The sequence below is a fragment of the Lissotriton vulgaris genome, chromosome 10 (genome assembly GCF_964263255.1).
Source record: "Lissotriton vulgaris chromosome 10, aLisVul1.2, whole genome shotgun sequence".
NCBI classification, from domain to species: domain Eukaryota; kingdom Metazoa; phylum Chordata; class Amphibia; order Caudata; family Salamandridae; genus Lissotriton; species Lissotriton vulgaris.
Genome location: NC_141698.1, coordinates 740871585 through 741159942, shown reverse-complemented (window position 1 = coordinate 741159942; position 288358 = coordinate 740871585). Strand labels below are relative to the sequence as shown.

General features: G+C 44.2%; 1 protein-coding gene and 1 long non-coding RNA gene across 3 annotated transcripts; both read left to right on the top strand.

The window, feature by feature from the left end:
* The first annotated feature begins 115016 nt into the window (after positions 1-115016).
* Positions 115017-264245, top strand: LOC147688735 (uncharacterized). Of its 2 annotated transcripts, XM_086941607.1 has the most exons (7): positions 115017-115198; positions 132734-132805; positions 135579-135732; positions 191409-191569; positions 223876-224079; positions 239121-239302; positions 253944-264245. In XM_086941607.1, the coding sequence occupies exons 2-7, from the start codon at positions 132748-132750 to the stop codon at positions 259524-259526; spliced, it is 6342 nt and encodes a 2113-aa protein (XP_086797733.1). In that variant the 5' UTR covers positions 115017-115198; positions 132734-132747; the 3' UTR covers positions 259527-264245. The 2 variants fall into 2 exon arrangements, with proteins under 2 accessions (XP_086797733.1, XP_086797734.1); XM_086941608.1 differs by lacking the exons at positions 115017-115198; positions 132734-132805; positions 135579-135732; ... (1 more) ...; positions 223876-224079; positions 239121-239302 and adding an exon at positions 246869-250306 and having other exon boundaries at positions 251264-264245.
* On the top strand, positions 177594-181286 carry LOC147688736 (uncharacterized). The gene is made up of 2 exons (XR_015300705.1): positions 177594-180199; positions 180279-181286. It is a non-coding gene; the product is annotated as an uncharacterized LOC147688736 (long non-coding RNA).
* Positions 264246-288358: the final 24113 nt, after the last annotated feature.

Below are 288358 nucleotides of genomic sequence, written 5' to 3'. Positions count from 1 at the left end.
GTAGCTGTCGCGCTTAATAAATCACAGTATTATTATTATTATTATTATTATTATTATTAAGTGCTATCACCATTAGACCAAGGTCATTATTTGCTGATCATTCTTAATCCTTATGAAAACAGTTCCACAATTTACAAATAGTAAAAGCATATTTCAAAACACATAACAGAAGAAGTGCTGGTGCACGGGAAAGGGGTGGATTTTTTCCTGTACTAATATAAGCTGATCTCTATAAGCCAAGTGCACCTATACAATCTTTATGTGTAGGAAGGTGCGATATTCATGACAGGGGTATGATATACTTGACACCCTGCCACAGACCCACTCAGAGACCCTTGCACCCACTTTCAGAATCGCTCAGACTCATGCTTCCACTTGTAGGCCCACTCAGACACTCACACACCCAGTTATAGACCCACTTAGATACTCATGCACCCACACAGATCTAGTCAGAATCATAAGTGTGAGAAGTTGGCCTGGCATATGCTGTCCAGTATTCTAGTGGGCACCTTGCACCAGTCCAAATGACCCTTATTGATGGTAGGTTAAAGACAACCTTAATAAAAAGCTATCCTAGTGGTATCTGTGGAGAGCAGCTTGTTTTACCAGTCTATGATCTCGTGAATGATCAAATGAAAGGAGAACCACACCAGGTACATATATAAAATATATGCATTTATTCTAAACACATCTCTCTAGTCCCTTTATGAGGCTAGACGCAAAAGTACATTCAGTAAACTTATTAACACAAAGTAAATTAGCAAAATATACGTTGAGCCCTAGGGGCATACCAAACCATATATTAAGAAAGTGGTATAAGAACCACAACTGGCATAGATACAAGGCCTAGAGCCTGTAGAACCTCTGGGACCACCAGGAACCACCCAAGGTAGTGACACAGGGGAACCACCGGGGACGCGTGCAGTGTGTGAACACAGCCGCGAATCACCATTAACTTCTATGGGGGAAAGTCGCGGTTGGAATTTTAAAGATAAAGAACACTTAGAAGAAGACTTGGATCAAACCCCTTTAGAACTAGGGGGTTCTGGAGCCAACACCGACGGGAGCACCAGAGTACTTGAGTTACCTCACCCAGGGAAGCCGGGTGCAAAGGTGTATTTTGGTGTCGGGTTTCATCGTTGTTTTCAATGGCGATCTGCTGCAAAGTGCCGCTGGTGTCTAAGTGGAAAGTGTTCAGAGTGATCCAAGCCTGGATCAAAGATGTGAGGAACCTGAAAGCAGAGGGAACAGAGTCTGGGTCATTTGCAAATGGCCAGGAAGACAATAGGCGGATGCCCATGATGTCGGGTGCTTTCAGGTGAAGAAGGCGGAGCTTGACTCTGCAGCCACGAGGACCAGGAGGAGTTAATGACTACCAGGTTCTGGATTTGAGCTGTCCCATAAAGGATGTCGAGTGCTGCGGTGCCAGTTTTTGGATTGGACCCAACAAGCCTTGGCAACAGCAACCCACACAGAAAGCAGAGATAGGCTTCGGTGCGGAGCAGCAAGGTCTCAGGGACTCACCACTTGGCAAGGAGTCAGGGCACGTCTTTCGCAACCAGGGAAGCCCAAGGAAAAGTAGAGTTACCTTTGTGGGGACCCACCAGTCGACAGACCAGGGATCACGAAGGGGCCTCAAACGGAAACGCAAGAAGCGGGCTCACGGAACACTGATGGAGTGTAGGCCCGCTTTCTTCTGCTCAGGGTTTGGGCTACAAGTAACCCAATGCACAACTTCAGGAACGATCTGGAAGTTGATGCACTAGCAAATTTGCACAGCTTCCAGTGGTTCCGGTTCCACGTCACTCGTGAGGGACGCAGGTCTCAGCGGACTCGTGTCGGCCTCTGAGAAGTGGGTGTATATATATATATATATATATGTGTGTATATATATATATATATATGTGTGTGTATATATATATATATATATACATATATATATATATATATATATCAACGATACTTTCCGTCCATAGCATGCAGAGACAAGAAGGCAGACCCAAGGATAGTGCAGATGACGGATTTATTCAAAGAACGCCCACACCACCGCCATAATGCGTCTCAGCCTCCTCCGAGGCCTTGATCGCGCAATATACGCAATAAATATTCATGTAATCATAAATATCTAATATGTACAAAACATTCAAAATATTTAAAATATTGAAATATTAAATTAATAAAAATATTAAAAACATTCTAAATATTGCATGTCAGCCTGACAACCCACATAACTCAATAGGTAAAAGGTATAAATAGTTATTGACAGTATGAGCAAAAAATATCTCAGTGTAAAATTGTTATAAAATTCATCATACAACAATATATACATGGTCACTTATTAACTAGTGGACAAAATATATCCTACTAGAGAATCTGTCATAAAAGCTCATAGGTGCCTTAATAGTGCACCCGGTCGTGCTGTCTCCAATACTACCTAATGAGATAGATTGTACACTGGCTAGGACCATTGTGTCTAATGGGTTCGAAAAAAGAGAATTTTGCCCAAGTGGGCCAATAATCATGTGTAACCTAAAAAAGAGCAAAGTGCTGGTGCATGATTAGAATTGCGCTCCAACCATTTTTTTATTTACAGCTAGAAATCAAAAACGTAAAATCATAAAAAAGAAGAAAAAATGTTTTCTTTTCATTTCAATTTAATGGAAGTACGGCTGATGCCAGCTAAAAGATACTGGGTGTGCAAATAGTGTAATTTAAAGACAGGTAAGGAAATCTTCACTGATATTCAGACCATAGGGTGTTTTGCTACTGAACTCTAAAATGTATTTGGTTTCCAATTTCTCTAAGGAGGTACTCCTGATTGCCACCCCTTCTGAGGGGCAAGACAGTATCCACAGCAAAATATTTCAGATTTTGTATATTGCTTTTGTGATGTTCCTGAAAGTGTCTTGCCACCGGATAGGTGGCATCTTTGTTGGTGTTTGCCCTCATGTGCTGGAGTACCCGTTTGTGGACCTGCAGCTTAGTGCTCCCCACATAGCGCAGGCCACATGGGCACTCCAGCACATATACTGCAAACTCTGTTTTGCAGTTCAAAGCCTTGGTGATTGCAACAGGTCTAGGTTTGAATGGGGTGGTGTATGTTTTTGTGTTTACTCCCTGTTTGTAGGCCTTACAAATAGCACACTTGTAAAAGCCTGGCCTGCTGCTGAGCCAATTTTTGGTCATTGTCACCTCGGGGCTACTCCTTACCAAATCATTACTCATAGAGTGCGCTTTCCTGTAGGAAATGCTTGGAGTTCCTGTTAAGCATCTACCTAATACCGGGTCATTAAGTACCAGTGGCCAATTTTTGTTAACAATTCTACCGAGGGTTTTATGTTGATGATTGAATGTGAGCACTAGTCTTGTTAGTTCTGCTGTTAGTTCAAATGTTTTTGGCAATAATGTCACTGAGCGCTGTAGTCTGTTGGCCTTCTCCATTCCTGTCTGAACTACCCCTTCCGAGTACCCCTTGCCATGAGCCTTTCCTTGCTTGCCATCTGCTATATATATATATATATTCACTTAAAAACTATAGGTTTCAGGCCTTATATAGTCAGGAATTAGCATTTAAAAAACCATTGAAATTGCTCCTATATAGTTAGTTGTACTAACTATGTAGTTAGTTGTACTAACTATATTTCGTGCACCCGCAATTCACTGCTGATTATGTCACATAGTACATCATTGTGGTGGAGTGAGCGTAGCAGGCCGGAAAAGCAGGCGAGGAGGCCGTATGTAGTGGGCAATATTGGACTTTTATTTTGTATGAACAGTAAAGATAGTTCCAACAGTCAGAAAGCGAGGCTCCAAGCGATGGACTCTGGTTCGGTTCTTCTCTGCTTCTCGGCATCCTCCGACGGTCCGGGGATGGCTCCGATGATGGGGAGGATCCAAGGAGGACTGAAAGAGAGGGAAAAAAACAAGGGACCGTTAGTCCTATCCAGCAGTCAACGAGGCACAACTGCCCACCGTCACCCGGGTAGTGCAAGAAGGGGCGGAAAGAGACAGTGCGGGAAGGAGGGTACCGGGAGTACGGAATACAGGTCGGGAAAATAGAGAGGGTGCCGAGGCGGGAAGTGAGAGTAACGGAAGGGGTCTTTGAGTGAGGTGCTATATACGTATTTTACAGTGCAGGGGCGGTGAGACTATGGAGAGAGGGATTATTTACAGGGACTTTAACACAGACTCCTAATGAGTAGGGAAAAAGAAGGCAAAAGGCACTCACGCGGTCCGCCGTAACTCTCCAGTGAGTTACGGCCGCTCTCCAGCCACCTCCTTGGGACTCCACCACTCTTCTGTCCACACGTCTTCCTCGCACGTCTGTTCTCCTTCTCCGTCTCCAGCCAGAGGGTCCTGCCACGAAACTCCGACGACGTGTTGTGCTTGATCCCCGGTTTTATCCTGTGCTGACGCTGCCTGTGGGGCGGGACTTCCGGGGTCAGCGTGATATGGTTCCTCAGGACCTGTCACTCGGGTTGGTCCCTGTGGGAGAGAGAAGGGCGGGGTTTCGTTTGTGATGGCTGGTGTTCTGCTTCCTGTCTCTGTTATGGCGTCTTGGCGGCATGGAGTCAGTCCCGGTGGTGCCGGGCAAGGTACGTGAGGGGGAGGGCGGCCTCCAGGTAGGGGTCTTCGGGACGTCGTCTCACATCCCCTTCCCCTAGCTGTCCTTCCTGTAGTGGAGGGAGAATGCGGGTACCGGGACAGGAAATCGGCATTACCCTGATCGGAGCCCTTCCGATGTTTTGTTTGGAAATGGAAGGGCTGGAGGGACAAAAACCAACGTAGGACCTGGTCGTTCTGACCTTTGTTTCGGGCCATCCACTCTAGAGGGGCGTGGTCTGTGTAGAGGACAAAGTCTCTGCCCTCTAAGTAGTACCGCAGGCTCTCCACTGCCCATTTTATGGCTAAGGCTTCTTTTTCTACGACTGCATATTGTTTTTCTCGGGGGAATAGCTTGCGACTCACATAGAGTATGGGGCGTTCATTCCCCAGGGCATCTTTCTGGGATAACACGGCCCCTAACCCATAATCGGAAGCATCCGTTTGTAGGATGAAAGGGATCGAATAGTCAGGGGGTACCAATACAGGACCTGAGGTCAAGGCGTATTTGAGGTCTGTGAATGCATGCCATGCTTCGGGTGAGGGATTTCGGAGCATCTCATCAGACCGGTTTGATTTTTTTAGCAGGTCCGTAAGGGCTGCCGCTCTCTGGGAAAAATTGGGCACAAATCGCCTATAATACCCAAGAAGTCCCAGGAAGGCGCGAAGGTCTTTCTTTGTCTGGGGAAAGGGAAGAGACCGGATGGCCGCGGTTTTGCTTTCTTGGGGTCTTATCAGGCCGTCCCCCAGAAGAAACCCCAGGTATTTTACAGTTTTCGCCGCTAAGGTGGTTTTGGCTGGATTGATGGCGAATCCGTAGGAGCCTAAGGAGGAGACGACACTGGAAAGATGCCTCAAGTGTTGGGGCCAGCTGTCACTAAAGATGACGATGTCGTCTAGATAGGCGCCTGCGTACTGGGAATGGGGCCTCAGGACGTGGTTCATAGCACGTTGGAAAGTGGCTGGGGCGCCATGAAGACCAAAGGGCATGACTAAGAATTGGTATAACCCATCAGGGGTGGAAAAGGCAGTCTTCTTTCTGTCTTGTTCCCGGAGGGGTATCTGCCAGTACCCTTTGCAGAGATCGAGGGTCGAAATGAACTTTGCCTTTCCTATTCTTTCAATCATTTCATCCACCCGGGGCAAGGGATAGGTGTCAAAGTTAGACACCTTATTGACCTCCCGGAAGTCGATGCAGAAACGGACCGAGCCGTCAGGTTTTGGTACCAGAACAATAGGGGAGTTCCACTCGCTGACTGAGGGCTCTATTATTCCCATCTGTTGCATGGCTTCTATCTCCTGACGGATAACGGTCCGGCGGGCCTCCGGTACTCTATAAGGCCTCAGGCGGACAACTTTCCCGGGTTCCGTTTCAATCGTGTGTTCAGTGACAGTGGTTCGACCGGGGGAGGAGGAGAAGACGTCTTTCAGGGGTTCCAAGGTGTGTCGTAGTTCCTGGATTTGTACGGGGTTTAGTTCCGGGTCAAGACAAGGGTCGAAAGAGAAGAGGAGGTTTGTACTGGTTCCTGACATCACCGGACGAGGTCCTTCCCATTTTTTTTAGCAAGTTGACGTGAAAGATTTGGGAGGTGCCCCGTGTGGGGTCCAATTCTACCTCGTATGTGACTGGTGTCACCTGCCGAAGGATGGGGTAGGGTCCTTGCCATTGTCCCAGTAGTTTTTGGTCTGACGAGGGCATCATGAGGAGAACTAGGTCATTAACAGAAAAGACCCGGCTGCGAGTGCCCTTGTCATATTGTCTCTTTTGGTTGTCCTGGGCGGCCTCTAGATTTCGTCTGACTATGTCACGGATCATAGACAGGTGAGTCTTCAGGTTTTCCAGATATTCGGGCAGCGGACGAGTCCGGTCCGGTTCAGCTTCCCATGCTTCCTGTGCCATGTCTAGCAGGGTACGAGGGGGACGTCCGTACAGTAATTCATAGGGGGAGTATCCGGTGCTGCTCTGCGGTTTACAACGAATCACGAATAAGGCCAGAGGAAGCATATCTTCCCACCTCCTTGCTTCTAGGCCTAAGAGTTTTTTCAGCGTCTGCTTCAATGTGGCGTTGTATCGCTCTACTAGTCCGTCCGTTTGCGGGTGATATGCAGACGTTCGGATTTGTTTGATCCCCAATTCCGAACATACCCGTTTCATAAGAGCAGAAACAAAAGGTGTGCCCTGGTCGGTAAGTATTTCCCGTGGAAAGCCAACCCGAGAAAACAAGGAAATCAGGGCCTTTGCTATGGTCTGGGTAGTAGGTTGGCGGAGGGGTATGGCCTCCGGAAAGCGGGTGGCATAATCGACTATGACCAACGCATAGCGACACCCACTACGGGAGGGCAAGAGGGGACCGATTATGTCCATCCCTATGCGGCTGAAGGGGACATCTATGATAGGGAGGGGTTGTAAAGGGACCCGGGGTGGCCTGTGTCGACTGTTCTTCTGGCATACTATGCATTCCCGACAGTAGGTCTTGATCCTTTGATACACCCCTGGCCAATAGAATTTCTCCAAGACGGCTTGGCTGGTTTTCTCGTCCCCGAAATGACCTCCCAGAAGATGACTGTGAGCCAGGAAGAGGACTTTGTCTTGGAAGGGACCGGGGATAAGCAACTGTGCATTTTGTTGGGCCCCCCCTTTTCGGTATAGCAACCCGTTTTTCTTAAAGAAGTAAGGACCTACTTGTAAGGGGTCTTCGTGATCAAGGGCTCTTCCCCAGGCTTCCTGTAGGAGTGGATCTTCCTGCTGAGCGGCCCTGAACTCTCGGTCGGTCTGCCACGGGTGCTCTTCAATGATGGCGGGATAAGCGCTGACGTGCTCTTTCTTTTCTCTTCTTTTCTGACTTCTAGGTTTGTGGGGTTTAGGAGCGGGCACTTGATCGGGTTGTTCAGGATAAGGTGCGTCTTTCCACCACTGGGCCAGGGAGTCAGAGGTCTTTTGTAAGAGCGTTGGTAGTCCCGGATAATCGCTCCCTAGAATGGCTTGTTCTGGAAGAGCGGGTACTAGACCTACAGTGAGAGAGGTGCCGGGGTCTTTGGAGTGTTGGACTCGTACCTGAGTCGTGGGGTATCGTTTGGTGTCCCCATGGACACATTGGATGGCTACCACCCCCGTAGGGTTGCTGACCGGTTGTGCAAGGTCTTGTGGTCTTAGAACACTCTGACGGCAACCGGTGTCGGCAAGGGCCCTAAGTGGTTGTCCGTTGATGGATACAGGACAGTAGAACGGCGGGGGTGTATACCCAGGAGGGGTACACAGATAGTTCCTGACAAAGCCGACCTCCATCGGCTCCTCCTTCTGCGGGCACATCCGGGCGATGTGTCCGAACCCTCCACAGGAATAGCACTGGGGTCCAGGAGTTGGGGTTCGGAACACTACCGGGGAGGGAAAAAGGGGTGTTGGTTCAGGTCGGCGGACCTGGGGAGGTCGGGTCGGGCGAGTGGACACAGCAGGCAGGGGCCTGTGGGGGTGGTCGTCCTTACCCCGTTGGAGTTCCTGTGCACGGCTATAGGCAGAAGCTATCTCAATGGCGGTCTCCAGCGTGAGTCTGGAGTGCTGCCTCACCCAGCGCTGGGTGGCCGGGTGTAAGGAGTTAAGGAATTGTTCCAGATATATTTTCTCTAGAATATTGTCCTTGGTGGAGGTCTCGGGGCGCAGTCATCGGTTTGCGAGATCCCTGATCCGGAAGGAGAGAGCTCTGGGGTTCTCTTGGGGCTTTTCCCTGGCCTGGCGTAGTTTCACCCTATAGGTATCGTCATCAATGCCAAGGCGTTCTAATATACACCTTTTAATGTCTGCATATGGTGTATTACCCTGTATGTTGGCCTGTTGATAGGCGGCTTGGAGGTCACCGGTGAGGAGTGGACCCAGATACTGGCCCCAACGGTCGACAGGCCAATTAGCGGCTTGGGCTATCCTTTCGAAGTTCGTGAAAAAGTAGTCCGGGTCTTCTCCGGGGACATACTTTTGAAGGACAACGGAGGGGAGAGAGGTCACCGGCCTTTGTTGGCCCAGGGCATCTGTTAGCTTTGTCATTGTTTGTTCATGGGTCGCCCCCTGACCTTTCAGGACATCGTGAAGCTGTCCTCTGTCATCTTCAGCGGTCTTCAGGAACTGCTCCATCAGTTTCCCGAATTGTTCTTGGGATTCTGCCATCTTCCTCACTACGGCCTCCATGCCTCCAGCAGATCCCACTTCTGACACCAGATGTGGTGGAGTGAGCGTAGCGGGCCGGAAAAGCAGGCGAGGAGGCAGTATGTAGTGGGCAATATTGGACTTTTATTTCGTATGAACAGTAAAGATAGTTCCAACAGTCAGAAAGCGAGGCTCCAAGCGATGGACTCTGGTTCGGTTCTTCTCTGCTTCTCGGCGTCCTCCGACGGTCCGGGGATGGCTCCGATGACGGGGAGGATCCAAGGAGGACCGAAAGAGAGGGAAAAAAACAAGGGACCGTTAGTCCTATCCAGCAGTCAACGAGGCACAACTGCCCACCGTCACCCGGGTAGTGCAAGAAGGGGCGGAAAGAGACAGTGCGGGAAGGAGGGTACCGGGAGTACGGAATACAGGTCGGGAAAATAGAGAGGGTGCCGAGGCGGGAAGTGAGAGTAACGGAAGGGGTCTTTGAGTGAGGTGCTATATACGTATTTTACAGTGCAGGGGCGGTGAGACTATGGAGAGAGGGATTATTTACAGGGACTTTAACACAGACTCCTAATGAGTAGGGAAAAAGAAGGCAAAAGGCACTCACGCGGTCCGCCATAACTCTCCAGTGAGTTACGGCCGCTCTCCAGCCACCTCCTTGGGACTCCACCACTCTTCTGTCCACACGTCTTCCTCGCACGTCTGTTCTCCTTCTCCGTCTCCAGCCAGAGGGTCCTGCCACGAAACTCCGACGACGTGTTGTGCTTGATCCCCGGTTTTATCCTGTGCTGGTGCTGCCTGTGGGGCGGGACTTCCGTGGTCAGCGTGATACGGTTCCTCCGGACCTGTCACTCGGGTTGGTCCCTGTGGGAGAGAGAAGGGCGGGGTTTCGTTTGTAATGGCTGGTGTTCTGCTTCCTGTCTCTGTTATGGCGTCTTGGCGGCATGGAGTCAGTCCCGGTGGTGCCGGGCAAGGTACGTGAGGGGGAGGGCGGCCTCCAGGTAGGGGTCTTCGGGAGTCGTCTCACAATCATTCATGACATGGTCAGTGACATCACTGATGACATCACTGATGACATCACTGATGACATCTCATTTGACATCACTGATGACATCATCCAGTGACTGTGTGTTTCTGTAAAGTTTAAATATGTTTTACATATTGAAGAATGAGTGGATGTATAAGTATCTGGATGAAGGATTTAGTAGATGCGTGACTGACTGTATGAGTGAGTGATTAAATGGGTCTTACTAAATGCATGGGTTAGTGACTAAACTGTCTGAATGTGTGCATCAGTATGTCTGTTGTTGTGTAAGCTGCTGCATGTGTTGATCAGTAGCTATATGAGTGGCTATATGGGTTTTGATTGGTTGCCCAAGCATTTGAATGGGAGTCTGAGTGTGTGTGTGGGTGGCTGGGAGGTGTGGTACTCTGTGCATAGATGTGTGAGCAGTTGATTCACTAGGTGTATGAGTTCAAGAGTGCATGTGGAAACAGCTATATGGGTGGTTGACTGTGTGCATGGGTGTGTTGGTGAGTGAATGGATATCTCAGTACCTACATGTCCAAGTAAGTACATATGTAAAACACAGTGCGTGCATGTGAGAGTTGGCATATATAAATGACTATACATGAGAGCCAGTGAATGTGCGAGCGGCTGTATGGATCATTGTGTACTTGTATCAGTGATTGTATAAGAGAGTAAGTATGTGTTAGTATATGTTTGAATAAGTAAGGTGTTGTGTGTATAACTGTATAGTTGAGGAAATGGAAGTGTGATTGATTATTTGCATGACTGACTAGGTGTGTGAGTAACTCCATGGATGAGTGGCAGTGTGTGAGTGTCTGTATAGGTGTATGTGTGCATATGATAGTGCTGTATTGATGAGTGACTGTATGAATGAGTGATTCTATGGGTGAATGAGTGAATGTGTGTGTAGACCTAGGAATCAGTGAGTGTGTATGTAGTAACTGGTATTGGTGTGTCAATGGTTTCAAGAATGGTAGTCTGTATTTAACACTGGGTGTATCAAAGGTTATATTACAGTGTGAGGAGGTGCATCGTATTATCACATGAATGATATCATCAGTGATGTGATCAGTGATGTCAAATGAGATGTCATCAGTGATGTCATCAGTCAAAGCGCTTTTTGGCTCGGGAGCAAAATATCTTCAGCGCAGGCTTGCTTTTTACCGACCGGCTAGATCTCTGCGTTCTGAATCTCTGGCTCTTGCGGTGGTTCCCCGAGTGAAGAGGGCACGTATTGGGGGGCATTCCTTTAGTTTGAGGGCACCACAGCTCTGGAACACTCTGCCTCTGGCCTTACGGAGTACTGCTAATCTTCTGCTGTTCATGAAGGGACTGAAAACTTGGCTTTTTACTCTTTAGTTTATGTCACTCTGCTGTTTAGGATTTTTTAGCTGTTATGTTCTTCTGTCTTATGAGCTGCCAATATAAAGCGCCGGGACACTCCAGTGGAGTAGCCTTGCGCTATAGAAATCAAATGTAACATAACATAACATAACATGTCATTTGAGATGTCATCAGTGATGTCATCAGTGATGTCACTGACCATGTCATGAATGATGTAATATGTGACATCATCAACAGTGGATTGCGGGTGCCCGAAATATAGTTAGTACAACTAACTATATAGGAGCAATGTCAATGGTTTTTAAATGCTAATTCCTAACTATATAAGGCCTGAAACCTATAGTTTTTTAAGTGAATTTGCAAGGTTTTTTAAATGCTAATTCCTAACTATATAAGGCCTGAAACCTATGGTTTTTTCCATGAATTTGCAAGGTTTTTTAAATGCTAATTCCTAACTATATCAGGCGTGAAACCTATATTTTTTTTCAATATATTTCAAAGGTTTTGTAAATGCTAATTCTATTAGCGGATAACGTTTATAAATGTTAATATGCTTCTGGGACCACCTGAGCAGCCATCTTATTTCTCAGGAGAAGTGAGGCACAAGAGAGCACAAAACAAGAGTGGAAAATGCGAAAAAGGGTCAGGGTAGAGACCCCCTGACCCCCTAGCCCTTCTCAGGGGGTCCCAGAAGGACCACCAAGTGCAAACAAAATCTTTTTATTTTTTTTTAAATCGCGGGGTACGCGCACGGTACGCGTACCGTACGCATACGGTGTGCGTACCTCTTGATTTTTTTGCCCTTGGGGATCCTTCTGGGACCCCCTGAGAAGGGCTAGAGGGTTGGGGGGTCTCTACCCTGCCCCCTTTTCGTGTTTTCCACTCTTGTCTTGTGCCTCAGTTCTCCTGAAAAACAAGATGGTGGCCAACACTTCCTGGTTTGGACAGTTTGCAATGTTGACAGTATACTGCCAGCCAATCAGAAACTCGCTCGCGCACGTAAGGGTACGCGCACGTACACGTACGGTACGCGTACCGTACACATACGGTGAGTGTACTGTGAGCACATATAGATATATAATTTGCTCAAATTCAATTTTCTCAACAACTACTGGAGGGATTTTCACCAAATATAGAAAAGGCACTACTGCATAACTGTCCCTACCATTTTGCTAAGCTTGGTGTAATTCCATTCAGCCGTTCGGGCTGTAGCCGTGTCTAAAGGTCCCATAGAAAATGCCATTTGAAAATTTTCAAATTCAATTTTCTCAAAAACTACTGGAGGGATTTACACCAAACATACAAAAGGCACTTCTGCATACCAGTCCCTACCTTTTTGTTAAATCTGGTGTAATTCCGTTCAGCCGTTCGAGCTGTAGCCTTGTCAGAATGTCCCTATGGAAATTAACATAGGGAAAACACGTTTTGGGACCCCCCTTTTCCTCGGCCCCCGCTCAACGAATCACCCCGAAACTTTCAAGGAAGGAGCGGAGCGCAGCGAGGCAACTTTAAGGAAAATTACAGGCAGATCCCTCAATCGGCCCTAAAGTTATTCCCAATAGAATGTTCGGAATTTCCTCTGGTAACTAGGTCCTAACTATATATACCTACCGGCGGCTGCCAGTAGGTAATATATATCTGGAAACACTCGAACCACTTCCTGATACTCCGCAGCAGCAGACAGGCGAGGAAAGAGACACAGACCTCCGAGGTATTTCAAGTGGGCAGTGATTTTATTTTAAGTGACCCAACACAACGCATTTCAAGCCCGTAAGCCCTTGATCACGTGTCACAGTTAGAAAACACCATCATCTACATTTAAAGTGCCAAGTGCCCCTCCCACAATTGACGTCACAAATCACATGTGCAGAGACACTGAAAACATCCTAATATGTTTCCACTGTTCGCATCCATAACGTTTAGAAAAAGGCATATTACTTATGACACTGTCAGATTTTTTCTATATACATGTTCCTTATATAATTTGAAATAACATGTAAACTGCACAAGTGCCACTGAACATAGTAAAATAATAAATACAGTTCAATTTTTAAAAAACCATCTACAAAGGATCAATCCAATTGTGTCTGCCATTTTTTTCAAAGTTGGCATTAGGAAATGTCTAACCGGTTAAATCCGTTTATAAACATCCTACACACTTAGTGATGCGATATTGATTAAAAATCTTCTAGTTACTAGTAGTTATTATTTCTTAAGCACACTATGTAGTCCAAAGGACTGGGGAGGCAAAAAAAAAGTGCAGAAAGTGCATACCAAAATATTTAAATAAAGTGCAAATGTGAATGGTGTAAATTTCTCAGATTTTCAAATGCATATTATAGGTCCAATCATCTGTACACCAGAAAATTCATTAATTCATCAGTTCATACAGATAAAACGATCCACTTGGATCCTAAAAACACTTGAATGTATACATTTTTAGAAAATACATTATGAGAAATTTGATATGAGGGAAAGGGGAATATACAGACGTTCAAAGTATATACAATATAATTTACAAGGACAGATTTGATAATATTGTTTACAGGCAATTCAACTGATGAACAGGCGTATCAAGACATTAGCAGCACATTGACTTTATAGAAAGCTGCGCATATCTTCCGTCGTGTTCAACCCGTTGGGCCACTTGCAATCTAGATCCAAGATGTATTTGGTTTCTAGCTGCCTGAGTTGGCGTTCTCTATTGCCCCCTCTCCTTTTTCTGCTCACAGCGTCAATTACATAGTAGGAAAGGCAATTGATGTTATTGGCATGCACTTTCCTAAAATGTCTGGCAACAGGATATGTTGCGTCGCTGTGCAGAATGGCCCTAATATGCTGCAATATCCTGACGTGCACCTGTAGCTTCGTACTACCCACGTAGCGCAGCCCACAGGTGCACGTCAGGCCATACACAGCATACTCGGTTTTGCAGTTGTAATTGCCGGTTATCAGACTGGGAGTAGTCCTAAACGGTGTGGAGTATGATGACATATTGCACCCAAAATTACACGCTCTACAAGTTGTACATTTGGTAAAGCCCTTCTTAGATGGTAACCAGGTAATAACTTTCTTAATTTCAGGCGACACTCTGTCTAATCTTGTGCCCATAGTACTACTTCTCCTAAACGTAATCACAGGTTTCGCTGCAATTCTACTTTGGAGGATGTTGTCTGTCAGTATAACAGGCCAATGTTTGTTAATTATAGACCTTATCTGACGTTCCTCTCTATTGTAGGTTGTAATCAGTCTAGGGGTATTGGTTGTAGTCAAAGGACTATCAGAAATAGTTATATTAGGGCTTTCCTCATCTGGAGCAAAAAGGCTTGTTCTAGATCTAGTTTTCGCCTTTTCTTCTGCTTCCTCAATCATTTTAGCAGAGTATCCCCTGTCTTTTAGTCTGGTAACCAGTTCATCTTTACATTTCTCAAATTCCTCCTCATTGCTGCAGATTCTCTTTATCCGTAGGATTTCTCCATATGGCATGCTAGCAATGAGGTGTTTGGGGTGGGAACTGGTTGCATGTAAAGTAATGTTACCTGAAGTGGCTTTTCTATGGAGGGTGCTCCCAAATTTGTTATCATGGACAAAGACCTTGACATCAAGAAATTCAATTTCCTTTTTCTCAATGTGGGAAGTGAACCTTAAGTTAAGCGCATTATTGTTGATCTTATTAACAAACAAAATTGCTTCCTCCTCACTTCCCTCCCACAGAATGAACACGTTGTCTATGTACCTCAGGTAAGACCTTATATGTGTGTTGTTGTCATGAATCACATGCATCTGGCTCCCACGAGAGCACTTTGCCCCCTCAGGAAACCCACCCCTGTCCCGTGCAACCAGCACTCCAGATATGTCAGGTGTAGTGTTTTGTAAACAGTGTTTTGTATTTTCACTTCAATGTAAATTGTATGCTGTTATTAAGGATTGTTCTGTTAGTATTGGTCAGACGCTATTCTTGTACATTAAGAGAAGACTAGAGAAAGTGTTATGCTTTATTAAATAGGCATTTGCAGACGAGAATGTTTACCAGTTGATTTACAGAGCTCTCAGGGTCTCGAGCGCATGCAGTGAAAACGCGCGCATAAGATTGGTGCGAGCGCATGCGGAGGAAGACGCACGCTGGGGAAGGTGCGCATGCAGTGAAAAACGCACGCAGAAGATTGGTGCGCGTTACGTAAATAATCCCTGGGTGTGGCACAGCTATAAAAGGCCACACCCAAAGTTGCTCGTCGCTTTGCCTTCCACCACCGCCCGGCTCTGGATCGTTCTGGAGAATCCTTGGAGCCTGCAGACGCCAGCCAACGCCCTTGGAATTTCGAAGGTCTGGAACTTGACATCGCGCACCTGAAAGAAAGATACAAAAGCTAAGTGAAAACTTTCTTTGTTGTTTGTTTAATTCATCAGGCGCCCAACGCAAGCAAGCCACAAGAGATTGGAAACTCGAACAAACTTACCTGGACTTGGTTTTTAAGAACAGTTATGTGAATTTGAAATAGAGACTTTCCAGAAAAGAACATTCTTTGGTTTTAGGAGCTTTGAGAAGAATCAAGGCTAACTTTTGAAACTCAGTCTGTTTGTATGCTTTGGTACAAGTGTTTGTTTATAATTATATTTGTCTAGGAAGAAAAGGTGAAGGAAGGCACAACTAGGAGACAGAGAGAGAGTAAGTGGGGAATAACATAGTAGGAATTGTGGTAGGAATAAACGAGCTGAAGAAAGGAAGTAACTTATTCTTAACTATTTGTTTCCCTAGTGACGAAGTGATTCTCAGACAACTCATCTCTCTACAACACAGTTCAACTCTGCTTCACCCTTCACGACGACAACACGGACGTGACGCCTAGATCTTTAAAGTCGCAGGTAGGCTAGCACATAATTACTACAAAGAATCTAAAAGAGAAGGAAACGTTCGTGCTGTATTACCGAGAATAGGTATACAATAGAGATTACAAAAAGCTTTCTTATTGCCTCGCAGGTCGACAATTAAGGAAGCAGGTAGCGTCCACGATCCGGCCTACCTCCCTGATTTCTAAATGATTACCTCAGTGTAATAAATACAATCACTAGGAATTGCCTAGAATTTGGGGAAGTTGGTCCATAACGTCTCTGCGGAATCCACCTACAAGCGGCCTACAGGTAAGGGTGCTTGTAACCTTGACAGTTGTACTCTTCTTGAAAGGCGATTTTGAGGACCTGTTCCTCCCACCAGCACACATGTAAACATGCGTAGCTGGGGGAGAAGCAGGCCCCCATCCCCACTCCTCTCAACTGCTTATATAGATCTTTATCGAACAAAAAGTAATTATTGTTCAGGCACCAACTTATAAGTTGCAATAGAATTTTGTTGTGTTCATACAATGTGCTGGACCTCTTTTCCAAAAAATACTTTACAGAAGCTAGTCCTTGTTTGTGGTCTATAGATGTATATAGTGCTTCTATATCAAGAGTGATGAGAAGCAAGTTTTCAGACCATAGGAGCTTGTTAATTTTCTGTAAGAAATCGCCAGTGTCCTTAACATAGCTGGGTAATGACATCACCAAGCTCTGAAGAAAAAAATCAATGTACTGGCCTACATGTTCCCCTAGGCTATTAATAGCCGATTCTATTGGCCTGTCTGGAATGGGAACCACATTTTTATGTATTTTAGGAATTAAGTACAGCACCGGTAACACCGGAAATTCTATCACCATAAACTTATATTCCTCTGTAGAAATGAGACCTTGTCTTTTCCATGATGCTAACAATTTATGTAAAGCTGATTTAGCTTTTTCATACTCTTTTATAGTGGATTTCGCATAACACTCTGTGTCTTGAAGTTGGCGAGATGCTTCGGCTATATAGTCTTTTCTAGGCCACAGTACCAGTTCCCACCCTTGTCAGATTTTTTGACCACCACCTCTTGATTATTTTCCAATTTCTTAACCAAATCGAAATATGCCTTCCTTCTGTAAAACAAATTTCTTTCACATCTGTTTTTGAGGACAGTATGGTTTAATTTTTTGAGATCATTGATAACAAGATCATGGAATACATCAATGCTGTCCTTAGGCATAATCGGTACAAAACTTGATTTCGGTTTGAAGGGGCTGAGCCCAGCCCCTTCTTGTTTGTGGCTGATTTTGCGAAGTCGTGCCTGGGAAGCCTGATTACTCTCGTGATCTTGTTCTCTTATACTGTCCGAATCATCTGCTAAGTCATGTACCAATAGTAGATTGGGAATATCCGATGCTGCTAAATTAACCATGGACTCATTTTCATCAGCCTCATTGTTGTCTCCAATGTCTTTTGATGTTTTAAGAGCAAAGAACTTTTTCAATTTCAGTTTCCTGATGTAGCAGTAAACATCAATGTGTGTTCTCGCATAGTTAAAGTTGTCACCAGGACAGAAATTGAGACCCAAGGCCAATAGTTGTTCCTCAGCCTTAGTTAAAGCGACATTGGATAAATTAATGACAGTGTTATCTTTTACTGTTTTTTGTTTTTTCTCCATTTCGCTTTTGTTTTCTTGTTGGTGTTTTTCTTTGCTTCTTTTACGTTGGTCACGTCTTCTTTTGGTTCGCCGACATTTACTGTTGTTTGGTTCCGTCGAGGTCTTAAGGTTTGCAGTCTTGCCTCGACTAAAAAATCCATCTCTTGTCCCACATTGAGGATAGTTTTTCTTCTCACTACCGGGATTGATTCTGTACTAGACGCACTAGTGAGTGAGATGGTGTCTAGGCTGTCCACATTCTCGTTTTCAATATTTTGATGTGTGCTGCTCATACCCCCGTTGTTAACTTTTTCATTGTACTGTTGGCGCTTTATGGGATCAAACTTTCTGGAGAAAGTAAAGATTTGACCATTTTCATAGTCTTCCAAGTCTCGATTGAACTTGGTTGCTTTTCTTACTTTAATTTTCTCCTCATGTTTTTTCAGGTGTTCTAACATGGCTTCCTCTAGTTTGGTACTCTGCTCAGTTGCTCCCAATTTGTTAATTTTCTCCAAAATGACGTCAATTTCTTTTAATATTTCATCCCGATCAATGTGAGCATATTTGATCAGGATTTTGACCAAATTCATTGAAGCAGCAGGGTTACTTTCCCCCCATTCTCGTAACATATTGGGGTTAGGTCTATCAAAGCTGGGTGCTAGTAAAATGCGTAGTCCCCTTGGCACCCTTCCCACTTCAGCATACTTTGATAATGATTGGTGTTCCCATCACTTGGTGATTTCAAGTTTACGCTTTTTCTCCAGTTCTTTGTACAAACACACCATATCACTGTCCTTGTCAATTTCCGCGCTAGCTGGCGGGACATTATCTTTAGCAGTTTTCGTTTGTTTGCAAAACATTGCTTCCGCCGCTAGCTCTCTTTCCCTCATTTCTTCTGCTGACATGTTGGGTCACTTTAGATTTTAAACGCCCAGGCGTGCGTGCAGAGAAAAAAGTTGTTCTTTTCCCCCCGCCGCGCTGCCGTGTGATACCTCTGCTCCCCTTCTACGTTTTCCCGCTTCTTGAATGTTGTAAGACTCACCGGTTCTCTGCCGCTTTCCGCAGAACAGCCATCCACGCGTACTCGTCCGGCAGTTTTCCAGTAGTTCCGTCTTTCACAAACTTTTACGGGGTAGGCGGCAGCTGATAACAATCCACCACGGATCCATGTGCTCATCGGTTAAACTTAGCCGCCGACTCGTAGGGAGGAGGTCTGGAAACGAAGGTAACCGCCCTTCCTAATTGACACCTGGAAACACTCGAACCACTTCCTGATACTCCGCAGCAGCAGACAGGCGAGGAAAGAGACACAGACCTCCGAGGTATTTCAAGTGGGCAGTGATTTTATTTTAAGTGACCCAACACAACCCGTTTCAAGCCCGTAAGCCCTTGATCACAGTTAGAAAACACCATCATCTACATTTAAAGTACCAAGTGCCCCTCCCACAGTTGACGTCACAAATCACATGTGCACAGACACTGAAAACATCCTAATATGTTTCCACTGTTCGCATCCATAACGTTTAGAAAAAGGCATATTACTTATGACACTGTCAGATTTTTTCTATATACATGTTCCTTATATAATTTGAAATAACATGTAAACTGCACAAGTGCCACTGAACATAGTAAAATAATAAATACAGTTCAATTTTTAAAAAACCATCTACAAAGGATCAATCCAATTGTGTCTGCCATTTTTTTCAAAGTTGGCATTAGGAAATGTCTAACCGGTTAAATCCATTTATAAACATCCTACACACTTAGTGATGCGATATTGATTAAAAATCTTCTAGTTACTAGTAGTTATTATTTCTTAAGCACACTATGTAGTCCAAAGGACTGGGGAGGCAAAAAAAAAAGTGCTGGAAGTGCATACCAAAATATTTAAATAAAGTGCAAATGTGAATGGTGTAAATTTCTCAGATTTTCAAATGCATATTATAGGTCTAATCATCTGTACACCAGAAAATTCATTAATTCATCAGTTCATACAGATAAAACGATCCACTTGGATCCTAAAAACACTTGAATGTATACATTTTTAGAAAATACATTTTGAGAAATTTGATATGAGGGAAAGGGGAATATACAGACGTTCAAAGTATATACAATATAATTTACAAGGACAGATTTGATAATATTGTTTACAGGCAATTCAACTGATGAACAGACGTATCAAGACATTAGCAGCCACATTGACTCTATAGAAAGCTGCGCATATCTTCCGTCGTGTTCAACCCGTTGGGCCACTTGCAATCTAGATCCAAGATGTATTTGGTTTCTAGCTGCCTGAGTTGGCGTTCTCTATTGCCCCCTCTCCTTTTTCTGCTCACAGCGTCAATTACATAGTAGGAAAGGCAATTGATGTTATTGGCATGCACTTTCCTAAAATGTCTGGCAACAGGATATGTTGCGTCGCTGTGCAGAATGGCCCTAATATGCTGCAATATCCTGACGTGCACCTGTAGCTTCGTACTACCCAAGTAGCGCAGCCCACAGGTGCACATGACAGAGAACTACCCTTTTGACTCCACATCCGAGATCCTCTGCACCTTGGATGTGGAGTCTCTTTACACCAATATCCCCCAGGTGGACTCTTTGTTGGTCATAGAAAAAATTCTGGACACACGTCCCCGTCATGTATGTCTTTTAATTTAATCTTCATATGAATGTAATTCTCATGGTTTTTTGTACCCTTCCTCCCTATTACCCACCCCGTTCTTTTCTCTCCCGACGTTATTATTGTTACTATTGTATTGTGCTTAATTGTATGGTTCACATATATGTTCGGGCTTGACTGTGGTTTCAGAAATTTAAAGGCATGAATGGTTAATGTCCTGATGATGATCCCGCTATACTTTAAGGGGATCGAAACGCCGTCGACACCTTACACTGGATGATTTGATTTTATTATTTGCTAAATCACAACAGTGTGTTTCTTTGTAAATATCTGTCTGCAAAACTAGGAATATATGCAGACTGCCTATGCTTGCCTCACTTGTCTATGTATGTCACAAATGTCTCTGTACAGTAGTAGGACACAGGCTGTGTCCCACTTTTGATATTGTACTAAATCTATTGACTATACCTACATTCTTGTTATTAAACCCTGTCCGGCTGGACAGACTACATGGATTTCAATCTTGATCTATATGAATTTTTATTATTTTGCGCCTTTTAGGGACCATTGTTCCTTGAAATAATACTAATTATACTATGACAAACATTGAAAACATTGTTAACAAGTGTGAAAATATTTTATTGTCGGCCCCCACGCCAAGTGGCATGTCGAATCCCATTCCCACAGGAGAAGATAGTCAGAAGAACAGTGATAAAGTGCTTCCAACCATTTTTGCTAAGAAAGGGAAATTAAAGCCTATAGTGGATGATACCCCTCGTGACTTCACCACCCCCACAATCCCGATTGAAGTTAATGTCTTAGAGGCCAAAAGGGGGGCAAATACAAATGCCAGTGTTCATTCGCCAATAACAACGGTGGGGGATACCGAGGGGGCCTCTAATTTGACAGCATGTGAGGCTGGCATTACCTGTTCTAATCGCTTTTCTGTATTGGAAGGGGAAACTAGAGAATTAGCTGAGGTCCTATCACAAGGCTTGGGGGAGGCTGCAGAGATTGGATAGGGTAGTCTGGGTGATAGTTGTAGATGTTCAAATTTTAATGTTTTACTTATGAAAAAGCTAGAAAGCTTGGAAAGGGACATAGCTTTTATTAAGAAAATCACAATGGACCTCCTAAATCGGGAGAAACTGCATAAAAAAAGCCCATTACAAACACAATTAGCACATACAAAAACTCTGCCTATGTTTGTGCGAACAGTCGCACCTAAACATCTAAGAGGAGAGGCCACAATCAAACATAACATACAAGCGGCTGAGGCAGCCACCAGTGATGTCCGGGCCAACTTGCGGGATGGGGGAATCTGTATCGCGTCTCTGGTTGACGTGAACAAATATCACTCCAACCTCTTCACAACAAAGAGCCAAGGCCACACAGGGGATTCCGCCTTTGTTTGTGCGAACAGTCGCACCTAAACATCTAGGAGGAGAGGCCACAAGCAAATATAACATACAATCGGCCACCTTAGGAGCCTCCAAAGCCACAGGGGAGTCAAGACTCAACACCTTGGCTAACCACACTGTAGCTAAAACACCTGATAGGCTGAGTTCATATGCTGATATGGTAAAAGGGAGTAGACCATTTCCACAGCATAGGGCCATACATGGGGTAAATGAAATAGCTAGGAGAACAAAGTGGAGTACTAATTTAACAGTCACACCACATAGACCCTTTAGTGGCACTGTTTACATGACCGGGGTCCCCAAACTTGGAGGTAACAACTTCAATGAAAATAGTGAGTCCACACATAACAAGGCCATTCATTGGCTCTGTTACGTAGGAGGGTGCAGATCAGTGATTAGAGAGGATTTGATTAATGCCAAAAGACTCTCCTTATCTAACTCAGTAACTGACTGCATTGAATTAAACTTTGCCAACTATGAAATAGCAGAAAATCTAGCAGCTCTGGAGTTCAGGACATGCCCTCTAGGCATTCTAACATTCAGATTAGACATAACCCTTTATGGACTAGATCCAGTCCCGATGAATAGTCAGGACTTAACAATATAGACTGACTGCCAGAGGATATTAATTGGGTTAATTTTTCACATACATACCCTGGACAAATATAAGCATCAATACAATCTCACCATAAGATCTCCTGATATGTCAGTTAGGGAACTTAACGATGAGCCCACTGATGAGGCTGCATCATCTGGGGAAGAAAAGAACATGGAAGTGGTTAAAGCTCCGAATTACCACTTAATAGCATAAGAAAGTATAACATCTGAAGAGGCCAACACGGAGACAGCTGTAAATATAAATACAAACACCATCAAATTATTTTACTGGAACATAGCGGGCTCCAAAAGAATATGATAAACCCTGAATGGAATGCTTTTGTAGACAGCTTTGACATCTGCATGTTCCAGGAAACCTGGAGCACATCTTCCCTGTTTAAGTGTGGCTATTCCACTCACTTTATTCCTGCTTCCAGTACAGGAAGGGGCCGCCCATCAGGAGGTCTGTTGGTATGGATTAGTGTGGCCCTGAACTGGACAGTGACTGTGCACACATTATCTTCTCAGGACATTCTTCACATTACTGTTAAGGCCCCCAATGTGGAAGCTCAATGGAGCTATTTGATGTGTATGGTAGAGGATCTCCGGGAGGCCAGACCTCACCCATTATAGCCGTATTGGATGCGGAACTAGCAGCCATTTCCCCAAAATCTGGAATAACTGTAGGGGGAGATTTTAATTGTACATTCGAACCCCTTAGCGAGGATGACTTGACAGGATCTAATGATGAGGACTCTAATCAGTCTATTCCGTCCTTATCATTACCGCCAATCAAAAAATGGACACCTAGAGTAACCCAATTAAAAGCCTTGACACTAGAACATAACTTACGTGCCCTTAATGGTAGAACAATCTCAGATCCCAATGGTGCAATGACCTATAATAAACTCAGCTGTCCATCCCGCATTGACTATATTCTGCTACACATAGGTTCATGGAGCAAACTAATTGACATGGAAGTAAGGCAGACACACGATAGCGACCACAATCCGCTCTGTATGGAACTTAGTTGGGGTAATGAAAGGACAGGGATAATAGGCCCTCTAATGACCACAAAAGAGGTGGGTTTGTCTAACTGCAAGCGTAAATGAAAATGGAATAAGGTGGCATGTCAAGAAGAGAACTTAATTTGCATTAAAGAAATAGTAGATACAGGAACCATAGAACTCATATCCTGTAACCTTCTGTATACCAATGATAAGTGTGCCAACTTCATGGACGCCTATAAATATCTAACAGAGAAAATTGGCTCCTTTTTTGTTATGGAAAACACCAAAGTAGGCAACAAGAAGAATACGTTAAAAGTAGGCACCCCTTGGTACACTCCAGGATGCAGAATAAAGAGGCAGGCTATAGCAAACACAATTAGGAATAATGATCCTATTGCTGTGCGGATGGCCAGAAGGGATTACAAAGCCTGCACCACTAACGCAAAGAAGGAATGGGAGGAAGAATATTGGCAGCAGGGGCTGAAGTAGTGACAATTTACAAAAAAGGTGACAGGGAGGACCCTGCAAACTACAGGCCAATCAGCTTAATTGATGCTGTTCAAAAAATAGTTGGCAGGGTCATTATAAATAGAGTAAATACATGGTTAGAAGGGGGGAATATTTTATCCCACTTTCAGGCAGGGTTTCGTAAGAACGTGGGCACAATGGACCAGGTATTTAGGTTTTGGGCAATATATTAGAAAACTGTAACCATCAAAAAGGGGAACCTATACCTGGCCTTTATTGTTTTAAAGAGTGCTTTCGATCTGGTCCCCAGTGATAGTCTTTGGAGGGTGCTGCTGGACATGTGGTTCCCGCGGTACCTACTGGAGTTTACAGCCAAACTCCATCAAGATAATTATACCAAGATTAGATGGAGTAGGCAGGGTCAGCTAACAGAGAAAGTGCCTGTGAATCGAGGAGTTCGCCAGGGCTGCGTGATGGGCCCGACATTGTTCTCCCTCTTTGTTAATGGGGTGGTAGACCATTTGAGGGAGGACAATGCCGATGCCCCAGTCCTGGCGGGAGAAAAAACACCCACACTCCTCTTCGCAGACGACACGCTCTTGCTTTCCAAAACTTCTTCTGGACTCCAAAAACTGCTGAATAGATTCAGTTTGTTCTGTGAGGAACGTGGGCTGACCATTAACACATTTAAACTAAGCTAATGGTCCTGCCCCCTTCAAAGAAGGCAAATAAAACCAACATCACTCTTGATGGGACCCCCCCTGGAGGTGGTGGAGAATTTTGATTACCTAGGAATCAGGTTAAACAATAAAATTAAATGGGACTCTCACATCTCCAAGATGTTGATAAACCTGAAGAGAGTGTCTGGTGCTATTCTGAGGAGCCAGCGCATGTCTGCAAGCAGGCCCATAGCCCCTGCACTTGCAGTCTACGAAGGAAAAGCACTGGCTTCTGCAGTTTATGGATCTGAACTTTGGGGCAGTGAAAATATAACAGACTTGACTAGAGCTGAAAATAAGTTTTTGAGGGACTTAGTCTCTCTTCCCTCCTCTACCCCCTTGAAGCCTCTGCTTCATGATAAGGGTAAACGCTCGATATCAGATATAGTTCGTCTTCATCCTTTGCTGTTCTGGGTGCGCCTGAGGAGGACACCAGTACTAGCAAACCACGCTCAGGTAATGGACGAACTCATCGAACTAAACGGTGCGAACAAGATTCAGTGGCTAACCAAACTCAAACAGATGGTCACCAAGCTGGGTTTGGCGGAATTTTGGACTACACAGTCCCCTCAACCAAAACAGGTAATTAAGAAAATTTACTGGGAGTGGTGCCAGACTGAGGAACTCAGGAATATAAAGTGGGGAGCTTAACTGCTCAATTCTTAGAGCATAAGCCCATCATGAGGTTTGAACGTTTTTTAGATTTTATTCAAAAACCTAAAGATAGAGTCATCTTTCTAAAAATGCGATACGGGACACTTCCACTTAATACATTTGTGGAGGGTTGGAAAGGAAGTCGGGCCCTAGACGGCTCCTGTCCATGCTGCCCATGTAAAACTGAATCCTTACCACATTTCTTGTTTGGATGTAAAGCATACAAATATGCGAGAGTAAAATGGTTGAAATCGGTATGCTTGTTGATAGGGGTAAGAGATTACAGAGTTGCTCTTCGTATCCTTTTAACTGATACAAGCTCCCTAGCTGTTGTATGCGGAGTCGCTAAATATCTATCAAGTGCTTGGTATATTCGCTCCAAGTCGCTAAACTATAAAAATGTTTAGAGCCTGCAGGAATTGAACCTTTGTTTGTGCATTACCGTTATCAATTGAGAGATTGTCTAAAAACCCTGTTTTTATCTTGTATATATGCATTTTTATTGTTTTTTAATGTGTTTCTTCGTTACATGAAATAGCTACAAATCGCTCTTCTTAAATCTCTATTTTTACCTTCTTGTCACAATGTATGTATGTTTGTACTTTAATGATATTTATATCGAATAAAGTATAATGAAAGAAAAAAAGATTGTGGGGGAGGTCCTTCAGGCTCCCCCTCATTCCCAGGGACTGCCACTTCCCCGGAGCAGAAATAATATATTCATGGGAGAGCCACATGCCTCCCCCACTGCCCCAAGGACCGCCACCTCCATGAGCCGCAAACGGATCTGTTGTGGCCCCGGGGACCACCATTTCCTCAGGGCTAAATGTGAAGCCATAGATTGCCCTGGGGACCACCACCCCACAGGGTGGGCTCCAGCAATGTCCCGGGGTGCCCCCCTCTGGGACATTGGTGTGTGCTATGGCTTGGTAGAAGCACCACTCCTGCCAAGCTATGGCAAACACTGCTCCTCTTTCAGCCAGCAGGAGCATTAAAAATGCTCTTGCTTGCTAAAAGCAGAGCCAAATTGCTTTTGGACAATGGGAGCTACATGTTCAGCAGCTCCCTCTGTCCAAAAGCAATTCTGGCTCCTACTAGATGCATGGTGGTGCCAGAGACTTGCAGGCTCCCACCATGGTCCCTAACAAAAGTAACTGGGTTCCCTGGGTAGGGCCAGGGTACCCAGTATAGAGGTCAGGCCCGGGGGATGGGGTCCCCAGGTTAAAATTGGTCCAATATGGTGGGGCTGTTTTAAAAAAAGGGCAGGCCCAGGTGATGAAAACTGCCCGGGAGGGGGGCTGCATGGTCACCTCCATTTTTTTATTGTAAAATATAAAAAAAGAAAGAAAGGCCCTGGGGAATGGGGTCTCCGGGGCTGCTAAAATCGGCCCAGGGAGAAGGGCCACATGAACCCTAACCCCATCATAAAAAGGCCTTGCCCTGGGGGATTGGGGTCCCGGGGGCCGAATTCAGCCCAGAGAAGGGATGCTACACAGTCCTCTTTCCCTAAAAATAGAAACAAATAGATAAAAAAAAGTCTTGCCCCCTCACTCCACCACTCTGCAAACATGCATCCTGCTGTGCTGCTGGTTAGGAGATGAAGTCAATGTGTGATGGTGATATTTTTTATTTTTAATGTATGCTGTGTAATGCTAAACTCTCTCTTATGAATTGGAAAGACGAGAGCACTGTGTGCTTTTTAAAATACCCCTCACACACTAAAAAAATCCTTTAGTGTCATGCTTCATCATAGGGGTCTTCCCGTCCCTCTACGGGGCGGGGCGTGCTACGACCTACGAACTACGCGGGAGCACTAGTTGTTGTGACAAAGGCTATGTGATGGTGCAGTGTGAGTGGTATCAGTGAAGTGTAGGGACCTAACTAGTGAGTGTGATAAAAAAGAAAAATTAAAAATTCCCTGGCTAGTAGAAAAAATACATTTTATTCAAAAACCTAAAGATAGAGTCATCTTTCTAAAAATGCGATACGGGACACTTCCACTTAATACATTTGTGGAGGGTTGGAAAGGAAGTCGGGCCCTAGACGGCTCCTGTCCATGCTGCCCATGTAAAACTGAATCCTTACCACATTTCTTGTTTGGATGTAAAGCATACAAATATGCGAGAGTAAAATGGTTGAAATCGGTATGCTTGTTGATAGGGGTAAGAGATTACAGAGTTGCTCTTCGTATCCTTTTAACTGATACAAGCTCCCTAGCTGTTGTATGCGGAGTCGCTAAATATCTATCAAGTGCTTGGTATATTCGCTCCAAGTCGCTAAACTATAAAAATGTTTAGAGCCTGCAGGAATTGAACCTTTGTTTGTGCATTACCGTTATCAATTGAGAGATTGTCTAAAAACCCTGTTTTTATCTTGTATATATGCATTTTTATTGTTTTTTAATGTGTTTCTTCGTTACATGAAATAGCTACAAATCGCTCTTCTTAAATCTCTATTTTTACCTTCTTGTCACAATGTATGTATGTTTGTACTTTAATGATATTTATATCGAATAAAGTATAATGAAAGAAAAAAAGATTGTGGGGGAGGTCCTTCAGGCTCCCCCTCATTCCCAGGGACTGCCACTTCCCCGGAGCAGAAATAATATATTCATGGGAGAGCCACATGCCTCCCCCACTGCCCCAAGGACCGCCACCTCCATGAGCCGCAAACGGATCTGTTGTGGCCCCGGGGACCACCATTTCCTCAGGGCTAAATGTGAAGCCATAGATTGCCCTGGGGACCACCACCCCACAGGGTGGGCTCCAGCAATGTCCCGGGGTGCCCCCCTCTGGGACATTGGTGTGTGCTATGGCTTGGTAGAAGCACCACTCCTGCCAAGCTATGGCAAACACTGCTCCTCTTTCAGCCAGCAGGAGCATTAAAAATGCTCTTGCTTGCTAAAAGCAGAGCCAAATTGCTTTTGGACAATGGGAGCTACATGTTCAGCAGCTCCCTCTGTCCAAAAGCAATTCTGGCTCCTACTAGATGCATGGTGGTGCCAGAGACTTGCAGGCTCCCACCATGGTCCCTAACAAAAGTAACTGGGTTCCCTGGGTAGGGCCAGGGTACCCAGTATAGAGGTCAGGCCCGGGGGATGGGGTCCCCAGGTTAAAATTGGTCCAATATGGTGGGGCTGTTTTAAAAAAAGGGCAGGCCCAGGTGATGAAAACTGCCCGGGAGGGGGGCTGCATGGTCACCTCCATTTTTTTATTGTAAAATATAAAAAAAGAAAGAAAGGCCCTGGGGAATGGGGTCTCCGGGGCTGCTAAAATCGGCCCAGGGAGAAGGGCCACATGAACCCTAACCCCATCATAAAAAGGCCTTGCCCTGGGGGATTGGGGTCCCGGGGGCCGAATTCAGCCCAGAGAAGGGATGCTACACAGTCCTCTTTCCCTAAAAATAGAAACAAATAGATAAAAAAAAGTCTTGCCCCCTCACTCCACCACTCTGCAAACATGCATCCTGCTGTGCTGCTGGTTAGGAGATGAAGTCAATGTGTGATGGTGATATTTTTTATTTTTAATGTATGCTGTGTAATGCTAAACTCTCTCTTATGAATTGGAAAGACGAGAGCACTGTGTGCTTTTTAAAATACCCCTCACACACTAAAAAAATCCTTTAGTGTCATGCTTCATCATAGGGGTCTTCCCGTCCCTCTACGGGGCGGGGCGTGCTACGACCTACGAACTACGCGGGAGCACTAGTTGTTGTGACAAAGGCTATGTGATGGTGCAGTGTGAGTGGTATCAGTGAAGTGTAGGGACCTAACTAGTGAGTGTGATAAAAAAGAAAAATTAAAAATTCCCTGGCTAGTAGAAAAAATACATTTTATTCACTTCTCTGGCTGGGAACATTAAGAAGGGGGGTTTGTGGTAGAGCAATTAGCTTACTACCTGGTCAACATGTTTCGTAGGAAGTCCCCTACTGCCTACTCATCAGGACCTTCTAATGGTCCCTACTGCAAAGTGCTCGGTTTGTAAAGTGGTAAGCCTACTGTCCTACAAACTGGCAGCAAAAATCGGCTGCTAGTTTGGGCTACAGGGCATGAGCTGGCCCTGCTGAAAACGTGATACAGTTTACCGAATGGAACATCCTTCGCCTGCCAGCTCATGGGGCATGCAACAATTGTAGTATGTGCTTCAATAACGTGAGAGGGCCCACAATTAGTGGGATTCTGGATATTAGAGCTGATATGTGCTTAAATGTCCAATTTTTTTTATCTCATGTGCTTTGTCTCTTTTTCCATTTTTCCTTTACAGAGACCGCAATAGGTAAATTTGTTTGACTACCCATTGAAAATCAATCACGTTTTCAGCAGGGCCAGCTCATGCCCTGTAGCCCAAACTAGCAGCCGATTTTGGCTGCCAGTTTGTAGGACAGTAGGCTTACCACTTTACAAACTGAGCACTTCGCAGTAGGGACCATTAGAAGGTCCTGATGAGTAGGCAGTAGGGGACTGCCTACGAAACATGTTGACCAGGTAGTAAGCTAATTGCTCTACCACAAAACCCCCTTCTTAATGTTCCCAGCCAGAGAAGTGAATAAAATGTATTTTTTCTACTAGCCAGGGAATTTTTAATTTTTCTTTTTTATCACACTCGCTAGTTAGGTCCCTACACTTCACTGATACCACTCACACTGCACCATCACATAGCCTTTGTCACAACAACTATCAGGCTCCGCTTTCCGTCTTCCTCGGGGCAGTGCTGAGAGTCCAATTCCCGCCCCCTCTGAACCGCCCCAGAGTCCGAATACAAGAATACAGACAACTGAGACAATGCAGACGTCGCGGGAAAGGAAGGGGACAGCGGGGAGGGAGATCTGAAATGACAAAGAACAAGGAATTAGAACACCCTACCTCCCTCAATCTACGAATGTCACCTTCCTTATGTTCTCTATAAGTTAACCCCCCCAAGGCGCTTAGGCTATACCTGTAAAGGAAAATACAACAGACCAAATCCAAACACATTCAAGGTTCTCTGCTAAGTAACCACAAGTCCAAATTCTTATATGAGAGCATATGCCACATACCATTTACTATGCAACAATTCTCTTAATATGGGTACTTTTCTGTTCCAATACTGCAATACCCCTCATGTCTCCTGAAGAAATGAAAAAAGGTAAGAATAATGAACCCTGCATAAAATACGAGTTCACAAGGAGAATACTGGCTTGTAATTTCCTTCGTGTTAAGCTTCACACAAAGGTATACTTCCCTCTATAACACATGAACACACAATAGTTCTATATGCACATATGATGAGTTTTTGAGGGACTGCGAGGCTCAGTGTTACTATCCCACATGAGAGTCCTATCCCACCACTCTTCTCCTCTGTTTCACACAGGAAATAATTGAATGGTTCTTTAGGGCAAAAAAGTAGATTTCACCGGGGGTGGCCGCAATCACAAGGGTCTCTATCCTTGTGGCCGGAAATGGCCCAACAACCCTCTGGTAAACTCAACCAGATGACTGGTGAATGTGTCCCTCTCATTCCAGAAAACCCTGATATAAACCTTCTGTAAAAGTTGGCAAACCCCAACAGGCTCTGGATATCTTTGACATTATTCGGGCGAGGCCTCCCCACAATGGCTTGCACCTTTCTCTCGGCCATCACCTGCCCGGACGGAGTAAGCATAACTCCAAGAAATTCCACCGTTGTTACATGAAACTCACATTTGGTGATTTTGCAGAATAGGTGATGCTTCTGTAACGCTTGCAATACCGTTTTCACATGCGTGATGTGTTCCTCTGTTGAATTGGAATATATAAGAATGTCGTCAATATAAACAATGACATGATGGTCCAGATATTCGCGAAGCACTTCATTCAAGAAGAATTGAAACGCGGCTGGGGCATTGCAGAGCCCAAAGGGCATTACCCGATATTCATAAAGCCCATACCACGTCTTAAAGGCAGTCTTCCACTCATCACCCCGTCTGATACGAACAAGGTGATATGCACCACGCAGGTCGAGTTTGGTGTATATGTGCGCGGCTCGAACCTGTTCCAGTAATACTGGGATCAAGGGGAGTGGATACTGGTTTTTGACGGTGATGGAATTCAACGCTCTGTAGTCGATGCAGCATCTCTTTTCACCATTGGCCTTCGGGATGAAAAACAACGGAGAGGCTGCTGGGGATCTAGAAGGCCTGATGTATCCAAGAGCCAGATACTTATCCAGATAGGCTTGCAATGTTTCATTTTCAGGTATGGTCAGAGCATATATTCTCCCATTGGGAATTACAGATCCAGGTATGAGGTCGATGCGGCAATCATACGATCGATGCGGCGGAAGAACCTCAGCTTCTTTATCACTGAATACTGCTTCATACTCAGCATAACAATGTGGAAGAGACACTTCTTTTTCTGCGGCTGTTGCTATGGTATGCAAGGAAGACAACGCTTGAGCCGAGCTCCAGACCCCTGAAAGAGAGTGTTCTAAGCAATAGGGAGAAAGAAACTGAATAGTCTTTGTGGTCCATCGTATCTCAGGATCATGTTTTTGCAACCACGGAAGCCCTAATATGATACCATATTGCGGTGCTTCGATAATGTTGAATCCCAGGTATTCGTGGTGGGTGTGATCATGAGTAACCTCATACTCCCGAGTATGGCATGTAATGGGTCCCGCTTGAAGTTCGTTCCCATCAACCGCGTAGACTGTTTCTGGGCTTTCTTTGGGGACTAGTTGCACTCCTAATCGACGGGCCTCGGGGATATCCATGAAACAACCAGTAGCCCCAGAATCAACCATTGCACGAATGTCATGTTTCATCTCCCCAATCCTAATAGTCATGTCCAGAAAGAGGTGTTTCCTCTCATAATCCGCAATTGGAGTGAATGAAGGGATAATATGTGTGCTTGAGTGCCTCCCTTCATTTGCCTTCAAGCTTTGGAGTTTTCCGTCTCCTTTTCATTGATTCCTGCAAGGTTTTGACCTCCCCGAAACCTGTTAGCTTTGGGTTTCACTGGGCATTCTCGTAAAAAGTGTCCTTTTTCCCCGCAGTATAAACATAGTCCTTGTTTACGTCTCTGTTACCTTTCACTGGCGGTTAAGGAGGCTCGCACGGCTCCTATGTCCATAGGCTCAGGGGATGTAACCGTCTTCTCCCCACTGCTCGCCTGTTCGTAGGGCATCACAGATTTTTCTTTCTTCTTATGTTCCCCTTTCCTTTCCTTCATTCTATGATCCAAACGTAGGGCAAGGTCTATCCAAGCCGAGCATGTACGGGGTTGGGGGTCTATGTGGGCCAGGACATCTTTCATCTCTTCACTAAGGCCTTGGTAAAATATGGCTGATCTCTTGGGTTCCGGCCAATCTGTTTCAGCCACCAGCCTTCTGAAATTGTTTAAATAGGTAACCAAATCCGCATCCCCCTGCTTCAGTTTTAACAACTCCCTATCTGCCGTGAAGGTTTCTACTCGCCTATCAAATGTTTTTTCAAATTCCTCCTTGAAATTATCCCAGTGATATAAGAGTGGGTCATCCCTTCTAACTATCGGAACCGCCCACTGCGCTGCTTCCCCCCAAGATATGAAATAAGGAAAGCCACCCTCGCTTGGTGTGTGGAAAACATCTTAGGTTTACACATGAAATGTAACTGGACCTGTGTCATAAAGACTTGTACCTTCTTGTTATCCCCATAGAATCGTTCAGGAGGAGCAAGAGGGATTTGTGCAGGCATCTCAACCACCACAGAGGTAGTAGGAGACAAACTGCTTGATGCCCCCTCCTGTGCTACAGTGGGAGTGGGTAATCTGTCTACCCTGGCTCGTAATTGGGCATTCTCAGCCCTTGCGGCAGCAACCTCTCTATTGGAAGCTGCCAGCTCCACCTGAACTAAGGCCAAAGCAGACAAAACATCGTCTAAAGTAGTCATGGCGGAATCACAGCACTGCCAAGAAGAGGCAAAATTCGTGGGCCGATAATTCTATCAGGCTCCGCTTTCCGTCTTCCTCGGGGCAGTGCTGAGAGTCCAATTCCCGCCCCCTCTGAACCGCCCCAGAGTCCGAATACAAGAATACAGACAACTGAGACAATGCAGACGTCGCGGGAAAGGAAGGGGACAGCGGGGAGGGAGATCTGAAATGACAAAGAACAAGGAATTAGAACACCCTACCTCCCTCAATCTACGAATGTCACCTTCCTTATGTTCTCTATAAGTTAACCCCCCAAGGCGCTTAGGCTATACCTGTAAAGGAAAATACAACAGGCCAAATCCAATGGAGACAGTTGTTTGAGGAGGTATCCGGAACTTATACCCAACTGTGAACAGAAAACAAAACACATTCAAGGTTCTCTGCTAAGTAACCACAAGTCCAAATTCTTATATGAGAGCATATGACACATACCATTTACTATGCAACAATTCTCTTAATATGGGTACTTTTCTGTTCTAATGCTGCAATACCCCTCATGTCTCCTGAAGAAATGAAATAAGGTAAGAATAATGAACCCTGCATAAAATACGAGGCCACAAGGAGAATACTGGCTTGTAATTTCCTTCGTGTTAAGCTTCACACAAAGGTATAGTTCCCTCTATAACACATGAACACACAATAGTTCTATATGCACATATGATGAGTTTTTAAGGGACTGCGAGGCTCAGTGTTACTATCCCACATGAGAGTCCTATCGCACCACTCTTCTCCTCTGTTTCACACAGGAAATAATTGAATAGTTCTTTAGGGCAAAAAAGTAGATTTCACGGGGGGTGGCCGCAATCACAAGGGTCTCTATCCTTGTGGCCGGAAATGGCCCAACAACCCTCTGGTAAACTCAACAAGATGACTGGTGAATGTGCCCCTCTCAGCCGAGAGAAACACCAAGACAGACCAGCAAGTGGGGTGCGCTGTTGGGATCGATGGTACCAACGCCTCGCACACCCAAAACAAACACTGTACTCACAAGTTCGTAGGACTTGGGAAAACAAGTCATAAATCCTACCGCGGCTTCTTTTAGACCAAAACGGAATTATCGGCGTTTCCCCGCCGCTCTCAGCATCCCTTTATTTCCCGGTATGCGCGCGCATCCCACGTCGTTACGTGACGTATGCACAGCATGCCGGGAAATGTAGTCTGTAGTACGGAATGCCCGTGTTTGCCGATGGCCCCACGCCACCGATGCTGCGGACCTTGACACAACTAGTGCTCCCGCGCAGTTCGTAGGTCGTAGCACGCCCCGCCCCGTAGAGGGACGGGAAGACCCCTATGATGAAGCATGACACTAAAGGATTTTTTTAATGGGTGAGGGGTATTTTAAAAAGCACACAGTGCTCTCGTCTTTCCAATTCATAAGAGAGAGTTTAGCATTACACAGCATACATTAAAAATAAAAAATATCACCATCACACATTGATAGAATCTTTTTGTTTGTATAAATCTGTTAGAAGGGTGATTCTTTCATTACCTCTACACTTCCTCTATTGTTTTGGAAGTAGGATATGAAGTCCCCTAGCCTCCAGAGGGTCCTTGGGGGTGAACAATCACTCCTGTTACCGCCAGTAAGTCCCACACAGCGGGATTACTAAAAGGTTGTTGAAGGCCATGCCTCCTTTCTCCACCACTCTGCAAATGCACCTCCTGGCACACTACTGGTTGGGGGATGAAGCCCACTTTACTCCTGAGGGACTTTGGGCACCACAAAGCCCTACTAGTACCTCGTGTACATATTGCACAGCAGGATTTCTAAGAGCTGGTTAGAGGCCCTGCCCCTTTCTCCACCACTCTGCAAATGCGACTACTACTTAAGAAACCTTACAAACACACAAAAAATAAAGGTTACAGGGAAGTTATAGTTAGCCTCGGGGTCACTCGTACAAAAGCAATACAATTGAGCTGTTATAGTCGCTCACCTATATATTCACTGAGATACCTAATCAATCCATTTCATAAGTCTTTATTTCGGTAAAATTAACCATAAAAGACATCACACAAAAAAAACACACAGTTTAAAATACACATACATTATTAAAATCCGCATAATACATAATTACAAGATACATGGTATTATCTATGGCTGTTCAAATAAAAAAAAAATACGGTTAACAGTAATAACAAAGAAACTTACTCACTAACTAATGGGGTGCATGAATTTCGTTCTGATTATCCAGGACCAGCCTAAATATTTGGCTACGGATATGGCCACCGGAAGAGATGTTACCGCCCCTAGCAACCATAGAGCTTCCCCGGACCTTCTCGTTTTTAGTTTTTGACAAGCAGGTTTTAGCCATTTTATCCGTGGGCTAACGTATGCAGGGCAGACAAAAAATAAATGGCTCACAGTTTCCTTTTGACTTTTGCACCATAGACAAAAATCTCCAGTGCCCCCCTTCCATTTCTGAGTAAAAGACCTCAGAGGTAACGTTCCTGCTCTAAATTGATGGAACAATTTCCTGTCTCTGCTCTTTGTTATGGCGTCCCAGTAGTTCTCCAAGCGTGTGTCCACTTTATGGCTCAAGAATCTACCAGAAAGTGTTATTGAGCTATGTTCCATGATCAGTCTACTTCTATAGGCAGCCCAAAACTGGTCTTTAAGATCCTTCTTTCCAGGAAACATACTATGACTGCGATCGATCCATAGTTGATTAAGACCCATATCTGACAAGGTGGTTCTAACCGCTTTGAACCAAGGGAGATTGCCACAACCTAAAGATCTTCTAAGGTCTTCTATACCCTCAACAAAGGAGGCCAATTCCGGGGTAACCCACATTCTCCTCCATAGTAAAATCATTCGCAATTTGGCTATTTCCTCTATTGGGTAACAGCCTAGGTCCAACATAAGAGGGAGCATGGGCGTCGATTGAGGGAAACCCACCAAGTTACGTAAAAAAACTTTTTTTGTAATAACTCAAGTTGTGACAGGTTAGCATAACCCCATAGGTCCGCACCATAGGTGATTGCTGATCTAATCTTGATGTTGTAAATTTTGAGTGCTGGACTCACTCTTTTGGTTAGCGATGATCTATGCTCTTTGGCCAGTGTCCCGCTCAGCTGTGAGAATTTTAATGACAATACGTCTAGCTGAGCAGTTCATCTTACTCTGTGGTCCAGAACCACCCCCAGGTAAGTCATCTTGTTTACCTGTTCTAGATTTACACCATTGAGGCTAACATGTCCCAATCTTGGTCTATTTTTTGTAAATACCTTAAACTTGGTTTTGCTTGTGTTTACCTGTAGGTCGTTGTTGTCACAAAATTCCATGAATTTATTAAGTGCTAATTGTAACCCCTTTTGGGTTTTGGAAAGTAGAAGCGTATCATCCGCAAAAATTAAAAGCGGGACCTTCATACCTCCCAAACTAGGTGCATCTGTAAGGGTATGCGAGAAATAGTCAACCACTCTATTGATAAAGAGAAGAAAAAGTGTGGGGGCGAGGACACATCCTTGTCGGACTCCTGGAAATTTTTTTAGTGACTTGGCCCTGCATGCCCCAGCAAACCTGCGCATAATTCCTCTCGTGGAGTCTTATGATTAAATCCAACAAACCCACAGGCAAACCCATTTGTGACAAGGCCTCCCACAATTTAGTTCTAGGTACTAAGTCAAATGCGAACTTAAGGTCCACAAAAGCCGCGTAGATCACCCCTTCATTAAGAACCACCACCTTCCAATAGATTAATAAAAATCTCAAGATCTGGTCTATTGTGCTTACGCACGGCCTGAAACCCGCTTGCAGTGGTGATAAAATACATTTTTCGGCCATCCACGCTATTATTTTGAATAGCACCATCCGAGAGATGACTTTTTGGTTGGCGTCTATAAGAGTAATTGGACGATAATTTGTGGGAAGGGAGCGATCCCCTTTTTAAAGATTGGAATAATTTCCGCCCCCTGCCAGGAATCTGGTATAGGAGCGCCATCTGCCACAGCTTTGGCAATCTTCAATATGTATGGGACCCAGGCAGCCTGATCTGATTTGAAGAGGTCCGAGGGGATACAATCTATGCCGGGGGCTTTCCCCCCTTTGGACTGGTTTAACGCCAACTCCACCTCTAAGCGGTCAAAGAGGGGGTCGTGATTCGTGATTCTTGGATAGGTCTCCTGTAAGCTCACAACAGGATCGGCTAGAGGAACAGGATTGCTGAATTGCGCCCCAAAGTGTGCAACCCATCCGTCTTCAGCAACATGGTTTAACGGAAGCTGAGGATCATAAGAGTTCCCCCATTTGAGGACGTGCCAAAACCTCGATTGGTTAGAGGATAGGCACGCCTCATAAAGGTCCTGCCAATGTTTATCATCCCAGGCTGACTTGGCCTCTTTCAGGCACCTTTTATATTCTTGCCTGAATTTTCGTATGCCAGCAGTATCTCGCGATTTTAATGCAGCAAATAAGTTGTTGTGGGCTTTACGACAGGATTGGTTGTACCATTTGCCCCCTCCCACATTAGATCGGGGTTTTTTCCCAGGGTTGGTGCTTGTTTTCGTAAAAAGCGATTTCAGAAAGAGAAAAAAGTTATCATGCAGCCCACAAATGTCTACTATCTCAGTCGTTGTGTCCATGGCATGCAGAACCTCCTCCACTTTCCGTGAAATCAAGCCCAAGGTTACAGGTTCCTCAGCAACTCTACTCCACTGTACCCTTCTGCTGTTGTTCTCCAGAAACACATCTGCTGTAGTACAGTTCTTGGGGGCTCCCAGGCGGCAATTACTATCCAAGGCTAACCTAAGTACCAGCGGATTGCGATCACTCTCTGGGCGATCCTCCACCTTCATATCAACCAGAGAGGACCAGTATTCCACCTTAATGAGAAGATAATCGATCCTACTCGTCCTACGTCCGCTATCAAAGGTGTGCTTCCCTTGTTTGTCGGACGCAGTTCGCCCATTTACGGCTCTCAATCCCCGTTCGAGGCAGAATACCAGCCAATGAAGGGCTGCTTCTGTCTCCTTCTTAATAGGAGGTAAATCCAAGGGCGGGATCTTCCATAATTTATCCTCTTCTGCCTGGAAGTCCATCTCTCTAGCAGTGAATGGCTCAAAGGTGCAATTAAGGTCACCTGCCAAAATGACAAAAGAATCCCTATCAAATTGATTAAAGATTTGCTCCAGGTCGTTAAATATACCAATTGAGCTGCGGCCACCTGGGATACCCCTTGCGTATACATTTATGATAACTACCGTCTGGGTGCCTGGATTGGTGAGCTTAAGCGCAAGTATATCAAAATTAGAAATAAATATCTCAGTGATATGATAGCCCAGAGACTGTCTTAGCCAAATACATAATCCCCCTGAAGGTCTTCCCACACCACCCCTACGGGCAGGTTTATAAAAGTTTAAAAACCCAGGTAGAAAGATAGGGTTGGTTGCCCAGGTCTCTTGAAATATCAAGATGTCCTGGTTATTTGCCAACTCTACCCACTCCTCAATGTTAAGCCTGCTTTGCAGACCAGCTATATTCCATGAGATAAGTCTCAACGAGGATGGATGGTTGACCAGACCTAATCCTACAGGGCCATTAGAACCAGATAAGGAAGGGTTTTACCCCCTTAATCTTGAGAGGGCCTGTGGAGGTTCATCATTTCTCATGGGATAGGAACAGATCTTGTCGTTATTATCCACTCCACCAACATCCAACACATCAGCTTCCCTTATACTAACTTGAATCCCTCTATATGTACTATGTACCTTCTTGCCATCCTCTATAGCCCGCACAGCCTGGCTCTCAGCCTCATCTAACATTAAACTCTTATCCCATTCCCCGCCATTAGAGTCAAGTTTCTCCTCCCCAGTATTATAAGACATTACATTTTGTTCGTCTTCGAGAAATGGTACTGAAGCTGGGGTGTCAGAAAAACCCGTACAATCTCGAGTTAGCTCCAATTCAATAGATGGCAAATGAAGTCATTCATTTAAATCTAACCCTGAGATAGGTTCATAGAAGTTATACAATGGGATATTCCAGTACTCATTAAAGTTGGTATATTTGTTGTGATTTTGCAGTTGGGAAAGGCAACTAGGAGGGTATTGGCATACTGGAAGAGGGAAGGGAAAGTTTGGATTGTTGTTATCGAAGGGGCAGGGAAAGAATGATACATTGTGAGCTAGATTTTGGGGGTTAGGATATCTGTTGGTCCTGGGAAGGATAGGGGGTCTAACCAAAGCCTCTGGGTAAAACTAACTCAGGTTTCTTGTTGATATACCACCCTCTTTTTTACCTGGGTACCAATCGCTTATATATGTAACTACTCTGTGATCCTTGAAATTAACAATCACAACATCACCTTCAATATCTTTCGGTCTAGGACCCACCCAGTTGCATCTTCTTACAGAGATTATATCTCCGTTTAGATGTGCAGGAAGAGGCCTGTTAGATCTCAACCAAAAAATGATTTTATTTTTCAAGTTATCATTGTGTTCAAAATTACCGTTGTGTAAAGGAGGGACACCGGTTAAGAGGATCGCAAAGTTTGCTGACTCTGGTGGTAAGTCAACTGTATGTCTGCGATTTAAGATGGGTCTTTTATTATTAGTTGCCCCCAAAGGCTCAGTGGGCTTAACCGTTGTAATGGGCTGTTTATTTGGAGCCAATAGTTTCTTGTCTTTAGGTGGCTTATGTACAGACTTCGGCTTGCTAGGAATATTTGGGGCAGGTGTAGTATTATCTGATGGAGTTCCTTTGGTTTTGTTGTGAATTCTTGGGATCGAAGTCGAAGAACTTTTCTGACAATTTTTACGAGTTTGATCTCTGGGTTCCACAGGATCAGAAGTTGTGCTCGTGGGGGCAGCAGCCAAAATACGAACAATTTTTTCCCCCAAAATCCTAACTCTCTCCATTAGAGGGAGCATATAAGCTTTGAGAAGCTGTTCAAATAATTCCACTGGCTCTTTCTTAGACATAGTTAGTAATTCCCTGGGGAGAGATAATAATTGATGGATAGCTGGTGATACATCACTCGCTAAGGGACTGACTATATTAGGATTGGGGCCTGATGAGGGAGGAATATTATTCTGTGGATTTTCCCCTTTTCTTTTAACTCCACCTTTTTTCCTCTTTTTCCTTTGCGGAGAATGAGGAGTCGTCCGTGGCTTCTTAGAATTGGTTTTAGCCTTATTACCAATTTGTGGTGAAACAATCTCAATGGGGGCAACAATGTCAACTGAGTGAGATGAAAGGGTTGATTGCAGTAGTAACGGCATAAATCGGGGGAACTGGGGAATTTAAATCAATTAGACTGGTATAAACAATAGGAGGGCTAATGTCGTGGCTAGTATTGTCAAACGGGGCAGGGGGAGTACTCTGTTCTTGAAAGATACTGGGTATGGGTATAGGGTCGGTACTGAGTAACTCTGCATCCGTCTCTATCCTACCAGTACTGCCCAATTCTTGAGTAATGGTTATATTTTGGGAATTAGTCAGTGATTTCTTTTTTAGCAATTCTATAGAGCGGCGACGCTCTGCACGCTTCTCCTCTAACAAAAGTTCTTTATCGATATCCTTGTTTGCCCTCGCAAAATATTTATCCAGGGGACCGAGAATGGAAACCCCAACACTGGAGGGCAAGGAACTTAACAAGTCTGACGACATTTTTGTGCACTTAACGTGTCCCAAATAACCAAATAAACAACAGACCTATAACAGAGATGTCCAGGCTATAAATGTTAGGGACCAGGCCCAGCCCAGCCTCCTTCGGCCCCTGACGGCCACAGACGGTCCCGCCCTTGTCCCAGGCTTCTCCCGGCGCACTCCCGCGCAGCGGTAATGTGACTTACTTAAATAGCGGTTGGGTCAATTAGAGGTGTGCTTTTACCGTCGTCCGGTGCTCAGGGGGCGGGGCTAGCAGGGAGAGCGGGCCAGGTGTCTTCAATTGGCCAGCAAGGACTCCTGGAACATCGAGTCCTTGCTCCTGCTCGCAGCCCTGCTCGGCCCTTCTGCACCCCAGTAGGTTTCTTAAGGTGGCGCACTGTCCTTGGCACGAAGCGGGACCCGCGAAGCGGGTTCCGCGAGTTGTTGATAGAAAAGCACGTTAAAGGTCCAAAGTCACAGCAAACAACCCAGCAGGCGCTTAACAGCTCAGAACACGAAGGATCCCACCACGCATTGGCAGAGGCGCGCTTTTTCCGTCGTCCGGTGCTCAGGGGGCGGGGCTAGCAGGGAGAGCGGGCCAGGTGTCTTCAATTGGCCAGCAAGGACTCCTGGAACATCGAGTGCTTGCTCCTGCTCGCAGCCCTGCTCGGCCCTTCTGCACCCCAGTAGGTTTCTTAAGGTGGCGCCCTGTCCTTGGCACGAAGCGGGACCCGCGAAGCGGTTTCCGCGAGTTGTTGATAGAAAAGCGGGTTAAAGGTCCAAAGTCACAGCAAACAACCCAGCAGGTGCTTAACAGATCAGAAGACGAAGGATCCCACCACGCATTGGCAGAGGTGCGCTTTTTCCGTCGTCTGGTGCTCAGGGGGCGGGGCTAGCAGGGAGAGCGGGCCAGGTGTCTTCAATTGGCCAGCAAGGACTCCTGGAACATTCAGTCCTTGCTCCTGCTCGCAGCCCTGCTCGGCCCTTCTGCACCCCAGTAGGTTTCTTAAGGTGGCGCCCTGTCCTTGGCACGAAGCGGAACCCGCGAAGCGGGTTCCGCGACTTGTTGATAGAAAAGCGGGTTAAAGGTCCAAAGTCACAGCAAACAACCCAGCAGGCGCTTAACAGCTCAGAACACGAAGGATCCCACCATGCATTGGCAGAGGTGCGCTTTTTCTGTCGTCCGGTGCTCAGGGGGCGGGGCTAGCAGGGAGAGCAGGCCAGGTGTCTTCAATTGGCCAGCAAGGACTCCTGGAACATCGAGTCCTTGGTCCTGCTCGCAGCCCTGCTCCGCCCTTCTGCACCCCAGTAGGTTTCTTAAGGTGGCGCCCTGTCTTTGGCACGAAGCGGGACCCGCGAAGCGGGTTCCGTGAGTTGTTGATAGAAAAGCGGGTTAAAGGTCCAAAGTCACAGCAAACAACCCAGCAGGCGCTTAACAGCTCAGAACACGAAGGATCCCACCACACATTGGCAGAGGTGCGCTTTTTCCGTCGTAAGGTGCTCAGGGGGCGGGGCTAGCAGGGAGAGCAGGCCAGGTGTCTTCAATTGGCCAGCAAGGACTCCTGGAACATCGAGTCCTTGCTCCTGCTCGCAGCCCTGCTCGGCCCTTCTGCACCCCAGTAGGTTTCTTAAGGTGGCGCCCTGTCCTTGGCACGAAGCGGGACCCGCGAAGCGGGTTCCGCGAGTTGTTGATAGAAAAGCGGGTTAAAGGTCCAAAGTCACAGCAAACAACCCAGCAGGCGCTTAACAGCTCAGAACACGAAGAATCCCCAATCAATCACTTATACAATCAGTCACCCACCCACTGAATCATCCACACGGGCACTCATACACCCACTGATTCACCAATATACCTTGGTATATATATTTAGCACTCATAAACTTTTTTTAAACACTCAGTCGCTAGATGGTGTCATCAGTGTAATCTGAGATGTCATCAGTGCTGTCATGAGTGATGTCACCTACCATGTCATGAGTAATATATGTGATGTCATAAGCAGTGCATTGCGGGAGTGTGACTATAACAGCTGAATTTCATTCGTTTTCAACAAGTGAAACCTAAGCCTAACTATAATGTCTCTGTGACCTTTGTTTTTCTATCTATCTATCTATCTATCTATCTATCTATCTATCTATCTATCTATCTATCTAGCTATCTGTCTGTCTATCTATCATCCATCCATCCATCCATCATCCATCCATCCATCCATCCATCCATCCATCCATCCATCCATCCATCCATCCATCCATCCATCTATCTATCTATCTATCTATCTATCTATCTATCTATCTATCTATCTATCTATCTATCTATCTATCTATCTATCTATCTATCTATCTGTCTGTCTGTCTGTCTGTCTGTCTGTCTGTCTGTCTGTCTGTCTGTCTATCTATCTATCTATCTATCTATCTATCTATCTATCTATCTATCTATCTATCTATCTATCTATCTATCTATCTATCTATCTATCTATCTATCTATCTATCTGTCTGTCTGTCTGTCTGTCTATCTATCTATCTATCTATCTATCTATCTATCTATCTATCTATCTATCTCTCTCTCTCTCTATATATATATATATATATATATTGATATATATATATATGGGAGGTCTTATCTGCGGCTGTTAGGGGCCACCTAGAGAAGCCACTGTGCCAATGTATGTGATATGTAGCACTATGAAAATGTTCAAGTTAGGCCCAAAGTGTACAGTTACTCTAATGTACTATTTATAGTAAATAGTTTATGTATATTACTTCAAAGCACTGCGATAAACATCTGTTATTATTACTCCGTTTATGGGATTTATTTTACAGACCTCAGAAGGATAGAAGGATGTGTCTGCCTTGCTGGAATGCAAACGCGTGAAATCCACATCAAGGCACTTATGAGAAGGGTCTATTAATAACCGGGTTAATGCAGCCTCTTCCTATGAAATCAACAAACAATGAAGCGAATAGAAGCGATTAGCAATCAGTTAAGCACATATGGATCATCCAGATGGTATGTTTCAAGAGAAACCTGGACGAAGCACACAATAGTTTGATCTTTTTGCAATATTTGCACTCTAAAATCCTTGTCTAAACACTAACATAAGAAGGGAGGAAGTTGGCATGCGACTTTCCGAACATACTTCCTTGTGCCGCCCAGCCTACTTTTCAACTTTAAAGTGTTTACTTAATCTAAAGAAAAAAATTGTCGGGATGAGGAAAAGATATGATTGTAATAGGATGAGCACTCTATATAAAGTGCAAGTTGTGGCTTGCTTCACCACCACATTTTGTTAACTTATTTTGAAGACGCCTATCACAAAGTAAGGAATCAAGCTATCTCCTAAATGCCAGATTCCCTATTTATTTTAGAAATGTGAGTGCCATCTTTTTAATTCCTACAGAAACATGACTTTTTTTATATTGCTCTTCATATTGCAGTGTCTAAGAATGTTACATGTTTGTTGCTCTACACATTTGAAGGGTACTGACCTTGAAAGAAATTAAAAATGATCTGACCTTGTCGGGATTTTTACATGTGAATTCAGGGCATGTCTCAGTAGCGAGGATTTACTATGCAAAGTCATCCCGCTGCCTTCAAAAAAATCTATGCGACCAGAATCGAGAGTCCATGTCAGTGATGAAATTAAGGTTTGTTCATGATGACTTCAAACCTAACAGCCTGCATCACAAATCTTTCAAATGCTTCTTTATAAAACCGTCTTCAGCCCCGTTATTGAAACAAGTAGCGACCATCTTTATGTATAAGGCTCCCTGTTCTCTGTTTTTTACTGATTTTTACAGATAAGTACAGGCAGAAAAAAATTCATTGTCTTGTCTGCATTTAATTTTAAAAGTGGATAAAAATGGAAATTGGGTTGCTTTTTTCGTAATTCTAAATACAGTCTGCCATGACTGCCAGGCCAATATATGTGTGGCTTGATAGATAAGGGGGGTTACAAAAAAGAGGAATTTTAGTGAAGAGGCTTTAACAGCAGTACATTTGCACAAGGTTTGCTACTGAAATGTTCATATTTACATATAAGTGCACTGATTTATCTTCTGCGGGTGTTCACAAACCTGGCAGATATTCATGCATGAGTGCATATTTATTGGTTGAATAAATATGGAAATATACTAATTTAAGCTTAGTTTTTTCACAAAACCCAAAATAAATATGGATAAATACAGATAAAATTAACAAAAAATAAATATGGATAAATGCAGACAGAAATGGCAAAAAAATACCTTAAAACCGGGAGTCCTATTTATTTACAAGAAAAGTCACAGAAAAAAAATTGCGACTGTGAAGAGTTAAAGTCACTGCCTGCAATATTGGAATACTGTTGCTGAATCAGCGCCACAGTTTGAGTTAATATTCTTGAGTTGAAATTATAACTATTAAAATCTGTTTGGTGATTCCCTTGTGTTTTTAGATGAATATATAGTGTAGAACAGTGATGCTCTTTTTTTTTTTTTTTTTTCCTTCCGCAGGATGCTCAAAGCATATCCCGGGGAGGCGCATGCAGGTCTCCTGACTTTTACATGTGACCCCTGGTCAACAGCAGCACTGGACGGCTGTTCACTTGCTCAGCAATAAGATTAAAAACACATTAATTAGACCGGCAAGCCTGCATTTAAATTGAAGTTAAAGCAAGGAAGTAACTAGAGTGTCCTGCACCGTAACTTTAGGAACACCTTCATTTTTAAAGACATCTTGCAGCAAAAGTGTGTAATATGATAACGTTTCCTCAGAATTGAAAAAGTGTATTTCATTAACATGCAAAATCGTTCCAACATAGTACATTAGATTTTATCAGTGCATTTAGAAGTATTTAGTTTAAGTGATAGTTTTCGAATATGAATTTTGAAACATCAATTTACGCCCCAGACAACAATGTCAATAGTGAACTAAGGCAAGTCAGTTGTTATTGTACTTATTGGGAGGCCTTAGTTCCTACTACATATGAACAACATTATAGTTCATTAAATCAATCTAATCTCCTGAAGAAGGTTTTGTACAGCACACAACCTGAAGTCATGCATTACAAGGCCCCCTTAACTGTGATAATGAAGGAAAAGGAGGGAAAGTGAAATAAAACAATTGCCTAGGATCACAACATTTTCTGATATCTGGATTGATCCCAGGTTTTCTGGTTTCAAATCATGCTGTTCAGCCACTAGATGTATATGGTTTGCTTTCCCAACACATACCTTACCACCAACTTCTGCTGGCATAAATCCGGCCCTCGGTCACATCACAGTACAGATTTTTTGCTCTCTGGGAAAATGTTTGCGAGTACCCATTGTTGTGGAACTAGATTTCTTGAAAATGCTTAGCTATACACTTCATCCTTTATCAATGTACACAATTTTTGCGAATTATTTTAGCAGTAAGTGAAAAAGCCACTTCCTAAGTTGCTAGTTTATATCATTTTGTAGACTGTACCAATTCATACAAAACGTTTATGCATTCAATAACATGTTTTCTTATAGTCATTGCATTGACATCAGAAGGATAGAAGGTGAGTTCAACCTAGTTGAACTCGAAACTAAACAAACATATTACAGAAACAGCTCATTTGTGTAACAGTTTCAGAAACTAAGATATATTTGATTATGAAATATTTCTCCCTAACTCCGAAATATATATTGGCCGAAAAAAATCGATTTTGTACAGATGTAGAAAAGTGAACTTGGCAGTAAAATATTTTTGCATTGGTTGTCGGATAGTCTGGACAGCTGTATGGGCCATATGTATCAACATTCCGTTTTGCGATTTCTAAATAGCGATTTTTAAGGAATCGCTATTTAGAAATCGCAAAATGGTATGTATGTAGAAATTCGCTTCTTTTTAGCGATTCCCTAAAATTCCTTAATTGCGATTAGCAAATTGCTAATCGCAATTAAGGAATAATTTCCCATTCATTTCTATGGGCCAGGAGGCCCATAGGAATGAAGGGGGAATTTGTGATCCGCAATTTGCTAATCGCAAATTGAGAATATTTTCAAGGGTGCAGGGCTGTCCAAAGGACACCCTGTTGCACCCCCGAAATCTGCATGGGTGCACATGTGGCGCACATACATGCCCTAAGGGCATGTATGTACATCACATGGCACTTTGAAAAATGAAAAAATATGCATTTTGAAAGGAATTCGCAACTTAATACCAACTAGAAGTTGGTGGTAATTTGCGATTCCTTAATGCCAATTTGCGAATTTTTGTGGCTTCTTACATTGCATTTAAGGAATCGCAAAATTTGCGATTCCTTAAATGCAATCGCAAAATAAGGAAGCGCACATTTTACGATTCCTTATTTTTAAAGCACATTTCCTTCATACATTCCATTTGTCCAAATTGCATTCGCAAATCCTGAAATTCTGCAAATTTCAGCGTTTGCGAAGTCAATTTGACTTAATACATATGGTCCTAAATAGTGACAGTATCATGATGTCTCCTAATAGAACTCATACTTAAGATCTCACTGCATGTCGGTGGAAAACTGACCAGCAGCAGGGACAATGACATTTTTTAAACTGAGTTTTGCTAGCCAACTATCTGGGAAAAATGTGCCTAGCTCAAAAACATACAATTTACATTGTAACCTGAAATTACAGGACTCCTTGGGTCCTAGCCATAAAGCCATGCTGAGGACACCTAACCCTGTTTAGATTTAGCAGCTCCACCAGTGAGGTCCCTGTGCTTTTCTGCAGCACGGAACAGAATGAGACTACACTGACTAAAGCTTGACTTGGTCAAAATAGAAATCCTGATCATGGAAGGTATCCACAACGTTTACAACTCTTCCCTTTGGCCAGAGGCATATGCCCAGCAACAGCCAGATGAGTTACAAGTCTGGAAGTTAGAATCGGTGCACCTTTCAGATGAGAAGACTCCTCCATGTCCTGCTATTGATACAATTACTACGCCCTGGGTAGACACTCATTGGCGCCTGGCCGGAATATTGCAATCTTCTTTATTTGATTTGACAAAGATATTGTTACAGTGCAGCCAAAATCAGGCTGCATGGTTAGGAAGGACTGATAACCTAACATTACCCATGCTAAGCCCACCCTGTCTTTACATTAGTTTGCTATTTGCAAAGGCATCATCTTCAAAGTATCTTGCATTGTAGACCACTTCTCCTACATCAAGTCCCCACTTATTTTAAAGGTATATTTTTGCATTCCATAGCAAAAGAAAACAACAGTGAATAGCAAATTCAAAGGAACCCATCCCAGTAACTGTGAAATCTAGAAATCGTGAACATTTGCCAGATTTTTACATAATGTTTAAACAGTACTTTATAGGGGTGTGTGAGCCGACAAATTACAACTGAGAGCCGAGTCATGGCTCTGGCTGGGCTCTAAGAGTCCTTGTTGCACGAGCAGAGCCCCAGGCCTGTAGCCAGGATTTTTTGGTTTGACATCATCAGGAGAATGTTCTGGGAAGGTTGTATTACCTTAATTTTTAAAATTTATTTCTGCTGTACTACTGTGATTTCAAAACATTTCATTTACATTTTTTTGATTATAGCACATAATCAAAAACGTTTTCGGTGAAAATGTGAGACAAAATATGTCTATTAAAGCATGTTAAGTCTAACATTAAAATAATTATAAATGACAGTTTTATGTTGTCAGGTAGGATTGTCAGGTTTTCCACAAGGAGTTTTGGGACCAACTATGTGCAGTGGTGCACATATAGCATGTAAGGTCGGTAGCCCTGGTCAAATGTTTTACGGCAAGATTTGGGATCCCACCATAGGAGTTTTGTCTAAGGTTGTGGAAGAAGATAAATCACAATGCTTATTGGAGCATTTACAATGGGCAAAACTGACTATAATTAAAGTATGCTTTGCAGGCGATTTGGGGATTCTCCTGCAAAGCAAAATAAAAATGAATAGCAAATTGTGCCTTTTGTTGTCCTACTATCTTTGTTGTATGGGACGGTAGGGGAAAATTGTATTTGTTGCTTATGGGTCAGCATTTGTGTTCTAGGTAGTAACGATCGTGCACAGCTCTCTCTGCTATCTCTCTAACAGTTTGCCATTTGTAAGCATTTGTTAAGGCTCCTGTCTCTCACACTATTGGTTTCTCGTCCTTGATTTAAACACATCCTGCCCTATTTGCTCTTATGTTCCTCATAATGTAACCTATTTTAATCTTCTCCATTCTCTGACAAGCAAATGGCTACCACAAATTGCTCCATTTTGAGTAAGATAATGTTGTTTACAAGGCAGATCTCAGACTCCCTCTCTCTCTTATTCCCTTTCCACTCCGAAAGCTTGGAAAGGGAGAAAGAAGATGAGATGGAGAGATACATCAGGAAAGACATGGAACGGTAGAGTGACAAAAAATAAATAGAAAGAAAGTAGAGAAAGACAGCAACAGAGTGAAAGGAAGAGGCAAAGGAAGACAACTGGAACAGAGATGAGTATAGGGAGGGATGAAGAAAGAGCAAGGAATGGTGGGGGTACAGGCAGGAGAGAGAAATATAGGGACCCTAAGAATCAGAAAGGCATAGAAAGAGAGAGGGAGGGAGAGAGACACGTTTAGACATAGATGTCAAGAGAAAGAAAGACAAGAAGAGAGACAAAAGGCAAGAAGAGAAAGACCGAGAGAGGCATGGAGGGACAAGAAGAGACAGAAAAGAGAGGCACAGAAATTCAGAACGTGAGAGGGAGAGTCAGAAAGTGATAGAGACAGAAGCAGGAATATATAAACGAAGATGGTCAGAGAGTACTAACAACAGGGAGAGACTGAGGAAGGCACAGGAAGAGACATCTCATCTGTTTCTATTGTTATCTAGTTATCCATTAATAAATAATTTCTAACGTTTAATATTTTCTGTATCTCTATCTGTCTGTTTTGATATGTCTATCTATCTATCTATCTATCTATCTATCTATCTATCTATCTATCTATCTATCTATCTATCTATCTATCTATCTATCTATCTATCTATCTATCTATCTATCTATCTATCTACTTGGGTGATTGAACTGCATAAAATGAGGTTGTATAAAAACCCATATTTCACACAGGGCTCCATGAAATATGGGAAGCATTTCCGGTTCCTTGTGAAATACAGATCCAACCGTCATAATGAGAGCTCTCAAACAACGCTTCAGATATTTGCCATTGTCAGTGCGACTAGAATTCCATGGCAAAGTTATCTGAAGAATGATGCAAAAAAAGGCAAATTATGCTTCACATTTCTGGTAGCATTATTTTCTTTTTTTGAACTAGAAACACATTTTGTGAAATCTGCAAATCATGCGAATTTGTGAAGCAAATTATTTGTCAAACATGATAGATTTATAATTATGTGGTCAACACTACAGCCACCGAGTCACAAAACTCCATTGTCCTTTCCCATTGTATTATTAACACCTTTTCAGGAACCTCACACCTAAACATTTTAATTCCAACCGGTGGCCAGTGTTAGATGCACTTTAAGTCAAATAGATTTTTCAAACTAACTACCTAAAATAAACATGTAATTTAAAGAGTACATAACGGGTTTAATGAGTAAAATAAATCTGTATTGCCGCTTTGGGGTTATAGTGACATTTACAAGCCATTTGTTCAGCCATGTGATTTATAATGTCATCAAAACTCCTTAATACCAGTAATGGGCCATATTATACATTTACCAAACGTCTACAGCATTCTGCATCACTAGCTGCTACATTCTAAGATTTCTCTTTGCATACTTGACTTCTTGTCTACCTTACCCAATTTCAAGGGCGAGGACTAAAAGAAAAAATCTGTTGTGGAGCACTTGACAGCAATGCTTAAAACAGGACTGCTGCTTTTTGTCACCATTGCTGCAAAAGAAGGGGTAAAAGCTGAACATGTCAAACATTTTTGTCGTTTAATTTTTAAGTCATTGCATTGCAACAGTGGTTTTGTTTCATGGTAAACTTTCCATGTATGAGATTGCTGGTGAACATGGCAAAATGTGAGCACACAGATCCGCTACTATTCTATTCTAGGCTCAACAGATCCCCACAGCCCAGTTTCGTTTACAAACCCATATTTCTATGCTAAAATGTGAAATTTTAAAGTGGAGCCCAACATTTCCACTTCAATTCTGCTATTTGATTACCGCAAAAACAATATCAGTTGCAATGTCTCTAGAGCTATGGTATACCTTAGTTCTATGTCAGTGACTCATCTTTCCTTCCTCTCTGTGGCAACCTCTTGTGATGCTTTGTGCTCAGGAGAGAGGATTACTGCCATAGTACTGGAGTGCTGCTCATTAGCAATGGGCTGTAACTAACTGCTTCCCCTGCTAGTTCTTCCAAAGATTACTGTAAGGCCCATTTCTAGTAGAGTGTTGAAGCTCCACCACATTTTGAACACACAAAAGGCGGGGAGGGTTTGGAGAACTTTTTGGCCACCCATAATCTATACGAATCTAGCTGCTGTCCTTTAGGACCAAGACCATCAACATACAAAGGGAAAGACACAGGTTCGGTCATAGATTTTTTTAAATTTCCTCATTTATTTTGACTTTCATTTTAAGTTATAGAGTTGTAGACTCTATTTTTAGCGACCACAAGCCTGTGGTACTAGAGGTCTCACAGGATGGATTGATTGATTTTAAAGATTCTAAAGAATCTGGTGTACAAACAGTGATAAATTTAACACCTAAAGATAAGGGGAGAAGGTTGAAATGGTCTAATGTAACACCGATTAGCTTTTTAAAAGAAGTTCTAATAAAAGTCGAAAAGGAGATAGGCATTTGCCTGGACCCCCTTTCGTCGAACATTACCATCGTACAAGCCTTTAATCGACTATGTCAACAAGTCAATAATGATTTAACCCTGAAAACAAAAACAAAAATGGGGGGACATAAAGTTAGACGGTGGTTTGATTCTAATTGCTCAAGGGCTCACTCTGCCCTGTTAAAGGCACTAAAAGAGTCACCAATAAATAAATCCACCATAATACAACTGAGGAAGGAGTACAAACAGACCATCTACATTAGGAAAAAGGACATTAAGGAACAGGCATGGTTGGATCTTCAATCACCAGAAGTCCTCCGGGACAGCTCCAAATTCTGGGAAGTTATTAACCACTCTTACTTCTCAGGAGCGGATAGTCATCCCGTGGAGTGTGTCATACCTGATGACCTGTGGTTATCCCACTTTGGAAACATTTACAGACATACTTTAACTGACCAACCACAGGATAACCTAACTCATCCCAATGTTGACTTAATTGAGGCTTTCCAACAAGAGGAAATTGAAGAGGCCATAAATGAGACATCTAAAAATAAGGCCCCGGGCCCTGACGGGGTCCCGGCGCATCTGTACAAGGCGGCACCTACATTTTGGGCTAGGATCCTGACGAATGTGTTTAACTCCGCCAGGATAGGTACGATCCCACAGTCTTGGGCTACATCTATTATCGTACCAATTTTTAAAAAAGGCCTAAAGAGTGACCCTGCCTGCTACAGACCTATCTCCCTCATTGACTCTGCGGTAAAATCTTGGGCAGAGTCATTTTGGGGAGGTTAACATCTTGGCTGGAGGGCAGGGGAATTCTTTCTAACGCCCAATATGGTTTCAGGCCCAAAAGAAGTACACTGGATCAGTGCCTTAATTTGCATTTGATCATCAGCAAATATACCGTAGTTAAAAAAGGGGCCTTATATATGGCATTCATGGATCTCTCCTCAGCCTTTGACCTGGTTAACAGGTCAAGGCTGTGGGGGGTCCTTTTGGAAATAGGCATAGAAAATTCATTAGTAGGCTTCTTGGCTGATTTGCATCAAGGATTGGAGGCATCGGTCAGAGTTACCAGGGATGGCAGATGCACCAAACCCTTTAGCTCTGGGAGAGGAGTGAGGCAAGGATGTACCCTTGCTGAGGCAAGGATGTATCCTTGCCCCTCTCCTCTTCACACTGTATATAAACACACTCGAGCCGGTGCTTTCTGCCTTGGGGGCCGATGTTCCGCATGCAGGAGAGACTCATATTCCGGTCCTCCTGTATGCGGACGACGCGGTCCTCCTGGCAAGAACAGGTGTTGCCCTTAACAAGTTATTGGCCTCTTTTGGGGACTTAATGAGTTCCCTAGACTTAAAAATAAATACGCAAAAATCTCATGTTATGATCATGGGACTCAATGGTAGAAAGAAGAAGCCCATAACCCTTGTTTGCACAGGAAAGGAGGTACATAGGGTTCCTTCTTTTACCTATTTGGGTGTCCTATTCGATGATAAAGGCACTTGGGGTGCTCAACATAAGGCCAAATTTAATGCAGTGAGTAGATCTGCCGGAGCCATTTTGAATTTCGCTAGGAAATTGGGGTCAAGACCGACGAACGCCATTCTTAAAGTATATAATGCTAAAAGTATGACGATCGCCACCTATGGGGCTTCGGTCTGGGGATATACGAGTCCAGTCCTCATCCAGAGGGCAGAAAACAGGTTTCTTAGATCATTACTCACTGTCCCCACCTTTACTATCCATTCAGAACTGGGGGTTGGGTATGTCTCAGACGTTATAAAAGCCGCCCCTGTCATTTCCTGGTTAAAAACTTGGCTAAACGACGAGATTTCATTAAATCATAAAATCCTTGATGATTGCTTAAGCATGGATGGAGCCTTAAAGATCCCATGGTTGATGTATGTAAAAACAATATTAACCCAGGTGGGACGTATTGATCTTTTTAACTCCCCCGAGGGCATCCAGAAGGAAGATGTCAAAACAATTAAGGAATCACTGAAATTTTTTTTTATAGCAGAGCGGGAGGAAATTGAGCTAAAGAAAACAATGGTGAGAAGGAACTTTGCACTTAAAACTGTCCCAGGTCCAGAACCATACCTGGTATTTGTCAACAAACCATTTCACCGCTTTCTTTTAATTAGATTTCATTTGAATTTAATACATTTTCTGTTGGGCACATACTTTAGATGGGATACTCCTGATAATAATAAGCCGTGCGATTGTGATCACTTTTCACCTCAGGACACATTACATTTTATTATGTTCTGCAATCACTACGACAAAATCAGAATAAAATATCTTGTTCCCATCCTTAGAGAGGCTCGCTTCTTACAAGTTAGGCCTGCGCTCTTATTCCTGCAACTGTTGCACAATGCACGAGTCACTTTTCATGTTGCTAATTTTTTAGTAGCAGGAGTACGTATTAACAAAATGCGCAGCAAAGGTAACAATGGATTAATTATAAACGAAATATCTTAAGTGTATCCATAATAGACAATAGATATCTTGATGTTTTAAAATGTTTTAAAAGTCTTTTTAAATTCTCGGATTGTATATATTGTTTGTTTATGCACATGTCACTTTAAAAATAGTCTATTTGACGATATGATTCACGATTCATTATGTATATACATTATTTATATATTGTTTGTCATTGTCTTTTTATATTTTGTGTGTAATTCATGAACTGTATCCTGTGTCTTTTTATGATTTTCAAAAATCGAATAAAAGTGATTGACTGACTGACTGACTGACTCATCTTTTTATTCATATGCTAACGATTACAGACTGTCCTGGCTTTTGGTTTTGGAAAGCCTGGCCACCCTACAATCAGCAAAAATAAAATGTGGTCTAAGGTCCACTGAAAGAGTCTAAAACAAGATTATGACAGGCAAAATTCTGCGCACTTGTGCTACTCCTCCTTTAAGTAACACATAGCATGATCCATTGATTGCTTAATTAGCGCCAGTGGTGACAGGTGGAGCCTACCTACACCATTTTTGGTTTTTACCTCAAATAATTTTCAAAGAGAGAGAAGAAACACAAAAGAGAAAAGAAGGGTGAAGAAAAAGACTGAAAAACAAGCCTTGGTATTTGGCACCCCAATCAATTGATTGTGCCGCTATGGGCTTGTGAGCAAAACTTTGGGCTCTGGCACTTATTATTTTGCAAATTAAGCATTGGATACAGCTAATTGAACTGAATGAATGCTGTTTCTCTTGTATAGGTCTACACATAACATAATAGCTTCTGCATGGTTTAAAAATGGTGCCATTTTAAAAAACAGAAGATTAAGAAACGGTGGGAGTTGACTTAGTTAATCAACTCTGTGGCACAACATGCTGCTGCTGGTTGCAGTGGTGAAAAAGTAGATGTAGATGAGCCACTGAAAGTTCAAGCCAGAGACCTATTATGGGTCAGCTCTAGTGCCTCTTGGACCCTTGACCTTAAAACAAGGCAACTCTCAATGTGTCTCCTGTCTGCAACCTACACTCTAAGAACAGGTGCCAAGAATTAAAGTCAAAGTATTAATATTTGCTGAAAAACAGGAGCTATAAAGAAATATCCTACATGGGGGCAGATTCTGATCTTGGTTGGAAAGCACTCCGACCGAGCCAGATCCGGGGTGTTTTCCGACCGAGCCGGACTCCTGCAGTCTGACCGAGCGATTACGATGCAGCCGTATGCTGTCGGACTCGGTTCGGTCGACTCCCATGATCGTATGATGCATAGATGGGCTCCCACTGACTGAATGGGTATGTTGCGGACTAGTGCACCCCCTACAGTGGGTATGCGTTGGTGCCATCCGCACCGTATATGCCTGTGTTGGGGAGACTCATGGGTCTCCCCCTGTGTCTGAGTCATAAGGCTGCAGGTAACAGGGGGTCCGATGCGAATCCCCAAAGTCCAACTCCGGGAGCTATTGCGAGCCGGAAGCTCCGACTCAATCCGGCTGTCCGAATCGAGCATCGTACTGGCTTGGTCTGAATTTGCCTCCATTGCACGCAACGGTTAGCTTACGGCCGAGACGTACGGAGCGGTTCAGACCCGGAAACAATTCGGATGGAGATTTCACGCTTGTTCGCATCGTACTTCGACGTCCGGACCCATGTACAAACCGGACAGAAATTTAGCCTCCGAATCTGATCGCTAATGCCGAACCCGATTCGGTGCCCTTCCGACCGAGATTGGAATCGGCACCCTAGTGTCTACATTGCCGAATGTGAAACTACCAAAAAAAAATGAGATCAATTCTGGCTTTCTTCATTGACCAAATTATGTGGTCATAGAGAAAGATTTTGTTTCACTGAGCCTTTTTCTTCATATGAGAACACCTTCAAATATGTGAGCTCAGGATGTGCACTGTACAAAACCCTCTTGTGCTTGATTTAATAAGCTATAATATTGCTCTACGTACAGTAAAAATACATGGTACACATGACAATTGACTTGCCTCCTATTGCTCTTGAGATCACTTACTAAGAATAAGGTGTTGAGTCTACAGGGTGAGGAGGAGGAGCCACGAGACAAGCGGCCGTAGCTGCGAGGAGAGAGAGCAAAGTGAAGCGAGAGGCAAGAGGTGAGGACGCGAGGACGCTGGTCAGGCGATCAGGCAGCTAGGTTACCGGCTAGCAGTTACCGGTATATCTGGCCCCCTCAAGCAGCCCCTAGGCAGCAGCCGCTGCCGTGCCGGACCCGTGTCAGTCCTGCGACTTCCAAACCCCGTGACTCCGCAGGGGGGTGCCGGCCCGCTAGAACACCCTCGCCAGAGCGGGTGAGCCGTGGAAAGAGAGCTGTGGCGAGGCACCACTATCTCGGGTGCGACGCACCGGTAACTGCGAGTCCGACCCGGTTCGACCCGGCGGTGGTGGAGCAGCAAGCACAGCACAGCTGAGAGGATCGCCACGCCGAACCACGGGGCACCAGGGTACGGCCACAGTACGGCACGGGTCCCGTGTGGCTGGTTGGGGGCCGTAGAGCAGAGAAGACCAGGCGGCGCCAGGTGTGAGCGCTGAGCTCAGTTGAATTCAAAAGAATTCAGCCAGGCCAGACCTCGGATAATAGCAAAATTACATCGGGAGAAGAGGCCGCAAATAATAGGCGGGACGCCACCCCTACGGTCACGACCTCGGAGACATGCCTGGAGTCCAAGCCGAAAACAATCAGTACCACGGTCACGACCTTGGAGACATGTCCTGAATCCAAGCTAAAAAAAAACAGTACCTTCTGGATTACGAAGCTAGACAATGACCAAGGTGGGGGCTCACTTGCCTTAGGTGCAGCATCCTCAAGCCACGCCCCTGAACCACCTTCTCAGGCCAATAGGAGCCCACTGACGGTCCCAATAAGAGTGCAGTGTCAGAGTATTCCAACCTCAATTTTGTTCATCCCAGAATATATATCCAGAGGGAAGGAAGACACATTGAACAGGGGGAACATATTAAGACTCCTGCACTCTTCAACAAACCTTGCAAAAATCAGCTTGACTGACCTTCTACAAGTAGGATTTCAATCCAACACCTCGTCCCACCAGCCTGATATCACCAAAACTACTTGGATCTCGCTGGAGATTGCTAATAAAATTTTGGAAGAAGAGGCAATGTTCCAGCAATGGGGAATTGCCTTGAAACTGGAAAGGCAACCCCACTATCCACCTCCGCTTTTACCTTCCACCCAACCTCAGCCTCAAAAAAACTCTAATTCAATATTAAAGGGAGCCAGGAGCTGCTCACTGGGGCAACGTTACAGAAATACTAAAAGTCCTCAATTGGGTCAAAACCATAATCAAAATACGAACCTGTCATTATCGACTGACCCTAATTGGAGACGTATACAGCGCACCATCGTGACAACGACTGCTGATGTCTGACAGAATGGGCAAGCACCCTTCAACTCCTCGGTGAGACGCAGGGCCATAAGAATCTGTTCATGGAACATCAACGGCTTAGTTAATAAAAGGAACGACCCGGAACTCATACAATACTTAACCTAATTTGATCTCTTGCTAATACAAGAAACTTGGGAAGATAAAGTATTTGATCTCCAGGGGTTTACGTCACTCTGCATGCCGGCAAATAAAACCTCAACCTTTGGCCGCGGTTCAGGAGGACTGATGGTCTTCGCCTCTATAACGACAATAGGCGAAATTAGGGCTCTGGACTTTCACATAACCCCCCCCAAGTGTCATACAGGTGGCAAAGCTCTCACTCCCTCTAACAAAGCAACATCAGGAAGTTATTATCATAAGCACATACATACATCCCAAACGGAAACAAAAATCGGTGGAAGAGTTGGCGCACGTTTTACAAAAAATAAGGGATTTCGGGGTGTCGGACACCTTCATCCTGGCTGGTGACTTTAACATGCTTCTTATCAGCAAAGAGCAAGGCACTGACCTCATTTATGAATTAGACACAGCATGGGGCGTGCTGCCACAAGGCCAAACAAAAAACAATAACTTAACGAAATATTTAAAAAACTTTCTTTGGCAACTGAATATCCATAACTTAAGGGCCCTAAACGGACGTTATGCTGAAGACGACCCACCCGCAGCCACCTTCCACTCTAGTACACAGTCCTCGCATTTGGATTACATGTTCATGTCTTTAGACATGTTCAGCTGGATAACATCATTTAAAAACAGATGCGATCGACTTCAGCGATCATCTGCCCCTGGTGGCTGAGATAAGATCCAACTCGGCAGAGGAAAAAGAACGCCACACTGGCCCAGAGACAGAAGTCAGTGCAAACTTAAAACGGATACGGTGCAATCTTGACAACATCGACCTTATTAGTTCCACTGCGAAAACCCTCTTCCACCAAGTTCATTGCTCATCCAAACTAGCGAATGTCTGGCAAGACTTCATCAATACCATCGGGGAGCAATTGGGTAGTACCAGGTCTACCAACTCTCGCATTGTGAGGGCCCCCTCAAGCACGAGACAGATGCGGCTGGACATGAAAATACAAAAACGTTTGATTAATCAAACTCTGAGGCGGATACGAAAGGACCAGGGGTACCCTAGCCTGCAAGAAGTGCTGAGGGGAGCAAGAAAACAACTCAAACGGCTGAAATGGGAAAGTCAAAAACAAAGAAATGAAGAACTTTGGGGGAAACTTCTCCACGAAGGGAAGCAGAAAAACAGTTCCAGGTTCTGGCAAATGGTGAAAAGAATACAGAACCCTGACCATCTGGGACAAAATTCCCACATAGCAGAGGAAGTATGGACCAAATACTTACTTTCACACTTCAATAATGACAATAATATAGGAGACACAACAGCAAAGTCTCCCTGCATGGAAACTACAAAGCTTGGTCGTGATGGTAACTTCCATAATCCTAGGGGGGCAAACACGTCTGCATTGCCGGAGGGCGGGAGTATCACCCCACCGCAACCTGACTATCTAGAACGGGAAGGAAGACCCATAAAGGACACGGAGACAGTGCTCAAGGGATTTACCCCAGCAGACGTCGGACAGCGAATCACCAAGGGGTGACCGAATGGAGCTCCAGGACCGAATGGAATCCCTCCCATGTTGTATAAATCTGACATAGCCTTCTGGAGTGCATACCTGGGTCTAGTTTTTAATGAGGCCAGACTTACTTTGTCCCTTCCGGACTCCTGGCATGGGTCCGTTATAAGCCCGATTTATAAACATGGGAGCAAGAGTAATCCGAACAGCTACCGTCTCATCACTTTGCTTGACATAGAAGCAAAATACTTCGCTGGTCTCATCCTGGAGGAACTATCGGCATGGGCGTCCGAAAAAGCCATTATCCCTCCCAATCAAACGGGCTTCCGTAAAGGTCAAGGGACAACAACCAACATCATGGCCCTGTCCCTACTGATGGGTGAAGCAAAAACTACCAAGCTACCGCTATTCCTCTCATTCATCGACTACACTGCGGCCTTTGATCATGTGGACCGAAACAAACTTTGGGAAAAACTATTCAATTGGGGCATTCCGAAACATCTCCTGGATATCCTAATACTGCTTCACTCTAACACCTGGGTTAAAATCAAACTTGGGTCGGGTCAACACCTCTCAAAGCCGATTAGGACAACTAAAGGACTAAAGCAGGGGTGTCTATTAGCGCCAATTTTATTCAATCTGTTTGTTTCGGACTTACCTGAAGAACTTGACGAATGCCGCAATCATGCACCCAAGCTAGGAAAAGCCACCCTCTCTAGTCTGCTATATGCGGACGACTTAGTGCTGATAAGCCGGTCGCCAATAGGCCTTCAGCATCTTTTGATCTGCACCCAGGCCTTCTCGGTAAAGATTGCCCTACAAATAAACCTTAATAAATCTAAGGTTATGACGGTGAACTATAGGAAGAAAAGGATCCCTTGTTGGTACCTGAACGGAGAAAAGCTTGAACGGGTAGCCACATACAAGTACCTTGGCGTCGTGTTGGATTCTAACAATACGTCTAGGCCTCAGCTCCAGTCCATTCAAGGGAAGGCAACAATGACCTACCTCGCACTGAAATCACTAAAGGTTAAACTCCCTGACCTCACCCTTAAACCCTTCCTTGAAATCCTCCGAGCGAAACTTCAACCAACGCTCACCAACGGGAGTGAATCTCTGCATGGGAAGGACGCTGCATTATTGGACACAGTTATAGCCAATTGTTACAGGGCCATCTTTAATCTCCCCAAATATGTTTCCCCGGCCCAAATTCGTTTAGAGTTTGGGGTGGTCAAACAAGCACTAGAAAGACGGAGTGCATATGTAACTAATTGGGGCAAGATCCGCGATTCAGACCCTGACTCCATAAATGCCAGCGTCTGGGAAGAGCTATTCAGATGTCTCACGTCACTGCCTAGGGTCTACCTATTTGAATCTCTTGAAGTGCTAGGCTTATCTGACATTTGGGAAACAGCCATAGACCTCCAGTCCTTTAAAAAACTGGCTAAAAAATCTGCTCAGATAATCTCGGCAATAAAAGACAAGAAAGTTCTAGCCAACAGAGCGCATGGATGGATAACGGTGGGAGATTATGGCAAAATGCGGCCACAAGCCTATCTAAATATCGGGATGAAAATAAAAATTCAAGAAAAGTTTCTGAAACTGCGCCTTGGTGCTATCCCAATATCACTGCATCTGCCACCATTGGAGAGATCTCACGCCTCGGTCTTGTGTCGCCTGTGTAAATCTGGCAAGGAGGATATTGTTCATGTGATATGCATTTGTCCGAGATTAAGGGATCTGAGGCATAAGCTGCTGCTACCATTTTTTAGATCACACGCTGTTCGGACCTGTAGGCAGGCAGTTAAACTGTGTTTCACCACCAGCAACATCAAACTGAACTGCCAGGTTGTGAAGTTCTTTGATCTAATAAAGGAAAGACTCAAGCACACTTGAAAGACTCATCGGGACTGAGTAACAACCTTGAATTGACAATAGTAATTGCTCTATTTTAAATCACTTTGTACTGTCATATGGTGTTTTATACTTTTGTAAAGATTTTAATTAATCATATACAAATAAATATTTTTACTTACTTACTCCTATTGCTCTCTAACAACATTGTCACCGGGGTGTGGGAAAGGAAAGTTTTTATGCTGAGGTTTAAAAAAAATCTGTTTTAATAAATGCCTCCCAATCTCGTGACATTATCTGATATTTTAAAGGGAAACTCTTGCGCTTTTTGGAATTAAGACTTAAAGTTAAAAAAAACTACCATTGACTTGAAAACAGAGAAATTAGAGAATGAGATCCCCAAACTAAAGGCTAAATTGTCTGACCCTAAGCAAAGTTTTGCATCCCTGTGATTCCTTTTTAGGTATCGCCTGAGCCAGCGCATGCACTGCTCGGGGAGACATTTAGTCATCAGTGGCTTTTGGAAGTGCTAACAAAAGCTGTTGCCGGCCACCAGCTTGCGATTACGCGCACAAACGCACTCGCCTCGCTCCGCCTCTGCAATCGCTGCTGCGCGCACATCCCTCACGTGCTTAGCACAGAGTGCATCATCGCGATCGCAAAGACTTTCGCTTTTACGGCCGTGCAGCGTTACTTTTATGGCCAGTGCTTGTTGTTACCTGTCTTGGAAAGTTTTGAAGTCGTGTTGTGCTAAAAAAAATGTTTTATCAAGCCTGGCGTTATAATATTGCCAAATCCTTAGCAGTTGCCCAATATCTTTTTTAACTCGTTCACGCACAATGTGATTTGCATAATACCCGCAGCTGATGACCCCTGCTGATGCCAACACTCATACTTCTGTTGTAGCATAGGGGAGGGGCCCTTCCTTTTCAAGTGATTTCAGTGCTCCTGATGTCATTTCATTATACTCGAAATCTATGCACGATGCGCTGGTGTGTCTCGTGTTGAAAGAGATTTTTGTTTCAAAAGCCCTGTGATGGCAGACTGCTTGGTTTCAACTCCCGGGCACACTCTGCCCTTTTTTCAATGTGCTTAAGTGAAGTTGAATCGCACAGGCCTTGATTCCACCGGGTATCGCTGTAACATGCAGGAAACACTAGAGCTGTTGTTTCGGATATTTATGTCTGGCGTAATGTTTGCTGCTGTGTGAGTTTGGAAAGGCTGTGCCAAGTGCTTGTGAATGTAATATTTTTCTAGTGGAAAATACAACATGAGACGTCCCAGCTGAACATTGTGGGTTAACAGCCCTGTTTTTTGCTCCTGGTGCGAAAATGTAATGCCAATGCTCATAAACATAGGATATGACATACAGGAAACAATTGTGTTGTAGGTCCAGCACACACTTTCTCTTTTCCATTGATTTTTTTTTTGTTGATCACACAGGTTTGTTTTTCATAGCCTTTCTCACTCTTGAAACCAAGGTCGCTTTCATTTAAATCACAGAGGCTGTGTCTCTTCAGATTTACCATTGCTTTTATTCACCCCTCGCATCTGTCGTGGGCCTTTGTTGCACGTTCCCACTCTGCATTCCAAACCTCCGCAGCACAGGGCATATCCCAATACATACTTCACAAGTCTTGAAAATCTTACCTCCAATTGCATATATTTTTTCTGAGATCCGTGTACCCTAAATGTGCTTTCTTTCATTTGGCGCCATCAGAAAAAAATTGACTCTTGCTTGACCACACTTTTAGTTTAACAATTATGATTTGTTATGTTATTCCCCATAGGGTTGCACAACTATACCAAATGTCTATGTTGATGTTATTTGCACATATGCATACCTTACTTTACAACTTCCATTCACTGTAACAAAACTGCCTGTGAGTTCTATTGATATGCCGACAAGACAAAGTAGTGTTTGTGCTTGTCTCTTTATGGAAATTTTAAGTATTTAGTATAATAAGTAACAAGCATTTGCAAAGAAATAGGTCTCGCATTTACACAAGTTTAAGCTATTGGCATTGTAAATGACAATGCCTTTTATTTATGTTTTTTTAAAACAAAAACATAAATAAAAGACATTGTCATTTACAATGCCAATAGCTCAAACTCTCGTAAATGCGAGACCTATTGCATTGCAAATGCTTTTTTATTTTGTTTAAGCAATACATGCGGGTACCTTGTTTCCCACGTCTCCCTCGTGTACTTCTCTCCACCCGCCCTCCTGCACTTGTGTTGCTTTCTCTCTTCCATGTGCTTTTACCCACCCCTTCCATGTTGTGCTCTCCCTTGTGTGTTTCTACACCAGTGTTGCTTTCTTGTCCGTTTGTTTCTTCCCACTCCAGTTCCATGTTGCCTCCCACCCATGTGCTTCTCTTTGTTTTTCTCCTCCCTCGGTGTTGTTTCGGCACCCCATGTTTCCCTCATCAGTGCCCTCCAAGTTGCTTTAGAAAAAAATGTGCTCTATGTTTTTATTTACTGATCCAACTCCGATAGGTAAATAAAATTATAAAAGGACGTTTGTCATTTTGCTGGCATACTCCGTGTGCCTACAAAAGGACACAGCCAGCCGCGTTGTAGGCTTTCCTTTTTTCCTGCTCTTTAGACACACCACACAGCATTTTGAATGTAGAATTTTGAAAATAAGTTTTTATGTCACATCCTGTCTGTACCCCAAAGTACTGCAACAATGATATGCCATGCTGAATTGGGAATATCTTATGTCACTGACATTATTAGAATTCAGCCAGTTCTTCTTTGGCATAGGGTCTGGACAAATGAAGAATGTGTTGTTAATCGGGCCATTTTTAAGGACATCATGGTATTGGACAACATCAGGGACTACAAATGGATAGGCTATGTCAGAGACTTTCTTGAAAAAATAAGTTGCCCCCAATACTTTGAGGATCCACAATCAATGGAATGTATATCCAGAAGAGATTTGAAACATTTGTGTATGACCTACCTCAAGGAAAAGAGAAATATAGAGGAGGCAAGAAAAAAGACTGTCTCTGCCCACCAGGATATTATATGTGGAGAGAATTTGCAGCCATATCTTTCACTGTATATGTCTAATCATGAACGGTACCTTTTGACCCGATTTAGATTGAATATAGTTTTCAGGACACTATCATTCCCCGTGATGAATTGTTGGCTGAAGGACTTATGTTTCTGTCCATGCGATGATGTTTCCCAACAATCGGATATACATATTTTATTTTTTTGTAAATTTTATACCTTTCCCCGAAAGAAACTTATCATCCCTATTCTTAAAGATCTAAATGTTTACAGATGCCGCCTAGCGTTTACAGAGTGCCAGAAAATGGATACTGTTTTTATGGTCGCCTCTATTGCAGAATTTTTAAAATTGGTTTTTAAATGTCGTAAATCAATGCAAATGGATTGATCTCTTTTATTGTATACATGAACTTAATACTGTTGATATGGATTTAATTTTGTTGTTTTTCTCATTTTGTGATTTTAAAGGAAAAATACTTACTCTACTTTTTGTAAATTGCACCTTACATGCTACTTTTATGGTTATCTTGTCTTTTTAACCGAATAAAGTACTTTTGAATCTTTTGAATCTTGAATGCTGTACAGCATCGCTAAAAACTATTGCCAAAGTCATTTAGGTTAGATGAAGAGCCCCTCTGGCTTTTCCAATGCGTGTTTCTCATCAGATGTGAACATCTGCCTAAAACATAGTGCACCTCAGTGCGAGGGCTGTGGTGTCAATCTCTGATTTTTTCAATTTATATTTTCCACTTTAATTTTTTTAATTTTTCATTACCTATACTTTACAAAGAAAAAGATTCACACTTACTAAGGTCAGATCTTATAATTTTGCAAGTGCCTTTCGAAGTATTTCATTCTACGAAGACGCAGCTCTGCAGAACTGTATTGTACACTCCATTTATATTATGTGACCTGGTAAGAGATGTTTTAAATTCAGGATTACGTCGTATGTAACATGCAAAATATTGGGGATTAGGAGTGCCCTATAGAAATATCTCTTCCCTTGACGACAGAGTGATGTAGACATAAATGTACACAAGTAAAGAAACAAAATGCTTTTATTGCACAGAAAACAAGCATTGGCAAAGCCAATAGGTCGCGCATTTGGGACCTTATAAGTGTTTAGCCATGCAACAGTTAGTGTTGTTGCACCAAGGATATTCTGCTGCATAACTAAATATTTATAAGATCCCAAAAGCGAGAACTATTGTCTATGCCAATGCTTGTTCTTCATTATCGTATATGAGAACACCTTCAAATACTTGAATTAGGGATGTGCCCTGTAGAAAACCTCTTGTGTTTGATGTAATAGGCTATGATGTTGCTCCACCTATAACATGAATCTAAGGCACCTATAGGACACCCATAACAACTGACTTGCTGCTTAATGTTCACTGATAGCATTGTCATTTGGGAATGGGGAAGGAATGTCCTTAAACTGAAGTTTAAAAACTTCTCAATGTAGTGACAAGGTGTGACATTATGAGGGGAAACTCTTCTGCTTTCCAGAATTGAGGGTTAAAGTCAAATCCTCAACCATTAACTTGAAAAGACATTTTAGGGAAAGACATCCCCATCTAGCAGCTAAATTACACAATGTGAAACTGCAAAAATTGGGATTCATCCCGGGGTCCCTGCTTGACCAAATTGTGTTATCCTAAACAAATATTTATATACCTGTGCTTTCTTTTTCTTCATTATCGCACATGTACACGCCGTCAAATATGTAAGTTCAGGATGTGTTTGATTAAATAGACTATTATGCTGATCCACGTGTAATAAGAATTCAGGGCGCGTATGGCAATTGACTTGCTGCTTTGGGCTGCGGATTTCTTGTCCAGCTGAGGCACCCTCGCTGCCCGTAGCCTGGACAACACCCTACAGGTGCAGAGCAGAGTGCTGAAGGCACTACGATGCCAGCTTGTCTAGCCCTAAGGGCCTCAGTCCCCGAAATGGGCAGATCAGTAGCTCTGGCTGTGCCAGCAGAAGCGATCCTGTGACTGTGGCACATACTACAGGGATGGGAGGCTCTGCCATTGGCAGGCGGCAGGTGGCATGCTGCAAACGTGGTCCATCCAGACTCCAAGGCCATAGGTGCTTTAAAAGCAGCACCACCTTCCCGCCCTGCACTACCTGAGAGAGTAACTGACCAGTACCCCGAGCTCACAGGTGCACAAATAGACTCCAGGACACTGCACCTCAAAGTTCATGATTTCGTTTGTAGCGGAAGAGCAAAGTGAGCAGGGGTCGGGGAGGGCACGCCCCAAATCCTTTCTTCTGCTTGTGTGTGGCTGCACTGAAACCTCAGAGAAGAGTACCTTGGTCAAAACACAGAATGCAATCTGCTATTCTGCTCATTTTAGGATCAGGCCCACACAAATAAAAAAAAGAAATGTGGAAAAATACATATAACAAGAACAGTTTGTAAGCTCCCTCTCCCCCAGTAGCTAGGAATTGGCATCTAAATCGTGCAGCAGATATCATGTGAAAATATAATCTCTTTTAAAAAATGGGATTTCTTTAACATCAGACTTCTTTCTGTATAGTGCACAACCACAACTCAATAACTAGAAGGTTCTCTTATATATGGTAATGAAGAAAAAAAGAGGCTCTACAGAACAAAATATTTGCCTGAGATCACACAATTTGTTCAAGCGGGGCCGCCAGCATTGGTTGCAGGTTTTCTGTTTTCACATTATGAAATTCGTTCATTAGATGGCTACCTCTTTCTCTCCTTTTTAACACCAAAGGTTTCGGCTTTGTTTTTAATTCTTGGCACATGATGGTAAAGCGTGGGTTGCAGGCAAAACAGCCACATTAAAGCTCAGCACGGTTTCGGTTTAAATGCCTTTTGTGGCTCACCCACATCTACTATTATAGCATGTAAACATATACAGTGCATAAATAACATAATTGATATTTGATACATGCCAATATCAAGTCATCTTCCTTATATCTACACACATACCTTCCAGGACAGTTATCTTCACCATTATCATTAACCGAGAAAGTGTTCAACATCTCAACTGCATAGAGAATCACACCACAAGGTTAGTTATTACTTCTGTGCATCCAAGAAAATTGCAAAGTGATTGTCAAAAGTCTCCAAACCACATGCAGGGAGGTTGCAACTGAGGATAGAATCCACTATTCTCATTGCGGTATATCAAATCCTCGTGCCATGCTGCAGTCTGTGGCGAGTGGCCTCAATCCATTTCATAATCAACTGTCCTTTTGCCACCAATATGGATAGGGAGGTTAGCTTATGAACTACCTTGAGAAGGTCCATGACATATCCCAGGAGTGCAGTAAAAGGGTTAAGTGTAATTTGCAAATCAACCATCGCTGGCAAATCTTTAAATACCTGTACCCAATATCGCTTTGCATGAGGGCAACTCCCTGCCAAGTGAAGGAATTTGGTCTCTTATTTCCAACCAATGTATAATAATGCTTGTGTAGGCATTTATTGTAAATTGCCCTATGTAGGCCATTCAGGGAAGCCTTTTGAGTTTGTTGCAACAATATCTCTACTGTCCCTCAGTCAGTGATGTGCCTACCCAAGCTGTCCTCTCACCCCCCTTTGATCTTGGGTGGTGTTTTAGGCTTAGCCATCACTGACATGTGGTTAATTTTGGAAACTAAAGGGCCCATTAGGATCACGGGCGGACCGCCACCGCCGGCATGGTGGTGGCAATCTGCCAGTGATCCGACCCCGCCTGCCACCCATTTCCCTCCCGCCATATTACTATGGCGGGGGGGACCACGGCAGACAGAAAGATCATCCGCCCCTTTTCCGCCCGGTCAACGAGTTGACTGGGCAGAAAAGGGTTTAATATGGTGGCAGTGTCCGTAAGACACCCCCAGCCATATTACCATGGGTGCGGAGAGATGCCTTTCTGTGGCGGCAAGGCATGCGGGAATGGACTGCGGGGGCCTGTTGCAGCCCCCCAGGTACCCTGGGGGGTGGGGGGTGCACATGGAGGTACCTATTGTTCCCCCCAGCAGTTCTATGTCCAACATGGCAGGCACCACGCGGTGCCTGCCATGTTGTGCATGGAAGTGCACAACATGCCTTCCTGGCAATGTGGCGGGCGGTGCTGAGGCCACAATGACAGGAATGCAGGATGCGCCCGCCACTGTGGCGTGCGCATCCTAATTGCCCCCATGGGTCCCCCGCCCTTATGGTGGCCAGTCCTGTTTCCTGATAGGTTGGCGGGCAGATAAAGTCCGCCCGCCATCCTAATGAGACCCTAATTGTTTAATCCCAAGTGCAACAATTAGACAAGACAATTGAGGCACTTCTGGGGGGTCATGGATGAACTGTTTCAGGTGCTGCTTCATTGCCAGTTGCAATCTGTGTTAAAGAAACACGTCTGGTGGTGATACCTCACAGGGCACCATAAAGGACAGGAATTTCCCGTTGTTGAACAATTTTCTCAGTGTTGTAAAGCTCTTAGTTTTGAGTTGCTCCCCAGCCTTGTTTTCTGCTATAAGGAATAGTAGAAAGCTGTCTGTAAGGGTCAAATGGGTGGATTATGGCATCAGAACAGAAGCCAGAATATATTGCCAGATATTGCCATGCATTAACCATATAGGCAACTGAGTTGATTTCCTTGAGGAAGTGTTACAAGGGAAATGCCTGCAAGGGATTTTTTAGAAGTGCAAGTTTTTGCAGTGGGACACAGTCTCTATTATTGAGACTTGGAAGCTGAATGGATCAGATACTGCTATTGGTGTATTATTAGCTGTTTCAAAACTCTATAGAAACTACCACACTAGCCCCATAGAAGTTGAACAGTTGAGATAATTTTCAACAATCAATGTAGTATTATTCACCAAATGAATCATAAGAAAACGATGTAAAGCAACACAGACAAATATGTTTTTCATGGAAAAATTATTATTTATATTTTGCATTCAAATGTAAGGGTACATAATCAAAAGTAATTGCATGTAAATCTTAGGTACGTGGAAAAAACGAAACAATCCATGGGTACATAAGAAACAATCCAGTCTTTGAACAGATATATATAAAATTGACTTCATTTTAGAAATAAAATAGAAAGTCAAAAAATAGAATGAAGACTTGGACTGGTATGTCGACGTTTCGGTCTCACAGGTAGTATCCAAAGACCATCATCAGGACAATAAATTTTATGCAATGTGGATGTCCCCTATGAAAAAAGTGATAAAATTAACATACATTCTTAAAACGTGTTGCTAACAGCTAATCATTTAAGTACAAATATTCTGGATTTTACATTCCAAAAGTGACAGTAGCTTAACAGACTGGTCAGTGTGGTGACTAGGATGCTGGCTTACAAAGTTAAATTAGTGGCTTTCTCAAAGATATGAGATGAAGTAGAAACACACTTACTTATAGTAAAAATACGAAAAAGCTATGAATGATGATGGCTGCAGCTCAGCCTGATGGAGAGTATTCAATGTCAAATTAGTGGCTTTCTCAAGGATATGAGATGAAGTAGAAACACACTTACTTATAGTAAAAATACGAAAAAGCTATGAATGATGATGGCTGCAGCTCAGCCTGATGGAGAGTATTCAATGTCAAAGGGTCATAGCCTATGGGAGGCAGATAGCGAATTAACTTAGTTGTGAGTCGGTTGCTGGGTTTTTTAACTATAAATGCGGAGGTCGCTTGTGGGGTTAGTTATTACCTTGAGGGTCCGCCAAATCTCGCCTGTGGTTTAATTCAAACAGGTAGTATCCTTGTAGTCAGTCTCAAGGTTCAATTGCTGAAACAAATAAGGTTTATGTTATGGCCTACTGTGTAATTATTCACAGTTTATAAGTATCAAAAGACTATATCATAGTCAATGATTCTATTTAATACAATGATGGAATAGGGATCGGTAAAGCCGTGTGTTGTCACACTGAGGTGAGCCCTTTAGGTGATTGTTAATATCCAGCTGGAAAACAAGCCAAAATGGAATGAGCCTATATATTGCTCAAAATTATGGACATGAAAGCTTTGTTAATCTTTAGGGAGATGGCATTAATGATTAATCACTTTCTAATTTAGGTTCTTTCGAGTAGACTGTGTTGCTGAAGGAAACATTTAAAGAGAGCACCAGAAGCACAAAAAAAGAGGGGGGGGGGGGTTTGTATCAATATGCCCTGAGTGAAGCTAATGCAATTCACAGCGTGCAGAGCAATATCTGCAGAGTGCCACAGTCAACCATTCAATCAGACTTGACGGTGACCGGACACAGAAAGAGATTTCTAAGTTTTTAACGGAAAAAAGCGCGATAGCGGTACAGCTTGGCTAAAGGTCAGAGAGACGGCACTGTACTTACTTCAAATGAAATGAAAAGCCGGCGTAGCATACGCATGGGATCCTCAGCGTCAGAGCGAAACTGATGCGAGAGGAGAGCCAATCAGACGGAGATTTATACGGAGCTAGAGTAATGCGTCATACTCAAGTGACCGGGCTGTGGGTTGGGATGATTCTAAATTACTGCATACGGTCGCCATATTGGAACGGTCGCAGTATTGTATAGATGGTGTGGTGAGAATGTGGGAACACATGTTTAACCACGTGTTTAGAAGGACACTTTTTAAAGAAAATATTATTGAAAAGATAATGTGATCAAAACAAAAGAAGTAAAATCATAATCGCTTGTCAAACTATTTGACAAATATTGTTACTGTTTTCTGTTTACTATACAGTTAACGAAATGTGAAAATAAACAGGGTTTATATGTGGTAGTGCACAACATTGGTTATAGTAGCAAAACTGTATAGTCAAAAGTCAATGTACCTGTCGCAGTTGTAAAGCGCGCACATTCTACAGGTAAAATGCAGCTATAAAGTTATGACTTACAGAAAAAATCATTCATGTAATCATATGTAACAACTTAGTGGCAAGATGTATTATAAATCAAAGAGGAATAGAAGTTAACAGAACATCAAAGCATCTGTCGCAATAAAAATGCGCTCACAGTCTCTGAGTCATTTTTCACAGTGTAATAGAGAGTAACAGTAATGGCTGAATTGTAGAATCAGGTTATACAGGCTAATGTGTGCCATTCAGTGGATGAGTTAAGGCCATTTTTAACACTGCCAGCAAACTCAATCCATTGATTCTCCTTTAGGGTCAAAAGCCTGTCAACATTTGTTTGTCTGATGGTCGGTTTGATTACTTCTATAACCCACCATTTGATCTCCTTTTCACTATGTTTGAGTTCAAGAAAGTGCTCCACAAGTGGTGCATTTTCTGTTTTACACCTAATTCTGGACTGATATTGCAAGACTCTTTGCTTGATCATCTGTGTGGTTTTGCCTATGTATATCATGCCACGTGGGCATTGAATGCAGTAAACCACATTTTGCGTACGGCAGTTAGAGAAGGTCTTGATTTGTATAGTTTTGCCGTTCAGATTGAATGATTTAATGTTGTCTGTGGTTTCACAGGCTGCGCATTTGTTGCACTTGTAGTGCCCTGTTATAGGGGCCAGTTGTCTCATATTTTCAACAAGATTTTGATTTTCATTTACATATGCATGTACTAGTCTATCACGTAAGTTCCGTCCACGTTTGAATGAAAAGAGAGGCTTGTCTCTTAGTTCTGGTAATTCCGAGAGCAGTGGCCAGTGTTTCAATACAACCTTCTTCAATTGGTTGCTGAGAGTGCCAAAAGTGGTAACACAGACTAAGGGGTTACTAACATCACGTGTCCGCTCAGAAAGTAGTAAGTCACGGTTATTATACCACGCTCTCTTCAAAGATTGTTTGAGAAGTTTATTCGGGTAACCTCTTTCAGATAATTTGTTCTTCAAGATTTTTGCCTCTTTGAAGTAGTCTGTTTTCTTGGTACAGTTTCTCCTCAAACGGAGAAACTGACCAAAGGGTAAGCCATCCCTTAAAGCCTTTGGATGGTGGCTATTGTACTTGAGAAGGGTGTTTCTGGACGTAGGTTTAGTATAGAGGGTAGTATACAGCGTATTCCCTTCATTCACTTTGATGGTAATGTCCAGAAAATTCATCTGGAGGTTGCTGATCTCTAGGGTGAAAGACAGATTGGAGTTTCTTTCATTAAGCCACACATGGAAACAAGATAACAGGTCTTGACTCCCTTTCCAAATCATGAAGACATCGTCTATGTACCTGAGCCAACAAGATATGTTGGCCAGGTAAGGATTTAATGCATGGTAGATGTACTTTTTTTCAAATTCTGCAACATAGATATTAGCAATGTCTGGGGCAAAAATTGCCCCCATGGCCACCCCTTTGAGTTGTTGATAGTAAGTTCTTTCAAAGAGGAAGAAATTCTCACACAGAGGGATTCTGATACATTCCAAAATGAAGTCAGTTGGTACTTCATGTGGTCTATTGCGGCTATCCAATAGGTCTTTCAATATAGACAACACCTCTGGTTGAGGGATGTTCGTATAGAGGCTTTCAATATCCATGGTTACCAACAATTCTTCATTTGGATTGAAGCAGTGGTTTTCAAGTTTGTTGATGACTGATGTTGTGTCTTTAATGTAAGTATCAGATCCTATGGCAAAAGGTCGTATGAAGTAGTCAGCATACTCGGCTAGTGGTTTAAGTATCGAGTTGCACCCTGATACTATGGGCCTTCCAGGTGGTTCAGAGGTGTTCTTATGCACCTTTGGGAGCATGTACAGAGCCGGTACTGTGGGCGCTTTATTAGTGAGGAACATTGTTTCCTTATCACAGAGCCAACCTCCATCTAAACCCCTTTGGCTTAAACTCAGAATTTCTTTTTGTAGTCTTGGTGTTGGATTCACAGATAGTCGTTTGTAATTGTCCTTAACTGTCAATTGTTTAAGGACCTCTGTTCTGTATGCTGATTTGTCCCATAAGACAATTCCTCCACCTTTATCAGCTGGCTTTATCACAGTATCTGATAGTGATTCTAGAGTTTTTAAAGCTGATAGTTCCTCCTTGCTAAGATTGTTTCTAGCAAAGGGCATCTTTTTAAAGAGGTTCTCTGTTTCTATCAGTACTGCTTGTTCAAAGGTCATGATTTCTTTTGCTACCAAGTTATTGGGTGGAAAGAAAGTCGATGGTGGATGTAGACCTGTAAAATTTCTTTCCCTTTTGAATGTTTTTTCTGAAAAGTAGTTTTTGAGTCTGATGGTTCTAAAGAATTTATAGAGCTCTAACGTGGTCTGGAATTGGTTATTACGGTTGGTAGGCACAAAGGAAAGACCTGCAGATAGAACTTCAATTTCAGGTTCTGTCAATATATGATTGGAAATATTGAATATGGGTATCGAACTATTGCCATCTACCATTCGTAGTATTGGTTGCGTGTTTGGCGCTGACCCGGGGTGTACTGGTTCCGAAACCATCCCCTTCTCCCACCTCTGTTGTTCCGGGGTCGTCCTGTTCTTCTCCTGTCCTGTCCTAAAAAAACAGATTGTCGAGAGGTAGAGGGCTGTTGGTCAAAGTTAGATCTAGATTGACCTCCCTGTTCTGAATCTGTCTCTGACCCTGTTTCTGAGAAGGTTACACGTTTGTGTTGGAATTGTTGTGCACCTCTGTGGTTGTTATGAGGTTCGTAAAAGTCTTTTTGAAGATAAGGGTATGTCTTATCTTTATTATAGCTCCGTATGTCTTTCTGAAGTTTATCAGTCTTTTTTTGTGCGTTGAAGATTTCGAATTCTTTGATAGTTTGAGCAACTTTGTCTAGAAGCACCTTGGCATTCGTGATATTACTGTCAGAGTTGATCTTATTTTCAATGGTTTCAATTTCCTTCAATAGAAGGATGATTTGTTTAGATGCAGTCTCAATGCTGAGGACCATCCAGGTCCTTGAGCATTTGTTGGCCGCAAAGCTAAAGTTGGTTTTAAACTCGTTATCATCTATAAAGATGATCGAGATGTTCCTGATCTGTAGACCAGTGGGAATGAAATTGTTGTTAAGACAATCAGTGAGAAATTTGGCATGCAACTCTGTTCTCACCAACTTTTTTTTCAGTCTTTCAAGTTGAATGAGATCAGTCTCATAAGGTAACTGTGTAGCTGTATTTTTGTTACCTAATAGGGAGGGTCCTGCTGCTATTTTTTGGACATATTCCTCCGTGTATGAAAGAGTTTCTGTTTCAGACATCAAGAAAGAAGATATACAGGTGATTACCTGTTCAACCACTAAATAGTGGCCCACAGCAGAGCTTGTCTGCGCTGAGAGACTGATTATAGGGGGTGGGTAAACCAATAAACCCTTGCGGGCTTGGGCATAATTTTCATAATTTTCATGTCCATAATTTTGAGCAATATATAGGCTCATTCCATTTTGGCTTGTTTTCCAGCTGGATATTAACAATCACCTAAAGGGCTCACCTCAGTGTGACAACACACGGCTTTACCGATCCCTATTCCATCATTGTATTAAATAGAATCATTGACTATGATATAGTCTTTTGATACTTATAAACTGTGAATAATTACACAGTAGGCCATAACATAAACCTTATTTGTTTCAGCAATTGAACCTTGAGACTGACTACAAGGACACTACCTGTTTGAATTAAACCACAGGCGAGATTTGGCGGTCCCTCAAGGTAATAACTAACCCCACAAGCGACCTCTGCATTTATAGTTAAAAAACCCAACAACCGACTCACAACTAAGTTAATTCGCTATTTGTCTCCCATAGGCTATGACCCTTTGACATTGAATACTCTCCATCAGGCTGAGCTGCAGCCATCATCATTCATAGCTTTTTCGTATTTTTACTATAAGTAAGTGTGTTTCTACTTCATCTCATATCCTTGAGAAAGCCACTAATTTGACATTGAATACTCTCCATCAGGCTGAGCTGCAGCCATCATCATTCATAGCTTTTTCGTATTTTTACTATAAGTAAGTGTGTTTCTACTTCATCTCATATCTTTGAGAAAGCCACTAATTTAACTTTGTAAGCCAGCATCCTAGTCACCACACTGACCAGTTTGTTAAGCTACTGTCACTTTTGGAATGTAAAATCCAGAATATTTGTACTTAAATGATTAGCTGTTAGCAACACGTTTTAAGAATGTATGTTAATTTTATCACTTTTTTCATAGGGGACATCCACATTGCATAAAATTTATTGTCCTGATGATGGTCTTTGGATACTACCTGTGAGACCGAAACGTCGACATACCAGTCCAAGTCTTCATTCTATTTTTTGACTTTCTATTTTATTTCTAAAAAGAAGTCAATTTTATATATATCTGTTCAAAGACTGGATTGTTTCTTATGTACCAATGGATTGTTTTGTTTTTTCCACGTACCTAAGATTTACATGCAATTACTTTTGATTATGTACCCTTACATTTGAATGCAAAATATAAATAATAATTTTTCCATGAAAAACATATTTGTCCGTGTTGCTTTACATCGTTTTCTTATGATTCATTTGGTGAATGTAAATGTAAATGTGGGATACTTGTATAGCGCACAGTTACTCTACCCGAGTGTCCCGGCGCTGTAGACCGCTGGGGAACCCGTCCTGGTTTTCCCTGTGAGATGGTCCCTTTTGGGTATCTCCAGGGTGAAACCAGGCATCCCTGGCGTCTGTGGGGGCCGTTGTAGAGATGAGGCAAGCTAATGCCCAGAGTTGCCGAGTGTGCTCCCTGGTCGGAGTGGGCACCGATGCGAGAATTATCAGTCCGCTGATCCTGGTCCAAGACCCTGCCGCGTCGGGAATCGAACCCTGGTCCCGGGCCGTTCTCTGCACTCGGGTCTGCCGCCTCTAACCAGTGAGCCACACCTCTCCAATAACACTACACTGATTGTTGAAAATTATCTCAACTGTTCAACTTCTATGGGGCTAGTGTGGTAGTTTCTATAGAGTTTTGAAACAGCTAATAATACAACAAGAGCAGTATCTGATCCATTCAGCTTCCAAGTCTCAATAATAGAGACTGTGTCCCACTGCAAAAACTTGCACTTCTAAAAAATCCCTTGCAGGCATTTCCCTTGTAACACTACGATTGCCCAAGCCCGCAAGGGTTTATTGGGTTACCCACCCCCTATAATCAGTCTCTCAGCGCAGACAAGCTCTGCTGTGGGCCACTATTTAGTGGTTGAACAGGTAATCACCTGTATATCTTCTTTCGTGATGTCTGAAACAGAAACTCTTTCATACACGGAGGAATATGTCCAAAAAATAGCAGCAGGACCCTCCCTATTAGGTAACAAAAATACAGCTACACAGTTACCTTATGAGACTGATCTCATTCAACTTGAAAGACTGAAAAAAAAGTTGGTGAGAACAGAGTTGCATGCCAAATTTCTCACTGATTGTCTTAACAACAATATCATTCCCACTGGTCTACAGATCAGGAACATCCCGATCATCTTTATAGATGATAACGAGTTTAAAACCAACTTTAGCTTTGCGGCCAACAAATGCTCAAGGACCTGGATGGTCCTCAGCATTGAGACTGCATCTAAACAAATCATCCTTCTATTGAAGGAAATTGAAACCATTGAAAATAAGATCAACTCTGACAGTAATATCACGAATGCCAAGGTGCTTCTAGACAAAGTTGCTCAAACTATCAAAGAATTCGAAATCTTCAACGCACAAAAAAAGACTGATAAACTTCAGAAAGACATACGGAGCTATAATAAAGATAAGACATACCCTTATCTTCAAAAAGACTTTTACGAACCTCATAACAACCACAGAGGTGCACAACAATTCCAACACAAACGTGTAACCTTCTCAGAAACAGGGTCAGAGACAGATTCAGAACAGGGAGGTCAATCTAGATCTAACTTTGACCAACAGCCCTCTACCTCTTGACAATCTGTTCTTTTAGGACAGGACAGGAGAAGAACAGGACGACCCCGGAACAACAGAGGTGGGAGAAGGGGATGGTTTCGGAACCAGTACACCCCGGGTCAGCGCCAAACACGCAACCAATACTACGAATGGCAGATGGCAATAGTTCGATACCCATATTCAATATTTCCAATCATATATTGACAGAACCTGAAATTGAAGTTCTATCTGCAGGTCTTTCCTTTGTGCCTACCAACCGTAATAACCAATTCCAGACCAAGTTAGAGCTCTATAAATTCTTTAGAACCATCAGACTCAAAAACTACTTTTCAGAAAAAACATTCAAAAGGGAAAGACATTTTACAGGTCTACATCCACCATCGACTTTCTTTCCACCCAATATCTTGGTAGCAAAAGAAATCGTGGCCTTTGAACAAGCAGTACTGATAGAAACAGAGAACCTCTTTAAAAAGATGCCTTTTCCTAGAAACAATCTTAGCAAGGAGGAACTATCAGCTTTAAAAACTCTAGAATCACTATCAGATACTGTGATAAAGCCAGCTGATAAAGGTGGAGGAATTGTCTTATGGGACAAATCAGCATACAGAACAGAGGTCCTTAAACAATTGACAGTTAAGGACAATTACAAACGACTATCTGTGAATCCAACACCAAGACTACAAAAAGAAATTCTGAGTCTAAGCCAAAGGGGTTTAGATGGAGGTTGGCTCTGTGATAAGGAAACAATGTTCCTCACTAATAAAGCGCCCACAGTACCAGCTCTGTACATGCTCCCAAAGGTGCATAAGAACACCTCTGAACCACCTGGAAGGCCCATAGTATCAGGGTGTAACTCGATACTTAAACCACTAGCCGAGTATGCTGACTACTTCATACGACCTTTTGCCATAGGATCTGATACTTACAATAAAGACACAACATCAGTCATCAACAAACTTGAAAACCACTGCTTCAATCCAAATAAAGAATTATTTATCCCACCAGGGATATTGAAAGCCTCTATACGAATATCCCTCAACCAGAGGTGTTGTCTATATTGAAAGACATATTGGATAGCCGCAATAGACCACATGAAGTACCAACTGACTTCATTTTGGAATGTATCAGAATCCCTCTGTGTGAGAATTTCTTCCTCTTTGAAAGAACTTACTATCAACAACTCAAAGGGGTGGCCATGGGGGCAATTTTTGCCCCAGACATTGCTAATATCTATGTTGCAGAATTTGAAAAAAACTACATCTACCATGCATTAAATCCTTACCTGGCCAACATATCTTGTTGGCTCAGGTACATAGACGATGACTTCATGATTTGGAAAGGGAGTCAAGACCTGTTATCTTGTTTCCATGTATGGCTTAATGAAAGAAACTCCAATCTGTCTTTCACCCTAGAGAGCAGCAACCTCCAGATGAATTTTCTGGACATTACCATCAAAGTGAATGAAGGGAATACGCTGTATACTACCCTCTATACTAAACCTACGTCCAGAAACACCCTTCTCAAGTACAATAGCCACCATCCAAAGGCTTTAAGGGATGGCTTACCTTTTGGTCAGTTTCTCCGTTTGAGGAGAAACTGTACCAAGAAAACAGACTACTTCAAAGAGGCAAAAATCTTGAAGAACAAATTATCTGAAAGAGGTTACCCGAATAAACTTCTCAAACAATCTTTGAAGAGAGCGTGGTATAATAACCGTGACTTACTACTTTCTGAGCGGACACGTGATGTTAGGAACCCCTTAGTCTGTGTTACCACTTTTGGCACTCTCAGCAACCAATTGAAGAAGGTTGTATTGAAACACTGGCCACTGCTCTCGGAATTACCAGAACTCAGAGACAAGCCTCTCTTTTCATTCAAACGTGAACGGAACTTACGTGATAGACTAGTACATGCATATGTAAATGAAAATCAAAATCTTGTTGAAAATATGAGACAACTGGCCCCTATAACAGGGCACTACAAGTGCAACAAATGCGCAGCCTGTGAAACCACAGACAACATTAAATCATTCAATCTGAACGGCAAAACTATACAAATCAAGACCTTCTCTAACTGCCGTACGCAAAATGTGGTTTACTGCATTCAATGCCCATGTGGCATGATATACATAGGCAAAACCAGACAGATGATCAAGCAAAGAGTCTTGCAACATCAGTCCAGAATTAGGTGTAAAACAGAAAATGCACCACTTGTGGAGCACTTTCTTGAACTCAAACATAGTGAAAAGGAGATCAAATGGTGGGTTATAGAAGTAATCAAACCGACCATCAGACAAACAAATGTTGACAGGCTTTTGACCCTAAAGGAGAATCAATGGATTGAGTTTGCTGGCAGTGTTAAAAATGGCCTTAACTCATCCACTGAATGGCACACATTAGCCTGTATAACCTGATTCTACAATTCAGCCATTGCTGTTACTATCTATTACACTGTGAAAAATGACTCAGAGACTGTGAGCACATTTTTATTGCGACAGATGCTTTGATGTTCTGTTAACTTCTATTCCTCTTTGATTTATAATACATCTTGCCACTAAGTTGTTACATATGATTACATGAATGATTTTTTCTGTAAGTCATAACTTTATAGCTGCATTTTACCTGTAGAATGTGCGCGCTTTACAACTACGACAGGTACATTGACTTTTGACTATACAGTTTTGCTACTATAACCAATGTTGTGCACTACCACATATGACAGGAGTTTGTCAGGATAGACCCTGTTTATTTTCACATTTCGTTAACTGTATAGTAAACAGAAAACAGTAACGATATTTGTCAAATAGTTTGACAAGCGATTATGATTTTACTTCTTTTGTTTTGATCACATTATCTTTTCAATAATATTTTCTTTAAAAAGTGTCCTTCTAAACACGTGGTTAAACATGTGTTCCCACATTCTCACCACACCATCTATACAATACTGCGACTGTTCCAATATGGCGACCGTATGCAGTAATTTAGAATCATCCCAACCCACAGCCCGGTCACGTGAGCATGACGCATTACTCTTGCTCCGTATAAATCTCCGTCTGATTGGCTCTCCTCTCGCATCAGTTTCGCTCTGACGCTGAGGATCCCATGCGTATGCTACGCCGGCTTTTCATTTGAAGTAAGTACAGTGCCGTCTCTCTGACCTTTAGCCAAGCTGTACCGCTATCGCGCTTTTTTCCGTTAAAAACGTAGAAATCTCTTTCTGTGTCCGGTCACCGTCAAGTCTGATTGAATGGTTGACTGTGGCACTCTGCAGATATTGCTCTGCACGCTGTGAATTGCATTAGCTTCACTCAGGGCGTATTGATACAAACCCCCCCCTCTTTTTTTGTGCTTCTGGTGCTCGCTTTAAATGTTTCCTTCAGCAACACAGTCTACTCGAAAGAACCTAACTTAGAAAGTGATTAATCATTAATGCCATCTCCCTAAAGATTAACAAAGCTTTCATGTCCATAATTTTGAGCAATATATAGGCTCATTCCATTTTGGCTTGTTTTCCAGCTGGATATTAACAATCACCTAAAGGGCTCACCTCAGTGTGACAACACACGGCTTTACCGATCCCTATTCCATCATTGTATTAAATAGAATCATTGACTATGATATAGTCTTTTGATACTTATAAACTGTGAATAATTACACGGTAGGCCATAACATAAACCTTATTTGTTTCAGCAATTGAACCTTGAGACTGACTACAAGGACACTACCTGTTTGAATTAAACCACAGGCGAGATTTGGCGGTCCCTCAAGGTAATAACTAATCCCACAAGCGACCTCTGCATTTATAGTTAAAAAACCCAGCAACCGACTCACAACTAAGTTAATTCGCTATCTGTCTCCCATAGGCTATGACCCTTTGACATTGAATACTCTCCGTCAGGCTGAGCTGCAGCCATCATCATTCATAGCTTTTTCGTATTTTTACTATAAGTAAGTGTGTTTCTACTTCATCTCATATCCTTGAGAAAGCCACTAATTTGACATTGAATACTCTCCATCAGGCTGAGCTGCAGCCATCATCATTCATAGCTTTTTCGTATTTTTACTATAAGTAAGTGTGTTTCTACTTCATCTCATATCTTTGAGAAAGCCACTAATTTAACTTTGTAAGCCAGCATCCTAGTCACCACACTGACCAGTTTGTTAAGCTACTGTCACTTTTGGAATGTAAAATCCAGAATATTTGTACTTAAATGATTAGCTGTTAGCAACACGTTTTAAGAATGTATGTTAATTTTATCACTTTTTTCATAGGGGACATCCACATTGCATAAAATTTATTGTCCTGATGATGGTCTTTGGATACTACCTGTCAGACCGAAACGTCGACATACCAGTCCAAGTCTTCATTCTATTTTTTGACTTTCTATTTTATTTCTAAAAAGAAGTCAATTTTATATATATCTGTTCAAAGACTGGATTGTTTCTTATGTACCAATGGATTGTTTTGTTTTTTCCACGTACCTAAGATTTACATGCAATTACTTTTGATTATGTACCCTTACATTTGAATGCAAAATATAAATAATAATTTTTCCATGAAAAACATATTTGTCCGTGTTGCTTTACATCGTTTTCTTATGATTCATTTGGTGAATAATACTACATTGATTGTTGAAAATTATCTCAACTGTTCAACTTCTATGGGGCTAGTGTGGTAGTTTCTATAGAGTTTTGAAACAGCTAATAATACAACAAGAGCAGTATCTGATCCATTCAGCTTCCAAGTCTCAATAATAGAGACTGTGTCCCACTGCAAAAACTTGCACTTCTAAAAAATCCCTTGCAGGCATTTCCCTTGTAACACTACGATTGCCCAAGCCCGCAAGGGTTTATTGGGTTACCCACCCCCTATAATCAGTTCCTTGAGGAAGCGCAGCATTACCTGACAAATAATTATATTTAGAGGCATATGATCAGCCACATCTGATTCCACAACCATGTGTTGAGGGGGTGGGTGAGTGGTGGTGGTTGTAGAATTCAGATTGTGCCTTTGCGCAGTTCTAATACTGAATTGGATCTTATACCTAAAGCCCCCCCTTCTGAAATGGAAGTATTAATGTAGTCGACTTGACTGTGGGCTGTCTACCTACCCATATCATCCTGGTCAGTAATGTTTTGAGTGAGTTTGAAAATTGTGCGGTTGGGCGTTTGGGAATATTATTGAAAAAATATCTAAACTTTGGCAGTACTACCAACTTAATCAGAGCTGTTCTCCCAATCACAGTTATCAGCAAAGTAATCCTCCGGTTTATTATTGATTGATTGATTAAAGCCATTTGTAAAGTGTGAACAGCTACTTTGGTAAGAAGTGTCACGGCTCTCATGAGACAGAAATCATAAACTGTCCCTCATTTTGGCAGGAGGGCAAATATGGATGCGATCCAAAGCTAAAATTGGATTTAAACAGTAAAGTTCTGAGGTTGCTTCCTAAAAGATGGAAAGATTTGGTTGAGAGCACAGAAGCAGTGGCAAGGAATTCCAGGCCTTGGCTGTCTCAGCCTCTAATGAGCAGCCTTGCAATCTGGCTTTGTTGAATCTTGGAATTTTAACCAACAACGTATATGTCTACCTTATATCCTGTGATGGTGTGTGTCAGGAAAAAAGAGATAGCATATAAGTTTCATTGACGGTGTTATAGATGTGCTATGGCAGAGACACAGACCTTTTAAATAGTATCTTGTATTTCCTGGCAGCCAGTGAAGCTTTGCAGACGGTGGGAGATGGGTACACTTCTCTTTAAGCCCAGATTTACTCTTTCGGCTGTGTTTTGAAGCAGCTGCAGTCTTTGAATAAGATGTTTAGGTAGGTCCACTAGTAAAGCATTGCAATAGTCCAAACTAGCGCTTGTATAAAATCCAGAGGCCAGAGGTGTGTAAGATAGAATCTTCCTAATTATGAATTAGAGACAGAAACCAGTAGTACAAATAGATTTAGCTTGTTTTATAAAAGTCTGGTTATTGTCAATAATTACTCCATAGATTACAATCATGAGGTTTGGGAAAGGGCACGCCCCTAAAGTCTCTGGCTACCAAATGGTGGTCCATGCTCTGTCATTTCCAGAATCACTGGCTAAAAGGGACTTGTCATGTTGCTTTAAATTAGTTTCTTGTTATGTTATAGAATGTTTTCATTTAACTCCATTCTATGGTAGTTTGCATTCCTGTATAGAACCAGCAGGACAGTTGCTGGGAATTAGGTCCTGTGTAGGCTGCATCCTACCTTGCCCCTGTGCTCTTTTTAATAAACCCTTACTTCTTTATTATTCTTAAGTTTCATACTTTACAATTGGCGACGCGGTTAAAGAAGACGCACTAGGAATCCATCCCTGAACCCATTAATTCTTTGGAATTTTTCATCAATTTCACTTTGCATTGGATTTCCTTCTTCATATTTCTTAAAGCGGATTCAAGACTTCAGTATTTCTGAATAATAGAAATTTTCGTGAGTACTCTGCTGAGAATTTTTATGGAAAGACTTAGGGCCCGATGTAGGTAAAATTGATTTACCGATTTTCACTTACCGAATTTTACCGATTCGGTAATTGAAAATCGGTAAATCAATGTGGTGGACATGTAGGTATTTCCAGATGTGCAAATACCGAATCTGTCACATTCGGTATTTACCCATTCTGTAAATACAGAATCGGTATTTACCATTGATTCCTATGGGCTTCAAAGCCCATAGGAATCAATGGGAAATACCGATTCTGTATTTACAGAATCGGTAAATACCGAATTTTGCAAGGGTGCAGGGGGTGTCACTTTGACACCCTCTGGCACCCCACAAATAGGCATGTGCGCCATGTGGCACACAGACATGCCCTAAGGGCATGTGTGTCTGTCACATGGCTAGGTGTGCATGCACACTTGTGCATGCACACCTGAAATCGGTATTTTACCACACAATAGGATTGTGTGGTAAAATACCGATTTTGTAGGGCCTTTGGGACTCAGAAGAGTCCCACCTACATCTGACATTTACCGAATCGGTAAAAATACCGATTCGGTATTTTACAGAATCGGTAACTTTACCGAATCGGTAAAGTTACTGATTCTGTAAAATTGTGCCCCTACATGCCAAATAATGTATACCGGTCGGTAACGGCCGAAAATACCGATTTTCGGCCGTTACCGACCGACCTACATCTGCCTGTCAGGATTTATCGAGCTGCATAGCGGTAACTTCCTCAAACTTCACCGGCCATCTTTTGAAATCTCACGTTACCTCTCACGTGACAAGGATGTTGGGACATTCTTCTTGTGACGTCTCAACGTTGGATTCTGTTTTCTTCTTCCGAACGCTGTCCTCTGTTGTCTTCTTTCCATGTGTCAATCCTCTGCGTGTTTTACGACGTTAATGCTTTCACGCTGATCGTATGATGCTACGTGATGTTGCAAGATGTCGGTGGTAATTCTGAGTTTCCCGGACAACGGAAGATAACACTAAGAGGCTGAATCTCTGATATTTACACGTTGACAGCTTAACAACTCTACAGTTCATTTTACAATTTTACTTTTTATTTAACAACAGATAAATAGTGTACTGTTTAAAATAGGTTGCCAGAAACTATTCACTCCCTGGTAAGGTTAGGTAAAGCTTACGGTGGCACTGTGAGCTAGCTGGTCAACAGGACGACGTATCCTCCAGGGGTGTCCGGAATCAGTCCTGACACCAAGCCCTTAGTTTATATTGTCCAAATAATGTGCAGGTCCCGAGGTCACGAGGGCCTAGAGAGAACGAAAATAAACTGCTTGAGATGGAGTGCTGTGGCACAGCGCAGATAGCCTGTCAGCCCAACAGGCTGGTGCATTGATCTAAGGCAAAAAGAAAACATTGCCTAAACTGAGAAATGAAGGGATCATCTATGAGTGCATGCAAGGGAGGGGGACTGAAATGTGTTTATTGGGCAAGGCAGTAAGCTCCAGCCTGGAGGTCGCCTATACGTGCAAGATAGAGGGAGGTAGGACTGCAAACGAATGGATGTGGGTGAATAAAGTTTCAAGTTCACCCTGGACAGTAGAAAACACATTTCAATTATCTGTTTTACTGATTGCTGGCAACTGCTACTCTGCAGCTTCCAATGGGGGTGTTGTGCAGACAGGTGTATTTGATTCTGGTTCTGGGAAAATTGAGAGTATGCCTGTTTCCTGCTGTATAACTTTAGGTAACGGCGTGGTACTATCTAAGGTGTTTTGATTTGAATTTCACATATCTGGTTTAATTTGCAATCCCAGTGCTTTGGAAGGCAAGCCTGCCCAAAAAAAGTGAATGGAAGTTAGTGCTAGAAAAGGGAAGCCTGGCGAAATCCATTCTGAGGATTCAATAGGTTCAATTATATCCTCATTCACAAGCCTATCTAACTCTTTTCCTACTTCGTCACAAATTAAAATAGGTATGTTTCTAGCTTTAAATGTTTTGGGATTGGCATCACTCTGTAAAACAATACGGTGTGAAAAACCCTTAAAAGTACCAGTTTTACCACTAAAAACATTTTGAAAGTTAGTTAACATATGATTTCCAATTTCCACACCATCGTTAACAATGAGGACAGGGTCAGGGCTATTGGGGTCCAACATGATGTCTAAATCTCCTTGGTCATGCCAACTTAGAACAGAAGGTCCACGTTTGGCAACATAAATTTACCAAGAAACCCCCTTCCTTTAAATCTAAATTTCAATGGTCTAAACCCAATCATGTCAATTTTTCCTCCTGAATATTCTTCAGGCGAGATATCTGCTTGATAAAGAGTGTTCCCTAAGTAACGTACAAAATCTGAGTTCCATACCTTCTCATTCACAATGGTATATGGAGAACCAGAATCTGCGTATATATTGATTGGAACTCCACCTATCAACATGTTACAAATAGTTTTTTTCCTGATTTCCTTATTGAAAGAGTCATTGATGTTAAAAATCAAAATGTTTTTGAAAGTTTTAGGATCACACTTTTCCTCCATAGAACAGTGCATGACTTTCTTTAAAATACACTCTTCATCATCTGAAGAGGAGTCACACATAACTTTCACTTTTTTGTTTTTTGTTCTATTGCATGCTCTTGGATAATGTCCTATTAAACCACAGTTGGAACATTTCTCTTTTAGAGCTGGGCATGACTTGTTATTAGCTAAATGGGAGTCACTGCCACAGCGAAAACATCTAAGTTGTTCATTCTTTTTAGCCTTGTGAGGTTTACCTTTATTCTGAAATTTCTGTTTAAAACCACATTTATTTTTTTATAAGCAATAGGGAGCACTATGTGTAAACTAACACAATCAGAGGCAGAGCCCATATGTACTATTAAAACAATTCAGCAGTGGCAGTTAAATATAAAAAACATTTGCGTACAGCAGCCGGGAGCAGCTTAAATGGATGCCATATAAAGAGTTCACATGTGGCATCTCCCTGATGCAAAAAGGAGCATTTCATAGATCGTCTATGCAAAATCTACTGGCTTTGTTAATGTTTTTTACATGTTGCACAGCAGCATGAGCTGCTGTGCAACAAGGCTTGAAAAAAAAACACTGACGCGACCAACACTGACCCGTGATAGCTTTTCACTTTAAGCTATGTTGCACAGCAGCACGTGCTGCTGTGCAACATTAAAACTAGCATTGGCATAGCCAATAGGTCTCGTCTTTGAGACCTTATAAGTATTTAATTATGCAGCGCAATATCCTTGGTGCAACATCAACTGTTGCATGGCTTAACACTTATAATGTCGCAAAGGTGAGACCTATTGGCTATGCCGATGCTTGTTAACTGGAGGGTAAGTCTGTTGTATCCGCTCTCAGTCACCCCTCCTTGACCACACCCAGAGCCTGTGAAAGTGTCTGCAGTGAATGTCCCCCTCAGCCCCACCTTTGACATGGCAGGCTTTGCTGACTTTAGAAGGAGAGGATATCCCCCACCTCCCTCCCCTGTGCAGGGCGGCAACAGGCCCTCCACATGGAGGGCCAGGAAGTGCTGTCAGGCACGTGAGAGGAGGGTAATCTAACTGACACCTATGGCTCACATCCCCTCAGGCACCTAAGGGCTTTAAAGCACTGCCTGACATCCCAGTCAACACAAGGACAACCTGTGAGATCTGGGGTGTGGGACGGTAGCGGCGTCTTTCTGTCAGTTGAGTAATCGGAGAATAAAATGGCGCTTAACTAAATTCCAGGCCCTCGTTCTTATATTATGGGTCAAAATGAATAAGGAAAAGACGGCCATGTGTAGTTAGCTTTCCCATGCAAAGTGGTGGCAAAGCGCCGCCCCATGCCGCCATCATAGTGTTGTTTTCAAATAAGTTACCAGGGAATGTTTACATTGCAATGTAATAATCCTGGCCCCAAATTATACTCTCTAGAAAATGTTTTGTACCAGGTGCAAATGAGCTCACTAAAGCACGTTTTTTGTAAGGGGGGAACCTGATTCTGGTAGTTTTGTAGTTCTATTTTAAATATAGACCGATAAGAGCTATAACGTCATCAGTGTGCAACTCGCAACAGGCACAGACAAGCATTTGCAATGCAATAGGTCTCGCATTAGGAAAGTTTGAGTTATTGGTATTGTGGTGATGCGATAGATAGATAGAGTGAGTGCGATAGATAGATAGATAGATAGATAGATAGATAGATAGATAGATAGATAGATAGATAGATAGATAGATAGATAGATAGATAGATAGATAGATAGATAGATAGATAGATAGATAGATAGATAGATAGATAGATAGATAGATAGAGTGAGGGCGATAGATAGATAGAGTGAGGGCGATAGGTAGAGTGAGGGCGATAGGTAGAGTGAGGGCGATAGATAGATAGATAGATAGATAGATAGATAGATAGAGTGAGGGTGATAGAGAGATAGACAGATAGAAGGGTGATAGATAGATAGACAGATAGATAAAGTGTATTTCTGTTGCATTGAGTAGAGTGTAAGTATGAGGCATGTAATTATATGGCACTGAGTGGTAATATGGGGAGTGTATATTGTATTCAGTAGAGTGTAATTGTGTGCCATGTAATTATGTGGCACTGAGTGGTAATATGGGGAGTGTGTGTTGCATTCAGTAGAGTGTAATTATGTGGTGTGTAATTATGTGGCACTGAGTGGTATTGTGTGGAGTGTGTGTTGCATTCAGTAGAGTGTATTTATGTGGTGTGTAATTATGTGGCACTGAGTGATATTTGGAGTGTATGTTGCATATAACTATGTGATTAAGGAACAGTGAGCAACCCAAAATACCCTTGAGGGCTTGGGTGAGTAAGTAGAAAGGTATAGGTGCCTTCAAGGGGATTTGTTTAACAAAATATAATTAAACGTGATTCAACTAACTCTTTAGGACAGGTCAATGGTCCTTATTCTTGAAAGGACCATTGACTTGTCCTAAAGAGTTAATTATATTTTGTTAAACAAATCCCCTTGAAGGCACCTATACCTTTCTGCATATAACTATGTGGCACTGAGTGGTATTTGGAGTGTATGTTGCATTGAGTGCTGTGTATTTATGTGGCACTGGGTGGTATTTGGAGTGTATGTTGCATTGAGTGCAGTGTAATTATGTGGCGTGTAATTATGTGGCACTGAGCGGTATTTGGAATGTATTTTGCATTGATTGCAGTGTAATTATGTGGCACTGAGTGGTATTTGGAGTGTATGTGGCATTGAGTGTAGTGTAATTAGGTGGCGTGTAATTATGTGGCACTGAGTGGTATTTGGAGTGTATGTTGCATTGAGTGCTGTGTAATTATGTGGCACTGAGTGTTATTTGGAGTGTATGTTGCATTGAGTGCAGTGTAATTATGTGGCGTGTAATTATGTGGCACTGAGTGGTATTTGGAGTGTATGTTGCGTTGAGCGCAGTGTAATTATGAAGCATATAATTATGTGGCACTGAGTGGTATTGTGTGGAGTGTCTGTTGCATTGAGTGCAGTGTAATTATGTGGCGTGTAATTATGTGGCACTGAGTGGTATTTGGAGTGTATGTTGCATTGAGTGCAGAGTAATTATGTGGAGTTTAATTATGTGGCACTGAGTGGTATTTGGAGTGTATGTGGCATTGAGTGCAGTGTAATTATGTGGTGTGTAATTATGTGGCACTGAGTGGTATTTGGAGTGCATGTTGCATTGAGTGCTGTGTAATTATGTGGCACTGAGTATTATTTGGAGTGTATGTTGCATTGAGTGCAGTGTAATTATGTGGCGTGTAATTATGTGGCACTGAGTGGTATTTGGAGTGTATGTTGCGCTGAGCGCAGTGTAATTATGAAGCATATAATTATGTGGCATTGAGTGGTATTGTGTGGAGTGTCTGTTGCATTGAGTGTAGTGTAATTATGTGGCGTGTAATTATGTGGCACTGAGTGGTATTTGGAGTGTATGTTGCATTGAGTGCAGTGTAATTATGTAGCACATAATTATGTGGCCCTGAGTGGTATTGTGTGGAGTGTGTGTTGCATTCAGTAGAGTCTAATTATGAGGCATGTAATTATGTGGTACTGAGTGGTATTTGGAGTGTATGTTGCATTGTGTAGAGTGTAATTATGTTGCAAATAACTATGTGACACTGAGAGGTATTTGGAGTGTATGTTGCATTGAGTGCAGTGTAATTATGTGGCGTGTAACTATGTGGCACTGAGTGTTATTTGGAGTGTATTTTGCATTGAGTGCTGTGTAAATATGTGGCGTGTAATTAGGTGGTACTGAGTGGTATTTGGAAAGCATGTTGCATTGAGTGCAGTGTAATTATGTGGCGTGTTATTATGTGGCATTGAGTGGTATTTGGAATGTATGTTGCATTGAGTGCAGTGTAATTATGTGGCACTGAGTGGTAATATGGGGAGTGTGTGTTGCATTCAGTAGAATGTAATTATGTGGTGTGTAATTATGTGGCACTGAGTGGTATTGTGTGGAGTGTGTGTTGCATTCAGTAGAGTGTATTTATGTGGTGTGTAATTATGTGGCACTGAGTGATATTTGGAGTGTATGTTGCATATAACTATGTGATTAAGGAACAGTGAGCAACCCAAAATACCCTTGAGGGCTTGGGTGAGTAAGTAGAAAGGTATAGGTGCCTTCAAGGGGATTTGTTTAACAAAATATAATTAAACGTGATTCAACTAACTCTTTAGGACAGGTCAATGGTCCTTATTCTTGAAAGGACCATTGACTTGTCCTAAAGAGTTAATTAGATTTTGTTAAACAAATCCCCTTGAAGGCACCTATACCTTTCTGCATATAACTATGTGGCACTGAGTGGTATTTGGAGTGTATGTTGCATTGAGTGCTGTGTATTTATGTGGCACTGGGTGGTATTTGGAGTGTATGTTGCATTGAGTGCAGTGTAATTATGTGGCGTGTAATTATGTGGCACTGAGCGGTATTTGGAATGTATTTTGCATTGATTGCAGTGTAATTATGTGGCACTGAGTGGTATTTGGAGTGTATGTGGCATTGAGTGCAGTGTAATTATGAAGCATATAATTATGTGGCACTGAGTGGTATTGTGTGGAGTGTCTGTTGCATTGAGTGCAGTGTAATTATGTGGCGTGTAATTATGTGGCACTGAGTGGTATTTGGAGTGTGTGTTGCATTGAGTGCAGTGTAAATATGTGGCGTGTAATTACGTGGCACTGAGTGGTATTTGGAATGCACGTTGCATTGAGTACAGAGTAATTATGTGGAGTTTAATTATGTGGCACTGAGTGGTATTTGGAGTGTATGTGGCATTGAGTGCAGTGTAATTATGTGGTGTGTAATTATGTGGCACTGAGTGGTATTTGGAGTGCATGTTGCATTGAGTGCTGTGTAATTATGTGGCACTGAGTATTATTTGGAGTGTATGTTGCATTGAGTGCAGTGTAATTATGTGGCGTGTAATTATGTGGCACTGAGTGGTATTTGGAGTGTATGTTGCGCTGAGCGCAGTGTAATTATGAAGCATATAATTATGTGGCATTGAGTGGTATTGTGTGGAGTGTCTGTTGCATTGAGTGTAGTGTAATTATGTGGCGTGTAATTATGTGGCACTGAGTGGTATTTGGAGTGTATGTTGCATTGAGTGCAGTGTAATTATGTAGCACATAATTATGTGGCCCTGAGTGGTATTGTGTGGAGTGTGTGTTGCATTCAGTAGAGTCTAATTATGAGGCATGTAATTATGTGGTACTGAGTGGTATTTGGAGTGTATGTTGCATTGTGTAGAGTGTAATTATGTTGCAAATAACTATGTGACACTGAGAGGTATTTGGAGTGTATGTTGCATTGAGTGCAGTGTAATTATGTGGCGTGTAACTATGTGGCACTGAGTGTTATTTGGAGTGTATTTTGCATTGAGTGCTGTGTAAATATGTGGCGTGTAATTAGGTGGTACTGAGTGGTATTTGGAAAGTATGTTGCATTGAGTGCAGTGTAATTATGTGGCGTGTTATTATGTGGCACTGAGTGGTATTTGGAATGTATGTTGCATTGAGTGCAGTGTAATTATGTGGAGTGAAATTATGTGGCATTGAGTGGTATTTGAAGAGTATGTTGCATTGAGTGCAGTGTAATTATGTGGCGTGTATTTATGTGGCACTGAGTGGTATATAGAGTGTATGTTGCGGTGAGCGCACTGTAATTATGAAGCATATAATTATGTGGCACAGAGTGGTATTGTGTGGGGAGTGCATGTTGTATTCAGTAGAGTGTAATTGTGTGGCGTGTAATTATGTGGCACTGAGTGGTATTGTTTGGAGTGTATGTTGCATGAGTGCAGTGTAATTATGCAGCATATAATTATGTAGCACTGAGTGGTATTGTGTGGAGTGTCTGTTGCATTCAGTAGAGTGTAATTATTTGGTGTGTAATTATGGGGCACTGAGTGGTATTTGGAGTGTATGTTGCATTGTGTGCAGTGTATATATGTGTCGTGTAATTAGGTGGTACTAAGTGGTATTTGGAAAGTATGTTGCATTGAGTGCAGTGTAATTATGTGGCGTGTAATTATGTGGCACTGAGTGGTATTTGGAATGTATGTTGCATTGAGTGCAGTGGAATTATGTGGAGTGAAATTATGTGGCACTGAGTGGTATTTGAAGAGTATGTTGCATTGAGTGCAGTGTAATTATGTGGCGTGCAATTATGTGGCACTGAGAGGTATTTTGAGTGTATGTTCCATTGCAGAGTGTGTGAGGGTGCTGAGTGTGAGGGAATGGTGGCATGCTGCGCTTTAGATGAATATGTTTAAAAGTAAAGTGTGCCATACTGCGATTGCTACAATAGTTAATTGTGGATGCGTTAACAATTGATGTGTGCACTGATGGCTGGTGGTGTGTGTGCCTGTAGAAATGGTGCACTGATGGTTGGTGGTGTGTGTGCCTGGTGAAAGCGTGCACTGACGGCTGGTGGTGTGTGTGGGCCTGGCCGGCTGGTGGTGTGTGTGCCTGGTGGAAGCATGCACTGATGGCTGGTGGTGTGTGTGCCTGGTGAAAGCGTGCACTGACGGCTGGTGGTGTGTGTGCCTGGTGAAAGCGTGCACTGATGGCTGGCGGTGTGTGTGTGTGTGCCTGGTGAAAGATTGCACTGACAGCTGGTGGGGTGTGCCTGGTGTAAGCGTGTCCTGATGACTGATGGTGTCTGTGCCCGGTGAAAGTGTGCACTGTGGTCCGGTGGTGTGTATGCCTGGTGAAAACGTGCACTGATGGCTGGTAGTGTGTGTGTGCCTTTTGAAAGCATGCACTGATGGCTGTTGCTGTGTGTGTGCCTGGCCGGTTGGTGCTGTGTGTGCCTGGTAGAAGCATGCACTGATGGCTGGTGGTGTGTGCCTGGTGAAAGCATGCACTGACGTCTGGTGGTGTGTGTGCCTGCTTAAAGCGTGCACTGACATCTGGTGGTGTGTGCCTGGAGGAATCGTGCACTGACGGCTGCTGCTGTTTGTGCCTGGTGAAAGCGTGCACTGACTGCTGGTGGTGTTTGTGCCCGGTGAAAGCGTGCACTGATGGCTGGTGGTGTTTGTGTGTGCCTGGTGAAAGCATGCACTGATGCCTGGTGGTGTGTGTGTGAGTGTGTGCCTGGTGAAAGGGTGCACTGATGGCTGGTGGTGTGTGGGTAGGCCTGGTGAAAGCGTGCACTGATGTCTGGTGGTGTGTGTATGTGCCTGGTGAAAGCGTGCACTGATGGCTAGTGATGTGTGTGTGCCTGGTGAAAGCATGCACTGATGGCTGGTGGTGTGTGTGTGCCTCTGATGGCCGGTGGTGTGTATCCCTGGTGAATGCGTACACTGATGGCTATTGGTGTCTGTGCCTGGTGAGAGTGTGCACTGACGGCCGGTGGTGTGTATGCCTGGTGAATGCGTGCACTGATGGCTGGTGGTGTGTGTGTGTGTGCCTGGTGAAAGCATGCACTGACGGGTGGTGGTGTGTTCCTAGTGAAAGCGTGCACTGACGGCTGGTGGCATGTCTGTGCCGGGTGAAAGTGTGCACTGATGGCTGGTGGTGTGTGTGTGTGCCTGGTGAAAGGTAGAAGGAAGCGCTATGGACTGTGTGTGAAATCCAAGAAAGAGTTCAGAATGCAAAGGCAGAGAGCAGCTCGGGTTACAAGCTGCCTTTGAAGAAGATCAGGCAGCACTGGGCAACCATGTCAGCATTCCAAGGAGCAGACGGTCGTTCACGGTCCCTGCTAGAACCTCTCTCGGAGTTTTGTGATTTCTACCTGAAACCCATGGTCCAAAAACTACCCACTTACTTAAGGGATACCCTAGATGTCCTTAATCTATTGAAGGAAATACTGTTCAACCCTGAGGAGGAATTCCGAATAGGGCTTGACATCGAAGCCCTATATACGAACATTCCACAGCGGGAAACCCTCAGGGTATTGGAAACATTACTCTTTGAACGTGAGTAGCGGATGTACCATGTTACAACGCATACCATTACAACTACCTACCGTTACAACGCGACCATTACAACGCATACCATTACAACGCATAGCGCTTTGGGGTGCTGGATAGTGGTAAGTATAATTTACTATTCTAACTCCAGTCCCCGTGGACCCTAGGGAAGGTGTTGGATAGTAAATTATACTTATTCCCTATCCTATAGCGCCCCCCAGCGCAATGCGTTGTAATGGTATGCGTTGTAAAAGTCGCGTTGTAACAGTAGTGCGTTGTAACAAATGCGTTGTAACAGGTGCATACCTGAGTAGCCGTATGAAACACCGCAGACCTTCATCCTACATTTGGCCGAAATTGCCTTAACTAGGAACTTTTTTGAATTTGAGGGGTCCATTTACCTTCAAACCCATGGTACCTCAATGGGGAGCGTCTTCGCCCCCAGCCTGGCAGGGCTATATGTAGGCGCGTTTGAACAGTTGACCATCTTGGACACCAACAGACCGTGGTTTGACAACCTCTGACTATGGCGTCGTTACATCGATGACGTCCTAATAATCTGGAGGGGAGATAAACCATCAGTAGATCGCTTTTTGGAATGGCTCAATGCCCAAAATCCTTTCTTACATTTTACCTCTACCATCACCACAACACAATTACCTTTCCTAGACTTGGTGATTGAACCCTCCAATGGGACCCTAAAGACAAAGGTGTTTCACAAACCTACGGACAAGAATTCCCTACTGGAATTTGGGAGCTTCCACCCCCGCTCCCTGCGGGAGAACTTACCCGTGGGACAATTCTTCCGGATCCGGAGAAATTGTTCAGAAACAGAAGATTTCCAAGGTGAATCAGAGGTACTGATTAAAAAACTCCAACGAAGAGGGTACCCACCTAAAATAATCAAAAAGGCCAAGAAAAGGGCCCTCAATACGAACCGAGAGGCATTACTTGTGAAAACTGTGAAACCAGAAATGAACAAACCAGTTTTTGTGTCTACCTTCAATACGGCCTCACACCATATTAAACGCCTGGTGATGCATAACTGGAAAATCCTGAACACCGGGGGAATGAACATTCCACCACCTCTTTTTTCATTTAGACGGAGCCAAAATCTAAAAGATTTACTGGTACACACCAGACCCAGGGATCTGGGGGGAGTGAGGGAGACCAACACACTACCAGGTCTACCAAAACTAACTGGCCACACGAGGTGTGGTTCATGTAGCGTTTGCCATCTCACACGTAATTCCAAAACCATAGATTTAGGCCTCCGCACCCCCTGGGAACAGCGAACTCATACCAACTGTAATTCCCAGGGGGTAATATAATTGATCTCATGCCCTTGTCATTTAATGTATGTAGGGATGACAAGTAGGAAGGTACGTGTGAGAATCACTGAACATCGTAGTACCATCAGGTGCGGGAAGACCAATACCCGTCTCACAGCCCACTTCCAGGAAAAAGGACATGGTATAGATGATCTGGAGTGGACTGTTATAGAAAAAATTCAATTAGGGAGATACCAAGCAGACGATCAGAATCTATTGCTCCGGAGGGAGCAAAGATGGGTATATCGACTAAAGAGTCACCTGGTAGGACTGAATGATGATATCCCCTGGCAGGCGCTGAGTAGGCAATAGCTCCAGATTCAGTGATGAAGCTACTGATGCCCAACATACTAATCAGCCAGTCCCAGTATCAGGGTTGACCTTAGAACTATAGGGGCCTAGATACCCTAGAAAAACCCACATGGGTCTCTCTGAATATATTTAAGCACTCATTATAACTGACTTCAGCATCTGCCCTGAGACCAATGTTGAGCCATGAAAGATGAAGAGGGTTGTCTGATTCTACCCATATGGTGAGAGAGGTTTTTTTTTTACTGTGTGCATTTTTCCTTGTTGGAACTTCAATATAGGCTTACCCAGGCGTATAAGAGCGGAGGCATGGGACTCCACCAAGGGGGAATTCTGGATCTATTCTGATCGTTTCCCTTTGTTACTCTCTTTTTTCTCAGGAAGGAATATGGGACATAAAGTGCGCCTAACTATTTGTGCACACAACAACTATTAACGATGGGCAACTGCCATAGGGGGGTTTTACCTTTACCTTGAGTTATTCTCCCGGTCATATTTCGGACTCCATCTAATTTTCAAACAGCGATTCTGGAGTTTCCCGAATATTTCTTCCTCCTTTAATTAATTATTTCACCTGCTTGGGGAATATCAGTGTATAACACCAAATTATTTTTGAATAATCACGCCATATCATCAAGGGTAACAACAGTGAATTACACCGAATTCTTTCATGTAATTACGCTACTTTATTCATAACGTCTTTTGGTCCCACAGCAGCCTTGAACCCTGGATATGGGGTGATATGGGTGCTTTAAACTACACTTCCCAGATTCCTTGGGGGACACGCGGGAGACGCGATGACGTCCTTTGACGTGGTCACGTGGGACGCGAGTGCCTCTCACAACAAAAAAGAAGCCGGTTGCGTCACTGCGTATTCCATCTACGCGGTGCCACGGGCGTGCTAGAATCAGCCAGGACAAGCCTACAGAACGGTATTGTGGGGGCCTTACTATTACGAAGGGGTAATCGCTTCTGGCATAAGCGACCTTTCACTTGCTGACGAGGGCAGTTTTGAGCGCACGATTACGAGGGGGTGAACGCTTCTGGCATAAGCGGTTTTTCACTGTTTAACGAGGGTAATTTGAGCGCACGTTTGCGAGGGGGGATCGCTTCTGGCATAGGCGATGTCTCCCCTCGTTAATGAGGACTATTAGAGTGGACTTGAACACAATAGTGTTCGGATATATACGAGGGATATACACTTTTCATCTCACTGTTCCCTCCATATATTTACTTGCAGATTGTGTTCTCTGGCGTCCTGTACATCGGACACCAGTACGAGTGTTTGTAATACATAAACTCGGTAAGTGAAACGACTGTGTGTTACACCTACAGTGGGGAATTATAACAGTATTGGATACTGTTGGTTTGAAATGGTTTTTGAACTGTTTACAGTGTTACTAAGTACTCGGTACTGTTATCTGCTCCAAGGCAGGGTAATGGTCTAATACAAGGTATGCATGCCTTAGATACTTTAGACTACATAGGGACCCTTAATGTTCTTGTGAAAGTAGCCTATGCGCGACAATGCATTTGGGGCTATCTAAAACTTACCAGACACACCACGTAGTGGCCCAATACAAAAGTACAATATTGAAAGTTTGAATGGGTGGATATACACAAGGGTCCTTATCCGCCCCTTCTGTTCTTCTTTCTTTGCCACAGTGATTGTATTCCCGCACTTAAGGGGACACTCTCCATATATCACACAGGATTGGTAAGGATTAATTGGACCTACCTCCCTGTTGGAGTAATAACTTTCCTCCGGATTACGGGGGTACCCCGAGAGAAACCGAATGCGACGGTCCTGACGAAGACCGGAGTGACCATACAGGCGCATCAAGAGCGGTCGAAACATGTTGACTCTGGCAGTGGTAGGAGGGAAGCCTTGAGGTTCTTAATTATCTCCTGAAGGCATTTTCCCATCCTCTGTTCTCTCATTTTTTAATCCTGGTAGAGGTGCCAAGTAAAGTCTAATAAAGTTTGTTTTCTGGTTGACACCTTTAATCAGTTTTATATCACTCCTAATACTGCACAATTTCTTTGTCGCACTTTTCGGTTTGGAAACACATGGTGTTTGCACTATTTTCACCTCATTGGATGTGTTAAGTGTTGTGTCTGTTTAGTTTGTTTGACTATATGTTGTGTTAAGTGGAATTTATTATTTTTCCCCCTCCCTTATGCTCCGTCCTGTGTGGGGTACACCAGGACGTATTGTAAGCAGGCCCAATGATGAAGCATGTCACATACCTCGGTATGTGAGTGAGGGCAGTTTTTCCAAATAGAGTGATTTGTCCTATTGGGGCTGGCTCTATATTTCACCATATTAGTACATATGGTGTTATTATTTATTCTTCCCACCCCTTTTGTGTGTACACTATTGATCTCTGGGGGTTCGGGGTGGCGGAGTATAAACTGTCTTTAACCCTCGTCCCTCTTTTGTGATTGGTGATGGTGTCTGTGCCTGGTGAGAGTGTGCACTGATGTCCGGTGGTGTGTATGCCTGGTGAATGCGTGCACTGATGGCTGGTGGTGTGTGTGTGTGTGTGTGCCTGGTGAAAGCGTGCACTGACGGGTGGTGGTGTGTTCCTAGTGAAAGCGTGCACTGACGGCTGGTGGCATGTGTGTGCCGAGTGAAAGCGTGCACTGATGGCTGGTGATGTATGTGTGCCTGGTGAAAGCATGCACTGATGGCTGGTGGTGTGTGTGTGCCTCTGATGGCCGGTGGTGTGTATGCCTGGTGAATGCGTGCACTGATGGCTGATGGTGTCTGTGCCTGGTGAGAGTGTGCACTGACGGCCAGTGGTGTGTATGCCTGGTGAATGCGTGCACTGATGGCTGGTGGTGTGTGTGTGTTTGTGTGTGCCTAGTGAAAGCGTGCACTGATGGCTGGTGGTGTGTGTGTGTGCCTGGTGAAAGGTAGAAGGAAGCGCTATGGACTGTGTGTGAAATTCAAGAAAGAGTTCAGAATGCAAAGGCAGAGAGCAGCTCGGGTTCAAGCTGCCTTTGAAGAAGATCAGGCCGCACTGGGCAACCATGTCAGCATTCCAAGGAGCAGACGGTCGTTCACGTTAGAAGTGTGATGCCCTGAGGACATATGGCACTGTGAGGAGCCTGGGAGACACACGTAGACGCTAAGTGCCTGAGGAGATAAGGAGCGGAAGGAAATCCTTTGAAGCTTACACCAGGAATATTTTACAGATCTTGATTTTGCTAATTTTGGTCATAGATGGCACCAGGTGTCCATGTAAGTGTCACTTGGAAGCACACAAGTGCAGTGCGTTGGGTTTAAAGTTATTTACAGTGCAAGGTGCCTCATCCTCGAATTCAACAGCAACCATTTTGTTATGCTGTGCATTGCATATTGAAAGTGAAACAAGCAGCTGCCTTAACAGTGAACGAATAACATTCCAGAGCATGGTTCCTCTGTGAAATCCTACACTTAATGTTATTGGAATTAAACTACAATAAGGAAATTAAAAGTGTTTTGTTTTCATCACAAATTATATCCACGTATTCTGTCCTGAACACCGATCAGTGTGATATGTTACGAAAGGCTGGTTCTAACATGAATAAGCAATTTCAGGAGGAAGATGTCTCTGTTATGAAATGCAGGAGTGGGACAGGATAAACAAGGTGAGACTTATAAACAAATATTTCTGTATCCCTTCAGGCTGAAGCATGCAGTGATGATATGCTCGGTTATTCTAGTGTTCATTAGTGAGAACTGCCATTTCCATGCCTAGTTTTTTAATCCTCTGACTTGGACACCCTTGAAAAGATGCCATGTGCAGCTGCCCAGTTCCATTGTAGTGACGCGAATCCACGCGCACAAGAAACCAAGCTCAGCTGAGAACCAAACTGTGACGAGTAGAAATCCAATCGTCAGCTCGGTGAGGATTTCCTTGTAACCCCCACCTCCGCCTCTAAGAGGATTTGCAAGCCTTCGCAGTCACGCCGGAGACTGCTCATTGAACACGCAACCCCAAATGAGGACAGCTGGCAAGTTTCCCAAGTCCATGCGTGGTGTGCTGCGCTAGTGCAGGTTTTCGCTTTGAATTCTGGGACTTGTAGTCGGTTGTATGATGGAATAAACAAGACTATAACAGAATTCGACCTGGGAAACTTCACAGGGCTGGCCGGGTCACAGTTTGTAGCAGACGCCATCATCAGCAGGACAGAGAAAGAGGGACACACGTACGTGATAAAGGGTCTTCAAGTCAAAGGCAAGCAGTCATATATGCAGTAGGGTTCTCTCTCATTACTTTGCAGGAGAAGCCGCAGACGGGCACTCTATAATATGCAATTACATATACTCAAAGCCCTTCTGCATGTAGAAGAAAGAGTCAACACTGACGTAACTGTACCCTGTTTCGACACCATAGAACCAGCCACAAGCATAAAGTAATTTATTGAACCGCACAAGAGGGTATTTATACACACTCCAGCAGCTCTGGAGACCCTGGCGAATCTCTCTGGAAAGACTGGAAATTAATTCCTCACTTTCCCGATTCTCTTGCCCTTTCCAGTGTCAAAGAAAGCTATGCAAATGAGGCGCAGCCCGAGCCCTTTCAAATGGACTGTACCTGGCAGCACCTATCACCCCTGAGAGTGGGAACTTAAGTGACACCCATTCACTGTTTACACGAGAATGCTTGTAAAATATTTAACACTCGGGTTCAGCCAGCAGGGATGCAAAGCAGGCAAGACGACAACCTGTCGGCGTGCAGGTGCCCGGGCAGTACACTTTACTCGTACGCGATGAGGCGCACTGAATAATCTCCGGGAACCTCCGGTGAGTAAACCCATTTTATTGGTAATTGGATTTGGGAGTTACTCTTGCTGCCGCTCATAAGCTTGATCTCGTAAGACTATCGCATGGCTGGGAAAGGACCGTATAGTGACACGAGGCAGTGGAAAGAGGCGCTTGAAATGAATACATGTTAAAGAATGCAGCACGCACCCTGCTCCGCACGGCCACAACCGCACTGCAAGAGAAATGTATGCCTTCCCGGGGTGAGTCTTTCCGGTTACGACGTGAGGACGTGTAAAACAGTACTTTAAAGACCACGAAACGCGTGTATGAAAACCGGGCTACAAATGAGAGGCCCCTAAAATGTCGAATTGTTCACTTGAAGATTGTGATGGTTTGCCATTTGGGTGAACATTCAGTTTGGTTTCAATTGATATGTGTTTAATCTTTTGCATGTTTGCTGCAGAAAACCCACGAACACTGAAGTAAGGACCAACACAACACAACTTGCGTTTGCACAGCAATTCGTTCACAGCTACAGACTTGTGAAGGCGCTCACACATAAATACAGGCCAACATCTGAGGAGGTTCCTAGTCCTCTATACATGCCAGCTGTTGGCTGGCATCTGTCGTCCTTGGCTTCACAGGCTACACTCCAACGAAAAGATCAAAAAAGCAATTAGGACGGCCTGCAGCCGTGAACAATTAGGACGGCCTGCGGCCGTGAATAAGTGACGGCGGGGGGCGAGGCAGCGGAAGCCTTTGATGCAAATACGGCTGGCAGGAGGAAGCCTGTGGGGAAATGCAAGCTTGTGCACGAAGGAGCTTGTGGTCACGTAATTTCACGTGAACTGTTGAGAATCCGGATCGTAAAAAGTGGATGGATAGGAAAAGGTCTCTCTCTACGAGACCTAAAAAACTTGAGACTAAATTGAGAGCTCTTGTGAACGGACATTTCTTTTTAATCCCTCTAGTGAGTTGCAGTCCCTCTGCTGTTGATGGGGCGCATGGAGATGGATCTTGGTGGCCCCATGGTGTCCAAGCGTGCACACCACCTCCCACCGAGTACTGCCTTCTCTACAAGGAAGCAGCACGGGTTCTCTGCGTGTTGGCCTTTCACCTCCAGCAAGGAGGGATTTGCACATGCAGTGATTGCTCGAGAGGCTTGGCCACTCGAGCCCCAGACTGCCTGCAGCTTCCATTGGGCATAGACGTCACTAGGTAATGGCTAATGACTCACCCCAGCAGCCATGCACGTAGAAATAGCCACTGAGGCCGCACTTGCAGTATTTCAAGGTTAAAACTCACATTTTTATTGTGGCTCTGTTGGTTTACGGAAACGTATTAGGTCCTTTTGGTAACGCGATCTACATCAAGGTGTCATGCTGGGGAATCCCTCACGTCTTTTAAAAAAAAATGTTTTATTTGTTGTTTTTTTTATGCAGTTTCAAGCAAACTTTTTATTTGGCACCAGTCTAACATAATGAGCAAAGAGGTATAGAATTACAGGCTTGAGATCGTGACATTGAACTACGTTATCACTAATTTTAGTCTGTTCTTTCTTCCATCCCACAGAATACTATCTTCACACACTGTAGTATACGCTCAGGTATTCCTGTTCTGCATTTTGCACTCGCTCTTCAACCGTCTCGGAACAATGGTATTTGGTGTTTTATGTAGTGCCTGCATGCCGTTTGCTATCTACTCTGAAGTGCTATGAAGTGCTTGAGCATGAAAAGAAGAGTCAAGATGGGGCAAGGGAAGTACATTGGAAGGGGCCTTTAATGCATGGCTTCAGATGGCGGCGTCCACTCGGTTCAACAGAAACAAGTGCTCTGAAAGGGAGAAAAAAGCCAGGGTCAGCGCGAGCACAATCTATTTCCAATTAATGGGAACCCGAGACGCAGGCCCGGTAATTGGAAACAGATGGGGCTGATGCTCGCTCTCGCAAGCCGTAGGCCTGGGCGGATGCAAAGGTGGGACATGCACCCACCTTTGCCCAATTGCGTGCTGCCTTTCTTAGAAAGAGGCACGCAAAGGCCAATAGCCTGTGACCATAAAACACAAACACACGCACAAGTGTGTGGTCAGAGTTTGAAGCCCTTACATAAAGCCTCACAGAGCAGCGAATGCACGCTGGCTCAGGCGAGACCAAAAAAATAAAAAGCGTGGGCATTTTGGGATATGATCTAGAGCAGGGTGGGAAACACAATGGAACGCAGGAGAGGGGGTGGGAGAAAGCGGTGGGTTGAAGCCTCAGTAAAGCGGGAGGAGCAGCGGGAGGGGCGGGGGTTTAGAGGCTGGAAATGTAGGAGGGTGTTTGAGCCGTGTTCAACATACGTAAATAGAAACATAAGAGTCATTTCGTGCCTGAAGTTTTTTCTCCAGAACTACATCGAGATGAAAACACATTTACAATCCCGAATTATTGTGAAGTGTAACAAGGACCACAGATTGTACACATCCTCCTAAATTGCCCTCTTAGGAACCATTTTCTCATACTGGATGGGCAAAACCAGTTGCACCTAGAGGCATTTATTTGAATTCCTAAAGTTCTCTCCTGGAGGTCAACAAAAAACAAAATGTTATTATTTCAAACGTTATTACCTTAAAGGGGCATAAAAGCTGCATTTCGTACCTTGAATTAACACATCAACTTAACTTTAAAAAACCGGGCTAAAAGGTAGAGAAATAGAACTTCTGAAGAACACCAGAACTAATACAAAGAGGAACAGAGGACGAATATACAGAGCACTTAAACAAGAACAGTTATTAACAATCTGAAAATGTTCAAATCTGAAAATTCCTTTTACTCTGAAATGTTTATTTTATCCAAGGGAGATTAGTTTACAAACAAAATAGTGCAGAGTCAAGCGTTTCACGCTGATGTAGGACAGGGTCTTCAACATGTGGCCTTCACAGCCTACTACATAAATAAACTAGGCTAACCAAAAGAAATGCAATTTTTAATCAAAGCCATGCTGTGTCATTCTTGTAGTATAAAGTCATGAACAAAATATAAATCTTGCAAATGTTCACAGCATACGTTTACTAATATGAAGCTAAGGTACGTTTCCATGGTCCTGCTCCATTGTCTCAAAGAAAGTACTAATGCATCATGACTGACCACTGGGACAGCCCATAACGCTGGTCATTTGCCACCACCTAACTTAGGATACAAGCCATAGTTCAAGGTAATTGAAAACTAATCAACTGGTGACAACGCTTCATTTGCAATCAATAATTACTGCCACTTCCTTCTCCTGTGACTTAGTGACAAATCTGTTATTCCTTAAACTATCCTGGTGTGCAGGTCTTTATCTTGTGTCTGTAAAGCTCTGGGCTAAAGCCAACTTTTATGGTCTGCCAGGCATCTGCAATAAATAAAATCAAGGGTCAAATAATGTGATATTTTAATAAAGCCTCTGGTATTAAGTAATAGCACACAGTACTTTTGACCTACAAAAGGAATTATTGTAGCGTTTCGGGTTGTCATAAAGACTCCTAAGTAGCTGTGACGGCGTCTGGAAAAATAATGACAAGGGTGAAGTGTTAACTGGTAGGTTTATGTTCGGGGAGAAGAGCCGGTGCCTCGGGGACAAGAAAGAGAGAGTCAGAGTAATTGGAAAAAGAACAAGTAGTGTGAAGGGTAAAGCAGCACAAGGGAGCCGGGGGACAGGGAGAGTGCACGCAAAAAAAATACTGTGGCATGAATACGACCGAACACATGTACTCCTATAAACCCCCGCACTGTGCCCACTCCAAAATGGCATGCAACCTTTTTATATGTGTACATCCAATAAATAGTCAAAACGTGTTGTAGTATTGTGGTCGATGTTGGTCACAGTTTTATTTGCATGATGTATATTTATCCCTTCTCTTACAATGCCTTGGTCATGGCCACAAATCACCATTGGGGACTATCATAAAATACATATGGATCATTTGCACATTTTACAGGTTCATAAAACAACCCTGAAAGTTCATTGTTCCGCTCTTTTACAGGCATAACTAATTTCTTGCTGGTTTTGGGGTCATGAAATTGTTTTGGTGGTTTCCACGCCCTTGTGTGTAGAGGTAGCCTCTCCCCGGAGTTAGGCCCCAACTTGCTACGTTGTTTGTCCCTTTTTAGGTCTCGCCTATTATACTCCGCAGGTATAAATAGGCGAGATTATATTAAGCAGAAAAGAAAAGTCTACCTAGCCTGCGGATCGCGTACAGTTCATGTGAGTTATGCGCGTGCACAGAGCCAGCCACATCACAAACCACCATTTGTCTGTGCCTCGGCATCAGACTTCAAAGGCTGCCCCTCCACTGCCCCCGCGTGCACATCGCACACCACCATTTGTCTGAGCCTTGGCATCAGACTTAAAAGGAATGCGCACCCCCGCCCCGCCCCCACCACAGCAATGCCGAGAGCTTGGTTTTTTTTGCATCCATTTCGCGGGGAAGCCGTGTTTTGTTCGTCGTTCTATGCACCTTTCTCTGTTTTTTTCTGGACGAAAGTGAAAGCCTGACGTGCTTGTTTACAGAAGCCTTACTCCTCAAATGCTGTTGCTGTGTTGCCATCTCTCTAGGGACACTCAACTTGAAAACACTCGACTTGCTAGCTGCAATGCTACATCTGCTATGCTTTGCCTTTAGACACGTTGATCCATCGCAGACTGTGCTGATTCTCCCCCTCCTGTTTCTGAAACTGACCAACGCAGTCACAACGCAGTCTCTTATCTCTGTCTTATGATGTCTGCCCTGCCACCATTTACTTCGGATCCTCACCCTCACACCTCCTCACCCTCACACACCCTCACACCCTCTCACCCTCACACACACTCACATACCCTCACTCACCCTCACACCCTCACCCACCCTCACAAACTCTCACTCACCCTCACACTCTCACCCTCACAACCCTCTCAACCTCACTCACTCTCACCCCTCACACCCCCACACACCCTCAAACTCACACCCCCTCACCCTCACCTCCTCACCCTCACACACCTCTTCACCCTCACACCCCCTCACTCTCACACCCTATCACCCTCACACCCCCTCATACTCACCCTCACACACCCTTACCCTCACTCACCCTCTCAACCTCACAAACCCTCTCACCCTTATACACCCTCTCACCCCTCTCACCTTCACACCACCTCACCCTTACACCCCTCACCCTCACATCCCCTCACCCTCCCTCACATCATCACCCTCACACCTCCTCACCCTCACACCCCCTCACTCACCCTCTCACCCACCCTCACCCACCCTCATCCTCACACTCCCTCACCCTCACACTCTCACCCTCACACACACCCTCACCCTCACACCCCCTCACCCTCACACCTCCTCACTCACTCTCTCACCCACCCTCACCCACCCTTTCACCCTCCCACACCCTTTCACCCTCACACACCCTCTCACCCTCACCCTCACACACCCTCTCACCCACCCTCATCCTCACACTCCCTCACCCTCACACTCTCACCCTCACACACACCCTCACCCTCACACCCCCTCACCCTCACACCCCTCACCCTCACCCCCTCACACCCCCACACCCCCTCAAACCCCCACACCCCCTCACCCTTACACCCTCACCCTCACACACCCCCTCACACCCCCTCACTCTCACACCCCTCACCCTCACACCCTCACCCTCACACCCCCTCACACACCCTCACCCTCACACACCCTCACCCTCACTCACCCTCTCACCCTTACACACCCTCTCACCCTCACACACCCTCTCACCCTCACACACCCTCACCCTCACACCCCCTCACCCTCACAACCCCACACCCTCACCCTCACACACCATAACTCACCCTCACACACCCTCTCACCCTCACACACCCTCACAACCTCACCCTCACACACAGCCTCACCCTCACACACCCTCACCCCTATCACCCTCACCCTCCCTCACCCTCACACCCTCTCACCATCACCCTCACACCCCCACCCTCGCACCCCTCACCCTCCCACACTTCCTCACCTTCGCATCCCCTCACACACCGTCACCCTCACTCCCCCTCACCCTCACACACCCTCACCCTCACACCCCCTCACCCTCACACACCCTCACCCTCACACACCCTCATGCACCCTCACACACCCCCACTCACCCTCACACACCCTCACTCACCCTCAAACCCCTCACTCTCGCACCCTCACACACCATCACTCACCCTCACACCCCCTCACCCTCACACCCCTCATAGCCTCTCACCCCCTCACCCTCACCCACCCTCACCCCTCTCACCCTCACACACCCTCACTCAATCTCACACCCTCACCCTCACACACCCTCACACTCCTGCACCCTCACACCCTCACACCCAGTCACACCCTCACACACCCTCTCACCTTCCCACCCCCACCCCCACCCCCACCCCCTCACCCTCAAACCCCCTCACCCTCACACCCTCACCCTCACACACCCTCACCCTCACACATCCTCACAACCTCACCCTCACACAACCCCTCACCCTCACACACCCTCACCCTTACCCCTGTCAACCTCACCCTCCCTCGCCCTCACACCTTCACACGCACACCCCCACACCCTTGCACCCCTCACCCTCACACACCCTCACCTTCACACGCCCTCACCCTCACACACCCTCACTCACCCTCAAACACCCTCACTCACCCTCACTCACCCTCACACCTCCCACTCTCAAACAACCTCACTCACCCTCACACCCTCACACACCCTCACACTCTCACACCCCCTCACCCTCACACCCCCTCACACCCTCACCCTCACACACCCTCACCCTCACACACCCTCACTAACACACCCTGACCCTCACACCCCCTCACTCTCACACACCCTCACCCCCACACACCCTCACCCTCACACACCCTCACCCTCACACCCCCTCACCCTCACACCCACTCACCCTCACACCCCCTCACTGACCCTCACACACCCTAAACAGCATAACATAACAAAACATACCATAGCATAACAAAACAAAGCATAGGATAGCAAAACAAAACATAGCATAACAAAACAAAACATAGCATAACAAAACACAGCAAAGCATAGCATAGCATAACAAAACACAACAAAACATAGCATAGCATATCAAAACATAGCATAACAAAACAAAGCATAACATAACAAAACATAGCATAACAAAACATAGCAAAACACAACAAAACATAGCATAGCATAACAAAACACAACAAAACATAGCATACATAACAAAACATAGCATTGCAAAGCATAGCAAAACATACCGTAGCATAACAAAACACAACAAAACATAGCATAGCATAACAAAACACAACATAGCATAGCATAACAAAACAAAGCTTAGCATAGCATAACAAAACATAGCATAGCATAACAAAACACAACATAGCATAGCATAACAAAACAAAGCTTAGCATAGCATAACAAAACATAGCATAACAAAACAAAGCTTAGTATAGCATAACAAAACATAGCATAACAAAGCATAGCTGAGCATAACAAAACAGCATAACAAAACATAGCATAGCAAAACAAAGCATAGGATAGCAAAACAAAACAGCATATCATAACAAAACATAGCATAACATAACTAAACATAGCATAACAAAACAAAACAACACATAGCATAACAAAACATAGCAAAACACCACAAAACATAGCACAGCTTAACAAAACATAGCATAGCAAAACAAATCATATAATAGCATAGCAAAACATAGCATACCAAACACAACAAAACATAGCATAGCATAGCATAAAAAACATAGCATAGCAAAGCAAATCATATCATAATAAAACACAACAAAACATAGCATAGCATAACAAATCATAGCATAGCATAACAAAGAATAGCATAACAAAACATAGCATAGCATAACATAACAAATCAAAGCATAGGATAGCAAAACATAGCATAGCGTAGCAAAACAAAACATAGCATAGCATACAGCATCACTCCGCACCACCACAGCATCACTCAGGGGCACCACAACATCACTATGTGCTAGCACAGCATCACTGAACGCCACAGCATCACTCGTTTGCCATCACAATATCACTCAGCGCCACCACAGCATCAATCTGTGCAACCATTCAACAACACCTGGTTCAAATATGTGATCTCAATGTTTCAAGCTTTATTACAAATGTAACAAAAAGATGTTAATATTTCATTTCTGTTCTTGGATTTTCGTCACAATAAAATAGACTGAACATACTCTTCCCAAAAGTTATTTACAAAACTTTAAGCTATTGCCATTATAAATTACAATAACTTTTATTTAAGTATTAATTATTGAAAGAAAATTAAAAGCCATTGTTATTTGCAATATCAATACATGTAAGTCACGTAAATACAACACATATTGCATTACAAATGCTATAGTTGTCACATTTGCGAAAGTTATAACTATTGGCATTGTAAATGACAAAGCTATTAATTTCCCTATTTTCAGAAACAAAACATGAATTAAAAAATGTGTCATTTTCAATACCAATAGCTCAAACTTTCCTAATGCGAGACCTATTGCATTGCAAATGCTTGTTCTGCCCTGCAGTCCGGCGGGTATGGGCTGCAAGTGCCATCTCGTTTGCTACCCCCTTTCTCCGGCCTACTCACCCTGCTGTAAGGCATCCCAAAGCAAGTGGCCCTCCTCCTACACATCGCCCTGCCTGTGGGCCTCCCTAACCAATCATTGTACCCCCTCTTATCTGCTGCCTCGTCTGTCATTCAACACTGCAACACTGCTGTTCCTTAGGTCTGGGTCTCGTGATTCTCTTGGTGCATGGCTCCCCCAGCTCCACAACGTGTGATAAGTGAGCTGTACTGTCAGGAGCGGTGCCTCATAACTCCCCGTTGTATTTTTGCCAAGAAGACGACTGCCCCTCATTGGAGGATTTAAAAGTCACCTTGCCCCCCCCAATGGCTAGGTGTTTCTGTGCCTCTTTGACATGCTTTCTTTCTGCCAGGGGGTAGCTCCCTCCTGCACCTGGGCACTCCATAGCGGCCCTATGATTTTTCCAGCTGTTATGGCGGTGGCTCTCGAGGCGCCTGCAGGAAGTGCAGGGAAGAAAGTATAATAAAACCAGTGACCTGCACGCCAATCCTCTGCTTCGGTGCCTTAATTCAACTGCATTAGCATAGGCTGTTACAGCACATATGCTGAAGGAAAGAGAAATCAGTAGGGTCATTGCCGTGGAGTAGCCTTCAGATGTAGTGCTGGCACCCTGCAAGAGATGGGAGAACAGAGGGAGTGCATTATGAGAAACAGTGCAGCCGGCAACGTAATGCGTAAGTGAAACTGGTAGCAACTACGTTACATTCCAAATTCAACTATTTTAGACAGTACCAATGTATCAACACAATAAGCTATGCTGTGGTAGGCATCACTTTGTAAATATTACCCAATGACAGATAAACATCACACTGAGGAATGGGGGTAGTATTGAACAAAGAACCAAAGATCCTAGAACCCTAACTCACTTATAAGCACTTTAATGTACCTGGAGGATATGAGCAACCACTGCACCTCTCGAAGATGGGTCTTCCAAGGCCAGGCTCAAGTAGATATTAAAGCAGGCCAGATAACATGATGGTGACCACAGACTATTCAGCACCAGTGCTTCCCCTGACTGTTTTAATATTTACCTGAGCATACCACATGGTACCAGGGCTACTGAATGAATGAGTGGCAGGCCTTAACTCATGGGCCAAGAATTAAGCAGCATGGGCCGAGAATCAAGCCGCCGGCCTGGACATAGCCATAGAGGAGCCTTAGAGGGGCACCTGCAGGCCCAGGAAGCATCAGTGATGACCATCTGTGACCCAAGGAAGCTTTAGGAGGCTATCAGTGATCCTTTAAAAAGGTTTCTGGCAGAAGGAGCTCAATCCCCAAACTGATAAACAAATACTTCTCAAAGGCCCCCTAAAAGGCCGCCCCACTCCCCACCCCCAAGGGGCGCAACAGTTTCCTGGGACCATAAAATGCTATCATTGCCCTCACACAGTTAAGGTCCAGAGGGACAATTAATAACAAGACAAAAACCCTGTAGATCAAATTCCTGTCCAGGGCTACCACGGGACCTCCAGCACAATGATAAGTCGTTCCTTCGTAACCATCATTTAAGCTTTCAGGAAACTTAATCAACGAACACCCTAGGGAACAGCGCCCAGGGGCAGCCACGGTAACGGTGCAAGTTCTCATGCATGGCAACGAGAACTCTCTATTGCTTTCATTTCTGACTACACCATCGAAAGCCAAGCCAATATTAATCCCTGAGGTTAATGTGATCAAAGAACCCAGGAGAGACAGTGTATCTGATCAGGAGCTAGGCAACCTAGCAGAACAATTCCTTGCCACACTAGAAGCCCAAATGGAAACATCACTGGTGCAACTCCAGCATTTAAGAATGAGCTCAAAACAAAGCCTGTCCTTCTGACCCAACTAGGGGATCTAACTTCACCTTCCCTCACAAGTCCCATCATTCCAACTCTGGTCTCTCTTACCTTTAAGAAAGATACCACAGCCAAGACTCTCCTTTGGCAATCACAAAAGATGAAACTTCTGATAGACGTAATTCAATCCATTGTCTCAAGCTTAATGGACTTAGGGCACAAGCTAAGGCCATTGGAAAATCTATTTGGACAGACAGAAGAGGACCAATTTTGCTCATGCATCCCACTGACTGAGAAATTAAGCTCACTACTGGAAATACTATAGTCCCTTGCGGAGAGTGTTAAAAGTTCAAAACATACTCAGAGAATAACGTTTACACAACTCACCCTCTGACAGAATCCCTCCACCCAATTTAACCAGCACGGACTACAAGCCTCCCCTAGCCGTGGAATCATTGTCTTCACCGGGAACTGAACTGAGGACTGACCCTTCCACAAACCTGAACACATGCACCTCTAGCTCCATCACAGGCTCTGCCTCACAAACTCTGACTGGCAAGTGCATGCTAATTCAACCTACTGAATCACTAAGCCCATCAGCTACTGCATATTCTTCTAACCTCTCTAGAGTGGCAAAAAGAAACTAAAAAAACTGTCAAAAAACAGTGCTTCATAAAATGAAGATCTTTTATAGCTGGGTCTAACAGCATTCCCTGCATGAAACTAGCAGGTAGCGCCACTTAGCTGTTTTCCGATATTCAACTCAGCCCCTAAACCAAGCAGTGGGACCACAGAGTCTGCAAGCCTTCCAAACTGTCAACAAAACATGTGTGCTCCCGCCCGCCTAGAGTCAGAGCCAGGTAGCTCATCATAAACAGCTTCTGCCCCGATTTCAGTTCATGGGCTAAAACATTTTTTAAAGTGGAGGCTCAGGATGCCAACACTGCACAGGCACTAAGTAAAAGCTCCCACATGCCTGGGGCCTCACTGAGACCTACAACCACCTCTAAGATAGTAGGCATTACAGGAAGGCACTAGAACAAATGGTGGCCCAGCACCCATACCAGAACCCAGCCCTCCTCCATCGCAGGGTAGGTTAATCAGTTTGCTGGGGCCGCTTTAATAAGTGCCATGTCAGCTGCAAAGGAATTTACCCCTGTAGGGACTCATTACCTGATTGAACCGGGAACAGGGAACTACCAGCTGAACCGGTCTAAAGGGCACATACAAAGTTGTTACGTATGAACTTAGCCCCCTTACCAAACCAATGCAACTTCTAGGGTTATTGTTACCCACCGCACGACTGGCCCCACTCTGGTTAGCAAACAGCTGCCAAAATTCCCATTGGGCGATTGCGACCAACAACTTAGTCCAAGCAACCGCGTACAGCTGTTTGAACATTAACTTGAAATGGGCACATAGAAGCCCCAGGCCCACCCCTCATCCAGAGAGTGACAGAGTTGGAGACAACTAACCAACATCAAGTTCAACAGCCTAATGGCTGGAATGATACTGGGGAGATAATTAGACACACACATCAACAGAGCAACCCCCAGCAACTGAAGACAATCTGGCCTAACTAGCAAGCATATATATGCTCAGTCAAGATGCCCCCTAGGCGGAACCAGCACTACATTTCCCCAGCCGCAACAGGGGTTGGAAACTCAGGTCACCATACCAGGTGTAGCGCCACCCATAGATCGTAAGGACTACTCTGGTCTGACTTTAATTCCACGCTACACTCCTAATGGGCCCCATGATATACAAAATAGAGGCAACTTGCTCTGACTATGCCAACATTGAAGGATTTAACATGGGCTGAACTAATCTCTGCGAAGCTCACTCAAATCCCGGGAAAAGGAATCTCAGATTCCACAATCAATAATGTGAGAAAGGGCTGACATCAGGGATGCCATTCTGAGTGAATCAAAAATCTTTGAAGAATGGGACATTGAGGTGTAAAAGCTTCATCCACCAAAATATCTCCATGTGCTACTGGTGAAGGAACTTATTGTGTGGCACAGAAGTGTCTGAGTGGTGCATGGGAGCTACCCATAACTGGCAACCAAGTACTTTGAAAGCCATGAACTCTCTAGAAATATTATATGCTACAAGCAAAGAAATGTAAGATGCTTATGAAGAACTCACCACACCAATGGATGGAACCAGCTGGATAAACACTAAAACGGCACCCAACATACTTACTCCTAGCCACTTTCAACCATTTTCCCCTAACTGCAGAAACAGTTAATGGAGAATAAGTTTATAATTACATCATAGAAGGTGGCAGGATTGAAAACAACCCTGTCATCTGAACCCAGAGTGGCATTTTTGTATAACAGTGATATAATTTGACTACAGGAAATGTGGGCACTGAACCCCACAGTTTTATATGGCTTCAATGAGATTTTCAAGCCTGCTAAATGCATTCACATATTTTGACAGCCATGTGGTGGTTTCTCAATTTTTATAAAGCAAACCGGCAATTACGAAGCCACACTCTTTAATCAAAATAACCCAGTCCAGCAAGTTGCAACAACATCAGGGTTAACACTCGGTCAGAGAACGTCTCTCTGCTCTTGATTAACTTCTATCAGAACGCACAGGGAAGTTCTAAACATTAAGCAAATGAAGCCCTTGTAATAGTCTAGAAGGCATCTATCTGGCCCTTCCCTCTCATGAAGTTGTGCTAGCAGAGGATTTCAACATTAAGACCTTAGAAAGTGCTCCACCAAAGAAACGGGAAAAAATGAACTATCAACTGGCCTCTTCAAATTAATCTCTGTTGAGAAAGTGTTAATGGGCTTAGGCCCCCCACCAACAAGCCCCGCACCACATTTAAAGGAATATCAACAATAGACCACATCTTCTTGTCTGATTCCCTGGTGAATCATTTATTTAAGTTGGAAATCCCTAACCAGAGCGAAAGTGATCTAAATTCCCCTGACTCTAACCTTGGACGTTGGCGTGACAGTGGCAGCCAAATATTATGCAGTGGGGTTTTCAACGAGCACAGAAGCAAGACATCTAGTCAGGTGGATTAAATGGAGACCTACAGATACCTCGCAGGTCTCCAGATGGCTACTGAGGGTGATCACTAACCCCAATATTACACAGGGGGTGCTACAAAATAATTGGGGTACACTGACCACGGAGTTGACAGATTCCATACTGGGAACCGGGTGCGGTCAACAACCCCCAAAGCCAACAAGGAAGGCTCAGCACAAGCAGTTGTATACTCAGGGTATCACTATGAAGTAGAAGAAGCTAAGGAGCAGCCTCAGCATATGCACGCTCAACCCCACCAGGGCTGGCGTTAGCGCTGGTGGCCCCCAGTGCGACAATTATTTTTGGCGCCCCCTAACACCATGAACACATGCTCGGATTCGCTCACTACCACCAGACAAAAGTGCCCCTCATCTCCGCAATCATAAGTTTTACCTGAGGTCAGTGCCCCCTCCATAGGTCAGCGCCTAGTGTGGCCACACCTGTCACACTGCCCTAAAGACAGCCCTGACCCCACTATCAATAATGCAAGGGTTGTGACAGAATCACGTATGATGTAAAAAAAACTGTATGGGGAAGTGAAGAAAGCCCTGGAAGAAGAGGAGTGGTTAAAAATACATCAAATGCTCATAGACAGAACTCTTGCTCCTTCTGGATCTATGTGAACAAACTGAAATCTTCTAACTAAATGAGGGAAAATAGAGTCTCAGAAAGCAGATGAGTGAGACATGTGCCTGATCTATTCTCCAGCCACCCTGCAGTATTAGGCTGTATTGACAAACAGGGGTCTGGCGATCAGCTCCCAGGGGTCCAATAGGAGCTAAACCAGGGAGCCTCTAAACTGATCTCGGCCATGAAAAATGACGGGGCGCCCGGTCCCAATGATCTTCCAGCTGTAATTTTTAAATGAGCTCCGGAGGGCTGGGCAAGGGTCTTGACCCCGTTACTCAGCTATGCTTTTATTCCGGCTCAAATGCCTGAGGCTTGAAGAGGTTCTATCAATCAATCAATTAGAGGTTTATAAAGCACGCTACTCACCCATGAGGGTCTCGAAGCTCTGGGGGGGGGGGGGGGGGGTGGCAGGTCCGGTTCAGTCGAAAAACAAGGTCTACTGTAGGGAGAACCAACCAAAGCTGACCAATTATCGTCTGCTAGCTCTGCTTGACCTTGAGTCCAAAGCACATGCCAGATTACTACTAAAATAAAAACTGGTGTCCAGGTTTCGGACAATGGGATCCTTCCATTCTTTCAGACAGGCTTCCGCGGAGGAGCGCCCGCCATTGATAACATCACTGCACTCACCTCCCGCGCCGCCAAGCAGCTCTGCAATCAGCTGCCACTCTGCTGCTGCTTTATTGCGTACACTGTGGCTTTTGACAAGTGGGTCAGACTGAAAACACGTAAATAGTGGTGTTATATACAGATGTGTCTATTACTCAATTTATGGTGCTAAACTCACGGATCCCGGAGGGCTAGAAGCTGAGTCTGCCTCGCTGGGACTAAAACTGGTGAAATTAAGATCACAGCAGTATTGAGAGAAGAATGATTTAACTCACTCAGATGATCTATCAATAGATTTGCTAATCCCATGTCTTCCCATGAAATCAACAAGCAATGAACCGAACACAAACCAGTTAAGACGCACCAGCACATACCGAATTGCACTGCTGCGTCATCAGAATGGCATGTTTCAAGAGAAATCAGGTTTGCTTTGCAGGTGGAAGTAAAAACGAGTCATTTTTTGTTGCAATGATGCCGGCTTTTATCAGAATGCTAAAAATAGTATTATCAGTACTCAGGAAGGGAGGCGGTCGGCTGCTTCGTGGCGTAACGGTAATCCTTATTGGCATGTGTTTAGCACAAAATCGACCTTTACCATGCCTTTGAACGTGACGCATTTATACAGAATTAGGGCAAGCCCAGTCCCTGAGAAGAAGAAATGCATGCCAAAGTCCACAACAATTCCAAGGAACAAACTCCTTGGTGTCCCCAGCCTACTTTTCAATTTTGACCTTTTGCGTTATTATGATAGATAGATAGATAGATATATATATAGAGAGAGCATGCTTCTCTAGCACACTTTATCTCTTCTGAAGACGCCGGGCACAAGGTAAGGAATCAAGCTATCGTTTTGTATACGTCCCAGGTTACCTATTTTTTTTTTAGAGATGCTAATTGCATATTTTATTTCCCTCAGAAAATATTAATATTTTGTTTTATTATAGTGCTTCAAACTGCAGCTTGTAACCACTGTCTATAATGCATTTTACAATACATAATTAAATTGTATTCAATTTACCGACTTGAAAGAAATGTAGATTAAGGCGGTCTTGCTGGGACCTAAACTCGCAACTCGCAATTCACTGTATGTCTCAGCAGGGAGGGCTTAATTCGATTAATCATGCTGCTACCTTTTAAATATAATCTGCGCTCTAGAAATTGAAATTCAATATCGATAATCAAATCAAAGTTTGGTCATGTTGACTTCGCACCTAGAATGCATGCATCACCGGTATTTCAAATGCTTCTTTTTAAAAGCGTCCTCATCCCACATAGAAGCACCTTTCTGTAGAAAAACAGGAACAGAACAGGAACTGCAAATGTAAAGACTGAGGGCAAAACAAATGTGCAAGCTTCGCATCTTGCTTATCTTGCAAAGGATAAAATGACGTGCATTTGAAAGTGGGAAGACTTTTACAGTTTTGCACCTCACTGGCAAATGGCATGATTTATGACTTGGTATTCGGCAGAAGCTCAAAAGCCTCTTTAATCTCAGTGCTCATAATGGGAGCTCCCAACTTTGTCGCAGTTCACTATTCAATGAGGGAAGTTTAATTCGGTGCACAAGACTTCAATTTTGCCAGGTAAGGGGCTGCTGGTAGAAGCAAAGAGATCTGTGTAGTGATCTAGAAACAGCCTGTCAATCGGATCGATGTCTGGTACAGTGTAGCTCTGTTTAGAATCAAAGATTGATTTAATGGTTCCCTGATTACTTTTCTCTTTAACTGATCACTCCAAGAAGCATCTTGCATGCTCGCTCTCTTTGTAGAATTGCTGAAAACAAGACTTCTGATTGACCAAATCTCTGGCAGTAAAAAGGTCTCTATGTCTCTGGCTTGCCGATGCCCGGTTAGCATTGGGCCCAGAAGTATACAACCTAAGGTCATCCCTGTGAGCTTGCTCCAGGTTTTGTTGTAGTACGGCAATTTCTTCCCATCTCGCTTTATTAATTTCGGTTGCAAAGAAGATCACTTCCTCTTCAAATGAAGGCCTTACATGCCACCCAACAGAAAAACTGCAGGCTAACTAAAATCCACCTGGGGTTGGAATCCCATACCACTCGTAATGCTTCACCATTAATATTATTGGTTAAGAGAATGGCCACCCCCCTGACCACCACATCAGCAGACGGGTAGAAGGCCTGATTTAGGCGTAGTTGGTTGCTTAGCAAAAACCTTCAAATACATTTCTTGGAGTAGTATTATTTGAGAGCTGGCTGATTTCAGCCATGATAATAAAGATCTAAACTTGCTGTGATTGTTAATTCCATTTGTATTACAGGAGACAACCCTCCTATTTTCCATTATCATCCCAGGAGTAGTCATAGCAATTTCTTCACCTTAGCTGCCCAAATGCCCACTAATAGCTCTGAATTTACAGCCGGTCTGTCACTACCTAGCCTTTACAGGTTGCCGAGGCAGACCGTGTAGCCACAGGCGTGACTTGTGGCACCCACAGCCATCTCCTAGAGGTGGCTTCCAAACAGGATGAAAAGGTTTTCAAGAGAATCAACATCAAAATGTTGCACCGCAACGAATGCAGCTCATAATTCAAAGCATCACAATCATACCTTCTTTGTTATGGGGGCTGGAATCAAGTTCTCAGGCTTAGAATCACAGAATATTTCCCCTAATTGACTAACAGAACATGGAGCTAGCCAAGTGAAGGACGGACCTATGCTCAAAATCACAAGGGTAGAGTTTGCTCAGGGCAAAGAATCAGCAATCCTCATGGATGCCATAGCGGATGACTCTCCGCTCTCAGAAGCATTATTCCCAGACCTCACTAAGGGCAAGGAACTTGGTGAGAGCACACTGGGATGAGCTCATGGAAGCTCCGGAAGGAAGAGAGAAGGGATCAAGTCAACTTACAAATAATTTTTCGGGGCAAAATTAACTCATCATATTTTTAGTAATTACCCAAACCTTTCTTCTTCATTCCCATTATTCCTCCTCCTATCCAGTTCTTTAAAGATGACCACAGATCTCTTCCAGGCTTGCCTGGTGGATGGCACAGCATGGGTCTAAAGCTTACATATTTCTCTTCTTGATAACAGAATTAGGTAAAAGATCAGGTGTCGACATTTTACATGGAAAATGCACTCTCCTCCATCCTGCTGCACTATCCCAAAAACGGTTAAAGCAGTGCTTACCTGCATTTAAGTTCCCAAAGAGAGTGAGCTAGTTTTACCTACCGCAGTCCTAAATTCCTCCAGTTTTGGAAAAGTAGCAAACATATGCATATGATCAGCCTCTCCGCTGCCACTCTGCTTACATTTTGAGTCTCCATTTCCCCTTATTTTTGCAAATTATTTCGGGGTCCAGTAGATTCATTGCAGGGCCAATAAGGTTGTTTTTCTTAGTGCAGCAGGTTTAACCACCAGATAAAGTTTAGATAAAGATACTTGCCATAACTCTTCAAGTGCCACATCCGACAAAGTATCAGTCCGTCACACCATATGGCACTTTTATTTTATCCTCCCCTGCCATCAGAAAATACTGATACCAGTGTGCCATTTCCTTATTTATGACCCTTTGATCTTAGAGATCTATTTACATTTGCGCAGATTCGGTCCCAGAAAAACCCTGACTCTTGAGCCATGTAATTACTTGATAAATTGTGAGGCGCTGCGCTTCTTGCCTTGGTGAACAACGCAGTGACTCGAAGACCCAGATAGCCACGGGGGCCGTCAGGAGACCGCCCCGCCCCTCCTGCTCACACCGGGGGTGATTAAATACTTCTTGCGTCTCGCTGCGCTTCTTGCCTTGGTGAACAACGCAGGCACTCGAAGACCCAGAGAGCCGCGGGGGCCGTCAGGAGACCGTCTGCCCCTCCTGCTCACACCGGGGGTGATTAAATACTCCTTGCGTCTCGCTTAGCTGGAGACGCTGCGCTTCTTGCCTTGGTGAACAACGCAGGGACTCGAAGACCCAGAAAGCCGCGGGGTCGTCAGGACACCGCCCGCCCCTCCTACTCACACCGGAAGTATTTTAGGACGCTCCGCTCTCCGCCACGCGGACGCGAGCAGAAGCGCGCCGGGCGATCCTGGGCCAAGGGCGGGCCTTTTTGAGCCCGTTAGAGGCCTGACGAGGTTGGGACGGGGCCATCCTCTTTCACCTGCTAATTAAGGTCAGTGCATCCAAATATTATTTGGCACCACGAAGGAGTAGTAACCGTATTAGTATCTATCTAGGAAGTGCCTCCTCTCTCAGACTCTGCTATGTTCACTACTAAGGAATCGAAGGGGAGGAAATCTAACACTAATGGCTCACTCATGGGTACCTTGGACCGTTTTATCACTAGGGCGTCATTTGTGCTGTCACGTGAAATAGAACTAACTGAAAAAAGGCTGTCTTTGGATTCCGCTTTCGATAAACGGTCATCTGTGGGCTCACTGTTGCACGCAGTGTCCCCAAATCTTCAATCTGGGATTGCTACTGGCCCAACATGAGCTAGCAGTGAGGCGGGAAGTATAACACAAGGCAGCAAAGATCAGTGCATCTTATCTGACAGCACAAATGCAATACCGACTAGCACAAGCACATCTCACCCTAACCTTGAAGATTCAGGTCCGTCAGATTCAAGGCCAAAAACGAGATCTAAACAGAACTCTAAGCCTGAGGCTACAAAGGCGGTAGTAGATCTGGGTGCCAACCCCTAAAAAACAAGAAAGTGAAGATTCAGAAAAGGAATACTGAGGTTGAGGGATCGAGCACAAGACTTTTAAATACCCCAGCCGCAAGTCCGCAGGCTATTCAACTGGCTACTGCCGTAACAAACTTCAGTGATGTGGACCCTACAGAGCTAGGAACTGCATTGGAACTTATTTTTACAAAAACTTGTCTTCCAATCTGTGACAGACTTACTCTGATCGAAAATAGACTTCTGCATTTAGAGTCACGGTCTAATTCTGCTCAGGAATGGGCAGTCGCACATGCTATAGGGGGCATTGGCACTTGTGTTGGGGAACAGCTAAATGGAAATGGAGAAGGCAACCCCAATAACCCACCCGTTAGTAATAGTAATAACATATCTGCTTTATCTCCTTTGGTGGTAAACCATAATCCCCCTGCAAATGCCATTCCACTACCTTTAAGGGAAAGTCATGTAGATAAGTGTAACGCTCTGCCCAGAAGGGGGGCGTTGGGAAGGGTGACAGGGTGTGTCGATCAACAACCTCAAGCTAGTAGAAGTACACTTGGGGATGGGCACATAAAAACCTTACCCTGTATTGATCTTCCCCCAGAGTCATGACCATATGTGGTGGTACTTGCAGGGGTTCCAGTCTTAAGCCAGGGGAAAAACGAGGAATATACAGAACTCAAAAACAAATGTATAGATTGGCTCAATCTTAACAGGCCTCTCCCCCTACAGGTCTCTGGTGAAATACTCTTTGTAAGACGAGTTGACTGGCTAGGGAAAAGACAAAAAAACATTGGGGGGGGGGGCTGTGTGATAATTAACTTCAGGAACATCTGTTCTGTGGATTACATTTGTAATGGGGCCCCGGTTCGGTCTGAAACACACATTCAACCCCTACATCTATCCTATTTTTATCCTGCTCCCCTACTGGGTCGTAAATGGAATAGAGGTGGGCAACCCTGGGGGGTCCAGAATATGTTACCCTACAGAGATCAAGAGGGGGCAATGAATTGGAAGGGTCTATATCCATCTACTCCTTTACTTTCATTGTTTCCTCAAAGCAATAGGTTCAGTATCTTGGACCAAGTGGATTAATGCCTTGCTAGCCAGCGGTCCACTCCCTTAACAACTAGTGATTTAGGCCCCCAAGTAGAGAGAGTGGGGAGCGATGTCGATGCTAATATTCTTTGCTTCCCAATTACTATACAACAAGAGGGTGTAGGGGGCGGGTATTTAACTAGGGTTAATGTGGGACAGATTATGGGGAGGGACTATGCGGCTGTAGAATCTGGTCCCCAATCTTCTGGGACACAAGAGGAGGCAGGAGATTCTACAGTTGGGTTGTTAATGGTAGGGGATAAAGAAAGAATGCAGCGATTACAAGGCCAATGTGTATCAGTGGGCTAGAAACTGGTGAATGACTATATCGTGGGGAACACAACCCAGTGAGAGAATCAGGCCCAACTACTATTATGGCAATGGATGGTAGTATTAAAATCCTGTCTTGGAACCTGGCAGGGATGAGAAATAAATGAACTTCGCCTGAGTGGGGTCTCTTTATAGAAAAACCTGATATTTGCCTGATGCAGGAGACGTGGGCAATGGAAGAGACCGTGATGGCAGGTTTTGCCACTTTTAATATTTTGGCCACAACACGGGGAAGGGGAAGACCCTCGGGAGGTCTAACCATAGGGGTGGGCACGCATCTGGGTGCTAAAGCGTCTCATATTACAACTAACTCACCCGACGTTCAATGTGTCCTTCTAAAGCTCCCAGACTCCACTCGGATAGCCTTACTTAACATCTATTCCAGGCCTATGAAGAGTGGGCAAGAATCTGGCACTATTGACACGCTAAGGTAGTTTGTCCTGACTCTTGATCCCACAGTAGCCCTATTAGTTGGTGGAGACTTTAATTGCCAATTCGAACCTCTCAGTAGCCTAGATACGGGAGGATTAGCAGATGAGGATCAGCATTGGCGCATCCCAGATCCGCAGATTCCACCGGCTAGAGCATGGACCCCGCTAGCTCTTCAAATCAAATCGATCTCCCTTACAGCGTCCCTGCCGGCGTGTAATGGGAGGGTAGAACCTGTTAGACCGGGCTTATCAACCTTCAGCAGAGTAGGCCAAAACTCCATTATTGACTACATATTGGTCGAACCCTGACATTGGGATAAGATCCTGGATTTCAGGGTACATCCAAGGCAAGATAGTGCCCATAATGCCCTTGTTCTGACATTGAAGCCTGGGAGTTTTGGGCTGTCCAACCCCCCCCCCCCCCCTTCCCCCCTGAGCCTAATGCAGCTCAACAGCCCCTCCTGTTAACTAATAACAGGAGGAGAGTTAAATGGTCCCACCTGCAGGGTTCTCCAACTACACTTGCAGGTATCTACCAGCTGGCATTACCGCAGCTGATAGAAATGGGGGAGATGGGAGAGAAGGTTCCCGACCGAGACTCTCATGTCAGGACCTTGTAAATTCACAAGCAGATGGTTGCTAAATTGTCTGATGTGTTTTACCTCTATGGTAGTAATAAGTTAAGTCCAGTTTTAACTCATCCCTGGTATGATGCACCCTGTCGGAAAGCAATAAAAGATCTGCTAACCGCAATAAAAGAAAAGGATAAAACCGGCATTAAACATTGTCGGATCAACTACAAACAGGTTATCGATAGGGCAAAGAAAGACTGGGAGGAGAATTGATGGGAAGAACTAAGATCAGCATTTTCACGCAAGGACTCCAAGGCATTCTGGGCCATTGTTAGCTTTGGGACGCGTGAGGGCGGACCAGTGCCTGTATCGAACATTGCACCTGTGGTCTGGGAAGCCCACTTTGGAGCACTCTACACTAATCCTGTTGAAGAGGCACCTTTGTTCCTTACTCGCGGACCCCTCCATGTGCATCGATTGGAGGGGCCCGTGGATACAGTACTGGGCGAGCCCGAAGAGACCACCGGCTCTCTGCCCCGGGACCCCTCCATGAGTATCGATTGGAGGGGCCCTTGGACACTGAGTTGGGTTGTAGCGGCCCCCCTGCTTGCTTCACCAAGAGCCCTCCAGGAGTATCGACTGGATGGGCCTTTGGACATCACGCTTATTGAGATTGAGACTGCAATAGCTAAACTTTTACCTAACAAGGCGCCTGGCCTAGATAAGTTGCCTGGGGACCTATTTCGGTTTCAACCGAAAATCTGGGCACCATATTTGGTGGTTCTATTTAATTCAATATTGAAGGGGATGGACCCGCCAGAAACCTGGCTCGGAGCAGAGATAGTCCCTATCCACAAAAAAGGTTGCCCCCTTACTCCCTCTAATTATAGGCCCATCAGCTTGATAGATACTACGCAAAAACTGATGTGCAGGATTATTTTAGATAGAATTCAGGGGTGGATAGAGGAAAATGATATTTTGAGTACTCTCCAGGCTGGGTTCAGGATGGGTATTTCTACCTTAGATTAAATGTTCAGGCTCCAGGTATTATTTTGGAAAACGGTGAGAGTGGAGGGTGGCAGCCTCTACCTCATCTTTGTTGACCTGAGGGCCACTTTTGATTTAGTGCCGAGGGAAAAATTGTGGAGAGTACTAATGGATCTAAGCCTACCCACCTACTTATTGGATGTCTTGAATAGACTCCACGCGGATAACTATGCCCGAGTTAGGTGTGGGAGACATGGTGAATTATCGGATTGTTTCCTTGTGAAGAAGGGGGTGCGCCAGGGCTGTGTCCTGGCCCCAACCTTATTTTGTCTCTACATAAATGGCCTAGTAGACCATCTGCTCAGAGTTAAGGACAACGATGTACCAAGGCTAGCTTCCGGACGGGTGCCCGCTTTGATGTTTGCGGATGACACCTTGTTGTTGTCCAAAACATCATCGGGCATCCAACGCACCCTGGACGGTTTTGCAGCATTATGCACATTGCATGGGTTGGAGATAAACTTGGATAAGACTACGTTTATGATTTTTAATCCCCCTAAACAGACCCGTCTAAACCCACTTTTGAATGGTACTCCTCTGGAAAGAGTCAAGACTTTCGAATACCTAGGTATTACTCTAAAGGAAAATTACGATTGGGGTTTTCAGACAGCAAAGGCGGCCCTTAGGTTATCCCAAGTGGTGGGTGGAATCGGTAAAGTACAGAGAACTTCCAATTTTAAGCCAGCGGCTCCGGTCGTTGAAATTTATCGACTCCAGGCCAGATCGGCTTCTATGAACGGGGCAGAACTATGGGGACACCAACGAATACCTAGCCTCATGAAGGTTGAACATACCTTCATGCGGAACCTATTGGGTCTTCCAGTCAGTACACCACTTATCCCCTTGCATATGGACCTGGGGCTGGATCCTATAGAGGAGGCAGTAGCAGCACAGCCAATGCTATACTGGAAGAGACTATGATCAGTGCCTGAACTGATTTCTTACAGAGAAGAATTTACAGAGGTGTGGGCCCTTTTAAAAACAAAGAATATCCCGTGGCTTTTACATATCAGGGCACTTAGCAATCGGATTGGCCTACCTGAGTTGTGGGACAATCCAGAAGAAAGTTGCCTAGGGATAACTAAGGCAGACCTGTTACGTCTTCTAAGGTACCACAACTCATTAGCTTTACATAGGTGCACAACTGTGGGAAGACTGACGGTAGAGTTCCTCCAAGTAAAGACTGAATCTAAAAAGGAGGATTTTTTGGATGCAATTTATCCCCCACTTGTGAGGAAACTATACATGCAGTTTAGGATCGGTAGTCTTCACTTAGGGCATTTACCTGTAAATGGGATAACACAGAGAATATTGTATGCCTGGCATGCAATTATAAGCGGGCGGATGTATTCCACGTTTTCTTCTTTTGCTCTGCCTATCAGCTAACAAGGAAATGTTGGTTGATTCCGCTCTGTAGGAACCTAGGTTTTAGACAATGTGCCCAAGCCTGTAGAGTTTTAAGGTACGACACCCACCCCCCTACCATTTTTGCTGTCTCACGGTTCCTATTTGGTATGTGGCGCAGACGGACAAGTTTACTAAATATTCATGATTACTTTTATATTTTATTTTTGCATATATTGATAACTGTTTAATCTTTTTATATCTAAAATGTTATTGCTATTTATTGTTTTATGTATTACGTGCTTGTTTGTATGTATTTTATTTGTACTTTTATGGTCTGTGGTGACCGAAATAAAGTTACCAATGAATGAATGAAATTGTAAACCTTTAAAGGGCCCCATCTGTCTTGTTATTCCAAAAGCTGCAAGTCAACCTCTGCCCATCATCCTCCAGCTGCCCCATCTGAGGACATCACTCTGTTTCATAGACATAGTAAGACTGTCGAGCAGACACTCTGGAGTTCCTGGGGAATCCCATATGAGGGCCAACATGCTTTAGTAGGCAATACCCAAAAGTGATCTAACCTCATACCAAGTTCTTGCTGCTGCCTGTAGGCATTTCAATTTGACCTTTTTGAAAAATGTTGGTGCCCCAAATTTGCAAGAGAAGTCTTCTTCAGGCAACTCCACCAGCATAGCCCTAAACGTTATCCCTAAGAAGGTCCCATCTGGATGCAGAAGAAGCATTCTATTGTTTTTTAGAAGAGTTGCACAACAGTAAAGTTGTAGGTTTGGGATGTCTTATCGTCCTGCTCCTGCTTTCCTCTTCAATTTATTCCAGGAAAGACTCATAGCCCAAATAAATGATGTAGTTTTCCCTTGGAGTTTCAGGAAACATAACGGAAAGTTATTAACAGAAAGGTAAGCTTGGGTAAAACTGACATTTTCACAAAGTTGATCGGCCCATATATAGAGAGCGGGAGCTTTTGCCATCTTTTTATTACCCCTCTTATCTCACAGGCCCCTTTATCAAGATTTACTGCTGCAGTTTTCCTTATATTTTCGGTTATTATTACCCCAATAATCTCATTTCAGTATCACTTATTATTTCCCAGCTACTCTGGTTCAAAGTTATTATTTCTGTTTTCTCTTCATTAATCCCATATCACGCAAACCTACCAACATTTCTTGCCTCTGTCATAAGATGTGGCAAAGCGGACATTATATCTTAATTATGAACCATTAAATTATCAGCACATAAAGAGATTTTCCTTGCATGTGCACCAACTTCAAAGAGTTTTATCCCTTCATTCAATCTTAAACTTTGAGCAAAAGGTTCAATATAAAACTCAAACAGTATGGGGGATAGCAGGCCGCCTTGCTCCATCCCCTTTTTTATTACTGCTGATGATAAATTATAATTTACCAGGATCCTAGCATTTGGGGCCATATAGATCTTAAACAATGAATCTATCAAACGTTTACCTATTTTGGAGGGTTCTAAAATAATCATGAGATATTTTCAATTAACACGATCGAAGGCCTTAGTGACATCCAAGTTGAGCCCCTAAATTTCAGCTAAATCTATTGATTCTATCAGGGTACTGTTAGGTTCTCTCATGTTTCTCCCAGGTTAAAAGCCATTTTAATCCTGAAGTATCAGATGCCCGACTACTTTATTCAAATGAGCTTCTAGGATACTGGTAACAATTTTATTGTCAGAATTGAGCAGCGAGATTGGGCAATTAAATTAACACTGTAAGAGATTCTTACCGGGCTTTGGAATTAGTTACATTACTACTTCATTGCCTGTCTCTGGAACTGACATACCATTTATCAAAATCCCCCTCTCGCTCCTCATACAATAGCTATCGCTCAGAAATACAGCATATTCGCTTCCCTTCCTCCTATTATTCCCCAGGCTCCTCTCCCTACCACCCTCCCCTTCAACTCTGCCGCCTCTATGTCTATCAAGCCAAGTTCCTCTGGTATGCGCTCTATCTCACTAGTGTACCTTAATACCCGTTCCCTCCCGAAACATCAACTCGATGTATTCCAACTTCTCGAGGGTGGCAATATTGACATCTTGCTCCTCGTTGAAACTTGGCTCCATGCGGACTCCTATCCTGACATCTTGGCCGCTATACCCTCGGGCTATTATATTCTTCATTCTAACAGGACTTCTGATAGACCTGGCGGTGGAGTTGCTGCCATCATTCGCTCCAACCTACAATTCACTTCCCTAACAACCACCCCCATATTGAACTCTGATACTCTTATGCTGAAATTCACTTCTCCCAAATACCCTTTCATTTGTGTTTTAGTGTATTGTCCCCCTGTTAACATGCCCTCCTTCCCATCCTTGTTTAGCGATTTAATCTCGCAGCTGACCATTAACTCCGCTAGGATTTTGATCATCGGCGATTTTAATTACTGGCCACTAGACCCCCTTGAATCCTCTCTCTCACTCGAATTCTCTGGTTTGCTACTTGGCTTAAATCTCTCACAACATATCTCTGTTGCTACCCACAACAAGGGTCATACCTTGGACCAGGTTTGGACCACCAATCTGGATATCACTTCCCCTTTGGTTTATCCCTGCACTTGGTCCGACCATTTTTTTATTTCTTTTTCCCTAAAACTTTCAGTACCCACCCGCCCCCCACCAGTCTCCAACTTTTCGGCACGTAATTGGAAGCACGCCGATATGTCCCTCCTCCATTCGACCCTTGCTTCCACACTCCCCCCTAACCACCCTGACTTGAATTCTCAAGCAGCCATATTGGACCAATGGCTGTCTCAAGCCAGTGACGTGGTCGCTCCCGTTAAAATCATCAAATCTAAACGACCTCACGACGCTCAGCGCTGGTTTAATGACCAACTGAAGGCCAACAAACTCCTTCTTAGACAGGCTGAGCGCCATTGGAGGCGTAATTATGATCCTTTATTAAAGTCTACTTACATGGATCTATTAAAATCTTACAAAAAATCTATTATTTTGGCCAAATCCTCCCATTATTCCCAGAAAGTCATTAATTCTGCATCCAAAACAAAAGAAATTTTTTCAATCGTAGCTGAACTTTCCCTACCCGACCGTGTTACACCTCAGCCTCAACCTTCACAAGCCCTGTGTGACTCCCTTAATTCTTTTTTTATTGATAAGATTTCCACGATTAAAAACAATATCCCCCCTACCACCATGTCACAGGCTAGCGCCCTTCCTTCTTCGAACCCTCATTCCCTGCATGAATTCCCTCCTATCTCCTTGGATATCTTTCATTCATTACTCCAGGCTGTCAGCTCGGGCTCCCCCAAGGACTGTTGCCCTCCTCAAATCCTAAGAGACGCCTTTATGGCTTGCCCTGGCCCTCCTCTTGACCTTTTAAATCGCTCACTCTCTACAGGCTCTGTCCCCAATGCTTTCAAAAGCGCTGTGGTAGTACCTATTTAAAAAAAAAACGGTTCTGACCCTGCAGTCCTGGGTAACTATCGACCTATTTCCCTCCTCCCCTATCTGGGGAAGGTCTTGGAAACCTACGTCACCCGCTGCCTGAGTACTTTCATCGAGGAAACTCCCTTCCTCGATGATCAACAGGCTGGTTTCAGACCGTCCCATTCTACGGAGGCAGTGGTGGTAGCGGTCATGGACACGCTGAGACAGGGGGCTGATAAGAACGTGGCCCAGGCCCTAGTGCTACTTGATCTCTCGGCCGCTTTCGACACGGTCGACCATGACATCTTGGTCGACCGTGTCAGAAATGCTGGCATCTCGGGCCTGACCCTGTCTTGGATTGTGTCCTTTCTCCAACTCCGCTCCCAATCGGTACACCTGTCTTCCTTCTCTGCCCCCCCGTATTTCACTTTCCTGCGGTGTTCCCCAGGGTTCTGCTCTGTCCCCTCTTTTGTTTAATCTTTATATGCAGCCCCTCCTGGTCTCTCTTCGTCACTCCTCTGTCACCACTTTTAATTATGCAGATGATCTGCAACTTATTTTTCCCATTGACCCCTCCCCTCTCTCCTGCTCCAATTTCCAAACCACAATGCTTACCATCTACGAGTGGATGAACTTCAGCCAGCTGAAGCTCAATCCTAGCAAGACAGAGCTGGTTTTGATTGGCGGGCTTCCACATCCTTGGACTCCCAACTTTTGGCCCCCCGCCCTTGGTCCCCCTCCCTGCCCAGTCAACTCTGTGAAGAGCCTAGGTGTTACTATTTCTAGCGACCTTTCGATGCGGCCGCATATCAACGCTGTTACCTTGGCCTGCTTTTACCATCTTCGCAGAATCGGGAAGATCTGAAGGTTCCTATCTCCAGAGGCTCTCACTCTTGTCATCCTGGCCCTGGTTACCTCACGTTTAGACTATGCCAACTGTCTATACGTGGGGATTCCTGCATACCATCTTCAACGACTCCAACTGGTGCAAAACCAGGCAGCCAGATTAATTTTCCACCAGCCCAAACACCAACCCGTCACCCCGATGCTAAAAACCCTACACTGGCTCCCAGTTGCGCAACGCTGCATTTTTAAACTGGGATGCACCATTTTCAAATCCCTTTTTAGGTCGAGCTGATGTGGCATTCATGCGAAGCATGAATGCATCAGCTCGACAACTTATGCTGCCGGTATTTAGGAGAGTGGACAGCAATCAGACGCGCGCTTTCCCATTGTCAGATTTCACCTCGGGAGCGTGCGTCTGATAGCTGCGCATGCGCGGTGCAAGCCCTGGCTCTCACACAGACACAGGCAGCCCCCACCCCTCTGCATGCACGCACGCACACACACACACACACAGGCGCGCGCATGCACACGCAGGCATACGGCACACATACAGGCACACTATCCCCTACCTCGCATTCTCTCTCAATCACACACAGTCACGCATGCGCACACACATTCCCTCGCGCACACACGCACACACGCGCGCACACACTCCCCCCCCTTCCCCCTCCCACCCCCCACCCCCAGGCATACACACAGGCACGCATGCACTTCACATCAGCCCAGGGCCCCACTCACCAACTGCGCTCTTCCGGCGGGGCTCCTCACGGCGCGTCTCCTCATCTAAATCGGGGCTCCCTCAGGTCAGAGGAGCCCCGCAACAGGCGCCACACTCCTCCTTCTCCCCGGCCCCCTCCTGGGGACCCGGGCTACACCGGACGGCAGGGCGCTCCATGCGCCGGCAGCTCGCGGACCTCAGGAGGCGGGACTTCCGGTCGGCCGCGAGCGGATTGGCCGGCCGGCCAAGAGCTTCCGGGTCGCCGCGGTCAGCGCGGCGGCACTCTCGATGCAATGCAAACATGATTGAAAATAAAAGATGTAATGGCTGTATTGCAAAATGTTTATTAAATTCAAAGTATGGGGCAGGGAAATGATTTTAAGACCCAGGCGTGGATTGTGTAACAGAGGAAATAATGATGCAGTGCAATGGCAATGAAAAAAGAGAATAGTGAAAATCATAAGACCATGTTACAAAAGTGCACACATGAGCCAACTCATGATTGGCGGTTAAGCGTTCACAGCTAAATCTGTAACTCAACAGAAAGGACAATGCGCACTGAAACAATGCTTAAGATGAAGCATTGTCAGTCCTCAAAACTTACGAACACAATTTCTTTTCTAGGATGTCTATTCACGATGGCAAGATTCTTTGAGTGCTTTTTTGTCCTGGGCTGTAAGTGCTGCATCTGCTTTCATTCAGTTTCAGGGGAGTGAGAGGTTGCCATCCGATGCCGCGGAATGGAACACTAGCTAGGTTTCTCATGGTACCCATCCAACTACATTCCTGGTAATGAACACAATCTTTGAATGTGACAGACCGTGACAAAGTAGGCACAAAATATCCATTCTTGGATTCTGGTGACCAGTGGTCTAAGTATCACCTAGCTTGTGTTTCCAGACATGGGGTAGGTTAGTTCACGAACCTACACGAGGATCTGCACTATATCATGTCTGCCCTGCCACCATTTACTTCTGACCCTCACCCCTCCTCACCCTCTCACCCTCACACACCCTCACACACCCTCACACCCCCTCACCCCTTCACCCTCACACCCCCCTCACCCTCCTGCACCCTCACCCTCCTGCACCCTCACCCTCCCGCACCCTCACCCTCCCGCACCCTCACGCACCCTAACCCTCCCGCACCCTCACACCCCCGCACCCCGTCACACCCCCGCACCCCGTCACACCCCCGCACCCCGTCACACCCCGCAACCCGTCACACCCCCACACACCGTCACACCCCCACACACCGTCACACCCCCACACACCGTCACACCCCCTCACCGTCACACCCCCTCACCGTCACACCCCCTCACCTGTCACACCCCCTCACCCCGTCACACCCCCGCACCCCGTCACACCCCCGCACCCCGTCACACCCCCGCATCCCGTCACACCCCCGCACCCACCCCTCACCCACCCCTCACCCGTCCCTCACCCACCCCTGCCATTATAAATTACAATAACTTTTATTTAAGTATTAATTATTGGAAAAAAATTAAAAGCCATTATTATTTGTAATATCAATACACGTAAGTCACGTAAATACAACACATATTGCATTACAAATGCTATAGGTGTCACATTTGTGAAAGTTATAACTTTTGGCATTGTAAATGACAAAGCTATTAATTTCGCTATTTTCAGAAACAAAACATGAATAAAAAAATTGTCATTTACAATACCAATAGCTCAAACTTTCCTAATGCGAGACCTATTGCATTGCAAATGATTGTTGTTTCTGCCCCTGTCTTCATTTCTCACTGTCTGCACCCATATGCTCCTTCTCGACACCTCAGATCCTCTGCCCACAACCTTCTGATCACTCCTAGGTTCAGACGTAAGAAGCACGGCGGTGCTTGTTTTTCTTTTCTTGCCCCGTCCACTTGGAACTCCTTTCCTCTCTCAATTCGGCTCACTTCCGATTATCCCACTTTCCGTAAATCCCTGAAAACATACTTGTTTCGTTTGGCTCACGGCTAGCTGCACATTCTCCCTGTGTCCTTTTCCACTGGTCTTCGAGCGCCAAGAAACCAATTGGTGTGTGTGCGCGGTATTAAAAACTTTTAACATAACATAACATAACATAACAAAATGGAGTTAAGTAGCTTAACCCAAACTGGGATGATCTCCTCTGCAATTGTGGAATAAGGTCACTAGGAATCCCATCTGGCCTTGCGGCCTTTCCTCTTTTTAATGTTCTCACTACCGCCAGGGTTTCACTACTGCTGATTTCTTGACACAGATATTGTTGTTGATCACTAGACAGTTTAGGGAGATGTTTTTCTCAAAGTCAGTGTTCCAGGTCTTCTTTGTTCACAGTGAAATCTTCTGTATACTATAAAGCTGCTGAACAAATTTGTTAAATGCAGCTTTAATTGTATTACTCTCTTCGACTGTCACACCTGTATCCCCACCAATTATCTACCTAATAAAATTCCAATTTCTTTCCAGCCTTGATATCCAAGCTAGCAGTTTCCTGCAACACTCCCCGTGTATAATATCTCTTGCTCTGACTTCCCATCAGTGCAACACCGTTTCCTCAACTTTGACCCTAAAATTCAATTGCAGATTCTCAAGTATTTATAGCATTCCTACCTTTCCTTCTCACCCAGTAATTTTGAGTTTAGCACCTCTCTTATTTCACCATCTCCTTTTCTAGTTGCAAAATTTGCGCCTTTTCTTCCCTCACCAAGTTTATTGATACATTTGTGAGAGTTCCCCTTAATCGGGCTTTATATGCGTCCCACACTACATGCATGGGTGCTGATGTCATATGTCAGTAAAAAAAACGAATCTGTGCCTTGCCGCATCTTTGCCACTATCTCAGCCTGCAGCAAGATCCTTCTACTAACCGACCACCTTCCAATGCTGTGAAGATCCTTTATCACGATGTTTAAGAGTAGAGCTGCGTGATCTGGGAGATGTATGGGGAGGTGGTCCATCCCCATTTCTTTCTCCACCTCCTTTCTCTCCCTGAAGAAATAGTCTAGTCGAGAATAAGGACCATTCTTCTTGCTGTGGAAAGCATAATTCTCTTTTATTCTACTTAAGACATTACATATATTAAAATTTTCCACCATATCATCAAAATTGCCCTCATCTTTGGTGAGCTAATCTGAATCCCTGCCGAAGAACTATGGAGGTTAATATCCAATAAGACATTAAAATCCCCACCTAAAAAGATGAGAGCATCAAAGTCGACCAGATTAGAAAAAAGTTGTCAGTGGAGTAACATCGTCAATATTTGGGCCACGGACGCTAAATCTTGCAGTGCTTTTTCCCTCAGAGCTAAATACTTTGTCTGTAATGTTTTTTGTTATTGTTCTATCATCTCTGCGATGCCCTCGGGTGCCATAGGCAACCTCTAAGAGCTATGGCAAGGTGCCACGTAACAGGTTGGGGGAAGGGGGAGGAAGTGGGAGGGATTGCACAGTGGTGATGGTGGGGTATTTCCCAGGCGAGCCCTAGGCAGTGTGGGCTCCAGGTATGAGGGAACTCTAGAGGGGAGCAAGGTACCTGGGGGAGGGGGTTCGGTGGGGGGGGGGCTGCTTCAAATTTATGATCAGGAGACAAATATCCATGTAGGTGTAGCATTATGGATAGGTGTGCCATTGCAAGAATATAGGATTTATTTTTAAAGTATAGTACAGCCGGTAAATTTAAACTTGTTTGGTATTCAGCGCCATAGTGTCGCAACTTGGAACTGTGGCATCAAAATATTATTTGCACTAATACTATGAAGCACTTATGTGAACTGATAATAATCCAACATCCTTGCCCTGTAGGACATTTAAATTTCACGAGTCATAAAAGGTCTATTTGAGCTTCACTTGTCAATTGTACTTCAGGGTTTCCCACACAGGGATTAATGAATGTGTTTATATGTTTCATTTATAGACCATGCTTGAAAAATGGACGAGAAAGGAGATGAAATAGCAATTATTGGCATTGGATGCAATTTCCCCGGAGGTAAATGTACACAAAATTGAATTCTTCGACATGGCACATCTCAAATAATTTTTTGTTAGAATGCCAAAGAAATAATCACATTCATAAACAGAGCAAGTAGGATAACTCTGCTGTGTAAAATGATAGGCTGCAGTTAGGTGACTGAGTGAAAACATGATATGTATTTCATATTATAGTTTTTTTTAGAAAGGTATTCGAAAACTAGCACTCTAATGATTTATTGGAATAAAATTAGTATGGAAATAATTAATTTGAAAATAATTAAAGTGCATTGTAAATATAATAGGACCAATTGCAGCGCACTCCTAAAGGGAAATGTCTATTAGGCCGTATTGCTTCTTTCAATTCATACACATTTGGAAGTCTAAAAGCATTGATGCAAGGACATGAAGCTACATTGTTTGAATGAAGAAGCAAGAAAAACTGCATGTTTGAGTACAAATGACACCGGATTAGCCCCTTCAGTGCCACATGTTTGTGGACTATCAGTGTCAAAGAGATAGTGAGGATGTATGATAACTAGTTCATATCCCCTGGGTAATTATGTTTTATCAATGAGAACTAGTCTGTGAAGACGTAGTGAGAAATGTGTGATGTTGCCAGATGAAATAGATTTTCTTTCTTAATAAAGCCCTCACCCACCAACCTAGTTGGTGGCATGCTTCATCATCGGGCCCACCTGGTGAAACCGAGTGTGTCCCTGGTGTGCTACAACGCCTGTGTTACAGCGGAGCTGGTATATTTGCTGAGTGTGCGGTGTGGGTGAGGTGAAAAGTGAAGTTAAAAACTCTCCATTGGTCCCAAAAAGGTTCATTTTAATGATTGGGCCTCTGGCAGTATTAAAATGCAAGGCAGTGGATGTAGGTGGAGTTGTATTTAGGGAACTCCTACATCCTGTGGATGGTCGACATGTTTCAGCCAGGCCTCTACTATAAACTAGCTTTCCTCAGGACCTAAAAAATGTGAAGTGCTTGATCTATACTTGTGCTCGTCGAAGCAGTGACAAGAGGTGATACAACAGGTCCTAGGCATACAAGTATGCCAGAACCTCTGCCGCAATCTTATGGGGCACTTGTAGCAAATCGCAACCGATTGATTGAGGCCGAACTGTCTTCTCACACATCAAAGCACCTTAGCACGTGCTACACATATGTTGACCTATACACTAGCACACGTATAGATCAAGCACTTCACATTTTTTAGGTCCTGAGGAAAGCCAGTTTATAGTAGAGGCCTGGCTGAAACATGTCGACCAACCACAGGATGTAGGAGTTCCCTAAATACAACTCCACCTACATCCGCTGCCTTGCATTTTAATACTGCCAGAGGCCCAATGGGCCTCACAGGAGACCTCTAATGCTACTGTTGTTCCTCCACGGTCTGTCCTCATTGTCCTTGAATTTGAGCAGTAGTTCTTCATTCTATTCTTTAATGACCTGAATGATCTCCCACATCAAGTGCTATTCCGCTGACCTCTCTTTGACTGTTTGCTCCAAACCATCCTCTCTAATACCAAGTAAGGATTGATCTCCCTTGAGGTCCAAAATGCATCCATTAAGTCCAGCCTTAAACAGCATTTGAACATGCTTATGCCACAGCCCCCCATGGGAGATTCACATGTCAAGTTACACCAAGATGGGCCCAGGGCAGTGTAAATACAAGCTGTAGAGAGGGACTGAAGTGGAAAACCAGCTCAGCATGATGTCTTCAACATCTCAGCCTACCCGTATTTCTACAGTCTCCTGAAGGAAGACTGGCAAATTGCATCTATTAATCCTCAGTCAAGGTGTGACGGCATCTCATGTTCCTCCAGCGACTCTTTCACATTTGGACTTCAGGTCGCCCTCTCCACTTTGCATTGCAAGACCTCCAGAAGAGAAACCATTCCAAGACTCAATTTTTTGGTATAGTATCTAGGCCTCTAGATTATCAGGAAAGGACCACAGCGGAAGCCAGACTAATTCCTCAGTAAAGTCAAGCTCAAGAATTTACCAGAATGAATAACTGGCAGTGCACTTATGGGCTATTAAAACAGCATAGATAGGAGAGTCAGCTTTTTGCGTCTATCCCATTTCCGTGCCATCCACTCCCCCACAACAACATTTTTTCAGAATTGTAATATTCTGAATCATCAATAAGGCAGAATTGTGTCCCATGACCTATTAGAGTGAATTTTTTCAAGGCAGGAAAAAGAAAGTGAAAATGCTGCAAATTGTACACAGTAGAGTTAAGACAGTAAAGGGCGTACGCCTTACATGGCAACAAGTATTCTGAGGCCGGGATTTATGTTGAATACATAAGTGTAACATGTTGGATTTCATGGGTCATCTCCTTACATTCTGAAGGGTGGTCGCATCATTTTGTGTTGTCACTGTTTAATGTAGTGAATGATTCAGACTGTTTTCTTTCTGCCAGTGATACACTGTGTACCATAATATTTAGCTTTTTACATAGCGCGTTTCAGATGTTGCTGTTTTGAGTGACAGAAGTATTTTGTGACTGTACTTTGGTTTGAACGAATGCATTATGCTGTGTATTAAACAACCTATGTTAGTAAATTGTGGAACATTAAAAGGATATAAGGCTGAGGGGGAATTGATCTCCTAAAATCTAGATCACATCAGATATTAGCGGCAAGAGTTTATTTCACTGAACCATGATGTCAGTTAGAGTCAGTTAATTTGGGTTGTGTGTTATTTACATGTGACTAGTTTCTAACGATGCGCGTGCTCAAGGTTGAGATCCATATTTTTTTTATACACCCCCTCCTCAGGTGAAGGGATTGATAATTTCTGGAAAGTTCTTGTTGAAGGGAGAAACTGCACGGTCGAGATACCCCCAGAAAGGTTTAATACCAAAGATTGGTATGACCCAGATGACAGCAAGCCCGGAAAGATTCGTACAACACGAGCAGCCTTAATTGATGGGTAAGTGTATTGTTGTTGCTTCTTATCAAGGTATTTTGTCGCCATCGTTTGCTCTCTATTTTGTCATAGAAATGTGAAAAACAGGCTTTCCTTATTCTTACCTAGTCATGGAGAGAGTTGGGTAGGTTAAAGGCTTTTCTTCAGCAGACACATTTTCTAGTTACTAGTTGCTCGAAATCATTCAAGCTTAGCAGTGCTCTGGGCTACCATGGACTTTTGCTCGTCCACCTTTCACCCATGAAAAATGTTTGTTTCTTTGATTGGCAGGCTCTGCTCTGCTGCTTCCTGCCAGCTGAATTATAGAGACTGCATTTCAGCAATAATGAGGGAATTTGGAGTGCAGTCCTCAACTGCTGTCTCTTGCACCGAAAATAGTTTAATAATATTTTATTTAGAAAGAAAGGGGCATATTCTCAAGGACTTATCGCCAAGTTAGCGTCACTTTATCACAGCCAAAGTGGCGATAAATATATCGCCCTATTCATAAGCTGATGCCAACAGCCGATATCACCAGTTTTCCTGCGATAGCAGCCGCAAAAAACATCGCCACAGATGACACCGGCAACTAATGCTAATGATATGCAGAGTAGGCTTCCCCGTGCAAAAAGCAGCGCCAACACCACTTCACAACATTCTCAATGACCAGCCAGATCGGCCATAAGATCCCAAAACAGGCGAATAGGCGCGTTAGTAGCAGGGATTTAACACCTGCTCTTACCTGGTGCAAAGTCGAACGACAACCTGCACCATATAAGGGAGCCCAGCCCAGAGCCACACCTGAAGAGCAACAGATGCCATGGAGCTAATGATCATTCAGCTCGGACACCCAAGAGGGCCACATCACCCACCGCCACCACCCCCAGGCCGCCTTACCCCAGGGACCCCCTCTACAGAGAAAGATATGTTACATCAACTTTACAAAATCATGAACTAAACAATTCACCTGATGTCGCACAATTACAACAATCAACATTAATGTGTTGTCAGAAAAAGGAGAATCATTCAATCATCTTTGAATTTCCAAACAAATCATTTTATTCAAATTAAACTCAAAACAACTATTTGGAAGAGTCATGGGGGGTCTTCTCTGGACAATCTGTAAGTCACAGCCTGCAAGAAAAAATTCAAGATAAGAAGGTGTGTCATGCGCTCAACAAAGGACAGATAGCGAGAAAAAGAAAGAGAGCGAGAAAGAAAGAAAGAGAAAGAGAGAAAGAAATAGAGAAAGCGAGAAAGAGAGAGAAAGAGAGAGAGAGAAAGAGAGAGAAAGGGAGTTGGAGTGAACGGAAAAGAGGGAGAGGGAGAGAGAGAGTGCTGATACTGAGGAGCCATACCTCACTACCCACCTGCTGCCAACGGTGTGTCTCCAACCACGTGCTGGTATATACTGCAGTTCACCAGGTCCCTTATCTGAAACAGAGTCTAGATTCATGAATGGCAGATTTCATATAACTCCACACGCCATCATTGCTTGCCCGCCCCTGCAGCACTGGTTGTGCCAACCACAGAAGCAGCTTGTAAAGTGTGTCTCAGGCCTGCCATTGCAAGATCTGTGTGCAGTCTAGCACTGCCATGTCGACTTGGCCAAGTGCACCCACTTGCCAGTCCCTAAACCTTCCCTTTCCTTTATGTTAGACACTTCTGTGGCAGGCCCAAGGGCAGGGTGAATTGTAAGTATAAGGGAGGACCTGCTCTGGTGTGTGTAGCATGTCCTAAAAGTGAATTACAGCCATTTTCGTTTTTCACTATTGAAGGTTACTGTTCTCCATAGGCCAGAATGGGATTATTACATTCTTGTAATCCTAACTGACTCAGGAAACATGGTAGAAATTCGAATTTAGTGTGCCTGAACTCAGAATAATAAAATACATCTTTTAGTAAAGTTGGTTTTAATATTCTGTGTTTGAAAATACCACTTTTAGAAAGTAGGTATTTTCTTGCCTAACTGTCCAGGCCTGCCTCTGCTAGGTTGTGTATTCCTTGTCTGGGTTTGTAAGTGACAGGACAGGGGGATTCCATGAGACAGGCTGGGGCAGTCCAGTGGTGAATAGAGAGATCTGCATCTAGATGGGAGGGAGGAGTTGCACCTGGGACCTGAATAGGGCTGGGCCTTCCCTCTACAATGCTGGCTCAACCTCCCGTGGCTTGTCTGATGTCTCTGCCCTGCACTGTGAAAGAAGAGAAGGAATCATGTCAACAAAAAGGGGTCCAGAGCTGTATCTTCCCTCCCCTGTGCTGGCTCCACCTCCTATGGGGCGGCTGATGTCTCTGCCCTGCACAGTGAAAGGAAGAAGAGAGTCTTGTAAACAAAGTGCTCAGGAACTGGTTTGGACTAGGCAGAGGCCACTCTGCCTTAAGAGAACAAAGGATTTTGGGGCATGAATATTGGGACCCTGATCCCAAGAAATTAGATCACTTCTGGAACAAGAAACCTTTTGCCAAGGAGAAGAACCAAGGAAGCTGCAGGAGTTTGACTGCCCCTCTGCCAGTGTGCTGTTTGCTGGGGTGGCCTGCAGTGGTTGCTTCATTGCCAAGGAAAGGAGAAGGAACTTTTAAGGACTTTCATCATTTACAGAATATTCTCCAAGGCTTAAACTGTGCTTGCCTCCTGCTGAAGTCTCAGGGACAAAAGACTTCACCTCCAGCTCCCCTTTGAATTTCCTTGCTGGGAAAGCTGCCTGCTGTCGCATCACCGAAGAAGCGTGACGCCATCAAGAGAGTCGCCATAGCATCACCGGAGAAGTGTGTCCCAGGGCCTGTCGCAGCTCCAAAGTACAGAGTCGTCACAGGGCTGCCAGGGCGTCTACGCATCGTCTTGGCATTGCCGCATCAAGGCCGCCATCATCTCGCATCGCAACCGGATCCTCGCATCGCATCAAGGTGCCATCTTGCGCACTGCAACTGGCACGCAGGCCGAGAATCTACGCATCACCTCCTCACCGGTAAGGATCACAATGCATCACCCCCCCCCCCCCCCCCGCCCCCCTGGATCACAGAACCGACGCATCTCTCCTTTTGCAAACCTTTTGTTTACTTTACGTTACGCATCCAGGTACTTTGTTGAGAACTTTGTCACATTTATCAGCAACTTGAACTAAGCAACATTTTATCATCTTTAAGCAATCTTACGTGTAGTATTGTGGATTTTTGTCATTTGTGGTCTTGTGTTTAAGTCTATATAAAGAATACTTATTTTTATAAAACCTGAGTTGTGTCCATCTGTACTGTTTTCAATGTATTACTGTGTATATTCACAAATGCTTAACACACTGCCTCTGAGATAAGCCTGTCTGCTCGTGCCATGCTACCAAGGGGGTGAGCAGGGGTTATTAAGGAGTGTAATCCACTTATCCTCACTTAGAAGTAAGGGTCCCCACTTGGACAAAGGGGAATACCATTGCCAGCTAGAGACCCCCAGATCAAACAACTATTAATAGATTTTTATGTGTGTTTTACTTCGTAAAAACTACTGAATCAAAAGCCAAACACTCCATATTTAGAAGTCTTTCCACACCACTCTTTTTGAGTTCCAAAATGCATCATTTTTCTCCCCCTCTGTCATCTTCTTTCAGCTACGTGTCACTTTTGACTTTGTTACCAGCACTCTCTGCCTACCACTAGGTCTAAAGTACACATTACTTTCCATAATCAGCATTCTATCCTCAAATTAAATCACTTCTGTCATCAGTGATGTCACTGACCATGTCATGAGTAATGTAATATGTGAGGTCATGAGCAGTCCATTGCGGGGGCACAAGTTATAGTTAGCTCAGCTAACTATGACTGATGTATTTCTCTGATTTTGTTTGAGTGAAACCTGAGCTGAACTATAACATCTTTGTAACTTTTGGTTTTTATCTGTGAATTTCTAAGATTTTTTAAATGCTAATTCCTAACTATAACATCCATGTAACCTTTGTTTTGTTCACGAATTTCTACATTTTTTTTAACTAAGGGGCAGGTCCTCTGACCAGCTCTCAGGAATACTGCTGTGTAGGACTACAGGAGGTACCTGGAGGGCTTCTGGGCCCCCAAGGTCCCTCAGTAGTAATGTGGAGTTTAACCCCCAACCAGTAGTGCACCACGAGTCGCGTTTGCAAAGTGGTAGAGAAAGGGGATGGGACCTCCGAAGACCTCTTAGCAATCCCGCTGTTTGGGACTACTTGGAGATAATAGAAGAGGTAATTAGCCCCCGAGGACGTCCTATGGGGCCAACTACCCCTCCTGTTAACACCAGTAAGTCCCACACTGTGGGATTGCTGAGACATCGTAGGAGAGCATGCCCCCTTTCTCTATCACTCTGCAAACGCGCCTCCTGGTGCACTACTAGTAGGGGGATGAAGTCCCCTTGGCTCTTCAGAGTCCTTGTGGACCAGCTAGCCTTCCTGTTATCTCCAGTAAGACCAATAAAGCGAGATTGCTAAGACGTCATCAAAGGCCACACCCCCTTTCTCCACCACTCTGCAAAGGCGCCTCCTGGAACACTCTTGCTTGAAGGAAGAAGTCCACTTTAGTTCTGAGGCCCTCCGGACCAAGGAGGCCTCATCTTCACACCAGCAGTGCACTGAGAGGTGCATTTGCAGAGTGGTGAAGAAAGGGGGTGGGGCCTCGGCGAATTGCTTGGTTTTTTTTTCTCACAGGAAAGGTAGGCTAGGTAGGCCCCATTTACCTTCCCTCATCCCTGGGCCGATTTCGGCCAGGTTGACTCCATTCCCGGGGGCCAGGCATGTTAAAAATGGAGAAAGGGGCTGTGTTAACCCCCTCCCAGGGCCATTTGATTCCTTTTTTTAAATAAAAATCTTTTTATTGCATTTCAAGCTAGAAACAGAAAACAATAACAAGATGTTCAATCAGCACACATTCATAAGTTACAAGTCGTATATACAACAGAGCAGTCACTGTTCAACCCAATCCCTCTCATTAAACTACACAGCTTATATGCAGTTTGTTTTGCCCTAAGTCTTCTTCGAGTGGGGGGTTATTGTTAACAGGCCGACAGAGCATCCCTCTACTTTTTTTCCATCTCTCCCAGATCTTTGTCCATTTTTTCAGGCATCCTCTGCCTTCATAGACCACCCTTTCCGCTTGTATGCACCAGTCCATGTCTGTTTCCCAATCTCAAAATGCAGGCCCAAATTCCACCCTCCACTTCCTTGCGATATTGCATTTTGCTACTATAAAACCTAGTGTGACTGTAATAAATGGACCTCCCAGAGCGTTAGAGGGGAACACCTCCTTATATTTAATTAAAGAATGAAAGGTGCGGTGTTAACATAAGGACATAGTCTAAATTAAGTATGGGAAATTTTGCGAATTCGCGGTCCGCAAATTTGTGCAAAATTGCAAAAAAAGTCAGCGAGTTCGGGAATTTTCCAGCGAACTCGCGGATTTTTGAGCCATTTGCACAAATATGTGACCACGTGTGCTGGTAACTTTGCCAGCGTGCCAAAAGGCGCCGAGGTGCCTTGAGTTAGCTGGCCATTATAGGGGAGACGGGTGGGAAGACTTTTCATACCGCTAGTGTGTGGTGGACGGGACCAAACGGGCGGGGTTTCTATGCGAGTTTTATATGCATCTTGTTTATAAAGGATCAGAGACCGAGCACAGCAGCAGATGAGGCGAAAGCAGCCTCCTGGTCACAGGAGCTACACGGGGATGGCGCTCGGGAAACTCATGGATGCAAAAATACGTTTGGCACATGACCTCGGAAGCCTTCAGATGTCCAGGATAGCTCTGCTGCGCGTGTTGGTACAAAGCCATTCTGATCCTGCTCAGTGGGTTCAGGCGCATGCAGCTGCTGCTGCTGCTGGACAATGTCCCATCCCATATTAAACTGCCCCGTACAGGCATATGCTGGCGCTGGGAAGTAGGGTGCGGTGGCATGCGGGTGCTCCACGCCTGGTACATGCGTATACCGGTGCCAGGGGGACACGTGTTTATTGGTGCTGTGTAGCAAGTTATGACTTTACATTTTGACTGCACCAGATGGTGGTACCACCTACACGGATCAGGAGCATCCTGGCACCAGACTTCATGGTGCAAGAGCATAATGGTGCTGTGCGGTACATGTACATATGTACTGGGGGCAGGGGGACACTTAGCACAATGTGTGCTCACACCCAGAGGGCTCCCAGGCAATTGAGCACGAATGTTTTCACACTGAGAGGGCTCCGGGGCAGTTCAGCAGCATGGGGGCCCACACCTACTGGGCCCCGGGGCAGCTCAGTAGCACGTGGGCTCACAACCCCTGGGCAGCTCAGCAGCACAGGGGCTCTCACCCACAGGGCTCCCGGGCAATTTAGCAGCGACACCCTCTGGTTCACCACTGCCACCCTCTGGTTCACCACTGCCACCCTCTGGTTCATCACTGCCACCCTCTACTTCATCACTGCCACCCTCCGGTTCACCACTGCCACCCTCTGGATCATCACTGCCACCCTCTGGTTCTTCACAGCACCCTCTGGTTCACCACTGCCACCCTCTGGTTCATCACTGCCACCCTCTGGTTCATCACCGTCACCCTCTGGTTCATCACTGCCACCCTCTGGTTCATCACTGCAACCCTCTGGTTCACCACTGCCACCCTCTGGTTATTATTATTATTATTATGTTTGCACTTGTAAAGCGCGCTGCTACCCGGAGGTTTCCTGGCGCTGTGCAACGCTGGGGAACCCGTCCTGGCTTTCCCTGTGGGATGGTCCCTGCTGGGAGTCCCCAGGGTGGAGCCAGGCATCCCCGGCATTGGGGGGGGGGGGGGCGTTGTGGAGATTAGGCAAGCTAATGCCCAGAGTTGCCGAGTGAGACCCCAGATTAGAGTAGGCACCGAAGCCAGAATTATCGAGTCCGCTGACCCAAGTCCACGACCCTGCCACGTCAGGAATTGAACCCTGGTCCCGGCCGACTTCTGCTCCCGGGTCTGCCACCTCTAACTGGTGAGCCACACCACTCCACAACTGGTGAGCCACACCACTCCACCAATGTCACCCTCTGGTTCATCACAGCACCCTCTGGTTCGCCACTGCCACCCTCTGGTTCAACACTGACACCCTCTGGTTCAACCCTGCCACCCTCTGGTTCATCACTGCCACCCTCTGGTTCATCATTGCCACCTTCTGGTTCATCACTGCCACCCTCTGGTTCACCACTGACACCCTCTGGGTCACCACTGCCACCCTGAGGTTCACCCCTGCCACCTTCTGGTTCATCACTGCCACCGTCTGGTTCATCACAGCACCCTCTGGTTAACCACTGCCACCCTCTGGCTCATCACAGAACCCTCTGGTTCACAACTGCACCTTCTGGTTCATCACAGCACCCTCTGGTTCACCACTGTAGATTATGGGGAGAAAGCACACCTGGCCAGCCTCAACTGGGGGCTGGTTAATGTGTTACTGAATTTGAGCTTCAAGTCCAGCACCTGCTTCCTTATCTGCAAGTGCTTCCTGTTGTGGTTTAATTTTTGTGACAGCCTGGAGCATTGTGCCATACTTGAAACTATTCTCTGACCCTGCTTCGAGGGTCAGAGCAGGGTCAGAGAATAGTTGCAAGTAGGCAACAATTCTGGAGGTGCCGCTCAGGAAGCACTTACAGGGTTACAGCAGGTGCCCAAGTTGAAGTTAATTTCTTTGTAACCATTTTGTAAATGGTTACAAAGAAATTAGCATCAACTTGGGCACCTGCTGTAACCCTGTAAGTGCTTCATGTACTTCAGTTTTTGAAAATCCGGACCGAACGCGATTCCGTGGATTTTTCTGCAATTTTTCCGAGATTCGCAGACCGCGAAATTGCAGAAAATCCGCAAATTCCGCGAACAGAACGGATTTTATGCCCATGCTTAGTCTAAATGCACAATGATATCCCAGAACACAAGCGCTCAACAAGCGCTCAAATAATCAGTCCAGTAGCCAATCCCACAGGTCTCCTTCTTCTCCAGGTAGCTTCCTTTCAGCTCCTTGGTGGTTTCCTAAGTGGCTTGATGTCCCCAGAGGTCCCCCGAAGAAAGCAAAGACACACAAAACAATCACTGGTCAGTCTTAATGCTTAGTGCTATTTTACAATTGTGCTGACCCTTCACCTGAACATGCCACCACCACGGTCTGTGAGGGTACAGGGCTGTGAGGGGTATAATTGTGCCCGACTTATAAAGGCCGCCCCTACCTTTCTCCCCTCCCCGACAACCTCCTCCAGAATTGCAGGACAGGCACTTGCCTGAAGCTACAGTCCTACGGGACCGTAGCATGGGGTATCGCGGCGTCCTGCTTCTCCTGGGGACGTCCAGATACAGAAGCAGTGGGCGTTGGGGAAACCTCCCTTTCCAGCTCCTCTTTTACAGGGCTCCAGTGGGTCCTTTCGTCGAACTGCTCTCCCGACTGCCGATGGTCCCGTCCTTTCACCGCTCCTTCAATGAACACCGTCTCCGCACCGCTCTCCCATTTACAATTCGCGCCTCCCTTCTCTGGCGACGCCCGGCCCTCCTTTTCCCAATCGCCTGACGTCAATCTCGCGACAGCTGCAGTATCTACACTGCTAACCTCCTCTTCCGGCTGGTTCGGCCCGGGCGCCATCTTTGAATTTCCGGGACTCCTGTCCTCGGCGATGCACATATTACAGTGACCTAGGTTCTTCCTCCCGCCGTTAGGTCTGTTTTTTCTCAAATGTTTAGTAAACACTATTGAGGAGATGTCGCCACCTCTCTTCCTCATAGTATAAGTATTCATCTTATTCCAATATTCTTGTGTCACTGGGCAGTCCCACCATAGGTGTAAGAATGTGCCTATTTGGCCACAGTTCTTGGGACATTGTGATGAGTCAATTCTACCCGTTTTAACTAGTGTAGTGCTGTTATAATATGTCCTGTGTAAGATCTTTAATTGGACCAATTTAAATCGGGAGAATATAGCTGCTTCTTGGGGGGAATGCGAGTGTCTCCTGCCACTCCTCATCAGTTAAGTTTCCTTAGTCCTCCACCCATTTAGCACAGATTCTCTCCAAGGTGTCAGGAATAAGCATGGGCAAATTTTGTGAATTCGCGATCCGCGAATTTGCGAATTTGCGAATTCGCGATCCGCAAAATTCACAAATTTGTGCGAATTTGCGGATTTTTGTTTTTTTGCGTGTTCGCGGGGTTGTTTGCGTGTTCGTGGGGTTTTTTGCGTGTTCGCGGGGCTTTTTGCTTCTTCGCGAGCCGCTTGCATAGCGAAGTTACCCATGCAGTCGTTTATGGGAGAGGGAGAGAGAGATAGATAGATAGATAGATAGATAGATAGATAGATAGATAGATAGATAGATAGATAGATAGATAGATAGATAGAAAGAGAGAGAAAGAGAGGGAAAGAGAGAGGGAGAGAGAGAACGAGAGAAAGAAAGAGAGGCCGGATCTCTGAAGGGCCAGATTCCTGAGTTGCCCCTACGGAACATACAGCTTTTTATTTTTAGCAAAATGCATATGAAAATTGTGCTATAAAGGTCTCTTTTAGTTTAACCCCTCCTGACAACTCAAAATGGGTGTATTTGCCATCCTCTCCCTTCTTCCTGTTTTTTATATCTGTAAGTGCTTCCTGATGAGGTTTAATTCCTTGGACAGGTGCCTCGTTGCCTACTTGTAACTATTCTCTGACCCTGCTTCAAGGGTCAGAGCAGGGTCAGAGAATAGTTGCAAGTAGGCAACGAGGCGCCAGGAAGCAATTAGCAGCAGGTGTCCAATTTGAAGTTAATTTGTTTGTAACCCTTTTGTAGAAGGTTACAAAGAAATTAGGTTCAACTATTGCACCTGCTGCTGTAACCCTTGCTTGGCTGAAAATTCGTCCCCGCTGATTCGCGGATTTTACCGCGATTTCGCGAGATTCGCGGATCGCGAAATCGCGGAAAATCCGCAAATTCGCCCGCGAAACGGATTTTACGCCCACCCTTAGTCAGGAATGTTGTTCAGTAATTTCCGGTATGTTAATAAAATGGCCTTTTCCTTCAAGTAATCATCTAAGAGCCTATCTTCCAGAGGGGAGGAATCTGGGAGACCTGCTCATAGTAGTGCGTGTCAGTTTACTTCAGTTCACACAGCTTTATTCAATCTTTTATAAAAACAAACCATAAAAGCATAAAACATCATACAAATTTCATCACAAATATATAGTCGTATATACAAGATTTAAAAAACGATTAAACACATTTGCCATGGTCATAGTGAACAATTCAAATAAAACCATGTAAAATCAGTTAAAGTAGGGTAAAGAAAGGCTAAAATCTCTTAGGGGCAAGGTTTAGAACTATAATACATTTATGGGACCAATTTATGTTAATCAAATGCTGATGGACTGCCTTGCTGACATTTTCCTCTTTCTACGGCAGGCCCATCAAAACAAGGCTACTGAGAAACATACAAATGGTCCTGCCAAGACTCTTGCGGACCAGCAGAGAGCAGCAGTGAGCCAAGGTAGCGACAGCCGGCAGTCAGACGAGCCCTGTAGCAGAGGAGCACAGTAGCAGCTGCTAGAGAAGCCGCAGTGAGAAAAACCGCAAGAGAAGCCGTATGAGAAGGGGAGTAGAAGCTGGTGTCTCTGGCTCCCTGCAGCTTCTTCCTCCTCAACACAGCGGCCCTGCAGCACCGCGAACTCAGGGGGGGACCGGGATTCCCCTAGGAAGCGAGAAGCGGTTCGGGTCTCAGTTTCAAGTATTCCGCACCCCGCGCGGCAGAAGGAATTGAGCATTACTCCTACGGCGTTCTGGCGTTTGGTGAGGTGAGAGGCGGAGGCAGGAGGGGAGGACACAAGTGCGGCCGCCGTTAGAGGCGGATGCAAAGTAAGAGCCCGGGGAGCAGACCAAGGGAGGCTGTGTGACTAGGTTTCTCAGCCTGTGGTCCCCCCTTGCGCTCCGCTTGTTGCCCTCCCAAAACCGGAAAGCTGGGTATAAGCTGACTAACGGCGTTTGCACCCCCGCTCTGCAATAAAAGCTGCCCAGAGCTGCCCAAGCCCCCAAGCCCCCAAGCCCCCAAAAACTCCAAACTCTAAGGGTCGGCAAATTATCCCCCTCGTAGTTACTTCGCGAGGAGTCGGCAGGCGCCTCTCAACCTGCAGGCTGCTATCCGCCCACCATTTTACCACATTATCACAAGTCGCAAAACTCAACTAGCAATTCAACTAGCAAAACTACCCATCACAAAAGCTAAAAAGCAGGCTAGCTCCGGCCCACCGACGGAACCCTTAGCTCAAGTTACTCCGCCAACTAAAGGATTAATTGTATTGCCCAACCTGAAGCATCTCGATCATGAGATCAGGGAAGCCACGAGGCGAGGAAATCCCAGCGGAAAAATCACAGGGAAAGACAAAAAAAGCCAAGGGGGACCCTCCGTGCACGACCAACAAGGCAGAGGAAGGGCCTGCTGCAGGCAGGGGCAAAAGCCCCAAAAGGCCAATCTCGGAAGAGCAAGGTATCAGTTCAGCAGATCTTGCAAAAAACCCTTTAAGGTCGACATATCAACATGATGAACCAGGTTTGCAGAGCTCAGACGAGGGAGTTAAGGGGCTCCACAAGGTCAGCACAGTTTGTAGCCCCGCAGCTAAGAACAAGGTTCTACCTGATCACGACGTAACGCCATCGCCGATCCACAAAGTTCAAGCTCCGCACCTCAAAGCAAGCAAACGGGCATTGATCACTGACTTTCTCAAAGTCTGTCAAAGACTTTCCACTGGGAGCGGACTGGAACCCCCACCACATGACGTTAGCTCTAAATCCAACAGTACTCAATATAATGCCTTCAAGGAGGGCACGAACAAAGGTGTCACATTGCCATCATCACCACCGATTCACCCAAGGTGTCACAGTGAACCTCGCAATGCTTTTAACACAAAAACAAGAAGGAACCTTGGGAGCGGGGGATATGGCCCGCCCGGGTCAGAAGACCCAAATACCCGACAACTAGTCAAAGGCTCGGACCAGTTCAGGGGCAATCTATCTCCCAAGCCACAACAAAAAGCCCATACATCACCGGCACGTGCCTTAGTCTACTGGGCCCCGGACATAAGCAATTACTTGGTTTTTCTAGAGCAAAGCCCACAATCCATCCAGAAAATGACCCCGATAACAATCGAGGAACACCCCCTTCAGCCATCGAAGTTACAGGAAGAAAATGTAACAGCAAGCGAGACTGTAGAACTGGAACGAAGTATGCGTCAGTTCACAGTCCAATATGATCAAAGCCCTGGAAAGGAGGAAAGCACTGTTAAAAGGCCATCGCCAAGGAGTGTGCAACCGCGTGAGCATCGCAACCAATCAGACTTCCGTGAGCATCCTGTTACCTCACCCACACTTAGTTATACTCAGGGGGAAACATCAGAGAGCACTCAGACGGTCTCCATTTGGCCGTAACTACTAAAGACAATGGAAACCATAGGTGCTGCCATGTCCTACCATGCAGACAAATTGGACACGCAAGTCGACCTGCTCAACCTCCTGGCCTTCCATGTTCAGGGAATTGAATCAAATTTACAAGACTTAAATATTATGATCATAAAGGTGCAACTTAATAAGGATTCCACCTTTTATACTTGCCACTGTTCCGATATAATAGACAAACTGGCTACAGTACCCAATCTGATGACGCAGATATTGGGGGCTGTCACGGAATCCTCAATGGATTCACCTGAGGAAACAATTACATCCATAAGCCAAGCAACCGGCCAACAGTACGTTATGGAAGGTGTAGGCAGGCCGACTGAGGTCAGTAGTGGCAAAGCAAGCTCGGAATCCGAAGCTCAATTAGACTCCCCCATCTCTAACGACACCATGACGCCAGCAAGCTCAGACGAACACAACCCATCCAGATCATGGAGAGGAAGCACACCTAATTCAGCCGCCACTACTAAATGCTGCACCCAGCTCCAATCTCATTGTACAGGTACACACGCTTACTAAGAGAGAAAGGAAGCGCTTAAGGAAAGCTAGAAAAGCAAAATCACACCGCCGATGTGTACCACCAACGCTTCCCAATAAAATTAACAACAATTCCAATAACATCGAAGCTAAGGAGCAGCTAGAGGGTGTTCCACTTCAAATCAGAACAACCTCAGAGCAAGGGCCTATTCCAAAAGTTCAACCCCCTGACAAGGAAACTACTATTCCAAAAGGAGCCACAGATTGCACAAATTCAATCCAGAACGCAAAAAAAGTGTTCAGTATTTTTAATCCACCCGGAGAAAAGCCAAATTGCAAATCACCAACCCAAGAGCAAGCCACCAATATAACCACTAAGCAAAGAAACAGATCAAAGGACAACATCTTATCCACTCAAGCACTAGAAAATAAAAGACAAGTCGATATAGATAAATCCGCAAAGATCAAGGGAATAACCTCACGAGATAGGCAGGGTGGAGAAACCCAAGCACCACCAGTTCCAGCCCTCAACGGACAAGTAACTACAAGCAGTCTACAGACAGTCAACCTGCATACATTAGACCACGAGGATTGGTGTCACTACAATGCAGGCTATTACAACGCCTGCTGTTACAACGCGATTTGTACATCGCATACCACTACAACGCATAGTGCTTTTAGGCGCTGGATAGTGAATTATTTAATTTACTATTCCAACTCCAGTCCCCGTGGATAGTAGGGAAGGTGTTGGATAGTAAATTAAATATATTCCCTATCCTAGAGCGCCCCCCAGCGCAATGCGTTGTAATGGTTTGCGTTGTAATGGTTGCGATGTAATGCTAGTGCGTTGTAATAAATGCGTTGTAAGTGATGTTCCCCGACCACGAGGTCGACCGGGCAGGTACGGCTCCTCTAATCATCGAAGAGAGCAGACGACCAAAAATCCAAAAGCGGCACATCTTAAGCAACAAAATCGAGCTAACTCCGCAATACTGCTCAAGAGGGTCCCATGACATCTTGAATAGAGGGGCCATCTTAAGACTCTTAGAAGAACTACCAGGCCTGCAACATTTAAAATCAAGCGACTTGGAATCAGTAGAGTTCAGACCAAACCCTCTCCAACAAGGCTCTGATTCCACGATAACAACATGGACTGACCACATCGTCACAGAATTGATCCTGACTTATCGGGAGGACTTTGCCTTATGGGGTATTGATCTGAAAAAGTGGAGCCCGCTCGATATCCCAGCCCGCTGCGGAAACAAAATCCAAAACGAAGTCTCCTAAAAAATGCCAAAGGCCCAGATTTAAGAAGCAGCATAGAAGAAGAAGATCACCAAGTCAGGTAAATTGCAATCACGTTTGCCCATCAGGAGGCAGACATGCCCGAAAGGCACCAACATGCCCCTCTGGCATCGATCCAAGGGAACAGAGAATGAATTAATAGTAGACCAACGGCTGGGAAAGAGCAGTGCTGTACGATCTGCTCAAGGAATGTCAACGGACTAAACGCAAAGCTGGAGGAAGAAGACTTTATAGAGTTCATCACTCAATTTAAAATATTATTGTTCCAGGAAACATAGCAGACCAAAAACACGGCTCTCGTGGGATATAAAGAATTCTTCATACCAGCACACAAGGAGGCACGTTCCGGCAGGGAAAAAGGAGGTCTATCCATTTTTACATCGATGGACTTTCTGTGGTCACATAGTCGCATTGACCTAGATTCTACATGGATGTAATGCATCAAAATAGAAATTTCCCCTAACATGGGCCTTCTGATCGTGAACCTTTACATGCACCCCGGTGGAAAACAAAAAGGGAAAAGATTAAAACAACTAGTAACCATAATTAACATGTTAAAGTCCACCTACCCAAGCGAAAACATGCTTATAACCAGAGATTTCAATATGAATCTAATTCAACGCCAGGAGGGAACTCTTCCTACCCATATTGATCCACGGCAGGGCAATCAAGGTAGACAAAGTGCAATGGGAAGGAAATGTGCTACAGAATTGGAAGCGCTCCACTTGTACACCTTAAATGGAAGGGGTCACCTAGATACACCGGCTGCCCTAACGAGGGTCTCCAAGAACTCACGATCAACCATAGATTACACCCTGGCTGACCCCGACCTATTCCCTTATATCAGAGACTTCCACATCCAGGAACGTGGAGAAAGTGATCATTTCCCACAGACCTTCACACTGACTATTCTACCAAAAAAGTCTGAGCAAGCGCTGCCTCTATCCTTCAACACCCAAATCTTTAACCTACAACGGCTAAATTGGAACGAAGAAAATCTATCCAACTTAATGGCGTCATGCCACGTATTGCTTTCCCTATCTGATACATCAAAGGACATAATAAAGAGCTGGGAGTCCTTTGTAGTAGATATAAATAAGAAATTTCAATCTAACCACAGAGGACAAAAAACCATAAGAAACAGTGGAGGGAAATGGTTCACCCCAAAACTGCGACAACTAAAAAGGCAAATGAATGCATTTCTTAAGGCTGAACGCAAAAAGGAACTTCATTTTTCACAACAAACTCTGAGAACAATTGAAGCCTTAAAAAAAGAGCTAAAAAGAGAGACCAATCGAGCCAAGCGAACACATAAGGAAAAACTAGCGTGCACCATACTCCATGCAAGCAAGTTGCAGAACTCAAAAGTCTTTTGGGCAAAAATAAACTTCTTGCTCAATGACAAACATCGGCAGTTTAACTCAGACATGACTGATCAGCTTTGGCACAGCCACATCGATTTATTATATAATTCCACGCACGATAAATCCACAGACAACAAAATCGAGTCTCTCCCAGAGACTTTCCCGTCAAGCCTGAGAACAACAGCAGATTTAAAGTCTTTTGATCCTAAAGCTACCAGCGAACTATTAACAATAAATTACACAGGAGAAACCGACTTGATCACACCTACGCAGGTTTCTAACATCATAAAATCAATGAGAGCAGATGGAGCGCCTGGACCAAATGGTCTTCCCAATGCCTTATTCAGGAAAGACCCCACGTTTTGGGCCAGCCAATTATTCCCCTTATTCAGTCACAGTCTAAGGACCGGGAACATTCCTGAATCGTGGAGGGGCAGCATTCTACACCCAACACATAAATCTGGGTCCCGCTCAGACCCTAACAACTACAGGCTAATAGCCTTAATAGATGTGGAGGCTAAGATCTACGCGTCAAATCTATTGGTAGAACTGGAAGCTTGGGTTAGCAGCATAGGGCTAATCCCCTGACACAAACAGGCTTCCGCCAAGGAATGGGCACTCTTACTAATTTATCCGCGATAACCCTCCTTACTAAAAAGGCAATTGACAACTCAAACTCGCTGTACACTTGTTTTCTGGACCTAAAAGCAGCCTTCGATAAAGTCCATAGATCCAAACTTTGGGTCAAAATGAAAGCCTGGGGTGCGCCGTCAAAGCTAATGGGAGCAACCATAGAGCTTTATTCACACACATGGGTCCAAGTGAAAAAAGGAGACGGCCGATGCCTGACAAAGAAATTTTGCACGCCTAACGGCTTAAAGCAAGGCTGCGTATTGGCCCCCAGCCTCTTCAACATTTACACCGTGGACCTAGAAAGTGACTTACTTTTAAGCATGGGCGGAAAATCCGTTCCGCTCGCGGATTTTGCGGATTTTCGGTAAATTCGCAATCCGCGAGATTCGCGAATTTCCCGCAAAATCCGCAAATCCGCGAGCAGCGGATTTTATGGCTTGCTCGCACTGTTCGCGTGAGTTTGCGGCTTCCCAGTTCAACTTCGCGCCCCGCGAATAAGCCCTAAATTGCAGAAATACGATCTTAGCAAAACTGAAACTACTTACCAGGTTCAAAAGTTCAAGCTCATCATTAGTAGCCATTTCCTGTAGTGCTTCCTGAGGGGCCCCTCCAGAGTTCAGTTGCCTACTTGCAACTATTATGTGACCCTGCTCTGACCCTCAGAATAGTTACACATATGCCACAAAGGTCCTGAATTACAGCTAAGGGAGACAAGCAGGAGCCAGGCTGGAAGTTCAAATCCAGTGACACATTAATCAGCCCCTAATTCATTATTGTCAGTTGGGGCAGGGCAGGTGTTGTAACTAATTTTGCAACAATACAAGCACTTAGCAAGTGCAAAAGATCACTAATCAGGAAGCACTAAGGAAGCAGGTGCCAGCTAAAAAAATATTCTGTGACACATTAATCAGCCCCAAATTAATTCAGGTCACTTGAGGCAGGGAAGGTGTGCTTTGCTTTGCCACATTAATGTACACTGGACAACCAGAGGGTGCTGTGATGAAACAGAGGGTGGCATGGGTGGGCCAGAGGGTGGCATGAGTAGTCAGAGAGTGACAGTGGTGACAGAGAGTGGCAGTGATGAAGAAGAGTGTCCCAAACAGGCTGGACACGTAGAAACAACAAGTTCGCAAAACTTGCGACCCGACAGGTAAGTTCGCGTTTGCGAAATTGTACAAAACCCTCGCAAACTGGCAGAAACCCGCGCGAACACAAAAAAAAAAAATCCGCAAATTCGCGAGAATTCGCGGATTTTGCGGATTGCGAGTTCGCAAATCCGCAAAATTCGGGAACGCGAGATTCGCAAAATTCGCCCATGCTTACTTACTTTCTATCCAGGGAGATCCACCAAAACTGGGTTACTCACCCATAATGAGTCTACAATACGCAGACAACATTGTGCTCCTGTCACAAACTCCTCTCGGCCTACAACGCATGATTTCCAAATTTGAGACGTACCTCTCGAATGCACAACTAACAATATACCTTAAAAAAACAAACATCCTATTCCTATGCTTCTCCGGCTCTCTCAAGAAAAGACAAAAATTTGTCTGGAAGATAAACTCCACCACACTAACTCAGGTAGACCAATACAAATACTTGGGCATTTTACTGGACCATAAGTTAAAGTACAAACAGCACTTTGAACAGGGGAAATCAAAAGTCAAACAACTCCAATTTGCGTTTAAAACCGTCCAAAAACACTTATGCGGAAATTCCACTGGCCACATTTTAAAGATTGTAGCTGCTAAATTTCTGCCATCGCTTACATACGGCTCTGAGATGATGGCAACCCGGCACTCCATAGTCCTAAATCTCGCCCAATCCAGCCTGTTCAAAAAGCTTTTTTCAAATCCGCGTCATATTTCCCAAGCCCACATACGTTTGGAATATGGTCTCACAAATCAGTTTCCGGCAAGACAAGGAGCCCTTGCCAAATACTACTGGCGAATGAGGGACGCAGAAGATCACTCCCTGGCTCATCTGTGCTGGCTAGAAGTTGAAAAATAGGTCGGGCTCCCCAATTCCACATATAAGTGCCTTAGGCAAGCACTTCATGTGTTAGCACTGGAAGAATCCTGACTTTTACCCATGACTTACACTGCTTTCAAACAGTTAACCAACAAAGCAATTAAACAAGCGTCATTACTAATGGACAAAGTTGCAGTGGTTGGTAAAAGCCACGCTTGGATTGTCTTGCCATCATACATCCATCTGAAACCCCATCCATATTTGCAAGACTGCTTCAGGGACTATTACAAAAGGAAATTAAGTCTGCTAAGGCTGGGTTGCTTTTTGAGTAAAGACCTCACCCCCAAATGGCTACGGTCATGGCCAACATCCGACTGTCGCCTTTGTGGCAACGGCGTAGAGTCACTACTGCACTTAATATGTATATGTCCGGCACTTCAGGAACTAAGGAAAACGCTCCTGCTACCACTCTTAAGAGACGCTCAGGTGAGAACTTGCAGGGCGGCTGTCATTAAATGCCTTAGTGGGTCTTGGATCCAATTATCCTGTAATACTATAACATTTCTGGAGTACGCCGCTCAAGATCTGGAAAACAAGGTACCATCCAAAGAGGACTCAGGATAACAGGCCTGGCTATAGCCGGTCATGGACCCTCTTTTATTTTGCTCAATGGACACCTTTTTCTCCACTCACTAGTATAGTACAAGTATTTTTAATTTGAGTTAAAAAATTGTAACGTGATTCAACTTACACCACTTTCCTAAGTTTTACTTTCCACCCTAGATCATTCTCTGTAAAGCTTGTGTAATTTTATGTTACTATTTTTTAATCCGATTTGTTGTTTATTTTGTGCTGTTTTAAAGATGTAAATGTTGATCGCATGGTGGTAAGTTCCACCCTTTAATGATTTTTTTTACAAACAATGTGCCTTTTCCGTACGCGGTGCGGACGGGCGCTGCGGTCGCGCCGTCAACGCGCCAAAGGCGCGCCAAAGGCAAGCCTGTCTGCGCCCGTCTGCGCCCGTCCGCGACGACAGGGACCAAGGGCCACGGTGCCTGCCCCAGCCATCACCTACACCTCAGTTCAACTCCTTTCCTTAAACTCGGTCCGCTCCATTTCTCCGTCCCTGTCTACACATATTGTAGCCTTGGGCATTTCTGGTCCTTCCATTCCCTTGTCTGAACCTGTATTGCACTCTTCCCGGTCACAGACTCCCCCTCTCCCTGTCTCCCTCTCTTCCTCTCCGCTTACTATGGCCACTGCCTGCCTGCTAAATACTAGATCAGCAGGCAAGCACTAGCACGAGCTCTTTAACCTACTGGACACCGATGCTCCAGACTTCTTGTTTCTCACGGAGACCTAGTTTGCCGCTGACTCTCTCCCTGATTTGCTGTCCGCCCTCCCCAATTCGTATTATGCCCTTAGGGTGGACCGTCCTGCTGGTAAGGCCGGTGGGGTAGTGGCGATGATTATCCGCTCCCATTTGCAGTTTCAGCTTCTCCCCCATTTTCCCATACCCGGCATAGATGTTTTGGTTGCTCGCTCAGTCGACCTTCTAGCTCCTATCACAATAGTTCTAATGTATCGTCCCCCTCAGAATATGCCTAGTTTTGTGCCCATCTTACAAGAACTACTGGCCACACTCGTGGTTAATAACTCCTCAGTGCTCCTTCTTGGAGATTTCAATTATTGGCCAGGTGATCCTAAAGAGGACCCGTCCTCAAAAGATTTCTCAGCTACTCTCCAATGTCTCAACTTTCTCCCTCACCTCCACTCCCCCACCCATATTCACCGCCATACCTTAGATCAGGTGTGGTCAGCCAATTGCACTATTCTTTCCCCTACAGCTGTCCCCTGCACCTGGTCCGATAATTGTTTGGTTTCATTTTTCATTGATCTTGGAGCCCAAAAAAAACCCCTTTTATCGCAGAATATCACAGCTCGCAATTGGAATCGGGTTGATCTCAACCTTCTCCGTTCTTCTCTAACTGCTTCTCCTCCTGATCTAGGGACTTTCTCTCTTGATCTTCAATTAGACGCAGTGAATCAGTGGCTGTCCTCCGCCTGTGATTGCGTTGCCCCCCTTAGAAAAGTCAAGATCTGCCGCCCGCATGACGCCCAAAAATGGTTCACAGATGACTTAAAAACTCTTAAATTGGACCTCAGACGATCTGAACGCCATTGGAGACGCAACTACTGCCCTTCTTTGCAAGCCAAATACAAGCTTCTTTTGATGAACTACAAGAAGGCTATTCTCTCGGCCAAAACTACATCCGGAAAGTAAAGTCAGGCTCACCAGCTGACTGTGCTCCAGCTCATATTTTAAGGGAGCTTCTTACTCACTGTCCTGACCCTTTTCTATCTCTCCTCAACTCTTCTATTTCCTCAGGCCTAGTCCCGAAATTTTTCAAAGCTGCAATAGTTCGCCCCATTCTTAAAAAGCCTGGTGCAGATCCTTCCCTTCCTTCCAATTTCAGACCCATCTCCCTTCTCCCCTACCTTGGAAAGATATTGGAGAGCTATACCACTTCCTGTCTCTCCGCCTTTATTGAGGATAACCATCTCTTGGCCTCCCACCAAGCGGGTTTCCGCCCAGCCCCCTCTACAGAGTCAGTGGTCCTGTCCGTCCTAGACGAGCTCAAGAGTAAGGTGGATTCCAACCTGCCCCAAGCCTTGGTGCTCCTTGATTTGTCCGCTGCGTTTGACATGGTCGACCATTCCATCCTTCTCGACCGTGTCGGCGCGGCGGGCGTTCAAGGCACCGCTCTCTCTTGGCTTGCCTCCTTTTTAAACGGGCGGACACAGGCTGTCCATCTCTCTGGCCATATTGCACCTACCCGCCTGGTCCCTTGTGGGGTCCCCCAAGGTTCTTCCCTGTCCCCTCTTCTTTTTAATCTTTATATTCGCCCTTTATTCTTTCTCTCCTTGACATGGGGATCTCCGTTATAACTATGCGGATGACCTCCAGCTTGTCTTCGACCTCTCTCCCCCCCTGCACTCTCTACCTAAATTTCATTCCAGTCTTGTTTTCATCTCGGAGTGGATGAACCGCAACCAACTTAAGCTCAATCTGGACAAGACGGAGTTGGTCCTGACCGGTCATTCCACCTCCCCTTGGTCGTCAGCCTTCTGGCCCTCTACCTTTGGCCCTCCGCCCATAACAGCGGCTTCTGCAAAGACCTTGGGCATTAAAGTAAGTGGGGATCTCACCATGCATGCCCAGATTGGCTCTGTTGTCTCCTCATGTTTCCTTTCCCTCCGTATTATTCGGAAAGTGTCCCATTTCTTTTCCACCGAAGCCCTCAAACTGATCATGCTTGCAATGATTCTGTCCCGTCTTGATTACGGGAATAGTCTCTACGCGGGCATTCCGGCCTGAGGAAAATTAAATTTTGGCCATGTTGTGTTCCCTAGCGCGTACCCCACCGACTCCATGTACCAGCTTAAAGTGCATGTAACTTCCCTCCTGTGCCAGCTATGAAGACGCAAATACATTTGCGTCCAACGTTAACTTGTCCTCTTTCAGATCCACCATGAATGGATTATGTAGTCCGTTCCTAAGTATGCTATGCCACCGTCTTTTTGTAGTACACTTTTCATGTATTCCTGCTCTAGCAAGAGTAGGCCCTGAATTCCTGCCATCTGAACCTCTTTTTGTGGCTCCTGACTCTGCCCAGGCTACCTCTGTACTCGTGAACTCTGTCCTACTTTCAGCGCGGCCCCTCGCGCTCAGCTCAGCCTGCTTTCTGCCAAGACTGACTATAACCTTCGAGTTATCTGTTCCGCTCCCCGAGAATACATTCCTGCCTACTAGATCCTGTAAACATCCTCTCCAGCTGCAGAGCCAAAAGGCCGACCTGTCTTAATGCAAGTAATTCATAGCCTCTGTTGCCATGCTTCCATGGAAGGCCCCGTGCCCCACGCTTCACATGTAGACACTTAGGCGCTTATACACGCATCCACAGTTAGCATAGAACAGCTTCTGCCCTAGAAACCTTTCCGCCCAGATAATATAGTTCCTAAACACCAGATATCAGATATGATAGAAGTACAAGTTGATCTGACATGCCAGACTTCTGTCTCTTTCCGTCAGTGTAAATGTCAAGTCCCCTGCACCCCGTCAATCACACGTCATGCAGCTGCGCGCGCATCCAAGCTTCCGATTTCTGCTGACATTGCAACATTCTGTTAGCACCACCCCTTGGTGCCACCCACTTGCGTCACCTATCAGTGACGTTTCTAGCACACACCTCTGGTTCACGCCTAGTTTACGCCTCTTGATGATGTACTAGTACCACGTGTATATTGTTATCTTGTCTTCTCTCAGCTGTTACGCCTCTTACATTGATTCCTATGGTATAAACCGAGTATATAAGCTATGTATTATCAATAAAATTGGAAGCGCTCATCTATCCCTTCTGACACCCCTGTGGTGGTCAGAACATGATATCCTGATTCCTTTATGAGGAATAAAACCCTTAGAAACTCTAACACCACGGACTCTGTTTTCTTTCATTCTGATTGAGTTATCATTGATTAAGTACTTACCTGCATAGAAATTAAGAGAGTAAATTAATTATTTACGTCATTTTGGCGCCCGAATAGGGACCCCTCCCCCACCTCACGCGCCGGTTGGTGCGTTGCAAACTCTGTCCCCTGCCATCAGTTAGACGGAACACACGTGTACTGGCAGGATTTCCTGCATCTCCCTCTGACCCACGGAGGTGACGAAGACTGCGATCAGTGCCCAGACGAGGCGGTGAGGAGTGCGGAGGATCCCGACCAGAGCCCAGCCGAAAGAAGCAAGGTCCGAGGTGTGAAGAGGCCCACCAGTTTTCCGAAGTTTTCCGAAGTTTTCCGAAGTTTTCCGAAGTTTTCCGAAGTTCCGAGTCGAGTCCAGTCGAGTTTTCCGAGGCCTTCTGTTTCCGTGCTTCCCGGTGAGTACCATTGCTGGGTCGTATCTAGACGGGTTTGGGTACGCAAGTCCGGTCTGCACTGTTTTTAGGCAGTGTATCTGTACTGTTTAGCAGTATATCAAGTATTCCGAATTTCTGCACTGTTACAGCAGTGTATCCGTACTGTTGAGCAGTACATCTAGTATAGGGGGTAGTCATCTATGTCTTCAATGTTTTTATGTGATTAATGTTGTGGTATGAATGTGACTGTTTAAAACATGTATTATTGTGTTCCTCGTATAATCTAGCTGTCAGGAGTATTAAGGAATAAAGATCTAGCGTTCAGTAATAAGTAAACAAGATGCCGTTCTTCAACAAGTTAAAACAGATAGGAACTAGGAAAGGGTTACTGGAGGAAGAAATTCCTATCCCCCCTAGGGACACTCCAGGCAATTTTATGTACCAGAAACACGGCATAGATGCCATATTATATCTAGATTTATGGGCCGATTACACCAAACACCTAGACGAAAGACACAGATGGCCTGTTACCGGAACGTGGGATGCCGAGTGCATCATGAGGGTAGAAGAAGCATTATGGAAAAAGAAAGCTAGACAATCTCAGAAGGACGCCATAGAATTTTGGCGTAAGGAATCACGTAAGCGTGCTGACAAAGCACTCCGTAGAGAAGATAGACTTAAAGAATCAGATAAAGAACAGGAAAACGAATTAGTTACTGAAGGGATCCGAGTAAAAACAGAACAAATAGACCGAGCCCGAAATAATCTTGTAAACGGTATGTATCTTGCAGCAGATGGCACATCTGAAACTGAATCAGAGATACCGAAAAACTTACCGACACCATTAGTTCCAACTAAAGTAATGCATAAAACTACTAAAGACATATTCCTAAATTCATATCTAGAGGATATAGTACCAGCTTACACCAATCTGCCTGTTCGTGCCCTGCCTACTGACAGGGATGGGGGTGGCACTGCGCCCCCAGATAATGTCCCGCCGGTACCGCGACAGACATCCTCTGTTCCGACAGCTCCGCCACTTCCCGTACTCAAAACAGACCTGCCGAAACCAGTCTTACCTGATCTTGCTAAACGACAAATTCCAGTTCAGATCCAGACTCCGCGGAGAGATAATGCTCAAACATCCGCCTCAGGAGGTGCGACAGCGGGTTTACAGACCCCGCCACCGACACACAGATTAAACTTAAGGGACACGCAGAATCCTTTCCAGTCTCCCCACTTATCCCGGCTTGAAGCATTTAAAGAGAAGATGTCAGTTTGCAGATATGATCCAGTGCCCGGAAAAGACGATTTAATGATATTAGCATCACTACGATTAAGATCTGCCTCCGATAGCTTGTTATGCTATGTAGGAATGCAGGAACTTCTCGACAGAATATATAAGTTTATACAGACCGGGAAAGACCCCGACAGTGTCAAAGCTGCCATGCATAAACAGAAAGTTGACATTCAAGCACAGATATTACGATTTTTCATAAATTGTGTAATAAGAGAACGAGACAGGCCCGGGACAGATCAAAGTGAATTAGACGCATTAAACAAGTGGGGTCAAAATATAGCCGAAGGAAAGCATGATAGAGGGAATTGCATAGCCAGTATGTCCCAGAAAATTAGAAAGGCAGTATTGACTGCACACCAGGAAGAGAATGATAAAGCTTCCTCCGAGGAGGAAGATGAACATGACGCACCAGGAAGGTCTACAGATACTATAGCATATGTAGGTAGGGGAGCCTACCTTAGGAGAGGTGTCCGCCCAGAAAGCAAGAGAGTTCTTTTCTCTGCTTTAACAAATCCGAATTCTTCTGAACATCAGTTCCAGGAAACTGATAAAAGGCTTCGAGACCGAGTGGGGTACCATGTACTCAATTCTATGGATGAACAGGAACTAGCCCGGTCAGCCGTGTTATGGGCCGAAAACCCAGACATGTATAATGATGACACGTTAGTACAGACATTCCTGAACCTTTCCCCGGAAGAGCAGAAAATAGCAGGTGTATACATGATTCAGCACCTCCTCATCAAGTTCAGAAACCATCATTCTGATCCAGGCCCCTTACACGAGACATTAGAAGCACTACTCATGGATAGATGGAGAGGTTTTAGTACCAAATTAATACAAATAATTCTAGAACAACGACATAAATATAACACCTTCATAAGTCCTGAATATGTTCCCGCCCCGCCTCCAGAAAGGAAAACGTACCACATGCAATGCGGTGGCGGCATTGAAAGTCAGAACCCCTTACGAGAAGTACATCCAGTTATGGGCGAGGACCAACGCTTGAAGCGTGTGTATGTTCACACACCACTGACTAAGTTAGAACTGTTAGAAATGAAGAAATTAGTTCCGTGCCATGATAAAGACCCTGCAGGTTTTCATAGAGAGCTTAAAGATATGTTACTGATGGGAGATTACACGTATGATGATATTATGAAAATGTTAAAAGTACTGTTGCCCACGGGCATTTACGAAAAATTAAAGGAGAAGGATTGGGAGGTAGGAGAGTCAAAGATAGCATGGGCAGAAATAGAAGACGAAGAAAGCAAACGAGTCCCAGGGGTAGGCCTTGGGGATAAGACTAAAGCATTACCAGGTTTAATAGTACAGGTTTTGCCAAGATTATTGACAACAAGAAAGGAAGATTGGGACGCAATCTCGTCCTGTAAACAGAAACAAGATGAAGATACTAGTGACTTTTATTCAAGATTCGAGAAATGTTTCATCATAAATAGTGGTCTAAAAACCAGTAGTGAGTCATATCCGCACCTTTTTGTAACAAAATTAGTAGAGAATGCCCTACCATTAGTCAAAAATAGAGTGTACAAAGTTGAAAGTACTTGGCAGGCAAATACGCCATCTCAGATGTTACAAATGTTACAATATCACCAGAACAGAATTAGGGAAGAACAAGATCAGGAACAGAAACGTATGAAAGACACGAAAATGAAAATGTTAGTAGCTCAGACGATTCCAGCCGACGGTCATAGAAAAGGTGGGGCCCAGACCAATCATTCTGCCGCTCCCGTTAAAGGGACATGTAATTATTGCAAGCAGCCAGGTCACTACGTACATGAATGTCCAGTCCTGAAACATAACATCGAGACAGGTAAAACTAAAGAAAGACCGCGTCCGCCTAGACATGAACAGGGTCATCAACAGACTTCACAGAACGAACAGCCAATGCAGAATACACAGCCTATGCATGACCAGTCCCATACAGTACAGACAGTAGCAGTACCACAGCCACAGCATGCTCAGACACAGCCCGCTGCCGCAACTCGGCAAGTATCACAACAGATGTACCAGTATGCCCAGTCGGCATATCCAGATTACCAGCGTTATACATGAAACAGCCTAGGGAGGGAAAGTGATTTGCCTCTTATTGAAATTCCTGTAGATCAAGAAGGTCCTTATGTACACAGTCACGTATTAGGAAAAGACAGAAAGTTTTTAATTGACACAGGGGCAAGTCGCACTACCATAAGTCACAATGAAGTCCCAGGGGCACCCCTCTCAGGCTCACAGAATGTTTCCCTTGGTTTTTCAGGACAGCCTATTGTAAATGAAGTATCGGAACCAGTACCACTAGCTGTGGGTCCATTATCTCGAGTTACAGATTTGTTGCTTACGAAATCATGTCCAGAAAATCTGTTAGGAATTAAAACACTGAAGGCTCTAGGAGCTATAATATGCTGTTCCCCGGAGGGAGTTAGACTCTTTCTACGGGATTTCAAGGGTCATTATGTTCTACGTGACTTTGATGTCAGATTGAAAAATGTACCAGATCACTTATGGGCAAAAGGCCCAGCTGATGTAGGTTGTATGCATATCACACCATACCGTGTTACACTCAAGACAGGAGTTGTTTTACCCAGAATCAGACAATACAAGTTACCCCCCGATGCTGTAGTGGCTTTACTGAAAATAATTGAAGAGCTTATTGCCCAGGGAGTGGTCGTAGAGACTGACTCCAATATCTGTAATTCACCCATCATTCCAATTCTTAAACGTACAGACCGCAATGCACCGCCAGTATATCGGCTGGTGATTGACCTTCGAGAACTGAACAAATGTATTGTACCACAGTATCCTGTGGTCCCCGATATCTCCTCCCTATTGACTGCTATTGATTCAGAAGCAACGTTCTTTACTGTAATCGATCTCAAGAACGCTTTCTTCAGTGTACCTATTGACCCGGAGAGCCAATATCTCTTCGGATTCAGTTTAAATGGACGAAGTTTCAAATTTTCCCGCGCACCTCAAGGATTTACAGAAAGCCCCAGCATCTATAGTCAAGCACTGAAAAGACAACTAGATTGTATCCAAATGCCAGTTAATACCGCTTTACTGCAATACGTCGATGATCTACTGATCACCGCACGAAGTGAGCCCGAATGTGAACAAGCATCTCTGACAGTTTTGCATTTCCTGGCCGACAAGGGACACAAGGTGTCTCCTTCGAAGCTACAATTCTGTGTTCAGCAAGTTGTGTACTTGGGTCACTTGCTGTCCAAAGTGGGGAGACAGCTCACTCCCGATCGCATTCAGTTAATAGTAAACATGCCACGACCCCAGACACAAAAGGAAGTGCGGGCCTTCATAGGCCTCACCTCGTACTGCAGACAATGGATTCCTCAATATGCATTTCTAGCTAAACCACTCATTCAGTTAACAACGCAGGAGGTAGCAACTTCGACTGTCCTCCCTTGGACTCAGGAACATACACAAGCCTTTGAGGAATTAAAGAAAGCTTTATGCCAAGCGCCAGTTTTAGCAACACCATGTTACAGCAAACCGTTTACACTTTTTGTTACAGAACGTGACGGTACAGCATTGTCTGTCCTCACTCAAGATCAAGCAGGTTCACATAAGCCTTGCGCTTATTTTTCAAGTACATTGGATTCAGTAGCACAGGCACTCCCTGCATGTTTAAAGTCAGTAGCAGCAACAGCGTTAGCAATAAGACAAAGCGACTCAATTGTTTTAGGTCATCAGTTAACAGTACAAGTTCCACATTCTGTAGAGGTTCTGTTAAACAGAACCCAGACTCAGCACTTCACTATAGCACGACTGACAGGTTACGAATTGACATTATTCCAGCCACACATAGAAATCAGACGCTGCAGTATCCTGAACCCAGCAACACTGTTACCTACAGTTATGATAGATCCAGCTCCACATGATTGCATAGAGATCATTAATGCAGTAACAAAGCCCAGACGAGATTTAACAGATGTTCCATTGACAAATCCAGACCTGACACTTTATGTGGATGGTTCGTGCATGAGAACAAGTACAGGAGAGTTAGTGGCCGCGTATGCCGTGACCACTGAAACCGAAGTTAAAGAAACACATCGTATTGATACATTGTCCGCTCAAGCGGCAGAGCTCATCGCTCTGACCCGAGCCTGTATTCTAGCCAAGAACAGAAATGTCAACATATACACTGATTCCCGTTATGCGTTCAGAGTCGTACACGACTTCGGCATGCTCTGGCAAGAAAGAGGTTTTCTGACCTCTCATGGTACAAAGATACAGCATGGTCCTCTCATTCAAGCACTGTTAGAAGCAATACATCTGCCTTCAGCCATATCAGTCATGAAGTGTAAAGCACACACTAAAGCCACAGATTCTGTTTCCCAGGGTAACGACCTGGCAGATCAGACAGCAAAACATACAGCACTGACCGACACTCAGACAACTGACACCACAAAAACAACAGATCCGACAATCTGTATGACAGTCAGAGATCCCACACTAGATGTTATTGACATTCAGACACATGCTACTGCAGACGAAATAAAGAAATGGATCGAACTAGGAGGGATCCAGACAGATCAAGGTTGGATGACGAAGGGAAAATCTACATGGTTTCTCCCTGACTCTATGGTTCAAGTCATGATAAATACAGCACATAGTCCTGCACATCTAGGAGAGAAAGCAATGCTAGACAGTTTGCAAAATCTCTGGAACAATAAACACTTACGAGCAGCCGCAAAACAGAAAGTGCGTACTTGCATGATCTGTTGTCAGTTCAATCCAGGTAAAAGCGTCCCTGTAGAGCAAGGTGGATTTCATCCTCCCGATCACCCTTTTGAAGTCCTCCAGATGGATTATATCCAGATGGACCGTTGTCGAGGATTTAAATATGTTCTCGTAGTTGTCTGTGCTCTGTCCCGCTGGACCGAAGCATACCCAGTCCCAGATTACACTGCTCCGACCACTGCCAAACAGTTGGTTCGTGAATTTTTCCCACGATACGGCATGCCTCGTGTCGTGTACTCAGATAACGGTCAGCCATTCTCATCCGAATTAATGAAACAAGTTTCCTTGTTACTGGGATACCAGTGGAAGTTCCATTGTGTCCGACACCCAGAAGCCGCAGGCCTTGTTGAGAGGCATAATCAGACATTAAAGATCCGCCTTGCCAAAATATGTCAGGAAAAAGGAGTCGACTGGATAGTCGCCCTGCCAGTGGCACTATTCTATATGAGAATGGTCGCCCATTCGAGATCAGGGCTATCCCCGTACGAGGTGGTCTTTGGAAGACCACCGAATATGTGGGGGACGCCCATTCCTAAAAAGATTACTGATGTTGATTCTAATATGTTGACAGATTACCTTGCCTCCTTGATGTCTGCACTCCGATCATGTCGTTCACAGGTTGCCGCAGCCTTCCCTGACAACACTGATGTGAAGCCGCATGACGTCCGCCCCGGGGATACTGTCCTCGTCCGCAACTTCGACAGAAAAAGTCAGTTGGAGCCCCGCTGGAAGTCTCCGAAGACCGTTCTTCTTACCACAAGGACCGCAGTCAAATTGGAAGGCAGAAAGGGGTGGGTCCACCTAAGCCATATCAAAACATTCCCAGGACTGAACCCGGAACAAGACACACCCACCCCCACCAAAGACTGTGTTACCAAAGACTTTACCGAATTCAAACGAGAAAAAACTCCTCAAGAACAATACCGCATGAAATTACGATCTAGCAAGTCAGACAGTTTAATTGTTTAAGTCCTCCCCTAGGTGAATCGGTTAAATAGTTTCTGACATGTATCCCCTAGATCGAGATAGAGAGAGAGAAGCAAAGAAACGTACATATTGCAAATCACTCCGTAGTCACTGCATAGTGACATTAATAATAATGTTTATTCTCAGTGTTTTAATTATTATTGCTAGCATCTTATTACCTATCTACTATCCTATTTTCAAGCGTGAACAATCTGCTTACAATGTCTCTACTGAACACACTTTTAGTGAGTTACCTCCTCATGAGCTTTCCTACAGACTCGCGCTGCGCAACAATACATTCATTAGTATGTTACACCATTCTCATCAAATTAACAATGCTACAAATTGTTGGATATGTGGCCGACTCCCTCCCTACCAGAATTACAAGGGAGCTCTGCCTCTCTTTCCGTATCCGTTCTCTCACAATGGCTCCTGCGGAGCATGGTTCAAAATAATTAATTCTTTAGATCCTGACATTGCTGTTTTCGATGGGGGTTGGGTTTGGGGAAACCTGAACTTGGTCCTACTAGACGTCTGTTACCCAGATAAGGAGGGACTTCCCACTAGAATAGGAACTGATCTAGAAAATGAAGTGTATGGATTAGGTAATTATACAATTAGCCTTATGATTCTTACTGTCGAATCCGAAGACACGCCAGTTCTACCTATTATGTCAGTACTGCCAGTCACTGGTGAATTATGTATCAAGAAGAAAGGTTCAGTACACTTAGGTCATAGTAAATGCACTACTGTGGTCGAATTCAGTGATCATGGAAAATCGTCTTTCAAAGCTGTCAGTCATTCTTACTTTGTTTGTGGTCATACCGCATACATACGTCTACCTCCAGATTGGGATGGTACCTGTTACATTGCATTCCTTCTGCCACCTGTTTTTCTAGCTCCTCCTGATTACCACAGAAATAGCAATCTAGTAAAGAATAGACCCAGAAGAGATGTCCCACTTGTCGACTACACAGAAACGGCATGGGAACAGTACACCGATTTTAATAAAGGATTCTTTTTCTTTCTAGGACCTGTCCAGAATAGTAAATTAATACGCAGATTAACTAGAACACTTGAAGCAGTAGTAAATGAAACTGCCTCCGCCCTAGGTAACTTAACAGAAGAGCAGTCCGCTATGCGGGTTGTTGTCCTTCAGAATCGTCTTGTAATTGACGTCATCTTGGCAGATAGAGGTGGAGCCTGTAAGGTCATCGGGTCAAGTTGCTGTGTTTTCATTCCACAAAATGCACCATCTGTATATCAAGCTATCACCCGTCTTCATAAAATTGCAAATCAGATACATCAGAATCCAGGCACCTGGACTTGGTCCGGTTGGTTCTGGACAACGTTAACAGCTTGGGGATGGAAGATCCTATCCTTCCTAGGCATTGGCCTAGTCCTAGTATTCAGTTGCTGCCTGTGCCTGCAGTGCGGGCCAGCGATTTGTGGACTGTGTGCCACCTCTTGTATTGAACATTCCAGTTTTCACTCAAAACGTAACCGAAAGAAAGAAGAACAAATGATGTTACAAGAACAGACTGATCGATTCATGAGGATCGATATTTCATGAAGGGTCCGTAGGGAACAAGGAGGGAATGAGGAAAATTAAATTTTGGCCATGTTGTGTTCCCTAGCGCGTACCCCACCGACTCCATGTACCAGCTTAAAGTGCATGTAACTTCCCTCCTGTGCCAGCTATGAAGACGCAAATACATTTGCGTCCAACGTTAACTTGTCCTCTTTCAGATCCACCATGAATGGATTATGTAGTCCGTTCCTAAGTATGCTATGCCACCGTCTTTTTGTAGTACACTTTTCATGTATTCCTGCTCTAGCAAGAGTAGGCCCTGAATTCCTGCCATCTGAACCTCTTTTTGTGGCTCCTGACTCTGCCCAGGCTACCTCTGTACTCGTGAACTCTGTCCTACTTTCAGCGCGGCCCCTCGCGCTCAGCTCAGCCTGCTTTCTGCCAAGACTGACTATAACCTTCGAGTTATCTGTTCCGCTCCCCGAGAATACATTCCTGCCTACTAGATCCTGTAAACATCCTCTCCAGCTGCAGAGCCAAAAGGCCGACCTGTCTTAATGCAAGTAATTCATAGCCTCTGTTGCCATGCTTCCATGGAAGGCCCCGTGCCCCACGCTTCACATGTAGACACTTAGGCGCTTATACACGCATCCACAGTTAGCATAGAACAGCTTCTGCCCTAGAAACCTTTCCGCCCAGATAATATAGTTCCTAAACACCAGATATCAGATATGATAGAAGTACAAGTTGATCTGACATGCCAGACTTCTGTCTCTTTCCGTCAGTGTAAATGTCAAGTCCCCTGCACCCCGTCAATCACACGTCATGCAGCTGCGCGCGCATCCAAGCTTCCGATTTCTGCTGACATTGCAACATTCTGTTAGCACCACCCCTTGGTGCCACCCACTTGCGTCACCTATCAGTGACGTTTCTAGCACACACCTCTGGTTCACGCCTAGTTTACGCCTCTTGATGATGTACTAGTACCACGTGTATATTGTTATCTTGTCTTCTCTCAGCTGTTACGCCTCTTACATTGATTCCTATGGTATAAACCGAGTATATAAGCTATGTATTATCAATAAAATTGGAAGCGCTCATCTATCCCTTCTGACACCCCTGTGGTGGTCAGAACATGATATCCTGATTCCTTTATGAGGAATAAAACCCTTAGAAACTCTAACACCACGGACTCTGTTTTCTTTCATTCTGATTGAGTTATCATTGATTAAGTACTTACCTGCATAGAAATTAAGAGAGTAAATTAATTATTTACGTCAGGCCTACGAACTTCGCCGATTGCAAGACATTCAGAACCAGGCTGCCCAAATTGTTCACCGCTTGCCCAAATCTTCTCACATTACGCCTGTCTTGAAATCTCTTCATTGGCTTCCCATCTGCCAGAGATCTTTTTTTTTAAACGGGATGCTTGGCCTTTCTGGCCCGCACTCGTATTGCCCCAGCGTTCATCAATTCACTCATCTTCCCCTATACTCCCATCCGTGCCCTCCGGTCTTCCAACCAATTTCTTCTTAATGTCCCCCGATTTCGCAAATCCAAAACAGGAGGCACCAGGTTTTTGGTACTAGCCCCCCATTTCTGGAACAGCCTCCCCCTGTCAATCATATCTATCCCTACCTTTCTTCAATTTCGTAAAGCCCTCAAGACACATTTATTTTCCATAGCGTACTCCAGCTGATCACCTCCTGGCAGCTGTTATCCCTCTCTTTAGCTTCTATCCCCAGCGCCAGGAAGCCGCATGTCGCAGTGCGCTTTATTAAGAATTTTCTTCATTTCATTTCATTTCAATCAAATAAAAGTACATTAACAATAAGGGTCTGGAAGGGACTTTAAGAAGTAAATAGCCACCCAACACTGTTTTAATTTATGGTACCTCAGGATCGGGAAGGTATATCATTTCCTTTCATCAGAGTAGTTTTTACAAAATAGTAAGATTTGAAGGTCTGACTGCACAGCAAGGTCATTGCAGGGGCAGGCCGACAAATCTTCCAGTTTATATCTCTTTTCTGGGTACCCTAAGAGTAACAGGATCATGTTCATATGTAAGCGCAGTAGAATTAATCTATGCTGCGCGTTGTTAATACGAGAGAGATAATGGAAACCTTCTCCTGGTCTAGCCGGAACCAAGTCATATGCAATAGAGGAGTTTTGTAATCGCTTGCTTTCCCTTCGAGTATGATTTACTCTCTTAGTGAATAATTCCGTTATTTTCCCCTTTCTATCCCTTCTACAGGAGAGAGGGTTTCAGAATAGTTCTCCCAGCCCCGAAACATTCAATTGATCCTCCACATAGTTTAACAACCCAGTCCTTTTGTAATGATCCAATTTGCAGCAGTCTCTAATGATACTTTGGGTCAGATTTACTGTGGTCCTCTGCCATATTGACAACCACAGCAGAACTGGTGCCAATCTTATACTCAAACCACTTAAGGAGCTAAGAGGGAATACGGAAAGGGTCGCCCTCCACTCACAATCTACAATTCAAAACAAGACCCAGTCCAATAGCGTGCAAATGTAACAGTGACAACCAGGGGGGGGGGGGTTGAAATCCTACTCCCCACTACACTCTTATACACATTATAAGGAGGTAATGCACTGTGCTCCGCTCACATTAAAAAACCTGTTCTCTCTGGTAACACCACAGAACACCCACTCGAAGTGAGCCAACCCAGAATTGGTCACTCAAGTCCACCACAAACATTAGACAATCCTCTTAATAGAGGAAAAAATGTGCGAGAAGCAAATGACCCCTCACGGAAACACCACCATGGGGGTAACTGGTATGCAATTTCCAGACAGGCCCCTGTCTCATCATCGGTGGTCACTTGCTTCTCAAAGAAAAGTGAGAGGAAAGAAAAGACGTGCCAAAACAAACAACATTTAAAGTGACAAATAGTGAAGTGCAGAAAAATCTGCTCGTGACAAACAACCACAAATATAACTGAGTGCTTAAAAACACACACAGCACACCAGTCCCTCAACTATGTCTTCCAAGCCCGTGACGATTATTAAGTCTTCCAAGGATCAAGGGATATCCTCAGGTTAGAAGTACCCGGTGACCTTGTTGATACCTGAGCAGCCGGTATGAGTATCTTGGCTGTCTCCTGCATTTTACAGAACTAGTGTCCAAAAAAGTGAAGTGGCAGCATTTGAGTGCAGCCCTGATGAAACTGCTTAACGAAACATAGCAGTGAAACATGTCGGCACTGGCAGTAGGTAATGGTATGCATGATTAGCTACCAGCCTTTTTAGTATTTAACAGCACACGATCACCGCCCTACGAATAAAATTGGTTAAGGGACGGGACTGGTGTGCTGTGTGTGTTTTTAAGCACTCAGTTATATTTGTGGTTGTTTGTCACGAGCAGATTTTTCTGCACTTCACTATTTGTCACTTTAAATGTTGTTTGTTTTGGCACGTCTTTTCTTTCCTCTCACTTTTCTTTGAGAAGCAAGTGACCTCCGATGATGAGACAGGGGCCTGTCTGGAAATTGCATACCAGTTACCCCGATGGTGGTGTTTCCCTGAGGGGTCATTTGCTTCTCGCACATTTTTTCCTCTATTAAGAGGATTGTCTAATGTTTGTGGTGGACTTGTGTGACCAATTCTGGGTTGGCTCACTTCGAGTGGGTGTTCTGTGGTGTTACCAGAGAGAACAGTTTTTTTAATGTGAGCTGAGCACAGTGCATTACCTCCTTATAATGTGTATAAGAGTGTAGTGGGGAGTAGGATTTAAAAAAAAAAAAAACTTTGGTTGTCACTTTTACATTTGCACGCTATTGGACTGGGTCTTGTTTTGAATTGCCAATCTTATACTGTCAGTCAGGTAAGGGAGCCTGAGTTCAAGATGCACTATATAAATTGGAGCTGATTGGGATAAGGACACTCTGTTTTAAAAAAAAGCTGTCTTCTACTTGCTGTAATGGTTTAGGATCAACCATCCCAAACACTCCTGCCCCATATGTTGATACAGACTTTGTTTTTGCAGTGTAAATAAGTAGTGCATGTCATATCTGGAGGTAACGGAAGGTTTCTGTTGAGCCTAACTCATAGTCCCTCTGGAGGTCCCGCCCATACATTTACCACTCAGCCCAATATGGTCCCATTTGTCAAATCCTGGTTGGTATATCAAAACTCCTAGGTGTGTTGAGTCCCATATCGGGGTGGCCAGAGTAATCTAATCTCGCCACCCTAGTGTCGCTGCCGTTGTGTGCCATATTCTGATCACTGTTGATGTTGGGGTGTATACTGGTGACTTCTATTTCCTTCCGTAAATGGCCTTGAGGTAACTTGAGGTAACTCCCCGGCCTCATGATGTGTCTGTCCATTCTGTTCGCTGGTTCGGCTTGTTCTAGATGAACTATTGTAAGTTGCACTGCCCAGTAATAGTATTGTAGCACCAGAAAGATGATCCCTCCATCGGACCAGCTCTTGATCAGATTATTCAGGCTGTCCACGGAGTTCCACTATCAAAGAGAAGTGTCCATACCTCTGCCCGTACAGTGCAAAAGTATCTCGGGGGAACCAGATATAGCGTGTTTTGTCAAATATAGACGAAGCGGGATAGTGTCATCGTTTTATATAAGGAAGCTTTGCCCAATAGCGACAAGGGCAGTGTCCTCCAGTGCTGCACATCTTCCTATAATTCATGCAGAGCAGGGTCTAGTTTATGATCGTGAAAGACAGCCGGGTCTTGGGTAACATGAATTCCCAGGTATCGAAATTCCTCAGTAACCATCCGCACAGTTTAAACTCTGGGAATCTTAGGGCAGGAGCCCCAAGGGACATATAGCAATGATTTCTCCCAGTTTATAGTGTACCCTGTGTAGTTTTGATATAGGGTAAAGATATGCAGCACCTTATATAGGGAGGAGGAGGGGCTCACCAAGTAGAGTAGAATGTTGTCAGCATAGAGGGAGATTCTATCCTCCCAATCTTCCATCCATTTGAGTCCATATTAAGCGGGCACCCATTATCCACACCGCCAATGGTTTCAAAACAGAGCAAATATCAATGTGGAGAGGGAACATCCCTTTGCAATTTGAAAACTTTCCATCTACCCCTGTTGACAATGACTTGTGCTAGGGGTTCTGAGAATTGAAGTCTAATCCTTGCTAAAAAGGTTTTCCCAAACCCAAATCTTTCTAGAACCACAAATAGAAAAGGCCATTCTATCATGTCAAAAGCCATTTTAGTATCTAAATACATTACACCTGCCTCTTCCCTGATGCTGTTAGCTGTTTCCAACACTCCATGAAGGCTTCGGAGGTTGAGTGTGGTGTTGCTATCTGTCATGAATCCTGACTGATCAGGGTGGACTACCTTATGTAGCAGTGGAGCCAAGCGAGTTGCCAGGAGTTTCACAATCTTAACTTCTGCATTCAGCACAGATATTGGTCTGCGTGACGCACAGCTTTCGGGTGGTTTACCATTTTTGTGTATTACGACAATATTGGCCAACCGTTGATTTATGGGCAGCATCCCAACTTCGCAATAGATATGGGGCAGTTGCAGATGTAGTTAGTTTGTATAATTCTATTGGTAGGCTGTTTGGGCCCATTGCTTTACCGGCCCTCAAAGCCCTGATTGCTTGCACTACTTCACTCTCAGTCAGTTGTAATTCTAGACTCTCTCTATCTATCACCTTGAGGGACAGCAGACCCAGAGTCGTCAGTAGATTCTGAGCATCAGCTTGGGTGGTTAGTATTGATGGAGTGTACAATTGCCCATAATATGCAGGTAAGCATCTGCTATTCCTTGTCTATCTCATAGTGGTTTACCTGTATCTGGCGTGATCTCAAACAGCCATCTAGAAGCCTTTTTTCTTCTTTCTAGCCACACCAACAATGTGCCTGCTCTCTCTCCCACCTCATAAATTCAATGCAGAGTCGCTCGGTTCTGTGCTCTAGCTGCCTCCTCAGCAATATCTCTGTATTCTTTCTGTTCAATTTGTAGTCTGTGCTGTTGTTCTGGGGTGTCTGACTGTAGCCACTCTGATTCAATTTTCTAAATTTCTACTTCTATCACTTTCAACTGTTTCTGTCCCTCTTTTTTGTTGCTTTCGTTAAGCCCTCCCTCATAGGTACATTAAAGAACCAAGGGTTAAGTGACATCCGATTGCCCTTGAGTATGGATGTACTTCCATATACTGCAGTAAGTGGAGAGTGGTTGGAAAAACCTCTTGGGAGGTGAGCCGTCTCCCCAAACAGTGGGAGTTGTTCCGCCACTCCAAACATATAGTCTATGTGAGATAGTTTTCCATGAGCCACGGAGTGAAAAGTCTATTGGCGGGATGATGGATTGTGCAACCACCACACATCAACGAGGACTATAGCCAACAAAAACTCCGGTAAGGCCTTCCCTGAAGTATCACATTGTCTGGTTGGCTGATGAGGGCTGAAAGCCCGAAACGGGTCTTAGGATGCTTGTTTCCAGTCCAGTGAGGCCCTGGCCTGGCAGTTTGGGCTGGACTGTTCTCATTAGGTGCAGGGTCAAGAGTGATGTGCAGATGGCTGGGTCCAAACTGGAATGGCAAAACAACAATGGATTTAGGCCCAGATCTCTGTACTGGGGTGAAGGTATGACATTGTTCTGCATTATGTCCATCAATTGTTCTTTTTGCTTATGTCATACCGAGTGGGATGGGTATGCCCAGGCGTGGGTCCCGTGCTCTCCATGTCCCTTGAGTCAAGATATCCTGGCTGATTGGGGCTGAATGCCGGAAACCGGTCCTAGGCTGCTTGTTTCCAGTCCAGGGAGGACCTTGCCTGGCAGTTCAGGCAGGACTGTTGCCATTGGGTGCAGGGTCAAGACTGATTTGCATATGACTGGGTGGTCCAAACTGGAATAGCATGGTGAGCAAAAACACTATGGCTTTAGGCCCAAGATCTCTGTACTGGGGTGAATGTATGACATTGTTCTGCATTCTGTCCATCAATTGTTCTTTTTGCATATGTCACCACTCAGGGTCGCATTGCAATCCCATCCGATGAGTAACTCCCCCTCCGGCAGGCTGATTATGAGTGAACCTAGGTCAGTGAGTGTGGGGGCATGTAGCCTTGGGGGGATGTAAAGCGACACAATATTTAGAAGCCGGCCCTCCCAGTGCCCTGACAGTATCACAAAAGGCCCCTGTGAGTTGTGTGTGACTTACAGTATCATGAATGGAAAGTACTTACGCAATAGGATACCAAGCCCTCTCAAACCCCTGGTGTAGCCTGCATTGGCAGCTAGTTTATAGCCCCGTCTATTGAGCGCACAGTAAGAAATCCCCTGTATGTGAGTTTGTTGTAGTAATGATATATCAGGCGCCTGGTGCTTCAGGTCTTGTAATACCACCCCTCTTTTGATTTTATCCCCTAGCTCATTGCTGTTCAATGAAAGGATTTTGAAGTTACAGCAGGGTTTATCTCTGTTCATGTTACAGTGACTCTTTTAAGCTTGGAAATTCGACTTGGGTTATAAGAATTAACCCTGGGCCCTGGGCAAAGCACTACGCTATGCTTGCGTAGTTTGTGCTACTTCGCACTACGTGGATTGCACGTAGCACAGTGCAAACATGCGTAGCGTAGTGCAGCGGTCATTTTTTGCTTACTCGCAGTCCTCAACGTCAAGTTGGTGACTGCAAGCAAGCAAAATGACATCCCGGCGAGACTTTTTCCTTGTTCGCGATCAGCTACATCGAGTTGCCGACCGCGAGCGTGGAAAATAAACATCCCGGTGAGATTCTCAGCGCTGGGAGGTCAGGTTTCTCATTGCGAGTGGTCGCGTATGCTCTTGACCGCTGGCGATGAGAAACTACCAGTCCGCTTGGGGAAAATTGCTGCAGCTCGAGTAAAAATCTACTCAAGCGGCAGTAAAAGACAGCTCACACTGTGCAAGATGGTGTTTTCAATGATTGCACAGTGCGGACAAGCATCCGGCACTGTGCAATCATTGCGAACAGCGCACTATGCAGTTTGCTTAGTGCTACACATAGCTCGTGTTCTGCGAAGTGCACTTCGCGTAGCAACGCATAGCCTTAATTCGCTAACTACGCCCAGGCTTGATACAAATCCAAAGGGATCGTGCCATCCCTCAAAGGCGTACCTAAGGGCATCTGGGTGGGGCGCCATTCTCCAGTTGCCTTTGAGGCATTCAGGGAGACGTCCTGTTCTGCAACCTTCAATTGTTTGAGAAATGAACCTTGTAAAATTGGCTTTACAAACCACTTAGTGTGTCTATAAACTCTATTGAACCAACTGGTAAAACTAGTTCCCCCCCACCCCTCTCCCTGCTTCCCTGTGGACTTAGAACTGCCCATCACCCCCACGCTGCGGAATGCCTGTGTATCTGGTCCCTTATAACTCGATGTTGGGGAGCCTGTCTCTGTCAGCCACCCACCTGCCATAACCTCATCTGCCGACCATGCAGTAGGTTTACTATTCTACAGCGATTGATTTGAGGGCCTACACATTCATTAGATCCTCTCAGTGACTCTTTACAAAATCAATATAGAACAGTTAAGGGGCTGTGTAATACTTAAGGAGGTCTGCTGTCTTTTGTTGATAACGACCCCATTGAAGCTGCTAGCCTCTGAAATTCCCAAGTGTCCTTCATCCGTCTGGAGTGTCTATTTTCTCCCTGCGCAAAGCTTTGACCCCATAATATACCATATTTCATCCACTGCGGGTGTAGGTCTTATGTTGGCTGAATGAAATTGGATCTCTCAATGTCCGTCGGCAACCCCCGTTTGGTTAACGTCCTGGTGGTCACCACTCCTTCTTGCTTTTCTGCTAGTGGGGGTTAGATCATATGTTTCCAGATGTCTTCCACCCGTCCAGCCTCTCCCAGGCATCCTCAGGGGAGTTGAAAAAGCATGATTTACCCTCCATAGCTACCAGGAGCTTGGCCCTGAAACAATAAGTTCTCTTTCACTGAGCGCCCTTTTGACTTCCAGAAAGAAGCGCCATTTTCTCTGAACCTTGGCCATAAATGCTCGAAAAACTATGGAATTGTCGTATTTTAATAGAGGGCAGTGCAGGCAGTATGTAATATTGTATCTCTAGCTCTGAATTTGAAGATCCTCACCAGAATGGGGCAGGGGGCACACCTGGACATGGCTGGCCTTCTGGTACTAGGTAGGTCTGTTCCACCGAGAAGTAGCTTGAAAGAGTGCAAGGCTGCAGATATTTTGTAATAAGATTTTCAACAAATAGGTCTGTAGATGGACCCTATGCCCGCTCCTGCTCCCCTAAGATTTGAACGTTATTTCTATGCGCGTCCTCCATAATGTTCTGGTTTCTCCTCCAGGGTCGCTGTCGTCATTTGGAGCTTTTAACAGTTGTTTTGAGCACTTTAGTAGTTGACTGGAGCATGGTTATGGAGTCTTTGGTGGCTGTTACTCGGTCCCCCAAGATGTTATGGTCTGCATGCATTAGCGTTACCTCAGAAGAGACAGTGACTATTTTACTTTCAAGCGCTGAATGCACTCCCTGGAGTGTTGCCATTATGTCTTGTCCCTAGGCCATTTTTGGGCCTGGGAACCCAATCCCCCGGGGCTAGGCATGTGTTAGAATGGTAAAGGGGGCTGTGTGGCTCCCGTCCCCATGCCATTTTCAGGCCTGGAGCCCCATCCCCTTGGGCCCGGCATGTAGCATGGGAGCCCTGGTCCCGCACGGGGCACCCACTTTTTGAATGTTGAGGATAATGGGGGGAGACTGAAGGCCCCCCCCATTCCCTGCCGGCTTCCTCCTTTCTGCCAGATCCAGCTTTGCTTACATGCTGCTCCTTGGATCTCAAAGCATTTTGTCTGTTTTCCTGCTTGCTTGACAGCTTGCTGAAAGCGGAGTCATTGCTATGCACGGCTCCCGCCAAGTCTGTAACTGTAATATCCTGGGGGTAGGCATCCCAGAACATTTCTGGGGCCTGCCTTGGGGGGTGGCGATCCCGAGGACTATCTAGGGGTCCAGAAGTGGGGCTGTGCGTCCCCCCTCCTTTCTTTGTTTTAGCCTTGGGGAGGTGGTGTACCCTGCGGCTGAGGAGGTCGCGCAGCCCCCACTTTACATTTTTAGCATTTGCCACAGGGAGTTGGCGGTCCTCAGGGCTGCAGAGGGCCGGAGACCCCTGCATTAATATTATATTTAGCCCCTGGAGTGTGGCAGTCCTTAGGGCTGCGGGAGGGCCACGTTGCCCCGTCGCATTTTTGTTAAGTTTAGCCATGAAGGGTGGCGGTGTTCGGGCAGTGGTGGAGCCATGCGGGCTCTCTACATTATTGAAAAACTTGCCCTGGAGAGGTGGTGGTCGCCAGGGCACGGGTTTGCACTAGGGTAACCCCTGCATAAATGATTTAACATGCCCCGGCAAGGTGGCAGTCTATAGGGCTTTAGGGATTCTAGGAGGAGGGCACTGTGTGCCCCTCCTAAAATTTACACATGACCCAGGATATCTAGGGCTCCAGGAGGGGTGCTTTTCGGCCCCCTCCTTTCTTTGTTTCAGGCCTGACAAGCTTGTGGTCCACAGGACTGCAGTGGGCCTTGCAGCCCCCCTCTTTAAATTTTTAGCATTTGTCCCAGGGAGGTGGCAGTCCCCAGAGGCTGCAGGGGGGGTCTGAGCCCCACATTAATATTATATTTTGCCCCGGGAAGTTGAGGTCCCTTGGACTGCGGGGCACATCATGGTTCCCCCACATTTCTGTTATGTTTAGCCCAGCTCGCACAGGCCCTCTCGCATTATTAAAAAAGTTGCCTGCATATATGGTTTAAAATGCCCTGGGGAGGTGGCGGTGCCTGGGGCTTTAGAGCTTCTAGGATGTGCGGCCTGTACTACCTCCTCCTACATATTTACACATGCCTCTGGGACCTGGCCCACCCGGGGGTCTACAACAAACATAGCCGAGGACCCCACCCTTTGTTTAAAAAAAATATTTTGGCGGATCCAGATGAAAGTTACAAAATATATACTTTTCTGGCCCTGGGGGCCCCAGTGGTACCCTCTCAAGACAGCTAGGGGGTCAAGGTGTGTCTACCCTGCCCCCTTTTGAACCGTGTCCCAAGATGGCTGCAAACACTTCCTGGTTGAAGTGTTGGAGCCAATCAAGTTTTAATAGGGTCTCTGTAGGCTTTTGGGCTCCCAGATATCTCTATTTTTTAAAAAAAATTAATGTCTCTGAAACTACTGAATGGATTTACATCAAACCACAAAAAGCATGCTTTTTGTACCAACATCTATCTTTCAAATTTGGTGTAATTCTGTTCAGCGATTCGGGCTGTAGTCATGTTAAAACTTTTAAAATCCCCATAGACATAACATGGGAAAAACGTGTTTTGGAACCCCCCTTTTTTCCCGGCCCCCACTGGACATATCTCCCCAAAACCTCCAACCCAGCAACTGAAAATTTGATGAAGATTTGTCAAGTGGTGCAAAGTTATTGGCAAAACAAAAAACACTTTCTGTGTGGAATCTTTGGTCAGAACTATAACTAACTAATGGTGATATATATCTACTCAGCCATTCATCTTTCTGAGGTTGATAAAATTAGTACCATTGAGTTGGGTAACAATAATATCTGTTACTCAGCGCCAAGATACCCTTTTGGGTGAACATGTCCTTTACAAATGAACATGTTATGTTGTAGATATCTATATAGATATCAATATCTAGATACAGCTGCCACAAAAAAAGTTATAGTTAGGTCAACTGTTCCATACAATTATTGTATATCTGGAAGGTTGGTGTCCAGATATGCTCTGGGTGGTCAATTTAAAGGGGAGTAGTCAATCACAATTGGTTGGTTTCAACCTGAAGAATATGTTTTGACAGCCATTGCAAGACTCAGGGACTTGGTCCTGGTGTACTGTAAATGAGTTAAAAAATATGTAAGGGTGCAGACTGAATACACCCAGACCACAAAGGGTATGTGGCAGTGTCCCGATGGGACCCCCCATTTATTGGTTGGCCACAACATGGACAACATGCTGTGACAGCTACTACGGGATACTATGGCATGATCCAATTAAAATGCATTGTAGTGAATGGCTGGTTTTGAGGGTCACAAAAAGAAGCACGTATAAAAGGTGATAACATATATTATTTACAATTTAAATCATTTGTTGGAGGTACCATATTAAATTCAGGGATTATGATGTGCTCTAAGGTGATTTTACCCTGTGAAAAATGCAACTGCTGACCTGCTTGGATTTCATGAGTCATGGTTCAGAGAAAACCTTTTTCTCATGATTTTCTCAAAAAGGTTAAGGAAGGTGATCCCGAAGCTAAAAAGAGAGCATATTTTCTGTGAATTCACACTATGTATCTAAGCTATGTGAGAATAAAGTTTGACATTCCCAGTAAAAAACTTCCATCAGGAGTAGTCAGTTGATTCCCCTTTGTTCTAGTGCAGCCTCCCAGAGGGGCTTATTTATGAGCCCTTGTGTCACTTTGTGCAGCCGGTGCGTCACTTTTTGTGACGCACCAGCAGCTTAAAAAATGTGCCTTGTTACACCATATTTACAAAGTAGGTAGATGCGACACTTTGTAAACTCCTGCACCACATTATACCTGCGCTGGGCATAATGTATGCGGGGGTCGTTCCCATGCAAGTAAGCCTCGTAGAAGTGACACAGTGAAATCACTGCGCCACTTCTAGGACGCAAATGCGTCAATATCTTACTCCCGCCTCATGGCAGGCATAAGACTGATGCAGGCAGATTTCACAAGGGAGTTGCCCATGTCTAATGACCTATTGCTGAAGTTACGTCATTTTGTGACACACTCCAGCAATGCGTCATTTTTACACCTACAGATACGTCAGAAATACTGACGTATCTGTTAACTCCTTGCAACATGATGCGTCATACTGTAAATATGATGCATCATTGGTGTCGCAAGGAGGGCGCAATGAAAAGTGACGCATCGCTGTTTTCTCGTAGCGATGGATCACTTTTCATAAATGAGCCCAGAGTGTTTTAAAGAACATCTAGAATGCTAACACTCTTACTTATTATAAAAGGGTGGCCGGCCTGGAGCCTTCTTGATTGAATCAGACTGTAAAAACGTAAAATATTTACATCAGAAAGGAATGAAATGAGGGAGTAAATTTTGTCAAAGAACTTATGGTTTTTGCTGCAGAAATCAAAATTAGGACACCATTTAAATGAGTTCTCAAAATATTTTCCTCTTCTATTTCTTTAAATTATTCTAACATGCACTTTCAACACCAGCAGCAGACTGCCAGTTAACTCCCTGGTGTTCAGCAGCTTTACCACGGTATTGTAATGGGCAACTATAGAGCTAACATTTAGAATTCATACCAAAATTGTGTAACATCTAATCGTCATGTTGATGGAATTGAAGTGGAAAACTGAATGCATTTTCTACTGAGGATACTGCAGTAAATGAGGAATGAAGAAATTAGAAAGCTTCATAATAAAAACTTTTACCAAGGTGGCCAGACAGAGACAATAGCACCAAAATATCGCACAAATATCACCCAAATATAGCCAACGTTTAGCCTAATAACAGAAGTGTGAAAAATGCTTAATTTTTTTCTTTCGTAGTTTTATCATCATCATCAAACTCTATTTCAGTAAAATAACATAAAAGATACAAACATTCAAGACAAACATCATACATTCCGGCTTTAAAAACAACATGCGTGTAAATATAAAAAAAGAAATACAGTTTAGAGATGACAAAAGTTGGCAAGACTGTAGCAGCAAGCAAAGGTACCTAGGCGCAACAGTTGCCATGTAATGTATGGCTTTCTGGCCAAAGACGAGCCAAACGTTAATATACGAAGTGGCTGGTAACCTTATCAAAGGTGCAAATGCATTTATTGGGATTTATGCACTAGTCAGACCTTACATTTACATTCCAAGACTTAACACAACAAAATTCATGTAATTATATAAAAACAGCAGTATTCACTGTAAAACAAAGAAGGAAGAGTTACAATTTGTTGATGTTTAAATATAAAGTGACTATTTACATTATAAAATTAGTGACGATTATGGCAACCAATCTTATGAAAGCGGGTCTTCACATCTTTGGCTCTCAAGGGTGGATAAGGGAATTGACAGTGCCCTCCTTCTGATCGCCCAAGAGTGGCCCAGAAATTTCACAGTTGCGCACGCAAATAAAGGTCTTGCATCTGATTTCAATATATGCAGGGTCACTCTGGAGTCTCGAGTCCCAAGATGGCTACAGACTGGGGCTAACCATTTGCCCTTACTTTTCGCAAATGCTGTACAAGCAAAAAGAACATGACTTATTGATTTGTGTACGCACCACCCTTTACCCTTTAGCCTAACCCCAAGAATAACTGGGTTATTAGTTGGCATCTCCTCAGTGTCGTAATTTAGTGAGATAGCAAAATAAGAAGCGCTCCTAGTGGCCGGCCGTGTTTAGGGGGAGTTGCCGGTTTGTGGAATGTAACAAATCCCGTAATGAATATAGAAGTCAGGCTCCAGGTTTCCTGCAAAATGCAGATCTGGTGCCAATTATTGAGCTCGAGCCAATGGGGGAGATCTAGCTTCCCCCTTATGCCCGCCACGTTCCACAATGCTACTTTTAAGTTTCCTTATATCTGTGGTTTGAGGGGGTAATGAAACAGCAGTTTTGACCGCATGGGTTATAAGATGGATACATGTAGTTGTGTATCCAGCCTTAATGCCATTTGAGGAGCAGTATCTAAGTCTAGAACAGGCTGGGGATTGAAAGTCATTGACTCATTTCCTAGAGATAGACCCTCCTGTCCTATATGCATTGTAGAAAAAGTGGGGTCAGAGTTGATGTTAGAAATTTGCACAGGTTCCTGAGAAACCTCTGGAGGTAGTCAATCATTCTGGGTTAGGAACAAGAGAGGAAGATCACTTAGAGGCAACATAGCAGTCTTGACTAATTCCACCAGGCTTGGGATGTTCAACTTCGATTGGATGTTTGTAGTCAGTGGCGGGCAAGTTCTAGCTTCTAAAGCGACTAAATTGTGCACTAGATATTCGTTAGTTAAGATAAGCTCTATTCTGTCGACTGTGCTGTTGGTTAAGACGCATCTTCTTGTCCTCAAGATGTCATCCGTTATCACAGATCTACATTCCCTTGTGTGCCTAATCCAGTGTATAGCTTTATTTTTTAAAGCTTCATCATTCTCATATTTAATGTTATTACATTCAACCTTAGGTTTTTTGACCATGTAGAAAGTACACTGAGGAGCAATATGAGAGGTTAGGTGAGGCCTAAGGAGTGAAGGCAACATGCTACGACCTATACTCAAACGTGGTGGTTCTTCCTCTATGGCCTTCCTAGGTCCTGTTGTTCCCCTAGTAATTCCCTGTGTTCCTCCCAACAGCCCTCTTGGTACTTGCCATACATGATTGGTGGAATGCAAAGGACCCTGTCGTAGTGGCCTGAAGTACCAATCAAGGGCACAGGATTAGTGCTGGGAGCATGTTATTTATGTGCTGTGGAAGGTGGGAGAATTTGTGTTCGAGTTTGTGGCAATACTTGGGGGATGCATGGGTGGAAGGGTTTCGAGACTATTTCGCACTTCTAATCTAAGGTACAGTCTCGACATAAGGGCAGTTAGAGCCCCTAGAGTTTCTTTTAGGGCTACTATTTCCCTCTGGAGATCTGAACTAGAGGGTGGTGGTTCGTTGACTACCGACCCGCGCCCATAATGAGAGCTCATATGTGACCTGGTTGTTACCATGCGCATGGCTCCTGAGCCTTCTTTACAAATAAGTGTATCTGTTGTAGGTGGTCGCTCTGCAAGGGGTGAAAAATGACTGCTCAAGGGGAGGTCTACTGGCATTGCACATTCAGTCACATGGGATTGAGTAGATGAGCTAGTGGAGGGATCTTTGAGTATTTCAGGGGCCTTCAATGGGTAAGTCTTACTGACTGCCTTTCTGAATAGGCTTGGCATGTTCCCAAACTTCCCATATCCTATGTGAGTGGACCCTGTGGGAGTGTGTGCTTGAAGAAATTTGGGGGTGAGAGCAGGAGTGTTAGAAGATAGTGTGGGTGACGTAAGCAGGCCCTCGCAATCTAATAATATAATATCAATTTTGTCCAACACATTCTCCTCACGCTCCCCATCCCTCCCTGGCACGGGACTTGAGTTCCGAATACGTTTCTTTGTTTTTTTTCTTCACAGCACCTCCCATTCCACCCTCAACCACTTTCCTTTATCCCATGATTACAAAGGTGCAGTGCAATGAGTGATAATTATGATTTGTCAAATAGAGGCTTGCATGTGGCTTACAATAAAAGTCATATGAGGCACAATACCTTAGTATAGGCAGCAGTCTAAGTCCTTGGGATGCAGATTTCAAGTAGGTGGCCAAGCCCAGCCTCCTCTGTGCTCTGACGAGCAAGGATGGGCCTGCCCTTGGCCTAGGCTTTTCCAAGGCGCGGCCCATGCTGCGGGAAGAACGGGCAAAGGAAAAGGCGTCGGGAGGGTGATGTCACCTCCCGCGCCGCTGCGAGTCTTGCAGGGGGACCTAGTCACACACCAGCAGGGAGCAACAGGTGGCAGTGACTGGGGCCTCGGATGGCCCGTTGATTCCCCCTCCAGTGCTTAGTCCCACAAACCTGATGTCTGGAGCAGGTGACATTGGGGCTCTAAAGCCTGTTTGTGGAATCCCACGCTGTGGGAAGCAGTGGCTGAGGAAAAGGTGTCTGGAGGGTTACGTCACATTCCGCGTCACTGCGAGTCTTCCTGGGGGACCGAGTCCCACCCCAGAAGAGAGCAACAGGTGACTGGGGCCTTGGATGGCCTTTTGATTTCCTCTTCAGTGCCTAGTCCCGCAAGCCTGATGTCTGGAGCAGGTAATGTTGGGGCACTAAAGCCCGTTTGCAGTTTTATATATACACAGACTTGACCAAGTGTATTGGCGTGCTTTACATTAGCCTCAGTTACATTACACAAGGGGATATTCATTTGGTTTTAGGCATGGAGACTTTAAGTAATTCGCCAACAAGGATGTTGAAACTCGAACCAGCACCCTCCCTCTGGTTTGGTCTGATCACATGGCGGTATTATTTAAGCTTACCACGCCCGACCATATAGCCCCAAAATTATCAATAGATATTCGGAAAAAAGAGCGTGGAATCAAATCGATGCAGGGAATTACAGCAATTATTAATGTCAACCCTCACCCCAACCCCTAAAGATCTTGACAAAGCTACTAGATCGTACACTTACTGGCTAGAAGTGGCCGGAAATAAGCTAGCACCCAAAAAACGACTTCACCATACTAGGCAGCAACCCAGGCTTCAAAAACTAGCCTGTAAGTACCTGGAAAGAAACTGGAGGAAGGAATACTAGGAAAAGGATAAAATAGCATACAAACTAAGTCTTGGGCAATACAAACAGGTACTTCTTAGAACGAAGCAAGTGTTTTACTCCAATAAAATTACATTGGACAAAAACTCAACCAAAGAGTTGTTTAAAATAGTAAATACTCTTGCCCACTCAAAGGCCCCTACTATTCCAGCGAGCCAAGACTTGTGTATTAAAGTGGTCAATTTCTTTTTCGATAAAGTCAATGGCATTTTCCAAACCTTCTAACACTCCACATTAAATACATCAACTAATTGTACTGATGATCATTTGAGAGAAATTAAAGACACCGCCACTTTTGACCAATTCGCTTTTCTAATGGAATCTGACACCCTCAATCTACTCGCTAAAATCAAGTCAGGTTCTCCTTACGATCCCTGCCCGCCAGCGGTAGTCAAACTAGGGGCTGAGCCAGTGTCACAAAAATTGACTTCCATTATTAACAATATGTATCTGAAAGGATACTTTCCATTGGAATGGAAACGGGTATCAATCCTACCCTTGTTGAAGAAACCGAATCTGGATGCAAATGACCCAAATACCTTCAGGCCAATTTCCAGATTACCACTCCCGGCAAAACTTATTGAAAGAAGCATGAATTCCCAACTTAACCAGTTTCTGCAAATATCTCAAGCACTAAATCCAACTCAATATGGTTTCAGAGAAATCCATAGCACGGAAACGGCGCTCCTCAAATCTACAGAGGAAATTAGGAATCTGGACCAGGGAGGAAATGCCGTGCTGATCATGTTGGATTTGTCAGCAGCATTTGATATATTCCATCATGCTGTGATGATGGGCCGTTTGGACAAGATAGGAGTCAGGGGCTTGGCATGGAAACTGATCAAATCCTTCCTGACAGACAGAAAACAAATGGTGGCCCTAGGTAAATTTGCAGCAAAGCCCTTTTCTCTACCCCAGGGGTCCTCGCTCAGTCCAACGCTATTCAATGTTTACGTGTCCTCATTGGCTTTGTTAAATAAATCTTTTGGATTCAACTTGATGTCGTATATGGACGACACTCAAATCGCAGTGACCATATTGCCAGAAACGATTCAGGAAACCGCAGCGAGGCTGCAAGACTGCATGAATACAGTGGGCTTATGGATTGCCCAAAATTGCTTAAAACTTAACTCCACAAAAACGGAGGTTATGCTTTTTGGTAATAATATACATTTTTGGACCCCTAACTATTGGCCGGAATCGTCAGGTTCGCTCCCTACCCCAATCGGGAAGGTGATGAACTTGGGAGTATGGATAGACGATAAACTCAGCTTCAAAGGCCAGGTGAACAAAGTGGTTTCTTCAACATCATTTGTCCTTAGATCATGTAAAAAAATAATGCCACTGTTACCCAATGAGGCGAAACACATTGTACTCACCGCAATAATCATGTCAAGATTGGACTATTGTAATAATCATTCTCTCAAGATCCACGAGGGTCGTTGAACAAACTACAAATCCTTCAAAATGCAGCAGCCAGACTCTTCACAAGCACACCAAAATTTGAATCGATCTCATGACAAAATTAAAAACCTCCACTGGCTTCCGGACAGGAAGCGTTCTGAGTTCAAGGCATTGTGTCTGGTCTTTAGAGCCCTACATGGAAATGGGCCGGACTTCTTAAAACAAAGATTTCACTGTTGCACACCAAAAAGAGTTTTTCGGTCATCTGATGCGAAGCTCGTGGTAGTGCCTAGGGTGAAAAAGGCCAACTGGGACAGCAGAAGTTTTGTAGCCAATGCGGCCAAAGCATGGAATGCCCTCCCACCTCACCTAAGAAACATTAACAATCTTCTAGCTTTTCGGAAGGCACTAAAAACTTGTCTCTTTGCAAAGAAAATCACCTAACAACCTCACCGATTTCATCTTCAGCCAGGACTTTCACTCACGGGTAACAGCTCTATAAAAATCTCAATAACATTAACATTAACCTAGTTTCCCAGTTGCAAAGTCTTCAGCTTTGGCCATAATGCCACATCCTCATCCCTAAATGCAGCAATTAAATGATCAACTGGATAAAAAAACATAAGTATAGCAAATGATTTAAAGTGCTTTGTCTCTGTAAAAGAATTCAGAAAAGGACCGCCTCATTTTGATAATTCCTAAATGAAATGATTTAGGTATTACAGTTTTGATTACATCAAAATGACTTCAGGCATGCCACACTTTATAGAATGTTAGCAATCTAGTTGTTAATTAGAACACTATGGGGAGGCAGAGATCAGGGGCATGGATCCGAAAAATTTAGTGCAGGGAGAAGGGGGCAGAGGCAGGAAGCTGACCATCCGGGGCAGGTGGGAGGGGCAGTGGCCGCACAATGGGCAATGGAGGGCAGGGGAAACAGGGGCAAGGGCAACAAACCAACCATGCAGTACAGGCAAGAGATGCTGCAGCATACAACAGACCATTGAGGGCTGAAATGAGAGGCAGTTGCAGTACAACCATACATGCTCCTGATGTTATTAATGCCAAAAGGCTTTGTTTTTTATCGTCTCCTCCTTAAAGTCTCCACTTGTTCAATGTAAATCAGTGGGGAAAATCAATTCCCCAGAGTTGTTTTTTCAAAATCTCTCTCTTACCAAGATTACAATGTTGGCATGTTTGGTACATTAGACCAGAGAGGGCTGAAGGAATGAGGTAGGGACATGGATTCGGACAATAGAAGGCTGGAGGGAGGTGGGCAAGTGAACCAAATTGATCTTAAAAGGCAGGAATCAGGGGGTGCAGCAGCATAATACACCACACAGGGCAAGCAGGAGGGCAGTGCAGCACAATGGACCATGGAAAGCAATATGAAATAACGAAATAAGCAACGTGCAAGGCAGCTTGGTTACCGATCCTGGTATGGTTAGAGAAGCCTTCAGGGTTTTTTATGCAGATCTTTATAAAGCTGGTAGAAGGAACTGGTAATCCTGGGCAAACGAGCAAAATCACAGATGAGGAGAGATTGCTTTTAGGGGGCGGTATACTATGTGGCCATAATTACCAGCGATCCGGACAGGGTACTTTGCTCTGTTGAGGAGATTGCAAGAAAATTCAGGAGACAGTCTGGGCTTTTGCTAAATAAGGCTAAAACCCAAGTATTGATCAACAGATATACCCTATCTGCTGATAGCGGGATCCCAGATGTAGCTACATATTTAGGAATATGCATTACTTCCAAAGTGGAGATTATAATAGATTTTAATTTAACACCTATTTTAGAGAAAACTAAGAATGGCTTCACACAGTGGGATAATCTAAAACTCTTCATATTGGGGAGATGTAACCTGGTTAAAATTATATTTCTTCCTAAAATGCTATATGTTTTTCACATCGTCCCACTGGGGGTTACTAATGAATGGTTTAAAAAAATGGATAGATTAAGTTCATCTGGGCTTATGGGAAGACTAGGAGGGCTAAGATTTTTATGTGCTTACCTAAAGATAGGGGTGGGTGGGCGCCCCCGAATTTCAGATTATATTATTTAGTTGCAGTTTTGCAATGTTAAAATATATTATTTAGCTGCCAGGAAATGAAGAGTGGGGCAATATATTATGCACCCTCCATATATGAGCTATTGATTGGAAGCTCAGCCCACAGCTGTCTACTGAAGTTCTTTGAGCCAAGCTTTTTTACACCCCCCCTCTTTAAGACTCTAATTGCCGCATTTCGGAACTAGACATAAGTCCCCTCCGCAAGAAATTGGGGGTGGGTAGGTACAGTAGATACACCCCCCTTGTTCAGGAATGAACAACTGCCCGGTATATTTCACAATAATTGCCTAGCTAGGTGGGTTTGCATGGGATGTGGCAGGATTGGGGATCTCCTTGCATGGAATCTTCTTGCACCCTTTGAGGTGGTCGGTAGAAGATTTAATGCTGGGCCTAGGGATTTTTTAAAATATTTTCAGCTATGGGATTTTCTTACGAGAAAGTCTGGGGGGGCAGTGGGTTTTTATTAGGGGTGGGTTGACATCTCCGTTCCACCCATGGAATGTGCGGAGATTTGCACCTTCTACCTTGCGCAAAGAAGGCGGAGAAACGAGGCAAATCTCTGCACATTCGGGGGCGGAACTGAAGCTTGGATAGGGCAGCACAACAGACAATGCAATGCTAGACCTTGCACCCAGCCCCCACCATGCATTATGATGGACATCTTACATTATGTTTAAAAAAAACTTGGAAATTGATTGAAAAAACGAAGGATTGAAGTGACATTATACTTAAGGATTGTAAGAATATCTAACTTTACATTAAAAAAACGTAGGTATTCACTACAAAACTAAGGATAAAGGATTGTTATAGTTAGGTGAAAGTGTCAAGTAAAACCTATCATTTGAAACTAACAAAACAACTGCAATTCACAAGTTACAGTTATTTCACATAACTATAACTTGTGCCCTAGCCGTAAACTGCTTATACCCCTGCATATTAAATCACTCATGACACATTCATTGACTGCATTTCTAATATCTCTACATCAGAAATGCCATCATTGTTGATTATACTGTGCATGGTGGAGTAGCAAGTTATAGTTACTTTAGGGCACAAGTTATATTTACTTGTGATAACTATAACTTGTTAGTTTCAGTGGCTATGTTAGTTTCAAATGGTATATTTTACATGACATTTTCACCCAACTATAACATCTCTTTAACATTTGTATTTTTCAATGAATTTCTAAGGTTTTAAAATGGTCTTATCAGAGCAACTAACCATGCTTTTCGGGGCTAGGATTGCATCTCGACTTACGTTGGTTACTCTTTGTAAAGCTTTGTAAATACCAGCCCCTTTGTACCCTCAGTCTTTGACTCTTGCTGACATGACCTTACATTATTCCATAAAATCAGGTTCAGAGCTACAATTGCTACATAGCATAGGAATTCACAATATGGGATACTGTTTATCAGGATGTTAGGGTGGCTGCTTTCTTCAATGTAGCAGTGTATTCCCTGCAGTTTTCTTTATGATACACTCCTGATTTCAATGTATTGTTATTCACCATTATCTTTATTCATTTGTTCCCTTCGTATTTCAGATTATTTTCATTAACATTTAACATAGAAATAAATATAGTAGCCTAATCAAGGGCACTTGATGCCCGAAACGCGTCGTGGAAACAAGGAACGAATAAAATAAAATCTGCCATTGAAAAAGGTCCAGGTGGTCCGTTTATCCGCCGTTCGGGAGGTGCTGGAGGGTTCTTTGCCGTTATATATATATATATATATATATATAGATAGATAGATAGATAGATAGATAGATAGATAGATAGATAGATAGATAGATAGATAGATAGATAGATGTGTGTGCAAAAAAAGAAGCAGCAAACTCTGGGTAGTTCTCAAGTTTAGGTGGAAAGCAGTTCTAGTATAGAGCACTCTAAACACCAGCAAAACTCTAAATTAGCTCACCTCAAATGTCTGCTTTTCATTCAAAGTCTTTAAGCTTAGGTGCCATCCATGCTAATATAAAAAGGGACAACGTCTTTTGCCATTTCCACAGCAAAGTCTTTAAGCATTGGATTAGAACAGTGCTATCCATGCAGAGCTATAAAATGACCAAAGTATTTTACCACTCCAGGCACAGTTTACAGCTTTGGATTGGTAAAATCCCATCCAAGTCAACCAGAATTTAATAAAAGCAATCCCTGACACGTGTTTCGCTCTCATTAGAGCTCTTCAGAGAGGTATAACTTTGTCCAGACACAAGGAAGTATCCAGTATAAGTCAAGATAATACCCTTTCAGGCATTGAGTGATGGATCAATTATGCAATAAAAGAAGTAGAGAACTATGGGTAGTTCTCAAGTTTAGGTGGAAAGCAGCTCCAGTATACAGCACACTCAACGCCAGTGACACTCTAAATTTGTCCAACTCAAATGTCTGCTTTTCATTCAAAGTCTTTAAATGTAGGATTAGCACAGTGACATCTACGCCGAGGTAGAAAGGAACAAAGTATTCTGCCATTTCCATTGCAAAGTCTTTAAGCGTAGGATTAGTGCAGTGCTATCCATGTCGAGCTGTAAAATTACCAAGGGCTTTTACCACTCCAGGCACAGTATTACAGCTATGGATTGGTAAAATGCCGTCCAAGCCAGCCTGAAATGAATAAAAGCAACCACATCTTTCACTCTCATTAGAGCTCTTCATAAAGGTATAGCTTTGTCAAGACACACGGGAGCAACCAGTTTTAATCAAAACAATACTCTTTCAGGCATAAAGTGACACATAAATTATGCAAAAAAAGAATCAGAGAACTCTGGGTAGTTCTCAAGTTTAGGTATATATTCTTTTTGAAAGGGCAGCAGTTTCAGCTGTTCAGCCACTGATCAAACAATCTTGTACTACTACAGGAAGCTGAAATGTTGTAGTGGACACATATTGTTATTCTTTGGTAAGTCCATCTGTTTGAGTCATATCTTGGGAGTGCTGTGGTGATCAATGACTGGCGGTTTTGAAAAAACCTTTTGCAATTTCTCACAAGTGTAAAATAGGGAAATTATTTTGCATTATGTTTCTGAAGTTTGGAGCTGATAAATGATAGTCAACCACCAGTGAAATTACGAATCACTATGATTGTTTTTTCCTGACTAACATTGAAAGCGATAAATGATTTTGCCTGTCTCACCAAGATTCAAATGACAACATTTCATTAAAAAATATATATTTATAATGAAAAGGTATTGATGCTTTAATGTCATGTCATGATTGGTTTACAATTTATATTCCTCAGATTCAACGAATTTGATAACAGACTGTTCGGCATTAATGATATGGAAGCTGAGCGAATGGACCCTCAACAAAAGTTATTACTGGAATGCACATTCAGAGCCCTGGAGAATGCTGGAATTCCAATGGAAAACATCAGCGGAAGTGAAACTGGGGTTTTCATTGGTAGGTGGTCTACATTTTATTTAGTATTAAGGAATCAAATCAGTCCTCAAACCCCAAAAATGGATATTAACATGTATGTGGTCAAGTTAATTTATTCAAATGCTTATGTAATATATGGAATAAAGTATTCTAATATATATATATCTATCAAATTACCGCTCCGGTGCTTGGCCACCAAAAGAGAAACAGGGACGCTGCAATAGCTGTTCTCACTGCTGGCCACAGTGACTTTTATTTTAACCAGATGCGCAAAATGTCAGGCAGATGACGCGTTTCGGCTAACGCAGTAGCCTTGTTCACATACCTGCACTGCTCAATTCAATCCATTAAATACACAAGTGCACATTAACCACGTGACTCCACATACCATTGAAAGTGAAAACATACTGCATGTCCAACAATGACTACAAATGAGGAAAGAGAAAACTTTCGTTTGACATTACGGTACAAATACTTAAACTCATTGTTAACTGAGTTACTCTTTTTTTGAATTTTGTTCAAATTATTTGTAGTGCCTAGTCGTAATTTCATAAAGTGTACAAATACACGTTCGAGCCATCAGAGTAATAAACAGTGCAGCATATAGGTAAATTAATGGTGTTAATTGCCTTCAATGTTATTAAAAACCATCAACCAATTACAAAACAAAATGCCAAATTTGTTAGGTTTCCTATTCCTAGAGTTGCAAAACCCGTTTCTGCCAACAGCTCGATAGGGGTAATATAGCTGCTATTATACCTGTAGACTAGTACCATTTAGAGAGACTGCAGTATGATAACAATAAAGTGAAAATGTGAAAAATAATAAAAAGGATGTGATAGTTAAAATCTATATACTAGACTCTTATAATACAATTCTTGTATTACTGGACTTGTGTGTGTTGCTAGATGGACTATGCAAAGAGAGAAGGAACAGATAGATTCTGTAGTTCTGATCAGCGTTGTTTCATATAATCCCCTCGACTCTTATTACTTCAGGAAACATAATATTTCCTATTTACATCTGGGTAATAATGTCCTGGAGGGAATATGATTGAGTATTACATTAAAAAAAACAGAATAAAACAAGAGAAGGTACAAATTTATATGCAATATGAATATAAATATAACAGGAAGGCAAATAAAGTTCTCCCGAGACAAACTAAATTCTTATTCAGATGAAAGCCTGTGTAACCTTATCCACCTGATGGACTGATTTGACCAACGGAGAAGGTGAATTGAACCTCTTCGCTACAAATACTGTCTATTGAGAACAAACCATTGTCTGACTGACCACTCTAAAGGTAGTGATGTATGTCTTCACACATATTGAGTCCCTTAGGGGTCTTGGTGTCGAGCTTAAGGATATAGTTAGTTTCCAATTGCCTCAATTTCTTTTCGTGGTCACCACCTATATATATATAATCAGCATATTTGCAGCCCCCAAAGATAGCCATTTTCAAGCAGAGGCATAAGGCCTCAGACCAACTGCATTAATAAGGTCTAGTGACTCAGAGATGACTTGATTATTACATACCTTTGAGGGTATTTTGGACCAAAAGAAGTCACAATTTGCAACACTACCTTTTGCAACCAGAAACTGTGGGGCAGATTTATATGCCCCTTGCAACACTTTTGTGCGGCGTAAGCAATGTGGCCAATTTACAACGCAACACATCTAGGGAGATGTGTCACCTTGTACAACCCTGCGTCACATTATACCTGAGTCAGGTATAATGTACACGTGGTTCCAGTGGTTCACTGGAATCATCCCTTAGGGAACACTGAATTCTCCTCTCTAATCAAAAGAGGATTCCAACACAGTTTTAATATGCTTGAGTAAATTTCAAATATTTATTCCTTTGATATTTTCAAAGATTGTCATTTAGTTAATTATATATTCAACTAGTGAAGCATTATCAATTTTACTTCATATCCAATGCATTTCGGGCATTTATATAGCCCTTCATCAGGGAATGATAATGCCTGCTTCTGATTGTGGTAGTTATGTGCTTATGTGTGTAGCCCAGCGGCCTCGCGGCAGCCTCTTAGTGTCTATATCGCCATTTGTAAGGACGCCGCTCAAGAAAAAGGTATAATGTATGCAGGTTCGGCATTCCCATTGAGGAAAGCCTCATAGAAGTGACGCAGTAAATCTTCAAGATTTCACTGCACCACTTTTAGGACGCCACTGTGTCAAAACCCTACGCCTGCTTGGAGAAGGAGTAAGGAGTGACACAGTGTATTGGTAATAGGCCTTCCTGATGGTGAACAGGAAGGGCCTTTCTATGGAATAGAACACTTTATTCTCGTTTAGGGGCACGTTTGCCAGGTTTAACACTAGTGTGTCGGCTCCTGTGATGTTGTTACAAAGGTGTTGTACATTTAATTTGGTGGATCTCTGGGGTATAAAGTCATTCTGGTCCTCAAATACCAAATTAGAAATAATGCACTGTAGTCTGTGTTTATTAGTACCTTCGCTAAGATTTTGTTGTCCTCGTTGAGAAGAGAAATCGTCTGTAGAAACTCCACCTAGCTGGGGCTTTACCTGCTTTAAGGGTGGGTGTGATTCTGTTCTTACAGTACATACATCTCTAGAGAGTTCTCCCCATCAGTATGCGTCCCTGTACATTTTGTATAGTGGAGTCCAAACCTTTCTCACCATTGTCTTTAAAAAATCTGCTGGTAGCCCATTTGGGCCTGGAGTTTCCCCAGAATGCAATTGTATGAGTGCTTGTAGTATTTCCACTTGTGTTAGGTCACTTTCTACTTCTAGTGCTCTATACTCTCCATCCGTTTGCTGGGGCAGTCTCCAATGAAGTCCTGCAACTCCCGCTCTTGTGTTGTTGGTTCGTGTGTGAACAGACTTTTGCATGCAGTTAGCCATTACATTCACTATTTTCTTACTGCCTTTGGTATCTGAGTCATCTGGGGCTGTAATATTTCCAATGTGGTTGTTGTCCTTATCTCTGCTACTAATCCAGGTCAGGAGTTTCATGGCTTTGTCCCCAACTTCATATAGTTGTTTCTGCTGGGCTATATGTACCTTTCTGACTTCTTTCGGCACTAGGGTGAGGTACTCCTCTGATTTGAGGAGTATGCATGTACATAAGGTGTCTGACCGTGTCTGGATGCAGTCTTTCTCAATTTCGATGAGTTCCCTTTCTAATTATAGGCAGCTGTGAAACTTTCTCTTTTGTCCCTTACTTAATTCACTATTACCCCCTCCCGTATTGTGGCCTCTAATCTTGTCACTGCATCAGTTGCCTCCGCGATATTCTCTGTACAATAGTGGTCCATCATGTTGCATAGGCATTCAACTACTTTTTCATTTATTAGACACCAGATCTGTTATTGTTTTTCCCTGCAAGGGGTGTTCTGATTTGCTGATTCTGACCTTTGTGCTCTGTCTTCTCTGTGAGAGCTCAACACTTCTCAGTCACTCCTAGCTGGTCAGATTGATCCCCTTGACCTCCTTGACTACTATCTGCAGTTGAGATTTTGTGGCTGCATTGCTGGGTTAGGGGCTTTCCCTTATTACTTCCTACAGCCTGGTCTGGGGGATTGGTTGGCTTGGCGAACACTTTGACAGATAACAATGGAGAAACGCAAAGATGGTGGTAATATTGTCTGCCCTTCTGTCTCGATTAATAGTATGCTGGAGCGAGTTGCCAGGATTGCCAGCAATGAGATTGAATTGACTGAACACAGACTTTCCCTTGACTCTGAAGTGCTGGGTCCTTTCCTTATCTTAGATAACCCTATCACCAGTAACTTTAAAGTGAGGGTCTCCCTCGTGCCAGTCCCCAATGGGCTGGACATTAAATGTGAAGCAGCAGCCCATCCAGAGCCATCTCTGGGTGCAGCAACAGGCCCATATTTTATTGGTCAAGAGAAAATTAAAACTTGGAAAGAATGATGATTCCAAGAGGAAACAACCCCCTGCTACCATAGCATCTGTGAACCCCACGATCCAACTACTCACACCAATGCCAATGTTGTTGTCCCAAAAAGCAGAATGCCAGACTAACACTATACAGTTCATGGACTCTCTGGATTCCCTGACCCTTGTGGCACAGTGCGACAAATTTGGGAAAGTACCGTAGGACAAACTGAAACCAGTGATGGACCATCTGGATGCCATCCATAGTTGTTGCCCACCATGGCAGTGGTGTAATTCAATCTAGAGTTCGTCCACAGATCAACATAATCCCCCTGGCCCAGCCCACTATGGCATCGCCCATAGTGGCCCCTGTTAGTTATTTGTGTGCCCCATGTCCCGACAACTTGAGCCTGCCCCACACCTTGTCCCTATGTTCTGATTTTGGCTAGGGTTCCTCCATTGAAGGTTGGGCAGCATGGGCCTTGGGACAAACAACACAATAAGTCTGCTGATTGGCTCTCCAAGCATTAGCATTTTGATGCCGGGGGACTGAATGAAATTATAATAGTGAAGTATCTTGGTCCATACATACATTTAATGATGTAGCCGAGGCAGATGTGGTAGAGTTATGTAGAAGGTTTATTAAACCATAAATAGGATAACAGGAAGTATAAGTCTGGAACAAGCAGCCCCACCAGGAGCAGCCTCCTAGCTGCTCAGCCCATCCTCAACTGCCAACACTCATACACCAGGCCCGCAAGCATTCCACTCATGTCACTCACACCAACATTCTAACCGGAATCCGCCCACGGGACTAGCAAACCAGGAGGCGCATAAGAAGCAGCGTCACACCCGTGTCGCGGGAGCGCGTGGGCAGCGCCAGGCGGGGCAGGAGGAGGCAGGGCTGGGCCACCCCTCTGATATCACCCAATGGGTAAGCGCAAAAAAACTGTAATGGACTGAAGAGGGGGAAAGAAGGCAAAGGTGCTGAGACATTCAGAGCCCATCATCTCCTACCTTTCATCGGCGGTGGGTGTGCTGTCAAAGGAAATTGCAATTGCCGAACTAGAGCTGGGTTTGTCTGCCACCCCACCACCCTTGCCTGCACACACTATCGTCCCTGAACATGTGCCTCATAATGCCCTAGAACCGGAGGTGGTCATTTTAAACGCCAATATGCCTGTGACACAAACCGTCTGCCCTCCATCTGGCGACACCCCATCTTGATCTCGACAGAGAGTCATCCAACTCCCGGTAAGGCATCAAAACGGAACTCTAAGAGGAAGAAGACATCAGAGGGCAACCCAATTCCTCCCCCTGGGTCTGATGCTAATCTTGGAGACAAGCTAGAGGTATTGTTTTCTGCCCAAATTGAACTGTTGCTAGTGGGGATTGCTAAGGATATCGTTGACACACTGAACATTTGCCTTGCTGGCTTACTGACGAAATGCTCACTGATTGACAAACTGGTTAAAGACCTCACTTCAGCCCCTCTCCCAGTTAGAGGGGTAGTCCCGCCCAACACTTGCATCGGTAATGAGATAACAATACAAGATCCCAATTCACTTAGCTCTGGGGCGCATGTACTCACTAAGGGGGTACGAAATTCCCATAGTGCCAATACAAGCCCAGTCACAGGATGCCAAAAGGTAGGACACTTAAGGAGAGATAGTCATACATGCATCCCAGTCCCAAGCCAGAGGTTAAGGGGATGCAAATTGAATCTTGATCTACCCCCGGCGGCAGCGCCAATAGGACTATCTTCATTGGTGTGCCCCCACTAGAAGAGGGAACGACGGAATCAGCTGCCGATCTAATAATCAAGGCAAGGTCATGGTGTACGGAAGTCAGTAGCGGCGGGATCCAAGTAGCAGACAGGATTATATTTGCCAACAGGGTGGGCTGGATTGGGAAACGACCTAAGTTAATACAGGGGGACTGTGTTGTTGTCAACTTTGATAGCCCTGATGTGGCCGATAGATTATTCTGGGACGGCTCAGACATTTTGGGAGCAGACCATATGAGACCAATCCCCCTGGGGTTCTTTTACCCACCACCAGTCACTCACACTGGGACTAACCACCCAGCACGAATAAGAAGGAGTTTGAACACTGCAGGGGGTGGGGTTGGCCTAGAGATTTACAGATTCTTTAATACAAGGTGGGATCTTAGAACACAGACATCTTTAACCGTGCACCCTGTGCACAAACGTAAGGAGAGTGATGGGTTAGCAGTGAGTAATAATTTTTCTCCCCTTTCTGACATTGAGGAAATAGATTGACAGCCAGCTTCACCGCAGCCCGTCATTGATAGTATTATCACTCCTGATGAGCTTGCGTCTTGTAAGCTGATCAGCTGGAACATAGCGGGCATCAGAGTAAAGAGGGTTGATGCTGCTTGGATTGAGTTTGTCAGCAGCCACGATTTATAGCTTGTCAAGAAACCTGGGGCACCTCTCCCAACTTTTGGCTAGATGGTTTTACCACCTTTTCTACCCTGGCCGTCTCGAGTACGGCCGGAAGGGCAAAGGGTGGCCTAATTCTTTTATTCTCACTCAATCTCAAGGGTACCTTTAAGATGGTTCAAAGTGGTTCGCCAAACCGTCTAATTGTTGAGTGGGTAGTTTCACCCAGTTGTAAAATTGTCTTAATAAACTTTTATAATTCCTGGTGCAGGGATAAGGGAAATGAGCATATAGGTGCTTCGGATCACTTCCTTACCATGTTCAGTCAAAATAATAACGAGTTTATCTTACTAGGAGATTTTAATGTTCACCCTTGCAGTGATCTGTGTTTTTTAGGAGAACAGGTGGGCCCGCTGGGCATAGGGACCCCACATTTTGAGCATACTAAATCGGGGAAAGGCCCTTGAGGAGTTGCTTGCTAACCATAACCTGTACGAAGCCTGCATCTCTGAGGTAGGGGCAAGAACTGTCACATATAAAGGATCTGTACCCGGCTCCATATTGGATTATATTTTCCTGACCTCGGGTATTTTACACAGGGTTGCGTCCAATAATGCTATAGTTTCAATCTATATTGACCACAACCCGGTTTTGCTTAAGGTACTCTGGGGAGACCACATGGAAACAAAGTCTCGCCCTGATGTTCCGTGGCCTGCCTTACGCCCCACAGCTCAAGGGAGAAGGCTTAAATGGGCCAACGTAGTCCCCGGGAACTTCATGGAGGATTTACTCCCTACCATCGAGGGGCATATGGCGATTTGCCAGGATCACTGTGTCACAGCCCAGGAGGTCATGGGGGCTTTTGAACGTATCTGTGCTCACATTTCTGGAGCCCTGACAGCCAAACCATCCCAGGGGAGGAAGAAGCAACATAGATGGTTTGACGTCAAGTGCTCAAAATCCCATAAGGCATTAATGGCAGCCCTAAAAACAATCCTGAGAGATAGGATAGTGGTGGCCTCCCTAAGAAGGGAATACAAGGCCATAATCAATGGGAGGAAAAAGGACATAAAAAACACGTCTTGGGAAAAATTACTGTCCAGTGATGTACTTCGCGATAGCTCTCAGTTCTGGGCCACAGTCCACCAACCCTTCTTTTCAGATGTGGACAACACAGCCCTGGATTGTGTTATCCCAGACGACAAGTGGCTTAACCCACTTTATAGCGGTTTATGGCGATGGGGAATCAGGCACCCTTAAGAAGTCGTGGGTGGCCTTAGAGTGTGCACCCTTGTCCTTTAACTTAGCCGAGGTGGAGAGAGCAATCTTGGAGTCTTCCAAGAAGAAAGCCCCTGGGCCGGACGGGGTCCCGGCCGATTTTTACAGGCACTCCCCAAAACTTTGGGCAGGGGTTTTAACCCATATTTTCACAGCTGCAAATAGCAATGTCTTCCCTAGTAGTTGGTCCACTTCAATCATTGTGCCAATCTTTAAAAAGGGCCAACGCGACGATCCAGGGTGCTATGGCCCATTTCCCTCCAAGACTCTGCAATTAAGATCTTAGGCAGGGTCTTACTATATAAACTTAGAGGAAACATCGAGAGGAGTGGAGGCTTATCAAACATTCAGTACGGCTTCAGGGAAAAGAGAGGCACCCTGGACCAGTGCTCCAACCTACACTTGTTAATATCTAAGTATACGGTTGCCAAGGAGGGGTCTTTGTTCCTGGCTTTCATGGACCTCTCCTCGGCATTCAACTTAGTGAACAGGTCAAAACTATGGGAAGTCCTATTGGAGTCTGGGGTTGACAAACCGCTTGTGAACTTTATGGCATCCCTTCATCGGGAATTGTTTGCTACAGTGCGGGTTACCAAGTAGGGTAGGTGCACCAGCCGTTTCAAGTCGGAGAGAGGAGTCCGTCAGGGCTGCATCCTGGCCCCCCTCCTCTTTACCATCTATATAAATGACCTGGGTAAACATCTTGAGGCAGTGGAGGGGGATGTTCCGCGTATAGGAGAAGCCAGAATCCCGGCTCTCCTATATGCGGACGATGCAGTCCGGATAGCATGTACCGGGCTGGGCCTTCATCGTTTATTGGACTCATTTGGTGCCTTTATGGACCAACTGGATTTAAAAATTAACACGAAGAAATCCCATACGATGGTGGTGGGCCGCCATAGAAACAAGGGTAAACTCACACCCTTTTTCGGTAAGGGAGAGGCAGTGTCTAGGGTGACAGTTTTCCCCCATCTCGGGGTCACCTTCGATGAGAAGGGCTCGTGGGGACCCCAAATTAAGACAAAGAGCTTACTATTGGCGAGAGCTTCCTCAGCCCTTATGGGGTTCGCAAACAGGTTAGGGGCCAGGCCCATGGAGGCACTTCTAAAAATTTACAATTCTAAGTGCATTTCAATAGTCATGTATGGGTCCTCACTATGGGGGTATGTGTCACAGGAAAAAATTCAAACAGTGGAAAATAAGTTCCTGAGGTGGGTTTAGACTACGTTACCGATAAACTTAGATTGGCTCCCCTAATATTCTGGTTGGAGACATGGCTTAATGATGAACTAACATGCTATTCTGTATGATATTATGCCTCTGGACCACGCAAAGAGAATACCCTGGCTAGAGTATCTGAGACACACCTTTCTTCAGCTAGGACGACCGGAATTATTTAATTCCCCTTCTTGTATCAGGAGGGAGGAAATTAATTTGACTAAAATGCATTTTATGGACAAGGCTAGATTGGCTCAAGAGGAGCAAGAACTGATTAAACCAACTGTCAGATTACATTATATGTTATTAATTTCCCCTTCTCTTGAGCTCTACCTCAGAATTGTAATCAGGCCCTTCTACAGATACCTGTTAACAAAATTTAGATTTAATTTAATTCATTATTCTTTAGGTAGCTATTAATCCTGGAGCAAACCAGAAGTGGGCCCCCGTGTAAATGTGATGAATTCTCGCAACAGGACACCATGCACTTTATCATGTTTTATGGTTTATATTCGGACTCTAGGAATAAATACCTGGTACCAATTCTAAGAGAAGCCGGCTTCGCTCAAGTCAGGCCGGCTCTAGTTTACCTACAGTCCTTGGGTAGCACCCCCATTATATTTGGTGTAGCTAGTTTTTTAGTGGCGGCTTGCAGAACTAAAACAAAAATGGTGAACTCGAGGGGCTTTGTATAGCTCTGTAGAGCCTCCACTTAAATACTGGCCTGTATTGCATTTGTGTCCCATCACTGTATATAATGTCTTTGCCCGGATTTTGTAAATTTATGAAATTTGTAATTTTAAATTTGTATATAAATGTTTTATGCCTTTTATAATTTTTAACAAATCGAATAAAGTGTATTTGACTGACTGACTGGCACCCAACACCAACACAACAAAGGTGGGACTGACACCCCTTTACTAAAAACAAGGAATTGGGGCTGATACCCATCCCAAATGTAGAGTGTGAACAAAGAGTCATGGGACTTAAAAACCCACTCCCATCCCTAGTAAGGGATACAATATCTTAAACTTGGGATGATGGGACTAAAAACCCACTCCCATCCCTAGTAAGGGATAACAATACTGAATTAATGGGTCATGGGACTAAGAACCCACTCTCATCCCTAGTAAGGGATAGAATATGTAAACGGGGTCATGGGACAAAAAACCCACTCTCATCCCTAGGCAGGGATATAATATCTTAAACTTGGGGTGATGGGACTAAAATCCCACTCCCATCCCTAGTAAGGGATAACAATACTGAATTAATGGGTCATGGGACTAAGAACCCACTCCCTTGCCAACAAAACATCACATGTGAAATGAAAACCAAGAAAGTTGGCATACTGCAAAAACAAGGCACTACATAGTCTTCATTTATCTGTAAGGAAAAAATTTCAGCATTAAATGTTATGTTATGTTAGTATTATTTGTACAGCGCTCAGCTGCCCCAGCAAAGGGGCGTCCTGGCGCTTGAACAGGTGCTAAAACACAACACACGGGAAAAGGAAAGAGACGGCTAACCAAATACAGAAAACAGAAAAGTTTTGATAGCACGCCTAAAAATGGACAAATTGTCCAGAGCTCGAATGTGCACCGGGAGAGAATTCCATAGTCCAGCAGCAAGCACTCGGAAGGAGCGGCCACTCATCCTGCTAAGTTTAAAGCGGGGGCAGACCGCAAGCTGAAGAGCCTCCGATCTCAAGGATCTTGAAGGAACATATGGGGTGAGCAAGTTAGCCAGTGCAGACGGCGAGGAGAGCTTCATGATTTTAAAGGCCAAACAAAGCGCCTTAAACTTGATTCTTTGCCTAACCGGCAGCCAATGAAGGGCAGAAATAGTGCTGGAAGCCGAACAGTGCCTAGGAAGACCAACAATGGCCAGCGCCGCAGCATTCTGTACCCTTTGTAGCCTAGATGCCTCAGCCTGATTTATCTCCAGCATCAGTGCGCTACCGTAGTCCAGCCGAGAAAGAACAGAGGCTTGGACCACGAGCTGCCGGGTGGGGGGGTCAAAAAACTTAAGGATTGGCCTTAGTCCTCGCAGGATTCCGTAGCAGGTGGCAGCAACCTTCTTCGTATGACCTGTGAAGGCAAGTGCCGGATCCAGCCATACCCCTAGGTTCTTTACTTCGGAAGCAGGTACTGGAGTGACGCCCAATTCTGGGGGCCACCACTGATCTCCCCAGAGCTCCGCATGTTTCCCCAAAACCATAACTTTTTAACCAATTTGCCACTGCCACAAGTCCCGCTCTGAATCTGGGGGCATCCACTTCCGGGTCTCCACTCAGTGTCACCGCCAGCTGCGTATCGTCTGCATATGAGGTCATCGTCAGACCCCACTGTTTGACGATCGCAGCTAGCGGTTTCACGTAGAGGTTGAATAATGTCGGGCTCAACGAGGAGCCCTGTGGGACCCCCAGGTTCAACGGATGGAAGGTGGACTGGCAGGGTGGTATAGCCACCTTAAAGAAACGGTCAGAGAGGAACGAGCGGAACCACTGAAGAGCCGTCCCTGCTACTCCAGCTTCCTCTAGGCGCTGAATCAGAATACGGTGAGACACCGTATCGAATGCAGGACTCAGATCTAATAGAAAGAGCGCCGCCGTCCGCCCAGAGTCAAGCACCAGACGCAGATGCTCGGTCATGTAGAGCAGAGCAGTCTCAGTGCTGTGTCCCGGCCGAAAGCCATTCTGACTCGGGTCTAATATATGGTTATGGACAAGATGTTCAGTCAAGATGGAATTGACATGAGCCTCGGTGACTTTGGCCGTCCAAGGAAGAAGAGATATGGGGCGATAGTTCTCAGGCAGGAGTGGATCAGCATTTGCTTTCTTTAAAATTGGGGTAACTACCGCCTGCTTCCATGCGGGAGGAACCATTCCGGTAGACAGCGACAAGTTAATCAAGGTAAGTATCGGAGCCCGACACAGGGGGGAAAGCAACTTAATTTGAGCTGGCTTCAGCGGATCCAGAGGGGAGCCTGATTTAATCCTGAGGCTCAGCTTGTCAAAGGCCTCCAAAGATAAATCAGGCAAAGAAGTCAAGATCTCATAGTCCGAAAAATTCGGGCCAGCTAACTCTGGATCAGGCAGAGACAGGTCAAATCCTCTGTAGATAACCTGCACTTTCTCCAAAAAGAAGGAGGCTAAACTCTCGCAATGAGAGTCAGAGCAGATTTCTGCCAAGGTGGCTCTTTTGTTCATAAGGTCTTTAAGGACCTTAAAAATTAATTTGGAGAGGTTGGTACTGGTTCGGAATTCCTGGGCATAAAATGCGGCCCGAGTTCTGCAGATTGCCCTATGGTAGGTCTTCAGTTTGGCAAAATATAAGGATTTCAGGCTGAGGTCGTAGGACTTCCTCCATTCCCTCTCAGCTTTCCGGCAGATTTTTTTAAGCTAAATGAAGTAGAAATACACCAAAATACTTTTGAATGATGGTTCGTCACAAATATGAAGCAAAAATTCCAAGACAGTAGATGGCAGTGCAACCTTGTTCAGTGCATCATAAAACTGTTCATGTTTTAAAGAAAGATACTCGTCTTTCCACTGAAGCCATAAAACTATTCCTTTTTCCAATTCGCTATTTGCAAATGTTATACTGCCAAAAGATGGTATTCTACAAACGATAACAATGTTTTATAAACCAAAGAACTTGGCAGATTTACAAATTACTTTGAAGCACATCTAAACGCTGAGAAGCAGACAACATTCCAGACGATCTAGATGAAAACTTGGTACACCAAACTCACCGCAAGCATCAGAGGCCCATCTGGTGTAAAATGACCCTTGAGAATAAAAGATGATTTTCTACAAACATTGTGTTTGTAAATGCGGAATGAAAACAGAAGCAGTTATGGAGTGCCCAGTGAGTTGGAGTATTCCAATAACTTCTGACAATTACCGTACCAATGAATTAATGAAGAGGGCACTTTAGGAAGAAATCCCACGTTGTGGTGCTGGAGAAAAAAAAACTTTATTGAGAGTTTGGGTGAACACATGGTTGGCAGGATACCGAAGACCTTCAGCAACAAGGAATAACAATAGCCTTGATCTTCCACTTCAAAGATGGCGGGACGTACAGAGACGCAAGCCGGGTGGCTAACAGCCCGCTCCTGCTCCCAAATGTCCATTAGCAGCATCAAACAGCAGAGCTGCTTAGGACGTCATTGAAGCTTGAACAGAGGCACCGAGAAGCATTGTTCACAGGTAAGCGTGAGCCAATTTTGAACTTTTAAATGCCGCAACTGTCTTCACAAACTGACACCACAAGCATCATCAAAACAATTTTAAACGTCTTTAAATCTCTGTGTGCTCACTTTTATATGTCTTTAAATATCTCTGTACCCACAATGAAAGTGACATCTTCATCCGGCAGAGAGACTTGAAAATAGATATTAAAACCGGCAGCAAACAGATAAACGATGTCGCACATCTATTTCCAAACTCACACAGACCCCAGAGCTCACCAGGGGTATCACTTCCTTCAAAACGCAGTTCGATGTGGACAATTTCAATAAAGATGATGATGGTTCATGTACTCATCACACAGATGCCGCGTTAGTGCAGCGCTAATAGAAAATATCACACATCCAATACCGATGGCAATGGGGGCGGAGCTAGCTGGCGGTCATGTAAGACGCGCGAGCGCGGAGCTCCTCGCCGATAACCCGCCAAACTCCTGCAAATTCATCCTAAACTACCCTGCTGGCGTTCAAAACAGCGGCGGACCTCAGCACAAAGCTCCGGTAGGACGGCGACCCCTTTGTCCGGCGGAAAACGGGTGCGGCGAGACTTGGCGCCGAAGAGGACAGAGCAGCAACAGCCCAGGCCGCGATCCCCGACCTACATTGCAGGGCTGCCCGGGTTACGTCGCAGTACGTGCGGCGTGAGTGATCGAGGCGGTCCCGGCCGCCTGCAAAGACAACTGGTTGGTCGGCGCACGCACGGCCGGCGCTGGAGGCAACAACGAGGTCCGGCCCCTACCCGGTGTCCACGGTGTGGGGGGGCACACGGAGTGCGGAGCGCACATTGGCTGTGGGAAAGACCCTGAAGAGCCGGGCACCCCCGAAGGCGGGACGCACAGCTCGCTACCACCGCGTTGTGAAGGGCCATTGGAGGGGCGGTGAGTGGCTCACTCCCGAGAACCGGAGCAGTTCGGCCACCCGCTGGAGGAGCAGTTCGCAAGGGGCGCAGTACGGGGGTGAGGCCCACGCAGCGGCTGAACTCTGCATTCCGGTACGTGCGACCGCCATCTTGGGCACCGGTCCTGCTGAATACCACCCTGGTCGTGGGGGTCCCCCGACGCTTCGCCCACCGCAGAGCTTGACCAGTGATCACGTGTAGTGGACCTCACACCTCTGGCCAGACGGCTGTATGTCCACCAGAAATACCATGGGGAAGGGGGACAGATCGCAGCCCAAGCTCTCTTTCGACCAGAGGAAGGCGAAGGGGGCCGAGGGGACAGCACAAACCACCCCTCCACGCCCGGCAACATCTGAGAACTCTCTGTGCTCGGAGATCCGGGACATGCTGGGGAGCATGGAAAAAGGCCTACAAGGCAGCATGGCAGAGATCAGCACCAAAATCGATGCGCTGACGTACCGGATGGACCGCATGTCCGAGAGGGTGGACAAGCATGCGGAGAGGCTGGACATGGCGGAGAGACGACTTACGGAGGCGGAAGAGGCGCAAACGGAGTGGGATAAGGACCGCAGACAGTTTGGCCGACTGCTCCAGGTAATACAAGATAAGACGGAGGATTTGGAGGCGCGCTCGAGACGCTCCAATCTACGCATTACGGGAGTGGCGGAATCCACAAGCACCGGTAAAATGGAGCTGTTTGTGGAGAAGCTCCTTCAGACTCTGTTGGGGGAAGATGTCTTCTCCCCTATGTTCATTATTGAGAGGGCCCACCGCACTCTGGGGCCGAAACCACAACCGGGCCTCCCCCCGCGACCAATAATAGCGAAACTATTAAATTACCGGGACAGGGACTTGGCGCTGCGTCTGGCCAGGGAAAAGGGGAAGCTTCAGTTCGAGGGCATGAACATCTCACTATTCCCAGACTTCACGGCGAGAGTACAGGAAGAAAGAAAGCGATTTGCCCCCTACAAGAAGCAGCTGAAAGACCTAGGCCTCGACTACGCCATGCTGTATCCTGCGAGGCTTCGCATCAACAGGCAGGGTCACTCCCACTTCTTCACCGACCCCGCTGAACTTAAGAAATCCTTAAAGGAATGGGAGAAGGACAACCGCAATAGCCAGAGGAGTCAGCGAGAGGACTTGGATGCCACATCCCACTTGGACGAACAGGAGTAGCCGGACACGAGCGCGTTGCTGCTGAACTGAAAGCGCCGTGTGGAGCTGGGAATGGCGCTCAGTCAATGCGGTCCCGTGGAGATGTGACTTTGGGGTGAGATCTGCCTGGTTCTTACTGGGATGGTTTATCTGCGCTGTGGTCTGGATGGGGGGCTGCCTGGTTGGCTGGGGGTTAGCTGCGGGGTTGTCCGCTTCACATAAGGGTCTGGACTCAACAATCTGCGAAAACTGGAGCTGGCAGGGCTCGAAGCCACCGGGCGGGGGGCGGGATGGGAGCACGCGTGTGGTTACTAGCTCTGGTCTCCCTGCTGAGTCGTTGGCTGGCTAGACTCCTCTGCCCCTGCGCTTTTGGCCTTTAGCTCCCTCGGGGGCTACTTGGGGTTCAGTAGAGTTCATTGTTGAGTAGGGGGGGATGGCGGGTGGGGATGAGTCCTGTCTGACCGGGTTGGGGATGGTCGGCTGTGGGTGGGTGGGTGGCTGTTCTCTGGTTCGCCTGTTGGGTCTGTTGTGTGGGATGTCTGTGGGTGGTGTCAGGGGAGGGTTTTTGTGGGTTCAGAGTTGTGGAACTGCTCATGACAAGGAGTGTACATGGTTCGGGGGGACGCAATGTGTAACGCTGTGTGTTGCTGCTTATCGGATGCCTTTGGTGGCTGCCATTATGGTGGGAAAGACTACCCATGCTGCCCGTGGTCTAATGATTGAACAGTTGACTTTGCAATGTCAAATGCCGCCCTGATTGATCGCATGCATGCCCCGCACACTCTCAAACTGCTGACGTGGAATGTCCGGGGCCTAAATGATCACCGCAAACTGAGGAAGGTCATTAGTTACCTACATCGTCATAAGGTGGACATAGCCCTGTTGCAGGAAACTCACCTACCCATTCATAGCAGGATGCTACAGACACGAGGGTTGGCGGGACACATAGTGGCGTCTGGCTTTACGACACACTCTAGAGGGGTGCTGACCTGGGTTAACCCGTCCTCACAACTGAAACTGGCTCCGGTGGAGATAGATACTGGGGGGCGGTATGTCCTGGCCAGATGTGTAGGCAAGGGGCTTGATCTCATGCTTGTTAATGTTTACGGCCCTAACTATGACAACTCTGAATTCTATGCAGCCCTGTCTGCACTATGTAGGAAGCACACTCAACCTGGGTTGTTATGGGGAGGTGACTTTAACTTTATTTTTGACCCCGAGAAAGACCGTTCCTCAGGACCAGCCCGAAGGCCGGTGGCCTCAGCCGCCTATATGAAAGCCGAAATGCTCAAACTAGACTTGGTCGATGTCTGGAGGGAGAAGCACCCCACGCTAGGTGGCTTCACCCACTACTCGGCCTTCCATAATGTCCACACTCGTATTGACTACTGGTTGGCGTCGTCTTCGGTCCAGCGGAGTATCGGCAAATGCGAGGTGCTGCCACGCACCCTCTCTGACCACTCTCCAGTGATGTTACATATCACCACTACCAGGAGAGGTGTCCCAGCATTTACCTGGAGGTTCCCCCCCTTTGCCCTGCTAGACGAAGCGTTCAGGGGTGAACTGGCGGAGGATATTGAGGGGTTCTTTGCTGCGAATCTGGGCTCAGTAGATCACTTCTCTACGGTCTGGGAGTCGTTTAAGGTCTTCACCAGAGGCATGGCTATGTCCAAACACTCCAGTACACTGCGCTCTATTAGGAGGGAGTTGACCGCGATGGAGGCCACACTAGCGGACTTGGAGGATAAACTGCTCAGAGACCCTGGCCCCGATGCTGACTCGAGATTCGCTCCTCTGTTAACAGAATACCAGGAGCTGGCGGATAGGGAGGTCCTCTTTATGGGGAAATATGCTACGGCTCGCGCCTACGGTGAAGGGGATAGGCCGGGTGCACTTCTGGCCCGCATGGTACGGAATTCACGCAAACCGCTGGTAGTAGAAGAACTGACCACCCCCGAGGGAGACGTGGTCACGGATGAGGAGCAAATCCTAGCCACTTTCCGTCGATATTATGCGGACCTCTATCAGTCCAGGTCCCTGGGCGTGGAGGATGCCATAGACGACTACCTAGGGCATATAGCTATGCCATTTTTGCGGAATTCCGACAGAGAGTTCCTTATGGCCCCCTTTCATGAGGACGAAATACTGGAAGCCTTGGCGGGCATGAGGGCGGGCAGTGCTCCGGGTTCTGACGGGCTCACGGTGGGCTTCTATAAAGCCTATGCTGGGATCTTACTTCCCCATTTGATCACTCTCTTCGATGAGATTTGTGAGGATGGGGAAATGCCCCTCACTATGCGGGAGGCACTGCTTGTCACAATCCCGAAGCCGGGGAAGCCACTGAACATGTGCAGTTCCTACAGGCCCCTCAGTCTGCTAAATGTGGACGCTAAAATATACGCGAAAGTACTGGCCAATCGCCTAGCCCTCCTAGTCCCGGAACTGGTTGCGCCTGAGCAGTCTGGGTTCGTACCGTGTAGAAATCTGACGTACAATATACGCACAGTCCTGGGTACCATGCAACATGTGCGGCAGGAGAATAGAGCACTGGCGATTTTCCTGGATATGGAAAAGGCATTCGACTCTGTCGAATGGCCGTTCATGGTCCGGGTGCTTCGGAAGCTGGGTCTGGGGGAACCATTTCTGCAAAGGGTGGGTGCGCTGTATCACCGACCGTCGGCTAGACTGAAATTGGGAGACAGGGTGTCGGCACCAATCCATATCGGCCGAGGAACGCGGCAAGGCTGCCCCCTATCGCCTCTCCTTTATGCGCTGGTGGCGGAACCGCTTGCTTGTGCCATCAGGGAGTACCACAGCTTGGAGGGGATCAGCTTCCCCTGCTATAAGATAGGCATATCTACGTACGCAGACGACACCTTACTATATGTCCGTGACCCTGAGGCTAACCTGACATCAGTCCTCAGAGAGGTGGTCCGCTTCGGCTCGCTCTCAGGACTACGTGTGAACTGGGACAAGTCCATCGCATTTCCCCTCACACCTGTGACGCAGCCCTTCCCTATGGAGTACCCACTAAAGTGGACGACGGACTCGGTGAGATACCTGGGCATCCACTTACACACCGACCCGGAAATTCTTGTCCGTGATAACTATGGCGTGGCCTTCGCCAAACTGGTGGAGGATGTGGACGCTTGGTGCAGGCTCCCACTGTCCTTATTGGGCAGAATAGCTATAATGAAGATGATTGTCCTACCCCGGTTTCTGTTCTTATTCACGAATCTACCAGTGGTGCTCTCGAGGGCCTTCTTTAAACAACTCACGCAGGTTCTCATTCGGCTGGCATGGGCTGGCAAACAGCCCAGGATACGGTGGACGACCCTCATTCTCCCCTGCGAAATGGGGGGCCTGGGGGCCCCTGACATGGAACAATACTATCGCGTGGCACAGGCTACCCACTTGCACTCCTGGGTTCACGGAGAGGCGCGTACACCGCACTTGCTCCTGGAGCGGCTGTTTGCAGACCCACTCCCTCTGCCAGCAACGATTAGTCTTCCACTTGACCGATCGGTCGGGCGCCTTGACTCCCTTAAGGCGACTAACCACGCATGGCATGCACTGGTGCGTGCCCGTGATTGCGATCGATTGTATTCACCCCTGATGCCGATTGAATGGGCGCTGTGGTTGAGCCCCCTGAGAGAGAAGGGCGTTGCAGAGTCCCTTCGCTCTTTGGGCCTGGAGAGGATGGAGGATCTGTTCGAGGAGGGCACACTTAAAACTTGGGGACAGCTAGCTCTGAGGACTGCGAGCCCCACACTGCTTCAACAGTTTCAGTTCCACAGACTGCGATCGGCTTACCGAGACGAGATGGGCCCGACTATGGAAGAACCTGAGGAGATCCCAGAGCTGTCCTATATCATTAAAACTAAGTCCCCGGCTAAACTGCTCTCGTCGGTCAACAAGTTAGGCGTAACACACCAGAAACTAACGCAGTCTAAAGCCAGAGAGGCATGGCAGGGGGATCTGCAATCACCCATAGATGATGCCATGTGGAGATATTGCTGCTCCAGCACCCGCAAGATCTCACTCAATGGCAGGCACAGGCTGGTGCACTTTAAGTTCCTCCAGAGGGTGTACTATACCCCAGAGAGACTGCACCGCTATGGCCTACGGCCCTCGGCGGAATGTGAGCGCTGCCGCGCCCAGGTTGCCGACTTCTTCCACGTGGCGTGGCTTTGCCCCGGTGTGCAGGCATTCTGGAATGCGGTGTTTGCGGAACTTGATCAAATGCTAGAAGAAACGCTCCCCAAGACACCGATGCTGGCTTTGCTGGGCTTTTCTAAGCCGCTCCCACCATCACTTCGCCGACTAGCTGATATGGCGTTGTTGCTCGCCAGGAGAGTGGTTGCGTCCTGCTGGATGCGCGGACCGCTGCCCACTGTGGCGAGGTGGAAGAGGGATCTGCGCTTTTGCTGTACCCAAACTGAGCTATACAGTGAACTGTTGCCACCTAGAAGTAGGCCAAAAAACTTCTGGGACCTCTATAAGGAGTACTTACGGAAGGGGGAGGAAGGCGATTCTGACACATCTGAGGTGGAGGATCTCCAGGACCAAGTTTCGGAATAAGGGGCTGGGCGGACGGGGGGTTCCCCTACGGGTAGGAAAGTGGGGAGGTTGCTAGGGAGGGCGCTGAGACACACAAGTAGTCACCTACGTGCGAGGGCTTAGTGGGGGGGTCACCAGAGGGTTTGACCATTGGAGACATGGGTTGGGAAGTAGCACGGGACATGGTTTTTACACGACACGTTTACATGACAAGTTTACTCTGAATCGGACTGACTGGGCATTCCACGGAACACACTGGGGTGGGTGGGTAGAGTTGGGGGTTGGGGTTAGGGTTGATTTATGGGCGTTCTAGTTCTACTATTGACCTTGCACATGCGAGACCTTCCCTTTGAGTTGTTGTTAATGAATAATCAGTAGTCGTGCTGCGATGAGTGCTGCCTTGATGGGGAAGCTTACATCACTACGGCTGAGTTGAGTCCACTAAATATCGCCGCCGGGCCCCCGGGATGCCGGCAATCATGGCTGTGTAACATCTTTGCCTGCGGACTTGTTTGGATCCGGTAGCCACGAACTGTATGCTTGCTATTGTATTTGTAATGACGCTGGTATTGTTGCTAATAAAGGTCTTTAATAAAAAAAAAAAAATACCGATGGCAACAGAAGACTTGAACTGCATAAAGTGATTAATGATGAAGATGAAAACGTCCTATGTAAAACTGAAACAGCACACTTCTCACTGGAGACATAAACACTGGCAGCCACAGATTACCTTGTTTCTTGCTGCATAACATACGTTGGTGGAGGCACAGTAAACGTTTTTGAGACACTGCAGACTTTTTTTGTGGCTTAGTTTCTTCTTCAAAGTGTAAGCAGGCTTGTAATCCTATTTACTGGTATTAAACATGATGAGATGAAGGCAGAGAACGCCTTGGCTGGCTGTCCGGTGTAGTGGACACTGGTGGGGCTGCAAGGCATGCTTGACCAGTTTCTTTTCGCTTAGTTACTTGATTCTTGTTGCTCCAGTTGCTCTTCATTGGTACATGTAGTAGGTCGTTTCCTACACATAGTCTTGCTGTACTCCACATCTTAGTTGGCATCAGACTACCTTTAGTGCGTGAGATTAGCTCCAGATCGTCGCCATAATATGTAGTATCTTGGTCCATACATACATTTAATGATGTAGCTGAGGCAGATGTAGTAGAGTTATGTAGAAGGTTTATTGAGTCATAAATAGGATTACAGGAAGTATAAGTCTGGAACAAGCAGCCCCACCAGGAGCAGCCTCCTAGCTGCTCAGCCCATCCTCAACTGCCAACACTCATACACCAGGCCCCCAAGCATTCCACTCATGTCACTCACACCAACATTCTAACCGGAACACTCACACTGGCTGAGCAGCTATATGCAGAAGAGAAACGGAACATATAAATACAACCTGAGGGTACTACAAATAGCCAGAAGGGTGGGATTGGTGGCGCAATCTAAGAAAGACATTGAAGGGGACTGTGTTGTTTTAAATTTCCGTAGGTCTGCATGTGTACATATTATCCTGAGCAATAAAGCACTTCACAACGTTACTGAAACAAAAGTAATTGCTCCATCTCTTGGATGTTTTTGAAAGCCACCTCTCCTCCTTCCAGCAAAATGCCAATGCCCCATGGCAGCACAAGGTTATGTTGCTTTTTTTTAATAGGTACTCCGTCCTGAGTGACCTGGAGGCTGTGGAATTATTCCGGCCAATGAGGTAATGGAAAGCTGAGTGTCTCCCATCATAGTTCACAATAGGTTGCTCCATGTCCCCAATTGCCCTGAAGGTCAGCCAGAGAATCTTCCAACATATCCAATCAGTGCTGTTCCAGGTGTCCCTGGGAAGGTCCAATTTATCTCCTGGAATGTGGAGTATAATATGTGCCTCTTTCAAGAGACATGGTCTCTACAACCCACTTCCATGTTGGCTAAGCGAAATATACCAAGATCGCCAGCACAGCAGGCAAGGGCCGGACTTCTGGGGCCTCACGACTTGGGTTAAGACTACAGTGACAGACATGATAAAATAAATCATGGTTGACTCTGATGATGTACTGTGTATATGGTTTAAGGTACCACAGGGTAAAACCTACCTAACATACCATGTGTACTGTTGATTGTCTGGAAGAGACCAGTAAACAATGGTTCTTAACCAACTGAATGCACATATATCACTCCAGTCACCAGACACAAGAATAACTGTGAGGGGTAACCTTAATTGTCAGTTCGTGCCTTTGGGTCTCTATATCCTGTCCCTTTCAGTGGAAGAGGATGACTTATGGTCAATCCCAGCCCTTGAAATATCTCCGCTGGGAAAATGGTCTCCGACGGCAATAAATTTCAAAGCCCTTACCTTAAATGACAGTTTGAGAGCCTGTAATGGCAGAACCAGTTCAGATCATCTAGGGGCTCATAAATGTAATAGCCCAAACTCCACCAGCCTGATTGATTATATTCTTTGGGCCTTCAACTCCTGCTACACCTTGTAGACATGCAAGTAGTGCCTTGACAAGAAAGTGACCACAATGCTTTAGTCCTTACACTGAATTTAAACCTAGTTGAACATGCTGACCACTGTAGAGAGCTACTGGACAGAAGATTGAGGGTCACTAGCAATAGATGTTAGGTTAAATGGTGTAGCTTGGAAACCTCGCAAGACGCCGTAAGTAAGATTTTCTGTATTCTGGCTGAAGGGATGGTGGGTCTTGTGCTACTTTTTCTGAAGGGTTCGGAAAAGTCACTGTTTGCCATTTCTGAGATCCAAATTGCCTTGTGTAAGGAGGCTAAGGGCCCTATTGTTTGTTGAAACCAGTTGAACTGTTGAGAGGAAGCAACCGCCGACCTGGTACAACAAAACCTGCAGAGACACATGTCCAAACTGGTCAAGGCAATAAAGGAGCAAGACAGCTTCTTGATGAAGGAGATCAGGCATGTCCATAAAAAGACCCTTGTTGATACTAAAAAAAGAATGGGAAACATGAAGTTATTTACAAAAGTGAAAATTAGTGCAGGACATGATATGTACCTACAGGCTGATATGGAAGTCGCTGATTTCGACTGTTATGAATCACTTGAGCCTCTGGAACATAGGGGAATGTGTGCAGATTCGCTACGAAGGTCTAGGAGACACTGCTGCCTGACTGCCTCAGCGGAGCCGCGTATGGGGCAGTCAGGCAGCAGTGTCTCCTAGACCTTCGTAGCGAATCTGCACGCATTCCCCTACGTTCCAGAGGCTCATGAGGCATTGGAAGTGATTCATAACAGTCGAAATCAGCGACTTCCATATCAGCCTGTAGGTACATATCATGTCCTGCACTAATTTTCACTTTTGTAAATAACTTCATGTTTTAAGTAAAGATACATGAGTAAGGTGGGGATTTGTGTACCCTGTCCTGAAGAAGGAGCTCAGTCTCCGAAACATGTCGACACACACACAAGGGAGGTAGTGCACATAGTCTTGCACATTATACCTCCGTTTACTGCACGTTTTTAATAGTGCCAGCCCGGGGGCAGATTACATTTTTTTTACCCCACGAGCCAGGCCCTTTTTAAACTTCACTCGCCATTTAAATCTCACCACTCACGCACATAATATTCCTTCACATACACCACGCATAGTCCTGAGTGCTCCCGCGTAGTCACTGGTCGCAGCACGCCGCATCCCGTAGAGGGGTGCGAAGACCCCGATGATGAAGCATGACACCAAGGGTCCTTTTGGTGTGTGAGGGGTATTTTACAACACAGGGTGTTCCCAACCAAAGTAGGGAAACCCTTCCTTAAGTGGATTCCTTTTGTTTAATAAATAGCCATGTGGATGCGACCACACTTGATTTAGTTGAAAATCAATTCATCAGACAACTGGTAGGTGTTCCTATTAGTACCCCGTTCCTTCCCCTTAGACTTGACCTAGGGATGAGACCCTAATCTGTTAAAACTGGTATACGTCAAATCTTGTACTGGAAGATGCTTTGGACTACCCCAGATCTCCACCAGTATCGGGAGGCTTAGTTGAGATTCTCAACCTTGCAGGATCTAGTAAAATTTCCTGGATCCGTTTGTTTGATCTCTCTTGGAGAAAACTGGTATCCAGTTAGGATGAGAGGCGCTGCATGTCTTGTGGTGCCCCCGAGGAGACTAAGGATACCAAGAACTGATCTTAGTAAGCCATTAGTTTTTTACACTAATATGTTATCTACTGGCCATGTGAAAAACTAGGGCACATTTCTCCACGGGAACTGGAAACCCACCCCTGATTGATGTAGTATTGTGATATATTGTACTTTCAATGCTTAGTTTTGGATCCTAATACTTGACTCTACTATTATCTTCCTACATCTTTCACTATAGTGTGCACACTAACCAATAGTTTTTTAATTATGTAAAATGTGTCATTTTATAACCTTCAGAATTCTAATTAACTGCATTTTAACAACATTTATGTATTTAACTATTTATGTTTTATTTTGGAAAATGTTTTCATGTGCTTTTATGGCCATTTGAGCCAAAATAAAGGTGAATTGAATTGAATAGCAAATGTCACCCCTTGAGTGTCCAACGCTTTCCTCAATTTGGTGTCGATTGGAGTAGGAATAGTAAATGTCATCCCTTTAGTGCATAACATTTTTTTCAATGATTTATGTTGGAGTGTGATTATTTAATTTTATACTTTTATTCTTAAAACTTTTATTTCGATTTTATTAGTATGTAGTAGATATACTTTTTGTTATTTTATTAGTATTGTTGATGATTAGAAAAATAATAAAAAAATAGTTAGTTCTATGTTTGTAGCCAATATTATAATTAATTAAATCAGATATTTTATTAATGTTTTAAAGTTCATGTATGGTATATTTTTATATTTTTGATCATATATATTTATCTTAAAAAGAAAGAGTTATATAAAGTAAATAAAACATTTTTTTATATTTTATTATTACAAACGCGTAATTTATAACTGAATGGTATACATTTTCAACTTTCATTTTCTATTGTTTAGCAGTTTTCAAAGACTTCCTAAATAGTTTTATATACATAAATTCAAGATAGATTTTATACATTTTTCAGCATATATTAAATAATTATATATATTTGTAACTGTTATTTAATTTATACTTTATAATTCTCAACATTTTATCACATGTTTTGACATGTTTTACATGTTTAAATGTTTATTTTTTATAAATTTATCAATGATTATTTAATTATTTTGGCGATAATATTGTAGTAAATATTGTGTCTCTCGATATTTTTGACATATTGTATTTTTATTGAAAGTTACCGATGATTTAGGTAAATATCTATATTTTTAACAATGATATTTGCATTCTTTATATTAGTGGTTTTACTAGTTACATATAGGAAAGTCGATACTTTTATTATCAATATTTAATTTCTGATATTTTTGTGTTTCGATATTGTATGCATCAATATTATGTCAACGATCCCTCTACCATTATAGGAGTCCCTTCAGGTCCATCTCGATGTGGCAAGATGTCAGCTGTCTCTCTGCGGACCGTTCCACTTGCAATCTCTCTGCATTCCAGTGGCTGTTGTCACAAACCGGTTCCAGTACAACTCCTTGGGCCCCTGGACCTCCGTTTCCCCAGGCTGTGCCCACTGGGGGGCAGGATGTTGCGTTTGTGGGCTGCCGCCACCAGAGCTCGGCAATCAAGTATCTGACACCATGCATCCCTAGGCCATGCTTGAGGCCTACTTTTACATTTTAAATTGAACACCCTTAACTAGGCCTTGTAGCCCATGAGTTAGTGTTCCTAGTAGTTAAAAGCATAACAAGTGAGAATTTCATGTTGGCATGTTCCTACAGTGGTGAACCCCAACAAGCTAATTTCACTGTTCAGGTTGGTAGCTGATCCAAAGAGGAATACTAAAGTGACATTAAAAACTGTTTTATAACTTTGGTTTGGGATAAGGTATAGAAATAAATCATTTAACTGCTTTTATCAATATTTATTAAAATTCCAATTCCATGCTGAAGTGGGATTTTAAAAATAAATTTACATGAAAAGTAACTTTAAAAAGTTGTATTTTTTCTGCCTCAAAGCTTTTATAGACTAATTAGCTTTGCCTTTAGCCTGCCTGCAACAGCCATAACCCTGTCAGTGCTTTCCCTTGATGAACTGTGAAAACTGCTAACAGACCAGAGACAATGGCTTAGGCCTTTTGGCAAGAAGACTTGGGTATGAGGAATGTGATTCATCTCAGCTCAGGAAGGGCAATTGGGAAGGGCTCAGGAATGTAATTAACTTGAAAGATACAAGGGTGTGGCCTGCCCTTTCATAGTTAACTTTAAATTGAGACCTTGAAAAAGGGATTTTATTGAATTGGAAGGGGACTGTGGTTCCAGAACTCGTTTGGTGTGGTTGAATAGGAGGGACTGCTAACTTCCTTAGACATACCTATAGCTGGCCCACCAGCCTCCTCTAGAGGCAGAAAGGCTCAGTCTTGTTGGAATTCTGACACTAGTGCACTTAAGAATGGTTTGCAATAAGTCAAACATGATTTGCTGCTAAAGTGAGAATGTATGCTCTTGGGAACTTTTTTCTCATTGGTTAGGGAGTAGCCAGTGTTCACCACCACTCACTGGCAAGTGAGTTGTACAATAGTGGCACTCCACAGAACACATCTGGACCTGTGGATGAACAGGAGAGGACTGGACCTGCTGACCTTGGACTGTGTGGAGACCTGAAGTGTAGAACCTGTTTCCACTACTACCTAGAGGTGATACGTGGACTTCAAGGGTCATTTGGCTAAACTCCTGTGTGACTATAGGGACACAGAAAGCTACAAGCAGCACTTTTCCTGGAGTCATCAGTTGCTACTGACTCTAGACTAGTTTTTGCTAGTGGCCTCTACTTATGAGGGGACTTTGGCAGGCTTGAAATGTACATTTTACAACTCAAAGTTTTTCTCGCCAAAACCAGTGGCTTCAGCGGAACCTCGTCCAACAGCTAACCTACTACAAGAGGACTTTGGTGAATGCAGCCTTCTTGTACAGCTAGATGATTTCTACTTCCATAAAAAATACTTTTTCAAAAGGTCAAAACTTTGACTGGAATGACCAGCTTGATGTATCTGACCTCTGCTCCATTGCAATGGGCCTGAAATTGCACCTACGTCCCAGTCAGCCATAAACAGTGACTTTGGATTGCTGCTTTAATTTTTCTTGACACTTTTTGCTTGAAACTTAAAAAGTCATATTTCTAGTTCCCGTCAGTGAATTTAAAAAATGTATGTCTCTGTTTTTCGAAAGTGGTTGTGGTATTTTTATTCTGTTGTGTTTGGAGTTTTTAATTGTGTTGTTACTGCTAAATAATTTGCACACTTTTCCTTAAGGTAAGCCTGTTTGCTCTGTGCCATAGCTATCAGGTGTAGAGTCCAGATTTATTTATTGAACCTTTATGTTGAACCTGACAAGACTGTCTACTTATTAGTTTTAAAGGACTCACATTCTCCCTAACTAATAATCAATTTTCTTACAGCAGATTTCTTGGAATAGATGGTAATAGGGAACCACTATACATGTTATAAAAATGTCACACGCTTGACATATGTTAACCCTGGGATCGCATAAACATACATTACAATCTAGTTCCTCCCCTATTTCCCTTGGACTGCCTCACTAACAGAATGCCACACAACACTCCCAAACCCCAAAATGCAGCTTGCCCCAGTCCAACAGAAGAGGATCTTCACTAAGTGGGAGCCGGGCCTTATAGTTACCTTTGTAGTTGATCGCTACAAGGTACTAATTGATATGTCTCCATGCAGCTTCAGTGAAGTGGCGACGGAAGCCATGTGGCAGAGTTGATAGACTATGTCAATGTATTGGTGGTGGAGGAATGCACTGTGGGAGACCTCAAGAAAATGTGGCAAGATGAGAGGAAGTGGGTGAATAAGTTCTCCAGGTTAGCGGTGGCAAATGTTTATGCGCCTTGACCTCCTTTATGGCCAGCTTGTTCCACAGAACTGCAACCTAAAGCCAGGTAATAACTCAACACACCTTGCTCACAACTTGTTCTTGTACCACGATTCATGCCACTCTTTCCTTCAGCCACTCTTCACATATAGGCAGAATTCACACACTTCTCCGTCATACACATCCTCTAACACCCACTGATTCCAGAAAAAGTGATCTGTCAGAAATAGCCAGAGCAGGATACTTCCAACTTTGAGGGTGATAAATTGGTGCACTTCGGCAGTTATGTACGTCAGTACCTTTCACAAACAACGTGATTAGCCAATCAGGCAGAATTGCCAATAAGTTCTGTGAGATTTCACAGAAATACGCAAAAAAAATTATTATGCATTTAGTACTATTTTTTTAGCAGAAAAATGCCCACCTTTGTTGAAAATGGATGCAGGGATGCCTATAGATCTAAGAAAGCTCACAAAATGCAACAGAGCAGGAATAGCAAATGTGAGCAGCTGCTTGTGCTTGCTAAATTTGTGGCTTGTGGTAGAATTTTCCTCTAGCTTACAACCAGCATTTAGCACTAATTAGACACGAGGATGCATTTTGCGCTAAGAAATTAGCATCAAATGCAACAGAACATAAACATCAGTGCATGCAGGCGCTTACTATATGGGCGCTCGCAGTATGATTTTCTCCCCCCAAATTAATTTTAAACATGCAAGTTGGTGTTATTTCATCATCAGTAATTCTGCATCAAAGAGTGCTGCAGAATTACCAACATTACTCTGATTACCCCAGCGTAATTGAGATTCTGACCCGGCCCACATGTAAATCGTCTCTTTCCTCCTTAATAATGTATCCTCAAAATGAGGGAAAGGGTATTAGTAATATTCACCAACATGGGCAGCCTGTGAGTGATTTGCTGATGCTATAATGAATTGCACCTGTTGATAAGTGTAGGGGAGCCAAGACTTTAAATTCTCCCCTACCCAACCAGGAGCAGATGTGCATACACTTTAAGCCTTGTTGGAATATGTGTTTTATAGAATTTGAAGCTAAAATAATGTTGAGTTTATTTTCAGACTTAAATTAAATACATGCAAAAGTTGTGCAGTATAAGGTGATTACGTTTTGTGAGATTTGAAATTAATTCCTGATTTTTTAAATAATGCATATTTTAAATCTTGTCATTTTGTACCGCTTATTGGAATGCATGTATTTGTGTCTGTTGTTGATGTTTTATCTTTTTATGGCTTTTAGCAGAATACAAGTATTTGACTGACTGACAGAATGACTGACATTCAAAAGTTAAGATTTAATAAGAAAATGTATTAAGTAATTTAAAAAATGCATTTGTGTTCTCCTAGTTTTTCCTGTGTGGCATAAGTATTATTCCTTGCATCCATTGATTTCTGTGGGAGTGCGTTGCAGTACCAATGACCAGCTATATATGGTGCTTGACTTACTGCAAGGATTGTTTTAAGACTATGTAAGCCTTTTTTGTCAGTAGAAATACAATAGCAGATTTAAGTGTGACTTTTGTGAATAGCAATTTTTTTAATCTTGTGTGGGTGTGTTTGGATATCTGCTTTACCTTTCTTAAGCCCCCCCCCATATTTCCCTCAATCAAACCAATTAAATAGTAACTATTCTCCATTGTCTCCAACATTGTCTTCCACATTCACTGCAAAAACGTACCCCTATGTGTGCAGGCATCTCTGCAATAATGCAATAAGAGGCAGGACAGTGGTAAAGGAAGATGACCAGCTGGAGACGTGATATAATTGAGGACATGTAGAGTAGTCATACTGTAGCACTATTTCCATACTCAAAAATGCTTTTGTTAATAGGCTTCTATGCAATTTTAGTGGATCTATGTCATTACCTAGCTACCATTACCTCCTCTTCATCATACCCAACCATGACCATTAACATAATCTTTATGATATGAGCAGGGCAACCCTGGGTATAATGTAACCAATAAAAGAGGGTATCCCATGGGAGATATTGATATCTTCTAAATGGTTTGCAACCCATGGTAAATTACTGTCCTGACACATCAGTTGGCAATAGTACATGTAAAAACTCAAATTGATTAGTTTCCTCTTACAAAGAGCTACAACCATAAATGTTTTAACAAAAATGAATTTCTTATGTGAATGCAATTCACATAAGTGAATGCAGTTCACATAAGAGCATTGTTGGCTAGCTGCTGTTCGCAGGCATAACGTGAGTGGGCCTGCACAGATGCCATGTACCATTTCATGAGACCACGTAATTATAGAATTTGTAAGCGTTCACTACTCGCCGTGGTTGATAGCTCATTGCTACACCAAGCGTAATACTACATTATGATACGGATCACAGACATAATAGCGAATACAATAATATAGAATTACCAAAATATTGAGGAAAAAATATAGCATACAAAAATATCGAATTCCTATGTACAAACAGGTAAGTACAAAAATATCGAATCTAAAATATCATTTTAAAAAATATAGTTAGTCAAAATATCGAATGTTTCTAAATGTCTTAAAAATAATTTAAAATTAATGAAATAATAAATAGAATTAACTAAAACATACTTAAAAATACTTAAATAACCTTAAAATAATTAAATAATTAATTTAAGTTATAATAAAACATACAATTTTATTTTTTAAAACATATATATATATATATATATATATATATATATATATATATATATATATATATATATATATATTGGTTACCAAGCCGCGTTCCTTACAATCAAGGATGGCACTGACACCGTGAGTTCAACTCAAGTTACATTTATTTTCCACAAGCTGCTTACAGAAGCGTTTCGGCGGAAGCCTCCGCCTTGATCACTTATATATATATTAACATAATATTATTAAAATATATACAATATTTTTACCTTAGGAGTGTGTGCAACAGTAAGGAAAACGTTCGATAGCTCAGGGGTAAAAATTACTATTCCCACTCGAGTGAGTGCAACAGTAGGGAAAGCGTTGGATAGCATAGGGGTACAAATTACTATTCCCACTCCAGAGAGTGCAACAGTAGGGAAAGCGTTGGATAGCGTAGGGGTAAAAATTACTATTCCCACTCCAGAGAGTTCAACAGTCAGAAAAGCGTTGGATAGCCTAGGGGTAAAAAATTACTATTCCCACGCTAGTGAGTTTAACAGTAGGGAAAGTAAAGATTTAATATATTAATAAACATAAATAAATATCAATACCAATAAAAAATAATTACAATTCATTACCAATTTAATATTATGTAATAATTAATCAATTAAAAATGCAAATAAATATTAGTTATTAAAATATTTACCTATTAATACAAATTAATTAACAATTAATTAACAATAAATAAAAAATTAATACCAATAAATACAAAAAAATGATTTACTTAATTACAATTGAATTACTTCCCACCCTATTCCCCTTTAAACCCACAACCCGCTACGGAAAATACATTAATAAAATTAACATGATTATCAATTAATCAATTAATAAAAAATAATTACCAATTAAAAATTAATTAATTACCAATTAAAAATTAACAATAAATTCAAAATGAATACCAATAAATAAATTAAAATATTTAATTAATTACAATTAAATTACTTCCCACCCTATTCCCCTATAAACCCACAACCCGCTACAGAACTAAAACGCAAAATTAAATTAAAAATAATTTGTAATTTCTAGAAATGAATATTTAATTTAATATAATTAAATTACTTCCCACCCCATTTCCCCCTTAAACCCACAACCCGCTACAGAATTAAATTACGCAAAAATTAAATACCATAACATATATTACTTAAAATAAATTACTAAAAAATTATACACTTTTCACACATATTCTAACATACAAAACACTTTAAAAAATTTGATATTATAAAAAATTCGATATATTTTAATACCTATATTATATACTTCGATATTTTGACTTTCTATATTTAAAGAAATCGATATTAAATTACTTACCTTAAATTCGATATTTTTCACCACTTTATTCTGTCCATTCGATATTTTGACTTCGCTATTTTGGTAAATCTATAGTTTGAATTCGATATTTTGTGTAGTTACCTATGATACAAATAACCACCCACTGTTACTTTTGTCCTAAGGAAGACCCAACCACTATGCATCTGTAGGCCTTGAAACATGACAACAACAAACAATTTGCGGGTCTCAAAGAGGAGTGTATAGACAGATGTTGCAGCAGTACATACAACAGGGAAACATAAACACAGGAGGAGTCTCAATTAAGAGGACGGATTCCTTTCACCCACTGAAGTGGCATGCTTCATCATTTGGGGATCTCCTCTTGGCTACACACTAGTGCAACCAAGGAGCTACAACTCCTTGCTAGTGTAAAGGAGGAGCTCGCGGATGTTTTCAATGTAGTCCAAAACTGGATCACCTAAGATCAATGAAGCATAAGGTAGTGTGGTGAGTGTGTGGTGCAGTGTAGGGAAAAAGTGAGTTAAAATTGACTACCAGGGGAAAGTAAGTTTATTCGGTATACCGGGGTGTCAACGGTTAAAAAACAGTGAGGGCAGGATCTGAATATATGTACAAGTGCGCTAATGAGGTCTACATGTTTCAGCCAATCCAGATCTTACTATGACCATGGCTTTCTTCAGGACCTAGGTGTAACTACTGCACTGCAATTGTTAGCTCCATTATATTTACAGCTCTTGTGTTATTCATAATTTCTGCAAATAGTCTAGAAAATCACATGGTAACTCTTCTCTACAGGACTCATGAACCGAGATTTTGAATTGATGTTAAATGAAAATCCAACCGGTGCAGACCATTATAATGGAACTGGAACTGCAATGAGCATCGCTGCAAACCGGATTTCTTACTGCTTTGACCTCAGTGGACCATCACTTACGCTTGACACTGCATGTTCATCCTCCTTGGTTGCTTTGCATTATGCTTGTCAAGCAATCAGACAAGGTACAGTAGTGATTTTGAAATGAAACATTAAAAAACACTAAAAATAGATTACATTTAAGTCTAGTCTTGAATTCTTATATTTCCTTTTGGTTTTCTTAAAATTGTTGCATATGGTGATCAATGAATTATAATGAAAACAGTATTGCTGAATCTTTTTGTTACGGTTGGTATTTTTAAATATTTCAGGCCCTAATTATGATGTTGAGTGGAATGCCATCTGACAGCTCATTGGAGGCTTTCCGCCTGACATCATGAATTACCGTCCAACCACCAGATAATGATACTGGCGGCCGGTGGGAAACTCACAGAGCCCGTCATGGCAGCAGGTGGAATACTGAACCAAAAATGACAGCGGTGCCTGCTTCTGCTCCGCCGTCGGGATTACAATGTTGCTTTCTACCTGCCTATGACAAATGCTAGCAGAAAGTGACTTTGGGGGCACCTAGCAGGGCCCCCTTTCCCCCGGCCCTCCTCAATGGGGCTTGAGGGGCCCCTATAGTTCCTCCAAACATATCTGCACCAAGTGCCAGGTACCCCATGGTACATGGTGCAGGGATGTTTGAAAACATAATTTTTTCTGCTGCAGCACACGCTGCAATAGGAGAATGTATGTTCCGAATACCCACAGGGCTGTCGCATCCTAATGCTGCGGGTGGGACTGGCGACTAATAGTCGGGCAGTTCCCGTCTGCGACGTGGAGGTCGGATGCTCGTCCGACCGACATTGCAATCAGGCCCTTGGTAACTGCATTTGACTTTGTTTCAAATTCCGGCCTCATGTCACTTGAAATATTGTATAATTGTAACCAAATATGTTCATCTCCATGTGACTGTTTACCTTATCACTCAAAAATTAAAAGTGTGTTGGTAATTAAGTTCACTGTGTGCACTACATAGGAAAAGCCATTCATATATTCAATCATTTTTTCAGACAATGCCACTCTTTGCATTAACAAAGTATTAAGAAGGGTGGGGAAATGACCATACTTCCCAAGTAGCTGCCATGGACTCATCAGTAACTCTCTGAGCCGTAATTCCTTGCTTGCATCTTTCTTCAACAACAACTCATTAATTTTACAATAATCCCTCCTTATAAGAAATAATGCAAATGTGCACAAAATACATCACCCTGACTGTCATCCCCACATCTTGCTCTGTCTACTATGGCTAAAAAGAGAAAGAGAAACTATTCAAAATGGCATGTTGTCATAAATGTTATAAACTACAGCGCCCACCCCTATTTTAAATAGCTTTTTTTATAAACTGTAATATCTTATCTTAAGGGTGTCAAAAGCATCAGGCACCCAGAAGTTCCAATACAGTAGCTTTACCAAAGGTATTGCATAAAGATACACATAAAACCTATAACTCAGCACAAAAAGGGAAAACGTTAACTCGCTGAAACATTTCAAAGGATTGTTTCTACATTTTTGCACATTCTCCTGCCATAGCACCAGCATTTAAAAAATAACTCCTCAAAGTTTGCCAGGTTTTGCCATTTTTGAAATTTACCCTTCAGTTCACTTTTTGGGCCACTCCGCTGCAACTGATGTAATATGTCCAATTCTCTAACTGATAATTGAATGTTGTTTCATTCAGGGTGCTGATTACCTTTGAAGTTCACTCCTATTACTACAAAAACACACCAGAATTATTTTCAATTATTTTAAACCTAAACATTCTAAGGTTATTGTCCAGTATGTATCATATGTATCAAGATACCAATTAGCGATTCTGTAGTAGCGATTTTTAAGAAATCGCTATTTCAGAATCGCTAATTGGTATGTATCAAGAAAATCGCAATTGTTTTAGCGATTTCTTGATATTCCTTAATTGCGAATTTGCAAATTGTGAATTCGCAATTAAGGAATGGGAATTTATTCTCAATTTGCGATTCGCAATTTGCTAATCGCAAATTGAGAATAATTTCAAGGGTGCAGGGGTATCCAAAGGACACCCTGTTGCGCTAAATTTGCGATTCCTTAAATGCAATCGCAAAATAAGGAATCGCAAATTTTGCGATTCCTTATTTTGCACCCACATTTTTTCATACATACCATTTGAGTTTGCAAACACCGAAATTCTACGAGTTTCGGCGTTTGCGAACCCATTTGGCCTTGATACATATGGCCCTAAGTCTTGTTATATTTCTGTCCACAACTTAGTTCAAATCGAACAGGGAATTCCCTGTATCAATCTTTAAAAAAACATAAGTAAGGAAGTGTAATGTTAATTTTTGTTTGTATGATGTACAGTGTAAAATAAAAATCAATCAAGTATTTTTGACAAATTATAAAAGAGTAGAGATAATGGATTGATAGCAAAGGAAGAAATGGCAAACACAATGTTTTCTTACATGATTTTTGTTTTATTATTATGTAAAAACCTAATGGAAAAGGCATCAATTTAGGTTGAAATATTTAGCAGTGCTTAGAATTATTGTATGCAATTCTCTCTTGTGCCTCAGTTGTCGGCAAAAGAAGGTGAGAAATAATGCCTTGTGTAGTGCAAACAAGTTGCTGTGTGCAGGTTTCAAACATTCAAGGTAATGCATAAGGGCAAAATAAAACCATTGATGGCTGCTTATGAAACGTCAAAAGAAGAATTCACAAAGACTGAATATTTTCACTCTTATGTCTAAAATTACTCAAAATGAATTGCTCACTACTGACATCTATGTTACTTACAGATCACAAACCTTAATACCAGCAGTGAAAATAAGTGAGGCCCAATAACACGTTATTAGAAGCAACTGTACTAATAAATGCAGAGTAACACGTTTATTACTAGGGTTCAAGGTCAAATTTAAGTTGTTTACCATAATACAGTTAAATTGACATACAAAGGCATTTGCGTTTTATAACTACTCTATGCAGGGACTCAAGTCTTCCTCAGTTTTACCTTATTACACAAATGTAACCTTTTGATTCCTGGTTTTAGTTAAACACCATTTTCTAAAACAAATACACATGAAAATTATCCTGCCATAAATCATACATGCAGATATGCAGAGGTTAATATACGATTTATTGTCATTGTTGAGAAGGGGATGAAGGGGCATCATTAGCCACTCTGGAATTTGCCTATGAATAAATATATATATATATATCTTCTGTAAATGCAAACAAGAGGAGCACCAAAAAAGACTCAATACGTGCATCAATCCATGATTTGGAAATCTTCCAATAACAAGTCCTTAGGCAGTAGGTTCAGTTCAAAAAAGGTCTGTCTTCTTTATTTTAATAATAACAGTTCAATTTCAAAATATCAAATCAGCCAAGATCTTCTTCCCTATCATATCAATCACAATTCATTTCAACATATTAGATCAGCTGACGCGTTTCGTCCTCTAGGGACATCATCAGGGCTTGAGTACTACACTGCGCAATCTGTGTTTTTATCTGTTCAATTCCTCATGGTATTCACCTGTATTTTAGAAAATATCTCACAAGACTCACTTAATGATGTGTACTTAATTTTCTCTCTGACCTCACAGCAGAGACAAAATTAAATCAGGTGGATAACCCCAGCTTCCATGACAATGGGGAGGGTCTAGATTACTGCCTGTCCTCTTTGGAAGCCAGATTTGATTTCATTCTGGGTACTAGGAACTCAGGGTCTTGCATGACAAGATTACCTGCCTCGAAGACGGGAGCCGCAGAGACAACGCCCGCTTCTGTTGCATCCTGGAGAAGGCTGAAGGCACTGAATTACAGGACTTTTTTCTGAGATTTCCTGCTCATCCTCCTAGGGATAACTTCCTTGCTCCTGTTGAAAATGCCCACAGAATCTGCCCAGTCGGCCACTGGTGCCGTTGAGTGTGAGGCCCATCATTGCATGTTTCATCAGGCCTATCAGACACTTGCAGTGGCAAATTCGCATGGGCCCTTTGACTTCAAGGGTCAAAAGATATAAATTTAAAGGGAGACAAATGAGAAGCGGAGGGCCTTCTTGTCCCTCAGACAACAACTACGCAAGTGGGAAATAAAATTTGGCCTCTTTGAGCAGGTGAGCATGTAGAAAATAATGGACGGCACATCCAAGTACTTCTACGACCGGGCGGCATTGCAGTCCTTCATGGATGGTCTGTGAAACGGGGCCATGGATACAGCTCTGATCTTCCTGACTCCCTCCAACATGGACATGGACCTGCTGCTGCTGGTGAGTGAGGACACACAACCTCGGGAGCCCAGACATCAGGACAATTTGCATCGCATGACAGAAGGTGATCAAAGCTCTGGGGGAGATGAGGCAGGACAGGGGCCACAATAGGTCCTGTCTCAACTGAAGATGGGGGTCACCCAATGATTGACAGGCCCTGAGACAGTTGCTCTATACAGGGCTCATTGGACCTGGCTGAGTTTGGCATGAGTGCTTACAGCTAATGGTTTAGCATTGGATGTTTTGAGTTCTCTGTTCCTTGCTAATGGTGTGCTCCATGCTGACTCACTGTTACAGGTGCTGCCCAACACCTGCAGCCCCCCATCCCCAGAGGTATCCTTCCCCATGCTGAGATGCCTTGCCCATGAGGGTGGATCACAGCCTCTTAGATCTGTGGTGTCACTTGCACCCCACGGACAAAGAATACACCTGTGTGGTACTAAATCAGGTAGGACTCCTTTCTCATGACGCAGCCCATGCTCCCTCTCGTGAACGAAACTTCCATCTTGAAGGGCACACTCTCATACCACTTTCCAATCCACTTCTTGACTGATCTGGTCTCTCACAGGAAATACGCAAGCAGTGGCACCTTAACCTTTCCTGCTATACCTAGCCCAGGGGTAAGGAACAACTCAAATCCCAAATTTGTGCCTATCTGGAGCATAACTACTGATAGGTGGACTTGGCTCTGAGCCTCTGGGCAGGGGCAAAAGCAACCATTAGGGGCCAACTGATGAGGGATGCAGCTTTTTTCCTACAAACAGAGAGAAGTGTGGCAGAGAACATTGGAGGTAGTCATAGCCAGCTTCACATGCACCTACACAGCCCACCCCTCTGTTGCCCTTAGGCGCAGCCTCAAGAAGGCGCTTGAAACTCACTTGTTTCTTCACCTCCAATGGAGACTATGTGTTCTAGAAATTGAGGTACAGGCATTATCAGGGACCTTGTCAGTCGCCCACAGGAAATTTTGGAAGCATTCACTTCCAATTATCAGGATCTCTACTCCCAGGAAATGGTACCTGATCCAGATCGCTTCCTTTCTTGGCACCATACTACTGCCCATCCTCACCGAGAGGGGTAGTGAATTGCTCCAGGGAGAGATCATAAAGGAGGAGATTGAGCAAGCCACATCTAACCTTTCCTACCATTAATCTTTAGGTGATCATGACTTACCAGCTGAATTTTGCAAGTGGACTAGGGCTGAGGTAGTGGATTCTGTCCATGATGCTCTCAAGGAGGCCAACCTGTTGGGCTCCCTAGGCCTCATCTCCAACAGGGCCCTTATCACAGTTCTCCCCAAGCCAGTTAAAGACCTCCTTCTCTGTAGTAGCTATCAGCCCATCTCCCTTCTTAATGGTGACTTCAAGATCTTGGCCAGCATATTGGTGGCCGGCTGCAAATGGGGTTTTCCTTCCCTGGTAAATCATAGACAGGTGGGGTTTTTCCTTGGTCGATCGTCACACAACCATATACATACAATGGCCCATGCGATCTGCCTGGCTGAAAACCTGTCAGAAGAGGCTCTGGACACCAAAAAGGCCTTTGACATGATGCCTGTTTGTTGCACTTTGGAAATTAAATTCGGCCTTGGCATCAATTTCATCTCCAGGGTCAATTGGCTCTATGACTCCCCTTGGCACAGATCAATTGCAGCAGTTTCCTCTCAGATTACTTTCCCGGTCTGCTGGGGATGCAACAGGGGTGTCTGCTGTCCCCTTTGCTGTTCCTCCTCACCATGGAGCCCCTAGTGGTGAAAATATCCTGCTCAAACTCTTGGTACTACTCTCTTCCATCCCAGTGTTGCTGGAGACTGTTGATGCTTTCACGGTCATCTCTCGCTACAAATTTAATTGGCGGAAGAGTGAGGCTTTACCGTTCTCGAGGGTAGCCACCTGTGCCACCATTGCTGGATTCCTGTTCTAGCTGAGAGCCTTCCTTCTTAAAAACCTTACCATCTACGATAACACATAGTGGCAGATAACCTGGAACCGCTCCTGGTGAGGATGAGGCTTGATTTTGAGAAGTGGACCCACCTGAACCTATCATTATGGAGGAGATCAAAGGAAGTACAGATGGTGACGCTCCAGTGGTTCACCTTTGTACTAGGCATGCTTCCCCTAATGATACCCCATAAGATGCAACAGTAGATTAACGCAAGCATCTAGTCCTTCATCTGGGGGCCGATGAGACCCCTCCTAGCCATGAAGAAACATATTGCCTTGGCCTCTCCTCTGTTCAGCATTATTGCATGGCCCTGCAGCTGGCACAACTGGGGTATATGCCCACCCGGGTCCGGGATCTCCCACTGTGGGTCGCGAAAGAGAAACAAATCGCAGATACCCCAGCAAAAGTGCTCTCCCTACATATGCCCATCGTCACCAAAGCTGGGTTGGGGAACCCTATCATACAGGCGATGTCCAGACCGTAGACACTGGCCCACAGGCTTCTCTCAGTGGAGGCTGACCTTTACGATAAGGCACGCTTTTGGTACAATGATGGCATTGCATGGGGGGGCATGATCAATCAGGGCACCCTGGCAGGACGCGGGATTCACACTCTGAGCCATCTGATCTCTTAGGGGAACTCAAATCTTTTGCAGTGCTACAAGAAGAATTTGACCTGCCTCCTAACCAACAGTGGGGATACACACAACTGTGCCATTGACTCACACACATGCTGGGATCCCAACTCTGACCTTTCCCTCCCTCGCAAGTGCTCAACTTTCTCAATCATGGCAGTTTAAGGGTGTGATGTCTGGTGTTGATAACCTTCTGACTCTCCATCACTACTTCCAGCCAAAGCCAGCGTGTCTGAAGGCAACCTGGCAGGCTCGCCTCCAGATGGAGTATAAAGAGGAGGGCTGGGTGGATCTACTAGAGAACCTTGGACGGGGTGCACTGGAGACCTGGATGAAATTCTATCTTTTCAAGATCATGCAGGGTTGGTACTGGATGCCAGCAAGGCTCAAGTCGCGGGCCTCTTGCCCCACTGTTCTTACTAGCAGTGTGTCTATGAATATTGTGGCATTGTTCGTCTGCTCATCCGCACCTTCAGGACCAAGATGGGAATATGTTGAGGGAGTCAATGGCTGTCTCTTTTTCATTGCTGGACCTGCTGGTCCTACTTCATGTCCTAGAAGACTTTCCCCAGTTGATTCATCATTCCTGTAGGTTGCTCACCACCGCCCTCAAACCAGCCAAGATATTCATCCTATGTCACTGGCGTTCCCAGCAGTTTCCAACGCATGAGTAATGGTTCACAGCTATGTACAAAACCGCCTCTTATGAGAGAATATTTTACAATTTGCTGGATATGGCCAACATGTTTCTTCTTATCTGATCAACTTTATTGAGGGTGGGCTGATGCTCTGTGTTTTGTGTCTTTCTTTCTGGTAGTGTTCTTGACCTGCCACTTCTGTGGTCTCCCCCACAGACTCCCCTTTCATCCCCTCTCTTCCTCCCAGTTCTGTCCCCATCTCCCCCACCCTCCCCTCTCCCTCTATCTCCTTCGCTACCTCTCTGCACTCTTATGATTCCCCTTACCCCTTCATCCTGTCTCCCCCTCCCTCTGTCCACCTGTTCTCTCACCTATACCTCCTTCGTTCCCTCCACTTTGCGTTCCAACTTGCTAATACACCTTTGCTGCCCCCTTCCCCTTCTGTTCCCATCCTATCCTCCTCATTGACTTATCTTTTTGCATTCAGCCCTCATCCATCCTAGTCACTATTTACTTGCTTGTTTAGTTGTGTTCTTCCATTTGGAGCCGTTGTGTTACCACTGACAGTTGTATCCGTTCATTGCATTACATTCTTTATGGATTGCTGAACCCTTCTGGGAGCTTTTGGCATTGTTCTTTCTTAAAATCTAAATAAAAAATTACCACACAAAAAAGTAAAATAAATAAGTACAAAACTTGAAAATACACTATAGTACACTGTATTTGCAGAATATAGTGTAGTACAGCATATTTTAATTTCTTTTTACATTTTTTTTAAATACCACAGTATTTCCTTGCTAGTATTGCAGTAGGGAAAAAAATAAACCCTGCTACTTATCAATATATATCTAAGGCACTATCCCAGAACACAGTCTAAGCTGGTACAAAGGGGTGCAACGAAACAATTGGGATTCCAAAACGTGTTTTGGCCCCAATGCAATTTTCATAGACTTTGTACATGTAGCAGCCAAATGCCAAGTTGGGTGTACATGAAATTTGTCAGGATTATACATTATGGTGTGCAGAATATGTTTATTAGTATTCCAGTTTAGAATGTTTTAAGTTATAAGGTATTTTAGCTCAGTGATATCTGTTGTTGCTGCAGTTTTTTGTGCAATACCATTTTACACGCCAATGGCAAATCATAATGTGAGTAGTTAATGACTGCCATTACAAAGATAAAGACAGCCATGTTGTTTTAAGCACACCTCATCTGTAGGAAAGTATTAGGTTTTATACGTTTTCCCCTACCTATTACCACTTTTTTTAAATTATAAATGGTTGGGAACATTATTTATCAGTTTCTGTATGTTTAACAAATAAAATCATAGAGTACCACATCACTTGCTAGGAAGTAATTAACATTTTTTTTTAAATATATTAAAAAAATACACTCTGCTAGGCAATATTTGACAAAAATAGGGAACTACAGTGTATTTTAAATTTTTTATAAACTTTGGGCCCGATGTAGGTAAATCCCATTTACCGATTTTGAAATACCGAATTTTACCGATTCGGTATTTCAAAATCGGTAAATGGGATGTAGGTCCCAACATCTGGATTCTTTTCCGAATCCTTAAAATTCGGTATTTACCGATTCGGTAAATACCGAATCGGTATTTGCTATTGAATCCTATGGGCCTTTGAAGCCCATAGGATTCAATTCAAATACCGAATCGGTATTCAACGATTCGGTAAATACCGATTTTGTCAAGGGTGCAGGGGGTGTCACTTTGACACCCTCTAGCACCCCCAAAACGGGCATGTGTGCAATGTGGCACACAGACATGCCCTAAGGGCACGTCTGTCTGTCACATGGCACATGTGTACATGCACAGATGTGCATGTACACAGGAATCGGTATTTTACCATGGATTTGTATTCCATGGTAAAATACCGATTCTGTAAGCCATTTGCCAATGTAAAATTGGCTACCCACATAGCATATTCGGTAATTTTACCGAATCGGTAAATATTACCGAATCGGTAATAATTATACCGATTCGTTAAATATTACCGAATCGGTAAATTTACCGATTCGGTAATATTAACGATTCGGTAAAATTACCGAATATGTGCACCTACATCTCCCTAGCCCTTTACCGATCGGAAACGGCCGAAAATCGGTATTTTCGGCCGTTTCCGATCGGTAAAGGGCTACCTACATCTGGCCCTTTATTCTTTATATAAAAAAGTGGGCAGAGTACCACAGTAACCCCTACAAATTACCACTCTACTTACATTTTCTTTATAGTTTAGTTTTCAAAAAACACACTACTTCCTAGGTACGCCAGAAACATTTTTTAAAATATATAAAGAAAATTGAATACATTTACATACATATTACCACTTTAATAAAGTGGTAATAGGTAGGGAAAAACAATAAAACTTCCCACTTACCTATATCTAAGCCCTTACCCAGTAAACTGGCAAAAGTGTAGTAAAAATAATATGCTTGCCTTTTAATTTTGTAAACATAGCCTTTAGCCACTCACGTATTGCCTTGTTATTGCCATGTACCACCGTATACCACGAAGTTGCCACAATATACCATGGCAAAATATGTGACTAATGGCCAGATAAACTATTGTATTGCATTTGCCCTTACGTCACACATAGTCTTGTATACTTAAGTCACCTTATAAAGCAATACATGGCCACCATGCTTGGCCCTGGTTGTTTCCTAAATCTGGAGAAATGCAACAAAGATCGCTATACTGCATTACTCTGAGAACCTTATTGTGCATTCCTGCCAGATTTCATTAACATCCATATGCCACTCCACTCTACGCTGCTCCACTGTATGCCACTCCACCATACACTACTCCACTGTATGTTATTCCACTCTATGCCACTCCACTATATATTATTCCACGTCATGCCACTCCACTCTATGCTATTCCACTGCATGCTACAACCCTCTATGACACTCACCTGTACATTATTTGACTCTATGGCACTCCACTTTACAGCACTCCACACTACACCACCCCACTCCATTTTGCGCCACTCCACTCTATGAGATTCCAATATACGCCACTCCATTCTATGCTGCTCCAATCTATGCCATTCCACTGTACACCAATGCGCTCTAGGCCACTCCACTCTACACTCCACTCTACACCACTTTGCTCCACTCTACACCACTCCATTTGTCTCTATTCCCCTGTATGCAACTACACTCTATGGCACTCTGCTGTATACTATTTCATTCTACACCACTCTACTTTAGCCATTCCACTCTACGCTATTCCCCTGTTTGCCAGTCCACTCTCTGCCATTCCTCTCTGCGCTATTCCACAGCATGGCACTCCACTGCAGGCTAATCCACTGTCCACCACTTCACTGTATGCTATTCCATTCTATCCCACCCCACTGTACACTACTCCAATCTAGGTCACTCCACTATACACCACTTCACTGTTTGCTACTCCACTCTACTCTATTCCACTCCATGCCGCTCAACTGTCTGTCACTCCACTCTACACTATGGCACTGTATGCAACTCCACTGTATGCTACTCCACTCTACGCCACTTCAGGCTTTATCACTCCAGTGTACCCTGCACCACTCTACACTACTCCACTCTACAGTGCTCCCCTGTACGCCGCTCCACTGTATGGTATCCCATTATATATCACTCCACTCTACTGTATTCCACTGAATTTGACTCCAATCTAGGCTACTTCACTTTATGCTACTCCACTGTACATCACTCCACTCTACAACACTCCACTGTACGCCACTCCACTGTACACATCTCTCCTCTATGCCTGGTGCTATACAGCGGGTATTGAGCCCATCAAAGAGAACCCAATTGTGGGGAATGGCTCTCAAAATGGCCAAGTGCATATATCTGTGTAACTCTGATCCCCTAGCACATTTCCTTTAGTAATTGTGCACATTTAACTTCAATCCGGTACTGGAACTAGTACACCACAAAAGAATAAGGGATCCTGCATTTAACAAGTACTATTTTGAGAATCAACAGTCCTCCGGTGATGACTGGTGGCCGTGGAGCCGATTTTCTCCTAGGCAGCTGGTGTGTGTCCTCAACATATGTGCATTTGTGGGAAGCAATGTGTTAAGCTATTCTCTATTTACAATCATAAGATTAAAATGTATATTCATTTACTGTTTTTAATTGCAAACATGAAAGCAATATTTGTATAAACATTTTGGGATCACATCAACACTTAATAAAAATCTGAGTACTTTTATTCAGGGGATTATGACGAAGTTGATCCAAATCATAGAACTTGCATGCGCTACAATAAATCCATCATGAATAATGACAACATTTATGTGATCAGCTTCATAGATTTGTGATGAATAATCTTCTGTACTTTTTAACTCTAAAAAATCATCATATTAAACACGTGTTTCGCGGTAATAAGCCGCTGTTTCAGGCCGGGAGAAGATACAGGTAAGTTCTGTCCAAAATATTTCAACATCTCATTGGGATGTCTCATTACTTTATACACTCACAATATCTTTGTCACTACTGCTCTTCAGAGGTCTCGGTTTTACCAGTTTGAATTAGTTACATAGACCCCACAATTTAAAGTGGTAAGACATCCTCAAGTGCCCAGGTTTTAACCCTCCTCATGATAAGGTATTATTCAAATCTTCCATCCATCCAATGCTCATCTTTCTATTGTGACAAGGCTTCACATAAGACTGGGTGATAGTGATCACTGATAACATGTTGATGTTGCATTTGGATGGCTTCTACAGAAAATGATAGCCTTCTCCATGAGGTCTTTGGATTCCTTTTTCCATTTACAATTCATGTTTCCAATTGCAAATCCCCAAAGCCACCTGCTCCTTTTCCTTATTAAGGAGTGTTCAATTTGTTATATTTCCTATTTAATGCCAGTAACTTCCTGTCATAATGTCTGCACCACTTATGTTGTCCCATGACGGCTGCTGTACCTACAATGATGATGTAGCTGATAAAAAAGAACTAAATGGGAAGGTAAATTCACAAAAAAAGATAGTATTTACAGATTTTACAAATTGGACACTGTTCACTCATGAGAAGGATCTGCGGATTCAAATAGGAAATTCTGCTCTGGTGACCTATGTTATTCTTGCATATGTGTACCCGTCAGGACCTAATGATAAGACGATTTAAAAGTGATTCTGGGTACACTGGCACAACAAGTGACTTATTATAGGTTAAAAACGTATGCTGACCGCAGTATTGATATTCACTGTTCTATTGATTCAGAATGATTAGGTGTTTCCAAAACTGAGACTAGTTTCAATTCAGCAAACAAAGGTCTTCTCCAAGAGTTTTGCATAAATTTGGGAAAAGGCTGCCCAAAACACCCCTTCAAAACATGCTTTTTCTCCAGAGAGCTGGGGGAGAGTGGTTTCCAGAGGGTACATTTCTAGGTGCTTATTGCTTATTGATTGGGAAATGAGGGTCCTTTTTCAAAATATGCTTTCTGGGTTATTGAGAGAACCTTATATAGAAAAATCCAAGCCACTGGGAGCCACCCCAAATTTCATCATTAAGTTAAGGGTGTAATTGTTTCCCTAAGCTAAGTGCCTGACCTGACTTCGGATAAGGCAAAAAAGTAATGGGTGGAATGCTTGGCTTAATCTCAACCACTCTCTAGACATGAACCCACGCAATCCCAGACCCAGTTAGGCCTAGTTGGTCCTTAAATACTATATTCTCAATTTGGCATAAGTGAACCAGTTGGATTTTGGGATACCTGCAAGGGGTTAGAGACAATAATCATGTCTGGAACAGATAACAAGAAAGAACACAAATTGGCAGTTGGATGCTGTTAACAATGACAAGGTTGTTAAAAGCTTGGGAGAATTCCTTTCATATCTTCTGTAATGCTTTATACTATTGAAGTCCAGTGGTGGGTCATGCACATACGAATTGGTGAACCTTGCTTCTGCTCTGGATATTTGGTTGAATTATTTAAGCTCCCTAGGAGGGTTCTTTTTTATGCAAAGTATTTTTATACAGAGTGGTCTGATTCCTACTGTCCATAGATCTTGGAGATGTTTGGGGAGCCTGACCAGTCTCAGCTGTCAATTCCATTGAGACACACCTTATCTGAAAGAGTTCATGAATAGCTCTGACAGTGGCCTCACTCCTGCATTTCTTGCAAAGGTCATGGCAAATGTGGAGTAAGCTAGTTCTTCTTTTCCTGACTAGTAAATCTATATGTGTAATGCATGATGCATGTCTATTTTCACTTAGCTAATGGTAATGTTTATTAGTCTGAATCAAGTCTTCATTATTATAACCTTGCATTCTCTCCTTACATGATCCTTGCCACATGCCCTATTCCACACAGCTGGGTTTTTGAATGCACAGGAGAATTGTTGGAGAAAAATCATTTTATTGGTCAAAATGCAGTCTGGGGGCTAGGCTAAAACCCAGCAATTATAAGAGTAATGAAAATTATGATCATTAGTATTATTATTGATTGAGCCATTACATGCACTCTTTTCTTATAGGCATAACAGTAAGGGCCCAATTATGACTTTGGTGGTGGGACGCCGGACCCGCCCTGCCACCACACCACCAAAACTGTGTTCAGATCACCCACCAGAATAAGAGTTTCATCCTGTCTGGTGGGCTAGTTTTGGAGTTTCCCCTGCAGTTCCTCTAAAAAAGGGCACAGCAATGGGGACACCAAAAACAGTTTCTGCATGGCATGCACTGACATGTCCATTCTACAGGGAAGTCCGTAGTCCAGGCACTTTTTACCATCAATGCTGGACTATGGAAATCCCTATATTTGGGACTTCCTGACTACCTGATAAACAGGCTTCAGGTGGTCCAGAACATGGCAGCCAGTATGTTCCCTTGCCTTCCTTCGACAATTGATATGTCCCTGCACCTACCTGCCCTTCACTTGCAGTTGGAGAATCCTGTTTAAGACTCTAGTTTTGGTACACATGGCACTTCAGCAGGCTACCTTAGGATAAGAATCAGCTTTTACGCCCCTTCTCGAAACCAATTGTAATACAGCGGTTGGGAGACCACCAATGCCACGCCCCAGCATGCCTGGCAGTCCGTGTACGACACCTGTAATTGGTGCCTATGTGTCTGCCTTGAGGGGTTTCCTTTAGCACAATTTGGAGACCGGGGTCTAATAAATGTAATTTTAGAAACCTGTAATTAATGTCCATCTTACACCACTGTTTCAGTTTAAACAAGAGTTCTTTTCAAAACTGTCCTTCTGAATAAACTATTTTTCTAACCACCAATTGTCATAGACTGGGAAGAGGAAGTAACACACACAGCACTCCTTGATACTGACTGGGAAAAGAAGCCTCCTTGGTACTCATGTTTTGAATTTTACAACAGTTGAGATAACAGAGATATTTTAAAAATGCCATGAGAAGATCCTACTTATTATAGATCTCATGGGATTGCCCCAAAAGAGCATTCTGCACTTGTAGTGACCCAGAAAAACTCTTGGTTAAATTGGGAAGGAAGAGGGTCAGAATCTCTTGAGTGTCTGAGGGTCATACAAGGATCAAGAAAAAAATATTCTTCTATGCATCGATTCAAGCCCTACACCTGAGGCTCATGGTACGGATCTATTTGTTAACTTAGCTACAAAAAGATAATTTATAATTAGTTAATTTCAAATGTGAAACCCCTCTCCTTTTTTTTTATTTTAGGAGATTGTGAAATGGCTTTGTGTGGAGGAGTAAACTGTATTATCGACCCCCGCATTTATGTCATTCTCAGCAAGGCAAAAATGATTTCCCCGGAAGGTACCAGTAAACCATTTTCTAAAAACGCTGATGGATATGGAAGAGGAGAAGGCTGTGGCATTCTTTTATTAAAGCCTCTCAGAAAGGTACTTTTCAGCATTGTACTTCCAAATAGTTTGTAGGATGAATTCTCATTTTCAACCAGTTTGTCTCTCACCCTAAAATTGTAGATCTGTAGGTAAGTGCAAAACAAAAGAAACATTGGGTGGCTGGGGTCAACCTAACTGTAAGAATGTTAATTGTTGATTGGAGTGGATGGTAGCCCATTAATAGAGTCACTAACCTGTTAAGTCCGGTTGAAGGCTTCAATAATTTCAACCTGAGCTGAATCTCTTGTAACTATGTTATGTTAAATGTATGTTATGTTAAATGTTAAAAAGTATTTATTGAGCGCACTGCCACCGATTGGTTTCCTGGTGCTAGAGCAGACAAGCATGACTTAACGAAAATGTAGTAGTAATAAAAAAACAGTTAGAAAGTAAAAGACACAACACAATAAATATCCAACTCCAATTCATAAAAGGAGAAAAAAATGTAATAAGTGAGATGACACTAAAACAAAAAAAATCCAATAGGGAAACTGTAAAATTAATCTTTAAAAAAATGTAAGAAGAAAAAGTGGCAAGTCAAAAGTAATACCCATTGAAAGTCAATGAATACGATAGACCAGAACCAAGGTGCAATGGAGCCCAAGTCAGATACACCAAGTAGATTGGTCTCCTTGAAGTCTAGGTGTCAAGAAGTCAGAAATGTTTTCCAAATCTCAATTCAGAAAAGGATTTTGTCACAAACATCTACATTTCTCCTGAATGGCACAAGGATGAAATTCAATCTTATGCTATGGAACTGTTGATCTAATACTTTTCCCAGCAGTGGGCTGAGCAGCTCTAGAGGAAAAAATGTCAAAACTTTATTCTGGTGCCAAAACAACCACAGGAGTACACTTCTAACGCCCCAGGACCATAGGGAAAGAACGTAAAGGCTCTCTGAGAGTCATGCCTCATGTAGCTTATCACCAAAGGGAGCTCAGCCAACTGACACTTGGAGTCCACTTCTTAGCCCTGGGTAAAAGTGTTAGCAGGCCAGGTCGACCCCTCCAGTTTCCCTCATAAGTCTCAAACAGCAGGTGCAGTCCTTCTGTTTTCCACAGCTGCATAGAGTGTTCTGGGATGGTTCCTTTGGGTGCCACATTTACGCCTGACACCAGTTAGTCAGTGGGTATGGTTCCTGACTCTTTCCTAAAAAAATGAGGAGAATGTACCTTAAGGCAACTCTACCTTTTTTCTGTAATTCTGTTTTTGCCGTACTGCAAACAGCCCTTAAATGCCATGTACCTGGGCAATCCCAGGTTGCCCTAAGTTTTCATCCACACTCAACTTGGGCTTTGAGAGATGGGGTGTGTATGGGAGGGTACTATGAAAATCACCAATGTCCTCCCATATCTAACGGTAAAATCCAGTTTGAAACAGGGCCCGGACCCACATCAAGACAGGAGACAGACATCAGCTAGGACTAAAGCAGAGTCCCTCAGCAACCAGACAGGTGATACACAAGAATTCTTATCTGGTTCTGTTTGATTCCTTTCAAGGGCACAAACGTTTCATGTGTGTTTCGACAGATCTGTCTGGCAGTTCAAAGGTACTTAACATGAATAACATATTTTTATGTAGCATTTCATACTAGATTCTACTGCTTCCAAACACTGTAAATAAGAGATGCTACCATTAACCAAATGTATATTACTCATTCTATTGACCTCAGGTGAACCTGCAGGTGACACATGTTTCAATACTGAATGTTCAACTCACTGATCCCTCCTGTGTTGGTACAAAGTCACCCCATACAATTATTTGATTTATACAATTGTTTTGTAAAGTTCTGAATCCAAATAAGAGTTTCCTCCATGTTATTTACATTTAGGGAGATGTTACAATGGAAGTCAGCAGGCTTCAAAGTGGTAGGTGTAGCCATCAGTATAAATTGTCATCTTTTGACCAACGATTTGGGCACCAGAAAGAGGTGTGAAGGCATTTAGTATGGTATGTTCACCTGAAGACAGGTGGCCTAACAGCGCTTGGATAATATTGTGATGTTGATCACAATTAAGCAAACTGAGATTCACATAAAATTGTGCGGTCAAGTGATGGGAAAATATCTTTGGACTCTGACCACTCTACACAGTTTTGTATTGAAAGAGATTAGGGTGGATTATTAATTCAGTAGCTTACTTTGGATATCTAAAAAATCATATCAACATTTCTTCTTAAGAATGAAATACAGATCATGGAACATCATTAAATCATTCCAAAACCTACATACTGGTATAAAAGCATTGTTGTTTGTCAGTTACTTCAAACTATTTTACCCATTTGATAAAATCATACAAGTATTCATATTACAAATTTCAATATGCTGGTCCTTTAAGTGATTACATTATCACATTATGTGCACTAGGGTCTCAATCTGCATCCCAAAATCAAAATAGTCGAGAATTTCTTAAAATAACAGTACAGCGATCTGGTCTGGCAAAGGATTTTACTAATCCTATGGGTAGCTCCAGAAAATTGGAAGTTTGCAGGCAATTGGTGTCTATCTGTTTTAGTAACATATTGTGTGAACAAGATTTCACTACACAATTTTTCATAGTCTATTTTTTATAACAATAAAGATCTCATATTTGACATCACTGTTAAATGCATCATCTGATATTGTCTAGTCCAAGATCAGAGAGATAAAATCTAAGGCTGTTATCCATTTATTACAGAATGATGCGAAAATATCATGTCCTGATTCGTTATGCATAAATCTACCCTGCTTGAGTTCATCTGTTCCTGACGCCTTGAAAAATCACATTGTTAATTATTAATAATAGAGTATATGGAGAAAAAAGACAAAAGGCCCGATCACAAAATCAGGTGGTTGGACCGCCATCTGCTGATGCGTCGGACCACCTTGAAAAGACTGTTGGAAAGTGATATTGAATTCCTGATGGCGGTGTCTGCCTCTGCACCGCCTCCAAATGGGAGTATGATTCTGACCGCAACCCTGTCGGGATCAGATGATCCTGTCAGCGGCGAAGGCCTTTCCCCCCGACTGCTGCAGTCTGACCACCTGCATTGTAATGCAGTGGTCGGACCGATAGCCTGTCTGGCAGACCACCACCGACGGCTTGTCAGTGGTTGTCTGCCTGACATCGTAATCAGTACCTCTGTTCCAGTCCTAGGGCCACGTTTCAGCCATTTCCAGGCACACAGAAAAGTCTTCTTTATACACCACTCTTCAAAGAATCAATGGAGGATATACTTTACACAAGCCATAATGGAGCTGCAAGAGTCATTAGATGCACCACCTTTGCCTTATACACTTCCATCATAATAGCAGGTGAGAACTCACCAGAGGTTAAACTGAATTATCCAACTCATTCCCTTTCTCCACTACTATCCAATTTGTTTAGGATGTAGTATAATTGCAACATTTCCCAGAGGTACTTAGATATTTATAACTGTTTACTCTTTGCAAATTTACCCCATAAATATATCAGCAATGCTTTTGGGTAGTATCAGCATGAGTGGACTGAGTGGCTTTTATGTTTTCCGGTCATGGGCCTGTCAGATTAAACTTAATCTCAAGGCCCCATTGGGATGGTATGGGGCCCCATTCAAGCCTGTAGTAAGCATGAAAGGCAAGCAAGAGTTTCAAGCCCTTAATGTTGAAAGACCTGTCTGCAAATCTTGTGAACTACTCTGGGCAGACACCAAATTGGATTGAGTTCTGGATTTCTTATCTCACATATCTGGGCAGCTGGAAGCGCTGCAAGGCCCTGAATGATATCTGAGTTTAGGCTACAGACTGTGGCATGCACAAGATTTGCAACTGCAATCTTTCATTGATGAGCAACAAAGGCAAGGTCGGTATTGTGTGATTGTGGTGCCATACACTGAATGTTTACAGCAACATAGTTTTGAATTTTCATGAATTTAGGGCGCTCCTTTCTGGTAGTACCAATGTAGAAATCTCCAACAAAATTGTGTTTTTACTTATTAACCTCAATCAATCAATCAATCAATCAAGGTTTGGTATGCGCAGCTCCTCACCCAAAAGGGTCTCCAGGTGCTGAAGAGGGGCGGGGGGGGGGGGGGGGAGCGCATCTCCCGGAAGTTCATGGCGATTCATTGAAGAGCCAGGTCTTGAGTTCAACCATGAACTTGGTGAGGGTTGGTGTCTGTCGGAGGTGGAGAGGGAGGGTGTTTCATGCATTAGCTGCGAGGAAGGAAAAGGAACAACCAACTGTTCTGGTCTTCTTGATCCGCATCATCATAGCCATGGAGAGTTGGGCTGAGTGGAGGGATCTTTGGTGTATGTGGAACGAGAGGCAGTGGTTCAGGTAGGCAGGTCCAGTGTTGTGGAGGTTTTTGTGGATGTGGGCTAGGAGCTTGAAGATGATTCTCCTATCAACAGGGAGCCAATGTACTTTACGCAGGTGTTGGGTGATGTGGCAGTGGAGCTGTAGGTTGAGGACTAGTCTGGCGGAGGCGTTCTGGACGTACTGGAGTTTGGAGGTGAGGTTCTTGTTGATCACGGCGTAGAGTTTGTTGCCATTGTCCAATTTGCTGCTGATGAGGGTGTGGGTGATGGTTTTCCTGTGGTCGAGGAGAATCCAGTCGAAGGTCTTTTGTAGGAGACAGAGGGTGTGGAAGCAGGAGGAAGAGACAGCATTGATTTGGCGGTCAATTTTGTGTTCAGAGTCCAGGATGATTACGAGGTTCCGTGAGTCAGTGGCGGGGTGGATTCCCGAGGGCAGGGGGCCAACAGGTATTATTCCAGGCATCGGGTTGTGATGAGTACTTCAGTTTTGTCCGTGTTTAGTTGTGGCAGCTGTTCTTAATCCACCTGGCAACTGCTTCCATTCCTTCTTGTTGTGTTTGGAGATGTTGGGTTTGTTGGATAGGGAGAGGATGAGTTGGGTGTCGTCTGTGTAGCAAACATTGTTGAGTCCATGGGATCTGATGATGTGTGCGAGCGGGGCAATATAGATGCTAAACAGGGTGGGGCGGATGGAGGCTCCTTGAGGAACTCCGCAGGTGGTCGTGTGGGCTCCGAGAGGAAGGGTGGGAGTCTAACCTGTTGCGTTCTGCCAAATGGAAATGAGTGAAGACAGTCGAGGGCCTTGTTCCGGATTCCTGCATCATGAAGTCTGCAGGCTAGGGTGCGGTAAGAGACTGTATCGAAGGCTGCAGAGAGGTCCAGGAGGATGAGGGTCCAGTGTCTCTTCTGTTGAGGAGGGAACAGATGTCGTCTGTCGCGGCGAGCAGGGTGGTTTAAGTGCTGTGGTTTTTCCTGAAGCCGGATTGGATTAGAAGGAGGTGAGGATGTTGTTTAATTCTATGAAGGGGGAAAGCTGGCTGTTGACAGCTTTTTTGATGAGTTTAGCTCAGTATGGGAGTAAAGAGACCGGTCTGAATTTTTTGAGGCTTGTGGGGTCCGCCAAGGGTTTTTTCAGGAGAGGGGTGATCTCGACATCTTTGCAGTCATCGGAAAAGGAGGCGGTCTCGAAGGAGCGGTTGGTAATTCGTCGAAGCTCGGGAATAAGATGTCAGTGGCTCTGTGGTCGATGTGGTGGGGGCAGGGGTCCGAGGGGGCCTCCTAGTGGACAGACTTCATAGTCTTCAGGGTTTCTTTGAAGGTGAGGGTGGTCCAGCTGTCAAGTGTGGGCTGCGTGGTGTAGGGAGGAATGGTGGGTGTAGGCTGCCATCATCAAAGCTGACATAGATGGTTTTGATTTTGTGATGGAAGAAGGCGCTGAGTCTGTTGCAGAGTTCCTGGTAGGGAGGATGTTGGTTGTCTCACAGTTGGGATGGTGGCCGAAAGTTCCTTGCAGTTGTGTGTGTGGGCGGAGATTCTGTCCTGGAATGCTTTCTTCCTTAAGTATCTGATGAGTTTGGCGTCTGCAGGTTCATCTAGAGTCTCAGGTTTCGGTGGAGAACCAGCTGGCTCTCTAGGCATGTGGGTCGCCATTTTCTTGATAAGGGCAATGGTGTTGGCGCAGTCGGTCATTCAATTGTGCAGGGGTTGGGTGGCGGTGGTTGGGTCGTTGTCCGTGGGGGTGGGATTGAGAGTGGAGCTGCTGGGGGAGGCTAAATTTCTCAGTTTTTGTACAAGTGAAATGTCAGCCTAACTATAACATCTATGAAACCTTTGGTTTTTTCTCTGTGAATTTCTAAGGTTTTTTAAATGCTAATTCCTAACTATAACGTCCCTGAAACCTGTGTTTTTTAGTGAGTATATATATAAATATATAGGGCTATTGAACACAATGACTCAACCTACCCAGTAGCGAGGCATGTTGCTAGCTTCCACCAGAGTAATCAAAATCTGCTTCTTCTTTGACTGGGACCACGTCCTAGTCAAAGAACGTGGAGGAGACAGAGAACTTCATTTACGCAGACTGGAATCCAGATACATAATAGATCTACAAACTAAGATCCCATCAGGATTAACCATGGAAGAAGAACTAGCAATTCACTTGGGCTAACTCTTTCACCATAGCATTCTGTATATTTATTTATTATCATCGCCTCATACTTATCCGACATCACTGTAGATCCGCACAAAAGTGTATCATTTACAATCAGCACCATAAAAATTCAAGAAACCCAGGTTCATATGAACTTTCTAGTAATATAAGTTGATGAGTTAAAAGCAGCAGCTTGAAGTTTTTAACCATGCTATAGTCTTTCGAGACTTTGTTAGATGTCCCTCTCGAGTTTGAAGCAACTCCCTAACAAAGAGGCATTACCACAACTCATTATTAGGTGTCCCTCTCCAGTCAGTTCATCTCAAGCCAGATGCAATTGCTTTGAATGCCCTTCACATAGGTGAGGAGATGTAGCTTCAACATTAAAGTTTGTAATTTAGTTAGAATTTTAAATGTGTACAATAGGAATGCAATCGTTCACAGTAAATATATCCAGAGGTTGCAGTCGACTAATCAATAACCTAATCTATATGTTGTGGCAAGAGGGAGCATCATTTGGGCAACAATTGAGCAGCCTAATGGAGAAAGATGCTTTACTAAAAGCCCATTATATGTTTATATTGTATTAGAAATGTTTAGGAAAACATGAGGCTGGCAACTTTCAATAAATAAAATCACTTGATTACTACTTATACTATTGTGATGACATTCTAGTATACTTAGGTACCAGCAGTCCTAGTAAAATCAAGTGCCTTCAAACTTATACTCAGCAAGCTGGTCCCCAGAGTGCAGTTATAGTAAGGTCAGCTATTCCATAGAAAGGACCATTTTTACTGATAAGTTTGGTGCCTTTTGACGAACCTGCACAAACATTTCCAAAATAAAAGATGAACCAGCTTGGCTCCTTCATGGAAAACTTTGTGCTGATCCATCAATTGGGGGTCAGAAAAGGAGGGTCCCCACATGTTTATTCCCCATGTTAATTCCCACAGAAAAAATTGCTGTCAGCTGAACGGAATTATAACAAATTTGGTAAAAAGTTAAAACTTTATTGAGAAAGTGTGCATTTGTGATTTGGTATGAATCCATTCAGCGTTTTTTGAAAAATTATCATTAAAAGAGGGGCTCAGCATGAGCATGGATCAGTTAAGAAGTTAGTTATATCTCGAGAGTTGGTCCGACAGAGGTCCCGAGGTAGCACCTCAGAAGCAAAAATCTAAAAAATTGTGCCACCTGAATACTCAAGTGAGCTTCTTCTCCTGTGGACATTTTGGTACAAGTGCCATGGAACAGAGTTATCTGATTGGCTGGCCAAAACTCACAAAAAATGTTGTGGCCAGTACAGGACTCTGGGATTCAATACCTGTATCCAGAAGAGGTTTGCAAAATAAGGCATACGAGGCAGGGTAGGGGCACTCTGACACCTCAACACTTGTGGAGGGGAGGCGAATGATACCCGAAAGGCAAAGAATTTTTTTTAAATTCAGGTCAAGGGTACTGTGATGCTCTCGAAGTGTCTAGCACAGGAAACTTTAAGTACTGTGGCACTCCTGTGGGAGTCATTGAATATGCTTTGCCTCATGGTACCATGGTGCTGGGCAAGCTTCATCAGGGAAGCTCGCATGGTACCAAGGTACTATGTCAGTGACGCCTGTCTGGCAGTACCCAAAAACAGTTCCAAAAAGGTAAAAGAAATTGTGGGTTCAGCGCTGGTGGGGAGGTTGGTCTTCAGTTAGCAGATTGGCGTCCATTGGGGATTGGTGCCCATAAAGGGTTGGGCACAGGACTTGGCTGGAGGCCAGGTCCTGTGGCCAACCTCTCGCTGCACAAGGTCGAAGAAAGCTGTGGTGAAGTTGTGTGCAAGGCCAAGTCAAAGAGGCCAGGCCTTGCAACCAACCCCTCACTGTGTTTGGCCAAAGACCATGCACAGGCAGTGGGTTGAATGGCATTGTTTGGGTAGGAGTAAGGCCTGCAGGCAATCTTTTAGCCAGAGGCCATGCACAGCATGGGGGCTCAGGCTCCCATGATGGAACTGTGTGCCAGAGGCCATGCCCTGCTACCAACCCTCCACTGTACACGTCCAAAAGTTAAAAGTCAAGCAAAAAACAAAACAATGAATGTCAACAGGCAAAACTGCGTACAACTACTTCTTCATAAAGCTAGTGGCACTGAGCAGAAGGAGTTGGGATGATTTCTTGAAAATAATTAGATGTAGTTAGAGGCTGAGGGCATGACCCTATTTGCTAAGCTCAGTGCATACAGACATAGAATGTGAACATGGTAGTTGTCCATACTCCAATGCTTATAAACATCTGAAAGCTGAAATATGATCGTAAACACTGAAATACACTGGAAAAAAACAATGGTTAAACTGATATTATAGTTACACTTGAAAATAAGACCTTAGCTTAGGTAAAAAAAATGATCTTCACTGAAATAAACAAGGGTTAAAGTGATGCTATAGTTAGGTTATGAAGTCACACAAGAGTTAACATTTAAAAATGGAAAAAATACTGAAATGAGCCAATTATAGTTCAATCAGCTAACTTCAAATTGTGCCGCCACCTCTCACTGCTTATGACCTCATGTATTACATCTCTCATGACATGAAAATTACATCATTGATGACATCACTGATAACATGTAAAATGGTGTAATTAATGACATCTATGGTGAACTCATCCTTTCATTGTGACACTGTCATGTAGTGTTGGTGTACTCAAAGTAATTTGACAAACTACTCTGTGAACAATATACCATCCTCAGTCACTTGATAATGGATATAATGTTTGAGCACATGGTGGACACCTAGCCTATCTGTCAAGTCAGCCACACTTGGTGGATTCCGGCCTCTTTATATTGGTATTCACCCACCTAACAAACAAAATGCCGCCACAGATGTTAAAAACGTAAACATCCTCCAAAGAAAGAGTTTGTCTTCTAGTCACCTATGACCTACAGAATGGCAATTGGATGCAGGGTCTGGCCAACGTTCAAACTTTTACATTTATTTAAATGCTTTTGATACTACAGTGCTGGCACCAAGGTACTATAGGAATGTTCTCAATGAGTACCACAGTCCTGGGTGCTGGCACCACAGTACTTACATCTTGAAATAGTATTATGTTTTTAATTTAACTTAAGGAAATAGATCCTTTGGCACCCCTCACCCCACACACACTTGGCCCTAGGGTTCAGTTACCTACATTTGGTGGATGTTACCCTTATTTTACTGGTATTTACCATCCTAAAAAGCAAACTGTCTCCATTGACTTTAATGGGTCACCCCTTTTTTTAAACCTTGAAGATCTCCAAAAATGACTTTGTAAGATATTCAGCTTAACAGAATCACCCTATTAGAGACTTCAAATGACCTGCAATTTTAAGTTAAAATGTTGACAGGTAAGCAATTGCCACTGTTATGTCACATTCTACCAGGACCTATGGCCAACTCTTTGTAGTTTTCTAAAATACGCTACACACTTTTCTGACATAACTCTACAGCATACAATCTTAGAGCCAATCTTTCAATTCTAGTATGAGTTAAAACAACTTGAATAATAACAGTTGTTTAAACCCCTTCACTGCTCATGACGAGCTCAGCTCGTCATGAGGCATGGTTGAGCTGTGCTCATGACGAGCTGAGCTTGTCATGAATAAAGATAACTCTGTGAGTCCAGCACCGGGGGGGGGGGGAACCTCTAGCAGCCAAGGTGTTAATTTACACAACACCTTATTCACAATTTCTATATGCATATATTTGTATTCAATTTTTTTTAAAGAGCTCTCAAGACAACTAAAGCTGCCTTTAGGTCAGTCCTAAAAAGTTGCCACTACCACTAGTCTCGGGTATTCAGGTCTCGTCCTGAAAAACAAAAATGAAACCCATAAGGATTCAGGGGTAGCATCCCCATACAATCTGGATCATGTTTCCCTGTCTCAACTCCAACATTTGCCAGGGAAAATTGCAGTGTAGTAGTAATTGCTGCTAAACTCCTGATTCCAATCACTGGGAGAACATGGGCATTTTCACAGATCAGAAAAAAATGGCCCACTCGTAATCAGAGCCTTAGACACCATGGTGGCCATTGTCATGGTAGAAAAGGGGCTAGTTATTTATCTTGCATAAGCCATTCAAGGGCACTACAGATGTTTTAATACAGTGTCTTGATCACTACATTCCACAAAATGGGAAATAGCTGATATGTATACCATTATATGGATGTAATTGTCCATCTTGTTATAAAGTATCAATAAAATTGTCACACATTTTTAGCGGTGGCAAATGGAGATTCAGGACGTTTGCGACCACTAAAAAAGGCATTAGCATGTATCAACCTTATTTTGTGAGTTGGTAACCAGTTACTGACACACAAAATAGGGTTTGCCAGTTGCTATTAGGAAGGGGCATGCCAAGGGTGGAATGTGGTCGCGAAGCAATCGAAGTTTACTGCCTACCCTTTGTAATTGGCAGCGAAAACATTTTTGGTCCCACAGACCACTGCCTGCTCTTAAAAAATTTAACTGAAACGTTCCCTTTTTGTTTTTGAAATGCATCCCGATTTCCTTTAAAAAAAACTGGTTATATTTTTTTTTAAGTAGCTTTATTTAAAAAGTAAAACAAAAGGGTTTTCCCACTGGGGAGTATTGTAACCTGTTCCTAGATCAGGATTCAAACTCACAACCATAAATCACACCATTCATTTTGTGGAACTGAAAAACACTTACCAAGAAGGAACATATGCAAACAAGTTATAAAAAGGGTACAATTTATTAAAAATATTTTAGTTACAAAATTTATCAACAAAATCATCAATTAAAAACATATATTGCACAAAGATACACAAAAATATAAAAACACAGTTGGGGCCACCTAACGTGGACGTGGAGAAATTAATCTAGAGAGACACTACTGTCTGTCTTTGTCATTTCATTTCGGACATCTAGTTTGTCAACAATGGAAGGAATGTTGTTCCTTTGAACCAGAATTGTTGTTGGCAACGCCGAATATGAATTTAAGTTTTAGCGTCGACGCGTTTCGGAAGCTTCAACTTGATAAAGGCTTCCTTCCTCAGGACCAATTTATATTTCTATTCTCCACAACGTGAAAGAGATTAAACCGGGGTGGTTATGTTGCTCGTGGAAAGCTACCAAGAGTGTAGCTCCTTGTCGCCTGTGAAGTCATCAAGCTTTTATGCTCCAGTCTTAAATTTATTTTCAGATGCTTGTATTTTGCAACTTGTCTGTTCGGAGAATAATCCAAAAACAGAACTGGCCCAAACCTCTTTTTGTCTGCGCCAACCGGCGTACTTGAATTAAAGGTTCCCCTCCGTTTTCAATCGTTTTGTACTAAAAAAACGGGTCTTGTCTCCGTGAGTGGGGTTCTGTTTTGCAGCCAGGTAATTTTACTCGTGGCTAAAATACGGGCCTCGTCTCCGTGAGGGGGGTTCTGTTTTGCAGCCGGGTAATTTTACACGTGGCTGTTCTTCGCACACGGCTGGTTTCCCCGGGACTGCTGTTCTATGGCGTCTGACCGATCACCGCTTGTATTGTGAGAGTTTATTTAAAAAAGCAAACATAGACATGAGAGTTCACCATTCCTGTGTTATTGCCTATTCTCAATCGGTCGCAAATTGCAACCTGACTCATGAATATTGACGAGGCAGGTCATTTGCGACCCCATTGGGAATCACGAAATGTGTGTGAGACGCATTCGTAGATTTCCTTTTGCGACTTGCAAATTGGAAGTCGAAAAAGGAAATGGTCGTACATTTGGACCCAGATGCTCTGCAGGGCAGTGAAGAGTGGCAGAATACATTTATTTCTTTTTTTGCAAAGTGAGCACTGGGCACTGTCCAACAATAGACAACTTTTATGGGAGGCAAAATAATGTTTAAAATTATAATAAAAGTAAGCCTGAGTGGAGGATGGAATGAATAGGGTTGGTGGAAGAAAGTGAAACACAGAACTTGTGGGATGAGTGCTGGCATTGACACAAGGGATAAGAAATTGGGGAATAAGGAATTAATATGAAGCATGCAGTTGGGGTATTCAAGGGTGGAGGAAATGATAGAGGGGGAGCAAGAAAATATAAGCAATGTCATGGAGTGCTAGTAGAAAAAGCAAAAGAAATAGGTCCATAGGGTGAGTAGTAGGAGTAATCAAGTCATACAATCAAAGGATGATACAGAACCCATGCTCCTGGGAGAAACAAACACAAGAAGAGGAAGGAAAGCCATCGAAAAAAAAGAAAATACATCAGAGTGACCAGAAAATTAACCAATGGTAAGCAATTGTCAGACTCTAAGCCCACTGTAAGATTTTGGTCTAGTCCGTAAGAGGTCTTTTGCAATAAGACAGCTAAAACCTATCTGCAGATGGGACCAAATGAATAAAAAAACAATGTCCTGGTACACATTTGGGAGGCATCTCCAGCATTTTGGATCCACCTAGTAGCAGCTGACATTGCGTTTCTCACCATGAATGAGACAGGCCTTTACAGCTTTTATGATATGTAAGTACAGTTAGCAGTGACAGTGAAGACCCTGCAGAGGCCTGGGTCATATAGCAATTGTTCTACCTGCCTTGAAATGACTTTCATTCTCTTTCAAGGTGTTGACGCTTTTGCTCCTGAATCATCCTTGGTTTCCACAAAATGTTTTCAGAAATGTTTTGTCCCAAGTTTCTGAGTGATTTAACATGTGATTTGTGTATCTTGTATATCTGTCATCTCTACTGTGCTCAGTAAGGCTGACAATATAGAAAATATACAAATCACATATTTAATCATTATTATTAAGTTCTAGGAATGCAATGATGCACAAAGCTGAGCAAGTAGCAGATATCTCTCACCGACATTCTGTCATGAAGCTGTATCTGTCCCATCTATCACAGGGACAATTTGAGAGCTTGCTATCAATCCACTCACCAATCTCTGAAGCAGCGCCATATTCAGCGTTATGCATGCATCCTAATTGAGTTAATGAAGATTGATTTAGTTTTAAAAATCGAAATGGTCTCATCAATAAGACACGCTGATTTTAATGACCTGTTTTGCTTATTTAGGAGGGCCCAACTGACTATTTGGCCACTGCCTCCACTTCTTTGGCAACTCCGGTCACACAGGTAGGGAGAGATGCATCACTGCCTCAGCTCTGTCCTGATGGTGCCCAACCCTGGTATAATGCTTGCACTATCCCGGATCTGGCTGCAGGGTACGTTGTTGACGGAGTGTTCTTGAACGCTGGTCCCAAATCGGTGTCCATTTTTTGACCGCCGGGTACCGTTGCAGGCATCACTAGACAACGGTCTAGGTTATTGACCTGAGAAAGTGGTATGTAGTTTTCACCTACCAATTTGTGTAGATAGCATTCACTTTGGTCCTGAAGAAGTGCCCGATCCCCCAGACACATAAGCCCCGAAACATGTTGACCGATCGAGAGTAGGGCACATACAGCTAGGTAGATAGCCTCTAGTTCACTGCCACTCTCTATATTTTAATCAGGCGATTTACCTTTTGAATAAATAACTGTTAGGACTAACTGACCTGCTTTAATCACTTTCCCCGACATCTATACCCACTAGGCACTTCACCCCCACTGCGCCCTACGGCAGGAACAGAAGATCCCCCCTAAAGAGCCCCGTACTGGGTGCCCGTCAGGTATTGCAACGCTAACTTGAAGAGGCACAGGCTCATATGATGAAGCATGACACCTAGCTTGATAGGTGTGTGAGAGCTCTAGTTCTGAAAAGGTGAATTCCCCTTTCCTCCCCTTTAATGTGGGGCCACTTCTTATTTCTCCCTGCTCTCACTCTTACCTCCAGAGGAACTCCATACCCTTCTTGCACAGTAATGCTTGCAATTTCATAACATTAGTGAATGTTGCCATTTTTGTATCATTGTTCTGACTGCTTTTGTTGGACTTGGCCTGTAAGACTGACATATTTGCATCTATTCATATATTCACTCACCCACCTAATTATCCATCCACGTAGCCTGCACTTCTTCATCCATTTAGCCATTGGCTCATTCTCATATTCATCCACACAATAACACATAAAGAAACTGATCAAAGAAGAAACCAATGTAATTCTTAAATTAGCCAGACCTATTGGTTTGCAAACATTTGTTTTGTGTTCAATCTCATACTGGACGCTCAGTTAACGTAGGCCTTTAATGAGCCCTGTAATACGGTGTATACTTTATAGCTTTATGAACTATGTTAATATTAATCAACCTTATTTAATTTTAGGCAATTGAAGACCACGATAGAATATGGGGTGTTATAAGCACCAGTGCTGTGAACCAAGATGGAAGATCCGTCACCCCTATTACCAGACCTTCTAAGAAACAACAGGAAAGGTTATTAAACAAGATTTACACAACTCATGTTGATCCTTCAGTTGTGCAGTATGTTGAAGCCCACGGCACAGGGACTCCTGTAGGAGATCCAGTTGAAGCAGCAAGTATAGGCAACATGATTGGCAAAGCCAGGCCTCCAGGTTTGCCACCTCTCCGGATTGGTTCAGTGAAAGGTAACATTGGCCACACAGAGTCGGCAGCCGGAATGGCAGGGCTGATTAAGGTTCTTCTAATGATGCACCATAAGACAATAGTTCCATCTCTACACTACTCTGAAGAAATCAGCAGCATCAATGCAAAAGAACTCAATCTTTGCATTCCAACTTCTGTCCAGACATGGGAAGAACTGGAAGGAGTAGGCAGGATAGCAGGGGTGAACAGCTTTGGCTTTGGTGGCACCAACTCTCATATTGTCGTAAAAGAATTTACACAATCGTATTTCTCTCATTCTTTGAAAAGACCTATTGAAATATTTGTGCTCTCTGCTGCGTCCATTGAATCGCTAAAACATATCATTGAAGATACTGCAGTTCACTTAAACAAAATGGATACTATGTCTCTACAAAATTTGGCCTATACATCTGCCTGCAGGAGAAGCCATATGAACAATAAGTACAGAAATGCTTTTGTCACATCCTCCATAAAACATTTGCAACAACAACTTACAACAGTGAACATAACAAGAGAGGTTCAAATGAAGGCAAATCTAAGCATTGTGTTTGTGTTCTGCGGTAATGGTGTCAATTATAAAGGCATGTGTAAGACACTACTCAAGTTTGAGCCAGTTTTCAGAGACAAATTCAAAGAAATTGAAAACATTTTGTTTTCTTACACGAGCATCAGCCTTATTGATTTAATTGAAAGTGATTTTGAGGATTTTTCAATAATAGAAATTGCTCAGCCACTGCTTTTTGCTACTCAGGTTGCTCTTGTATGTCTTCTCAAACACTGGGGCATCAAACCCATTGCACTTGTTGGTCACTCAGTGGGAGAAGTAGCAGCTGCACATTGCTCAGGCCTGCTCTCCCTCACAGATGCTGTTAAAGTGATTTATCACAGGAGTCTATTGCAATCTAAGGTTACGGGTGGGAAAATGTTGGTCGTTGGCAATGTACCTGTGGTGGAAATATCTAAAGCTATTGAGTCACAGTCTGGAAAAGTATGCATTGCTGCTTTCAATAGTCCAAAGTCCTGCACGCTGTCTGGAGAAGCAGAAAGCTTAGAGAGTCTTCAAAAGCAACTAGCTCTTCAGTTCAAGGGAAAAAACATATTTCTTCTATCTTTAGATGTTCCAGCAGCATACCACAGCCCTATGATGGATCCAATCCTCCATAAAGTTGAGGAGAGTCTGCGAGATATAGAAAGGCAAGGATCAGAAATGATTGAGATTATTTCAACAGTAACTGGGGAGATAGCTTCTGGAGATGACTTCACAACAGGAAAATACTGGGCTAGGAATGTTAGAGAACCTGTGACCTTTGTTCAAGCAATACAAACTGCATGTAAGGGGAAAGAAAATCTGGTGTTTGTTGAAATAGGACCCAAAAGAGCACTGGAAAGAAATATTAAAGAAATTCTTGAGGAGGAAACATTAGTTTACCCCACTGTCCAGCCCAGTAAAGAATATGAAGCCTTGTTTGCTCTCCTAGAAAAACTGTTTGTCCTGGGATATAATCCAGAGTGGAAAAATGTGTTTGAGGGATATGAGGCTGTACCAGCGCTCTTTCCAAGGTATCACTTTACCCATAGAAAAGCAACAAAAACAGTGGTTGAAATGGGTGTCCAAGGAAACCAAATAGTAAATTTGGCCCACCCTCTTCTCCACAGTGTTAGTAATAACAACATGGAATTTGGGTGTACCTTATCAATGACATCTACACCCTACGTTTACGAACACAAAAACAATGGCATTGTCATAGTTCCTGGTTCGTTTTATGTTGAGCTTGGGATAGCATCTCTAATGAACAGTTCCCTTCCTAAAATACCTTTACGTGCACAACAAATTGGCATAAAGTTTTCCAGTCCATGTATCATAAATCAAGGTTCACATAACATTAAAATTCAAGTGAAATCTAAAGACATGGTGGCACATTTCAAAGTATTGTCACCACATGCCGTGTATGCAACTGGAAAAATAACCCAAAAAGTAGGAAACGCAGCAAAGGAAGAATCCATTTCCCTCCGACACATCATTCGAAGATGTCGATCAGTATTAAAAATCGATAAAATGTATGAAACACTAAATGTTCTAGGATTTGAGTATGGGCAAGTCTATAAGCAGCTAAGTGATATATTATATGGAGAAGACTTGAGAGAAGGAGTAACCCACGTAACAGTGAATAATCAAATCACAGAGGAGCTGCATAAATATTATATCCATCCTGTTGTGCTAGATGCTTTTCTTCAGATGACAGTTGTTATGGCTACTTCAGGTACAGGAAATATAAAGGCTAAAGCAGGCTTTCCTTCATCTATCAGCAGCATACTACTTTGCAGACCACTTCAGAGTGAAATGGTTATATATATGAAAATAAGCAAAGCCACTCATGACTACATAGAAGTCTGTGGGTGTTTTTCTGATAAAAATGGGACTATTTTGGTAGAAATTAAAAATGCTAGGATTACCTTTTTAGGAACAAATTCAAGCCCCCAGAGCAATTTTATGTATGAGAATAAATGGAAAGATCAGTCAAAGAGTTTTGCCCTTCATGCACAAGTGGGAGCACCAAAAGCACTAGTTTTTGCTGACAACTTTGGAATTGCTCAGCATCTGAGAGAACATTTACACCAAGAAGCAAGATACATTATGTACAGTGATTGGAAGACAGCCCTTGAATCTGGGAACACTTTGATGTTTGCCTTGGGTAAGATGGAAGTTGTTCTCAGTGACTACAATGATTTTTTATTTATGTGGGGAATTCATAGGTTTAAGGAAGAATTCCCAGTCAATATTACTCGATACATAGCAGAATGTAGTGAAGCTTACCGTCAAATTATTCTAGCATTAAGAGAACAAAAACCTGGGGCTTTAATTAGAAGCATAACTTACAGAACAGTGGAACTGGCTATAGATCACATTAACCCTGGTTTTGGGTTGCAAGGCATGATAAGAGCTTGTATTACTGAAATCCCCGAAATCTCATTTCAGCAAATTGATGTAAGTTCAGTCAGTGTTCAAGATATAACAGCCTTAGCAAACGTCATTGCTAGCTCTACTGCAGAGAACTACCCTGAGGTATTAATAAAGGATGGCAGCATTTACACATCAGAAATTGACCGAACAACATTTCAGGAGGATAGCATCATCATTCAAAGAAGACCCATTGACAACTCTAAAATGTTCACTTTGTACTCAACAGATCCTTACAAAATACAAGACATTTCTGCTGAATTGACAAGTCAAAGAATGAATGATCTTCCTAACCAGAACATTGAAGTTCAAGTTGCTAAAATATGTGCTCATTCAGAAGATTACTTTCCTGTTACTGAATCTAGCTACATGTTTGGAGGCACACTGTACTGGAAAGCAGAAGCAAGTGATACGCATCAACTCTTAGCTCTTGACCTGACTGGCACAGTAACTGCAGTGGGCAAAGATGTCAAAAAGATAAAAGTTGGCGATCATATTATGACATGCTACCCAGTAACTGCCTCTTCAAAAGTTACTCTTCCAGGAGGGGTTTGCTATAAGACCAAGAAAGTCCCCTTCCTTAAAAATGTGCCTTGTGTTTCATATTTTTGGATATCATGGATGATTCTGCAGAAGATGCTTCCAAAGGTGAGATGTGAAACATGTTTAGCAATTATTTCTTCTGAACCCAAGTCAGTTTTGTGTGAAGTGCTGACATTAACAGCAAATGAAGCTGGTTGGAAAACAATAATTGAAACCCCTACTTCTGCTACCAGCCAACGTGTTAACCACTGTTCTGCTCTTGTATTGCTTCCATCCCTTGAAGACATATTAGACGAAGGACTTTCACATTCAGAACTAATCAAGGACATTGTGATTGTAGGTGATAGTCAGGAGATTAGAAATTTGCAAACTCAAATTGGAAAATGGCATGACTGCGTGACAATTCATTCAGTAGATCTTGAAAATATTTTCCAGAAGACATGCATAAAACAATCATCAAAGCCATTCTATGCATGGATCAAATCATTGCCGACCGAAAAATTCCTAAATCTACAATATACAGTTTTCCAACAGCATAGTAAAGTTGATGAAAAAAGTGTTCTGCCCCTATCCTATTTCAGGTGCACCTCTATTCCACTTATTGTACTGAAAGATGATGTGTTGAAGACAAGGATTTCAGACATACATGTGTATGATGTAAGAAGGACTATTTTTAAATGTTATGCAGTTTACATAGTGACAGGAGGGCTCACAGGTCTTGGCTTTGAAACTGTAAAGTTTATTGCCAAGCATGGGGGAGGGTACATTGTGATACTGTCAAGGAGAACACCAACTATAGAAATGGAAACACAAATAAAGGAATTGCAGAAGCATTATGTCTCTACCACAATAATCAGCCTACAGTGCAATATTGTTTTTCGATCGGATGTTGAAAAAGCTGTTGCTTACATTCAAAGGCGCTATCCAAAAAATCCAATTAAAGGTGTTTTCCACAGTGCTGTGGTTTTCCATGATAGACTGCTTGAGCATTTGAATATTTCAAATTTTGAGGAAGTTCTAAGTCCAAAAGTAGAAGGTGCAATTAACCTTCATTGTGCCACAAGAAGGGAAGAGCTGGATTATTTTGTATGTTATTCGTCTATCACTGCCTTCATTGGGAATTCCGGACAAGCAAATTATGCTGCTGCCAATTCATTTCTGGATAACTTCTGTCACTACAGAAGAAACATGGGACTTTCAGGCCAGTCTATCAATTGGGGTGCCTTGGATCTTGGGGTACTGAAGGACCAAAATATAATCAAAAAAATCTTAGAATCAAAGGGAATACTCACTCTGGATATACAAGAAATTCATGAATATCTTAAAAAGGTTCTGATCATGAATGCCCCTCAACAGGCTGTTATGAAACTGAATTTCAATTATTTGAATAGTAATGTCATTTCATTAATCCCTTCACTGAGAACTAGATTCTACCAAGTTGCAACTGAAGAACTCAGCAAAGAGGAACAGGTACCTAAAGGACATGTCCCCTCAAACCTGCAGTCTGTCAACCCTGAGGATTACATTGTGTCACTGGTGAGTGAACTCAGTCATGCCAGTCCAAGTGAAATTACCAAGGACACATCTCTCGTATTTCTGGGGATCGACTCAATGGTGGGTATGACCATTCAAAATCGCATCTATAGTGAAAGGAATGTGAAATTTCCCCTTGTCACACTCCTTGATCCTGAAACAACAATTCAGACCCTTGTAAAACTTTTGGAAGAACACGTGAACGAAGCAGAGCCTGGAAACAAAGCCCTTGTGAAAAATGTCAGTTCTGATAACACCAAGCTTTGAGAAGAAGTACTGGCAACAAGAGATGCATAGAAGGCAGAGATAAAAAGGACATCCATTTGTTTTTTTGTTTTTAAAATATTCTGTTCTTTAGTATCAATGCTTTGTCTTTTGCTGCCTTTCTCTTTTAAAAATTATTTTCATCTGTCTTATTTTTAATGTTTGCTTGAACATTTTTTCTTAGGCAGTGGTCCATTTGTTGACATGACTTCATCACATGCAACAGGAAGTTACATCGGAGGATGGCAATAAATGTTGTCTATGGACCCCTTATAGCATAAAGTTGTATCTTCAACTATTTCAGTATTATGTTCCTCATTATACATTTGTTGTGCCTAACACTCCCTCATAGACACGCATATTTATTTTGATCCTACCACACAGCCATAGCATACATACCTGGAAATCTAACCAGCTACCCAATTATACTGGTATTACTATTTTTGCGCACTCCTACTACATCTACTATTACTAGCGCTGCTTCTAATATATGTGCCAGTACCACCAGTACTACTTTTAATACTGTTAGTACTACTAATCTTATTCTGATAATGGTAACACTAGGGTCAGCATCAGTAGTAGTACCAGATGTGCCACGTTCAAAGTTATAGCACTAGTACTGGTATCTTCAGTAAGTGTAAAAGAAAAAATGGTAGCACTTGGTTTACTGATATTAATAGTATTGGCAGTACAATGGGTTCTGGTCTTGTAGTAATTGTAATATGACAGTCATGTTTATGATACTAATCATGTAATTAATGTGCATAGTTGTTTATAGGGAGTATTATTGGTAGTATGCCGGTATTTAGGTCGTAGATTTAGTGCAATGTTTAGTGCTAGTAAAAGTTTATTAGGAAAGCAAGAGGCACCACTAGGTGTAGTAGTTACACCAAAAGTGATTACAAAATAGCACTGATGTATATATCAGGAGATAAGATATTAATAACAAATAACAATCAGTTTATGTTACAAAACGTAATGCTCCATTTAAAACATTTACTGCCAAAAGAACAGATACAAATTGTGTACTGGCTTGCACCTTCCTAAATGTATGGCTTAATGATAAGATCAAGGAAAGAATATATGCTAACATAGGGCTTAAAAGGACAAAGAGTGATGGAAAGCCACCCGACAGGTGACCTTTCAATGTGTTCTAGTTTCTCGACATTATAAAAAGGATGGTAAATGCATGTGATCATTTTTTTTTAATTGAACACGACACAGAGGAGAGTCACGACTGGGGATCATGTCTTTCCTTCCAAAGGCAAATAAATGGAAATGGTGTCATTTTCCCTCTCCCCGTGCCTGAAAATATCCAACAATGGTAATTGAGCAGCCATCCTGACACTAGCCAATTTAGAAAAGAGAAACTCTCTAGTGCTCAGCCCCATTACCCAACCGGACAGAAGTTTAAGTGCAAACTGGAGGCAAGTTTATTAAAATAAAAAAATATCTTCTAGAGAGAAAAAGCTGAAGCTGAAACCAATGGAAGGAAAAGCTTGAAGGGGTTCCGTCAGCTGCTTTTAGGGCCCTTTACCAACCACACAAACAGCTGCCCCTGTCGATACCTGCGTTGGAAGCAGCTGTCACCTGGCCCCATTGCTTATGCCATCGCTGGAAGGAAAACCTACTAGATGAAATACCAACTTTCCAAATAAAGGGGCTGCAAAGGGATTTCTGTCTGAAATGTTCCACATGGCAAAAAAAAAACACCCCTAGACAGAGCCTCAATACTGGATACACTAAAATAGGCATGGGGGTAATTCACAGCACAAAATAGCAGAAACACTGGACAACCTTAATGTGATGCTTAGAAATGCCACATAAGATAATATATGCAAAATGTGTCTGCACAGGAAGATAAGTGAATCTTCCTGGCGACTTGGGATACTACCCTACAACCAGCCACAAGAAATGTGAATCATTGCTGAGGATGTGTCCATGCTTCATGTAACCAAGGAAACCTTTCAAAACGTTATAATTTTATATGCATGATTAAATACAGTCAGAAACATATGATACATCACACCATGAGAGAATTTGGCATCTAAAGAAGAGCAAAATAATTGTCTGTCTCCTAGGATACCATGACAAGGAAGTCTGTGAAAGTCACATCATTCCTTGGGCACACCTGGAAGGAGAGATCCTTGCTTGCTTAAAGGATCTTCAACCTGGCATCTTAAACAGCTTTAATTGTCTTGCACAGGCTAACTTGAAAATGGAGCATGCTTAACTGTGAACTTCTGCACAGGGAATATAAGATCAAACCTGGGAAGGAACAAGAGACAAAAACACGTTAAAGATAAATGAGCAGGTACAAAGGGTATTGGCAGCATATTCTTAAATTATTTCATCATTTTATTGATTGCAAAGGCATGTTGAGCATTAGTGGAGGGTCCCACTGAGAGGTCCACAAAGTTTCTAACTTTATTGCTTTGGTTGTAGAATAAATCTAAAGGAGGGGCAAGATTCGCCACTGTACCCTACAATGTAAGGAATTCTCGGAATGAAATGACAGAGTTTAAATGCTGGCCAATCAATCCTAACATCTCTTAATTGAAAAGTAGCCCTTAAAGCAGCGCATGTTAAATAGTTTGGTTTGAAGTATTTAGTTCACCATCATCTATGGACTGTCTACCAACTTCAATCTATGAGCTATACTTTTCTCCCAAGCACTCAAACTCACACTATGGGCCATACCAAAACGGTGTACAGGAATATTTCACTTTTTGGCAGATGTCCAGCATACACCCTACGGTAAATGGGTGCCTGTGCCTTGAAAAAAGCACTTTTGAAACTCTTTAATTTATTTTCACATTTGACCTATAGCTTATCATTTAACATTTCAACAATATAACTCTTTTAAATAATGCAATACCATAATATTAATTTCACGATTGCACCCCAAGTTTTTGGATTGGCAGGTCTTTTAAAATATTTTCTCTATTACCAACTTTGAAAGCCTCATGTAAGCAGTATTTGCTTTTTACTGAGAAGGGATCTTATCCCTTAACAACGATAAACATCCCTCTACTACCTCATACTAATTGTTTTATGATACAATCACAATTAATGGAGTTGGAGTACTTGGAATGAAGTAACTGACCCATAAACATTTAAGGATCAGTCAAATTCAGTATGTAAGAGTTATACTAAAACAATGGCCGTTTTTCCATGAAGATCTGAGGTAAACCTATCTACCACACTATACACAGATTTTTACAAGTAAGTCGATACTTCATCTCAAACTTTCATGCTGTACTAGGGTTTCACAGCTCTTGCTCCTTTAGAGGCGAAGCCAAATATGACAGAAACATGTGATACAATTTTAATAAGAATGTTTCCAGATTTTGCTTATTAGCTGTGTTTCTTTCACATTAAGGTACAATTTTATATCGGAATACTAATGTCACATGCAAAAAGGGATAAGCAGTCATACAGTTGCAACTATTTGAGCCACTAACCTCTGAGCATAATCTTCACCCACATATGAATGTCCTCCAAACTGTAGGTGACAGTGTTTTCCAAACCTCAAAAATCGCCACCCAACCTCAGAAAATGTGCATTGTTTAAAGATGATTAGATGCTGCACGGTGATTTTACAGTTATGACACTGCGTTATCTTTTATTGTGTAGTATTTGAAATACAATTGTCGTAGTTACATCCCAAATTGATGTGATTTGTATGTTTAAATATGTTTGTTTATCCCAAATAATGTTTTTAGATATCAACTAAACAAAGGATGAAGCTGCTTTTTTTTTTTAAGTTTGCATTTCAGAAGTTTACAACTCATTCGAATTACTGCCAGTATGAACTGAAATGTCAAAAGCATTTTTTGTTGTCTTTGGGTGTCTAAATGTCAGAGGGCTGTTTTTCACAGGCCTCACATCGATATATTATACTGTCTAATATTTGAATTCTAAGTGTCTTTATTACTTTCTGCCTGGAAAGACTTAATAAACTGCGGTTTTATTTTTATTAAAAATATTAATGAATGTCATTTTTTTTAACATGGGAATTCAGTTCATAAGCATCTCATGCAAGTGTCTATGAAAATGGCAAATAAATTGTTGGTGGGTATGTCAACCACAAATTCTAGAGTGTCTTCTTCATAAAGATAGGTTCCTCAATTTACCTTTTTGCATAGGATAAAAGTCATGTACCTGAGGGTTAATTAAGTTAGGAAGTGCACATGTTTATTTAAGGTATTCATAAAATACAAACATTTTAAACATATTGTTAATACTCTGGTTTCTAGATTAGATGGGTCATTCCCTGGTTCTTTAGAAACCAGGGCATACCCAAATTATTTTCATTGCATTGCTTCAAACATATATTATTAGTTTCACCCTGTCATCATATTTGCACTATTACGCTTACATTGGTACAGTATAATACCACTAATTTTGCATAGATTATGTTTACAATAATGGCACTAATTTTGCATAGAGTTTGTTTACAATTGTTGTATGTTATGTATATTTTTGAGTGAGTCAATGTGATGCTTTCTTAAGATTGAATGCAGGACATTAATTTTTCACAGATGTAATATTTTTTGTCAGTGTTCATCCAAAATGAGCTTCCGAATGTTTCTTTGTCTTCTGTTTTTTAATATAATGAATGCATTGTCTGCTATTAATAAAACATGTTTGATTCAATTATTTAAAAAAATTATGTAAAGGTTCATGTTTTACTCAATAATAAAAGACAATTGCACTGGATTTCAAAGTGTGCATGTGCTTCTGTGATGGATTTATAATGTTGGACCAACGAATGCAGTGTACAATGATTAAATATTACTGAACACTGGCCTGTGTTCTATGCCCCATACAACAAAGGTCTACATATATTGCTTGAATACATGCGACTTGCATATACATACTAGAAGATCCTAGATACATTGTTAAACTACTACATCTCGCTATACACTACAAAGGGTCCCTCACTTCTTATTTATACATCACAATAGCATTGATTGATGACTATATTAGACTCCCTCTAACTGGAGAGACAACGGCTGCTCGAATCTAAGCATCCATCAGTGTTGGCTGGGGAACTTTACCAATGGAGGGACGTAAACCTTTGCTTGAATTTCAGTTAGTGAGCCTGACTTCTCGGAGACTTCAGGGGTTTTTCTCACACTTGCTTGAACTCAGTGTTACTCTCACACCCATTTGCTCTCAGTCTCATATTCACTTACTCTCATTTGCACTTCCACTTATATTCACTCTCACTCATTAAGCCTTACTTGGCCTCCCTGATTTACACAGTCTCGCTCATACTCACTCTGACCTATTCAGTTTCATCTCATTCTCACTCAATTCCACTCATTCTCACTTATTCTGATTCACAGTTTCACTCAGTTTCACTCAGTGTCACTCACTCTCATTTAGTCACACCCATTTTCACTCACCCTCACCCACTCAGTCTTACTCTGACTTAGTTTGACTCAATCAGTATCACTGATTCCCATTCTCACTCATTCTGACTCACTCATTCTGTGACTCACTCAGTGGCTCCCTGGCTCACTTTGTCTCACACACAGTAAGGCTCAGTTACACTGGAGAAGCGTGGCTCAATGGTTAGAGCGGCAGACCCTGATGCAGAGGTCTGGTCCAGGACCAGGGTTCAATTCCTGCCTCGGCGGCTCTTGCACTCAATCTCCCCAGACCTGATAATCTCCCCAGACCTGATAAATCTTGCCACGGTGCCTACTCTAATCATGGGTCCCACTCTGTGACTCTGGGCAATAGCTTGCTTAATCTCCACAATGGCCCCAGCAGCGCTTGGATGCCTGGCTTCACCTTGGGGGTGCCCAGGAGTGGACATCTCACAGGAAAGCCAGGAAGGGTTCCACAGCGGTATGAATACAGTGCTACAAGACCTCTGGGTAGAAGGCGCTATATAAATACAAAACACATTTACATTTCCACTCCCTGTAATTTCTGCTTCACTCACTTAGTTTCATTCTCATTCGTACTTCCTCGTCCTATCATTCATTCTCATTCACTCCTCCACTAGTTCACTTCTACGTTAACACACACTCAGAATTGCCCACACATGCACACACTCTCCCTCACAGACTCATGCACATACCACATTAAAATTATTTTATTTTACTTACCTATGTGGGCAAGTCCGATCTTGACTTCTGCTTCGTGCCGCTGTAACCAGCACTGGAGCATGAATCTGAAATCTCAAAGCTGCACAGTCACTGTTAGCAGGTTTCAGTATCTACTCGTTCACCCAACCCTTTCCCAAGTCTGTGACAAGTTGGGTGAGGCTGGGGCGACAGACTGATTGGCATCTTGCCTGGGTCACTAAAGGACTTAAGCCTGCTACGCCCATGGCTACCTCAACTAGGATGTTTTAGAACATCACCGGTGGGGGAGACTTTGAGGCATGCCAGGGCCCCAAGACCAGGGCTGGGATTTCACCAATCCTGGAAATCACTCAGGGCCGGTACAGGGGTCTTTGTGTGCCAGCGGCAGACAATTAGGCAGTTTCACTGGGTGCCTCAGGATGTCGCTGGGCATTTTTATTATCATAAAAAGAGTGAATAACAGATTATTATTCACACATGGTATAATGAAAATGGGCCAAAAAAAGGGGGCATAGCCTTGGAACCCAAGAGGGAGAGCCTCTGCTGGCAGACATACATGCCTCTCTTGGTGTAAAGCCCCTGGAATCGACAGTCTAACAGGTGAGTTTTAAAAAGCTTAAAAAGACTTACTCACCCTTATACTACTTGAAATGTAAAACAAGACCCTTTAGAAGGCCTAGCTATCAGCTACAACCAGAGAAACGCTCTTTACTGTACTCCTAAATACAGGCATGACGGGAACTTTTCAATTCTACTGCCCTCTCTCACCTCTTAACTTGGTGTGAAGAGGAACACTCACCAGTATTAGGATTAAGCAAAGATTTCTGGGCTAAGCATTTGTACAATTGTAAACGATCCAATACCAGAGCTTTTCGGATAACAATCAAAGGTATTGGCAGGGAAGGAAGAGTAATAAACACCTCACTGGAAAAGATTGGGCGGCCTACTTGATGAATCAGAGGCACTCTTTAGTACATGAAAAAAATAAAGCAGTCAATTCAGACAGTGTAAAAAATGTAGTAACATCATTTTTGAGTGTCAGCAAACGAAGAATGTCGACTGAAGAGATTGCCATTGAGGCAGTTCGAGCTTTGGTGGCGGTGGGGCGGAGCGACCTGCTGAGGCCCGGCGCTGTGGTGGATACCTCAGTGGCTGTAAAGTGTCCGCGTCGCTTGGCAGCAGAGGGGGTTTCGCGAGCGGTGGCTGCCTGTCGGCCTGCTCATAACAATCCCCACGAAGAGGACAGCGTCATGAGGACGCCAGCGGCGAGGGTCAGGAGAGCGCGCTCGACGAGCAGAAGAAGTCGGGGTAAGAAGCTGCCGCCCCCGCGCTCGTCATCGGCCCCAAGTGAGTTTCGGGGGGGCCGTAATTTCAGTGTGGCACCGTCCAGACGTAGGGCTGGCAGGCGCGGAGGCAGCGCTGGTGGTGGTTTCGACACGCGCGTGTCTCAGGTCCAGCTGATTGAAGGAGAGGCTGACGGATTTTGAGGTGCAGCTTGCTACTACGTCGCAGGAGCCTGGCGAGGCTGTGCCACGACCCAGCATGAAGGCTGATTCGAGTATGCATATGAGGGCAGCAGGGCAGCAGGCGAGTGGCAGGAGAATTGACATAGCGCCGGATTTAGATGCTGACAGGCGGAGTCAGATGTTAGTGGACTACTCCAGTGATAGTGAGTCTGAGGAGTATGAACTGTCAGGAGCTGAGGAAGGCGAGGATGTCGAGGGAGGCACACCAGATGTCCATGAGCAACCCCAGCTGGTTGATTTCATGGACTGCCAGAACATTCTTGTCCCTCGGCCTAGAGGCCCCCCGAGACAATTGGTTGAGGAGGAGTTTAATGTAGATTTAACATGTGATTTTCAAGTTTCACAGGATGAGCAACGTTTGGAGGGTTTGAGGTGGAAGCCTCGAGCCAGGCAGTTCAGGGGTGGGAGGTGTGGGGGACATGGGTGGCAGGGGAGAGGGCAAGCAGGTGCAGGAAGCCACTGCAGTGTTCCCAAATGCTAGGCCCCCGCCTGGGTGTCCTGAGGTAACTCCTAACATGGGGTCTGCGGTTCCGCAGGGCCAATGGGTGTGGGTGGAACACACAGAGTTGCCTGTGCCAAAAAGGGCGGGTACCTCATCTTCTCAGGTATTTGGTAAGTATGGTGTGGGTCCTCGCTCGAGCGGCGAGTACCTCTCGGACGCTGCTGGTCTGGTACCAGATGGGCAGTTCTGCTTCTCTCAGACGGCGCCGCAGAGTGCGGTGCTTAGGGGGGGGCGATTTTGAGATGCGGATCTGGTGCGGATTTAATACCAGCGACTGGGCGCTTTGCACGGAGGCCTGAGTCAGAGTTTCAAAGTAGTTTTATCAACTTGGCGTCTGGCAATAGGCCAGGTATGAGTTTTGCAAGGTCGGAAAATGAAAAGCAGTTTGAAGGTGATGATGGTGACTATGATAAAGAAAACGTTTATGAGACAAGAGGTGGACTGTCTCTTGGTGGTAGGGTGGGGGCTGGGAGGGGGGTGAGACGAGTAACTTCTGCCAGTGTGTTTCAGAGTTCTGGAGCGGATCTCTCACCGGCACGCGGAAATCTGAGCGGACATCATCAGCGTGATGGTCTAGAAGAATTTCGTCAAGTAAGACAGACTGGTGGGCTGCTTGGACACGGCCGTTGGCAGATGGTTCAGGTGGGGCGCCTGCTGAGGGTGGTCAGGGGAGGGTGGTGGTTGGGGACGGCTTGGGGTCAAAACATGGTGAAAATGTAAAGTCAACTGCGGGGCAAGGAGGGAGGCCGAGGAATGAAAGGGGAGGGAGCCCAGGTTCATCGGTTGCTAGTTCGGAACACAGTGAGACTCCGAGGTTGAGTGGTACGAAACTGCCTTATATGGGGGTATCGATGCCGTTAGGCATACATCTGTCAAACAGAACTAGGCAGCGCATTTGGGACCATGATTACGTAGATGTGTTCCGGCTTCTCCACAGGGATTTACAGGCAAGGGAAGGTTCTAAAGAGGAGGAAGCTGAGTTGTCCCGCCGTCCCAAAGTGCCGAAAACAATAGAAAATTGGACGGCTGCCTTCCTTATCTATGCCAGCGTATATTGCGAACGTTACCCTGAGAGGGCGGTTTCGCTGTTTAAGTATGTAGATGTCATTAGAAGGGCACATTTGCAGGCAGGGGGTTATGCATGGTTGAACTACGATGAGGAGTTCCGGGCGCGAATGAGTTTATTTCCCGATAAGCCATGGGGGGAGGTGGATCAGGAGTTGTGGTTACAGTGGTTGTCGGGTCATTCTTCTGCCAACACGATCCATACAGCAAGCGGGTTGCCGATTCCTTACCGGCCCTTTTCCCAGCGTCCCGCCACACTCGGGGCGGGTGGTGTTGGACGGGGTCAGTTGCCCACGACTGGAGCATGTTGGAGCTTTAACAGAGGTTCTTGCGCGCGACAGTATTGTAAATTCAAGCATGAATGCGCGCAGTGCGGGGGCAGACATGCCGTCTTCCAGTGCTTTCCCAACCAGCACCCCGGAGATCATGGTAGAGGTCAGAGGGGGGGGCGAGGATCAGTGCCACCTCTTATGCCAAAAGGCGCCTACACCAATTAAGTTGCAGGCCATGTTGAGTTCATTGGAGGATTATCCGGACGCGGAAGGTGCGGCTAAGTTGTTTTGGGGGTTTCGGCTCGGCTTTAGGATTGGCTATCAGGGCCCCAGAGTCTTACGCTGGGCAGATAACCTCAAGTCTGCAAAAGAGATGGCTTCGGTGGTGAGAGTGAAGTTACAGAAGGAATTGGCGTTAGGCAGAATAGTTGGCCCTTTCACAGTTTGCCCTTTGCCAAATTTAATTGTGTCTCCTCTTGGTGTTATACCAAACAAAGCGCAAGGCGAGTTCCGCCTGATACATCACCTGTCTTGGCCGGAGGGGCAATCAGTGAACGACTTCATCTCTACCTCTGATTCAGCAGTGTCGTATTCATCAGTAGACGATGCATTGGAATTGGTGCGTAAGGCAGGAGTGGGAGCTGATTTTGCGAAATGTGACATTCAGGCTGCCTTCCGCCTTTTGCCTATTCATCCGGCGGATTTTGGTTTGTTGGGCATGTATTTTGAAGGAGAGTACTATGTGGATCGGGTGTTACCCATGGGCTGTGCGATCTCTTGCTCACTGTTCGAAACCTTTAGTACATTTCTGGAGTGGTGTGTAGTCCAGCGCTCAGAACATGTGGCTGTTTGCCACTACCTGGATGATTTTTTGTTTGTGTGCTAAAGTTTTGGCCTGCTTTCAGGATGTGGCCAAGGAGTTTGGTGTGCCTTTGGCTGAGAACAAAACGGAAGGTCCAACGCCCATGTTGACCTTCTTGGGCATAGAAATAGACACAAAAGAAATGGTGGCTCGTCTGCCTAGGCAGAAAGTGCAGGAGATCAGACGTTTTCTGCAGGAAATCTTGGGAGCCAAAAGAGTGCAGTTGAGGCAGGTCCAGAGGCTTCTGGGATATTTGAATTTTGCATGTCGTGTTGTCAGGGCAGGCAGGACGTTTTGCAGGAGGCTGGGCTTTGCTATGGCTGGGGCGTGGTTGCCGCATCATCACATTCGTTTGACATCGAAAATTAAGGAGGATTTGAGCATATGGTTGCGATTTTTGGATGATTTCAATGGCGTGTCCATCAATTTTGTGTCGGAGGACACGGTCTGGCCAGTGCAGATATTCTCAGACGCAGCCGGGGCTTTGGGTTTCGGCTTGTTTTGGGAAGGAAGGTGGTGCGTGGAGCAATGGCCGGCACAGTGGTTGCAACAGGGTCGCAGCATAGCTTTTTTGGAATTTTTCCCCTTGCTGGTGGCGCTGCAAATTTGGGGTAAGGAGTTCAGGGACCGCTGCGTGTTGTTTCATATCGACAACATGTCAATGGTTTGTCTGGTTAATGGGCAGCGGGCAAAGGATGCAAATGTGCTGCAATTGTTGCGGGCTTTCATGTTGCGTGTTTTGCAGCTGAATATTGTGTTTCGAGCCAACACATACCTGGTGTCAACAATTCAATTGCCGACGCTTTGTCTCGTTGTCAGTGGCAGAGGTTTCGGGATTTGGCACCTGGAGCGGACCAATGCAGGACACCGATTCCGCCGAACATGTGGGACCTGGGGAACTGAGAATGGCGGAGTTTGTCGAGCAGTCCTTGGCAGGCTCCACGCGACGCAGCTATCAGCTGGCATGGTCTGGTTTTTTGGGATATACAGCGCAGCACGGTACAGCGGTGCGAGATGAAAAGTTTATGTGTAAATTTGTGTTGAGTTTGATAGACAAACGTTTGTCGCCATCGACCATTTCAGGCAAGTTGGCGGGCATTTCGTTTTATAGTCAACTGGTTTTGGGGTGTGAGGTTAGAATGGGTTTCCGTTTACAAAAAATGCTGAAGGGCTTTGGGAGGTCCCGTGGGCGGGTGAAAAGGTTGCGAGATCCCATTACATTTGAATTGTTACGAAAATTGTTGGGTGTCTTGCCCTCCTGTTGTTATGATGAGTGGGAATGGTTACGTTTCAAGTTATACATGGTATGGTTGTTTTTTGGTGCATTTCGGATATCAGAATTATTGGGTTTAAGGAATCAAGAAGGGATACAGTCATCTGATATTGAACTTCTGGGCAATGGTGTGTTGCAAATTACATTGAGACGGTCAAAGACAGACCAGAAAGGGAGAGGGATGTTGGTACGACTTGGCAGGAGCGGGGTTTGGGGTTGCTGTCCAGTGGGGGAGTGGGAGGCATTTACCGAGTCAAGGGTATTCCGTGAAGGCGGGATATTTTGTCATAAGAACAAAACACAATTGACTTGTTTTCAATTTTTAGCGGTTTTAAGGAAGGCATTGGTGTTGGTGGGGGAAAATTCGCACTGTTTTGGGACGCATTCCTTCAGAATAGGTGCAGCTACCGAAGCAGCGAGGTTGGGTTGTGGGAAGGAGGAATTGCAGCGTATTGGTCGATGGAAGTCCGATTGTTGTTTTAAATATGTTAGGTTGTAAAAAAAAAAAAAAAAAAAACAAGAAGTTTCAAGTTAGTTAATGTTACTTTTTCCATCACAGGTCGAGTGGCGGATTTTCCTCGAAAAAAGAGGACCTGGATTGTCGGCCATTCAATAGTGAAGTGGGCGGCGAATTTTGCTGAGCAGCAGCTGTGTGGGAGAGGTCTGGGCTTGTATGGTAATGACCATGAGGTGATTTGGAAGGGTTTAGGGGGGATGAAATGGGGGGAGTTGTTCCCGGTTTTAAACAAAATGGCTGAAGCGTGGGGCATCCCTGACTTGCTGATCCTGCATTTAGGAGAAAATGACCTGGTGGAGTGGTCAGGCCTCGCTTTAATCAAGCAAATGAAGCTTGATTTGGCAGTGATCAAAGACAGATGGGAAGGGACCAGGGTAGTGTGGACGGAATTTCTGTACAGGAGCCAGTGGAAAGGAGCTAGGGTCGAGGCAGCGCTGGAAAGGGCCCGCAAGAAAGTTAATAAAGCTTTGAAAACATACTGTGCGGCAATGGGCATTACGGTCATTGCGCATGAGCATTTTAACAATGAAATGCAGCATTTGTTGAGGGCTGATGGGGTTCATCTATCGCAGATGGGTCAGTCCTATTACCTGATGGAACTCAGAGACACCTTGGCCAATCTGTGGTGTGTAGACTTGTGGTGCTCCAAACCAAAAAAATAAGGGGAAGAACAATAACAGCAGTGTTTTCATTCACCGTCCGTTATATATTTGACTTGAGCGGTCCATTTCTGTCTTGGAGGGGGGTTTTTGGGTGGGGCAGGAAAACTCAATCAATCAATCAATCAAAGACATTTATAGAGCGCACTACCTACCCGTAGGGTCTCGAGGCGCTTGGGGGGGGGGGGGTGCCGCTACTGCTCGAACAGCCAGGTCTTGAGCTTCTTCCTGAAGGAGAGGTGGTCTTGGGTCAGGCGCAGGTCGGCCAGGAGGGAGTTCCAGGTCTTGGCGGCCAGGTAGGAGAAGGACCTTCCTCCTGCAGTGGCTCTACGGATGCGTGGGACGGCGGCGAGGGCGTGGCTGGCAGATCGGAGGTGGCGTTTGGGAGCGTAGAAGTTGATGCGGTTGTTGAGGTAGCTCGGGCCTTGATCGTGGAGAGCTTTGTGTGCGTGGGTAAGGAGGCGGAAGGTGATTCTCTTGTTGACCGTGAGCCAGTGCAGGTCTCTTAGGTGTCCGGAGATGTGGCAGTGTCGTGGGATGTCGAGGATGAGTCTGGCTGAGGCGTTCTGGATGCGCTGGAGTCTCTTCTGGATCTTGGCGGTGGTTCCGGCGTAGAGTGCGCTGCCGTAGTCCAGTCGGCTGGTGACGAGGGCCTGGGTGACGTACTTCCTGGTCTCCGTGGGGATCCACCAGAAGATCTTCCGAAGCATGCGCAGGATGTTGAAGCACGACGAGGAGACGGCGTTGACTTGCCTGGTCATGGAGAGGGAGGAGTCCAGGATGAAGCCCAGGTTGCGTGCGTGGTTCGTCGGTTTGGGTGCGGTGCCCAGGGCGGGGGCCCACCAGGAGTCGTCCCAGGCGGATGGCGAGGAGCCCAGGATGAGGACCTCCGTCTTATCTGAGTTCAGTTTCAGGCGGCTCGTCGTCATCCACTCGGCTACCTCTTTCATTCCTTCGTGCAGGTTGGCTCTGGCGGCGGCGGGGTCGTTGGTCAGGGAGAGGATCAGCTGGGTGTCGTCGGCGTAGGAGATTATGTTGAGGTTGTGTTGGCGTGCGATGGCCGCGAGGGGGCTCATGTAGACGTTGAAGAGAGTAGGGCTCAGCGAGGATCCTTGAGGGACGCCGCAGATGACTTCGGTGGCCTCTGACTTGTACGGTGGTAGGCGGACTCTCTGTGTTCTTCCGTCGAGGAAGGAGACGATCCAATCCAGTGCCTTCTCCTGGATTCCGACGTTGCTGAGGCGCTGCACTAGGGTGCGGTGGCAGACCGTGTCGAAAGCTGCGGAGAGGTCTAGGAGGATGAGGGCCGCTGTTTCTCCGTTGTCCATCAGGGCTCGGATGTCGTCAGTGGCGGCAATGAGGGCGGTCTCGGTGCTGTGGTTGGCACGGAATCCGGACTGCGATGGGGCGAGGGATCCATTCATCTCGAGGAAGGCGGCCAGCTGTTTGTTGACGGTCTTCTCGATGACTTTGGCTGGGAACGGGAGTAGAGAGATGGGGCGGTAATTCTTGAGTTCGGTGGGGTCTGCTGTAGGTTTCTTGAGTAGAGCGCTGAGTTCGGCGTGCTTCCAGCTCTCGGGGAAGCTGGCGGTGTCGAATGAGGTGTTGATGATGTCCCGCAGGTGGGGTGCGATGACAGTGTCGGCTTTGTTGAAGACGTGGTGAGGGCAGGGGTCGGTCGGAGATCCGGAGTGGACGGAGTTCATCATGTGGACGGTGTCTTCGGTGTTGACCGGGGTCCAGGCGCGGAGGGTGGTGGTGGGTGGCGTTGCTGCGGTCGTGGCGTGCGTCGGTTGAGTGCTGAAGCTGTTGTGTATGTCCACGATCTTGTTGTGGAAGTAGGAGGCGAGGGAGTTGCAGAGGTCTTGCGATGGGGTGATGTCGTTGTTTCCGGCGTTGGGGTTGGAGAGCTCTTTCACGATGTTGTAGAGTTCCTTGCAGTTGTGTGCGTTGTTGTCCAGTCGGTTCTTGAAAACCGTTTTCTTGGCGGTGCGGATCAGTTGGTGGTGTTTCCGGGTGGCGAGCTTGAGGGTGGTCCTGTTGTCCGACGTGGGTTCCTTTCTCCAGGCTTTCTCGAGGGCTCTGCAGTTCTTCTTGAAGCTCTTGAGTTCGTCGGTGAACCATGGGGCTCTCTTACTGCCGGGTCTGCTGGGCGGGATCCTCAGAGGGGCAAGTTCGTCTGCGCATTTGCTGATCCACTTCGAGAGGTTGTCGGCGGCCTGGCTGGGGTTTGCTGATCTGGCCGGAGGGTGCTGGCTCAGGGAAGCGGCGAGCTGGTCGGCTGTGATCTTGTTCCAGCTTCTTCGGGCAACCTGTTGCTGGTGGTGGTGGGTCGTCGTTCTTCTGAAGGTGAAGTGGATGCATCTGTGGTCTGTCCAGTGGAGTTCTGTGGCGTGGCTAAAGGCGATGTCTTTGCTGGATGAGAAGATGGCGTCGAGTGTGTGTCCAGCGAGGTGGGTGGGGGTGGACACCAGCTGCTTGAGTCCAAGGTTGGCGAGGTTGTCGAGCAGGGTGCTGGTGTTGCCGTCATTGTTGTTCTCCAGGTGGAAGTTGAAGTCCCCCAGGAGGATGTAGTCAGCGGAGGGGAGGGCGTGTGGGCTGACGAAGTCGGCGATGTCCTCGCTGAATTGAGTGCGTGGTCCCGGAGGTCGGTAGATCAGGGTGCCTCTGAGGGTGGTCTTCGGGTCGGTGTGGATCTGGAAATGCAGGTGTTGGCGGAGGGTGGGGTGTTGTCGGTGCTGGTCGTGATGCGGATGGTGTTCTTGTGGATGATGGCGATGCCTCCTCCCACCTGGTTGGCGTTGCGGTCCCTCCGGGTGATCTTGTAGCCTTCTGGGATGGCGATAGCGATGTCGGGCGCTGAGGAGGCGTTCATCCAGGTCTCCGTGATGAAGGCAACGTCAGGGGCTGTGGCGTCTAGGAGGTTCCAGAGTTCGATGGCGTGTCTGTGGACGAAGCGGGTGTTGAGCAGGATGCACTTGAGGTGGTTGCTGCTGGTGTTCGTCTTGGCGGGTGCTGGTGCGAGGCAGGTCCGGATGCAGGAGAACTTGCAGGTGTTGCAGCTGAAGGGTCCGTGGACGCGTCGTGGGGTGGCTCTGCAGCATCCCGGGACTCGGCCGGTGTTGAGTGCGATGAGGGTGGCGGCGGTGTACGTCAGGCGGGTCGGTCGGGGTCCTCGTGGGCCAGGGGTCCTGGCACTGGGCGCGGTCCAGGCGCGGACGGGCGTAGACGGGCTTACCTTTGGTGCAACTTCGGCGTACAATCGGCGCGCCCGTTGCGCGTGACCGCTGCGCGTTCGCACAGTCGCCATATATGGCGAAGTGCGCGGGTGGGCGGAGCAGCTGGGAGGCGGGAGCGGGGAGGGAACAGAAGGAAAAAAGGGGCGTGGTCAGCGGTGGTGGCGGGAAGCGGGGAGGGACGACGGAGGGCGCAAACAGGCAGGAAGAAACAGGCAATACAGCGGGAGAAACAGAAATAAAACAAAACAATTCTACTCTGTAAATACACCAGTAATACAATTCTACTTGGTAAATACAGCAGGGGTTTTCCTGGGTGGCGTGTGTGAAGGGGATTGGATAATCTAGAGCGGATTCATCCTTTCTCTAAGGGGGAGGGCTTGGGAGGGTAGGTTGGGAAGAGATGGAAAGAAGAAGGAAAACACACGGATGGTATGAAAACAAGTATTGGTTATCGGGAAATAAAGGATCGGAAAAGGAATGGTTTATATGTAAAAGGTTTGGAGAAAAATAAAAGATTAAGTTTTCTTTGGAAAAGTTATGTTGCGGGTCTGTCTTTGGCTGTCCTGGTAATAAAGGTGACCTTTTATACTATATTCAGAGTTGTGTGAGAGCCCTTATTTGCACGATGGGTCCCCAGGGGCACTTGGCAAAGCCAATGTCCCCCTGGGGTATTTCGCGCGAGGGACGACCTCACGCGGCCTGATTGGGCGGTGGGAGGGGTTAGGTTCTAGGGAAGGGAGGGGAGGGAGGGCTGACGTCACTCTGAGCGAGTGAGAGGAACGGTGGTGTCGCTTTTGACCCACCCACCCACCCTGGTTGCAAAACTCAAGGGTAAGGTGTTTTTTGTTAACTGTCGCGTGTTACTGTTGTTAAGTGTTCCAAAAAAAAAAAAGAGGTAATCAGGCTTTCAGACAGAAATAATAAATACATACATGCATAATTATGTCGAGATACATGACAAGCTTGTCAGGATGTCACCTCAGGACAACACAGACAGATTCTTTTGTTGTTTTGTCGGCGTGTGTGAAGGGGATTGGATAATCTAGAGCGGATTCATCCTTTCTCTAAGGGGGAGGGCTTGGGAGGGTAGGTTGGGAAGAGATGGAAAGAAGAAGGAAAACACACGGATGGTATGAAAACAAGTATTGGTTATCGGGAAATAAAGGATCGGAAAAGGAATGGTTTATATGTAAAAGGTTTGGAGAAAAATAAAAGATTAAGTTTTGTTTGGAAAAGTTATGTTGCGGGTCTGTCTTTGGCTGTCCTGGTAATAAAGGTGACCTTTTATACTATATTCAGAGTTGTGTGAGAGTCCTTATTTGTGCGAAGACCATTGAATTAAACTCGGAGAAGAGCGCTCAAGAAAGCTGCTTCTTCACAGAAGAATTCAGTTGAAGCGCGCCTTCCTCACGCAGGAGCGTTGTGGTCGCTTGGAAGTCTCGAGTGTCAACAACTAGACCGAGAACCCAAGCAGGAAACCAGTACAAGCGTATCCTAATCTCTGCTGCATGATATCCTCAGTTTGAACAGTGTGGCTCGTAAGGAGGCCTTTCCAGCTGGGGCTAAGCCATCTCCAACGCGGATATTTTACTGTATACTGCTTTTCCAAAGCCCTTTTCAAATAAGCACTGGAACATGAAAGAGGGTCCTTGACAGTGGGGCCTCCATGAAAAAACCTTAACCTCTTCGATGCTCATGACGGCTCCCGGCCGTCATGAGTCACGGTGGGCGTGTGCTGATGACTTCCGGGAGCCGTCATGACCACGCCCGCGATCGGAATGTTCAGCACTGCGGCGGAATTCGCGCCGCAGTGATGAGGTTAAGGGCTATTGAGTTATAGTACACTGATACATGGATTCAAATCAAGGTTGTCCAGGAAAATACGTACAACCATCGGCCTTAAGCAAGGGTGTGTTCTTTCTCTGCACCTGTTTAACCTTTTTATGGCTAAATTATCGCCCCAGCTCAACCAGGTCAATTTTCATGCTCCGATATTGGGACCATTTACCTTGACACACCTTTTATATGCAGATGATATTGTATTGTTGTGCCATACGAGGGTAGGACTGCTCAATCAAAGAAATTGCAGTATTTGCTAAGAGCAATAAAGTAGAAATAATGCAACTTTAACAAAAATAATGTCAAAATGGAAAAAACTTACCCCTCCTATGGAAATCAAACTAGGAAATGTAAGCATAGAAGAGCTCAACAATTACAAGTACTTAGGCATATACTTCCAGATAGATAAGCAGTACATGATGACAAAAACAATGCCTCAACGCACACGTTTGATGCTTTTGCCAAAAAATTGTATGGACCCCCCTTTCAGCCACTATTAACAATCATTAATTCAAAGTTGTTACCAACGCTGGCCTACGCAGTATGGTGATGCATGGTAAAGACGCACAAATCTTATTTAAACTCTAAACAAATACTTATAAACTTGTTTTTGGGCTTCCCCGTAATGACTGACCTGTGCAAGTTCATCTGGAATTTGGGCTAATACAAAAGGGCATAGCAAGAAAATATCACACTAATAAAACATGGCACAAAATTCGAATTAATCGTTCAAGCCCTTTGGTTGATGCTTAATGGCAGTCCCTGATAAATGATGCAAAATCTAACTACAATAAATGTTTATGATCGTCCCATGAAAAAAAAATACAATGGATTTATGGGACTTTATTCTGTCACACCCAACCTTTTGTCGCATGATCAACAAACTATCTAAAATTCATTCCCTCATGGATGACAAGAATACATTCTCAGCTCGGTCACATGCCTTGATGGTAATACAAACATACGTCACCCTGCACCAGGCAGCATATATCTCAATAAATTATCCAGCGTACTTAAAGAAAAAGCTATTGGCCATTCGTTGAGGAGTTCTGCCGTCCTTAGCAGATAAACCGATTTGGAGATACAAAGGCTCAAAATTATGCAGGCTATGTGGCGCTTTAAAGAAAGATATTATACACTTGGAGGCAGATTTACAATTTCTGGCGCATTCCTGCATATCGGCAGGGATGCGCCAGTAATTGTGCGCCGCAGCTCTGCCACCCTTAATGAACCGCATTTAAAATGCAGCGCATCATGGGGCAAAAACGGCACAGATGCGTAAAAGCGGCGCATTGCTGAAGTTGCGTCGCAAGCGCGACGCAGCTCCAGCATTGATCAAGGGGGCCCTGTGTGCACAATGCTGCGTCAATCCTTACGCCTGCTTCAAGCAGGTAGAGGGTTTTGACGCATCATGTGCCCAAAAGTGACTGAGCGAAATCTTGTAGATTTCACTCAGCCACTTTTGTGAGGCGTTCCTGCGCCGGAATGCCTGCCCCTGCGATGGTACGCACCTCCTGGCGCAGTACTTTACAACGTGACGCATCTGGGAGATGCAACACTTTGTAAATACTGCACCTTTTGCGCCGCCGCTGCGTCACAAAAGTGACACAGCGGCGGCGTAAAAGCGGCGCAAGGGGCTTGTGAATCTGCCTCTTGGTCTGCATATGTCCTACACTAAAGGGAGCCTGTTCTGTATTGCTTAAGCATATCTTCAATGAGCAGGGGATCCGAACGTGCAGAATTGCCATAATGAAGAGTTTAGATCCCCCTGATCCCCAGATGAACTGTACATCCTTGAAATTCCTGTCATTGCTTGACAAATTGTTTAAATAGACCACCATAGGCATAGCACAAACACTGAACTAGTACAGTGACAACGAATTAGATGACTATGAAATACAGTCTTATAATCTTTTAAAATCCGGGTTTGCAGTACTTTTCACAAATTGAATTAATATATTAAATTGATATGTGTATGTACAATGACACTTTAATTACTCTTCATCAGTTGAGAGACGATAAACATTTCAAAGCATTTATATAAAGAATAATGATAATTCTTAACATTTTAGGAGGGTCTAAGTGGTTCCAGTTATCCGAGTTGATGCCTATTTAGTAGTATTCATGTACAATCAGAAATAATGTAATGAGGATATATATTTGCACAATGACACTTTCAATGGTTAAAGCAATGATTTAGTACAACTTAAATATAATTAACCGTCTATTACAGTACGATTTTGGATTTAATCTGATGATTGTAAACTACTTTCCTATGAAATCAGTAATTGAAATAGGAAAGAAATTTCCTTGGAAATTGGCAAAACACACTTCTCTGTTTTTTTTTTGTTGTTTTTTTTTATTATCAGCACAAAAAGTAAACATGACAAAAATATCCCAAATAAGTCAATCATAACAATAAATATACAAATAAATACATACAGAATGGCAGACCATAGTTTCCGCTAAAAGAATATAAACAAACAAACCATATCATTTTGAAAATCCAAATTTAAATAAAGTTACCCCATATTTTCTCATATTTAAGTAAAGACCTAATACCTCTGAGTCGAGCCAAGGCCGCCTCCATGCCATGTATTTCATTAACCAAAGACCACCATTGTGTAATATGAGGTGTTTGTGGGGAGATCCAGGCTCGAGCTATAATAAGTTTGGCGCAGGATAGTAAAATAGTAATTAAAGCCTGCTGAGGAATGGTAGTGTCATGTACATCTAAAAAATCGTATATTTCAGTGTATTTGAACATCATGGCCTCAGTTAAATGGTATAAATTCTTAAGTGCTCCAAATTCTAAAAAGCCATCACCACCATAAAGATCACCCAATGTTATAATACCGTGAGTAGACCAAGCATTAGTCCAGCCATCACTAAATATCCCGGGAAGTCCTGGATTTCCCCAAATTCGTAGTTTCGCATGAAAAAAAGTGGTTTTGCAGAAAAATAAAATATTAAACCAGATCTTGGCTATGTCTCTCGCGGTCTTAAATTTGACTCTTCTGAAGTAGTTTGGGTCGTTCAATCTGAACAAAAACATTCTAGCATCTAATTTAAGCATAACGGTATGATTAAAAAAATTGTAAATCAGGATTGAGCAGGGAACGGAGGCGGCCGATAAAGGTAGCCCAAAAATACAGTTAAAATCTGGGAAATAAAGTCCACCTGTATCTACGGATCCTTTCAATTTAGCCAAGGATCTATGCACTTTCCGATATCCCCAGATTAAACTGCTAAAGATTCAGTCGAGCTTTTTAAAAAAAACATTATTAAGTGCCAAAGGAATAGAACAAAATAAGTAGAGAAATTTAGGCAAGATTTTCATTTTAATCAAATTAATTCTGCTAATAATGTTCAGGGGAAGTTTGTGCAATTTTTTTTGTTGCACCTCAGTTGCTTTTATAAGCACGTCATAATTTAAAGGGATTATATCCCTGATTTTAGCTGACATTTTTACTCCTAAGTAATTGACAGCCCTACAGATCCCAGGAACATCTCCCGAAGGTTTGTAATTAACCACTATTTGGGTTTTATTTCAATTATATTATAGCCGGATACATTTCCAAATCTATTGGCTGCAACCATTATACCCTCCAATGCGGTTGTGATATTGGTGGAATATATCGCGATATCATCCGCATAAGTGGTCATTTTCAACTGATGAAGCCCGGATTGGAATGGAATAATCCTGGGTTGAGCCTGAAGTGCAGAGAGAAAAGGCTCCATTGACAAAGCGAAGAGCAGGGGTGACCATGGGCACCCCTGCCGGGTACCCTGAGAGATCGTAAAGGAAGAAGATGACAAACCGGCGTAGCTAATCTTAGCCGTGGGTTGATCGTATAAGGCCTGGATCCAACTAAAGATTTTACCCCTGAAACCAATAAAAGGCAGCACAGACCAGAGATAATCCCACCCCACTCGGTCAAAAGCCTTTTCGGCATCTAATAAAATCATACCGAGTGGGGTGGATTCCGTCTCAGCCATATCAAAAACCGTAATAGCTGTGTTGATGTGCGTCGTAGTATCCCTGCCTAGTACAAATCCGTGTTGTTGCACGTTTATGATTTCAGGGATAATCGGGGCCAACCTATTTGCCAAAATTTTATCAAAAATCTTAGCATCTGTATTAATCAAAGATATGGGTCTGTACGAACCACATTCATCTGCCGGTTTGTCTTTTTTAAGATAAAAGATAATTTTCGCAATATTCCAAGAATTTGGAGCAATCCCGGTTACCCCTATAGATTGAATTACTAATAAAAAGAGTTGAATTTTTTCTTTGATACAGCTTTTATAAATTTCCGCCGGAATAGAATTTTCCCCTGAAGCTTCTCCGATAGGTACAGATAAGATAGCTTGTCTTACCTCTGACTCAGTAATATCATCTGATAGATGCTCTAAACCTGGTAGATTAAAGTTTTCCTTTATATTATTTTCCAAATGATCTAGAATATCAGAAGCAGAGGCTTGATTCTCGGGGTATACAAGGTACGATAGTACTCCGCAAATTGTGCCAATATCTCCGCTGGTTGGTTATAAATAATTTGATTTGAGCCCTTAATATTTTTAATGAGACTCTGTGCTCTATCCTCGGCTACTTTGAAGGCCAATATTTTACCAATTTTGTCCCCTCCTTCATAATGCAAAATTTTGGATTCATGTAACTTGGCACAGCTCTTTTCAATCAAAGTTGACTTGAGGTTAGACTTAAGAGATGCGAGATTTAGCCCAATTTCTATCGTATCAGGGGAGCATATTCGTAGCGCCTCAGCCAATACCGTTTCTTGTGCCATAATATCCGATATCAGTTTATTATTGGCATTCCGGCGTTCAGAGTTTTGTTTGAATATATATTGTTGCGCATGACCTCTAATGCTGGCCTTGCAAGTATCCCAAACAAGTATATGGAATGCCGAATTAAGATTATTTTTAATAAATTCACCAAGGTGTAGTTTAAGCTGTGAGATATAAACAGCATCTGATAATGAGTAACGGGGAAAAGAAAACAGTCTTGAAGTCGCTTGGCTTTCTAAGTAATCATATATCATTAGAATAGGATTATGATCCGAGGATACGCGAGGGCAGATTTCTATAGAACTATTAGATATTATTTTATCAGTTGCCCAAGCCATATCAATGCGGGAGCAAAGTTTGTGGGGCGCTGAATAATATGTGCAACCAGGTATATTAGGATGAAGAGAGCGCCATACATCTTTTACATTATGTACCCGGCTAATGTCCAAAATTGCTGCACGCACTTTCCGCATACGCTGAAAGGCTCTCTGTCTTGTCGTGTCCAGCTGGTAATCCATAATACAACTAAAATCCCCCATAATAATAAGTTCCCCTTCCCACCCCAATAGTTCCATATTCAAATCATCAAAAACAATAGCATCACCAAAATTGGAACCGTAAATCCCACATAATACAAATTTATGGTTGCCAATCAGTACTTGCGCGATTACCCACCGACTAAATTATCGGTAGCAGTTTTAATTGTTTCAGATCTGCATTGTTTATCTTTTAAAATAGCAACTCCTCTAAATGAAATCTGTTGTGATGAGCAAATTATAATCTTGTAACCCAACTGATTAAGTAATTTTCTTTCCTTATAAGAAATATGCATCTCAGATAGAAAAACTAGCTGAGTATTATAAAGCTTAAACTATTAGGAAACTGATTTTCTTTTATTCTTACTATTTAGGCCAGATACGTTCCATGCTAAACATTTCAATTTATACATTTCAATCCATAATTATCATTGTTTCCGCCATACTGTATGCTATTAACCAAAAAAAAAAAACTTGTCATAGTTTTTTTTACCACATTGTGCTGAATTTTTTACCCTTTTTACCCCACCCAAAACATCCCACCCCCGGAGAACCTGGGCCTGCCCCCCACGCTCCCTCACCCCAGTGCTAGAGGGAAACCCCCGCGTGACTGCTGCCGCTGAAGGGGCAGCTCAGAGTACAGCAGCCCGAGGACTACCAGACCACCCTACCTTTTTTTAATGTTTCTTTTAGATAAAGTGAGACCCTGGGTACAAAAACAAACATGGAAAAACTCCTCTTAGTCACTACCCACAAAAATTACGGATCAGCCCTTAACCCGACTTAGATAGCAAATTCTCAGCTTCCTTCTCGTCTGACAAGTAATACGTATGACCTCCCTTGATAACTTTGAGGCGGGCAGGTTCCTGCAGGAATGCTTGCCCCCCAATCGTTTTGAAAGGATCAATGAATTTCCTTAGCCTCCACCTCCTATCCATGGTAGGTTTACTCAAATCAGACCGAAAAAATAGAGACATATTCTCAACAGAGATAGCGGAGTTAGGGCGAGCTTTTAAAGTCACAGCCTGCCTCAAAAGAAAATTTCCAAAATAAATAATAAAAGGCCTAGGAAATTTACTCTCCCTATTCTTCTGAAATGGGGGAAGGCGGTGGGCTCTCTGGACCTGAGAGTCCCAGTCCCAATCAGCCAAATCTGGTAAGGCTTTCTGCAATAATTTCACCAAATAAACCCTGGCGTCTGGCCCCTCCACGCCCTCCGGTATGCCAAAAAGTCTAAGATTCGAACGGCGTTGGCGATTCTCTAAGTCCTCGACCTTCAGTTGTAGAGCTATAATCTGAATGTCATGTTGCTTCAGAGAGAGCTCAGTGCGGTCAGCATTTTCTTCGATACTAACAACTCTTTGCTGAAGGTCTCCAATTTCCTGTGGCATCCCACCTAATTTAGAAGTCATCTCTAATAACGAATTCTGAAGTTTAGTATTATCTTCACGAAGTTGAAGAAGATGTTCCTGCGCTTCTGCGCGATGGTTGGTTAAAGTTTGTAGTATGACCTCAAAAGGCGATAGCACAGGTTTCTGTTTTCCAGAGTCGATTAGTGGGTGGTTATAAAGGGGGTCTGAGTCTGGATGATCCAAAGACAGACAGGTTGTTGAGTCAGAAGCAGAACTGTCAGCTCAGTTGGGGGTCTGTTCTGACCGTGTTTTTGGCTCTATTTCTGAGTGATGGTGACTTTAAGCTTGCTACCATCCTGGATCCTTATTCCTAGCTTGTTTTGGTCCTTTTAGGCCCCTTTTCAGACCTAGAAGCATAAACTAGAGCATAGCTGCTTTATATGATGATAGATCCCTTATTCTTGACTCTAATCCATCTATTGCCTATTGGCTTTGACATAATTATGTGTCGTTTCATCATCCTACCTATAGTAGAGGGTGGATCCTGTAGTCCTGACTTTATATTACATATTGGTATGGTTTGTGTATGTACTCTGACAGAGCTAAGTGTTATTTCTTCCTTTTCGGGCCTACAAGGCCCAGAACCAGAGAGACTCCATTTTGCTTTCTGTCCCTGCAGACTGAGATGCTTGCAGGGTAAAGGTGATGTTTATAGTTAATCCTGTTGTGTGCTAGTGGAAAACCAGCCGAGACTGGATCTTATCGAAAGAATGTGTTTGTCTCTTGGGCCTAGACGTAACATGCAGATGGTCACTGCAGGCTGCGCAGGAGGCCTCGGAGCTGGCACAGGAATTCGGTGGGAGGCAGCTCTCTGTTGGAAATTTCCATGAGGGGAGAGCATTCCATATTAGTGAAGTGCAGAAGAGGCGGAGAGTCAGTGAATTGATGTTTGGAACAGAGAGAGGTCAGTCTGTTCTTGGAGTGAGAGAAGTCAGTCAGTGAGTTGGAACCAGAGAGAGAGAGCAGTCAGTTGGTTGCTGGAGTTGTCAGAAACAGTTGTGATCAAATGATGTTTGGAGCTGAAGAAAGCAGTCAGAAGCAGTTACTCATCAGAAGGAGTTGTGATCAGCTGGAGCAGGCAGTTAACAGCTGGAGTCTGGAGTGATGCCTTTTGGAAGAGACTGAAGTTATATCGTGGATTAGTCTGTGGGAGCAGCTGGAGTGAGTTGGACATTGGAGCTGGGATAATCAGACAGAGTGAAGAAGCTAGTGGAGCGAACGGTTATCAGAGCGGCAGAAACTATATAATTAGACTGAAGCTGAAAGGTGAAGACAGTTTGTGGGGGAGAGGAATCCAGTGCAGAGTGATCAGCGCAGATGTGTGTCCAAGAGTGCAGGGGAGAATCTGAAATGAGCCAAGGCACAGACGAGAGAGGAACCCAGATGACAGCTAGAACAAGACTTCATACTAATCAGGTGATATCTGTCCTGTTATATTAGTGCCCATATACATTAATCTTGTCTTTTATTTCCTAGGTTAGATTGCCTACTGTATTGCTAATCCTTTTTCTTTCAGCGGTGTGATACTCCATTCCCTTTTTAGCTATCTACAGTCCCTGTCAGTTACATGTGGATGTGTTATAGTAATAAAGCTTTCCATTATAATAAAGAGACCCCGCAGATCTGTGTATGTGTCTATTCCCCTTTTACTTTTCAGGCTATGTGTGATATTGTAGTGTTATATTGTTGATGTTATTAGTGAATAAAGGAACCCCAGTTCTTAATGAACAGCTGTGCAGATGTTATTCTTACGATAAAGCTAACCTTTCTTCTAGCCAGATGCTGTAATGGTAACTGATGGATCAAAAGGGAAAAGGAGCGCCTACATCAGGGAATAACTTTTGCATATAGTGTGTGTTAGACCTGTCTGGCCTTTTGCGTAGCCCCACCTATTAATTATTTATTTTGTCCCCTTTTTGCCCCTCATACCTTTTTTATCATTTTGTGTCAGCCTGGGGATAGATGCTCTTTTGCCCTCATAGTTTTTCACCTCAGGCTTAGGTGCCTTTTCCTGACAAGAATTCTCCCAGAGATGTAAAATGGTGGTTTTCAACTGTCACAACTGTCACACCTGAGAACTGACCCATAGGATAGAATAGGGCATTCCAGAACCTTCTGGCCCCTTCTGGACCCTTGAGGGTCAGCCTATATAAGGCCAGAATAGGGCGGCCATTTTAGAGTTGGTCGGAGAGAGAAAAAAGAGTGAGACTGGACAGGAGTAAGGCGGCTAGTGAGAAGGAGCACGCACTGGAAAAGGGAGAGACTGATCTAAAGGCACATTTCCCCTGCAGACTGACGGGCCCTCTTGCTTGCCTACCAAGCCCTGTACCTATAGTGAATGCGCTTGACCCGAGGTCTAAACCCTGACTGTTCTGAGACCTCAACGCGGAGCGTAAAGGGCGCTGAATTGGGCTCTGGCGTGCCACCGCCTCAGTGAGAAAGCAGCATCCCCCTGTCAGTGGGGAAGAACTTCCTGTCTGTGTGCCAAATCGGACCCCATCCCCGCAGCAGCGCGGCGCTAAGTCCTGACTGTTGGCGCAAGGTGGAAGAGGGCTTACTTCACAGCTGCCGCCTCCGCAATCTGAATCGCCATCCAGGAAGGCTGCCGTGACGTGTGAGGAGCTGTTGCAGCGCCGAAGAAGTATTGCCACCGGAAGACCAGTTGCCGGGTCAGAGGAGGTGAACACCCCGGAAGAGGTCGGCTAGAGGCGGAGCACAGCGTGCGAGGACGGCGGTAGGCGGAGACCCGTGGGAGGAGCCGCTGAGGAGGGTGCGGAAGTTTCCTGGCGCCGGAGTGCACCGCGAGGTAACGGTGCATCGTCCCTCAGCTGGTGAAGCGCCAGGGGCTGCCGAGTGAGCTCCGGAGGTACGCCTACTCTCCAGAGAGCGAGGGGAGAGCGAGGATTTCCTCAAGCACGGCCACAGAGGCACTCTCAAAGGAGAAGGTCGGGGAGAGACCGCCTCCGGTTACTACAAAACAAAGTAAGCCGGGAAGGTGGGGAAGGCAGCGGGACTAGTCCGGAGAGGCGGACTAAACAGAGAGATTGGGCAGCAGTGAACTAGATCCAAGAAGAGACCACTCACTCGCGTGGTTCAGCGTGATACAAGGAATCTTTCATGAAGTGAGGGTTACTGAAATAAGGAGCCATAGTACCCCCAGTGACACCCTATTGCCCTGGGAGTAGAGAGGGAGAGTTCCAAGTGGGGATTCCACAGGGCAGGGTGGTTCTGGTTTAATGTGTAAACTCGTGCTATTGTGAAGGGGGCTTGAGGTAGTAAAACTGATTGCGCTCACTCGATCTAGTCCAGGCTTAGCTGTGTGTAACCTACTTCCCTCACAAATAAAGGAAGGGTTCAACGCCTGGTGGGTCCAGTTGGGTTATTGCTAACCTTAAACCTTCTGAGAGATAATTCGTGCCAACCACTGTATTTGAAATGTAACACATGGCACTATGGTCTAAACCTGTGACAAGAGAATAATTCCTGTGGGAGGGTAAAGGTGTCATTGGAAAACTTGATTGTTGCACTTTACTTATTGAAAGATGAACATGTTTACCTGCTCTATGTAATAAAGTAATAAGGTTGAGAAAGCTTAAATATACTTGACTGTGAAGATTTGGAAAACAAAGAATCTAAAAGAACTTTTATAAAACAGCTCGTAGAATGGTGTAGCGTCATTTTTGAGTGGACTTGCTTGAAGTTACTTCTGGGTGGTATGCAACCTTTACACATGTGCCTCTGTTAGTGATTGTCTTACCCTAGGCCAGGCTACCCAAGGTGACCTGACAACTTTAGGTCCAACAGTGTGTAACTGTTATTATTTATAATAAGGTTAACCTTTCTTCTAGTCAGCTGTTGTTATGTGAACGGATGCGACTCCCGTCCAGGTAAATGGTAACTGAACAATGAGGGGGAGAGGAGCTCTTGAAATAGGGAATAACTCTTACACAGTGTAATTTGGCCATTCTTGTGTACCACATAAAATATAACAATTGTATATGAGACATCCCCAGTAGGTATTAGATATATATATAAACTTCCCAACAGAGAGAAAGAGAGCTGAAGGTATTCATAGGAAAGTGATCGTCGTTGTGTAGCGGCGTTAATGAGAGCATTGACTGTAGTCGATGTGTATACCCACAAGATTGTGGATTGAGAGAGCACCGGGGGGATACGGTGTGTAGTGAGATCGCCTCTAGGGAAAGCGGCGTTAATGAGAG

Bases quoted from the DNA above. Each gene is read 5' to 3' on its own strand.
- LOC147688735 (XM_086941607.1), top strand. From the start codon at position 132,748: ATGGACGAGAAAGGAGATGAAATAGCAATTATTGGCATTGGATGCAAT. The intron at 132,806-135,578 runs GTAAATGTACAC...CCCCCTCCTCAG, and splicing joins TGGATGCAATTTCCCCGGAG to GTGAAGGGATTGATAATTTC. The intron at 135,733-191,408 runs GTAAGTGTATTG...TATATTCCTCAG, and splicing joins CGAGCAGCCTTAATTGATGG to ATTCAACGAATTTGATAACA.